We start from the raw sequence: 281,687 nt of genomic DNA, 5'->3' as shown, positions 1-281,687 counted from the left end.
CTTTGAAAATATTAACATTCAGAGAAGAAAAACAGAACTTTAAAAGTATGAGTCCATCTGAGTACCTTTCCTTTTCACTGGTATCATTTTCACACCCTTGTAGGGTACTGGTAGAATTTAGCATCACATTGGCCAATAATTCAAGTCACTACAAGTAAGGGAGAATTTTTACTTTATACTAAAAAACATAAGGCGTTCGGTAAAAAACTTAGCAATCGTGATTCTTTCTAGTAGCTACAATTCTCCGGTAAAAGGCATCTGGGTCACAATCTATTCGGAATTTGGCATAATTATACAAGGCCAATGCTGCACTGTTATACTGCTTAAGCAATTGTGAAACGTCTCTTGCCAACAGCTTCCTCTTAAAGATCTGTTACCTCTTATTTCCTTAGGGAGATTAAAGGCCATATGGTCAAAGGTACACTTTCATTCCTCTGCTGTGATCTGCAGATTCTGTTTGTGCCTGCATAGTCTATTCTCCAAAGAAATGGATACACCAATGCCAATTTTGATTCCATGAAGCATAGAGCAGTTGGGTGAATAATGAAAGGTGACTGAAGATACGGTTCTTTAGCATGCGAACATTCAAAACAATCTACATCCTTCCTCACTGGGTGGAATGTTTACGGCTGTCCCTAAAAAAGAGGAGAGAGTCTATTTTCCCAAGCTTTTTAGGAAGGGCACATCATCTGTCTAGCACTATTATTTGCATATTAATATCCAAGGTGTGCATCTGAAATCAAAGTAGCTACTTAAGTCCTATCCATAGGACAGGTGGAGTCCTTCGCCCTACACCATTTAAGCCTACTACTATGTGCTTTTGCACAACACCTTTCAGAGAAAACAGACAGGAACCTTGTTTCTAGTTTCTTTCGCCACTCTTCTTCCTTAGATAAAATCTTGTACAGAAACCACAGTGACTTGTCACTGCAGTGCAAACTCTGCTGAATCTGAAGGCGACAAGGCTATATTGTTATTTGTATTCCAACTATTTAAGAGGAAAGCTAAATATATTATATTTAACATGCTACAATCAAACTCCTATCATCTCCTTATGGCATTGTTGTTCTTTGTCTCCATTTTCCCTGTTCTCTCACTCTCCAAGGAGCGAGGATTTCCTGCACCCTGCATTCCCGAGAGAAACAGGTCAGCCCCCCAGAGTGGTTCTGCACTGACTGGAGCCATCCACTCACCTCCTCGCATGGCAGGCATGTGGCACTGATACTCTACAGGCTAGCCTGGCATCCCACAGCGTTCAAGGCTTGGGTACAAACTGTTGTAATTTGGACTTGTCTAGCACAGGTACTGCTGTTCTCTTCTGCTTACCAGCTCCCCAGAGTCTATCAGAGATTTGGTAGCACTGTAAATTTTGTCTCATCCTTTTCTTACGTGGCACCCATTTGCCATAGTGATGAGTACACAATTAACGCTGGCCTGAGAAAAGTCCTTTGCCAGATGTGCACACAGATGACAGGAAGTCAAATTTAGGGCGACAGAACATGTTTGTTTCAAAGGTTCAACTTGAACTATCTCCATGTAGAAGTTCTCTGCCTCAGACAGTCAAGTTTTGGGACTACGACAATGACAGTTCCATCAAAGACTACACGGACCATTTCTGAAATTGTATTCTACTGTAAGTTGACGCTCCTGCATGTGCACAAGTGAAGCCAGAGACACAGATGTAATAGCCTGCTAGTGGCCCACCCTACAAGAATTCAAGACTAGGGGGGAAAAAAACAGAACCAAAATGCAGTATTCCTTTAAAAAACAATTTTAACATTCATAAATTCATATGACCGCTGTTATAGTATTTTTGATTATACATTTTTGATTTACGCCATTGGCATGAATTGAACTTTGCCAAAAATGAACTTGCCAAAATTTGTTTCTTTCTTTTTTAGAGAATATTAAGGCTTTAGGGATTTTAGTATAGAATACCAGTTGTGGCTTAAAATATACCGCTTCCATATTTAAAAGAAATAAATCCAAGAAATCTAATGTTTATAATCACCCATTGGATTTAAGTAAGTTAAATTGATTTAATTAGGTTCCAAGGGGAAGGGGGGAAAAGCAAAACAAGAATTCTTGCCACTGAAAGGCATGATTTCTATCTAAAATCTAACACAATTAGTGCAGTAGGATTCAGTTACTGAAGGGAAAAAAGAAAGCAAATGAAGAGTCAATTGAGTTGTGCAGAATTTAATATCTTGCTGTCATCTTTGTTCTTAGTACAGAGTTGCTGTAGCAACAGACCAAAAAAAGAACTTGCACTAGAGGAGGAGCTCACTGCTCTTTTAACAATGTCTTTTTATCACCCTTGAATTACTGTTTATGAACAATCAGATCTAGCAATATCAATGACTACAGATACAAGGCCAGATCCTGCAGATATTAAGCCTATCATACAAAGAACTATATGTTTTCAACTCTCATCTGTAGGTTATATGATAGCAATTTTCTTTTGTACGGTTGAGCCCATTGTTTTCACACGCAAGATGCAGCTACTTCTTGATCCATTTATATCACTGGTGGCTCTAAACCTTGCAGATTAGGACTGCTTGTGACTATGCATCCTATAAATAAAAAGCAGCTTTTCCTACCACTTTCTTTCCAGAGGATACAGACTGCACAGTAGCTCATGAAGACAGGACAGAGGAAAGTAGACAATATTTTCTGGGCTAATTCCATAAAGCAAACCTCTCAAAATTGTATGAATCAGAGTCCAACCGAAGTCAAAGAAACCCTCTAACACGTCAGTGGTTGTTGGGCACTAATTTGTTTTTTTGACTTTTGGGTCACTGCTACTTTATTGTCTGCAATTAATTTAAATCACACCTGGTCTCAGTTTCTCCATCTGTAAAATGATGATAATGAAACTTATTTACCATATTCTTAAGTACTTTGGGATGAATAAATTATAACCAGAACATAGCCAAAGCCTAGACCCTACTTCAGTCTCGTATGTACTAAAGCCAGCCCAGAGCTTTGCACGGGGAGGGGGGTACGCCATGAGCTGGCAGACAGGTACATCCATCCCTGCACTCTGCTGTGCGGCTATGAAACAGCCCCTTCACCACTCCCCCCTTAGGCCAGCTACACCAATTACACTTAGCATCTGGTTTTGATGGTCGCTGTACACGTTCCCACTGTATGCAACAAAATCAACCACCATCTCTTGACTACAATACATCATACATTTAATTTACATGATGCTTAATTTTATTTGCCAGCGATGCGTAGAAATAAGGGTTGATAAAGACCTACTCCTTCACTAGCCCATGCCTTACCAGGGCCAGACACCTCCAGCAGCGGTCTCCGCTTTCTGCCAGCAATGAGGGCACGGGAAGGAGCGTGTGGTAGTGGCTGGGGCACACTGGGATCTAACCTGGGCCTCTGAGATCTTGGGCAAACCGTTGTTTCCTCAGGTGTAAACGGACTTAGCATTTCTGCTTTCTTCTGTGGAGTGCTTTCACGTCTATTGACGAAGAGCTTTGCGTGAGGGCTAGGTATCACAGCTGTCATGCCTGCATTAACTGACTAGGGACCACATCTGTCATGCCTGTATTAACTGAGCTTCCACCCCTTCACTCACGAGACTTTTACATGGCAGAGAAGATGCCCGCGGACCTTCTGTAGGGATCCGGCCTACGTTTTCCACTTTTTAGCTTCACTGTGTTGCTCCTGGCTCCAGGTTCTTGAAGCACCCTGAACAGCGCTGCAGAGCAACGACCCCTGACACGGTGAGGATGGCCGGCACTTGCAGTCAGAGGCCTAGACCAGCAAGCTGCCAAGCTGTGAGGGTGCCCAGCATGTTGCAGGAAGCACCGAGCGTCTCAAAGGAGCAGACCTTAATGAATTACGTCACTCAGCCTTCACAGAACCAATTCCAAGAGGTTTTCACCCTCTGTCCTGAGGTTTATAGTAGCCAGGCACGCCTGTGAAGTTTTTCAAGTTGCCACTGGACCCCTGCTTTCACTCTGGTTTGCACTTCTCACTGAAATTACTCAATCCTGTTGCATTTGAGACAAATTATTGCAAGTGCCCACAGTTGCACGCAGACGCTCGGGGAGAGGGAAGGTTGCGCAGTTCAGGGACTCCTGAATCCCTCCTCTCTTTTGTTGATCACTCAGCCGCAGCGGCGCTCCCCTGCTCCCCTCATTGCTAGGCATCTCCAGGCAGGAGAGGGGGAGAGGAGAGAGAGGAAGAAAGAAAAAGCCTGGGAAACTGTGACTTCACTGTTTTGCTCACACAAAGCACCATTGTTCAGGGGGTTCAGAGATTCATTTTAGTAGGCCAGAGCGTCCTTTGCTCAGTGCCGTCCAAGAGAGGCGCGCAGGCTGAAGGGAAGCTGCATGCAGGGCCTTCTGTTTAAAGTGACAGCAACTGATGAAGGGAAAGCGGCCAAATGGAAAACGCGCTTTTCAAGGAGAATTTAGCTCTCTCATTAGGGCTGAACAAAGCTAGCCAAAGGGGCCTTCTCATGGTGAAACCTAGGGCTCCAACTACATTCACAACTTCATTGTAAATTCCAGCACGACAGTGTCATTTCCTGAATCACAGTGTGGAAAGGGTTTTTCAAGCGCCCCATCTCAGTAAAACATGCTGGAGTAGGAAGCTCTTCCTCTCACAGCCCAACCAAGCAGCTCTCCAAAACTCCAAAAGAGGTGGAAGGAGAATGGTCAGTCCTTTTTTGAGGCATCACAGAGCTTCTTGCTCATTTATTTAAGCTACGTTTCATCTGTTAAAATATAGGAGACTATTTTATTTTAATGGTTTCCTGTTAGGACAGACCAGTTAGGACAGTAAGGAGTGTCAATAAAGGAGAGAATATGAGAAAGAAAGGTTCAGTAAAGAGAAGAAGGGGATCAAACTGAGAAATTTCAGTGTTATCATCCACACAAACACCATAAAGGGTTGCGCGAGCGTGCTTGTGTCAAGACAGTTAATTACACGAGGTTCGTGTGATTATCTCACCTCCCACATCCAGCTTCTCCGCCGGAGCTCTACCCGGACCCCCAGCACACTCCTCTCCCCCCGTATCATCTCTGCAAACCAAATACCTTCCTTCCCCAGATCTCTTAAAATCTTAAAGCTGTGGTTGTCAAAGCAGCGCAGAGCGGCTGCACAGCAATTCCTATTAAACAACAAGGAGGCTGGCAACTGACCTCAGCACAAATAAAAACTCAGGGTCTATCTACAGTATGGCAAGACTGCCATCAGTACCTGAATTTGGTAGCGTCAAACAGCGTGTGCATCTGCCTCTGCTACGGAGGCTCAGCGTCCACCCGCCACGCGGGAGCGCACAGTCCCGTCCGGCAGGAGCCGGGATGAGGACAAAGGCGCAGCAGGCCGCTAGGCTCTCCAGGGCTCGCTGCAGCCCTGCCAGCCCGGACCTTGCCCCAGGCCCTTGGTCCCCAACCTTTCCCCAGCAGGTCAAGAGCTGCGAGCTCTGCTAGCAAAACGCATGCGGCATCCCCCTCTAGCGGCCCATCTACCCTGAAATAGCTGCTTCCTGAGCTGGGGGCCAGGCAGGGCAAGGTTAAAGCCCTCCTCACTGCCCAGCGAGGTTTTGGCCGCTTCCAACTGAATGATGTTTCCTCCTCCTGCCTTGAATCAGGAAGGAAATGTCTCTACCAAGTGTCATCATTTAAAACAATCTGCCAGTTACACGCCGAGACTACAGAACGCACACATTCATCACTCGAGCCTTCACTCGTGTCTTTTCCTTGTGGCAAACAGCACTATGTTAATAGACAAGTTTGTACAAATAAAGAGTTTTTCCAGAAGACTAGATGTTAGCAGAATCCAAGAGCAATTGCAAACTCTGAAGCTTTCAGGTGCCCAGAAGGGCTGGAAGCAAGTTGTGCTGAACAGCAAAGGACACGGCTGCACTGCTCTGATATGCAACAACTTGCAATGCAGCACTGCGCTACCAGGGTGCGGGGAGCAGCTTGGCAGGCCTGTAGCCAGCTCAGCAAGTTGGATGCTGCTAAAAGGCACGTTTGATGGAAGGCTGTGCAACAGCCTTCCCGTCTTTCACCACATCAGTCCTGCTAAGGGGGAATAAGCCACAGCTTTGTTCCCCCATGCCTAGTAAGTTTGGCTCAGTCCTATGCAGTTTTTACAGCCCATACCAATGTCTCTGGTGCTGCAGTCAAACTAATATCATCTGAGGTAGCCCACCTATACCACTCTGCAACATAGACATATTACGAGCTTAGTGATCAGAGGAATATTCTTTTCATAGTTAGAAGCAAATTAAGGCATGCACGCTCCTAGCGCTCCCCAATCAAAACTCATTAAAATAATCACAGGTAATACACGTGACTGGGTACAGTAAAGGCTCACTTCTCCACTGCCTCACTCTTTGCTTAGTCAGTGACAACAAGCAAACCAGGTGCATGTACAGCCAAACATCTACAGCAGCTGCTGACACCCTTTAGCGCTGATGAAAACAGCAGCAGTTCAGAGATCTCGTAATCCAGCCCATGCACCTCAGCAGCTCCAAGAGCTTAAAAGGTTTGATTATAATATCCAAGATCTCACAGGTTTAATGGCTGCCCAATGAACTTTTAAAAAACTTAGGCTGAACAAAAACAAATGGATTCAGTGCGTTATTCACGAACGTTTCATCCTATGGATGATATGCTGCGGGTGCGTACAGGAAAACAGTAACGCTCCCAATTACAAGTTGCTTCCAAAGTTCTTGGCTTCAAAATTAATTTATCAGACAGGCATTTACTGATTTCCTCCACCAACTCACTTGAATGCAAAGTAGCTTAGGATAATCACAGCTATACGAGCTGAAGAGCCAGCGTGTAGAGGGAAACAGCCTGCACGTCCAAGGGCTGGCTCTCTAGGGGTTTGCCGCACAGGCAGACTGCACCGTCGCAACACACAACTTCTTTTAATTTTTTCCCCCAAAAAACATTCCCTTCTGCTAAGGCCCAGACTACACCCAGACTTGCTTGTATGGCAAAGCCCACCCTTGGTACAAGCCATAAATATATATTTGTATTTTCACACAGGTAAAAAAAAAAAAAAAAGAAAAAAGAGAAAAAAAAGGAAGATACTTGTAATTATTACTACTATTACATGGTGAGGTCCACCAATGGACTCCATTGTGATTACCTGGCTTAATAGAGATGAGAGAAAAAAAAGAGGGAAAGCTAAACAGAAGGAAAGAGGAAAAGAAGGACATGGAATAAAAGGGATGAGAGAGGTAACGCAAGAAAAAAGAAGAGAGATGCAGAGGTAAAGTTGAAAGCAATTGGCTAGCTGCACCAAACCTGTCAGCACAGGCCCCATTTAAAGTGAAATGCAAGCTGCTCTCATCTATGCTGCAGTTTGCAATTGTGGTATATTCTACTTTCACACAGACGTAACTCAGCCAGCTCACTGGAAATTACACTTTCATGAAGCTGGAGTAATGCAGGATACAGGTGCATACCACAACCTTCATTTTGCATTTCACTATAAACTCCCACACAGGGCCAATTCGACACATTTTTGAAATTCTTCTGCTTGGATATGATCCCATTTTGGGAGCAAAGACAGACTTGCTTTGACATATCAGCATCTTCAAATTCTTAAGGTATAACTGGGGTGTTGTGAAAGTCAGCCAACCTGACAAAACCTGCAAGGGGAAAAAAATTAAATTGAGAACCTGTGGAATGTTTTCTGAATGCAACGCAGAGCTGCACACTTCTTAGCCTTCCCTACTCATTCACAGTAAACAGCGTTTATAGTTAATATCTATTGAGAGCCCTCCTCCAAACAAGCAAATGCCTCTGCGGTGGCAACTGCTTCCATTCCAAGTTCGTGCCGCAACCAGGCAGAAAAAAAAGCAGCTACAGGATGGCGCAATCCTCAGCACTGTTCCCTCATCCCTCCCCTCCTTAATGTTGTCTGAACCCAGGTTTTCTTTAGCACTAAACAGAATTAAAGCTGATGCTCTGATTAGATAATGCAGCTGCTTTCAAAAAAAAAGATGCAAGAAGGGTGAAACTCCCCTACAGAACTAGTGAAAAAGTACAAGGAAACGTGGTCAGAACCCAAAGGCTGGGCAATACTATTTACATCACTTGATCAATGGCAGATGTTGACTGATCACTCCAAAAATCAAATCTACATGAGTCCTGAGAGGGCCTGTCTGTTCCTTACCCAGCTACCCGTTTCTGGGTCAGCAGCTGCAAAGCTGGATTGGAAAATACACGAGGATGCCTGAGAGAGAAGGACTGGCTAAAAGCTCAGAGAGAACCTAGAACTACAGCCAACATCAAGCTGCGCAGCTTAATGCTTTCTCAGTAACTGCAGCAGGGTGATACTACAAAGACAACCGCATTTTAGGGCACCGCTGGTGTCTGGATCAAAAGCCACGTGAAGTCAATAGATCATCTCCCGCTGGCTTCAGTTGGCTTTGGGTTAGTTTCAGACACATTTCGAGGCAGGCCTTTGAGAATCTAATATACTCTTACAACCCAAAAGTATTCGATTTGGCTGAAGAAAAGCTAGGCTGTCTTCCAACACATAAAACTTACTGCAGGTATTCTTGGCCTTTCTCGCTAACGGTAAGTCATAACCTGTGCTAGAAGTACCACTGCTGTGGCTCTTTGGCAAAAATGCATCACAGATACTGGGGCCAAATAAAGCACAGATTTTTTTCAGCTGCCCTAATAAAGCTGCTGCTTTTAGGCTACAACAGCTGATCTTCCCGCTTTAAATAGAGTCAGGGTTGATCTACACTATGCACTTATGCCAATTAGCTCTGCCAATGCGATGTGAAAAAGGCCTGATCCTGAGCAGCATGGCAGTGCTGAGGGAGGGCCTAAAATAGATGGAGTTGTTCTGATAACGATACCTCTTTGGGTAGACAGTTTCCCATAGAGGAGGGGGTATTTTACTACAGTAGCATAAATCAAACTTTCCTAGAAGAGCTGAAGCAACATATGCACTTTGCTAATATATTCTCTATCAACATGCCTATAACTGGCCTAATGCTCCTAGTGGGTCTGCAAAAGAGCTTGGACAGATGTTCACCATCACAAGGTGTTACTGCACCCAAGCCATTTGTTACCACTGCTCTGACAAGGGTCACTGGACCCACATCTCAGCTGCCAGGGACATGACATACAAGCGCTCCTTGCCACCCCGTTAGAAAGCCTGGCATCTTCACTCATGCAGCAGTTTAGGCCAAGCTGCCGGATTTTGTACTAGCATGGATTAAGCGCTCACAGAGCCCTTTCTGCCAGCTACCACAGGGCAGTTATTTATGGCACAGGAACAGACACTTGGTGGAGAAAGGGAGTAGTATTTTAAATCAGCACAGCAATTAGTTACTAGCACATCTGTCTAAGCCCTAACTGTGCTCTCTCCTGGTCACAACTGTAGAATACAAAGCAAGTCCAAAAGAAGCGGAGCAAGGACAGCAATCTGCTTTTATGACTTTATTTTTAAAGCCCTGTTTGCGCCTCATATTCCCAACAAGCGTGCTTTGGATTTGAAAATTTGTGTGCATAGTGAATCTAACTTGATTTTTATCCCTTTGGTCTCCCTCTTTTTATTTTGCACACTACATTAGGCTTTTGTTCCAACACAGTTAAAGGCAGATTCACTGTGTGATGAGACACTGCCTAGCAGTGGCTGGCAGAGCTGCAGAGTAAAGACAAGCGTCACATAATAGATATTCTACTGATAAGCTAAAGAAGCTTTTACAACACCGAGACCCAAGAGAGGCAGAGCTTTTTACCAACAGCAGTACAAACAATTTTATTTAAGCAGATTCCTCTGGTTGGAGACCTGAACTATGCAAAGAGGAAACACTGTGTTTGCTAGAGATGCAGCAATTGTGTGGGACTCAGTAGCAGGAAGGCTCAAGGATTTCTGTCAGAAATAGCAGCTCTGCTGTTGTTCAGTTACACCCGTGTTTGGTTTCTTTTTTCTCTTTTTTTAACTCACCATGTGCTGACTGACTGTGCTGCTTTTGCAGTTCTGTCGAACATGAAGGTGGACAGAGAAATGGAGCTTCTGTCTGTGTCCCCAGAGGCATGTTCCAGTGGCCATCTGAAACAAACCGCATGTTAGCCCAGAGCCACGTGTATCATGTCTCTGTCCCCCAGGACAGGACAGTTCCTCTCGCGATGCCCTCTGATGGGGCTCGCATGGAGCCCTCATTTGACACGACGGCATTTGAGCCTCCCAGCATGGTCTAAGCACAGCCACAACGGCTCTCCAGATAAAGCTGCACTAATTTGCGTTGGCACTGAAGACTAATTTCTCATGTGCCCAACGTTATGGAATATTTCCTTCTCCTCCCCTCCCCCTGATCAGTGCAGTAAGAAAAATCTGTTTTACAGTAACAGTGGTATATACATCAGCTATTAATTAAATGTATATAGATTCACAGATGCCTAAACATACGGCGATTCAAATGCCTCAAGGAGAAAAAGAGGCAGAGGACGAAAGATATTTTGTCGCAAGATAGTAAACCATACACAGTAGTGGAAGAGCTGCTTAAGAAAAAAGACCACCCTCACAAAGCCGGCAACACGACGCTCGGAGTAGCGGCCTTAGAAGAACGAAAGGCCGTCAGACGAGCCGTGGTTTAAACAGCAGGGCGCAGAGCAGAGGGAGGCCGGACTCCGTTATAAACTGTTCCCCCAGCAATACAAAGGTGCTCGTTACTTCACAAAGAAAACGTCCAGGAGCAAATCGCTGCTTGGAACTAAGTTCCTGCTGTCAGCAGCCTTACAGCACGGCTTCACAGCGGGCTGCGCTCACAGCGCTGCTGGAAGGGAGGCTCTGCCCTGCTTCCTCCCCATCCTCCTCTCGGCTGCCTTCCACGTGCTGGCACCGCTGACGGTGCAGCGACCCGGCCAGGCAGCAGATGCGCCCGAGCGCTAAACCTGCCGGAACACCGCTGGCGCCGCGCTCCGCCCCGGCCCCCGTGCCGCCACACCGCGCGGGCGGTCGGTCCTCGCCGCAGCGGCCGAGCGCGGCATCGCCCGGGGAGACGCAGCCTCACGCCGGGGCGCCTGAGCTCCGGGACACCCCGCGCCCACGAGGCCCAGGGCCTCCCCGGCCCCGTGCGGGGCTCCAGAGAGCAGCCCCTCAGCAGGGCTTAACCCAAGCACAGCCCCAGCCCAGAACTTGCACCCAGCGCCAAGCCGAATCCTTTCCTACAGCGCCAGCACCCCTGCTCGGCCAGCCCTGCGCTTCTGGCTGGGGACAGGCTGGTCGCACCGCCACGGCCGGCCCCTGCTCACACGCCCTAGCAAGGCGCTGAGGGCATTCTCGCCAAAGCACTCGGCAGAGATGTCATTGCTCAGTGGGAGTTTTCCCTTTAGGTACCGTGACTTGACCAAACATTGAACATTTTGAAAAACTTCTCCTTAGAAATGCTATTTTTTTAATTCATCTGAATTTGAAAAAGTTCTGAAATGTAAACTAACAGGCTCTGTAAAGCAATGACAGCACAAGCCTAAGGCACAGAAGCAATCTCAGGGCTACAGCACTTTAAAAAGCTCCATTTAGTTTAGGTTCTCCAAAAACACAGCCCAGAAATCAAGGCATTGACCTCTCCAAAAATCCAGAACAAAAGCTTGGATTAGCTATCTCCAAAGTCCAAGCAGAGACACAGCATACATATTTTAGTTCTCAACCTCACAGACAGCAAATGGATTTCTTTATTCATTTTTACCATGAGAAAACAGTGGGCGGAAAGGGACCTTGACTACCTGCATCAAGTTTGAGAACTACGACTTGTTTCTGCTGGTATTCCCACAGCATTGCAGAGATGTGACATCAAATTAGCTATCCCTGTAAAAACACTCCTCTGTTCAGTAAGCACATAATCCTACATCATGGGGCAAGCGTTCCGAAACGGTTAAGGGATGCACGTTAGATGCAACACCTCCAAAATCCACAGAATAGTGTAAAACACGTGCAAACCCATGCTCTGCCATCTGGGGGTACGCTAGCCCAGAGGCCGTGCAAAGGCTGCGCTCACATCAAGCCTGTGGCTTCAGCAGCAGCACCAAGGACAACACAGCCTGTTTGCTCACAAGGATGCAAGGCTCTAAGCGTCCTTTGCCCAGGGACTTCGCTGGCATTCAGCTTGCGTGGGCTGCAGCCACCAGGGCCACCTTCAAACCAGCAAAACCACCCAGCGGTGCCGGCATCTCATGCCCCATACGACGCCAGAGGCTGCCGGGCTTGCTGCGATCCCAACCTGACCCGGCGCACAAGCAGAGCTGCAGCCCGTCAGGAATCAAAGCCAGGGAAATCCTCCCTTGGTGCCTTGGCCACGTTCTGACAAGGTGGGTTTTCCCTCTCCCACAGCATACACCTCTCCTAATGCTAAACCAAACTACTGCACTGAGGGGTCAAAGTGAATTTTCCAGGTTGGGATGGACACATGCAAGGAACATGAAAGTACAGCAATTTTCACAATCAAACCACTAGTAACTCAAATATTTTTCAGCCTCTGCTATAAGCATTATTCTTAACATAAGGATTTCTCTCTCAATAGAGGGAAGAAACCCTGTGTTACATATCAGCACTAATGCTGGTTAGCTCTCTAGCCTGTTCTGTGTGCAAGAGGACTTTGCTGTACTCCTCTCCATGGCTCCAACTCAATTCTCCACTTCAGTTGCTGTATGCCAATTTGCCATTTAAGCTGCTTCTCAGACCTGTGTATGCATCTGTTTTAAAATGCACATAAGCTTCCATAATATTCTAGAAAAATGCTACTTTCCTCTTACTCCAGAGGAATCAAGTCACCTTACTTAGATGTTATTAAAAGGATTACTTCATATTCTGTTTGCTGAATTAAATCACCAGTCAGATAGAACTAAATATAGAGGGTTGCTCAAAAATTCATTCAAAAGGCATAGTGGGGCATTTTTGTTAAGTAAGTAGGTAGATCATCCACACAGGTTTTCAGCAGTGTTGACTGTTTATATAGGAATTCTGCTTTTCCTAGGTTTACATAGCTATGCTACTGCTAATTCCTTATCAGTTTGTATTTATAGCAAAAGTCTACTAGATTTCAGTAGAAAATCCTCTCTACCTTCTCAGCAGAATAAACGTAAGTAGGTAGTGTTAAGCAAGCTCTCCTATTTCACTTGCAATGGCCTGTTTCTTTTCCCACTCACAAGGGGGAAAGGGAAGAAAAGCAATAGCATCTCTCTGAAGAGGGTGCAGGAAATGGGTGTGAGGATACTGAAAGATGGGTGTGAGGATACTGAAAGACCTCTAGGTCTTTTAATTGTGGTTGTTCTGAGAAGGTTCAAGATCAGTTTTACAAAAAAAATGCAAGTGCATCCCTGGAGAAGGATGCCCTTAGATGCATTGCAGTATCCAACAGTGTTTTAGAAGAGGCACCAGCTCAGGAGAATGAAGTGTTTCAAGTGGCATTAGTCACATCAAATTAAAAAAAAAATACTGAAACTATATGGACTATTCATACAGCTGTTTTCATTTTACAGGCCAAAGAATATACTCAATCCCCTTTTCCTTGTTTGCAATCAAGGTTGAAGACTCCTATTTCCAGGCAGCAGTACTGATCTTCACAGGTTTTTACAGTATCTTTGTCATCACATAGGCAGACCTCTTTTATAGTCATTAAACAATATCACCAATCCTGTCATCTATTATTTAGTCACGTTCTTGTCCTCCAAAACATGTGTGGAGGAGAGTGTTTTCATAGAGGTTTTGTTCAGTATTTTGGTTAGTTTTTCCCCAAGCAGACATGCATATGGGCCAGAAATAGTCACAGAAAAAGACAAAAAGTTGCATATAGCATTAACGGCTCCTCTCCTTTCTAATAGGCTAAGGAAAACAGTGTTAGGAGATGCAGTTTTCTCCTCAGTCACCATCATGGCAGCTGCTTTATCCCATTTCTTTAAGCACAGGCATCCTTCCCACGTCCCCTTTCGTTCCTAGTCTAGGTTTTTCTCAGTGCTGTTTCATTGCCAGCTTTTGGCACCCAGCCCTTGGCATGCACTGAAGAGGAGGAAATTGAGCTGACACCAGCCTCAGTGCGTGCTGCAGCCTAATAGAGAACATGCTGCATGCGCACAGGCCTGGGCCAGAGCAGAGGGAGCACTATTTCCTGAGAAAAATCACTCAGCAGTGTCACTAGTTTCCTAACTGGCAAACCTGAGCCAGGCCATTTAAGAAGTGCATGCAAAACACTGTAGCCATTCAACTGGAAGCGTTTAAAACATTTTATAGAAACTCTGCGTTAACACTACAGCATTTTTGCTCTAAGATATTCTGTGCAAAATTAGGTACCACTAATCCATAAATGGCTTGTTATGCACATGTGGCTCACATCTAACTTAAATTTTCTGTATGAGGAATAGTTGTTGATCCCGATTCCCCTGGCTCCAAAACAGCTCCAGTTCACAAGGTGTCCAGGTTAAGAAAGAATCAGGTCAACACAAATAATGACTAATACCCCATATATTGCTCTGAAGTGAAAGCAATAAGGAATCACTGAGCAAGGAAAGCTGCAAATTCAGGAAGACTAGTGACTTCCTAAAATTTGACTTCCTAAAATGCAACTTACCCTATGAACTAATTCACAGCTGCAGGGAGCTACATTTGACAGACTGCAGCACAACACAGCAGGTAGTTTTTCCACTATGCTCTTCACTAGGACGCAGAAAAGTTAGTCCCTTAAAAACTGTATCACACATACCAGAACTAACCAACCAAACAAAAAACTATTACATAAGAAATCAGGTTGTCTAACTTGACGGTAAGCTACACAGCAGAAGTCCTTCAGCTTCCCAAAATGAAGCGATGTGAGCCCAGGAAAGAGTAAGAATTAAAATGAAACTAAAGAGAAATATGAGGGATGGCAATACAGAATTGCCATACTCAAATCACATGAACTCTGCCTCCCCAAATTCTTCAAACTTGTGAGATTTAAACTCTCCAAAAATATGTTCACTTACAAAGCTTGATCACTACTTTTAATAGGATTAACAGTCACTTCCTCTTTTCTTTAATTTTTAGCAAAATTTTTATCTCTTCTCAATAGTGGCACCACCCCAAACCCTCAGAAGTATAATAATCTGATCTGCAGGACAAAATCAAGATGCCTTAAAACTAACTTTTAAAAGCAGCATGTTTTTTTCCTCTTTGTGACATCAGTAACCATCTGGACATCAAGCTAAGAAATCCTTTCAAGAACTAATTTTTATTTAATGACTGACAGAATTATTCATAAATTCTTTGATATGTTATTACTTTACATATGTAAGATGAATGAATCTCTCGCTGGAGAGCCACATAGTTGTAGGATGTACTTGAATTACAGAAGAACTTAGAACACAGGTATTTTATACTATACACAACTAGCAAAATACGATCAAAAAACTAGGAGACAGGGCACCTCCTGTTGTGATAATCATCTTTTTAATACCAAAGCGTGAAGAGTACAACATAGATAAGCCCTTAGCAAAGATTTCTACTTGCTACTCTTAAGCTCAGTGAAAAAAAACACTATTTATCAAGTTAAAGTAATCATTACAAGAAATTTTCTTACAGTGAACTGGTTCAGCATTTATTGTTAAAACATAGATCACTGTCACCATTTGCACTTCTTCCATCCAAAATCTCAAACTGCTTTACAAATATTAATTGTCTCTAACAAGATCGGTAGATGGGCAGTAGTGACAGCATAATAGTGACAACCTGCCTAATAGGAAAATAAATTATTTATGAGCTATAGGGTCAATCCTTTCAAATAAATAATTTGGGGAAAAAAAAAAAAAGACAGTGATCACAACGTAATGAATGCAGCCTTTTCATTAGCATTTGACCAATTCTGCCAAACACATAAAAGCATTCATTAGAAGTTTAACTAGCTACCAAGGCAAAAAGCAAAAGCTATAAAAACACATTGGGGTAAAACTATGGGGTGATTTTATACTGTCCCAAACAAAATCTTTTAGATATCAATTTGGACAAATGACCTGTATCAGCAGTAAATTGAGTTCATTACTCCAAAAGGGTAATTCTCTGACTATATGAAATGAGTTTGATGATCCAGCAAGTTTCGTAATTCCAAAATAACAAGTCTTTGATTCACAGGCAATCCTTCTCGCAGCCTGAGAAGAGTGAGACCAGTACCAACAGCTTCATTGTTTTGTAGCTAAAGACAAACTGCTTAAGAAATTCCTTCAAGTAAAGAGGGAGGCACGCTGGCGGGGCCTTGCTAGAGGGTTGATATGGACAGTCCTAGAAGCCAACAAACTGGGAATTACTGTGAAGACTGCAAATATTTCATACAATCCAGATTTGATGAAAAAAGACTGCTTCTCGCAGCTATGTAGTCATGGATATAGAACAAACAAATTACTAAATTGGAGAAACACAGTGAGAAAGTTTAAATCTGGAGTTAGTTCTAGAAACTACTCCCTGTGGAGTTACATAACTTTCCCAGCTTCACTTTAAAATACCTTCATAATTTAATGCCAAATAGCTGGGGCTCAAGTGAAAACCAGCTTCCCTGCAGCTGATTTCACCAAGTAAATTCAACAGTATATAATTCAGTAAGTAACTCCCTTTAACCTCTTAAAAAATGCAGTGTTGTAGAATTTGTTATGTAATCATTCATGTGTCTCCTTAAAAAGAACATTTGCACAATAATTCACAGCACAATAATACAGGAATGGTGATATGTAACTGGAACGTGCAAAGAGTTAGATTCCAGCCTAGAAGACATGTGTAAAGAATTCATTCAGATCAGCGTTACTTCATGAGCAACAGTTCAAACTCCAATGGTGACTGTAAGCTTGGATTGGAATCTTAATTATTAATTTGGATTTTTCATCTTATTCTCTTAATGATATCATCTTTTAAAAGATGATTAAGGATATGAAGATCTAGTAGCAAACATATGGGTCATTCAGGATTATTTCTTTTCCTAGAAGAGGAAGGTACGTCTACCCACAGAAGCATGAAGGAACATATAACTCTCCACAACTTGCCCTGTGCAACATGCAAGTACCAAGGACCTAAGGAACTGCTGCATTTGGCAGAAGAACAAATAGCAGACAATGCAGTGTTTACACATTGCTGTTTCTCATCATGGTGCCCTCTACCCAACACTTCCAAAACAGAAGGAGACCACATTGCGAGCAGACACCTTCCTGACACCAACCTTAGAAACAAGAACAACTGATAAAAAGGTTACTCGGGCTGCAGGGGAGGGAGGAGAGTCAAGCAGCAAGGCACGTGCAAGCAGGCAAGACACAAATTCAAGCATCACTTGCCAGAATTTAAAATAAACACAATTGAGAGGGAATGGGAGGGAAACAAAAGTCACAGATTTTCCTCTACTGCTCCAAAAGCTTTCCAGCTGGGCCTTACAGGCAGCTCCAATCTGGCAGGCAGACCGCGATCACATGCTGGAGCAAGGGCAAGACCCTCCCTCCCTCCTCCGAGCTGTGTTAAGGAGGCTCAGCAGTGACCATCCTGGGTGTAATTTGCTCAGATGCTCTGCCTTTTCAATTTCCTGTCAGGCACTCCAGAGAAGATAGATAACCAAGAAGTGCGATCAGGCTGTTTGGGTTTTTAATTGTTTTAGGGAAGAATTTATACAGTGGAAATTCAAAGCTGTTAATATAAAACACATGCAGAGAGCACAGTTCTTGTTTTTCTGTAGAAGCAATGGTTGAGAACAGGAACCCCACTATAACAGACATGTTCAAACTCAGAACAAATACAGCCAGACTCTAAAATCTTTTAAAGGTTTGAGGGTTTTTAAAAAAAGCAAGAAAGGTTTCACAACATTTTTGTATTTAAAATGGTGTTTCCACTAGTTCTCCCTATTTGTGTAATGCAGCTGAAAGTACTAAATGCTTTGAGAATTGCTCAGAAGTGGTAAATTTTGTAATTAGATCTAATGAACAGGCAGCATTTAGAGAACAGTTAGCTCTACAACTGCATTTCTTAGCTGTTTATGTCAAAGTGAACTCAGTCTCTCCCGACACCTAACCTGAATTCCCACTCTTCATACTTCTCTCGGGCAGTAGAAGTTTGTTGCCTACTGAGACATTCACATTCAACCAACCAAAACACAGAAGTTGTACATGCCTGTATTTGCACTCTTCCCATCTGATAACAGTGTTGAAGGTAGCTAAGTCTCTTACCAGATGATCTCTTATCATCTTTTCTTTCATACCTTTGTAGCATTCAGATCTCTCTGCCTCTCTCACACTCACTTTCCAGATGGTGTTTTCTCTTGAAATGCACCTTTCTAAATTAGATTTCTGATTTGTACATGCCAATGCTTCTAGATGTGAAAATAACTTTGTTACCAGATAAAAGGCATACGTTAATTTGGACAGACCTTGTCCTGAAAATGTTATATCCAGTTTCTTCATATATGTTATACAGACCCATAAAGGATAGGTAAGCTTCAGTCATTTTGTTCATGGAAACTCCCTTTCAGAGTGACTCTCCGTAAGACCAGCTTTCTGTCAACATAAGCTCCTGCTTACGACCACTTGAAAGCAACGCTTCCGCTATATGCAATCAAAGTACAGGCATACAATTCCAAAGGGGCATTTATGTGCAAAACAGAATTCAAGTAGGCAGTCAAACCTTCTGTTTCATGTTTCAGAAACAGATCAGGCTTCTCAGTTAAAAGAAGCTAATCTTAAAATAGGAAATGAATTTGTACTAGTAAATCAATTGATTAGATTTTGAAAAATGAAACCCCAAACTCTCATTTCTTTTAGAAGTGCAATGCCCAAAACTAGGAAGAGCTGAGGCCTTGCCAGAGCCTGTAAGAGCAGGCAGATTACATCATCTGCCTTGCAGGCTGCGCTCTCCTGTGTATACACCTCAGCATGAGAATTGCCTTTTCTCACAACATGAGCCTTTCGACTCACATCCAGCTTGTGATCCACTATAACCCCTGGGTGCTTTCCAGCAGAGCCACCACAGTACTAGCTTTCCAGTTCATCCCATACTATGCAGTAGCATATTGCTGCTCAAGAATAGCACACCTTGCACTCATCACCATTGCCCAGAATTCTGTTTTCTCAGTTCATTTCAAATTCTAACTCGCTCCTCCAATGCTCTTGGAGTTCCTTCAAGCTTAGTGTTATCTGGAAACCTAAAAAGCCTTTTCTCTAGTCCATGACCCAGATCCTTAACGAAAATATTGAACAGAGCTAGAAAAGCAGCAAGGTATGATTGTGGGATGCCACATAATGTGCAGCTGTGGTCAAAAGATGCATTAGGAAAAGGATGGAGAATAATGCAGACTACGCTGTGTCATTACTCAAACTGACAGCATAAGCTCATCTACGTAGCCCCACCTTGCAGAACGGCTGGGTCATACAATAACCTCTTTTAGAGGAATCTGATGTCAGTACAATACAACCCATCCCCTCCCATGTCATTTTCTTATATCAAACAGGTGACAGAAGAGGAAGGTTCTCATGTCATGATTATGATACCCCACCACATGAACATAGAGAGCCCTCTCTGTTGTATGATCTAAAACTCACACATCTTATCACATAACGCAGGATGCCTGCATTTGGATCATGTAACAGCAGAGGAGCCTTTGGAATGGGACAACCAGGAGCAGGCTTCGGGCCAAAATAATTTGTTCTGGATGCCAAATCTAGCCTATGGGCCACAGGTTAGGAACGCAAACTTAATATAACACGCATGCACTGACAAGCTCATTTCTTGAAGTGTTGTGGGGAGTAGAGAGATTCAGAGAAGGGCAAAGAGAGATTAGAAGAACAGAAAAAAACAGGCAATTTGTCCTTAGCAGCAAATGAAGAAGATATGTGATAAAAATATATAAAATAAACATCCCAGAGACAACAGATGGGCAGAACGAAAGCTCATGACGTTAGCAACAAAAAAAACCAAATATCAAAATAGTGGCAATTTCCAACAGGCATTAAAGATAGGTTTTCTATCTGCTTAATATACAATCAGATTGGGAAATGAATTGTCAAAGAATATCAGAGAAGATAAAATCTCAGCAAAACTCAAAATAATTTATTTGGATAAAAAGAGTAGAAAAAAATATGAGTGGATGCTAAAAGTTTTAGAAGAGATATTAAATGTCACGCTTCATGGCTTAAATCAACCTAATTAGTAACAACGATGAGGTATCCTGGCCTGCTACTGAATCATCCAATTCTGATCCTGAAGAAGGAACAGTAGTGACTTAGAAATTCAGAAATTTCATGTAAGACTAGATTGTTTCAGTGAGGAGGAATCATCTAGGCATAGTCTGCACTTGAATAAGGTTAACATGGATATTTCAATTAGGATGGGGAAAGGAATAGGCATAGCTAACCCACCACGGATACAAACCATTTATAGCAATGAAAAGGCCTTTGCTATTATGTTCAGGGAACTGTTTTTTTGTTTTTGTTTTTCATTTTTTTCCAAATAGGTTCATTTATGTTCTAAAAATACACAACATTCTTCCCTGTGAGCACTTGGCAATTCAACTCCACTGCTGTCATTGTATCAGAAAACCCTTGGAAAGGCAGATAGATCCTTAATCTATTGAAAAAAAACTTTCAGTGCTACTGTTTTTCCAGACTGGACTGGGGTAGAGTTGCTAAATACAAGGACTATAACTTGACCAGGGTTGCATGGCACCTTATTTATCTACTTATCTATCTAGTCCCAGCAGCACACCTGACACAACACCTGTAATGACCGAGGAATCCACAGTTTCAAACACCCAAAATACCATATCCTTACTGGAACTGCAGAAAGCCGCAAAAGATTTAGCAGCAAAGTTGGTGGAAATAGGGGGTTCTACAGATATAAGTGTAGCAGAATTTATTTTATTAGAGGACAAAAGTTGGGAAATAAAATTTAAAGCACAAAGTTTCCATGGGCATTACTTCCCCTTCCTCCTGCCACAGCTCTGATTAGACGAACTGATAATATTTTTTCTTCAATCTTTGCCTCATAAAAGGATTAAACAGATTTCAGCTTCAGAAATGTACCTATCATATGATAGTGCATTCATCAAAACAGCCAGAGGCTACAATTCGAACAGCATTAATTGGGACACAAGCAAAGCTCCATTTTTGATTTCCATTATTACTATTTCCTTTCAATTAAATAACTTTCTCAAAGTAGCAGAGAGAAAAAAGAAGACTTGCTTCTTTTAAATTGTCCATCAATCCATGTTAATGGTCTGATTCTGCAGCTCTTCTCTTGTGTGGGGTCTCCTTGATCAAGCTGCAGTATTTAAAACATATGAATACAGCCTACTTGGTTTTAAATGCTGACCGAAGCTGAAACACATGAAAAACCTTCAGCCACAGGAAGGATTTGAAAGGTAGTTCTGACTCAGGCCTCTCAGTAGGAGATAACTTTTTACTATCCAGATGTACTCCCACACATGAATATGAAAATCTACTAGCTGATAATGGCCAAATTATGTTTTGGTAGAAGCAGAAGCAGCATGCTGAGAGAAAGAGTTCCACCTAAGCTATCTTTCCTGAAGCCTCCAAATGAGCATGACAGGATGCTGGGACGATTCCTACTAAAGCATAATCTTCACTCCCACTCAAGCTGGCAAGCTTGCAAAGACTACGACCACTGTAACTCACCACATTTTGGGGGCTTGTATCCAGAGATGGGTGCAGAGGGACTTCATGCTACTATGAAAACTCTTTGCATTTGGAACAATCTGAATCTGTAGGCTTCATAAAACAAGAGTCCTGCAGCATATGCTTTACAGAACTCTTTCAAGGAGACCAGGGTTTGGCTGGATTCCTTCCTTCCTTGTGAGGTGGAGTGCTGGCTCCACAATAGCTCCATTTGTTTCCATTTAGAAAAATGTGCAACATACCTTAACCCACAGTCCATATGGACTGTGCACCAAGTCTTGCACGGTAGACTGAACCTCAGACCATGGCCACACAGAAGTGCTCGCCACCATAGTACATTCACCTCTGCATCAAGAAGTGCTGTTACTCTGCATACAGTCACACTCAGAAAACTGGGGCTTTACAACAAGTCCAGCAGTATGTAAACCTAACGTCAACAGGAGACATAAATGGTCTCTTAACGAAAGAATCAATAAATTTACCTAGACTGTTAGTTTCAACTACTGCTGATAATGCTGCAGCTCGCGTAACTCCATTTATAGAAATGCACTAAGCCCAAATACTCATTTTTCCCAGGTACGTTAACTGGCTGCATGAAGAAGTTTTGACCAATGATGGAAGGATCTGAGAACCAAACTAAACAAGGAGCTACTTCTATTAGCAGCTACTAGATGCTGCTTTGCCTTTTCTGTTAAAAATTTCTCAGGAGACAAACTTCTATTGTTAATGAGGAGCATTTTACAAATACAGGCAAGTCTCAACAGTGACATGGCAGATCCATTGCAGTAATTTACTGATTTCCTCTCTTCACAATAGTGGGGCCAGGGTATGCTTTATGATAATTTACGCAGAGGGACTTTCATTCTGCATCATCACATGAAGGAAAGCCATCACTGCTGTTGTCCAGTGAAGGCAATTTCAATAACAGATGAACTGAACACTGCAGAAGTCTGCCTTAGGTTTTGAGAGATAGTACACAAATGACCCTGTTCGCTCAAAGATCCTATCACAGAGTGTCCTATCACAAGAAACAAATGTGTTTATGTACAGCACTCTTTCTCCCTTTCCCTTCCCCAAGGAAAGTTAGCCCAAGTACAAAGAGAGAAACTCTTAATGATAAAAACAGGTTGACATTTTGCTTCCAAATCTGTTAAAAATAAGTTTAGAGCTCGTTAGTTTTCCTATTTCTTGTTATTTATCAAAATAGGGCAAAAACTGGAAAAGGCTAAGAATGCTCAAATAAGTGCCATGGGAAGAAGTCATGTGCATACCTTTATGGAACACAGGCCTCTACCATCTTCCCCCAGTTTTTAGACTGATATCAATCTTCAATATGGGCCATGCATACCGCAGTCTTCCCAGCAAATACAATTGACAAATCCAGTTTGTATTTTGGGAAAGCATCAGCTCTGTAGCTGATCTTGCTGACTGTGTAATGGGAAGGATAATTTAATGACAAGTTCTGGCTCTGGATAAATCTTTGAACTTTATACTAGCACAACAAGCTCTTTGACAAATTCATGTTCAAAAAGGTTTCAGGACCATGAAGATGTATCCCAAATTGGAACAGCAAGAACTGCTGAACTGTATGACCTCTTTTCCCTGCACAGGCACTGACAAGGCAAACAGACTGCAACCCACTAGACCAGTCTGATTAATTTGCAACTTACACCACAGGCCATCTACACTTTGTTCAGACATACCACCAGCACCATTTCAGGTGACAATCCCATTAAAAAATTAGAATTGTAAACTACTTTCTCCATCTTTGTTTTCTTTTTTATTTATATGTAAGTCTGTAGGAATCTTCTCTTTACTAAGTTATCCCAAAGTAAACATGAATGTCAGTTAGTAAGTAGATGCTTGTGGGTTAAAAGGTTATCTAAAAAAATACCAATACTTAGCCCTCACTTCTGTGTTAAATCCATGGAAACTTTCTGTGCAGCAGTGAAGTACAGCAGAAGAAGGATTAAATAGTACCATAAAGCATGCAACAAAGATATTTGGAGAGGAAGTGGTAAAGCTATCACCCAAAGTCCTCTGAAAGCTGTACTTTCTTAAAACGGTTGCAGAAGATGAGAGTCTGACGCCCTCAAATGCATTTTTCACTGAAATGTTTTCTATACTGCTTATATGCTTTTTATATTGGATGAACAAAGTTTTGATTTCATTTCTTAATGCATTTGTTTAAATATGAAGCTGGATACCTGGCAAGCTTGCTATTACTCCAGAAGAGATCGAAGAAAAAGAGAGTAAGAGCAACAATTAGTGTTGTTCTTTCAACCTGTTTCTAAAGGCATTTGTTAACGCAGACCACAACATAGTAATTATCCAAGTTCCATTGCAGATGTAGGTTAACAGTGATTTTAGTGCTTAGAGAAACTTAAAAACAGGAATTACTTCTAATCTAATTTGAGACAATCATTCAGGAGACCCCAAAAGCAACAATCAGAGCAAAAAACTGATCTAGAGGTCAGAAAATCATGGTATTAGGATTTCTTATGGAGTCTTTGTGCTGTCATAACAAAGAGGTTTGTAATCGCCATGCCTGGGTAAACTAATCTTCAAGCCGCAGGGTCTCCTTTCTAGGTGAATAGTTCCCCATCAACGGAAAATACACCTCTGCACCCTTGGCCAGTTCTGGTAGAAGTATCAGAACTGAGAACGCTGCCTCCAGGAGGCCTCCATAACCTTCTAGATGCAAATGAGCATTGTTTTTTTCCCAGTTTTAGAATAAGTATTACCAAGAAGAGAGGCTAAGTGATCTGTCAAAAGGATTCCAGTAGCAGAGAAAGTGAAGGTTTACAGACCCTGAAATACCCTGAAGAAGCAATACTTCTCCCGTTGCATTCTCCCGTCACAGAAAGTTTAGTTCACTATAGAGAATGTAGCATGTCCACAGAGAAGCAAAGGGCATACAACCAAGACATCCCAGCAGCCTGAGCCCTGTGTGCTTATGTGTAAATGGAGTTCACATCAATATGCATATCAGTAACTTAAGGTGACGAATATTTCAGAAAGAAACTGCAAAACTAAGTATAAATGAAGCAGTCACTGCCCAAGCTGGCTTCCTCCTTTACTCAAATACAAGGCTGCTCTACTGGATCCAGTCTGGATACCTGTTATTTTCAAGCCTCCTGGCTGTGAGCGGTTTTGAGATAGTATGTCTGACCTGTGCTCCAGGAATATGCCTGAGACATGATCCTGTGTGGTATCCATTCCCCTGATGTGCCTTGGGCCTTCCTTTTTTCAGTGCCCCACCAAGTGGCATACTTCCTCCCCATCATTCGTCGCTCTTACATGGGTACTCAGTTTCCATTTAACTCTGATGATTTTGCAACAATTAAAGTAAGTAACACATAGGTCTCATACAGAGCAGAAGAATTACAGATCTAGGCAAAGGAGTAAAACAAATAGAACTATACATGAACTCAACTTTCCTGCATCTTCGGGGCCCATTACTCTCCCACAAATGCAAAGACCTCTCCTGTTCAATATATGCAAGTTCTGAGGGCTTGGAAAGCAACTTAGCTACATGGAAACAGTAGGGTTTTTGTGATGGATACCTCTTGGCTTAAGGGAGCTAGTGCAGTTAACAAGTGACATTAAGGAGGTCTTTGGGGTCTAGAAGAATGCTTCTTGGTGTTCCTCCCATGCAGAATTATAGACCTGGACACCAGATTTTGGATGCAAGAATGTCAGTGAAACACAAAGTGACAGATATATGATGATGAAGTGAAAGAACTAATCAAGGATCTATTCATAAACAGTCTATAAGAAAATCTAACTGAAAGTGACAAGTCCATAGACATCTTCCTCAAAACTGTCACATATGGAAATGCAAAATTCATGTTCAGATTTCTTGAGGCTTAATATTAATGTATATAATGAATGCTTACAACACCTCAAAAATCTTTGTCTGTACTCTGCACTATGCATGAGCCATGCAATTAAAACGTTAGGAATTGGTCCAAAGCAAGATTAAAAGGATTTTTAGCTTTCCCCTCCTGTCCCCTCACCCTAAACCCATGCCCTCATCAAGTCTTAGACTGATCATCATGAATGCCCTCATGATGATCATCACGACGATGCCCTCATCATCACTTAGGCTGATACCTGACACCAGTAGCCGCTTTTGAAAGTTAGGCCTTAAGCTGTCTGTAAACTCCTTGACTGTCTGTGCATATGAGCAACCTTCACAAAAACGTGATATTGGTCCTACCTACACAAGGGTTACATAATTTGTTGCATATAAAATTCTTTGAGATCTCCAGGTGAAAGACATTTTGAACCAAGGTACTAGCAAAAATATTCTGAAGAGCAGCTCCATGACTGAACTCCTCCTTTTCTTTCTGGATCTGTGCTATGAACTAATGCTGCAATTGCTCCTGAGACAGGCTGAGCATCTAACAATAAGTGCTTATCATTTAACAAAGGACTATATTTGGTTTCCACAGGACAAAGTTTTTTAAACTAATGTAGGCCAGTTCAACTGATGCAAAACTCAGTACCTCATGCCCTTTGGATAGTCAAAGTCACTACATACTTCCCAGCTACGATTAGTCTAATTGGAATTCATTCTGGAGGTTTGGAGAGAACCTCTGCTCAGACTTCTGACTGGATCTCCAACCTAGTGTTTAATTTTACTGCGGAGCACTATACTGCTAATCTGATATTCAAGGAAATCAGTGCAGTCCTGGAAAATACAGATGAGAAGATGACAAGGGATGGAAGAAGAAGATCAACTTCTGGCTTTATACATCAATAAATCAATATTATAATGGTAACAAAGGCAGATTTTGATTTAGCTGCTAGCTTGTTGTACAGGAAGCTATAAGTAAATCTTAGCTGTTGGTTCCCTTTCACACATGCTTCCAGTTCAGAAAAACAGAGCTTAGTTCAAACAAGAAGACTAGGGAAATCACAACTTCATCCCAGCGGAGCATGGTTTGGGGGCTTTTATGCTATTGTCCCCTCTTCTGTCTAGTAATGGAGATAAAACCATTGTCCCTTTTATCATGGATGCCTGGCACGCTTTACTATCAGTTAATCAAGCCTCACTTATATGCTTGTCGAATACATCATTCCTGCTTTACAAACGCAAGGGAAGTTAAGTAACTACCCACTGAGTCACTGGCTGTCACTCTTAAGACCAAAGTTCTCTAACTCCTTCTATGTCATGTGTAGTGCAAACACTGCACTGATGTGGCAGTATTCTATGCCCTCTTGGCACAGGAATATACAAAACATAAATCAAAGGAATTGTTTGTTGATTGTCCTTTAAGAGGTCTAGTAGTCCTCTGCTCCAGCTGTCTAACAATTTATTTCTGCTCTCTCAGGTCCTAATTAGTATTATCTGTCACACTTTCTCACTGTGCAGAATGTCCCCTTCTGTATTTCCTTACACAGTCACAGTCAGCTCTATTTGTCTCACTGTGGGTATTATTAATACTATTGTTGTAGTTGTCGTTGTTGCAGAGAACTTCTCTGTTCCAAATAAACAGATATATGAAAATTACTGATAGCAATGACTGAATGCACAGCAAGGCACTCCTTCATCGAGGAAAGGGTGGAAAGGAATGGCAAGTTAGAGGAACAATAAAGAACTAGAGTCTGGTAACATCCAGAAGGTCCTTACTCCAAAACAGGTCTAGCAGTTTTCCTAAGTACTAGAAATATTTGTGGATGTCAAACAATAATAGAGTTAAACCTCATGTTTAAACTTGTGATCTGATCAACTGCAAGAGCTGGAAGAAAGAAATCTCTCTGCCACGTGTCAAAGCTTGGCGATATATTCATATGGGGAATGAGAACAAACATTCTGTTATATCAGATGTTCCTCTGTATAAAAGATCTGACTTATCTGGACCAATAACCTGATCCAATATCAAGAATTCTGTCGGGGTGGTGACTTTTCTGGCTAGAACATTCTCTTTTTTACATATCATTCCTCAAGTAGACAACTTGGACTCTGTCCAACAAGATATGGGAGAGAATTTTGCTCTAAAGTTCTGGAAAGTAACAACCATGCACTTTATTTGACAGATCTATAAAATACTGGGTCCTGGTTCAAATTATTGTAAAAAAAGGTGAGACTAATTAGTCACCTGGAGCAATTTAACTAGCACATGAAGGATTCTCTACCAGTTGATGGTTTTATGTAAAGATCATTTTCTCAAAGCTATGTGATAGGCAAACAGAAGATACAGGCTGGATGCAGGAATTGTCAAGTGAAGCTTCATGTAACAGACCTAACCAGAAATCACTATAATGGCCCTGTCCTTAAAACTGAATTTCAAAGAATTTTACACCGTTTTTAACATAGTATACCAAACCCACACAGTTGTCAAATATATCAACATCTCATCTCAACAGTGAAGGAATTGTAATGACTTTTGATAAAAATATCCCATGCAGTTCTCATTTGCAGTGTCACTAAGGCTCCCAACAAAAATAAATGGCTAAGTGATCTATTTTATCAGAAAGCAAACTGGAAGAACTTAGCCTCTTACAACCATGCTACGAGTTGTCCTTCCAGCATTAGACTGATCAAGTCAAAACCTACTTTCCAGCTAGCTAGCAAGAGTCCCAATTAGGCAGTTTGACAAGGAGCACACTGTGCCAATTTCTGACATCAGTAACAGGCCAATGTAGGTGTTGTTTTGAAACAATGAAAAGCCCAGCTTACACCACCTATTTAATAGCTTCAAGCTGTTAAAACATAAATATTTTTTTAAAATCCTTCTGGAGCCAGAAAACAGCCCTTTTGAGACATCACATATGGCTTCATAAGAACAAATTTGAAGCAACAGACAACCTACTCTTCATATTTCCGAAAATTAGTTCTCTCAGGCCAACGGTTACAGGTCCTCAGAGAAGCATTTGGTAGCTCTGGAAATTAAAGTCGCCTTCCCCAAGCACTTCTAAATTCTAGTGCTTGTTGAGCACTGCGCCCATAAACCAACAAACAAGGCAACTTAGATCCTTCTTACAGTGACAGGTTTATGGTGAGAAAACATGTAAGCTGCATTACAGTAGGAAGAAAGGAAAGATTGCTGGGAACCAGAATCCAAGCAATGTTTGACATGTGCTTTTAGGAAGAGACATCTACTAAATGACACCTGAAACTACTGGTCAAACCCAACTTCATTTCTGAACTTGTTTCTGCAACCGATGTTACTTTGCTTTCCATTCCCAACAGAACAAGCATGATCCAATTAAATTCAGTCCTATTACCCGTGAGTATAATTTCCCCTAAAGTACGTAGCAAGTACCTTTCCTTGTGTCAAGGCTGAATTCATCTCAGCGGGCCTTCCACCTGCTAATCATCAGACCTTTAGTGATGAATAAGTGAAGTAATTATCGTCTGATGACTGTTTAGTACCTTAGAGCAATTGCTGAGTCTTAACCAAACTCTAGATGAACAGCTCTCTAAGCCTAGGAAAGTGCCACTCTTAGCTCTTCCAGTGCAAACCCCAGGGATCAGTGTCCATAAAGACTGCAGCACCTCCTGCAACCTCAAACCACTGTAAAAGCACATTGATGATCCAGCGGTTGCTCCCCTCAGGACATACCTCTCCTGCGGAGAGGACTTCAGTCCTCATTTGTGTTTAACTCTGCAAGAGCTCTGCAAGAGCGCAAGCTCACTTGAACACCCTAAGTGTTGTTCAGGTGAGGTGCCGATGATTCACTTTTAGTTTCAGATTGTACAGAAAGGCAGAATAAGCAGCAATCATAGATGCTTACAGGAAAGACCTACAGCCACTTTGCTCAAAATGCCAGCCATAGGTGGTCACTAACTTGTCTGCTGTGTTTCATTAAGCTGACTGGCATCTCTGGGTTACTGTGGATTCCAATACATAAGAGCTGCTGATACTAGTTCAAACACTTTTTTGCTAGTTCTCTCACTGGGTATTTATCTCTACCACGGCATTTGCATGCCTTATAGTTTCTGTGTATTTCTTCTCAAAACTCTTCTGAGGTATAGAAGTGCTATTTGAGCCATTTTGGAGGTGGAGCACTGCAACAGAAAGGAAAATATTTTCAAAAATGCCTAAATGGCTTAAGGTACAAGGCTCCATTTACAGTGCATAGTCACATTGGAGCCCAAGGGTTTTCAAAAATCTTTGGAAACTGGGCTTTAAGTAGCCTGAAATACTTTGCTACCTGGGGGATCCACAGCTCAGACACAGGCAAGCAGGCAGGTTCCTTCACAGTGCAGGGGAGTGATGAAATACTCAAGAAAGGGATTCTAGAAAGCCAACTATCTGAACCTAAGCTAACCAGCAGGAAATGCAGAGAAGAGAGGTATTGTTCAAGCCCTAAAGCAATTAAATGCTTCTCTTCACTTGCAATTCCTCTCCTGGCCTGTGCCAAGTCAGACAAACCAGAAAAATGGCTTTCCTCATACCCCACTGATAGGGATACACAGCCCTACTCTGGCAGATTTATAGGTGGAGCTAGAATCCAGATTGATTTTATCTCAGGCAAGTACCTTAGCTACTAGACCATACAGTCAATTTTCTTGGCTAATGAATATTTAAAACAAGAGAAATAACCTTACCAGAAGAGATTTAGAACATGCTGAAAAGGTTAGGACACCCAGATATAAAACTTCTTCTGTAAGGCATGTGGAAGAGGAGTTTTGACAGACCCTCTCCCTCATCTCAAGTGCCACTGGACTGCCAAGACACAAAAGAGCACATAAAGCTAACCGCAAAAGGTCTGAATATCTTTCATTTGGGAAGGGTTGGGGTGGAGGGGAGATATGCTTTGATTTAAGCAAAAGATTGATATCTTTGGATTAGTCTCCATGGGCAAGTTGGAGAAAGAGAATGTCTTGTCTGAGAACCCTCCCAGGCCTTGGGCATGAACTGCTGAGCAGCTTCAGGAATTCAGCAACTGTGTTCACGTTCTGCTGACAGAAATGTATATGTCTCTGGATTTTATGTACTTACAAGATTAAGCAAGACTTTTCAGGCGCTGGAGGTACCTAACAACTGGATATAGATGCCTAACAACTGACTTGCACACAATCACAGAGAAGGAAAACAGTAGATCAAGAACTGGAGACTCTGAAACTGGGAGTTACCACTGCCCTGTGCTTCCTCTCTAAACAAAAGACCAAACCAATCCATTTGCCAGAAGTAAAGAACATGATCTAGATCTGTATTAGGCAAATAAACACAACAGGCAATTCTTTCGCTGAGGACACTTTTTAAAAAATTTAGTTCTCTAAAATAAATATTCATTCCAAATCATACAAGACTTAACAATAATGGGATCTTTCTCCTTTATCACTGAATAACTCTTCAGGCTTCAGCTACTTGTGACTACAGCTTTTCAGCCTTCCCTCCTCTTTGCGTTCTAACTGCTGAATAGAACTATGGTTCCTAAAAATCTGGAATATCTTGGGAATCCATTTTTAATAACATTCAGCACTATATTAGTATTCATTCTACTGGCATTTCTCTTAACAGGCATGCACACAATGCAGTAATTTCCTGTCCACGTGCAAGGGCTCATACAGGGCTTCACTGGTGGTCTGCTGTGCATTAGCTTTCATTAACAGTAAATTGATATGATCTCTGACATGGAGATCTAAGACAGCTCTCCAGAGAGAAACTGCTTTATGAATGTGGAAAGAGATGTGAAAAGAGCAAAAGACTACTAATTCATAAGTTTTTTCAGATTTTGATTAGTATAGTGAACCCAGGATTACCTTGAGATGAACATGGCCTCAAATTTATCTAGTGAAACCAATGGAGTAATCCCAGGAATTAATTCATTCTACAAGTGGTATATACTAAAAAAAAAAAAGCTACATAAGCAGAATAGAGGAGGGTGGTCATTCTGACAGAAATACGTGATTTTCTTCATGCCCACAACAAAACGTGTGAAATTGTGCTTTTGCTGTTCATGAATTTGGATCTAAAACGTTTTTTTAATAACAACCAAGAGATAATCCTGCTCTGTCCTGCAGTGTGACATGCTGGTAAAAGGATAGAGAGACAGATGGAAAATGTTATATATTTGTGACTTCTCAGAGACAAAAAAGGTCTCATGCAGCACTGAGTTAGAGGAAACCAGCCGCACACAACAGATTTGTACTGAATCCAGGTATGATCCAGAACATACACAGCTTCCACTATAGCACTGGATAAATGCAACTGCATTGTGCTGTGGCAACAGTGCTGATTGCTTTTTCTACAGGACACAAAATACTCTTCTGCGATTATCTGATTATTGCCAGAAAGACAGGAGTGCTAGCAGTGTTTTGAGAGTTCTGATCCTAACTCAAGTCACTACTTCTAATCCGTTTATGTTTTCCTTTCTCACTATCTAATTTACATCGTTATTACGGTTTCTTTTCAATGAGTCTGCCAAAGAATCTTTTCTATAATGGCTGAAATGTTGTTTTTCCTCCAAGGAAATTTCATTTAATCAACTTAGTTTGCTCTGAAACTTTATTCATAAAGTCTCCACAAACTACCTCAATTAAATGAGTGAAGATGTTAGGTCCTTTCATATGGAAGTTAGGTGTAATATGTCCAGAACTAAGGATGGTTATTTTTTCTACCAGGCACTGCAAGCTGTCCTTGAAGAGCCCTCAGCAGTCTGAGGCAGCAGCCTGTAATCCCTGTCATCTTCAAACAGCCTCTAAGACTATGGTGTGAATACAATGACCTGATCTCAAAGAACACAAAAACTGAGCAATGCTCAGGTTGCTCTGCCGGACCGTAACACATGCTGCTGCTGCGACATGAAGCCCACTGATATCTTTGAATGAAAGGCATAAGAGAAGCGCCAAGGGCTAGCGATTATTGCAGACAGATGTCTTCATCTATTGCTGAATTACTAACACCTGTGGAGTGAAACACAGACGCTGTATATGGGGCTTTGCTATGAAGCCTGAGGCCAAGGATTTGGTAACCGTGGTGTTTTCAGTCCAAAGTAGAAGGTGAGATGTTCTGAAGCAAAATCCAGACACCGAGAAAGACCAACTATCTCACTTTTAAAGTTTTCCTTAACATAGATTTCTTAGGATGATACATCACAGACATCAAATCTTCCTGTTCTCCAGCTTTCCATGATGACCTTGAATATTTAAGGACTGTAGCACTCCTTGATGCTTACTTTAACAGCCCGGCTGCTTCAAGGAGCTCTGCTTGTGTTTTCCTCCTTATGAAGACCAGGCTCCTCCTTAGGTATCTCTTAGGTGGCACAAGCTTTGCAGCCATTTACTGATGGTGTGATTTGGGAAGCCTGAGTCCATACAGTAGAGGAACTAGAGAGGAAGGTGGTCAGACTCAGATCTAGCATCATTTCCTCAAGTCTAGTCAGGACAACAATTCATTACAAAAGACTGTAACTAGTGCAAACCCTCCAAATACTGCAGTATTACTATGGTAAACCACAGCATTTGGGACTAGTATAGAAGAATGTGGATTTATCTTTGTACAGAGGTTAAGGCTGAGACTCAGCTGATTGTCAGTGCCCAGCAAGTGAAGAGGGAAGAAGATATACCCATTACTGATACTCATGCAAAACAAGAGTGAGGAACCCCCTCTTGCCTCCCTCCAATTGCCAGGTCACTGAACATCCTCATCACTGAGCTGTCTCAGAGTAGCCTCACGTCAAAGAACAGTGCTTGGCAGCTACAAACAAAGAAATATATTCCCTTGCTCAAAGAATGTTAACCCTAGTAATATGAAGCACTAGACAGGATTTATACAACACACCGCAGTTACTGTGAGACAAACCATACTGGCTCACACCAAATTCATTCTTCAGCTCTGAAATGAACTCAGTATAAGCAGTTTCTCCAGGCAAGGCAGGTGCAGACATAACTTTACAATTTGTTACCGGAAATTCAGTGCCCTCTCTAAATTTGTTTATGCCCTACCAAATTAACTAAACCAATCCAAGAAGTTAATTTCAATTACTATGGTCCAAATTAGGTAAGACCTTTGAATAACTTTCATTGCTTTCATCAGCTATTAGTGGCGTGAAGTTCTGTGTGTGCATTAAGTATCTTGCTACTTTAGGCTCTACCAGCAGAGTTTCCCTATAACAAACTTTACAGATGACAAACCCCAGGTACTCTGTGCAGGGGTGTACACAACACCGTACTGAACAGCCTGATTACTCTGATATTTCAAGCACAACTTTTATACACTATAAGATGAACTTCTCATTCTATTATCACCTTATCAATCATTTGCTTTTCCAGAGCACGCAACTCTGCAGCACCTCCCACCCATGCTACCCACCCGGAAGTCGCTAACTGTGACTTATTTGTTTGCATGCAAAATCTACCAAAGCACAGGAAAGACAGGATGGTCTCACTGTTAAAAAAAAAAAAACACTAAAACACCTCTAGTTATAAGGCGTTGCTATGTAACTTCTCACTTTAAGGTGTTAAGTATTTGTCTTGGCTTATCAGCTACTAGCTTCAGTTCACACTTTTTTTCTGATAAAGGTGTAAAGCTCACTAGTGTTACAATAAACAAGTAAGACTAGAAAACTGACAAATTCTCCCCCATCTAGTAACCATTAAGTGGCAAAATCATTCTTTTTCTGATCTCTTGGTTTCAAAATAATACTACTTTATACTGATTCCATACTTCAGCTGGAGATGTCCAAACATTACACCAAAAAAAAAAAAAATTATCTTTCTCTTCCACAGATGGAAATATTAAAATTCAAGAAATATTAAGTAACTCAGTAAAGAATACAGATGCTCAGATGCCTAATAGTTCTGTCTCCCAGCCCACTACTCTGACTACTAGGCTAACCTGAACAGAAGGAAAAGCTACGAGGTTTCAATAACCCAGCTGATCCCTTTGCCTGCTGTACTGCTCAATAATCTTGCTCCCAAGGGCTGCCTTTTGCTCTGGCATGCTGGAAGGCTGGCATGACAGTTTAGAGCTGCTCCAACCCATGCCAGCCCCCTCACCACTGGCACTCAGTGGAACCTTCTCCTGCAAGCTGTCTGACTGACAACAGTTTGCAAACACACAGTCATTTGAATCAAACAGTCACAATCTTTACTAAAAACAACTTCTTCAGTCCAATGTTTTTTGCTAATATTTGGCTTATTACAGTGCATCTTCTCACAAGGTAGTGCATCCTTCTCACATTGTCCTAGAGCCAACAAAGGATTCTTTTGGCTTGTTTTTTACTTTTGAAATTCAAGACTGTCTATCAAAGGACTCCAGAGACTTTCCAGAGAAAACTCTCTGATCACTGCAAAATAGGGAAATGGTTGTACAAAACCAGTCAAAAATGAGCAACCGAACTTTTGAGAGAAGAAGTAGTTGGCTGAGCTGTTTAAAGTTCTTTGTTTTTTTAATTTGTTTGCTTGCTTCATGATCTATGGTCAAATCACATTTTGGAAAAATTATACGTTTTTGAAAGATCTGTCATCCCAGTTGCCTTATTTAAGGTATGAATTTAAACAACCTGTTCAGGTATCTAACAGGTCACCTTCAAAAAAAAACTCAAAACCCCAAAAAATAGGCACCCAGAAATTTCTCAGATGGAAAGCTAATAATTTTTTTTTTAAATCTCAATCCATATATAGAGATCCAAATCATGCTCCGTTAAAAAAAATGCAAATTATGCTTGTGTCTATTCTAAAGTCATACAGCAAGTCAGTGCACTGAGAAACTAAGAATATATCTGTTGTGCACATTCACATGCTCATCTTTCCTCCCTTCATCAACAATACAAATCAGTCCTTCTTTTAGAATAATGTGGGAAATTTCTACCTCTATCTTATCAGTAAGATACTAGGAATGCCTATTAATTAGTGGAGGTTGTTATTTTTTTGAAGGGATGGGACCCCAAATATTCAAGTTGGTGAATTATTTTAGGAGAACATATAAAAGTAGTTTTCAAACTAATTGCTTAAGCCTTCTTAGACTAAGGCAGATACTTCAATTTTCGCTTTTACAGAGGCCAAACAGAAGAAAAAATGAGTTAATAATTCGTCTACAGTTCCAGTGAATCAATAGCAGAAATGGAGACAGAATCAATGCCTCCCAGCTCCCTGTCCTCTCATTTCAACCCTTACCCCCATGTATTATACAGACACACTTGTAGTCAATGTAAGTGGTCATCTGGATGACAAACTGAAAATAGTATTTTCTGTGATTAGCCCTTTCTTGCAACACAGAAAATATCTCTGTCGTGCAGGGCATATCAGTGTGTCTGCCACCCCAGTTCACAGGAAGATTCCAGTCAATCTCCCTGGAACTCACCAAAATTGAGACTATTCTGAGACGCATGAAGATGTAAATTCAAATCCAGATTATTCTGTTTTTATATTTATCCTACAGTGCTTAATCAGAGGATAAATTACTGCTTTTGATAAGTTATGCTTATTGTAAATGGTCTTCAGTTATGTGCCAATATTATGAGACAAATAATTTACTCCAGGATAATATTAAGACACTATCTCTATTTGCCTGATTGGATTGCTATATCCATCCTTCTGTTGATGAACCCTGCAGGGCAAGAGCTCCGCATTTATAGAGCACTTTAGTTTGCATCTTTCATCCTAAAAACTCCTGAAGTGTGGTATTATTCTAAGAAACAGTCTTGCATGAGTATTAGGAAAACAAACAGGTCTCTTCAGCTACTGTAGAACCTGACTATTTGCAGTAAATAATTCTGTGCGTAGTGTTTGGACAGATTTCAGAAGTTGAAGCATAGCAGGCTGATTACCAGTTCTAACCTTTCAATCTGAGACCAACTAGGAAAGGTCAGAGTCATTGCTGATAGGCCAGCGATATGGAATTAATTTAAGTATCTGTCAAACACCTTCACAAAGCATGATGAAAATTCTGCTATTTAAGGTAGCTCAGCAAGTCGAGTTTGGCAACCTACTTGAATCACAAAGCTCTCCCTTGCTGTAGGCATTGGTGCAGCACAGAGCTGAGCACATTTTGCATAATTGATGCGAGCAGCAAGACACATACTCCAGCCTCTGGCCTACTTGGAGTTCTCTGCTCTTGCAGCTAGATTACTACCAGGAATTGTGCTAGCTGGTTTATGTCTACACTGCATTGCAGTCATAACAGTGACTACAATGTAATGTAATGCTCTATATTTAGTGTATTATAGGCAATCCACACTGTCTTTGTCTAACTTAGAATACAGTGCAGTGAAGATGCTGTGTCATGGGCCACTTCAAAAGTACTCATGGACATAATGCATGGGGATATGACGTTTGTACAACCACCATGACATCCCATATCACCCTATCATCACCGCATTGAAAACTAAACCACCTGGATTCAGCTAGCAGAGAGTTACCTGCCAGTGCTGCAGTCAGTTCTCAGCCAGTGCAGGATGGGCCGAATCTCACCAAGTGCCATCTATAGTTTAGAAGATGCAGATGTGTCTGTGTGGTTCTACGTGCTATAGCTTATTTTTAAATTCTCATCAAATGCGCCATTTCACAGAAACTTTCCCCAATATGTTTGACCTGAATTCCATGTTTTCAATTCTCTTGTTTTCAGACTTGAAACACAAGTTAAAAATAAACTGATGGAATAAAACCCACCCCTCCCCTCTCTTTGACACACTCTCACACATACACTTCTTATGCAAAAGGAAAATGACACTTCAGAAGGCCTTAACGGCAAGAGCGGTGCTTCAGGCATCCTACTCATTATTAAAACATCATGGCAGAATCAGAACGTATGTAGGAAAATGCAAACAGACAGTGCTGTTGCCCGTATGCTCTACAACTGCTGAAGAACAAGCTGCAGGGACAAGTTTTGTTTACACTTATAAATCCTATGCTGGGAAAAGGTAAAGACTAAAGGACCCAAAGAAGAGAGGAGAAAAAACAGTGCCTCTTTTGTTTCATGCAGTGCATGCTTTGTCCCACTGACGGAGTCACGGTCACTGAAAGATATTTAAGGTGGCCTGTATCTTTTTAAACACATTACTCCCAAAAGAACATTTAGCAGCTAAACCTTCTTGGGATTTAAAGCGCTCATCTAGTGCTGGAACCATGCCAAAGACAATAACCAAAAGATGGAGGAAATTCAGTAATTTTTATAATAAGGAAGAAAAAAGAAAATGGCCACCCATTAATTCTTGCACCTATCACAATCTATGTACCAAGTATACATATGCTTAGCTGGCAAACTCTGTAGACTGTAAAGCCAAAAATCTGTTCAATCAAACTCACATAACAAGAGTTTATTTTTGGACCGTGCACTCCCTCTAAGGATCAACACAGTACTTCCCAAACACGTACGAAAGCTCACAATACCTGGGAGACAGGTATGAGTTAGCCACTGTACGCGTGGGAATTGATGTAGCCAAGATTTGCGTCTCGTTATTTCCCAGAGGCTCCATTTTGTTGGATGTTCCTCACCTGCATATGCACAAGGTTACGTACCGACCGGGGTTGCACATCAAACCAGAGGAAGATCTGATAGTCAAAACCTGAAATCCTGCATATTACTTCTGACGCAGAGAGAACTGCATCAGAAGTTTCACCCCAAAAAATAAATATAAATGATCAATTTTATATAGAAAGAGTAGAAATGTGACTAGATTCACTGTCTCCCTGGATTTTTTTCTTTCCTCTGGATTTTTATCTGTTACAACTATTTACCTATTAACTATCTGTTACGACAAACTATCTGTTATGACCTTTTTATTTTCTCACCGCTAGGTGTAAAATACGAATGCTGTTCTTCCAGTAGAAGAACTGGTCTTCTTGGTCAATACACGATATTGGTCAATATAGATATACACGAAAAATAATTAACCAACAGCTAAGTAGAAATAAAAACAATAACAAATAAATAGGAGGACTGGAGGCCAAGAAAACCAGGGTCCTCTGATTTGTGCATCTATCATAGTATCTCACTTATAATGAGATAAATTTTAGGACAATTCATTATCCCAAAACAATGTATGAAATAAATGTATACTATGTTACTGTAACATCCTGCGGCTGAACTCTCAGGTAAGTCAGGAAAGGCAAAGCATTCTAGTGTCTGGTCCCAATTTATTTTCTAAAGCACTACAGCTTGTTGTAATTGGTGCCAGCCCAAATGTCTATAGCTGCCAAGCTTGCATGACAAGATAAGTTACTCGTGTGGTCAAAATCCATTAATAACAAGTCTGACACCATTATGTAGTGTCCTGAAGATGTATGGGGACTTAGAATTTCTAGTTGAGATTTAACCCTTACACTGAGAAACTGCACTGAAACACATTAAATATGTTAAGACTGCCGCAAAATTTAGGGCTAGCCAAAATTAAGAATTGCCTGCACGCTCATAATTTAATCTGATACGCAAAATAATGCAATCTGAATTACCAAACCATACCGTTTTTCTACAGGACACCAATTTACTCAGCACATTCAATGGCCAATGCTCAGCTGACAGGCGCATTCAGCCCTTTGTTTTCTTCATTGTTCAGTGCATGACTTTTTGTCTTATTCACAGCTCTCCAGTTAAAACTCTGCTCTGAAGAGAAAAACATCATTTTCCCTGTGAGTGTCACTGTAGTATGGGTCATTATAGCATCTGAATGCTTCAGGACATTAAATAATTTATGCTGCCATACAATTGATGGAACTGGGAGGACAGCTATGTTGTTACAGTGGTTTTCGGAGTCTCTGGACAACTGCACCTTTTGTAACAAAAGATGAATCACAGGACAGATCTATTTCTACTTTATCAGGTTGAAATTAGATATAAATTAGGCACCTCAAAAGTTACCTGCTAAGGTTCTGGTTACACTTTTCTCGCATCTTTACGGACATTCTATCCCCACAAAATCATAGTTCTTATCCTCAAATCTCCTCCTAACAGTACCTTTTAATTCAGAAACAGGAAGCACTACAGAGGCAGTGGATGATGATCAAATGTTCGGCTACTTTGTGCTGCTTTTATCCTGCAAACTTTTGCCCTGAAGAGCCTTACATCATACCTGCCTATTCCTTGTACTTCTCAGTGCAACGGATACTGCCTAGAGTTCTCTGCTTCTTGTTCTCTCTGGATCTCGTTTCGATTTGCTTCTTTTTTTTCCCATTTGTTTTGCATAAAATAAGTTGTTTCTAAGGTCTGTTGCCCCTCCTTTTGTCTGAAATGAGGATATACCTTCAAATGTTTTAGGATTTTGCTCACAAGGCAAACAGGCAGGTACAAAACTCTCATGCCTATCATTTAGGATTAAAAAAGGGAATACACTGGTTTTGAGGGGGGGAAGAGGCTGTAAATACTAGATGTTTTGGAAACTATTTGAAATCCAGTGGGTGTATGAGGCAGGGCTGTACCGGGTCAAGCTGGGCTGCAACCTGTGGCGCTGCCTCGCCCTCCTCTGCCAAGGCGTCCAGCCAAAACAACAGGGGCTTTCTGCTCCCTTGTCCTTCTTGAGACAGTCTGAAAGATCCTTCCACAGAAGGTTTCACAATGAATAGACGAAATTACAGACTCCGCTTAACAACATGAAATGGCTGTATTCCATTTTCACGAACTGTCTGAATTGCTGCATGTTGTTTGAAATATTTTAACAGACTATCAGGTATTTTAAAATACTTGATTTTTCCCTATTATCAAGTATCTGTTTCTGTGTTGGAACAAATACACTGATACAAACGTACCATCCACAGGGGCAAGAAGAATTCTGCTAATAATGTATTTTGGCATAAAACTGGACGCTGGCAAAATATTCTTGGTACTATTTTTTTACAGCATTGGCATTCACTGCCAACACTTACACTGACAGAGCTAATCCTCAATCCAGGGTCAGGAAAAAAACATGAAATTAACAGGCATAAAGGTTGTCACATACTTTGTAAACACATTGGTATCACTGCAAAGGGCCTTGAAGCACTACCTGACAGAGGATGCCTTACCCTGGGCTAACTGATCACATGCAGGACCCGTGGGTGTATTACCACTGCCTATCTCAGTAACCTGTGGGCAGTAAAGCTTTTTCTTATTACACAGAATAAATATTTGCAGTATTTTAAGACACAGCTGAAACATTAAATGCTCTTTGTATTTTTATCATTGCACTGCGTTAAGGCTGTTGTCTCAACAGCTGAGGTCAAAGACTTCCCTTTTGGCCGGCGTGGGCCAAGGGGGTGAGACGGCCCTAGCGGTGGTCAGGGCCAGGGGTACGCCTGGGCCGGCTCCGTCGGCTGCTGCGCGCAGGTGAGGGCACGGGTGGCCGGCGAGCCCGCCAGGGATTAGGACTGGAACGGGGAAACGCTAAACAGCCCCTCCGGTGACGACTTGGCGGGGAGCCTGGCGAAGGAGCGGAAGCACCGTGCTGCTGCATCCGGTGGAACAGCTGCCCGCCCCAGCCCCCCAAACCCCAGCCCCACTCCGAGCCTGAACCAAAGCCCCAGCCCCCCAGCCCAAGCCTGAACAATAGCCCCAGCCCCCCAGCCCGAGCTTCAGCCCCCCAGCCTGAGCCTGAACAATAGCCCCAGACCCCCAGCCTTTGCCCCAGTCCCAGCTCCCCAGCCCCAGACTGAGCCTCAGCCCCCCACTCCCCAACCCGAGCCCCAGATCCCCAGCCTGAGCCCCAGCCCCCCAGCCCAGCCCCTCAGCCCCCAGAGAGCCCCAGCCCAGCCCTCCAGCCCCAGCCCCAAGACCAAACCCCCAGCCCCAGCCCCAGCCCAGCCCCAGCCCTCCTGCCTCCCCAGCCCCCCGCCCCAGCCCCAAGACCAACCCCCCAGCCCCAGACTGAGCCCCAGCCCCAGACTGAGCCCCAGCCCCAGCCCCAGCCCAGCCCCAGCCCTCCCGCCTCCCCAGCCCCAAGACCAAACCCCCAGCCCCCCACCCCAGCCCCAAGACCAAACCCCCAGCCCCAAGACCAAACCCCCAGCCCCCCACCCCAGCCCAGCCCCAAGACCAAACCCCCAGCCCCAAGACCAAACCCCCAGCCCCAGCCCAGCCCTCCCGCCTCCCCAGCCCCAAGACCAAACCCCCAGCCCCCCGCCCCAGCCCAGCCCCAAGACCAAACCCCCAGCCCCAGCCCAGCCCTCCCGCCTCCCCAGCCCCAAGACCAAACCCCCAGCCCCCGCCCCAGCCCCAAGACCAACCCCCCAGCCCCAGACTGAGCCCCAGCCCCAAGACCAAACCCCCAGCCCCAGACTGAGCCCCAGCCCCAAGACCAAACCCCCAGCCCAGCCCCAGACTGAGCCCCATCCCCAAGACCAAACCCCCAGCCCGAACCCCCAGCGCAGCCCCCAGCCCGTCGCCGCCTCCGCGCAGGCGCGGCGCGGCCCCGGAAGCGGAAGCGGAAGCGGAAGGGAGGGGGCGGGCGGGCGGCGGCGGCGCGCGTGGCGCGGCCCCAGCATGGCGGAGGCGGAGGGGGCGGCGGCCGGCGGCGGCGAGGAGCCCGGCGGGCCGGCCCCGCACGGCGCGCAGAGCGGCCCCGGCCCCGGCCCCGGCGGGCCGGCCGTCGTCATCGGCGCCACCGTGCCCACGGGCTTCGAGCTGACGGCCGCCGAGGAGGTGAAGGAGAAGCTGGGCTCGCGGCCCGCCGTCAGCAAGGACAGGGGCAAGATCTACTTCGAGGTCGCCGCGGAGAACCTCTCGCAGGTGTGCGCCCGCCCCGCCTGCGGCAGAGCATCGCTCTGGTCGGCCTCCGGGCCAGCGGCCGCACCGCCTTTCGGGGGCTGCTGGCCGGAACACGGCGCTGCCGATTAGCGGTGCCCGCGGAGACGTTCCCCCCTCCCGAGGCTGCCTTGACGCGCTCTCTGCAAACCTGGTCCTTTCTGGGCGCGGACGTGGCACCTTTTCCTTTTTCACGTACTCTTCTGTAGGCATCAAGTCATTTTGTTTCCGCTGATGCTTGTAACAAAACTTAAGGTGTTTGTAGTGCAAATCACAGTAATGATAGCCTATCGTTAGCACAATATGTTTGTTTTAAAGGCAATCAGTCAATATGAAAAACACTTCAAAATTCTCCTTCAGCTCTCTTGTTTTCATTAACTAAATTTAGCTTTCTTTTTCAAAGGTAAAACATGGAGAACTTAAGTCAGTGCAAGGAAGTCTTCCTTCTATATTTACATATAGAGTGAGAGCCCACACTTTTAACATTTAAACAATAACCGTAGAAAAGAGCGATTTTTAGAAATCTCTTTGCAATTAAATATTCAAGCTCTGAACTGTTACACAGAAGTATCTTAAATCTAGATATTAGCTGATGACATCTTAATTACGAACAAACACAATCTCTTACACATATATGGCTAGTAACATACCACCACTGTTTCTCGATTCCTGTAGGTCCATCGTCTAAGATCAGTGGACAATCTGTTTGTTGTTGTTCAGGAGTTCAAAGACTATCAATTCAAAGAAAATAAGGTGAGTTATTCACATATCTTTTGCAGTCAGTTTTGTGTTTTGGGGTGGGTTTTTTAATTTAAAATTAGATTCAGAGAGCCTTGTGTTTTCTGAGCAAGGGTTTCTTACTTTATTTGTGAAGTATTCAGCAGTTTCCTCTTTGCTGGCTTGTAAATTCAAAGTTCAGTCATGTTGTCTGGCATAATTTTTTCAGAATGTTCCACAGGCAAAATCTAGGACAACAGCAAATACAATGTTTGTAGGACACACGTAGATGCAGGGCAGTCAAGTATCACCTTGATCTCTTAATTTAGCATTAGCTGTCTATTTGACAAGGTAATTATGGAATACTATGGAGTGTTGTGAGTTTTAAAACACGGCTCAGTTTAGTTATCACAAAAATATCACAAAAAGCTGTTAAGTGTAGCTTAAATGTGTAGCCAGCTACATATTTAGAAAACTAACTCAAATGACTTCCAAAAAAAAAAAAAAGATACTTTCTTCTGTGTCTTTTAAAGGAAGATGCTCTAAAGGATTTGGAAGATCTGGTTAAAAAACTGCCTTGGACCAATCCTTTGAAAGTATGGGAGCTGAACAACAGCTTAAAAAAGAAAAAGACAAAACGCAAAAAACATAATCTGCAGAGTACTGCGAGCAAAGAAAAGTTGAATGAAGATGGAGAAGAAGAAAAAACAGATCAAAAAGATGCTAGTAAACAGCTGCAGGACTGTGCCCAAAATGCTGCAGATACAGAATCTGCTAGTGGTCAGGAGACAGAAAGGGCAGAAGGAGGGCTACCACAAAATGGCGATGATGATGATGATGATGATAACGAACAATCGGATGCTAAAGATGAATTGCGTGCCAGTTCTGGAAGTGAAACCAAAGCTGAGGATGGAAAGAAAGGTGAAGAAGACGCAAAGGTGTTAAAGTTCCGTGTTACATGCAATAGAGCGGGAGACAAGCACAGCTTTACATCAAATGATGCTGCAAGAGACTTCGGTGGAGCTGTACAGGAGCACTTCCAGTGGAAAGCTGACATGACTAACTTTGATGTAGAGGTATAGCCTTGTGCCTTAGAAACAAATACGTATGTCATTTTGAATTACTCCTTCTTAAGGCTGAAGCTGAGAGATCTCTAAAATAACTTCAAAAGATGAACCTGGAACTAAAAATAGTTACGGTTGAAATTATGGCAAGCATGATTGTGCCATATTGATACATTACTGTATTTCCTCACATCACTTGCTAATGCCTTCGTTGTTCATAATAATTCTCTCTCGTGTCCTGAAGTGGGCACTTCTCTTCCTCAAGTTCTCTTTGCTCTGCAAACACTGTCTGCATCTGCTCAGGTTGACTAATTTAAGTCAGGTCACAGTCGAGTTAGTGCTCAAAAGCTTTCCCCTCCCCCTCAACTATAGCAAATGGTCTAATGCTAAGTATCATCTTCTCCTATAGTTTGGTCTCATTCATAACTTAAATATAATGTAGGTGGCCTTCTGCTTTATTTTTAATTTTTGATTAATCTATTGTTTTGTATCAGTATAAATTAACATACGCTATTCCAGCTAGAAGCAGTAGTTTTATGATTGAAGGGAGGTTAAAGAAAAAGGTTAACGTTAGCTATCAAGTGTTTATTTCTTATCATAGGGAAAGTAGAGATTTGGAAAGGAAGTCCCAACAGATGTGGTCTGTCAGTCTTCTTCTGAAGGGCAGAAAAACAAAGTTTTTCTTGTAAGTCTGTTAGGGCCTGGCTTGAATAATGCTTTCACCTTTCAAATTGATGTGGTAAAGGGAACCAGGAATATGACTTTTATTGCTGCTTTGTGAATGCTGCACTGTGACTTGCAAGACTTATCCCACGGGCTTCCACTGCATACTTATAAAAAAAGAAACTTTTTAAAAGTTAGCATCATGTTTAAAGAGCTTTTTGAAATCTTGTGTAAAAGAACGTGTGAATGAGAAAAGCTATGCTGTCCTTAATTTTGCCCTTTGTCCTCATTACAAACTGCATTGCTTTTCTTCCAAGAATGGTCAACACCTTTTATACATGCTTCCTATTTTTAAATTGCCATCTATGTTTCATGCAAACATTGACCAGATGTAGTACGGGAAACTTTTGTTACTCCTGAAATTTAGTTCAAGTTTTTCTTTAGGTTCTCCTGAATATTCACAATAACGAAGTAGTTGTGGGCATTGCATTAACTGAAGAGAGTCTTCACAGAAGAAATATTACCCATTTTGGACCCACAACTCTTCGATCAACCCTTGCTTATGGCATGCTTAGGTCAGTGTAATTGCATAATTATACATCATTTTCAATAAACAAGTAATTTTGTTTCAGAAGTTAGAACCCTTATCCCTCCGCTCCTTCCTGAACAGCCATTTCTGATCGTTCTTTTTTTAAAAAAAGCAGAGCTGCTGAAATAGTGTTTTGTAATTACTAATAATCAGTGGATATTTTCCAACTTAGATAAATAAATTTTTGCTTTGATCCATTAGACACTTTTCAAAATACTGTATGACATTCTCAGACGTATTACACTGTATTGGCACATATAAAATGCTAATTAACAAAGGGAAATAATAATTACAAAAAAGTTATTTTGTGAGAAGGGTAGAATTAGTGATTCAAATAGTTCTTTAGTTTTCCTTCCTTACAGAAATTTATGTTTTTGTTATGACTAATTTTTTTCATTGCATCTTAATTGTGTTTCTCAGACTCTGTGATCCACAGCCAACAGATATCATAATTGATCCAATGTGTGGAACAGGTGCAATACCAATAGAGGTGATTCTTCTTTCATTTTTTAACTTAATAAAACTTACGACAGTATCTGCATCTGAATAATATGTGTAAGTTTTCTTGGTAAAAATTGAGTAGTCAGTGCCAAAGGTATGTCACCCACTTTTACACAGCTACAGATATGCTTTCTGTAAACTACTCCATCTTCCTTCCCCAAGCTAAAGCAGGAAGAAACTAAATCCAAAAGTATTTTGAGCTTTTAAGTACCTGTAACACAGGTACCTGTAACAAGTATCTGTTACAGAATTTTGTAATGGTTGAAGTCTACTTCCAATTGCTTTGTTGTATTCTGTCATATTGAGTAATTCAGTCTTCTTTTTAATTAAGCACTGTTAATGATGCTTATTATCATATTTTCCCTAGGGAGCTTCAGAATGGCCTAGTTGCTACCATATTGCTGGTGATAACAACCCACAAGCTGTAAAGAGAGCAGCAAACAATATCTGCTCTTTGCTAAAGAAAAATGAGAATAAGGAAAGGTGAGAAGAGCACAAGTGACTCTCTTTTCATGGAGTGTTGTATGTAAGGAAATCCATTCTGCATGCATTTACCTGAATACCTTGCTCACGTTTTCCTGTGTGTTCCTTTGCTGATGTTATAGACCTCTTAATTTAAAAAATATTCCTCAGTAAGCCATGTCTGAGATGCACATCTTTGCATTTGCAGCAGTACTTCCTTGGGCGTACCCTTAGATATCATTCAGTGGGATATTTGCAATCTCCCTTTGCGGACTGGTTCTGTGGATATTATTGTGACAGACATGCCGTTTGGAAAAAGGTGAGGTATCATTTTTTAAGTTGCCGTGCTTAGCTGCCGCTACTGTATGTGTTTGCATGTGCAGGATTCTTTCTAGTTAGTCAATTGGTCCTAATGAAGGAGTGCTGATGTACTCTATATTAAAAGTGCAGGTTGAAACGAATAGTAAAAGTGGTCATATCCAAAAGGCCAACTGCAGTTAGCTGTTTTTCCACAAGCACAAAGAGGTCTTAATTTATTTTATAGGATAGGGTCTAAGAAGAAGAATTGGGATCTCTATCCAGCCTGCCTTATGGAGATGGGCCGGATCTGCAGACCCGGGACAGGCAGAGCTGTGCTGCTTACACAAGACAAGAAATGCTTTGCCAAGGTATGTTATCTGAGACAAAACTTTACAAGTAAATCAAACCTATTTACACATAAAAATATATTTAGAAAGAAATTGCAAGCTGATTTTATTACAGAAGATGATCTATTTTTAGAGAAATAATTAGTAGTATCAACTTATTTTAACGCAGTTTTAGACCTGAAGAGTCCTTAGACTCTGTCTTCAGAGATGACTTGAGATAACCAACAGTCATGATAAATGTCCAAAGCAAATTTATCCTTATTACCTTATGTTGAAGCCACCACCAATGTCCATTTTTCTGTGGGTTTTTTTTTTGTGATTGTAGGCCTTGTCAAGAATGGGACACATATGGCGTAAAGGTCAAACAGTATGGGTGAACGTAGGAGGACTTCATGCTGCAGTGTATCTTTTGAAACGCACCTGGGAAAGAGCAGAAGAAAAACGATCATTCTGGTAACTCACGTGGAAGAAAACAGCAGACACCTCCAGAACTTCTTGAATAGCAGTTTGGTAAAGCTGACACCTGAGATTGTAGGTCTGTCAATTCCTAAGAAAAAAAGTAATGTTTGCAGAAATTGTGTAGCAAGAACATTGAACCAGGGATCAGCTTGAGAACTGTCAGTTGTACTATGTGTTCTGATACCTTATTTAAATCATCTCTCTCCTCTGCCTCCCAAACGGAAATCCACTAATGGAATTAGTAATGCTTTCCCTTTGCCTGAGTCTTCTCTACCATGTCCACTTTATTTTTCAGGTAAATGTATATGTCCTCTGCTTATAGTAGAAAACATATTCACGCATCTTTGGAGGTAACAGTTAACTTTTTTCCCCCAGACTGTAGAAATTGTACATATATCTTAAAACAACTAACAGGATTACTAAGATTGTCATCTTGAAGGATCTAGAGGCAGTATCTCTTTAGTATAAGATTTTTCCAGATTGATGTTTTCTAATTTATACCATTGCCCAAATGTAAGACAGGATAATAAACTAGTATGTTGTTTTTATACTCTGATAAGCAAATGCCAATTCTGTAACAGTACGTTGATGCTGCCTTTTTCCTTACCTGTTACCTCAGCTTAGCACTAATTACTAGTAAGTGTTTAATTCATGTTTTAATGTACCACAGCCATAGCTCAGGTGGGGTAGCAACACAGCCTCAGCAAACTGTCTGTAGTTACTATTTGAACAATGGAGATACTTTTAGCAGTTAGAAAAAAGTTCATATTTTCAATGTCTACTGTAGACAAATCAAGGTGGCGGTATGTTTAAATTCATTAGATGACTTAAACTGCTGTAGTTACGCCACCATCTTTACAAAAATGATATTTCCTGTTGAATAAATTGAAGTTGCAAATATGATTTCTTCTATAAATGTCCTGTGATTTCTCAAGCCTCCTATTCTTTTCTCATCAGGGACCGAAAACACTTAGTTTTCTTTACCAGGTTGTCATTTTCATTAAGGTGTATTCATGCTAACTGTGTGCAAGTGCTTAAAGGTGGAATAACAAGTATTAAAGTTTTAGATGTTTTGCATAGGAGAGAAGTCTTAATTGCATTCTTTCTCTGGCCTGCATCCAGTAAAGCATAACGCAGTCCTCTGTTTACTACACAGTTGTCTTTCTGGATGAAATAATGCCAACAGTGCCCTTTCAATTCTTTCCCGCTCTTCATTGTTCAGATGACTGTGTCGAGGTAATAGCCACAGTTTTTGCATGAGGACACTAACTGAACTGAACACTCTTGTTACAGTGAACTTTACAACTTAACCTGGATATATTAGGTTCTTAAAATGCATTAATGCCTTGGTGGCTGGTTACCGTTGATATTTCTTAAAAGGCGAAAACAAGCACTGTAGTATTTTAAAACTTTCAACTTTGAAAATATTTTGAAATATTTTTTTCTTGAGTTAAAGATTAGGATAAGATTAGTCATGTCTTTTGGCCTGAAAGATGATACAGTCGTGTTTTGTTTTTAAACCGCAGCTAACATTAAGTAGATTCAAATCAGATAGGCATGACCTAGCAAATTAGGCTTTAACTAGTATCGGGATGGATGCTAGGATTATAGGCTGCTGCTGTGAATTTATACTGGATTATTAAAAGTAATCACAGTAAAACGCACAGTCTCACATGACTGTAATGTGTGAGACAGTATCTTTGAAAATATCAAAGAACTCAGGAACAGTAAAATGTACAGTGATGTGTATCTGCTTTCATAAATGTGAGTGCTCCAGTTGTACAATATGCAGCAGCTTCTCTTAAAGATTACACGTCTCTTTTTATGAAAGATTGGTACCAGACACTGAGGATAATAGATGTTTTCAATTAAGACAATCAGCCTCATTGTTTACTTACGTGCTGTGTAATCCCACAATGCTGTATACAGATTCTTACAGTTCAGTAAGTCTCTGAAATGCGTTCCCCTTCCATGCTGCTGTGAATTCTTATGTTTTTCTGTCATAGAAAGAAAGTCTGGGAAATAACTTCTTTTGAATGAGGGGCAGTGAGCAAGCCTACCCAACACTTCTTACGCGTTCAAGTATACTGGAAAAAATAGGTAATAGTTTCTACTATGTCATTCTTAACCAATTTACACGCTTCTCCTTCGCAGGTTGCTAGAGGGACAGTACAGAAATGAATGTATGCAAGTGTCCTTCCTTTAAGTCTTTCTACAACATGTTAAGTGTTTAACATAAAGTGCTAGTAGAGGTGTTGAGACATACAGGAAAAAAGCGTTATTGTGATAGTTTCAGCACTGTAACCTGCAACGACTATGGAGGCGAAAAATATTAAACTGCTTGCAGGCATAAAATGCTCTATTGTGAGGGATACCATTTGTCATGTACTTGAAAATGGAAAACATCTTCTGAGGAAGCTTATCATTTTTCCAGAGAGGCGAAAATCCTTTATTTGTATAGAAAACTTAAAGCTGTTAGTGCCTCAGCTCAGTCTGCTCAATTATATTTTTAAAGCTGTTTTGCAAAAAGGTCTGTTAGTGCATCTCCTGCCCTAGTTTTTCCTTCAGCTTTGTATCACTGGGAAAGGAATGGTGCTGTGAAAGAAGGATTGGACTTTTCCTAAGAATTTTTCAGATGTAACCTACATGGCATAAGCACACTTCTGTTTTCTTTCATGGAGAAGAAGCTCTCCTATTACAACAGTATATAGTAGTTCAGCTTAGTGGTTTTTTTCAAGCAAAACTGCAGACAAGACTGATGTTTAGTAACAACATCCAACTAAAGCAGAAGATTCTTTTGCATTGGGCTTTAGTTTTCAGCACCTTCCTTCAGCCTCACTGAAAAGGGTGTTCAAGTTAAAATCTAAACTTGAAAATTAATTCGGCGTTTAGCCTCTCACCTTATGACCATAAAAGCTGGCGTACGCTCACGTTGGTCAGTACAGCTTTAGCGCGATGCAAGAACGAAAGGCTCGCCTTTGCAAGTAAGGCAGGCGTGTGCCAGCAAAGGCACCTGCCCGGCCAGCGGCATCAGGGATCTGCTGCGGCCAGGAGCTGCCCCAAGCCCCCCGGCTGGCGTCCCGGGGCAGAAGCGCCGCTGGAACCGGCGGTATGCCGCCTGTCCTCCCTCTTGAAGACGGGACGGTAGGCCGGGATAATCCTCTTTAAACAGATTTTTTTTTTTTTTGCATTTCTCATACTTCAAAAAAAAAAAAAAGTTTTCTGCGGTTTGTGTCACACGTATTTGAAGAATGCAAGTATTAATTACTGTTCAGACTTCTGACAAAGCGGGTGTGTCCGGGCTGAGCCGTAGGTCGGTCCTGGCCGTCGGCGGGGCGCGGCTCCCGGCCGCCGAGGAGCGGGGCAGCCGGGCGGCGCGCTGCTTCCAGGCCCCTGTCCGGTAGCAGAGCGCGTTAACGGGGACAGCCGCTCGGAGCAGCCGCCTGGAAGCCTGCCCGGCCCCGGCCCCGCGGCTTTCGCCACCCGCCGCGAAGCTACAGCGCGGCGCCGCCGCCACCTCCGCGCCCTGACCCGCCGCCGCCGCCGCCGCCTCACGCCCGGCGGGGCCGCCCCTCCCCCCGGGCCGCAGCCGTTGGCGGCGCACTGCGCGTGCGCGCGGCCCCCCCCCGCCGCGGCGTGGCGCTCCGCGCATGCGCGCCGCGCCGTTCCGCTTCCCCCGCCCGCGCCGGGCCCCGGGAGCGGCGGCGGCGGCGGCGGCGGCGGCGGCCGGGATGCCGCAGGCGGCGGGGCCGGCGGGCGGCGAGGGCGGGCTGCGCTCGGCCAACACGCGGGAGCTCTCCAAGGTGGTGTTCAACAACCGCAGCCCGCGCTCCGTGCTCCCTGTCTGGCTGGATTTCGAGGGCCGGCCCCGCTACTACCCGGTGCTGCAGCCGCGCACCGGCCGCGTCATGCACAGCTACCGCGGTGGGTGCGCGGCGCCGCCGCGGCGGGGGGCGGGCACGGGGGGGCCGGGCGGCGGCGGCCTCTGAGGAGACGCGGGCCCGCGGCAAGGCCCGGCCCGGCCCGGAGCGAGGCCCAGAGCGAGGCCCAGAGCGAGGCCCGGCCCGGCCCGGCCCGGAGCGAGGCCCAGAGCGAGGCCCGGCCCGGCCCGGAGCGAGGCCCAGAGCGAGGTCCGGCCCGGCCCGGCCCGGAGCGAGGCCCAGAGCGAGGCCCGGCCCGGCCCGGAGCGAGGCCCAGGGCGAGGTCCGGCCCGGCCCGGCCCGGAGCGAGGCCCAGGGCGAGGTCCGGCCCGGCCCGGCCCGGAGCGAGGCCCAGGGCGAGGTCCGGCCCGGCCCGGCCCGGAGCGAGGCCCAGGGCGAGGTCCGGCCCGGCCCGGCCCGGAGCGAGGCCCAGGGCGAGGTCCGGCCCGGCCCGGCCCGGAGCGAGGCCCAGGGCGAGGTCCGGCCCGGCCCGGCCCGGAGCGAGGCCCAGGGCGAGGTCCGGCCCGGCCCGGCCCGGAGCGAGGCCCAGGGCGAGGTCCGGCCCGGCCCGGCCCGGAGCGAGGCCCGGCCACACATGTTCGGGTCGCAGGTGCTTGCGCCAAGAGCGGGCTACAGCTGGCGCTCGCAGGTGTGCCGGGACACGTGTTCTGGGACGTGGAGTATCCCCCGCAGCTGGTATAAAGGTGTTGGCAGTCCCGCGGGTGCAAGAGACCACCTGCAACGCAGATGTGTCTTCTGTCGTTTGCATGCTAGCAGGGCTCTGCAGATTAAAAGGCCACTGCGCTGTCCTTCTGTCCAGCCACCTCCTCGGTGACATCCCCTTGGTCAGCCAGGCAATCAGAGCTACTGCGGGAGTGGCTGAATTAATTGCTTAGCAGCAAATCAGATTCTTAAGGGAGTCTCTCAAAACTGTTAGTTAGAAAGTGCATTAAATACTGCATTTCTTGTTCATTCTGCTATAGGTCACCTTTGGCTGTTCAGGGACGCGGGGACAAATGATGGGCTTCTTGTCAATCAGAAGGAGCTGTTTATCGCTGCTCCCAATGTGAATAAAGCAGACATCACACTGCCAGGTAAAGCAATAAGGAATTACCTGTTGTGGAAACCGATGAATTAAGATCTTTTCCCACTTCAGTGCAAGGATCTGATGATGAATCAGGTATTCAAATACTTAATAAAATCTGTCTGTAAAATTGGAAGAGATCATGAGGACTTCTAGAACTATATGACTGCTTTCTTTTCAATAGAGCTATGGATAGATCTTTCATTTTTAAGATTTCTTGTCATTCTGATGGGTTTTGTTGAATGTCTTATGGTAGAGAATAGAACATTCTTTTCCTCTCTTTCTGATAACCCTAGTGTGATGTGAATAGCTCTGCTACGCTTTATTTTCTCTATTCCTGTACTAGAAGAAGTGACGTCTGTGCCCCAGTGTTTCAGGTAACAGTCAGTGAACTCTCTCTCTCTCTCTCTCTCTCTCTCTCTCTCTCTCTCTTTTTTTTTTTTTTTAAAAACCTCAGTGTTCACCCTGAAAGAGAGATGCCTCCAGGTTGTTCGCAGTCTGGTCAAACCAATGGACTACAGGAAACTGGACATTGTTCGATCATTATATGACGAGCTGGAAGATCATCCTGATATTAGGAAGGATCTTCTGCGGCTTTCTCTGGAGAGAAGTGAAACGTTAAGGAATGGAGTTTCAGAATAAAATGAATGTTGTTCATTCCAGACTCTTTAAATGGCAAACCACTGAGTTTGAGCAGGAGTGACCACCCTGAAACAGGTCAAGAGCTGATGTCTGTATTTCGTGTTCTGAAACTCAGTTATTTAAGGTATACAAAACTTGTTATGATGGTGAGTCAGATCCAAAAGACTAAACCCCATGTAAACATACGCCAAGGTCATGATGGTTCAGTTCTGCTCTTAGTTATGCGTATTGCAAACCTGTGACTCTAGAGGCCTTGCATGGATGAAACTTGGAGAAGAATTTTAACTCGGTCTATTTCAGAACACGCCTTAGTGATTTAAGATCAGGTCATCTATTTAGAGAATATGCATGCAGATCAACTTCCTCTGTTTTAGAAAGTAAATTACACCAATGACTAATTTAATCCAGACTCTAATGATTAGAAGTGGCAGAATAACAGAAGTGTTGGTCAAATAGCTTGATTTTGGTGGAATTTCACTTTCCCACACTTAGGCTAAATTTGCCTGTGTTCAGAAAGTGTGAGGGAATGTTTGTTTATGTATGTGAGAGCTTGCACCACCTTCTTCTGAGGGCCTCACCTGAAACTTTAAGTTGGTGGAAAGATGGAGTGTGTAAAAGCTTGGGGTTTTCTGCCTCTTCCCTTTGCATTTATAAAACCCATGTCCTATTGACACTTTGAGGTTGACAAATTTTTACATAGATCATACTTTTAAAGCCTTGTTTGTCCTTCATTATTGGATTCGTCACTGGTTTATCTCAGGGTGATTCAACCTGGTCAGCCACATTGGCTGTATCCTGGTTTTGGGGCACCTTTCTCCTCTGCACCTCCATGCCTGCTCCTCCAGCTTCCCATGCAGCTGTATCAAGGAGCATTCACAGAAGGTAGATGCTTTGAGCCCTAGCCCCATAGCAATGCGGTAGCCGTAGTTCAAGTCCTAAGGGAGAGGCTTTTTTAGGGAGCATGAGACACTTAAGTTGCTAGTGTCTCCTAAGGAACAGACAGGAGGCTGTAGCAGCTCATCCGAGCCTATTGCTAGATCCAGCTCACAAATCGATCTACACTTTATTTCAGGCTGGATGAGCCCCAAAGAAAAAGTTTCTTTGACTATAGCCTATTCCCCACATTCCTCAACCAGAACGTGTATTTGTGTGAATCTACACAGGTAATTCAAAGCAGCATTGTTTTTAGCCGATGTATGAATTGTCTACCGAGCAAAAGATGTAGTGCTGTGCCATGATAGAAGCAGACTGATACAAGATTATAGCAGATTATTGCTAGCATACGTTTCTTTCCAGTTACACTTAAACATTCTAAGAAAACAGCTGTGAAACTAAGTGACTGACAAGATCAACCTATTCTGTTAAGTATGAATTGTTTTCACTTTTTGTACACTTGTTTTTCTTAACATGAAATATATGAACTGATCTTTGTTGTTTGTCATAAAATGTAAATCCGCGCTAACTTTTTGACTCTCTTCTGCAGTTCTGTCAAGTAACTTCACAGTACTTGTAACCGTACGGTTGTTTTCCTAAAGTCCCCTTAAAAGTCATTTTAGTCATTTAGCATCTTGTTGCTGCGGGACTGCATGTAGCTGACACTAAACTGTTATCGCAGTTTAGGTGCTGTCTGCGCTTAAATGTAGCTACGTAAGAATTTCCATTGTTGCCACCTTTTGCAGATCTGCTTCAGTGACAAGCAAGCGGTTGCAAGACTCGGGAGCAGAGGTCAATAAGTCATCCAGCTCCTAGGGAGTGCTTTGGTCAGAGTGTACTGAGCTGTGTCCTTACAGGTGCAGTCCTACAGGTACTTGAGGGAGACGTTTCTTTCCCAATGTCCTTGTGATACTGTGTTTCCTGGTTAACGTATCAGTTTTGTCATCCAGCTACACAAAACCGGCCTGCTTGACTCCAGTAGCTTTTCTTTTAACCTAGCAACTAACTATTTGGTCTTAGGTTTTAACACGCTTGTACATATCACAAACAATCTTTGTATTTCTGATTTAGCTGGAGTCTGTGATCTCTTTTGTAGCTCATTAGAATTCTTTTAATTTGCTCCATTACTCTGTGAATTTTTCCAGCACATAGCCAGTCAGTAATACCTTACTACAACCTTGGTCACTGCCAATGCATCAGATTCGTTGGATCCCTGAATGCTAGAGGGCAGAAAAACACATTGATGTGTCTGTGACTTGCCAGAAACAAATGTGAAAACTCCCTGGTGAGCTCACTACTCACAGGAGTGTCCTGTCTTTGCTTCACTTTTAGATAGGTCTACTGAATTCCAAGGCAACTCAAGTACTTAGCTGAAGAGCAGCTCCTGCTAGGCAATGATTAGTTGTGGATGTTTGTGGTTAATTTGCTGTGGTTCAGCCTAGTTTATAAGGGACGTTTTCTCTCCGTTCTGTTGAAGACGAACTTGAGAATAGATAAGTTACCGTGTATAGAAATGAACCAAAGATCCACCAGTCCGCAGAGAGCCTGACTGATGAGGGTACACCCAAAGCAGGGAGTGCTGGACTTTTTTACAAAGTTTAAATTAAACAGTCATCAAGTAAAAGGCAGAAACAGTTGTCAGGGTAGAGACCATCCCTCAGCTGTATGCTGTAAGCTGCAATAACACGTCTGCATGATCTCTCTGCCTTGTTTCCCCCACCAATTAGTGTTTTAAAAGTAAAACTGATTTAATTCTTTGGAAGACTTGTGTACAGCTACCCACAGAATCCCAAGCAGCATTTCCTTGAATCCTTGAGGTATGTAAATCCCAAAAGAGGAATTCAAAAAACGACATCATTTCTTTAGTTTTAGTATTTCATCCCATTCTGCTGTGGTGAAAGCCTCCCTCACAGTAAAGAGAGGCTAGACACCCACTTTCGGGTTTCGCACCAGTCAGCTGTCTCAATGTTAGGCACTGTAGCATCTAATTTCTAGTCCTTTATTTGAATTTATTTTGAATTTATTTTGAATTTATTTGAATACTACCATTTCACCCTGCGAGTCTCCAACTACTTTTGGTGAAGCCACTATGAGAAGAACATACTTCACTTTGCAGAATAACAAATCTTCTGGTGAATAATTAATATATACTTATAGCGAGAGACAATTCATGTCTGAAATTTATATTTTCTGTAGACAAGATAACAAAATTATTTTTCCATTTTGCAGAGGAAATTGAATTTTCCAAAGTCATACTAGAAGTCTATAGGAGAAGAAGGGTCTGAACACATATACCAACTCCAATGCAGAGTCCTAGTCACACAGCTGTCTTTTCTGTTCCTCTCACAGCTGCTTTCTTTTCTTGTAATGTGGATCCGTTTTGTTGTGATGCGAATTCTGTAAGAACTTAGCTTTTTAGCTCTCACCTGTTTGTTCATCTGAAGAGTCAATTTTTATGTTGACAGAACATGGAATAATTTTTTTTTCCGCACACTAGATTTAAAAAGATAGCAACTTCTTCTGCAAAATGACAAACAAGTACAAACATGTCTCACATAATTGACAAGGTTTTGTTTTTACAGACCAGTGACTCACACTTGATACCATACTCCAACCACTTGCCGCAGTCTGATGGTATTGTCATAGTTCTTGCTCGTTCTGTCTATCATTTTAACCAACATGGCAGTGATTTTGAGTATGTTAAGTAACACCATCCTTTAACTGGGCTAATCATAAAAGTCAAACCATCAAATGCTCACAAGACCCCACCATGGACTAGTTCAGTGAGTAATAACACTAGCTCTGTATCTTATTTTTTGTTATATAGAGACATTCTGGCATAAAAACAATTTGATTACACATTGTCACTGGAATTGCAAATGTGATGGTTCATAATATTTCTCCTACCATTTGGTTTTCATTCTTCAGCTAAACACTTGGCCCGAGTATTTAACATGAAAGGCATTGACAGGCATACGGAAGTAACTGGCAGAAAAGCCGGTTCCATTGTAGGTGTTATCTTTCAGAGCAGGTGCGTAAATGCTGCACTGAGAACTTCTGGTCATTAAACAAACCCTATTGATAAAATCTGATTTAAAAAAACAGACTTTATGTGGAGTTATAACAGTGTTCTGAAAAGACAGGCAAACTTACGGAGAAATGATCGACACATATAGGAAAGTATTTTTTCTTCTGTTTTGGAATGCTCCTCTACATGAGGATAAAAAAGCCTAGAGAAAACTCCAGCTAGCTCTAACACACGAGTATCCAAAACTGGAGCCTCCCAACTTTCAGTTATTCAGCCATATCAGTAAAGAGTGAAAGTTGTAATTCAGTTGTGTCTACTACATTAAAAATGTGGTTAGTTTTCAGTCCAAATCATAGTTCTGCCTCACTAAAACCAACTGAAACTTTGTGAAGTCACCAGAGAAGCAATAATTGGAGGGGGAGAAGTTAGGACCAGAACTGAAAGTTCCAGCTTAACGTAATCATTGAATGCAGCGTGATGGGAAAGAGGTACTGCCGGCATCTGCAGGAAGCAGCGGCATCACAGGTGAAGGTGAAAAACGCTAGAGAAATGTCAAATTACTTTGACAAATTCTTTATACTATCTGTTCAAGAGCTCGAGAGCGCACAGCAGCACAGAATCTGGTCTAGTAGGTCATTGTTTGGACGTGAAGGCTACAGAACATGAATATATAGGATAATTCTAGTTTCAGTGCGAAAAAGTAATTTTCAGTTCCCTTGTAAAACCCTTTATTACTTAAAATGGTTAGTGCCAGACTGAAGCCCTACGCACAGTTAGATGCATTTTTAGGCGAGAGTAGACAAACTGTTTACCCCCGTTTTCTCATTTTCCTGTGAGGCAAAGAGTCTGAAAGGTCTCACGCTTTTATCCAGTACCCAAGGGGAAGAAGTATCTCATTTCTGGCCCTTGTCCAGTTCTTGGCAACACCAATTCCTCTCTCATTGTATGTGACTTTAGAAGGAGCTCTGCTCATTTCCCTGTGGCAGAGAATTTCAGTATGTGTGAGAGGGGAAGCAAGCAGGGAAAGGGAGCAAAATAAAGTAGCTTTAACTATTATTATCATAATTCTTCCAAAACACCTAAGTCATGAGAAAATCTGTAAATTATGATTTTTAAATAATAATACATTTTACACTTTGTTGTTGTTGTTGTCATCTGTCTTTTAACCTTGTACCTACATTAATATCCTGTTTTTCAGCTATTCCTTGCCACAATGGGGCAAGAAATTAATTGTTACTTTAATGACACCTGAAGGGTTCATGGATATCTGAGGAAGATGCACAGCTAAAAGTATCGTAGAAATTCCGGAGTTTGAAAGTTTAATACTGTAATCACAGGAGGTAGCTATATTATAAAATAGATGCAAGTTATAAAGGAAAGATGACTAAAAGCTCTCAAAATTTACAGTGCTGTTTACAATACAAACGACTTGGGGCTAAATCCAAAGAGAAAGCACAGAAAGAGGAATGGGTTAAAATTACGCGTTGCAGGCTGTCCCAGGATGGCAGGGGCGCAGCTGTAGGGCTCTCCGCGAACAGATCATTTTTTGCCATGAATATTTTTTAACATGCACACTGGCAAATTAATTAATTATAAACTCATTGATTATAAAACGGTATCAAAGGCAGGTTCAATATGAAATACAAAAAAGAGAAAGACTAAAAATTTAGAAAAATTGTCATGGACTTTAAATGCACGCTTGAGAGCTCATCCCTGACTGACAGGACCCGGTCGTAGCGTTTGCCCGTTTTTGATGTTTGTCATTTCTCACGCTCTCCACCTCTGCCACCGCGCTGCGCGGGTGACCTCCTACACGCTGCAACAAGCCCGAAACCCTGGCGGCAGTCGGGGCCGGCAGCGTGACCCCCGCTCAGCGGCGGCAGCCGGTCCTCATCCTGCCCTATCCACTCGCACCCGCGTCCCTCTTGGGTCTCGTGAGCGTTTCGAGCCCGTCCCGTTCCCCGCTCGCACGAGGACGCAGTGGTGAAGGCCTCTTTCCCCTCCATCACAGGAAACGCAGTTTGGCAACCCGCTGGAGCAACGCGCTGGTGGAAAGAAAGGGCCGATTTGCATCTGGGGCCAAGCAGCCTGACGTCAGCCAGCGCAGGAAGCAGCCGCGCGCGGTCGTGGTCGGCCCTGCCAAGAAATGCCTGCTGCTGCGACTCCCCGCTTGGCTGGCGGAGAGCAAGCCCCGCCGGGGTGGGGACGGGCTCCCAGGGCCGGCCCCTTCGGGAAGAGGAAGCTGCTGGAGAAAACCAGCGCCCGGCAGCAGGGAGAGCAGGCAGCGCCCGGCCAGCGCGGCTGCCCTCAGCCCCGGCCGCGCGCCATGTGCCGCCGCCGCTGATGGGCACGGAGGGCGGCGAGGACATGACGCTGCCGCAGCCGCCCCGGCCGCCGCGGGGCAGCGCCCCGCCGTCCCCCTACGTGCACAGCCTGCCCGCCTGGGTGCTGGAGGACTTCTGCCAGAAGATGGACTGCCTGAGCGACTACGACTGGATGCGCTTCGGTGAGCGGGGCGGTGGGGCGGCCGGCCCCCGGCAGAGACCGCGGCGGGTGGGCGCGTGGAGGGCAAGGCGCCCGGCTGGCCGGCGAGGCACCGGCCTCTCCGTCTCCTCTCAGCCTGCCCCGGCGGCCGGGCTCCCTGCTCCCGCCGCGCTTTGCCCCGTCCTTCGCGCTGCCGCTCCTCACCGATTCCCCCCACCACATCCCGCGTAGCTGCTTAGGTGTTTCGGTCCTCTCTCTCTTTCTTTCCTCACCTCATTTTTACCCCTCGCACTTACTGCCCCAGTTGTTCTCAGCCCTGGCCGAGTCCAGCGTATGAAATGCAGTCCCAGAGCTCTTGATCCTTCTGTATCCCAGACCGAACCATCGCAACCCGCATCTTTCCCTAGTTGCCCTATCTTCCTTGATTTATCACAATTTCATTTCGCTCCAGACTTCACTATCTAGAGCGCTGCTTCCTTCATCCGAGCAGTAGGTGTCCGTGCTCTCAGCACCTGAACCCCACAGGCATTTCTTTCTGCCCCTCGCCCCCACTTTTGCGCAGAGAGAAGCGGGCGTCCATCCGGCACCTCCGCTGCTCGGCCAGCAGGGCAGCAGCCCTGCGCCCTGGCCAGTGCAGCGACAGAAGGGTCTCTGGCGAAAGGCCATCGGCCACCACAGCCGGGGATCCTCCCCGCTGTAACTCCACTAGCGCCTGCTGAGTAGACTCTTACCCAAGTTAAACCTGCTGACCTAGGGTGGGATTCATCTCCACTGCCTTCAGACGCATAAGCCTACGTGCCTAATCTCCTAAAGTTTGACCCCAGGAACCTGCAGTCCCCTCCCGACCTCTCTCTTTCGGCGGCAGCTGAGCTCGGCTGCCTGTACACAAAACCCCGGGACCGAGCGACGAGGTAACCGTGTGCCGCAGGCTGCTGCCAGGGCACCGCTTACTCCTGCTTCTGCCCGTCGGGGGCCGGGGCTGCGGCCGCCGGTGCCCGTCGGCCCCCGCCGCCCGCTCCCAGGGCAGACCAAGCCTCTCCCGCTGTCGCTCACACACTAACCACTCAGGGGAGCCGTGACGCCACGTAATCCCAAATACCGTGGGATTCCCCGGCAAAGTTGTTGGTCGTTGCTCTTGTCGCCTTGCCCTCCGCTCGCTCCGTGGTGTTGTAACTCCAACCCTTACACGGGAATTACATATCGGTAAACGAGCCAAGAACGCAGTCGGGGGCGAATCCAGCGTCACTTGCATATTTAGGAACGGGGACCAATTATGCTTCATCAACTTTAGCTTGGTCTCGCCTGCTCTTAAAAATAGCCCCATTTCACCAATAGGTTTGTCTGACTGTAACTAAACACCCAGCTGATTCAGTTACTATGTGGTTTACAACTGCTCATGCACATGGGAGCCCAGACTCACCACTGATTTCTGTTATCTTTTTTGGATAATTAACACCAGGAATGTGATCTGAACTTATTTTGGTGCAAAAAATCAAGGTGCGGGAAGATTACGGGGAAACTATGCTGAAAAGTATAATTGGGTTTTCTTTTAGGGTCCCCAATGTAACAGAAAATATATGCATTTTTTCCGAACACTCAAAGGAATAAAAGGGATATTTTACTCTCAGGAACTGAATTTTCTTTATGTCTACATAGCAAATTTATTGTGATCCTACTTTTAAAGTGTGCAAATGAAAAATGATGTATATATACATCACACAGTAGCTTTCCCTACTTGCTTGTTTTTTTTAAATTTTAAACAGAAATGTCCGTTGTTTCCCACTAGCTTCCTATGTGATAACTGATCAAACAGAGCTACGGAAAATCAAGTGCATGGAGAAGACAGGGATCAGCATAACGAGAGAGCTCATGTGGTGGTGGGGAGTGAGGCTGGCGACCGTACAGCAGCTCCTGGACCTCCTGCAGGAGCTGCAGCTCTACCGGGCAGCCCAAGTCATCCTGGACTGTGAGTAGATGTGCCCTCCTCCTGTGGGAATGCAGAATCACTGATTCTGGTTTTCTACTTTCATAAATCAAATTTGTGAATGGAAAGCAGAAAATGACACAGCCCTCTAGTTCCGCATCCCACCTTTAGTAGTGGCCATCTTAGATGCTTCAGAGAGGTACCAGAGCTTAAAAGTAAGATTGGGTGTGGTCTGAAGCAGGAGCATTTCTCTAATGAATCAGACAGGGTTTTAAAACAGACAGACTTTAATTATGAATGTTTTCATTTTTCATATATTCTTGTTTCTCAGTGAAATTTTGTCATTATGCTCTAATGATCAGCAAACTCAGGGCAGGAGAACACATGATCAGTTTTGACTATGCAGCCTGCTTTCCTGACGCATGAGAAAAAGCTTATGAAGAAAGAGAAATGGTTTATCTGACTACCTAATTTACTATTTCTTTATCCCACTTCATATTTTCTCTACTCCTCTCAAATGTGCTCCTTGTTCCTTGCATACATTAAACAACTTCAGTCTTTTCTAACTCTTTGTATGTACTTCTTGACACGTGTCTCCAAATTGCCATATTTCAGATGTATCGTTTTTGAGATAGGATGACTAGAGTTTGAACACAGGTGTGCCTTGTTAAGGTAAACCACTGCATTATAAATATCACAAGGCTTTTTTAGTACAATTTTACTTTCCATTTGTATGTGTTGAAAAATATGTTGTGTCTGCAGCTGTCCACTTTTATAAACCAAACTGTACATTGATCCAGTTCTACCGCTAAATCTGTTGGACTCTAAGTAACGTGCTTAGCCTTTTTGTATTGAGTTGCCCTGACAAGTTAGGAATGGCCTTACATTTCCCTTTTCACATCTATTTCCACCCAAAACCCACTTATTTGGAAAACAGATGTTTGCATGAATTTTGCCTGTTCTCAATAGAGAACTACTAGAAAGGAAAATTACAGATTTTTGTTATGTGGCCAAAAATGCTTAGAGAAATGCAGAGATTTTTCCAGGCACACATGGGAAAAGGACAAAGACGATGAGGGTATACACTTTCACAAGATGGAAAATGTGCAGGAGCACCTCCTGCTTTTCACGTTCCATGAGAGGGGATTGTGAGCTACTTGGCTGGTTTTGGTTACATCATGAGCCCTGTTGTGAAACAGCCATCAGCCCCCGCAGGGCAGGGCAACCATCAGCAGAGTCAGCACTGCAGCTGGCACTCACTGCATAGCAGCTAGAGGTATTTCCCATGGAAATTCCAATAACTCATCATTTTCTTGCCACAGCAGTTCTTTAAAGAGCACTGTTTATTTTTCTGTAGGTTTCTGGTGTTAGCATCACTTTTAACCTTCATTTTGGAAAGGCAAAAAAAAATCTTTAACTTTCAGTCATATCAGTTTAGGAGATGGTAACAGTTGTTTTCCTTAGCTCTTCTGCTGAGCGAACAGAGCTACGGGAAAGTTAACTTAATTCTGTTTTACTTTGTATGTCGGTAACCCAATTGTTAGTTTAGTCACAATGACTGTGACTTGGAGGGTCCAGTTTTTTAAAAAAAACAAAATTTTAAAATCTGTTTAATCTGTTATTTGTAATTGTTTAATCTAAAAAAAGTTTTTAATTTTTAATCACTGAATAAATTTGACCTAGATTTCACCAATGCAATAAGCCTGGCTCCCTCATAATGCTATTTTATGGATACTTCAGAGTAGATGGTGACTTTCATGAAGTGATGACTCCTTTGCTCTGTGTCTGCTTATTATTTAACACAGTACCCGTAAAGAGAGTTTCTAGGTGCTGTGATAGTACACAGAATAACCTACCACACCTTAAGCTCGAATTAGTTACAGCGGTTGCCTTCTTTCCTTGTCAGAAAGCATTCTGGGGCCCACCTTTGTTTACTGCTGGCTTATTTCAGTGTATTCCTTACACTGCATTCATTGACATTTCAGTAATCCCACTTTACACGTTGCCATTTAATCAGAAAAAACAGCTGCGTTTTCCTTCTGAGAAACATAAAAACTGGAAGTGAAAAATTATTGAATGCTTTTTTACAACTACATAAAAGCCGCAACAATTATCAACAACATTTTATCTTTCTCAGAAAAGTCTGGTTTTGTTCATCAAGGTATGATGGCTTCTTTACTTTTCTGTGTGGGTTAATTTTGCATTTTTGCAAGAGCTATGTTCAACGAGGTTGAAAATATGGCTTGTAGTAACATATGAAATGCTGCTGCTTTTACCCCAAGTAGAGAGTTTTCTCTCCTCTTATAGGCCTTTAAAACAAGACCACAAGTAGATTTCAAACTGAGATTAGTTCAGCACACTGCAGTGGTGACTCACACTGCAGCTTCAAGAGAAGCTTTACTTATTTAATTTGAGATAGCTGTCGCTTGCAAACTACAACACTGGTGGATTCAAGCTGATGTACAGCACATTCAGGACAGCTACCCCCAGGAAATCCAGAGGCTGCACAGTGGATCTCTGTGATCATTAGGCTTGCTCCTGTGTGCAAAAGCCAGAATGTGACATGGGATTAAATCTTGACAGGCAGGATTTTAAAGCCCATTTTAAAGCCCTGACAACATTGCTTACACAAGGACCGAGTAAGACTTACCTCTTGAATCATGCACAATGTACAGAATCCAGCCTCCAAGCCAAGAGCAGCTTCCAGCAGCTTCACCTATAAAGATACAACACAGACACAAAAATATTCATCATCACAGCGCCTAAAAAGTCATCATCCTCCTGTTTGTCTGACTGGTTTGAGTGGTATGCAAACATTATGGTAGCTTGCACAATATGCACCTGACTTCAGCCTCTGGTACAAGAGGGGATTACCTGCTTTTTCTCAAGCTTCTGTCATTCACCCATTATTTTAGTATTTCAAGCTTTCTCAGAAACAGTTCTGAGACTTTTTGGACTTCACTTGCCACCGGCAACAATAACTGAGGGGTTTCCCCTCTTAAAAATAAAAGCTAATCAGCTTCCTCCAGACTGAAGGAGTACACTTTGTGACCTCTACAGAAAAGCTTGGTTTCTAAAAAATAAGGTTGGCTAATACAAGTAAATGGGTCTTTATAATGACTTCTGTGGGACAGATCAGGCTGCAGGAAAGTAATTAGTAAGAAATTATTTCAATTCAGACATTGAACTGATGTCCTAGAGATGTCAGATCCCTTTGTTTCTGCTCCATGCAGAGCGTTATGAGGAGTTATAAATGGCTTCGGTTTTGACTCTGAATTCTGTAGGGCGCTATGAAGACAAGATAAAGAGGATTTCAAAGAGCATAGAAGAGACAAATTCTGTAGACCAATCAATTTTTAGTCATGTTTCTGGCTGATCAATAATCATTTTTGCCCCAAATCAGTTCAAATGCAATGAATTATAAAAATGAAACGAATTTTTCTCCTTAATTTCTTACTGTCTTCTTTTATATTGAACTCCATAGCAAAGTTTAATATTAATTTCAGTGATAGAAAGCGTGGATTATTTTGTCATCCATGTGCAGTAGTTAACATTTTCTGGAATTAACTGAGTACAGGCATTCCACTGTGTGCTTGGTTATAAACAGCAGTGCTTTCTAGCAAGCTAGTTTTAGGTTTAAACAAGTCTTTCCAGTCTTTACCCTTTATTTTTTGCTTTTATATCGTATATGCTTACTCAGCTGATGTTTCTCAAGCAGATACGATGGAGTACACACTGCTTGCTCTATTGGCCATACCCTTTATAAAACTAAGTGGTCCCAACTCTGACAGTCTTTACATCACCATAACTCTACTCAGTCTGACTTCTGGATGTCTGGAATAATATTTTTTTCTGAAATCATTTATGCATATATCAGTTCTGTTGTTTCAGTGGTGACCTCTTTGTCTGATGTGCAGGAAGTTGCAAAATTCATGAAAAACCCTGAAAAGATGGGTTGAAAGAAGGAAATTATTCTAATTTTAGAGGCTTCTAGGTTAAAGTACTAGGGTGAAAAAAACCACCTACAGCAGAACTATCTGTTTTGACTAAAGGCCTGTAGGCAGTTGATACCTAAAACAATTTCGGGCCAAAAATCCATAAATTTTGTGATTTCATAGCATGCTGGCACAGTACCAAAGAAACATAACGGATTTCTCTGAGTTTTAGTTTAAAGACCTAGTTTAATTCAAACCTGCATTCATAGGTAGCATTGAAGAAAGTGGATGCAAATCCCAGACAAAATTCAAAGAGAAAAGCTTACCTGACACGACCCTGCCCACCTCTACTATTACTGTTCTTCAGATACCTCTACTCTTCAAAGCTTAATACAATGAAACGGTCATACCTTATCTTCTCTTAAATTTCATTTCTACTGAAGTTAATGAGATCATTTGTTTTCTTATAAGGAGCACGATTATAACTGAAATATACCACTTCCTGCTTGTTTCAGTTACTCTCAATGTTTTGTTTATACAAAAAAGAACACAAAGCTATTAGCTGATTTCAAAAGCAAACAGAGGCTTTTGGTGTCACTATGCTTAAGGTAAAAAGCTGACAAAACAGTGCAACAAAAAAAATCAGATGAATATGCTTATTTTCTTTTCTATCAAAATAAAACAATTATTTTTATTTTTAAGTAAATACTAAAAGTATTGTTTATAAAATATGTCAGGTAAAAAACAGAAGTTTGGAACTAAAATGAGGAATATACACGGTTAAGGACACTGGAAGGTCCTCAGATGTCTGTACTGCATGCTAGATATTTCAAAGTTCCCTTTCAACCTCAGTTTTAAATGCCTTGAATGGAATTTCAGCATCTCTTCAGAAGACTTTTGACAGCTTCATCTATTAGAATACCTTGACTTGTTTTTCTTTATTTTACTTATTCCCCATCCTAACTGTAGCCTAATTTAATGTTAATAATTTCCTCTGAGATGTACCTATTCTTCAGTTCCCTGTATGCTGAAAGTATCTCTGTTTTTCTCTTAAGCATACTTCATGCTTGTCTTTTTCAGGTCTGATTCTGAGATTTGGCCAAATTGTACACAAAGCAGGATTTTGAGGCACTGTAGTGAATCAACAATTTGGCCTTTAATTTTTCCTTATATATCAGTTATTCTTTACCTGTGGCAATTTTTGTGTTCTTCCTTGATTGTCTCCAATTTGTTTCTGTTAATAAGTGAAAATACGATTCTTTATTGAAACTAGTTCTATATAGAAAAGTGTTTTCTGGGAATTAGCATGGTCATGACACTAAAACCACACAATTCAAAATAGCCCGAAAGTTTTCAGCTAACTAAAACCAATGGAATTCTGTCAAACTTTCTCTCAGTTCCATGACAATTAACAAATAATTAGATGCCTTCTCTAGGCTCTGAGATATTTCTGGTTTGAGATCATCAGTTGAAAGACATTACATGGAAAATGACAAAATAAATAATTATTGTTAATTTCTTATTAATTATCTTTTGCATAATCATGACAGATATTTGTTTCAAGCTATCACTTGAGCTATCATTTTTTCATAGTAGTTAATACCATGCATAGGGAGTGAATTTAAATATTAATAATATTCAGGTAAATTAACAATAAACATAACACATTTGTAGTGTTCATTTAAATTTACAGCTCATTTTCCCTGCACAGCTAATTAGAATCAGACTCTGTTTTCCCTGGCAATCTTCATCTTTCTATTGTTCTCTTTTGCAGGGAAATCAGCCTCTGATATTACCAGCTCTGAAAATAAAGAGCAGGTACAGTGGCCTAAAGAGGAGAATATATCTTTAACTCCCACAGAAAAGAAAACTAAAGAGAGAGAAAACGAGATAAGTCTGTTGCCATCACCAGACTCTTCGCATTTGGGAATATCACCAGCAGGTAGTAAGTAAAATAATAATTCTGTATTTGCTTTAAAGTTGGAATGGCCATATAGACAAGACTGGTTCCCAGTTACTTTCAGTATAGTAGAAATGGTTACATTACAGTTCAAAATGGTCACATTTGAATGGTTGCCTTTTTCTTAGCACTATTGTCTCCTGAGCTGTTTATTCCTAACTTTAGCACAGGGCCTCGTATTCTTCCTGCCTATGGCTCTCTTGGCTTTGAGAAATGCTGGCTATAACTATCCTGTGGGGATATCCTTGGAGTATATTTCCCAATTCCATGCGAACCCCCTGGTTCCATCCTGGCTCCAAGCTGAGAGCAGATTTATGCATACAGTGTCCTGCCCCATGTCCTTGTTTCCATGCATAATACATCTGGGCCAGAAGAGAGCCACGTAGTCATCTATGGGCCCCTCCGTCTGGGAAAGGGACGGACCAGACCCATGGGACACATGGAGGAGCACCTGACCGACAGTATCCCAGTAAGCTCTGGGAGCTCCATAAAGCTCAGCCAGGACTAAAGAGATCTGCCCAGAAAAATAGCTCTATATCTTCATATAGTACCTCACATTTCGGCAGCTTGTTGCAGATTATACCATATAGGAAAGTTGACAAAATAACCCAGACCCTCGTAATTAGTCACCCAGGCTGTGATGTTACAGTAAGTAAGGTGTATTTTCAATGCTGTTAATTCAGTTTCAGGCCCTGTTTCTGAAGGAATCGTGTATTCACTCCCTTCACCACCAGCTCCCCCAGGAGACCTTTTGAAATCCTTACAGTCAAATCCTCCTGTCTCATCAAGTGTGAAGGTAAATCCCTTTCGTACTGGCTGGATTACAAGAATGTAAATTGTCTTCATGCCATTCTGTGTTTCTGCAGTTAAAGATTATATGTAGACTTCCATCTACTCGTATAAAATATAGATCTACTGAAAAAGTGCAGCCTGATTACAATGTATTTAGGTTCAACATAATACTAACGCTTTAACTAGATTACTTATGATTTACATCACTTTCTTGCCAGTGAAGGGCAAGTGAGGGACAAAATTAACTGTGCTGCATACTGCAAAGCTGAGCATGGAAAATACACGCACAAATGGCAATTAACTTTCAAGTATAGATTTTGTAGGGGACTTAACATTTCTGGTGTGATGACAACACAAAACGAAAGCACTGACTGGTCAGAATGGCAAACTTATTTTACTTTCAATGTATGCTTAAAGTGTGGTGGGTTAGTGGTTTTATAGTATCATCATTTATGTTGGAAGGGTGGAAGGGACGTCTGGAGGCCTCCAGTCCTACCTTCTGCTCAAACCTGGGCTAATGTCACAGTTAGGTCAGGTTGCTCAGAGCCTTTTCCAGATGAGTTTTGAAAATCTCCAGAGATGGAGATTCCACCCCCTCTCTCTCTGGGCCCCTTTTCCAGTGCTTCACCATCTCATGGTGAAAAGAATTTCTTATGTTCCTGATGATTTCACTACACAGCCTTCTCTCCTTCCTCCCTATAGCTCTCTTGTCTTTAAGATAGTCTGGCTAGATCTGGCCTGTAGGGTCTCAGAGGGTATGCACATTCTGGTCCCATTTGACTCTGTGTTGGCATGTTTTGTTTTGTGTTGATTTTTTTTTTTTTTTTTGAAGATTGTATTTTAAGACTCTAAACTCTTCCAAAATAACATGGTACAAGAGTACCAGCTAGAAGAGAAGATTATTACAAAGAATGCAGTAGTTCCAGAGTTTCTGGAGAGGGAGTTAATGTTTTGTTGTCTCATATCTCGAGCACATCAAAGTTGTGGAAGCTGCATGATTATTTTTAGGCTATGGGGAACTGTAATATCAAATGGCATCAGGACTTGCCATGCTGGAAGCAAAAAATTATTTTGCAAGCAATGCCAGACATTTCAGAAGTAGATGTATTACAGCATGAGGGACACGCCCTTCTGATCCAGTTGTTGCTTAACATATGCTCCAGCCATAAGAATTAACGGTTCGTGTGACTTACGCTAACATCACTTCAAGTAAATATATGGACTTCTAAGCAAAACTTTGTCTGTTTTCTGGGAAAGGTAGTAATGCAAATTGGTGGCTGTTTTCCAGTTTCTTCTACTATGAAGAATTTTTACATCAAACAGATCAAGACAGGTATTACAAAGGGAAAACGCAATGAGTGATTGCACAGTATCTGTCACAATTTCTTTCAAGAATCACTGCACTCACTTCTTAAATCATGGAAAAGACAATGGGGTGTTTGAAAGGGAAGGAAAAGGCATATGAATTTTCATGAGATAAACTTATTTCCTCTTCAAATGTGTAGCCCTGCAGCTCTTCTACTCCTCAGCAGGAGACAATGACTGATTTCCCCAGCGGGAGTCTTTTGTGGACCCAGAGGGAAGTTACTAATGCCACAAATGGTTTTAGTGATGAGAGCAGAATTTGTGAAGGTACTTTTGCAGAAGTCTACAAAGGTCAGAGGCACAACATAGTGTATGTCATCAAAAGACTGAAAGAGGCAAGTACTCCAGCTTTTCTTTTTTTCTTTTTGAAGGGGAATGTTTTATTAGCACCTCTTGAACATTAGCAGGTGTCATTTAATGTTATGTGGGCTAGGAACCAGAGCTGCTACACAAGACAAAAGGGAAAAAGAGAAATGATGAGTAATAAATAAACCTAGATTCAGCAAACATGTATGAGAGAGATTTTACTCACATGGGTAGTTCTATTAACTTTATCCATGGGAGCAGCCCAAGCAAACTAGCTGCACTGAGAACTGGTTCAGAAGTGTCTTTATGCTGTTTTTTAATTTTCAGTTAATTGGTGCTGGTGACACACAATTTTTATCAATGATACTTTCCTATTTTCTAAAGTGGTTTGTCATCTAGAGAGTAAAAGTTATGTATAAAAGCAGTGTCTTAATAATTACTATTGATATTATATTGCATGTTTTCATTTTTCAGACGGAAGGTACAAGCTCAAATTCAACTCAAAGATTCTTTCATACAGAAGTACAGATTTGCTTTCGGTGAGCAGTTGACTTTTAAATTGTAGTCTGTTCACATCCTATGTGTGGCATGTTGCTGGTGTGTTTAGTATAAGACTCTGCCAGGCACCATCTTGTCCCGGGGACAATGGGGTTTTGCACTGCCTCTGCAGGAGCCCTGGGAAGCAGCATGCCTCCCGGCTCTTCCTCAGCAAATACAGCTGCTCTGCCTGTCCTCGAGAGGGGGAGGGAGTGGTGCCTTCCGAAGCCTTGTATCCCTTCTAGTTGCTCTTCTCTGCGGCTAGGTTAGCCTTGTGCGATCCTGCTTGGGGCCATTCTGTGCTTCCAGTTGTAGGACACAACATGATTTCCAATTGTCTTGAATTTATGAATTTATTCCAGCTCAGGAAAGTATTTTTCTGCACTGTTCTCATTTCATTTGCAAATCATTTTTGATCTATATTTTCAGGTGTTGCCATGTTAACATTTTGCAGCTACTGGGTTTCTCAGTAGAAACTGGATTACACTGTCTGATATATCCATACCTGCCTAATGGATCACTACAAAACAAACTTCATTGTCAAGTGAGTAAATAATATGGATCCGTTATCTACCTGCCCTCTAAGGACATTGTGTGAAAGGCAATTTTATCTCCTTGAATTCTGAGAAACAATAAAAAGGTGGCCAAATATGTTGACTGTAAGTATTAGAAAGGTTGCAACTCTTTTTCAGTTCTTCTACTGCAAAGTAGATCAGGTCAACAAGAAGTTTCTGCTTTGCAGCCCTAGGATTTTTTAAATAATAAGAAATCTGCAAAATGTGTCTGTTGATATTGTAATATTTTACTGCCTTTGGGAATACGTAATTACTGTAGAATCCATCATCACATTCAGTTGTGCCACAAGTCCTCATTGACCATACATTTTATGAAGTTTTACAAGGGCTTAAGAGAGAACAGTTGATGAGAACTTCACATCTATTGAAAGAGCATTTAGAGGAAATCATATGACAGAGAAACATCAGAAAAGCAATCCAACAGAAACGGTATTATGGCTCAATAATGGCCAACTATTGATGCTTTGGAGAAGCATGATCTCTGCTGTATCCTTACCTCACTGTATCCTATGCCAGGCGAAACGTCCAGTGCAGTACATAAGAAGAGGCTCCTTCCTGGGCCTTGAAATCATCAGCTTCCTGCCCTAGACCAAACTCCTGATTTAGGTCATCAGGAGTTTTCCTAGTGATTGCAGCGGGAATAAAACTAAGCCTTTGGCTTGCAAAACTACTAATGTCTTACAGTTTTTATTCTGTAAAAATAAAAATATTCTGTTGTCTTTCTCACTTTCTTGCAGGATGATTCTGCTCCACTGACCTGGGAGATGCGCATTAGCATTTCCACAGGACTAATCCGAGCTGTACAGTATCTACATAATTTTGGAATTCTTCATGGTAACATCAAAAGGTGAGGGGTTTGGCACTTCTTTGTCCGCCTGTTAATTCCAGGATTTCTTTAACGCTAACGGCTGAAAGCTTATATAATTCTGAAATCCATTTGCAGTATCTTCCTGCCTTCTGTTATCTCTTGTTCTGTAGGATGTTTACCCTCCATATGTTTCATTTGCCTCTCTTTTAAACATATGGTAATTTTTTGAGTGCTCTCTCTTCCCCCTCTCCCTTTCTCTCCACTTTATCCTTTCCTTCTTACACACCAGGCCAAATACTGGAAGTTGTGTCCCTTAGGGCTTGCCTTAACTGTAAAACTGTAATTCTTTACCTCAAGTTAAAGTAATTACTCAACCAGTATTGCTATTTGCCTTTCGTTATCATAGCTCAAATGTCTTGCTGGATGAAAACTTTACACCAAAGCTTGGACATTCAGGTCTGCGATTGTATTCTGTTGATAAGAAATCAGAGTATGCGATGATGAAAACCAAAGTCCTACAAACTTCTTTAACTTATCTGCCAGAAGATTTCATCAGGCATGGGCAGTTAACAGAAAAAGTTGATATATTTGGCTGTGGTGTGGTAAGTTGCCTTTTTTCCGTATTCTGTTGTGTCGTATGATGATTATAGACAGGAGAAAGGATATATGAACATCCTTTCATCCTCTCCATATACTCGTTTTGCCTGCAATTTCACATCATAGTTTCTGACTGTGTAACGTGTTGAAATTCTGTGTTTAATTATGTTCACCCTACAAATACACTCCAGTTTGTGGCAGAGTGAGGTGAATCTTTTGAGCAACAGAAGCAAAGTTCTTTCTGGTTGCAAAAAATTTTTTTCCTGTTGATAGTTTAGAAAAAACAGAGCAGCAGAAAGACTGCAATTAGTTTCTCAGAACTGTTGCATATGTGCCACATCAAATGCTAACAAACATCACCTGTTAATTTGGAACGTCAACTAGAATAATTGAATAAATAAGACAGTTTACTACATCACCTGTCTCAAAATTTCCAGTTTAAGAGGAAGTTACTGTCTTCAGTGTGGTTTCTTACCTAGATTTAGAATGGCTTTCTTCTCATCCCTTGGTTTCGTGTTCTCTCTTGTGTCTAACTACAAAATTTAGAGTTGGTTTCAGAGGTGGATCTAAACTGTCATGAAGATTGCCCAGATCTGGTATTATTTAGCCATGTGATGTAGGAAAATAACTTCAAAATGCTGCAGTAGTTCAATATTCCTTTAGTTACAAAATTCATTTTTAAAAGCAGAATTTATTCTAAACAAATTGTTTTATCTGTCAAATATATTTTCTAGGTCTTAGCAGAGATACTGACAGCTGTTAAGGCACTAGATGAAGGAAGACACCCTATTTATTTGGTAAGGAAAAGCAGAACTAATGAACACTAACCAGAGTGAATGGAGTTGTCATCATAAATTGAATTTGCATATTACATGAATACAGTTTTTTATTTGCAGTTTTCTTGTAGGTCCTAAAGAAGTGATGTTTAGAAGCCATATCCTAGCTCCGCTAACATCAGTAGTCTACCAGCCCTAAAATAGGAGCAGAATGTATATTCCCATTTCAAATATCAGACTCATCAATGCTGGCCCTAATTGTATAGGAGGGGCTCCAGAATCACTGGTGTGTAAATACATGTTTATTTAAGAAAAAAGACTTTGTGTTGAATTCTGCTGCATGTTTTTTACGTGCCAGGAAGATGTATGTTATGAGCCAGAGTGAATGAGGAAACCTGGGTAGGAGATAATTGCAGTTGCTCTTTATTATGTTTATCAGATATTTACATGTTACACCAGTGACTGGAATTTATAATCTGGCCGATTTGCCCAAGCTGTAATTGGAAATACACAAACTACTTTCACAAACAACAGGAACTGGCCGAGCTCAATGAATGCCACTAACACCATCTTAATGAAAACAGACTCCACCTATGGGATATACTCCTGGTTTGCCATTTTGTTGAAGCCTTGAGGGGAAAAGGACAGTATTCTCACTTACTATTTCCAAACATATCAGCAGTGTTCACATGGATTCAGAAAATAAAGGATCTGAAGCTTCTGATTTTTAACAAGCGTTTGCATAAGTCCCGTGCAAGAATGCCATTACATACAGTGTTGATTATTTTTTCTTTCTTTAAATGGGCAAATCTCAGGCAGAAGTGTGTAAGGCCTGCCTAGAGCAGCGGGATCTGCTTTAGTGAATTTGACATTAGACTCATGCAGAGAAAACCTTTAGGCTTTTTTCCTCCTGTGAAAACAAACATTTCTGTCACTTGAACTAAGAGAGGTTCCTAAAGCTTTTAAGTCTGTAAACCAACCACTAAAGAGCAATATAACAAATATATAGGAAGACTCTTATCTTCTCAGTGATACAGATGTCAATAAATGTTTATGTTAATTTTGTCGTCACTAATGTATCTCTTTCCCTTGAACAGAAAGATATGATTGCTGATGAAATTCAAATAGTGAAAGAAAATTCATGCTCCAAGGTCAAAAATTTTGAAAAGCTAGCTGCCAAGGAAATATGCCACAAATATCTAGACAAAAAGGCAGGACACTTGCTGGAAGAGATTGCTGTTGATTTTGCATTGGCCATCTGCTTTTGTCTGAGAAAAAAGAATCCTAACATAGCAGAGGTAAATATTTTAAATACAGGAGCAGGAGTTTTGTCTCCTTGACACCAAGGTCTAAAGCTACAACATTCATGCCTTAACTATTATATGAGTATGTATGTTTTACATAAGAATATGTGTAAGCAGGGGTACAGGGATTACTCCTTTTTCACAGATTTCATTGTTTAAAACAGGTGCTTGAAATTATGGAAATGGCTGAAAATAAGTTAAGAGAGCATAATATTTGTGGAGACAGCATTTCTTCTAGATTTTCCATGAACACTCCAGAAGAAACTGATGACGAGACAACTAGTTTCAACATAGATAGTACTTCATGGAGAAATAAAGAAGGTAGCACACCGATAAAGACCATGACAGGTGCCAATCCATGCACACCTTTAACAGGAGTTGTGTCACCTGACATTTACGGTGGACAAATGTCAAGAGTCCCTTGTGAATCAGATGAATCAAGCAGTTTTATATGGAATTCTGCAGAAGGGTCTACAGATGAGCTGTCTCGCAACAGTTGTTACAATTCAGAAAATACCACAACCTCCGAGTACAGGAAAAGGCAAGAAGGACCTGTGAATGGACTCCAGGAAAGAAACATGGCATCCATCGAAAGCGATGAGAACTTGGAAACAGTGTCTACCGCACAGAGTACCTTTCAACGAAAAAATGCAGACCTTGACGCTGCATGTTCTTCACAAGGTAAATCTAGATAATTCTGAAGGGTGGACATAGAACATTCAGGCAGTTTTCCAGGTGCTATGGCAAAACCGCTTATGCTCCTGTTTTGATAACCACTGCCTTTGTGAAAAGTGCTCTGATATTATAGTAGTAGAGATGAAATACTCTTTTCTCTAGATTTTTTTCAAGTTCTTCTTCCTAGCTAGAAACACATTTCAGTAAATCTTGTATTCCTTGTTTGATATTATCAATAAACCTACAAAATATTCTCTGTTTTCCTATCAGATTTTTTTCAAAAGACAGATTTTTTTTTTTAATCTAAAATTATTGTCTATTCCTTGGACACAGATGGATTTTTTTCTCAATATTTCGGCTTTTTTGTTTTTCAGCAGTGGCCAGAGAGACATCTTGGAAAATAAAGATAAATGATAAAAAAAAGAAGCTCATGGAAAATATTTTACTATATGAAGAAGACAAATTAAACAGTTCTGAACTTTTTGAATCTTAAATTGGATGGATTTATTAGCAGAGACCAGCTCAGAAGAAGAAACAAGGACTGGCTCTTCATTAGAAAGATGGTAAAAGTATACCTTTCATATAAGATTAATTAGCAGATTTTGACCAGAAACTTTAACCCTCTCTGAAGAAAACAAAAAGTGATCACATTTGAAATGAACCAGAAAATATCTGTTCTAAGCAGACTGAAACAAAATACAACTCTGTAAAACATAAATGCCTTCTTTCTTCTCATCTGCAACCTAAAAAAAATATGGCAAATATCAACAACTACCAAAATAATTTTCAAGGTTCTTTTGCAGTGCACTTCAGAAAGCATCTGCACATAATGTATCTCTTATTTAAAATCACAGCCCTAGAAGTCATAGGGCAAGCACTGATCAGCAGCTAGTTAGTAATACTCTTTATTGTTATCACCTTGTACACAAGCAGACAGAAATCTCTGAGGAGACTGGGGATAGTTTCAATTTCCAAAAGCAATATTTCGTATAATCTTATTCCACATACTTGGAAAACAGTCCCTATCAGAGAGAGAATTTTTATGCGAGTTCTCACATGAATTCCATCTGACTCTTTTTCAATTTGAATTGCACTGATAATTGTTGTAGGTGAATAATTTAATCCATGTTAGTCTACTCTATGACCTACTCTACTGCCTGTACATATATGACACCATCTTAAGTCTAACTTTTAAATTTCACTGTCAACAGCTCTAAAACAGTGTTTAGTACTTCATAAGGATATTTTTGGAAGTTAATTTCTGTGTTCTTTAAGTGTTTTCTGTGTTATTAAGGTTTCTTATTTTGTTTCACATGATAACTATTGTATATTTTGGATTAGGAACAAGATCTTAATTTAAAAACTACTTGATTTTTTCATGGGTCATTTGAAATTTGCTTTGTTAAATTTCTTTTGGCAATGAGTAGATGAATCAGTGAAAGATAAGCTAGTAAATGAACCTGTTCATGAAGCCCCACTCACTGAGAATTCCCAGAGAAGGAATTTTTTGTGTGTGTCTCATGGCTTACCCGGCAACCGTAGTAGCCCTGGGGTCACTCCCTGTGATCTCTCTGAAAAGAAAAGAAAAAAAAAATAGAAGCTTGTTTGCTGTCCTATTTATTATCAAGTGAAAACCCCTCAAGAAAGTGAGTTTCCTATGACTATTTATTATTTGTCTTGCTGTTTTTACTTTTTCCGCTCTTGTGCAGTCTAAGGAAATACAAGTTTATGATAAGCAAAAAGACCATGTAGCTCAGCATACTGATGAAGGTGACTGCCTCAGTAGCACGAACAATCAGGCTCAATGTATGGAAATGGGCAAAATTCCCACTGAAGTTCATAGACTATTTGAAAAAGCATACAAATTTATATGTGATTCTTTTCACTGGAATTGTGTACTGGTGTAACTTTCCAAGCTTTACATTAAGATTGCTGAGTATGGCCTCATAGCTTCTGTATTTGTATAGTACCTAGTTCATTGTGGGTACTATTATGCACATGTAAGAGTATTTTAACTTAAGATCTGAGTATTATAACTTGCACATTTGTCAAGTAGATTTTTACACTAAAAACTGATAGAATTCCTTAATTTTAAGTGCCTTGATACTGACCATATATTTTCCAGTGTCAGGTTGTTTTATTTTAGCATATTCAAGAAAAGAAAAAAATGGTACTGACATAAAAAGCATTAAGAGTATATTCAGATTATCCAATAATTGCTTATTTTTTTTAAAGATTTCACTGAGATACCTTATGGTGGTGAAAATTTAATATTCATTTTTTTTGATGTATATGTTTTGGGAGATCCACGGTCAATGCCTCAGGTCTCTTCCAGGAAGAGATGCATATAGACACACCCACAGAGATGAATGAAAAACCTGACTTTTATTTTTGTTTTCCAAAAAGATAATTTAGACACAGTTCTGTTTCACAAAAATACTTGAAAGGTCTTGTTTTCATTCCCACACAGAACAAAAATACTGAAGCTGAAATTGTTATTCTTTGCCTATTTCCATGTTAAGATATTCTGAGGCAGCATGCATGGTCTTGTAGGTTGCATAAACATAACATACCATATATATTTATAAGATATAGCATAGTCTACAGTAATGGTGCTCTGCGACCTAACTGTTGGCTCTTCGGTGTAGCGTACGTTTTAATCTCAACTTGGCAAATTTATATATTCATTAATATCTTTGTCAATAAAATACTGAAAAAGCCCTTTCTGCGGATCTGGTTTTTGCGTGATGCGTGGCACTGCAAACTGTGTCTCAGCCCGGCCTGCTCAAGTAACCCCCCTTCTTAAGGACGCGGCTTACAGTCTCTTTGCACGTAATTATTAGTAATTATAACAGTAGTATAAACACGCATCTGTTCATTCACTGTTACGTAGTTGATTTCTGTTGATCCTTTGAGGCACCCCGAAAGGAAGATTTCGCTCTGAGACTAGTAACGACGGTTGCTGCCGTTTGGATGCGCTGTCTGCATAACGCGCTTCACAGCTAAGGCGTTGTAGCTCTTGCTCAAAAACGAAGGAAATCTCTACTCAGACGCTCTTTTATCAAGAGCACTAGAGTAAGGGCACAACATATAAATGGGGGGGGGGAAGCTGTTAATCTGTAGAGCTGCGTAAATAAAATTAACGCGGGGACCAGCACCTTCCCCAGGCGCAAGCGGCCCGCGGCGCCCGAGCACCCCCGGCGCAGCCCTCTGCGAGCCACGGCTGCCGCACGAGCCAGGCACAAACCACAAAGATAAACAAATCATAAAAAATAAAATAAACACAAACACCGTGAAGGCAGCTCTTCGGGTGACCGCGCACCAGCTTGCAGGCGACGGAAAGCCGTCTTCTCGGCGCTGCCCCGTCCAACCCCCTCGCCTCCAGGCGCCGCCCGCGGCGGGAGCTCACACCGCCGTGCCCCCAGCTGAAACCGGTCACCGTTTTTTCTCTCATTCGCTCTTTTGATTAATAAGGCCCGTCACGACAGTCGTGGGGGGGGGGGGGGGTGCTCCGCCGCTCCCGCCCCTCAGCGCCGGGGCCGGGCAGCGACACCGCCCCTCCCCCCCCCGGCTCTTCCCGCCCTCGGGCGGCCGGTGCCGCGCGCGCCGGGGCCGCTGTGAGGAGCCGCCGCCGCCGCCGCCCTTCGCGCCCTCGCCTCGGGGCCGGGGAGGCCGTCGGGGGAGCGCAGGGAAAGCAGCGCCTTTCCCGGCTGGGTCTCGCTGTAAAGGCGCCAAAGTTTGGTCGTGTTTTCTTCTTAAAACGATAACACCGTCTCATCGTCGGTCAGTCCTGCAAAAGTGGCGTCGGTGATACCTGAGCTCTGTTACTGAAAACGAGCTCACGAATGCGTGTGCAAGCTGAGCTTTCAGTCACCGTTTCCTTTTTCCTTCCGTGAATGAGCTTTGGAAGAGCTGTCTGTCGTCATTCGTTCCTGTGTTGTAAAGACCTTCTAGTACTGTTCCTGCCGCTCTTGATTTTAATCATGAAGTAATACTTATTTGTGGAAGTCTTTCAAATATGGGCTTCCTGTCCTCGCAATAAACTCCAAGACAGAACATAATGGGTTGAGAAAGCACTATAGTTATAGTGCTGTCTTTAAAAAAATCCTCTATTTCAACAGTGCCACTTTCTCTTTTGTTGCATTTACTGTAACTGGCTTCTCTCTATAGACCTTCAGGCTTTCTTAAAAGGCAAAGCTTCATCAAAACTTATATATTGTATGTAGATACAAATGAAGCTATGAAACCACAACACGCTGAGTGTCTGTTTTGTGTTGGCCCAAAATAGTCATATTCTCTTTAGCTTGTTTACCCAGTTACCGGGGTTCTCTGGTGGTGTAGTCTAAATCTTGTTTGATATCCTGTGATGGCTGATGTTCATTTAATGTTATTAGTCAAACAGATGGACACTGGTATGCCTCCTTGTAAGGGGAAGAGGGGTGAGAGCAGAACTTAAGGAATGAGATTTGTCCGTTTCTAGTTACCCTGCCGGCTGTTCTCTGACAGTCTGGTCTACGACGACCACCCTGCCGGCTGTTCTCTGACAGTCTGGTCTACAAACACCTGGAGCAGTACTGTCGCAGTGACTGCAAAGGGAGACTGATGGACGGACCAGTCTTCCACTGATGAAAATGGGAATGACAGCCCTTCTCAAATATTTAAGGTAGTGCAAATCAGATGTTGGTCCAATGAGGTGACAAAATTTTTAGGGAAAAGTGACTTATTTACTTATGAAAATGTTTTCTAGGATAGTACAGCTACAAAAAGGTCACTGTGTATGGAGTGATTGTAATGACAAACTTTCTTTTTCATACTGTGCAAATGTCTTCCAATGCTGGTTGTCTTGTCAGCCAGCAGGAAACCCATAAGGCACAACTATTTGTTTTGCCCCCAAGAGGAACAGTTTGTGATCGCAGTTTTGAAGTAGACATTGTAGCCTGTAGCTCTGCAAAGGTCTCAGGATGCTTTGCCTTCCTGCTCTGGGATCCTGAATGCCCGCACATAGGGACTGATAGGTAGAGTTTTATAGCACTTTCTCCGTTCCTTAGGAAAGACCTTGTGGCAGTCCGGATATCATTCAGAGTGACTCTAAAGAGTGCGCCGTGACGTATCGAAGGACAGCTCTTGAAGAGGTCTCTCCAGAGTCTACGTCTGTGGATGAATTGTGTCCGAGTTCGGAAGAACGGGTGGTGAGTTCAGAAGAATGGCTGTGTTGAATGAGATGTTTTGAAATGTATTTGGGATCTTAATGAGAATATTTGAATGAAGAAGATAAAACAGTTTTTGTCTGTTTCTTACTTTTCGAGTTCCTGTTTTGTAAAGCCAAGTCTAGTGATACACTGTTACAGAAAAGAAGTTATTACATATCTACTAGATAGGAGAACTACTACATTAGAAGTGATTGGCTGTTCTCTACTTCCCTAATCTATAAAGAATTAGGTATGTAAAGGCATTCAATAGTAGCTGCTATTTGGGGGAGGGGAGTCCATCTTTTTTTTTTTTCTTTAATATGGTATATCGCCCTAGGAACTAGATAGATTGTAGCTTAACAAGTTATCTTATTTATTTTTCACAATTGGATAATGATCTCTGATTAGTGCAAGACAGCTTGTACTTGAATTCATAAAGGTGTTGGAAGAAAATGGTACTGCATCCTCTTCAATTTACAGACTGATTACAGCTGAAGGTGAGAGTCCTGTGATGGTTGCATTTGCCTTTCCCTCGTGTGATTTTTCTTTCATTCATTATTTCAATTATCTCAAATTATTAGTGAGAACTAATCACAAGCATATTCAGCTGCAGCATGAAAAATTCATAACTGTTGGCACCAAGTAACCTAGAAATGGTGACCCATTTGAAAAATAGCTTCCTGGTTAGGGTAGTCTTCAGGAATTTGACTTAGAATGTACTTTTCTGTTTTTCTTCCCTTCCTTTCTTCCTTGCCTCCCTCCCCTCCAAATAGTACTTATAGACATAATCAAATGTGTGCGTAATCTTGTGGGAGGCTCCAGGTTGTGCAGGAGTGTTTTGTCATGTTGTTACATTGTGCATATAGAATATGGTTTGGGTTCGAGCCTGTGCACTGTCAGAAACAATTCTATTTGGTTGCAGAAACTGGAGTTTGATGAAGTTCTTGTTACAGTTTTTGGTTTGGTTAGATACATTATTACCAAGCAAATATGGTCTAGATCTGAGTTGGTGGAAAAAAAGACATGCTTTTGCTTTGATTGAGTTTGGTGAAATAATTCCTTGGATCTTGGCTAGGTCATTTTCTTGGCATTCTTTATATGTAATTTCTGATTAGAACAATTGGTTTTACTGAATGCTCAAGTTAAGCAGCTAATTTCTCTGTTAGCTTCCCCCTCCCCCCCCCCCCACTTAATGCTGGGATTTACTGCCTTGCTTACTTATTCTTCTGCCTCCAAAGCAAGAGAGACTAAGAAAAATCCCTTTGAACAGAATACTTGAGGAAACTGATGCTTCTTATTCCCTTCCTAGGCAGGTAAGAAAGCACTTGAGACCTGGTTTGTCTCTGCATTATTAGGTCTTACTACCCTCTTGAGGCTGATGGTATATTTGCAGAGGAGGCAAGACTACACACATTTATAGGTCTGAGGTTTTTCTCTAAATCATCAGGAAACACTGATTTAAAGGCAATCTTACAATGGGCCACTTAATATGCTGTGCCGCAGACTGATGCGCTTAATACCAATGCCTTGATGACTGAATCCTGTCCAGTTCTGTCAGAATTCTAGAAATTGAGATCCTACCTACAGTGCTCCTTTCTAAGGAAGGATTTATACAGTATCTCCGGCCAACGGTTTCCTTTCTGTACTGTTGTGCAGATTATTGGTTGACTGATGTTTCCACGAAATATGCTTTAAAAACACTAAATATTTTTCCAGAAATAACATTTAAACATGAGCTGTAGACTTGCTGTGAAAGTAATGATAGGAGTTTGGCATTAAAGAAAATAGAAATAACTCTTCCCTTTCATAACACTTCTGTGGGTTTCAAAAAGTATATGTCAGCATTCTTGCGCTGCACTGGCTTTGGATGCTGTGAAAGAGACTGCACGTCTGCAGGAGAACACTAGGCACATGTATGACTTGCAGGAATTGTCTAGGAAATGTTGGTAAGATCTGGAAATGTTATATAATGTGGAGGAAAACTATTGCATTATTTCTTCTGGTTGTTACATCAAAAGATTATGGTTTTCTGAACGGGTGATAAGAGTTCTAAGCATCTTTGTTTCTTGTACGCTCCTTTTCAATCCATATCCATTCGCCTCTAATTCTTGTTTGCCTTCTGGTACAGTGCAACAAAAGATGGTGCTAGCAGCATCAAAGCAATGATTTCATTTAGGTGATTAATTTTGTGACAGGAAGAAAGAACCTACCTGGGAAATGTTGCAGTTGGATTCACTTTTGTTACGCTAGTCTGTCCAAGAGTATTTTTTGAATGTTTTTGTGAGTACAGCCTAGCAAATGTTCATGGATTAACAGATCTCCAGGTGAGGGTTTATTTTGGCTTTCAAAAGCATTTAATTGCTGAGGTACAAAAATAATGTGTGCAGTGGAACATACCGGTTCATGCATTTGAAAGCATGAAAAATTGCCTTGTTGTTCTGTGATATCTAGCATATGATTCTGAATCCCAGTAAGTTAACTGGAAAATTGTTTTTTAACTTGAGATATTGGATGATTTCCTTTATGTTAGCATGTTAACACATCCCTTAGCAATTAAGCTCATTTGGCAACTGAAAGCTGATTCCATGTGTTAGTTTGCATAGCTTATTCTCTATTTTTACATGAAATATCTAGTTTGATCGGTTTTTAAAAATTATAACAAGTAAATGCAGTTTCAACATAAGTTTTTATTCTCTGACAGATGCATATAGAAGTGTAAGAAAAGTTTCCATCAGTTTTAGAATGGATTCATACAGCTTTCAAAGTTAGAATAATCACAATATTTCCCAAGAAAGAGATAAAATAAGCCTACATGTCAGCCTGCTATTAATCATCCTCTTTGCTATTCTTGTTTGTATTCCATAAAAGATCATCTGTTAGCATCGTGCTTTTTATCAGAGCACACTATTCAGGCTCATGTACATCTTTCCTATTTACTGTTGTGAAATCAGTAATAGTTTCATTTTAAAGTAAAACTTAAAAACATTGCAGGTGGAATAGTGTTGGTGCTGCCTTTGTCCTTCAGCTTGCTTCAGTTTTTCATTTGCGTTTCTAAAAATGCAGAGGATAAATGTTAGATAGTCAGCTGTCAACTCACTAGTTGTTAATAGTTAGATGTTGTATTTGATAATGGATAGTTTTTGATTGATAGTCTTAGTATTTTTGTGAAAGTCCTGTTTTGTTAACCTCTCCAAAAGCTTCACAAACACTCAAATGAAGGCAGAAGAGAAGATGGCTTTCACAGTTTTAGGCGTACTTGCCCCTGTAGAATATAACTGACTTGTGTAACAGCCATAGGAGAAGTAGCACTTCAGGAGTTTGAAGGTGGACAGAGAAAAGAGCTTGAGAGAGAGTGCTGGGAGCCTGCAAAGCAGGGTGAAAGCAGAAGCATAAAGGGATTTGTACTTGGAAAGTATAATATAGCTGTCAAGACTGACGTAACCGTTGAAATGAGATATTCAGGAAGGTCAGCATTATGAGAGAGTGCAAATAAAATGCGAAAGGTTCTGAAGGCAAAAAACAGGCGGTTTATGGGGTGGGATTTAGTCATTACAACATTACTTATCAGTAAATCAGCTAGAACTAGCTTAGATGCAACGATGTTTTTGATAAACTTCACCATGAAAAGCCTGAACGTCTTTCTTAGCTGAGCAGACAGGGAAATGGCTGAGGTTTGAGGGGGGGTGTGGAAAAAAGATCGGTAGTGGAAAGAAAGGAAGCCTCCTGCCTCCTTTTAAAATATATTTTAATGCGATACTTCAAAGTTCAGCCAACATTTTCTGAACATCAGTTATTTTAGTGGCTCTCTCAGTGGTCATTTGCTCACAGTCACTTCTGAAATACTGTTCTGAATGTTTTACGTGACTCATTAGATGGCAAAGGTTTTTGATTTTTGTTTATTTTTTTGAATCTCTACTTTGGAGACTTGGTTGAAAGTACCTTTAGTGTTCTCTTCAAGAATGTCCCCTAGCATCTTCTCCAGCACTTGTCCATATTCCTGATACTGGTCTTCTGTGATCTTGACACCAATTTCAAAGGGAACATTAAACTGTAAAAACATTAAAAGACAGCAGTTTAATGGGCAAGTTCCTGGACAAGGGCATTGCAAATTTTATTCATGGGAACAATGACAAGCAAGATATGTGAAAAGTTGTTCTGTCTATGCATTTATAAGTATTGAGACATGAAATCAAAATCTGAGAAATGGGGTATATAGCTACTGTAGACCAAATTGCCCAATAAACTGGGGAAAAGAAAGCTTTAGAAGAAACTATTATAGGCGAGTTTCAAAACTTGAGTGAATATTTAGTAGGAGATTGTGATCTGACTTACTGCTGTCAATTTTAAATTATTTCATGCCATCAGTGCGTGCAGTTCTAATGTGCCTTTTCCTACTTGCCTTTCAAGTTGAATGTGAATGTAGTTTTCATTTGTACTACTTCATGTGACACAAAATACACCTTCCCCTTGCCCCCAGCCCCACCTCTTAAACTTGTGTGTGATCAAGAGGGAAAAATGCAAACCTTAATTTCAATACTGTTACTGTCATCTTCTGCCCACGCTTCATCTGTATCTGAAAAACCTTCCATGCCTCGACGGTGTAATTTTGTTGTTGGCTTTTTTGGATCCTTTTGTTTCTGGAAAGCAAGCAAAATAACATCTACATATTCTTTCTATAATCAAATTAGCAGAGAAATTAGAATCCACGATTAATAGATGCAGCAAGCTAGTGGATGGCATCATCAGCTTCTTTTAAAGCTATGTAGATTCACATGTCTATAATAATTGTACAACTATTACTACATTCCTCCTTACAGGGATTTGGTTTAAGAGTTCCTTACAGAACAGCCACCTTCTGGTTCACTTCCAAAGAAAACAGATGCTTCCAACAAATTACTTAAATGGCTACTTTCTCTCTAATAATTCCTTTTTAGATTATTAATTCTTAGTGAACGAGATTAGATCTTAATTCTCAAGCACGTATACAGTGCTAATGGTTTGTTATGTAAGTTCTCTGGTGTAAATCTTGCCTTTTTCAGAAACTATAACTTCTAAAGGCTTATCTGAACGTTTTAAAGAATCTTGGTTTTAAGATCTCTTAGGGGAGGACAACTTTGAAAAAGTATTATTCTGGATCTTTTACCTGTATTTTCTTATATTCAGGGCTTAAAAAACTAGAGCCAGCCAGAGTAGTTTCTGTCCAGAGAACACTGAAGAGGAGAATTCCAAGCAGAGCACCTCTGAGAAACATGACCATCTTCAGTAAACGGTGTGTCAAACCTGAAAACACAGGTTGGAAAATTAAATGTATTTTACAGTATTTCTCTTTATTTAATTTAATCCAGATCCAGTTACAAAATTTGTCCCGAAATACTTGTTTCTAAAGTTGGATGTATAAAACAAACACAGTTTTCGTATGTTAAAAGTAAAAATACTATGTCCAAAAGATTGTTGCTTACCGTATTTTCTTCTGTAACTAAAATATTACAACTGAAGAATATGGGCCAGCAGAGAGGAATTATACAGGAAAAGAGACAAAAGCTGTCTGAAGCTTTACCTGCCTAGTTTTGTGGTTTCACCAAATGTCTGCTTTTTTAAAGTGCTTTATATACCAAGTGAAATGTTTATTTTGTGTGACAATATAACTGGAAATGCAATCTGATATTTATTTGAGCTCCTTGGAAACTTGGCCTGCTTATATGATAACAAAAATCAACAAAAAATGGAAATAGTGCATAGTTCTGTTGCTGCATTTACTTTTACATATAATGAAATTGTGTAGGGAATGAAGTGGAAGTTTCCCCTTTTTCTTACGGTGTGAGCATTTTTCCTTTTTAAAATAAATGAATGGCTGTAAGGCATTTTTTTTTTTCAAAGGGGGGAAAATAACATTACTGTTATTTGAGGTGCTGTAACAGTAACGGAGAAGCTGATCTTTATTCCTGACCTGTGGTGAAAATAGTGTTTCTCCTTTTTTGCCTGTAAGTGCGTTTCCCTCCTTCTGTATTCGCTCTCAATTTCTGTTTTATCAGATGTTGTCGTCTTTTGCTAGAGGACTCAAACTGAAAAGGGTACCTGGTGAGCTTTACTTTCATTATCGTAAAAAATTTAAAGAACTTCACTGAGGCTTAGCAGCAATGGCTGAGTGTCTAGAAAATCTCATGGAGAGAAACTGGGAATATTGTGATTTTTTACTTCAGAGGAATAAAGAAGGAATATATGTGAAGGAAGACAAATTAGAAACTTCTGTTACTTCTATTTCAGTTAGACTTGCTTGACATGGCTTATCTGTAGGATCCCTTTCACATTTGCAGCCCCACAAACTTGCCCTGGTATAACCCGGGGAAGGGAAGGCATATGGGAAATGTTCAGAGATGGGAAAAGGAGGGCTTTAGTTAAATTAGCTTTGACGTTGGATAAATTGTAATATGGAGCTTCTCTATAACCATGGTAACTGCGCTCTGGCCAAGTAAGATCGTCTCTGTAGCACATCTGTTGAGTTGGAAAATGAGTATTATCTGGGATGCAGTTCCATTTGGATTTCTTCTGCAAACACGATTTAACAAGTTCCCTCCTTCCCTGTCTCATGTTGTTGCTTTTTACGTGGGCTATCTCAAATATTGCACAGTCATGCTGTAAATCAGATCTGTGAAATAATGCAAATTTCTTTAGCACTTCAGAAACAAGTCTATACATGTTTACAGTCAACCTGTATACAGTCAAACATGTCAACAGGTTTACCAGTTGAGCTGGTAAAACTAGGGGAGCTGGTATCTGTGATAAGGGAGCCGAGAACAAATAGAGGTGTTGGGTCACAAATCCCTCTAGCAACAAACCTAGTTGGAAGAAATTGTAAGAGAGTTAGATCTTCGTGTTGTCTTCTATCTGAGGGCCTGCTAATCAAAAATTCCCAACAGCACAGGGAAGGCTGGTGATGATAACAGTATTTGGAGAGCTTTTGGATCCCATCTGAAACAATGATGAGGAAGCAGAAGCTCCTTGCATTTTTTGTAGTGCCTTGTGTTTTGATCTGGTCTGGAATTATAGTTCCTGAATTAATGCGATTGAGCATTCCCTTGTAGCTTTCAGGAGCTTGTCTTTCACTCCACATAATCTGCTTTATTAAGGGTGTCAGCACTCCAAGTTAGTGAAGAAAACAGAAATGTAAGGTATCAATCCATGTGACAACCTATCTAAATTAGTGTGGTAACCTCCAAGGATTTTAATTAAAAGTTTCAGTAGTGACCACAGTTGCCATTAAAGACAGTCTAATTATCAGTGTATCAGTGGGAGACATCTTATGCTAGAAACTTCATAAACTTACTTAATGATGCAGATTGAATGGTAGAACTTCATTTCTCATGTAGGAACGCCTTTCAGTCATCATAAATAAGATGCAAACCTTTCCCCTCAGCTAATGAAAAAGAGACTGGTGCACTGTGAGGAGAAAATGTTATACAACCGGGCACAGATGAAACTTGTCTTGATGTTTGGTGTTTTTTTTTCTCTCTAACCCTGTCCCTGAGTAGGTGGAAAAGAAGGGATTAAAGATCCAAAAGCCTTAAGAGCAATTCAGAAACTTTCACCTAGTATATAAATTTGCAATGGATAAACTTTTTGTGTAACTTCTAAAATAAAGCAATGTCTTATCTGTTGTAATTGCTGGAGATGTTTTGATTGTTACTTAAACCCACTCTAGTACCCTGCATTTTAAGTATGAGGGGATAATAAGACTGAATCAGACCTTGCCACTGAATACATATGAACTACTAAGTATTAAAATTCATAAAAATTAAAGGACATGTGCCCTCAGAAGCTGTCATCATCGCCTTACTAAAGAAAATGCTTCTTTGCTGTTTATTTTGAAAAGGAACTGTGTGAATAATGTTGTTTTTTGAGTAAGTTGATTTTGTTTTTTGGGGTAAGGCTACAGAGCATTTAAACAAGAACAGGAATGTCACATACTCTTGTTGGCATGTAAAAGATAATTTGTGTATGTGTTTCTGTGAGGTAAGCTAGGATGTTATTTGGTCAGTATACATAACTATCATAAAACAAGGGTTGCTTTCTGGAAAAGAAAGGTGTATGTTATCTTAAGTGTACCAGAAACAAGAGCATGCATAGGAACAATTACCTTGGAGAAAGAGGAAGGCTGCAAGTTGTTCATTTGTTGTTCCAGTGCAACTGGAGAACAGATGGGAAATGGACCTTTTAGTTAAGTGCTTTACCTGTTGTGGGAGGTGAGAAGAGCTATCTGAAAACTGTCCTTCAGGTGAAGGCATATTGGAATTGGGGTTGCCGAGTAGAATAGTCTTGTCTGAATTGCAATAGCATGGAGCAGTTTAGCTGAAGGCAAAACTTCAGTTTGTGTTCTCTTGCTCTCTGTAAGACCCATTCTAGGAGGAAGAGATATTGCCTTCTACTGTATTTAGGTACCTGTTTTCATTTTCTTTTTTTATACTAAATAGCTGGGAAGCTATTAGTTTTCTGAAGCACTTCATTATACTGGTAGTCGTTACTGGACTAACATCGGATGAGATGAGAACAGCACAGTGGCATGTCTAAAGGGACACTGTGGACAGTCTTAACAAGGCCCTTGTAGAAACCATATCTAATAATACAGCACACCAGCCTTTAACCAATAAGACTTTATTCTGTTGGTATCTTAAAAAAAAGTACAGTACAGAAGAGTGGCTAAAAAAACCTTTCAAATTAAATTTTGATGATCTGTTGTTTAAATAACCAAGTATGAGATAATTGTAAAGCAAAAGACATATGTATTCCACTACTCCTTTTCAACTTAAGGAAGGCGCAGAGGCCAACCATGCGGATGACAGGACAACAGCAATTCTCTTCACCTTAATCCTGAGAACTCCCCCAGCCCCCCTTCACTGCAAAGAAAACTTCAGCCTTTAAGAGCGCTAGCTATTTGTCCCCTTGGAGAAAGTTGTCGTGTGTCAGCACTTTGTGACAGCCTCCTCCTGTTCCTACTCGTGCTTCAGTCAGACGTCAGGCACTATCTAATTGAATCTGATCTCTAAACCAGAAGGCAGGTTGCAGTTTTTACAGCATCAAGGAGTAGTAGAAGACACTGAGCCTTGCTATGCTCTTTACCTTTAATTTAAGGGAATGTCAATTAAGGCTGATCATCAACATATTGTAGCCTGCCATTCATGGTTATAGAGTGACCATAAATTTGAATATTCATGTCCAGTCTAGATAAAAGCAGTTCTTATCTGGTTCAAGACATTACAAATCAGGGATAATGATCACTTGATGCAGCTGGACTGTTCACCCACATGTCACTGCTCATTCTGCTGCCCCTCTGTAACGGCAGACACTCCTCCTTGGCCCTTGTTGACATCACTGATGCATGCCCACAGTCCATCTACTGATTCCTTCCATAGCGTGACCTCAAAAACAGATCAGGAAAAAATTTTGGCCTCAATACATTTTTTTTCAGTTTCCCATTCATATTGCCTTGCAACTATGACCTCAACGCTACTTCAGTGATGGTCAGTTATTTAAAGCAATCCTGCAAGCATTTGACTTCTGTATCAAGTTATTTGTTGCTGTCTACTGTATATTTGTTAATGTATATCATTACCAATGATAAGAAAAGAGGATGTGAATACAGATGACTATCCTACAAAATAAGATTAAGTCTGCATTTCCAACTACTAGTAAGGACTAAGCAAAATGCAGTGCAAGCAGTTCACCAAGGGTTAGGTTCTTCCTCCCCTCCCCTTTTGACAAGTCAAAAAAACAAAAATTGCCCCACCACAGCAATCAAATATGAATCTGCAACAGCCTTCATGCAAGCAACAGAAGTGACAGTGCCCTGTCTCATCTCCACTCTTCTGGAAATATGGCATGCAAGAGTAAAAGCCAAGGCTGCAGCACTCACTTTATTGTCTCCTCCAGACACTGCAAGAATATTTGCAGTAATGGACCAGCTCACATGCCAGACAACATCAGTGAACTTGTGCAGCAGTTTTGGTGACCATGAATTTCCAGAGGCATCATCGCATGTCCAGATAAACACTCTGCCATCCTACAGAAGCAAGCAGAGCAAGTTGGTTGGACCAAAAGTTGTAATACAGAAAAAAAATAGAAAAAACAGTCTCTGTATTATGGTTGCACTTCCACACAGCAGCTCTGGGCATTTAGAGCCGGCCCATGTCAGTCCAATAAAAGCCTCACCTGTGAACAGCTAGCAATGGTACTTGTTGGCAAACCTATGGATGGAGCCCAGGCTACATCTCGAACCCAGTCACTATGAGCCTCCAGTTTCTGCTCTTCCTTCCACTGGCCGTCTTCTTCTCTGAAAACACATTTATACTGTAAGAAGGACAGCAGCAGCAGCAGCCTCCTCCTACTCTGGAAGACTTTTTGTAGCTTTTGCAGTCCTATATCTAGATGATACAAAGCACAAGTGTTCCCCACTCTTTTCCAAAAAACTCTATGGCTTAAACTGACAAAATCTCTTCAAGGGGACAGGATATAGCATGAGAGAAGAATATTTGATCTCCAGTAAGTGTACAGAGATCTGCTATTGGCCAAGGGATGTATGTAATACAAATTAAAAAGCTGCTTTCCAAGATACGATTAAGCACAGTAAACATGAATTGCCAGAACCATGTGAGAGACTAAGTCACTGAGTTGTTTCTATTCTTTAAAGCATTTTTCTGAAATGATATTCAAAGATGAAAGCATAGAGATGCCGAAAATATTACTTGAGATATCAATAGTGGCATTCAAAGACTATAAGAGATATCAGTTTTTATGAGTTCTTAATTCAGGCAACAAGACCACTTACTTCCAGATCTTGACAAGGTTGTCGCAGCCACCAGATGCAAATCTTTTGATGTAGTTTGGTTTTTGACCAGATGGCTGTTCTATAAGGCTTCCTGGTACAACAGCAGGAGCCCAGCTAACAGCATTACACCCAATCTGTTTAAGAGAATAACTTCATTATTAAAGTTGTTTACTTTAAATAAATAAATCAAAAGCTGCTGAAGTGGCAAAGGACACCTAGCATACTCTCTAGCAGGGCAAAAGGAGTGGGAAAAAGTCCAATTTAGGAAACTGGGATTCATCTACAGTATGGTCTAGCCTCAATAGGGTGTTTATTCAGAAAGTCTTGGGTAGCTAAGTAGCTGTTTTATCAGCAAATCTCATCTTGAGTAGGGAAACAGTGGAGATAGATATAAACTGAAGAGATGCAAGATGTATGCAGTTGCTAAGACTTAGGAACACAGGACTAAAAGGACTTGTTGGGCCAGAGCCTAGTTTCCTTTGATTGCAAGCCACTGCTATAAACTGCTTAGATGCTTATCAAATCCTGCATAAGCAAAAATCGCTACTATTTGGGGCAAAACATCAGTCCTGCATTTTTTTCGGTCTCAGTTTACTCACAGCCAGTTTGTAACAAGTGCTCTTCACACCAATGCCATCTCCTACCACTTAACTGTGTTTAACAGTAATTCTTAAAAAAAAAAAAAAATCATTGAACAGCACTGTTTGTTACCTGTTGTTCCTATTTTATTCCACTGATTACAAAGTATACCTTCCCATGCTGGATTTATTTAGAACATAAGTTATTTCTGATTCTGGAAAACATTTGGGATCACTTCATTGCATTTCAGTATTCATCTAATCTACAAGTTCTTTGAGGCATCAACCCAGCATTTATCTGTAGCTCCAAGAAGTCCGTATTGCTCCAAGAGAACACTTACAGTATGTGCATTGCTGATCTTTTTGACTTCCCACTGCCCATCACCCGTGTAGCTCAATAACGAAATGGCCCCATCAGAGCTCCCGCAGGCCAGTATCAGTCCATAGTCATGTGGTGCCCAGCAGACAGAATTCACTGTGAAAAATGAGAAAGACTAGATTACAACACAGTGACTAGCTAAAACTGACAAACTGACTAATATTAGTGAATAGTCACTAGAAGTGAACAACTTTGAAAACTAAGAACGTGAGTCTTAGCGTTCTTAAATTTCAAAGCCAGTCGGTTAATTCGGTTCCCTGAATGATGGAAATCTGCCAGTGTTTTTGGCACCTTTTTAGAAAGGGAACACTGAAAGAATGCTTTTAATGAGAGTAAAAAACCCTGACTATACCCTACAACAGCACAGAGCGTCACTGACTCTAGAACGAAAGCCAAGTGACAGGAATAGTAATTATAGGTCTACATAAGTAACAAAACAAAGCTGTGTATCAAACAAGTAGCCCTCCTCTCATTTTCCATGCAGGCTTAGTCTTCGGAGCATTGATCAAGAGCAGTTTCATTGATCCCTTTGAGAATAATGCTGAACAGCAAAACTAGCTACTGTCTTTCCTTTCTCAGGAGGCCACTATCATCATCTTAGGGCTTTAGCGTACTCAAAACTTGGGAGACTTCTCAGATTTGGCTGTAGGAGGACCAGTCATCTGAACAAAGCAGCTTCCGTTGTAAAACAAAACATAGCACGCTAAAAATCCAATTTTTCTTTCTTCCTAGAGTGGACACATGCAATATTGGATCAAGAATTCTGAATACTACCTATTTATTTGAAAGCTGATTTATTTGTAGAACAACTGCAATGCAAACATTACATGAATTAAAACAGCTGGTTTTCAAGCAGTATGCCTTTACATAAACGTCATCCTTATGTTGACTAGACTTCCTGTGTCTCCATTAATTCAATCCTTTTCTGTTTGATAAACACTTTTTTTCCCTTAACACCGAAGGATTTATTCCAATCTTATCTGAATCCCCTTTTATCCCCAGTTTCACTTCCCAGCTCCAAATACCACATACCTGAGGAATCATGCCCTGTGTACTCATACGTCTTTTCCCAAGTGCCATTTTCTTCTTTCCAAATAATAACCTTCCTGTCATAGGAACAGGAAGCTAGGATATTTCCATACATAGGATGAGCCCAGGCAACTTGCCACACTGGACCTTCATGCCTGCAAGAAACAATGTGAAAACAAATATTTATCTACATATTAACAAATAAGAGCATACTTCCAGGAAGTTATAGGCGGCCAGCATTCAATGAATTAAAAAGCCACACTGTTATTTCTAACTGGGTCTCTGTTCCCTCTCGCAGCTCTGAAGAGTTGTTTAGCAACAACTCACCGTAGCAAATACTATCTTAGAGGAATTTACTATGCTTCTTACATTATCAAAAGGCAAAATGATGAACTATTACAATTTTCCACAGAATAAATTCTTCTGATTAACGCACTTTACCCTCTTAGGTCTGCTATGAGGATTTGCCCTCCGTTCCGAACATCAAAGATTTTCACAGATCTGTCTGAAGAACAGGTTGCTAACCGAGTGCCGTAATAATCCATCTGAGCATCATGCTATAAGGTAACGGAAAAACTGCTGCGTAAATTTTGATTTGTTAACAATTATTACATTTTAAAAGTAGCTCTAAGAATTGCAAGCAATGACCGACTCCCAGGATGGCGGGATAAAGAGTACAGTTTTAAAGCAATCTAGACAATCCACATAAATCATCCCTCTCCCCATTACTGGTTTCACAGTGCAAAAGTTAGTGCAGAAGTAATCTAGGGAATTCAGAGTAGCAATATACAGTATTTTCAGGAGAGGGCAGGAAATCAGTGTCACCGATTGTAAAGCCTCGACAAAGTTAAATATTTTTGTTTCTGAATAGGTAAAATTTGAATAAAAATACTGCTCTATCTTATTTATGTTTGAAATTGCGTTATTTAACTCTACTAACGCATTGTTCCTTCAAATCACTTTGAAATCTGTCTTTGTATCTGTGCTTACACCTCTGTTCCCAGAAACATCCACATAAAAAAAATGAATCTAACTTATCCAGTTCTGTACCATTTAGCATATGCATATATTTGGTTTCACAGAAGCAAGTCTAGATATCAAAGTTAAAGTTTAGAATTATTTCTCCTTCCCTAGGTAGCTCCATTTTGCGGTCTACATGGGATGAAATGGCACTACTGGATTTTCTAGTAGTGGTATGCTTTCTCCATCTAATAACCCCCCCCCCCCCAACACACATCTTTATCTACAGAGCATATGCATTATATTCTTCATTCCACCTAAGCAAGTGCCGTAAAGTTAATCTCATAAGACAGTACAGTTAACAGAGCTGAACCGCGTTTAGTTCCCCCCGCCCCCACCGCGGCCGTGTTAAACAACAACGCGCCCGCACAGACACTTACTATCATGTCCTCGTGGGAGGTGTCCACCGTGTTAATTACTGAGACCTGCAGGGAGGAGGAGGGGAGACATGAACAAATACACTCCGCATCCAACCTGAGCAACTGAAAAGATACACTTCGACAAAAGCAGGGGGAAAAGGAAAAGGTCACAAGTTACGGGCCCCCTAACCCGCATGACAGGCGAGCGGAGTCCCCTGGGCTCCGAGGGCCTGGCGGGACAGCACGGGCCGGCGGCCGGCCGGGCGGGCCCGCGGCTGCCCAGCTACGCAGCGCCCGGCGGGCCGCGGGCCCCGCTCCTCGCCGGGGCCGGGGCCGGGGCCGGGGCCGGGGCCGGGGCCGGGGCCGGGGCCGGGCGAGTCCCCCCTACCCCTCCCGCTGCGGCCCCGGCCCTACCATGACGGCGGCTCCCTCGGCGGCGACCGGCCCCCGCCCGCCGCCCGCGCCCTGGGACGTGGCACGGCGGTCCGTCGCCGAAACGCGCCCGGCCGCGCGCGCCGCCCGCCGGCCCCGCGCCAAGGTTCCGGCCGCCCGCCGGCCCCGCGCGCCAAGGTTCCGGGTATTTCCACTCTTTTGGAGGCAGACTCGAGCGCTTAACGACGGGAGCGCTTCCCACCGGCAAAGCCAACCCGCCCGTGGCCTTGCCCGTTGCGCCAGCGGGCTTCAGCGCGGGCGCCAGGGTTTAGTCTGAGGAGAAACCGCGCTGCGGGAGGAGAAGCGCTGAGGGCACCACGGCCGAGCCCCAGCTCTGCCCCCGCCGCGCGTGGGCCCCGCCCCCGGCTCTGGCCCCGCCCCCGGCTCTGGCCCCGCCCCCGGCTCTAACTCCGCCCCGCCCCTGACTCCGCCCCGCCCCTGACTCCGCCCCGCCCCGGCTCGGGCCCCGCCCCCGGCGCGGCCGCGGCAGACCCCCGGCCGCCGCCGCCGCCGCCGCCGCCATCTTTACGCGACACCCCCCTCGCCGCCGCCACCTCCACCGCCGCCATGAGCAGCGTCTCCTACCACATCTCCAACCTCCTGGAGAAGATGACCTCCACCGACAAGGACTTCAGGTGCCCCCTCTGCGCCGGGGGGTCAGGACCGGCATTTGGGGGGGGGGTCTTCCCTGCTCTGGGGGGAGGTCAGGACCGGCTTGTATGGAGGGGGTCGGGGCCTGCACTGTGGGGGTCCGGACCTGCCCTGGGGGGGGGTCGAGACCTGCCCTGGGGGGGGTCAGGACCTGCCCTGGGGGGGGTCGGGACCTGCCCTGGGGGGGGTCGGGGCCTGCACTGTGGGGGTCAGGACCTGCCCTGGGGGGGGTCGAGACCTGCCCTGGGGGGGGGGGTCAGGACCTGCCCTGGGGGGGGGTGTCGAGACCTGCCCTGGGGGGGGTCAGGACCTGCCCTGGGGGGGGGGGTCGAGACCTGCCCTGGGGGGGGGGGTCAGGACCTGCCCTGAGGGGGGGGTCGAGAGCTGCCCTGGGGGGGGTCAGGACCTGCCCTGGGGGGTCGAGACCTGCCCTGGGGGGGGTCGGGACCTGTATTAGAGGATCTCCCCTACCCTAGGGGGTCAGGACCTGCCCTGGGGGGGGTCGGGACCTGTATTAGAGGATCTCCCCTACCCTGGGGGGTCAGGACCTGCCCTGGGGGGGGGGTCGGGACCTGTATTAGAGGATCTCCCCTACCCTAGGGGGTCAGGACCTGCCCTGGGGGCGTCCCCCCTGCCCTGGGGGGTCTCCTCTGCCCTGGGGGGGTCAGGACCTGTATTGGAGGGTCCTGGCTGCGCTGGGGGTGTCAGGACCTGTGTTCGGGGTCCCCCCTGTGTTGGGGGGTCTGCTGCATGTTGGAGACCCCTCTGCGCTGGGATATGCCCTACTCCGGGGGGGGGGAGCACCTGCATTGGGGCATGCTGTCTGTACTGGGGGACCCTCTCTGTTGGGGGGAACCCTTTGCATTGGGGAAAACCCTGCACTGAGGGGGTCCCCGTTGCGCCGGGGGTCCCGTTGCATGGGGTGCACCCTGACCTGAAGGACCCCTGCACTGGGAAGTACCTTCTGCGATGGAGGAGTCCTTTGCACTCGAGGGGACCCTCCGCATCAGGAGCGGGCACAGTGCCCCCCCAACCCTGCTGGCAGCTAAAATCTTAACTGCAGGCATGGATGGTATTATTTTTCTCAAAGGCGTTCATCTGTTTTCTTTGCAATATTTTAAACCGAGCATTTTTTTCAGGATTGAGGGGAGGAAAGCAGAGACACCAATGATTTTCCCCTCCCTTGTGTGTATCGCAGCATAATGCAAATAAGCAAGCAAAGTGGAGAGGGGAACAAAAGTAGTAATAACTAGATTAGGCTTTAAAAGCTTATTTGTTTGCAAATGAAGAACATCATAGCAAAAATGCTGAAATAGTTCTTCATTTGTTTTTCCCCTAGAAGTTAGATGTTCAGTGTATTAGAAACAGTGCTCTGGAAGGCTGTGTCACCCAGAGGATGGACGCTGCAGATGTTGACTGTATTCAGACTGCTTTAGGAACTATTTCTGTGCAACGGGAAAAGACTGCCGTTGCCGTGCCTCCCTAACAGGACTAAGATGCTTTTATTGCTTTTTGTTTATGTCAGTAGAAAAAAAGAGACATCTTTTTAGGGTTGGGGTAAGTGGCTTAATATTAAAGGTGTTCTATTAAAAAAAAAAAAAAAGTTCAAACTAACAAATATGAAAGATTTTGCCCACGAGCCTCTGCTGTTCTCCATGTCAGCCTGGAAGGTAACAGTTGTGCCAGACTTGATACCCGAAAAGTAGGGTGACTTCTGCCCAGGCTGCTGCTGTTTTTCTCATGCTAAATGGATACTTTTAAAGGAAGTCGATGATGGAGTAGTTGCACTAACAGTTTGTTCAGGAAATTTGCAGTTAATATTCCGCGCAAGATGTGCCCAGCACAGGGCATTTGTCACTTTATAGGGATATTCCACAGACATTTCTCCCCAGCACACGATTAAGCGTGGGCATGTTATCTTCTGCTGCGTGGCCAGGCGTGTTTCAGTTACAGGACTGGGTTTCATGTGCTTGTGTCCCATAAATAGATCTGTATACCAGTTTCTGAGGGACCGGTGGGCAGGATGGCAGCAGGTAGCCAGTCGAAAGCTGGATGCGTTGCTGTGGCAGCTTCTGCTCAGTCCGTGGCCATAATTGGTCATGCTTTTTCTATGCGGATGATGAGCGGAAAGTGCAGCTTAATAGCTCTTGCTGAATCAGAAATAGACTGCATATTCTTAAAATTATAGGTCAGAATTGCTCTGTTTTTCTCATGTTGGATGGCTGGCTGGTTATCTAATACCACAGCAGTCTCTAGTTCCCCATGTACCTACTTACTACTGAAGAACAAGCTTGCACTTTGAAGATACAAATGTTGCCCTGGCACATTAGGGCTTTTAACTGCTGAATGAATTACATCAGAGCCTAATTTAAAATGGAGGTGTCACCTGGTAAATAAAATAGAGCAGCTTCTCTGTGCTGCCTTTTAGACGTTCATCTCTGTGCCTGGACTAACATTAGAACAGAACTAATACATGTTAACCCTACTTAATTTTTCGCAGACTTCTATACCAGCACCTTGTACAGATCCTGCTCCCAGGAAAATAGATACTTTCTAGAACTTTTCAATATTGATTTTGACATTGTCCCTATTATAAAATAATATTGACTAGGAATGAGCTGGGATATGTTTTTCTTTCTAAGCTGGAATGATAAATGCAGTGCTTGATTTTGCTCATGGGAGAAAAAAGTGCAATCAGAAATGGTCCTTGCTGCCAAATATTACCTTATGTTGTTAATCATATCTGAATGTAATTAATTGGACAGTGGATAGGGAATAAAGAGCAGGTGAGTGCTTCTTAGTAAAAGGACACCAAAGAATCCAAAGGGGGAAATGAGATGGTCAAGGCTGCACATAATGCTGGAGGAAGATAACTTTTGTAGTGGTCTTTTCAGCGATAGAAGCTGCAGCGCAGATGCAGCATCTGTTATTTGTCTTGGACCCAAGTGATAAAAAAGCCTGCGTGCCGTTCACAGCGTTGTGTCCTTCATTAGCAGTGCGTCCGTGCAGCAAGATGTTTAGTACCTTTTCTGTGGAACAGAAAAAAGCCTCTGGAAGGGAACTAAGTAAGGAAAGAGGTTGAGTATGTGGATGACACCACTGTTTAGGTTAGGAAAGGCTCCAAGGAGCAGAAGGGTATAAACAAACTATGACTGGGCTGAATAATGGAAATCTAAATATAGCCAAGGTAAATTTTAAAGCGTAGTTTACTTTGTTTTCTTATTTTCTTAGCTTGATAGGCCATCTCCATGTTTGGACTCATACAATTCTAGAAAATGGAACTGGAGAGGAAGCCCAGATCTCATGATCCCATCCTTCTCCTGCATGGAAAGATCAACTCTGTCTTAGCTGTTCTGAGCATTTATTTGTTTTAGTGATATAAACATCATTTCCAGAAAAGGGTAGGCTAAACTGTGTTTTGGTGTGTACGTTACCCTTGGAATTGGTAGTCAAGTTTCAGAACTGCTTGCTGCTCCCTGTTGTAGTGGTCTAATCGACTACTGCATTTGATTGCTAGTAACAAAGATTCTGTCAATGATACACATAAGCCAGAAAGAACAGAGCTAGTTGTGTTCTTAGACCCCAGGCTCGTTTTCATAAGAATTGGCCAGTTGGGGAGAAAAATAAATATTTTTCTAGCATCCTTAACCGTTTCAATTTGGAGTTACCGAAACAAAATATACAGGCGAGATCCCACAGTGACAATTCTAGAGTCTTGGTTTACCCCATCCCTACCAAGTATTTTTAGCGGAGGAGAGAATGGGAAATAATGTGTATTTCTCATTTTCATAGCTTCCTTAGCTAAGTCCTTTTCAGCCGTTACCTCTGAGTTTTCCACTTGTAGGATAGTAATGATTATTTCTGCCTTATTTTTCAGCATACTGTGAAAGGGCTGTAGGTTACTGCTTGGAAGTGTTTTTTCGTACATGCACTATTCATCAAGTTTCAGTCTCCAACCAATCTCTAGGAAATGCATTTGTGTATGTATATCAGCCAATCCACTGCTGCTGTATGTTGTTTCAGATTTATGGCCACCAATGACCTGATGATGGAACTGCAGAAAGATTCTATAAAGCTAGATGAAGACAGCGAGAAAAAAGTTGTGAAAATGCTTTTGAAATTGCTGGAGGACAAAAATGGGGAAGTACAGAACCTTGCTGTCAAGTGGTAAGAGCCTCGGCAGTAATTACCGTATTTCTTGGCAGTGATGAAACTGTCATAGGCTCCAGAGAGTGGATTAGAGTGGAGCCTGGCCCTGCAGTGCTGGCACCTTCCTCAAACCTCCCTTTGTAGGGGCTTTCCTTCTCGGGCAGGGCACTGCAGTCTCCTTCTTTGTTGATACTCAGAAAGGGTGAACGTACAGGTGTCTTTGTAGAAGCAGTAGGTGACTCTGGAAGCATTTCAGTGTTTATATTATGAATCTTACCATACTGAAAATAACATGCCTAAGATTTTATTTCTTCAGAGAGTAACCCAGGTAAAAATTTTGGACACCAAGCTCCTCTGCTTTGGAGGGCTTTTAAAACCAGTGCTGAATTTCCCTGTGGTCCTGTCTTTGTTAGAGACAGTGCTAAATTGGTGACATATATACCCTCTGAGAAAAGGCATTTGAATTCCAGGCATTCTGAATCCTACTCTTCAAGAGCATTTCTGTTAAAGCTTATAATGTGCTTGTTTTTCTACTTCGTCTCCAGGCTTAGCCTGTGCCATTGCTTCACTTTTGACCACTTTAATATTTTTTAACCCAAAGGGAAAAGGCTGAAGGTCCCTCTATTATTGAGTCCTCTGATTAAGTGATCCTACTGCTGACATGTTGTTTCCTGTCTCTTTCCCCCAGCATGTCTAAATGGGAGTGTTCATTCTAGAAATGAAATTGAATGAGTCAGTTCACGCACAGGGCTCCAGAAAGGTGGGCCATTTAAAGACAACTTTGGGTTCCTGTATTCTTTCCTACTGTGAATCTTATTCCTCTTCCCTTCTTTTTAATCTTATACTGCTTCCGTCCCTGTACTTTTCCTGTGACCTTTGGCTCTTTCTTTTTCATTCCCACTACCGTGATTTTTCCCCAGCTGTTTTGGCCCTGTGCTTGTCTCTATCTAGTTTGGGCTTGTTTCTTCTAATTTTTAAAGAAAAACTGTTGGGCACTGAAAAAAAGAGAAATTTCTTTGTCTATTTATCTACAGCTGCATCAACTATAAGTCTGTACTCATTGCAATCTCTAATTCATCCAGAATGTGATAATTAGAAAGTAAGTTTCAAAATGAAACCAGTAATGTTTTCTGTCCATAACCTAGGAAGTACTTATAACAGCTAATATCTGGTCAGTTATTCCCAATCAGGTGGCAAGTATCTCTAAGAAGGAGGAGGTGTGACACTTTGAAGGACACTGACGGTTGAATTAGGCCCAAGCGTGGATCTGTGCAGCCCACATAAGGATTCAGGAGTAAGTTAGGAAGCTACTGAAAGGTCTCGCAGTTGATTGTTATCGTCTAAAACAAAGGTCTTATTTCTTCAGAGGAAAGCTGAAATCACACTTTGCACCCAAAAAACCTCCTAAATTTGAAATCCAGATGCAAACCTGTCCTGTTTCTGGGTCTGTGTTTTGGACGCTCCTCCCCCTTCCCCAGTTTAGACAAGTTCTTCAGCTTCTCTATGCCTTGGTCTCCCTGCCTGTAAAACAGGAATAACAATCGGTTCTTTTCTGTTCTGTACTTTCAGATGTAGGATTGAAAACCATTTTCACTTGCACAAAATCTTATTATTTTGTTTCTTTTTCTAACTTTTACATTTCAGAGAAGATATTGTGACTCTAAATAGCTATTATTGTCCTGACTGTTGAATTTTGGAGTAATCTTCTGCAGAACAAGCTTTGTGCTTGTGTGAGTTTGTTTTGTGAACTCTGGGAAAAACTGTACATACAGTGCTTGCTAAGCATGCTGCTAGAAGTAGTTGTGACCTACCAGCGAGGAAACTGGTGCCCATTCATAGATGTTCCATAGAGTTCACACTACTGGAGTTATGCCAAAAAGAAGAGGGGGGAAAAGAAGGAAAAAAATGCCCTATTGTTGAAAGATTTTTTTTACACTGTGGCCAGAAGTAAACGTTATAAAGTGCTAGCAGCATATCTTCTCATACAAGCTCTTAACAAAATGTAAGTCATCAAGGCCTATGTTTTGACAGTGAGTGTCTCTCACTGAAGTTTAAGCTCTCAAGTTTAAGATTTTTCTCAGCTCTCAAGTTTAAGATTTTTATCACTGACTCTAGGAGCAGAACCTCTCTTGTGTGTAAACTTCAGTGAAAACAGGGTATGCTGAGAGTCCTACGTATCTCTGTCTCTTTTTGGACTCTGTAGAACCCTTTATCCTTTCTTTATGGGCTGTATGGACAACTAGTGTTGATGACAGTCTCCAGGGAACAGTGGCTATGGCTAGTATTATGCAGCATACCCAGCCAAAAAAACTCTAGTCACAGTTGTCTTTTCTGGATAACAAAAGAAAAGAAAAGAAAAAAGACAGATTCGTCTTTTCCTTCGCTCCATTTTCACCTGGCTGGGTGCATAACATCCTGAGAGAGGGAAAAAACTGATACCTTTGGGAACTGGTTACTTGAATTTTTTTTTTGCTCTGGAACAACAGCATGATGGAATTTTTGAAATTTCAGAACCCTGTTGAGAAAAAATGGATGTGCTGCACATGAATCCAAAGGAAGTGTTCAGTTCTCATAGATTTTTTTCTGAACGCAAAGGACAAGATCTCAGTTCAGCCACTCAGTTTTGACAAGTCCCCACAAGGAAGGGAGCAAGCGGTGATTAGCATCCCGTGCCTGACCTGGAGCTTAGCGTGCAGCCTCCTCACTGCTACAGCAGGTAGCTACTGCTCTGCAAAGTGGTATTAGCCCATGGGAAATGGAAAAATACCTGTAGCACCTGTCAGGAACCTCTTTTCAGGCCTAAATCCTACCAAACTAATTTTCTAATTTGAGCACAAAATATTACCTGGTGGTATTAATCTACAAGGTACAAGGTCTAGGGCCCCAGTTCTCCAGCTAGGCAGACCCTTGGTGGGAGAGGAGGGTATGGATCTCTGTCGGTCATGGAGCTACGAGCAAGGTCACTTTACCTGTTGAATAGCGATATGTTGTCAGGGTTGGAATTGGGCTCAGCGTGGATGTTTCCATTTTCCATGGATGTTTATTAAAACAGAAAGATTGAATTTCCCGTGCAATGTGATGTTTCCGCTCATCTGTGTTCATTTCTTATGAATATTCTAGCAACTAGATTTACTGTTTGTGAAACAGTAATTTGTCAGGGGTACACAGTATTCATGGAAAATAAATGCATTTTGAATTCATTAGCGTAATTCAAAGATTTAAGTCCAGCTGATTAGGAGAGGAAAGCTGTAACATGTAACTTGTTGAAATACAGTTTAAACTTCACATTTTAAGTAGTTACCTTGTAAATAGCTGCAAATAAAAATAAATAATTGCAAGTAAATATTGACAAACACTCTATGCACAATTTTGAATACAAGCTCACCAACAGGAAATGTAGGTTGTTAACCAAAATTTTTTCTACCAAAAAAAAAAAAAAGCAGGGAAATGAAGCTGTTACTCAAATCCAGTCTTCTCTCTGTTGTAATTCTGAGCCTGGCTCAAGTAGAGGTTTTCAGACATGTGGTAGAGGGCAGTAGGTAGTTGTATTTACATGTGCAAATCCATTTGGCATTTGCTCTTACAAGTCAGTTTTGGATGTTTTTTCAAAACCTGGCTGTAAATTTTACCATTACTCTCTCTAACATCGTCCATCTCGTTCTAAGTCATTCTGTCATGGTTTCTGAGCTGCCCCTTCCACTAAGATCTTAATTGGCTTCATGTTTTGCAGTAGGTTAAGTGAAGTATCCTCCTGCAAATCTCATCTAAAGCTCCCTAAAGTCTGATATAGAGTTCACTGAGGCAAGAATACAGGGTATGCAAGCCTAGGGGCACAACATGTGCTCCCAGGTATCAGTACTCCATACAGATGTTTTGGTAATATTGGCACTTGGGACTGAGCTGCTCTTTTAAGAAAGAGTAAGTCTGATCTGTCCCTTCTGATGGCGGAAAGCAGCCTGCTTTCTGTTCAGTCTCACTAACTTCTCCTCCTACAGTCTGGGCCCGCTCGTTGGCAAAGTGAAGGAGTACCAGGTGGAAACCATTGTGGATACGCTGTGTACAAACATGTTATCAGACAAGGAACAGCTGAGGGACATCTCCAGTATTGGGCTGAAAACCGTCATCTCAGAGCTGCCACCAGCTTCTACAGGTAAAATGTCTGTCCTTGTTTATCAGACTAAAGCTATCGGGAGTCACAGCCTTTGGGGAGCAGATGAGAAAGAATGAAAACGCTTGAGCTGGTCACCCTGAGGACGCTTTGTTCTGAAACTGCATCTGAATTCTTGCAGAAATCCTTTTCTGTGTACAGTGGTCCCAATGCATTCAGCTTGGGTCCAAATACTGCTGTTGAGGCAGCCTGGCAGGGCTGTTTGGTCTCAGCAATGCCACTAGCCTCTGTGGTCTCAGCAGTGCCAGCACTGCACCTCCTCCTGTCTGCAGCCCTGTTGGGGTCATCAGAGTGCCAAAGCCACCCTATCTGCTTCTGCTGCGTGCAGAACTCAGTATCCCAAAAATGCAAGAGCAGCTTTTCAGTAGATATCTGAAGTGCCCAGAGATTTAAGCTAGCTGCCTCTGCAGCCATCTCATACATCTTTTGTTCATTCAGGGCAGGTGGCCGTAGCAGTGATATCAGCATGGATGTTAGCCTCGGAGCAGACCTGGGATTAGTATGCAAATACTTGCTGAATTCCTCTTTCAATTTCTGCAAAATGTTAAGCTCTTGAAAGCCATCCTTTCAGAAGTCTTTATTTAACATTCATCATGTGAGCTGAAACTGTTTTAGGGTAGCAACAGAACAGATCTCCTTGACGTTGGCATTGACACTCTGTGTGGGTGGAAAGCAGCAAATACGGTGCGGGTTTGTTGCAAAATGGAGAGGCTGGACATCTTCCTGTGTGCTTCCTTCACCCTTATCCCACTCCATGTGCTCACTCTTGCTGTGGTGCTGACTGGAGCAAAGGGGAGGTTTGAAATAACAGCCCAACAGTGTGTCGGAGGGGCGATCCTTTCTCAGTGCAAGTTTAGCAGTTAATGATACTCCTAGGATGCTCCACTTCTGCTGTGTCTCTGTTGCATCAGGAAGGCGGTGCTCAGAATGGTGTGGGAAGCAATTGTCCCATCCTTTGAAAGTTTTTTGGAATCTGAAGTTGCTCATGCTTTGCACTGAACCCACTGAAGGGGTGGGTCAATGTTGGGACAAGCCCATCCCAGCAGGAAGACTAAACTTGTATCTGGGCACTCATCTGGACTGTAGGAGATAAAGGTTCAAAACTGTAATTGTAATCTCAACACATCCTTGAAGCTGGGTTATATGTTGTTCTGGGACAAATTTATCTAGTTTTACCCCTACCTTTCATCATGGAGCTGAAAACAGTTTCTGTCAGAAGTACTGTTCCCGTGGCAGAAACTTTGGTTCACTGAAACTGAACATTTTCCAATTAAAAATGAAGAGAGAGAAGCAGGGGGGAAAAAAAAAAAAAGAAACTTCCCACCCAGCTCTGCTCCCTGCATTGCATGGGCCTGGGAGCTGTCTGTGACAGCCAGGCTGTTCGAGGGTAAAAGGCACTCTCCAAGAGCAGAAGCTTCTTCCGAAGAGTTAATGCATTGCATCCTAGGGGGGATACCTTGCTGCTTCCAGTGTCTGTGCCCTATCTCAAACGCTAGTTGACTACTTTTCTTGTCAGCTCTCCCTGCAGTGATTTCTTTTTTTTAACGTAGGAGGGATTGAATGGTTCTTAGCAGTATAAAGATTTTTTTTCTTAACTGACAGCAGGGAAAAATGTGTCCCTTGTAGGCTCTACCATGACAGCAAATGTGTGCAAGAAGATCACAGCCCAGCTGACAGGAGCCATTGGCAAACAGGAGGATGTATCTGTGCAGTTGGAGGCACTTGACATCCTGTCAGATATGTTGAGCAGGTACCAAAGGATTTTCTTCTGGCAGCTGTGTACTGCAGGGGACTGCACTGTGTGGGTTTGCTTTTGATTTCTGTATTTCCGTAATCTTATTATGAGGACTCAGAAATAAAGGATTGGGATTGACTGCCACTGCGGAAATACCTCTGCAGAGCAGATTCCCCAGCAGGGATGAGACACGACATGTCAAGCTCTTGTGCGCTTGGGAATAGCGGTAACAGTAGTGAAGGATCCTGCAGAAGCTCAGTTCAAGTAAATACGGGGGGGGGAGAAGAAGGGAAGTTTATTTTAGCCCTGTGATCTGATCACATATGCATTTTTTTCCCCTGGCTGCCTGTTTATGTTATTACATAAATCAGAGTGACAGTGTCATATGTCAGCTGCACACAGGACCTTATCAACAAAACCCCAGCCCATCCAGAAGGACAGTGTCATAATCAAACTCCTCCATGATAGAGACAAGTAACCTTTCCCTCTGTTGTACATAACAAGTCAGTGTTCAGAGCAAAACACCCTTTTTTGTTTTCGGACCTTTTTCCCCACAAATGCGTGAAGTCTTCATAGCTGAAGGATTTTTTTCATTTCCCTTTTGCTGGCAATGGAGGCCTTTTACCTGGGGATCCGACTTTCAACTTCTGTCTTCTTCTGTTGATTGCAGACTAGGGGGGACGCTCTACTCTTTCCATTCCTCCATCCTGAACTGCCTCCTTCCTCAGCTGACAAGCCCCAGGCTGGCAGTGCGTAAAAGGGCCATCATTGCCTTGGGTCATCTTGTCTTGACCTGCAGCGGGAACATCTTCTCAGAGCTCACCGAGCATCTGCTTGCTGAGCTGAAGAGGAACGAGTCTACTTCTACCACCAGGACTTACATCCAGTGTATTGCTGGCATCAGTAGGCAGGCTGGGCACCGCATAGGTAGGATGAGTAGCTTGAAGCGATGCTGGCAAATGTAAACACATTTTAAAGCAGCTCATTTTAGCGGTAAAAAAAGCGTATTCACCCTGTTCCTGATGTGTCAGTGGCTTGTGCTTTGTGATTCCCTCTGGGGTCCTGATCTGGCTCTCTGATCTCCACTTGGAAAGCAGGAGACACTGAACTAACTCTCTGGCTGCCGTTCTGTAGTACCTTTTATCTTAAGGTCTTGCAGCGCTCCCCTAATCTTAATGCCTCTGTGAAATATGTCAGCAGATTCACTCCATTTTAAATGTGAGGAGAAAGGGAGAGGCAGCATATTGTGTAATTTGCCTAAAAGATTTGCTGGAGCTGAGCTTGGGTCCTACAAGATTTCCACTCACAGCTCTCTTTCCATGACTGGAAAGACAACAAGGTGCTGGGGGCAGGGGGAGGGGGCTAAACGCTGAAAATCCCTGCTAACCTAGTCTTTGGGCTGCTGGCTCCTCCCTATAAGGCCTAGGGGAGAAATGCGCTGCAGGGCACAACACAGAAGTGGCAGATGGCTAAGCTGTTAGCTGCTTAGATAGGTGAAAGCTGGAATGATTTTCACTGCTGCTTACTTTGTCCTTCCCAGGAGAACATCTGGAGAAGATAATTCCTCTGATTGTTCAGTACTGTAACGTGGAAGACGACGAGCTGAGGGAGTACTGCTTTCAGGCCTTTGAGTCTTTTGTGAGAAGGTGTGTGTTCTAGAGGAACACTTATGCACCTTCCTGTGCCTCTGTGTCCTCCTGTTGTAAATATCTATGCATTCAGCGTCCAGGGTTGAATGTTTTTCTACATGTATTCCTGTGGGGAAAAGACAGTTCAGGAATGAAATCTCTTTTTTACATGCAGGATTGGGCTTGAGTATATGAGCTATTTTACCTCAACATATGAGAGTATGTTTCTGTATTGGTTTTGCAGGAGCGTAAGTTTTCCTTGTCCTTGTAGAATCCCTCAGCAAGAGGGAACTATCTTGCTCCTGGTGCCTGGAGGGAGTGGGAGGAAGGGGGGGTCAGGTAGAATTGTTGCTGAGCGGCAGCTCTCCAGTCATTTGGTCAGAATTTCAGTGCTTGCTTTGAGGAAGAAGCCCTGCAGAGCTGCTGAGGTTTTCTTCTGTGAGGAGAGGATTGAACTAGATGGCAAACGCTTTTTTTTTCTCTTCTTTTTCCTTCCTTGTAGAAATTATCGCATCCTCTCTGGGGGAACGTGATGTTACTTCATGCACTGAGGGAAGGAGCAGCTCTGGTTTAGCTTGTTACCAAAATGTGTAAACAGTTTGTGAAGCGTTCTGGGATTCTTTTGAGATGAATTATGTTATTTGGATATTTGAAACTGCTTATTTTGTAACTCTTAGGATTATTAACTCTTAGGATTTTTATTTGTCTTGATAGGTGCCCAAAGGAAATTGACCCTCATATCGCTAATGTGATGGGGTTGTGCTTAAAGTACATCACCTTTGACCCAAACTACAACTATGATAATGAGGAGGAGGAAGAGGAAGAGATGATGGAAACTGAAAATGGGGAGGATGAAGAGCAAGGTGCCTGCTTGTGAGGTTGACTGTGCTCAGCAGAACGCTGGGTTAACGCTTCTACCCTTCCTGCTCTCTCTCTCTGCCTCTATGGTGTTACGTTTACCTATCCCCGTTCAGATCCATGTTAAGACAGTTAATTCTCTTAAATGGATTGTTTTAATTTAGCGATGGTAGTAACACAGCTGTATGTGCAAAGTCCCAACAGTAATTCTGATTTTGTTAGTTTTATTTTTTTTCTGACAAGCTTTTCAGATCTCTGCTTGCCCAAAGCAGCAGGGGAAACATTGAAACTTAGGCTATGAAGTAGCTTAGCAGAGAGCTAGACCAAGAAAGCAGTGCCTTTCCTGTCCCTGCTGACTGCAGGTGTCTCTTAGAGCACATCCAGCAACCAGCCAGGTTTAATGCCTGGAAATCCTGAGAAGCAGCTGCTTTGCCATCTTGATTGTCAGAAACGCTGCCCAAGCTCATGCTCCCCAAAATGCCTGTGCTGCTTGCAGCCTGCCGGGCAGACCTCAGACCCCTGCTCTGAGTAGTTGATTTTATATGCCTGGGCAACAGCCCCTCTACAGGGAGGCATGAGCTGTGTCATTCTCTGTTGCTCTTTGTCTGGTCTGGACTTCTGCTGGTGGAACCAATGGTTTGAATGCAGCTGTAACGCAAATTCCTGTCTGTCTGGATAGTTTAGCTCTAGCCCATCTGGCATAGGGGAGTGAAGCAGCTCCTTATTGGGGTCCTGACAAAATGATGTTTCTTGAAAAGATATTACAGGCAAATCCAGAAATTGCAGTTAAACAATTACCTGCCCCTCCTGCTACATCTACTGGGGTGCCACACAATGTTACTTTTTTAACTCTGGCAACTAGCCAATATTTGTAGTTTATTCTGGTTAGAAGAGGAGTTGGAAAGGGAATCAGGAGTTTCTTTGATGTGATCTTGCTTATTTTCATAAACGGACAAACTCCTGTTTCCCTAATTGCAGGCGACATCAGGCAAACAAGCAGTACTTCCTTGCTTCCAGGTTGTCCCAGCCAGCATCCCTGCCTGGGTTTGACAGAAACATGCTGATTTGTTAGGCTGGAGCTTTTTCTTGGTTTCTGTGATGATTCCTCTTGTCTCTCCATCTACTAGGCTATTTTCCATGCGTACACACTGTCCCTGAAAACAACAGGCAGCCAGAGCTCATCTTTGTAGTCACCTAGAGGCCACAGAAGCTATACTTTTGCCTCTGTGAGGTTGGTTGCTTTTTTCTGCAGGAAGAGATACATGCTTAACTGCTATTTTAAATGAAAGGCTGCAATTTAGATGTACCAGTTTCAGTGCAACTTAACACATCCTATAAACGTTGTAGGCACATGACTATATTTTTAATAAGTAGCTATTTTGTACTACTTTATAACATAAAAGAGCAAAGCTACAAGCCTAAACATTTGAAACAAAGTGCCACCGTTGAAAGCATCTCGGGCATCAGTGAAGGTAATTTGATACTGTCTTCAGAAGTGGTCTCTTGTTTGTTTTCAGAATCATGTTGAGTTTGAGGTAGATATCGAGCCTTGGTCAGATAGGAGGGGTACATTTGATGCCTGTTAGCTATAGACAGTATTTCGTACCGTCTCCACTTTGTAGCCGCACAAAGTGCGGCAGCTGGGGAGTGGAAGTTAGGACAGGTCCCTTGAAGAAAGGCATTTTTGTTTACTTTCATACTAATTGGGGTAAGCGGTTGGCCAGCTTTCTGGAGGATGTGTTAAATGTGCTGCTGATAACATTGCAAATTGTTATGCTTTTTTGTGCCATTCAGGGATTGCTAAGACAAGTATTTAAATATTTCTGGATTTAACATCTGGGAACCTCATTTCCCCCTTCAAAGAAAAGCCTTGATGCCTGCGCTGAAGTGGCCCTCCCAGTAGGTGTAGTAACACTAAGGTTTATTCTCCATCAGCTTTTACTAGGGACAGAAGGAGCTCACATCAGCCCGGGGCAGCCCTGACTCGTCCTAATGCAACTGTCCTAACGCATAATGATATCTGTAGAAATTGTCCAGAATAGCCCACCCCTAATGTTTCCAGATATGTGTGTCCTCTGTTACCGGCATGTTTGTCGGGTCAGTATCTGAAGAGGGAAACTCCGAGGCATCAAGTGATCCTCTAGCTCTGGTCTTCTTGTAACAATGTACCTCGCTTCCCCTTGACTCCTTTGCAGAAAGCGACGATGAGTACAGCGATGATGATGACATCAGTTGGAAAGTCCGCAGGTCTGCAGCGAAGTGCCTGGAGGCCATTGTCAGCACCAGGCACGACCTCCTTCAGGACTTCTACAAAACCCTTTCCCCAGTTTTGATAAGCAGATTCAAAGAGAGGGAGGAGAATGTCAAAGCTGACATCTTCAGTGCTTATATCTCCTTGCTGAAGCAAACACTGCCCATCCAGAGTTGGCTGCATGCTTCAGATGCCACTGGCAAAGATGATGTTCCCCTCACAATGCTTCAGAACCAGGTGCGTGAGGAGATGGTGGACTGGATTAAATCAAAGAGCAACGAGAAGAAATAGTTATCGTGCCACCAATGAATGTGGCTAGTAGCTAAGCCTGAGAAGAGAGCGGGTTAAAGGAGCCATTGGAGACGCAACCAGTGGGGACTAAATCCTCTGGGGTAACAGTTGACCGCTTTCCTCCCACCATTCCCGTGGAGAAAGCCCTAAGGTATAATCTACGCTGGCCCCTGGTTAGTCTCTGAAACGTGTTTGCAGGCTGTGTATGAGGGACGTTAGCCTTTATGTATAATTCCGGTCTGTTGCCTGACAGTTGCTCCAGCTGCTGCTCAAGAACTAATTGAATAAATCATGGTATAAACGTAACAGGCTTGAGCCATTGGAAGCTCAGTAAGGGTTGGATCCAACCGGCAGGGGTACCAGAGCGTGCAACTCTGTTCGTTTTGGGAGAACAGCCAGTTGGTTCCAGAATAGCTTGCATGGCTGTGTACAGAGTCTGCACACCACTGCTGATCGAATGAAAGCAAATGTTGGAAGCAGTTTTTACTGATGCACTGATTTAATTCAGAAATATGCTGGAGGGGTACAGTCAGGATGATTTAGCCGCACGTGCTGATCAGGGCTCTGTCCAGGATCCTCACTGCAGTCATGGTCTGTACAAGACGTTTTAGAAGAAGATGAAAGCAATGTTGGAAACAGCGTTGTTATTGAATACTGTGCCGATGAGAGAAGCTTTTTCTGGCTAATGCTGCTAGTGACTGGTCAGTGCCTTGAAGCAGGAGGAGCTTAAAATCCCTTCCAAAAGATAATTGCATAACTGATAAATCTTCTAGATGTATGAGATAAATGTGTTTAAATAACTTGCACCTCAGCCCTTAATTAGATTTGTTTTTTGATTTCACTGAAACTGTGCAGGGTGGCCTAGTTTAAATACAGTGATGGGGCAGAGTCTTTAGATAGTAAACCGGAAAGAAATCATAAAACTAACTTCTTTACCAGCAGTGCTCCCTGTTTGCTCCTGTCCTTTGCTGAGGTCTGATGAAACTGGACCGGCCAATTGTGCATCCCCCCCTGCACTGCACTGTGTCATGGTCTGATAATTTTGGTGCAATTCTTTAAGCTTCCTTATTAGAAGATCACACTGACTTCAGAAAGGGTTGCATAGGGGTCTGGTTGTAGAATTTGAAAGAAAAGAAAAATCTTTTCTTAAGAAAAGTGCACTCTCCTGTAATGTATCCCTAAACTGTTCTCCAATGAACGACTGGACTGTTTCTTGCTGGCTCCCTATCAGTTCTTTTGCTGTATCATTAGTGCCTCTGGCTCAGCTGAACAAGCTGCTTTGGTAGCACAGCTCTGTGCCTGAGAGGCTGGGATGACTGATGTGTTTCTTTCCCATTTGCTTTTTCCAAATTGCAGGTTCCCAACATTGTCAGGGCCTTGCACAAGCAGCTCAAAGAAAAGAGCATCAAATCACGACAAGGCTGTTTCAGCCTCCTGACAGAACTGGCCAATGTTCTTCCTGGCTGCCTGGCAGATCACATCCCTGCGCTAGTGCCTGGTAAAGCTTGTCTGTGGGCTGGGGATGCAGGAGCGGGGTTGGCTTAATTCGTTCATATCACTGATAATGTGTATGCTCCTTCCCTGCATGTCCTGGTTTTATCCATGTCTATTTATCTCACTGAAAGCCAGAATAAGTATTTCAAGTTCATTTCCACGGTTCCCTGACAAGATGGGTTTAGGCAGGCCTGCTTCTGCTTGCATTGAAATTGGCAGGAATTATGCTCCTAACCTGCTGAGATCAGGAACACGTTAGTGACGTTTTTCTATTATAACATTTTAAAATTTTCTTGTATTGACTGATGCATTCCCCCATTTTTTCATGAGCTTCCCCTGCCTGTAGGTTCATGAAGCATCCCAGACTGCTGAATGGCTTGTAATACTAAGGTCCTGCCTTGGTTCTTGATGTGTCTGTACAGTAAATATATAAAAAGTCTCCTGTGATTTTCCCTGGGTCCGATCTGTGCACCTCCCTCTTATGTGCTAATATTCAAACCAGCGCATTCAGGCCAGGCCAGTCAGTGCATGACTTTGGGAGTGGCAAGCGGGACTGTTGTAAATGTTTCTGATCAGTCTACTGAAAAACATAAATATGCCCATAGAAATTGGATGTGGAAGTACATCCTTTCTATAAAGGCAGCCCATCTTTAATGGTCTACAGTTATGTAGTTATGTTCCTAACAGCACTAAGAGGTGTTCTAAAAAGAGATGAACATTAGAGCCTCTGCTGCTGTTTTTTGGGTTTGTTTTTTTTTTTTAAACTTCTCACAGAAGGAAGGCAGGCATTCCTGCTGCCTGGAGTGCCTCGTGTTCAGACTAGATTTTCTCTGTCTTAATTTCATGCCGTTTTGTCATATTTGTTTGCACTTTACTAACAATTCTTCCTTGTCTCAAACCAAGATGACTTTTCTAATCAACCTTCTATAAAGTTTTTGTAGCCAGCCATCCAGGGCTGCTACAAACAGTTATGTCTGAATTGGCACTTCCTTGAAAGCAGAAAGACTGCAAGGGTGGTAACTCTTGTTTAATGGTATGTATCTTCTGGGTGGGGAAGAGGAAAGAAAAGAGTTTCCAATTGTGTCCAGCTACTTAAGACTGGGGGTGGGGGGGAGGGGTTATTATAAAGTCCCTTGAAGAAATAAGACAGCAATCTTTCTTGTCTCCTCTGCACAGGTATTATTTTCTCCTTAGCTGATAAATCCAGCTCCTCCAACATGAGGATTGATACACTGTCTTTCCTTCACGTCCTTCTTTGCAACCACCGACCAGAGGTATTTCATCCTCATATAAAAACCCTGCTACCTCCAGTTGTGACCTGTATTGGGGACCCCTTTTATAAGATCACTTCAGAAGCTTTACTGGTCACTCAGCAACTTGTGAAAGTTATCAGACCTTTGGATAAATCTTGCACTTTTGACGCCAAGCCCTACGTGAAAGACATTTTCTCTGGTACTCTGAAGCGACTGAAAGCAGCTGATATTGATCAGGAAGTGAAAGAGCGAGCTATCTCATGCATGGGACAAATCATTTGCAATCTGGGAGACCATTTAAGCACTGATCTCCAGCCAACCTTGAAGATATTTCTGGAGAGGCTCAAAAATGAAATCACTAGATTGACAACAGTCAAAGCATTAACTTTAATTGCTAGTTCTCCACTTAAAATAGACGTAAGACCCATTCTGGGAGAAGGTTTCCCCATTTTAGCTTCCTTCCTGAGAAAGAATCAACGTGCCTTGAAACTGAGCACTCTGACTGCTCTGGATATCCTGGTGAAGAACTACAGTGACAGCCTCAAGCCTGCCATGATAGAGTCAGTCCTAACAGAGGTCCCTGCTTTAATTAGTGAGAATGACATGCATGTTTCCCAGGTGGCTATCATGTTCCTTACTACTTTAGCTAAGGTTTATCCATCCTCCATCTCTAAGATCAGCGGTTTGGTTCTTGCTGAAATCTTTCAACTTGTCCACTCAGCTTTGCTGCAGGGAGGGGCGCTGAACGCTATCATAGATTTCTTCCAGGCTCTGGTTCTGACAAAGACGGCCACCATGGGTTACTCGGAGCTGCTGAAGCACCTGACTGCACCTATATACTCCTCGGGTTCAGCTGGGGCATCAGTGACATTACACAAACAGGCCTATTACTCTGTCGCAAAGTGTGTGGCAGCCCTTTCCTCAGCCTGCCCAAAAGAAGCCCCTGGGGTAGTGAACCAGTTTATCCAGGATGTGAAAAACCCCAAATCCAGCTCTGCTGTTAAAGTGCTAGCCTTCCTTTCACTGGCAGAGATGGGACGCACCATGAACCTCAGTGCACAGAAAGAGCTCAAAACAGTCATTCTGGAAGCGTTCACTTCCCCCAGCGAAGAGGTGAAATCTGCTGCTTCCTATGCCTTGGGGAACGTCAGCGTTGGGAACCTTAAGGAGTATCTTCCCTTCATGCTGAAAGAGATTGGAAGCCAGCCCAAGAGACAGTACCTCCTGCTGCACTCTCTAAAAGAAGTCATCAGCTCCTCCCCGGCGGATGGCCTCAAACCTTATGTGGAGGATATCTGGGCTTTGCTTTTTAAGCACTGTGAGTGCACAGAGGAAGGGACGCGCAATGTGGTGGCCGAATGTTTAGGGAAACTGACTTTGGTGAACCCTTCTGAGTTACTGCCCCGACTGAAAAAACAGCTGTCGTCAGGTAATGGGAAGGGCAGTGGTGAAAGTGCCCTAGAAATGCATTGTTTTCCCGGTAAATCCTCTTGTAGACTGCTGGTGGGTACAACAGGGAGCAAAGCCAGGCTGCAGAGATGAGAAGGAAACAAGAGGGCTCTTTGAGAAGGGGTTTCAAAGGAGAACCAGGTTGCATGGGGCAGAGGAGGGTGTTAGAAGCAGCTACCGCATGCAGAGATTGTGCCGGATTAGGATTTAAACGCGCAAGGAAGTTGTTACGACAAATCCTCCGTTCTCTTCTCTCTTCGTTACATGTCTAGTATAAACGAGAGCAGGTTAAGTACTTTAAAGCTACAGCAATGATTTTGTCTTCTGACCTTTCACTGTTTTTTTTAAATGTCCATTGCAGGCTCTCCACATGCCCGGAGCACGGTCGTAACTGCAATCAAATTCACAATTGCAGACCAGCCTCAGCCTATTGATGCTCTCCTGAAAGGCTGCATAGGTGGGCTGAGAGAAGTAGCGGTGTGAGCTGGGAACATTAGGCATCAGACATCATTAGCAGATCTCTAGGGATTTTTGACACCTATGTGAACCTAATCCAATCCAGTTAGTTTTCATTTGTGTTTTTCTGCTTTTTGGGATAGAAGCCCAACATTGTCATTGTGAGTCCGTGTTAAATGGTCTGATACTTTGCTCTCAGGCATGTGCCATTGGTGACAGAGTTTTTTAGGGAGCATAAATTCCCCCTGCTTTTAAACTTATGATTCAAGCATCACACAGACAAGGATCTTGAAAAGAATATACTATGTTAAAACAGCCTGATACCTAGGGAGCCTGCATCTTGCATCTATTGTACAAAACTGGGCCTCCTGTTTCAGAGAAATGGAATCAGAGCAATTAGGAAAAAGACTTTCTTGAATACTGAGGCTTCTAATTTGGCTTTAGGATGAGGTCCGTGATAGCTAGAATCGTGCTGTTTGTTCTGTGACCGAACGCAGAAAGGTCACGTTTCTTCCACTTACTATATCCCAAATGAAGGGAGGGAAAGCATCTCTAATGTCTGTTAGACTGTGCCCCTAGAGTTACTTTGCCATAGACACTTTCATGTTCAAGCTCCCTGAAATACATTGTGGTGTTCTTGGTTAATGAGCAAGTGCTTCTTGAAGGACTGTTAAAACGCTGCAGTAGGACTGATTGGCTGTTCTTATCCCAAAGGTGACTTTTTAAAAACTCTTCAGGATCCAGACCTGAATGTTCGACGTGTGGCTTTAGCTATGTTTAATTCTGCTGCTCACAACAAACCTTCTTTAATCCGAGATTTGCTAAATGCCGTTCTGCCCAGCTTGTATAATGAGACGAAGGTCAGAAGGGAACTCATCCGGGAGGTATGTCATTAGTTTGGCTCGAGTGCAGTAAGCAGTGGCTCAGTGCGTGTGAAGCTGAAGGGAGTGCATGTGATTGATGCCTTTGTGAGCAGAGGCTGGAACTGGCTGGGCTCAGCAGGGTCGGGGGAGAAGAACATGAGGCATGAAGTGGTTACCCTGTCTGCTGTTAGGTGACCAGCTGCATTTTCTTTTCTTGTTTAAGGTAGAAATGGGGCCATTCAAGCACACAGTCGATGACGGCCTTGATGTGAGGAAAGCTGCTTTTGAATGCATGTATACGCTCTTGGAAAGCTGTCTTGACCGGCTGGATATCTATGAGTACCTGAACCACGTAGAAGATGGACTGAAGGATCATTACGACATTCGGGTAGATGCTTTTGCCTTAGCTGTTGGAGAGTAGTGGAAGTAACTGATGTTACTTCTTTGGGAACCTGGGCTTGAACTGAGCTGACAGCATAAAGTGTCCCTGCCATGCTGCTTTCCCATTCTCTGCCACTGCTGCAGCCTTTCACCAAAACCTTTTCCAGCTGTAGTTCGACTCTGATGGCCTTGAAAATACAACTCTTGTGTAGCTTTTTTTATAGGAAATTTACCAAAGTCTAAAACATTTGACACACTGCCACTTGCCCTGTATGGCCAGCAATGTTATCTTAAAAAAAATTAGCATTGTTGATGGTCTCCTAGCTTAATAGGAAGCACTACATCCTTTTTACACTGCGTGATTTATATCCACTTAGAAGTGGGTTCAACAGTGGCCCAATCCCTATGGTGAATGCAGCTATTTCTCTCACAAGCTGTCATATTTTACGGACATTTTGGAGGATGACATCATATACACCTGGGACCAGAGTCCAAACAGGCAACTGGTGTATGTTGGTTTCTAAACGGGTGCATTTCTAATAATACCAAAACTGTTATAAAACCCTAAGCGCGAAGGAAAGAAAAACATTCCGGTACCGATGCTGTGAAACAAGCACCATGGGAGCAGCATGGAAACAAAAGGGAGCACCAGTGCATGGGCTTCAATAGACAGTATCAGTGCTCAGCCTCAGGATCGGAGGGTGTTGCGAAGCAAGGCCGTTTTATTTTTTCCTTTGTCTAGATGCTGACTTTCATAATGTTGGCTCGCCTGTCCACGCTCTGTCCTAACGCGGTTCTGCAAAGGCTCGAGCGACTGATCGAGCCCCTCCGGGCAACCTGCTCCACAAAGGTAAGATCACATAGGAAATATGGCACATCGGGGTGGAATCTGCCAAAAAAAAGTCATCTATGCCGTTGGCCTTTGCTCTGGTTATTGCTTCTGAGCAGCCCGCTCCCCAAGTCCTTGATTAGAAAATAACTTGCTTGTTTCTGTGTCTGCTGGTGCGTCTGATTCTTTGTGCCTTTTCTGAACCCTAGCTGAACGTGCTGCTTTGGATTTTTAGGTAAAAGCTGGTTCAGTGAAACAGGAGTTTGAAAAGCAGGATGAATTGAAGCGCTCAGCAATGAGAGCGGTAGCTGCTCTCCTAACAATCCCTGAAGTAGAGAAAAGTCCAGTGATGGCTGAATTTTCCTCTCAAATCAGAGCCAATCCTGAAATGGCATCACTTTTTGAAAGCATTCAGAAGGATTCTGCCTCCTTATCCACCACAGAATCAATGGACATGAGTTAAGATTCTCCTGTTTACTCCCATCGCCTTCCTATCCTCATAATGCGTTAATGTAACAGATCCTTCATAGCCAGGCTAAGGAAGAATGTCATCGAGCTGGTCTCAACCGCAACAGCCACTGCAAGTCATTGCGTGCTGATATGAGAAAGTGACTGGTTCCAGCTGCACATGCAGGAGTCGGATGTCTCACTGAATTGTAACAAGATCCATGAGTCCAGGAAAAGTATGCCCTTATGTAGGGAATGGAATGAAAAATGAGAGTATATTCATTTGTCAGCAAGTTATTAAAGGGCATACAAGGCAATCTAAACTTAACATGGTTTTAGGAAAAAATGAGACCATTTCCTGCAATGCTTCCCTACTGCAGTACAAAGAAAAGTAGTTGTAAAGGTGTGTGTTTTTTTTTTTTTTTAAGCCACTGCACATGCACTTTCTACCCCAAATTGTCTGAAGAATGTTTCTATTGTTTCACTAAATAACATGGCTAAAAATTGTAAGTCATGTCTTTAATTGGTGATGAGCATCTCATCCCAATTTTAAAAAAGAGACCGGGCTGAAGAACTAGCTAAGCTGCATTTAGAATGTTCCATGTAGGCCTAAATTCACAGAAGGTGTGATATTGATATTTTAGTATTTCTGTGGAGTTAGGGTGATTAAAAAAAAAACCTTTCAGTCATGCTTAACTGCCATTATTACAGTTTTGACTGTGCAAAATACCTCACTCAGCTGTCTTCCAAAAGAGATTGTCTTGATTGCATTACAGGAACTACTTTGCCACTGAATTTTTCTTTACATTCAACAAGGGGGTGGCTGCTCCCTTTTGAGCAGCTCAGTGTTTCTAGTGCACAAGCAGCCACCTGCACACAGTCACACACCAAAGCACTGATCTATTCTGAACTTCAGTCATGAAACAAAAAACACATTTTTTTTTTCCAAGAAAGCTGGTATTCAATATCCTAGTGTCATAACACTAAAACAGGTGAAGGTAATTAACTAGCATTGTAAGAATACAAGCACTCCACGCTAACTTTTATAATTTAAAACCTTACCCTAACGTGGCTGCCTTGTTCAAATTCTGCTTTGCACAGGGGGAAAAAAGCCTTTTAAGAGACATGAGCGAATGTAACAGCAAATTAGAGCATGAGGCCACCATGACACCCTTCTTGTAGCCATGGATTTGTAATAAGCTTTCATTTTTCTCCGTTTTTGACAGAGTGGTTGATGTGAAAACTATTTATAGTGCAGTGTGAAAGAGCATCTGTTCTGTTCGAGTGGTATCCAAAAAAAATAAACTGTATGTATGAAGCTGCGTGCGTTCCTGAATTCCTTAATGATCACACTGAAATTACAAATGGCTGCCAGTGGCTTACAGAACAAGGGAAAGACAGATGAGCTGACTTGCCTTAGGCTTTACTAAGCCTTCGGTCCCTGAAGTAGACTAATCACCCTGGGATATAGCCCTAGTCCCGCTTTCTTAAGGGTTTTTGGCAGCATGTCTAAAAGGAAACAAGCACCTGAATCAGAGCAAAAGATACTGAATGAAGTGCACTGCTTTAAGTCTAATGTTAGGCAGTCAGGCACAAAACAGAGGTTGCAACTGGATTTCCACACTGCTGCCTGCAGAGCTCTTCAGGAGAGCTGCTGCCCTGGTTGCAAACAGGTGCAAAAGCAGTCTTTGCCTTTGGCGATTCAAAACAATTCACTACAGTTTGTTTTTACTCTTTATTAAATACATCTCAGCTGTAGAAGCCAGTTTATTCGTTTTCTTCACTGCGCAATCTGGCATTTGGATTGGTGATCTTGATTGCAAGCTGAGCTGCTCTCTCCACAATTATCTTCCGGTTCTTAGAAGACACGTTGTGGGCAATCTCTGCGCAGTATGACCTATTGGAAATAGATCATGGGTGTCAAGCTTACCTCAAACCAGTGTTCTGGCAGCAGAGTAGACAAGTCATCCAGGAGGTGCCCTGTTGTCAGGGGTCAGAAGCAGCAGAATATGCAAGTTCTGCTGCACCCAAAAAGATGACCACATGCTTCATATTCCCATACCCGACTCAGCTCTACCACTCTGTTCATTTTCTTGCAAACGAAGAGACAGAAGAGAGAGTTTTTAATGGGGTGCCCCCCCCCAAATCATTGCTCCTACCCCTTTCCTTTGAAAGAATGAAGTGCTACAAGCAGATTGCTGTAAGTAGATCTAGACCTACGTGTTAACAGATATGAAACAACAGTTCTGACCATTGTTTTAGCAAGATGGAGGTATAATGCTGTTACCACTGGTTTTAACATATTAACATAGCATGTTAGCCAAAACGTCCAAGCCTGCCAGCCCCTGGGAAGTCACCTGTACGCAACTGCACTGCCGCAGAAGATAACCCCCTGCAGCACAGAAGCATGAAGGAAACCAACAAGACCTTCCTGTTCTTCGGGGCAAACGCTTCCCTGGTCTTCTGCCCACAGTTCTGCCCCCTCAAGGCTCCACACTGCCTTTTTTTGTCCCATTAAGACGGGAGCTGGCGCATCTAGCGGCGGCAGCACAGAGCCAAGGCAGACCGCGCGCCCACCAGCAACGGTCCCAAACAAGTAAGTGGAGTACTTAAAGAGGTCTGTGAACTTACTTGTTACTCATCATAAGCACCTCAAGTTCTTTGACGTTGTGGACCAGAAACTTCCTGAAGCCTGTGGGCAGCATGTGCTTCGTCTTCTTATTGCTCCCATAGCCAATGTTTGGCATCAAGATCTGACCCTTGAACCTCCTGCGAACCCTGTTGTCGATACCTCTTGGTTTACGCCAGTTGCGCTGCAGAAACACAGGAAGTACTTAATACCCAGTTCTGAAAACAAAGCAGTCTGAAAGCGCCTGCACTGAGGAAACTGCTCCCGTCAAAACCAGATCCCTCCCAAAGGATCCATCCCACCATGCTGTTGTAACATGGTCCGTTATTGCAAATGCTTGATCTTTATGCGCTAATGCATCACATAAATCCTAAGAGCAACCATGTTTCATTTTCCCAGAATTCATTTTCTGGTTAATTTCAAAGCACTTTCTACCTTGATCTTGACATAGCGATCAGACTGATGGCGGATAAACTTCTTGGTCCTCTTCTTGACGATTTTAGGTTTCACCAGAGGTCTGAGGGCAGGCATGGTGCCTAAGAAAAACAGCGCAAGCGTGAGGAAAGAAATACAACACAGCGGTGGTCTGTTATCGCAGTCATACCTGTAGCAGACTATCTTCCACTCACTAGCCACTTTTAAAGCCAGCAAGGGAATGGGTATTCCTCTGCAGTGTCTTTCCCTCCCGCTTCCGAAGCTGGAAGAGCACTGCAAGCTCTCCAGATGCGATCCTGGGAGGTCGCGCCTCGCTCGGCCACGTCCAACATCGCTGCCCTTACCCGCGGTACTCGCAAGCCGTCACCTTCCCGCCGGAACAGCTGAGGAGCCCTCGCGAGCCGGAACAACCGGAGAGCCGAGCACGGGGCACGGGGCACGGGGCTGGCAGCAGCCAGGGGCCCCGCCGCAATCCCGCGGCCTCCCGCGTCGCTGCCCCCCCCGGTCCCGATCAGCGCTCCTCGGGCCGCCGCCGGCCCCGCAGCCCGCCCCGCCCCGGCCCCTCCGAGCCCCCGCCGCCGCCGCCGCCAGGAAACCGCCGGGCCCTGCGGCCCGGTGCCGCGGAGGGCGCGGGGCGCCGCCCGGCCGCCGGGGGCCGCCGATGGCCGCGGATGGCGACTCACCGGGTCCGCGATGGCGCCGTCCGCTCCGGGGCCGCCGAGAGAGGGCGGCGCCGCGCCGCGCCAGGGATTGTGGGACCGCGGCGGGCGGGGGCGGGCCGCGCGGGGCACTGTGGGCCGGCGGCGGGCTCGGCGGGAGCGGCCCGGCGCGGCCGGGGCCCCCGGGAGCGCGGCGCCTCCCCCCCCCCGCCCAGCCGGCCGGCGCCGGAGCCCCGGGGCCCACGGGGCGCTGCCAGCACCCGCCCGGCGACGTCGGCCCAGGCGGGCCCGCGAGGCCGCGGCGGCGCCGGGACCTTCCCCCGGACACGGGGACATTGGAGTCACGGGGACCCTGGGGACACGGGGACCTACCCCTGGGGACACAAGAACACTGGGGACACGGGGCCTCCCTGCGGACACTGGGCATTGGGGACATGGGACCCTGCCAGGGACACGGGGACCTCCCTTGGGGACACAGGACCTTCCCCTGGGGCACAGGCCCCCCAGGGAACAGGGGACTTCCCCCTGGGCACACAGGGACCTTGGGGACACCGGACCTCCCCAGGGACATGGGGACCTCCCCTTAGGGAGGCAGGGACTTTTCCTTGACGTGCCTTTGGGTCAACCTAAATTTTGCTTTGTTGCCTGAATCAGCTTGACTTTCTCTCCTGGCACTGAAATAGAGGGTTAGTGATGTGGCAACTGCCTCCACCCAGGCCAGGGACGCAGACGGAGCTGGGCCATGCAGCTGGCACGGGTCACTGCACTGCTGGTACCCGGCGTCCCTGGAGACCCACCAGCGCTGGGCAGGCCAGACCTCGGGGAACTGGCGCCCCGAGGGAAGGGTAGGAACCGGCAGCTGGATGTCACGCAGGCTGGCCTCTGCCACCTGCTCCCCCCCACCTTAACTACCTCCCTTACACTTGTGCCCAGGAAGCAGGAACTCTTTACCCTTCACAAAATGGCCCCTTGTTACTGGATGAGCAGAACAGCTCCCAGGTGAGAAGTGTGTTTTCATGCTGCTCCAGCTCCCCTAACTTTAACCTGAGTATATACTGTTTGATACCTTTATTTCCTCCATGAGCACGGCCCAGATCCATTGAGATAGTCGACTGAGAGATCACAAACCTGTGCTCGCAGCTCATGCTGCTGTGCAAACAGCCTCAGATGAAATAGGTCTTTCTGAATGCAGTATCTCCGTAGGTCAAGTATCCTTGCTCGCTGAGAAGCCAGCTGCGGTCAGGGTTGTAGATGCCGCGATAGACGGGCTTGGTTGAGTGAACGTAGCTGAACAGGGCGTGCGCCCTGCCGGGCTCCGTTGCAGGTAGATAAAGGCATATCTTGTCCAGAAGGTGACCTGGCCAGAAGTTATTGTCGTTTGACTTGCTTAGGTGGGCAAACTTTTGCATTTTTTTCCTTTGGAGCTGCCTGGAGAGAAAAAAAAAAAAAAGATAGAATAGTAATATGTTTTACAGAGATTAAATTCTGGGTAGTTTCACTGCTCCTTTTAGTAATGGCAAAAGTGAGACTGACAGGAACCAGCTACCAGGGCTTCCAGGCTCCAGGAAGCTCTGCCAGGCCTATGCCCTTTTCTGATATTTCTGAGATTAGAGTTATGAATGCTTTTGTTTGAACAGATTGAGATGCTGATCCCAGGTATTTTCTCAACAGCATATTCAACCTGCCTACCTTTCACAAGTCAAGACAAACTGGGCTGACAAATGACCTTTTAGAGGGAATGGCAATTCAGCTTTCCTTGTGTTAGACCCAAATATTTACTGCATGATCGGGTGTATCTGTTGTACGTTATTATTATACGTTATTTACATTAGAAATGCCATCTGGCGAAACTATCTTAAGAGCTGTTACACTGCCCATCACCATAGCACCTCTATGCTCTTTAACACTCTTTTTTTTAAAATACTCTCTAAATCCTCTTTAACTGAGATAAAGACAGAAGATTATGCCCCACTTTGCTATGCTTTTCCTCTCTGAAAGCTTCTCCACCGATCCAAACAGTTTGGATTGTTCAGATTTTGGAGAGAGAAAATTCTTTGCCGTTTGGCAGCCCTGGTTGGGTAGGGGGAAAATTGGACCACGCTGTTTTCCTCTGAGAACCTATTCTTGTAGCCCTGTAGCCATTAGGTTTAACAATTGAAATCCAGTGTTTTCAGTATAACAAGAGCAAAGCAGCTGCAACTGTAAAGCCACTCAGGATCAGAGAGTAAAGGTTGATTCTTTGGGATTATCTTTCTTTCATAATACATATTCTTTGAGTGGATTTCAGACAGTGTTGGGTCACTCTGAGGAAGACCTTCTTAGGAAAGAAGTTTTGTCACCTCTGTAGCTCTCTGCAGGTTCGCAGTACAGAACTAGAGCCAACTAGTCTTTAATGCTCCTGCCAGGCATCACTGGCGCCACCGCAACCCAATGGCTTTGCTAAAATACAGAAGCGTCCGTGTAGCTGAGGAGAGAATCTTCCCCTTTGTTGACACTGGCCGCTCCCTTGCAACATCCTAGTATTTCACTCCAACGTGTTGGTACCACCTCAGATGCAGTGGGGAACAAGCGCAGAGGAGTGATACACAACAGGGCAGCAGGAGGGGACTGATCTTAAACTCTGTGTAAACAAACCTGTTTTGCATTTCTCTGGCCTGCTTTCTGGATGCTGTTCTTGATCTGGATGCACTCAAAGGTGACGTGTGGGCTGTGGTGTAGGACGCTCCGGGCTGCCTGATTTTCCGTATGTCTTCTCCCTCTTTTATGATCTTGTCTCCCGGGTACAGCAGAGCTGTTGGCAAAGCGCACAATGAAAAGAGAACAGTCACGGCTTGCCCCACACAGCAAGAGTGTAAGGGCAGCAGATGCTGAATATGTTTACCCAAGAAAACTTAAATTCTCCAGCTGCCCCAGGTCTGTACCCCTGCTGTCCCTACCCAAATGGTCCAGGTCATCTCCGTTTCAGTCTGTGATTCTGTCCGGGAGGGGATACAGCCACGATGGGAAGGGGGAAGGTGTCAGGGCACTGAGGGCACCAGCAGGCCCTGCACAGCCTCACCCGAGCGCCCCCCACGCCCTGCCAGGGCCCCAGACCCTGTTTAAGCTCAGCCCGGGGCTGCAGTCCTGGCCGAGCTGCACTGTAGGCGTGCCAGTCTCCCGCCCTGCCACAGCCCTGCCTGTGCCTGGCCAGGTCATGGACCCCGCTGATCCTCACCCGCAGGCTGACTGCCCAGCCTGAAATTGGACCCTGCCTTGTCACCATGAATTTGCTGGACGATCTGGACTCCTGGTTGAACCTGGCTGCCAGCTTGGGCGCTGTGGGGCTGGGCCCTGGCCGGCGAGGCCCCTGCCCTGCTGGCTGTGGTATCGTGTTCAGCTCCTGGCTCCCTGTCCCTTCAGGAACAGCTGCCCGTGCTGCACCCCAGCAGGAGGGGAGAAAGGTGTCCCAACCTCATGGCAGGACAAGCTTTGAGGGTGACTGCCTCCTCAGCAGCTGGGGCTGCTCTGCGCGCCACACTGGGATGTGGGATTTACCGGTGAGATAGCAGGAGAAGATGAACTAACAGAGACAGAGTCCTCTGCCTCTGCCCCATCCTCCGGGAAGCCCAGTGGCAGCCTAGCTCCCAAAACCCAGGCCCTCCCCTGGGCCTGCTGACTGTATTCTTGATCGTAACCAGCAGCATCCCATCGCCCTCCTCGGGCTGCAGACATGCCTCACCAGCAGCCCCCATACATGAGTCATGTTTCTGGGCTCAGGAAGAGATGCAAGTCTGCCAGATGTAGTGCATTCACATCAAGGTGTTGGTCTCTGCTTTACCTTTTTGCAGCACCGGTTTGGTGAGACAAACGTTATAGTCTTTGCACAGCTTGAGGCTCTTCAGATAGGTCACAAAGCAACTCCTGCGATACTGGTCAACCAGTTCTCCCATGTCACCCTCTAGAGTCGATGGCAAGCAATGCTCGTCAACGGACTTATCCCCAGATCTGACCAGCCGACATTTTTCTTTCCATTCTATCGGGGTGTCTTTGCTCTGCAAGTAAAGAACTGCTTCTGATCAGCATTACTGGGCAAGTGTGTTTGTGCCGTAGTGGATCAGAGAGACATTCCCTTCAGAGGAGCTACAGGCAAGGATTCATATCAAAATGGCATGCAAACGGGACTCTGCAGCCTGCAGTGGGACCAGGCACCTTCTGTGGGTGCAGCTCCCTTCCAGAGCTGGCTCCTCAGAGAGAGACTCCCTAGAGTATCTGTTAGAAGAGCAGCACACTGAACAGAGGTGCCTCAGATGAATAAAATCTTGCAGTCATCTTCTATTTTCTGACTGTGTCCAGGAGCCACAGGCTCTGGCAAGCTAGCTGCCAGTGAGCGTGGGGCAGCATGCTGGCATCCAGGCAAGAGGAGGTTGCCTTGGATTCTGCCAGAGCTCGTCCAACCCTAGATGCTCCAAGTGAAATATTTTGGGGTGAATGAATCATTTTTATATGTCCATTTGACCATCTTACACTGATGCTGATGCTAAACAGAAGAAAGTGCCCATCAGCATCTTGAGGGACAAATCATGGTCTGGTGGACAGGTAGACTAGACAATCAGAAAAAGACCTTCCATCACCATACATAAAAATTGCATCATCTGCAAAACGTCTTTTTCTTGCCATTTACCCATAAAAAGTATTTATCTCACCAAAGCGTACAGAAGCCAAAGCAATTGTTTCAGAGGGTTTGTAGTACCTCCGCTGCAAGGCACTGCGTTGCCAAGGGACTGTTAAAAAGTTAATATTCACAGTAAACCCCATGCTCTTTTCTTTACTGCTGTACTGTCCTCTAACGCACGCCGCACTTGCCAATGTACGCAGGTGCACCTGTTCCCTTGTCACATATACGGTACCTTCTTCCATCGCCTCCTGTCTCTGAATTGCTTTCCAATCTCTTCCATGTCATCGTAGCTTAGATATCTGCGTTCTGGCTCAGCGTTGATCGGGGGAACTTCTAGCAGTATTAACTGTGTTTCAGGCTTGGTAGGAGCGAGAGGCTTCACTTCTTTGGCTTTGCCCCCAGCAGAAGTCGGGCAACTGGCAGTTTTGTTAGTGGCTTTTTGGCACTGAGCTTGTACACCTATGATAAATTAAAAAACAAACAAAAAGTCCAGAGAAACTGTGCTACAAAGTAGTACAGAGAAACGTCTGGACTGATCAACATTCAGGACAAAGGGGTTTTGCCTTTCATGCAAGCTGGAACTCCCCACAGACTCAAATCTTTGAATGAAAACATCCTTTGGCTTTTGATCCAGACATGAATATTACAGACTACCTCTAGTTTACAGTTTCCTGAGGTATTTTGTTTGCTTACAACGTATGTTTAATCTGCAAAACAGTGAGTACAACACAAGGGCAGCAAAATGCCTCTTATCTCATAGATGTGAAAACTGCAGCTTAAGATGACACAGGTACTGCGACAAGCCTTCAGGTCTGGGGTAGGTTTTAAAAAACGAGCTCTTCTGAATCTGTGTTTTCCAGCTGCCACCAACAGCTGGAGAAAGGTCAATTTTTGATCAACTGGATGATCAACACTAGCTAACAAAATCCTGTACAGAATGTTAAACGTCAGGCTTCAGATTTTAAGCCAAACCCAAAAGATTAGATAATCTTTCTCCTGCAGTTGGGCTGACTGCAGTATTGACAGGATTCCTCAGCTTTTCCCCAGAGAAACCTCCTCCTGGCCACTCTGCTACAGGGCAATGATCTAGAGGAATCATATCCTGCATCCACTTTGGTAAGCATATAGAGGTGTTTTCCCAGCACAGTGTTTTCCTCTCACCTGTTTTGGTCCCTCTGCATTGCCCTTGCATCATTTCCAGCCACCGATTTTGACATTCAATCAGATCGTCATTGCTTATAAAATTCCCTCGTTTTGAGGAAGTCAGGAAGATGATCACATCCTCCAAATCCTTGTCACTTATGGGAATTTTGGTCTGGTGATTGAAAACAGAATGACACTGTGATCATTAAAAGTCCGAGGCTTGCCACAGAGCCAGGAGGGATGAGCTTTGCTGTTATTCCAGCTGTGCTTGCAGGTAGGCAGGGCACAAGGACGACCTGGTGAGGTTTACTTGGGTCTATCCAGCTTATTAACGTTACTGGGCCTTTGCTGCCTTCTGCAGAGCTCTCAGCTGTTAACATGCCAAAGTTCCCAGCCCTCTGGGTTTTGAGAAGACCTTCAGGGGTGGACTATCATATAAGATTACAGCTGAACCACTAAATCCTGATAGACCTCACAGCTTTGCATTGCTGTGCCCCTGGGAAGCAAGGCTCCATGTGAGCGGTGCTGTACAAACGTGTGCTGAAAGGCAGTCCGATGGGAAATATTTGAGCCTGGAGGGGGCAAGCTCTGTGCAAAGTGTCAACACTGGGACGTCTGATGCCAGCTCAGGGTGCATGGCAGGATCCAGACAGCTGCACAGCTGAGCAGTGACTCTCCTTAGACCTGGAGGCAGTGGGTTTCCCTCCCTCCTGCGACTCGCTCTAGGTTACATCCACCTTCTCCACACCCTTCCTTGCCCTGAGAAAATACCCCTTGCTGAAGCTCTGCTCCACTGAAACCACTCTGGGTTTTCATGCAGGAAAATAAGACAGAGTTGCAGCCATTCATTACTTTTCTGTTCCCTACATACCTCCTTGATGACTTTAATGAAGTCTTCTCTCATGATTTTCCCCCGGTCCATACTAGCCTTCTTGAATAAGTCCACCATCTTGAAATTGTGTTTGTGCAGGAGGCTGTGCAGCACGACAAGAGCCTGGGGGTACGGCGCACGAATAAGGGGAGCGGTACGCCTGCGCCGGAGCTGGCTGCTCTCCGGTGGCGAGCACTGAAAAAGATTGGAAAATAACCCTGACATCACTGTTATCCAGAATTACTGTGCCAGTAGCTGTGACACCAGCTGGGTAAAGCAGCGTAACTCTGATTTGACACCAGCTGATATTTTCCGTCCAGTTTCACGACCAGTGAACGTGCTGCAGTGCCTCATGCACCGGTCAGGTCTGAGTGACACTGGGGCGGTGGCAGGGCCCCACGCAAGGGCAGCGCTGCAATAACCTCAGGGCAGAATAGTGCAACATATACTGACCTCTGGGCTGTGGGTCAGAGCTAACTTGCTTTTAGCCTTTCTGTCTTCTGCTCTGCATGCCTTTATCCTTTCCCAGACTCTTTCTTCTTGATCGCTGTGGGAAGGTTTTTGTATCAGCCATCTTTCCACATCCACAAAGCTTTCCAGCTGAGATCGGAATTGCTTCCTTTCCGTAATCCAAGCCTCCACCTTTTTCAGATCATCTTCTGTATCGGAGGTGATCTTTGGAGACCAGAGGCTATCTTCTCCCTCCTGGGGCAGCCGTGAGACAGCTGACTGACAGAAATCCGGGGCTGGAGGTGGCTGGGAAAAGGGAAAAGCTGGTCCTGCCATAGGGGGAGCAAAAATAATGCGACGTCTAGATTTGGGTGGCCCAAACCTACTTGCTTTCAACTTAAAGAAAAGATGTGGATACATATTTCTCAGCCGGTATTGTTTGAAACAGTGTCCCAAGACCAGTTCTGGCTTGACCTCAGTCAAATCGTCAATTAAATCCTTGCTGGTCATGCTGGTACTTTAAGTGACAACAGATGCACTTATTACAAAATCTAGCGTCAAGCTCAGCTGGATCGATTTCTCTGCAGGTCTGACTTTGATCCTAGACAAGAGAAAAGAAAGTATATTAAAATTTCCTAAGATCTTTCTGAGCTAAAATTAAACAATCCACAAAGCAATAAAAAGGAGCTTAGCGCAATCTGCTGCCTTCTTGCACCACGAAGGGGGAACCCCACACAGAGGGGACACCCTCGCAAGGAGGACACCCGCGCAGGGGGCTCCCCACACCAGCCCCACGCCCCCGCCTCGCCTCGCCTCGCCGTTCCCGCCCGTTCCCCGGCCCACAAGGGAACGGGGGGGCGGGGCGGGGCGGGGCGCGTCCAACGGCCCCCTCACGGCCCCGGCGCCTGCGCGCGGCCGCGTTGCCGCGGGCGCCATGGCAACGCGGCGCTGATTGGCCGGGGGCTGCAGGCGCGGGGCAGCGGGAGCGCGTTCCCGCCCGCCGGCTGCCTCCGTGCTGCCTGGCGGCCGGACGGCACGGCACGGGACGGCACGGCACGGGACGGTGGGCGCGCTTCCAGAAACGCTGCCCCTGCGACGCGGCGGAGCTCCGGAGAGGCGACTGCCGCAGCAGGCAGCCCTGAAAGAAGACAGGAGCCGTCGTTCTGACTCACCGCAGGCTAACGCAGGGCCTGCTCGCGCGTTTTTATTTCAGGGGAGCCGTCCAGGCACGAGTCCCTCAGAGGGAACCGACCATCGGTCACCTTTCACAACGGAAGACAGAGCAATAAGTTGTGTGTGATAAAGCACGTTGTTTTTAACCAAACAATTACAAAATAACCGCTGAGACTTCTTTCTTGGCTAGGAAGTGGGACGTTCCTTGTCGTCCATTATAACTCTCAAGATCCAGGGTTAAGCCTGCGCAGCTTTAAAAGAACAGACGCTACAAAAATTTGGATATGTTTATTTAAAATTTAAAACTTTTAATCACCACTTTATTACAATGATTACCTGAGTTTGTTATGTGACACAAATATTTAGATTAAGAACTTGATGATCCAAACAAGACTTTAAGGATATACACTTCATACACATAGCAAAGTTGGTAAATACTACAAGATGAGGCTGTAGTAACTGTCTTTTTTAATCTATACTTAGTTTCTCATGATTTTCCCAGAGCCATGCATGATATATGTTTAACTTGTGATCCTGTGGCTGCACCTAAAACATAAATAAAACATCTAACATTTACTAAAATGTCTTCACTTAAAATACTTCACAGTTCTGAAGCATATACCAAAGGTATTTCCCCTCCCAGCTCAGGACATTTTTAAAGCTCACAGATATTAGTGAAATATGATGCCACACATTACACAGGGAAGCCTCTGCATACATAAACTAAAGAATATAATGTTTGCACAGCCATGAAACAATGTCTTCATAAACTAGGAAGGAAGTCATGTGCCTGATAGCAAAATGACCCTTTAACCACTCCTCACAATTTTCTGCAAGGAGAGAAACCAGCATAGCGAGGACCCAGTGAAAACAGATCTCAGAGGGAATGCCAGGCTCCTGCTGACATTAAATATATGGAACTCAATTCTTCGCTAGAGCAGGGAAGAGAATCTCACCTCCACGTTAACAAAATAAAAAAAATCAGTGAAAAAAAAGAAAATTACAGAAAAATCAAGGTGATGTGAGCCTTCATTTACAGGATGAGACTCTTAAAAGGTACATTCTGTAAATTCAATTAATTGAAGATGAAAATTTGCTATAATTTTATTTAATTCACGTGATTACTGATTACATCTGTAAAAGTCCAATGAAGCCGAAGGACAGACTGCCTCTGCTTTGAGCATGTTTTGCATCAAGCCCTTCAAGAATGACAGCATCACATACCTCTTTCCATTCATTGACACAGAAGATTCTGTAAGAGTCGTTTCCGTATTTTCCAATCCCGTGCAGTTCAATGGGGTACCTCCACTGCTTGGTCAGATACTCATCTAGAACATATAGTCACATACTTCACTACGTACAGACAAGCGGATCACAGAAAGCAAGTCTAGGCAAAATCCTGATTCTCTGTTATGGTCCCAAACCTGTTTTAGAACATTTTAAATGAAAAACACTACAAGTTTTAGCTGTTTCCTAGCCAAAGTAGGTGAAGAGTCCCCTTGGGTCCATCACAAAACATCTTTCAAACAAATCACTGTGGGTGAATTTTAAATAAATCTCTCCCCTCGGAATCCACAGAGGAATGCTTTTATTTTAAGTATGAAGTACAGAAAGTATATAGAAAAATTTAGGCAGGAATGGTCTTCTGGAGGTCATCTGATATGAACCAAAGCAGAGCCATCTTATCATAGTGTTGGAAAACACAAAACCAGTCTTGGAGATACCCGTTAACTTTTTCCACTCAAACAATTCTCCTCAACGAAGGTCTCTTGCAGAACTCATTATGTATGTTATTTTATTCTCAGTTAAGGCAATAGGACGGGCAGCTTTACACAGACAAGACCAACGTATCCCAAAGCTGCATAAAATAAGACAACACCAATATTTGCCAAACTGAAGGCCACAGAGCACTGTTTGAAAACAATGCTGTTTCTTTGCTAATATAATTTAGACCATTCAACAACCATACTCAGGAAAATCTACCTGAAAACTTGATTATAGTTTTTGCTCTGAGTTCATAGAGGCCGAGAGGTCTGAGCAACTCTGACATTTCTTTCCAGTCTGCAGTTCTCGTTATTTCAGGAGAAGGATATTTCTTAAGGAACTCCCAGAGCACAGGAATTGCCGCCTTACCTAGCCAAAGAAATCACTGTGAACAGAAGACTGTGCAGGTAATTCTCTTTTGTGGTTATCTGTGCATGTTTTTAGAAGTGAACTTTTGCTGACTTAGGATTTACTTTTTGGGTTTTTTTACATTAACACAAGCTGAAATGCATTTCATCTTTCATTAATGCCATAAAAAATTTGGCAGCTGTTCTGACCCTATGACAACAGCACCCCAAACACTTACCCAACACAAAATCGTATTACTCTGTTTACCTGAGGTCTTATTGAGAAATATAGTTGCAATGAGGAGTTTCCATGGATCATGGAAAAGAGTTTCTTGGACCAAGTTAAAAGGAGAACGTGGAGGAGTCCATTTTCTGAAGGCCTTCCTTCTAGGTGGGCTCGGAGCTGTACACAAAGGCAATATGGGAAAAGTTATTGGGCAGTAAAGGACGGATTAATCTATTTAAGAAAATAATTAGAAAAAGAAAGAACTTTTGGAGCAGATTCATCTTTGTGGGAGCACTGTATGTGGATGGAGCACTAGCAATTCACTCGCTCTCCTTTACAACACTGCAAGGACTGTGTGTCCATGGCATAGTCTACAGTAAGAGCGAAGGCTGCCTGTATCTGTGGCTCTGTGTTTCAAGGGTACACATCCTTTCGGAGAAGAAGGGCCCTTCACAGCTAACTTCACCTTCTTCTGTAAGTACAGAGCTGTAGCCACAGAGTACAGGGTTTCCCCTTGACAGGAAAAACACCTCTGTGGTCTACAAAGAACCTTCCCAAAGCCCACTCAGTCCATCCTCTTATAGTTACTGAAAGAGCTACTGAGTCATTTTATATTAGGCATAATGGTTGTTTGCAAGATACAAACCACCAAGGTTTAAAATGGGACAAGATCAGCACTTGTGCACTAAGCCTAGCTCTCCAATGCCACAGAGCATGGCTATACTTTAACTAGTCTAAAACTGCACGAAATTTTCTGTAACATTACTTGATCTTAAGCCACCGTATTCCTCCCTGCATAAAACAGAATTTCTTTCCCTAAGGAATATTATACCTTCTTTACAGCATTTACTTGAAAAATACGGACTTGTTTTCCTCTTTTCCACCTGTGTTCGTGGAATAGATTCTTCTGTAAAGAAATAATACTTTAGCGTTATTTCTGTCACAATTAGAAAGAAAAAAAAACATAAAATATTTGGCTTTTAGGTTTCATATGCTATTTTCTCTTTATGTTGTGATGGGAATACAAGGCTTTCGAGTAGGTGTGTAGAATGTAAATGCACTTTGGATTCAGCCCAGTCCTTCAGTATTTCAGCTCTATGAAGTATCTTCTTAAGAGAAACCATTACTTTGCAACAGCCTGAGGAAACATGTTCAGCTACAGTCAAAGATTAAATGTTCTCCACAACCTACTGTCATATGAAACAAACTAAAACTAAGTTGTTTCATGTATCAAAAACTGACCAGTACAGCAGCATTAAAAGAGCAAATGCAAGGAAGGTAATGATCATTATTATATTATATCATAAAGCTGAAGAGACCAACAGCGTAAGTTCCAGTTGTGAATAAATCTACATTAAGTTAAATGCTGCAGGATAAAGAAATGAGAGATTCCCACAGGAGCACATACAGATCTCTTCATCTGGATGGATGAAGTATGTCCAAGCACAAAGCAGCTCCATCTGAAACAGAATACTTTTCTGCTAAAGTTCAGGAATACCGCTAGCAAAATGTTAGAATACTCTACTCAAAAACATATATGTACCTTGCAGCATTTTAACTTCTGTGAGGATTTTCTTGTCACAAGGCTGCAAAATGTTAACATCCGTTTCAGTGTTGGATTCAAAATCCTGGTTATCTAGATTCACTTGATCTGTCTCTTTCCCTATTTCCAGTTCATCAGTCTTCTCCTCAGACTTTGCAGAAGATGCTTCATTAAAACTTTTCTCTATGCACTCCAGCTCAGCTAGGCTCTTCAACTCCTTTTCCAAGGGAGCTGTGACTGATCCTAGCTGTATGTCTGACTGTGATCCAGAAATCAGTAATTCCTCTGTTAAAAGAGTTTTTCTTTTTCCTGCATCCACAGGGTCTGTGTTGTGGTCATCTCTCCCTTGACTGTTAGGGACACCTATGTCCTTCTTTCTGCAGAATTTCTTGTTCTGAATGCACTCAGTTTCTTGTTTGTTACATACTTTTCTCTGTCTTTTGGTTCGGGTATTATCTGCATTCTTCTTTTCTGAGCTCTTTCTAGTTTTCTTACTCTGAACACTTTTTCCAACTGCCCCCTTTTTTTTGGTTTTCAAACAGTCCTCTGGTTTTACTTCTTTCACGACCAAATCCTTACTACTGCAAGTGGTTGTAGCAGCAACATCTCCCAGCCGTTCATTTCCAGTTTGAACCTTATGAATTTTATCTTCTTCACCATTCTGTACACTAAGGTCCTGTGCTTGACTCTGACGATCCTCCTCCTGTAAACCAGCTCCCACAGCTTTTGAGCTGCATCTTTTGGCCCCTGAACGGGTGCTGCTCCGAGATGGCGCAGTAAAATCAAAATCTTCTGCTTTTAGAGTTGTCTCTCCAGTTTTACGAAAATAATTCACAAGCGCACCTTTTGATCTTAGCTTATGTCCTTCGGGACTGCAGTATTAAAGAAAAGTAAATGATGAGAGATGGCTTTTTCAGCCTCTTGCTCTTCGCTTCAACAACTACCTTGTTATAAAAACGAACCACCACCACCACCACCGCCCGCCCTACCTGACAAAACACACGTCGTACTTCCCCGCTGTTCTTCCCGACCGCCGCTGCGTCACCAGCCTCTCCCACCCGCGCGGCGCCCCGCCGCCGCCGCCGCCCGCGGCCCCGCTCGGGGGGCTCCGCTGGCGGCCGGGGCCGGGGCCGGGGCCGGGGCCCGCCGCCGCCGCCATCGCCGCCCCCTCCGCCTTCCCGCCGGCACCCGCGTGACGTCACCGCCTGGTGACATCACCAGCCCCGGCGACGTCCCGCCCGCCACCGGAGCCGGGGGAGGAGCTCGGGGAGCCCGCCCGCTGCCATGGCAACGCGCCCGCCGCCCGCTCCCCCCTTCCGGTGCCGCCATGACGCAGGCGCCTCCGGCCACGTGACGGCCCTCAGCCTCCCCCCCCCACACACACACGGCGCGCATGCGGCCACGCCCCCCGTGGGCGCCTGCGCAGTGCCGCCTCATCGCCCAGCGGCGCCCTGCGCATGCGCGTTGCCAGGGGCGCCCGCCGGTGGCGGTGCAAACGGGCGCCATGCGGGCCGCGCTCACCTGGCGCGACAAGGCCGAGCAGTGGTAAGAGCCCCGGCCCGTGCGGGGGCCGCCGCCGCCGGTTGTGTGCCCTCGGGCCTCTGCTCGGCAGTCCGGTGTACCCCGGAGCTGGCGGGGGGGGAGGGGGTTGTTGTGCGAAGTCTTTAAAGTTCCGTTGAAAATCGATGGAAGGGTGTTTTGGCTCTTCAGGTATTTAAAGGTCTGTCAGCTCACGTGGGTGGATTTGCTTTGTTTTTCTTTAGTATTTATGATCTTGCGTTCAAGCCGGACGGGACCCAGTTGATAATTGCTGCTGGCAACAGGCTGCTGGTAGGACACCTCTCTTTCCTCTTGCGGTTGCAGCCACGGGGCTGTGATTTTGACTTACGAATGTATGAACCTGCCAAAAATCCTCTAACTCCTCCTGCGCCAGCCCAACGTATGCATGTTTTCATATGCTCTAGCTGTAAAGTATTTCAAAGCTATTTGATGTTTCTTACCGTTTTTTTAGCTTCATTTCCAGAGGTAATGAGCTTTACGCTGCTTGTGTCATCTTGTCCTTCCTTACCTCGCCCAGAGGTTTTGAACGCGTTGACTCTTAGCTAAACTTCCCACAGTCGCCAAGGTATACAAATACTATGGTGTTGCCAGTTTCATGGAAATCCCTCTGAAAAGAGGAAAGAAGCCCCACTTAACGTCCCTGCTTTGAGAGAAGATTCAACTAGAGCTTTACCCAGCACCCCGTGCCTGCTTGCCTGCTGCTAACCCAGCTTGGGACCAAGGTTCTCGTATGGTGTCTTGCAAAGCTCTCACGTGGGGGTGGATGGATGTCACGCTTCCAGAGGTGTAATTTAGAGTCGCAGGAGCAGGCTTTATTAGTTTCACTGTTCACAGAAGAGTGTATGTAATGATAGTCCTTTCCAGTAATTTGTTAAGTTTAAAAATAATTCTCAAATAGGGAAAGAATTGGATGATGTAAAGCAAGCAGGTCAAACATGATGTCTCTTGTACGTGTAATTGACTAGTGCTCAGTATTCGTTCCTTCGGAGTGTTGAAGGAGAAGCATTACTTCAAGGAAGGGTCCTCTTACATTTTAAAATGTCTTCTCTTGCCCTGTCCTAACTAACTAATGACATGGATTGCATGCATAAAAGCAAGCACAAAAAAAGTGCATAATCTTGTTGGGTTTTTTTGGTAACTTTAGGCCCTTGTCCTGTGCAACTCATTGGAAGGCTGAGGTTTTATGTTCATTTTTGTTTTTATAGGTATATGATACTTCCGATGGGACCTTAATCCAGCCTTTGAAAGGACATAAGGACACTGTATACTGTGTGGCTTATGCTAAAGATGGTAAATATCAGTTCTGAGGTTTTGTTATTCTACTTTGTAGAGCACGATCTCTTCCCTTTGTTGTTGAAAATTGATAAGTAAAGTAATCAAGGTGGTTTCAGTGATCATGTTTTGAACATGTATGATCTTTTTATTATTGGGATTTTGAAATGCATTACAAATGCTACACTCAGAAGGAAGTACTACGTTTTCACGTCTATAATTTAAGGTTACCTGTTATGTTAATCCAAGAACTGTAGTCCCTACTTCCCTTCCCCTTCTACTTCAGCTGTAGTTAAATTGATACTTGTGGGGGTAGCATGAGGAGAAGGCTTACCCCAGAAGGCCCTCTTTCTAGCAGTCTTCCTGCCTCTGATTTTTTTTCACAAGTTCCTCTCTCCCAGAGCTTCTCAATTGTCTGATCCTTCATATGTTGCTGCGCTCACTACAGAGCTCACTTTGCTTCTAAATCTTTCGTTGTCTCTGACTCTCATTCTGTGCAGACTGTAAGGACTTCCTGTCAAATACTGTGCTTTCAAAAGGTGCTAACGTATTTACGTTATACTTGTGAAAATGCACCATTTTCCTCTTGGGACTGGTAAGGTAAGTCTTCAGCCTGTGACTGACAGCACTGGGCAGACTGGCTACTTGCATTGCCAGGTTTGGCGATGAGCTCTCTGAGGGAATAACAAAGTAAGGCCGTTCACACAGACTGAGAAGCACAGCCACGTGACGACACTTGCAATGTTAGGCCCTTTATTACTTGAGCCTTGTGAAGTTCAAGAACTTCTTGCTCTCTCTTTGGTTGGATATTTGAAATGAAAGTGATTCCTAAATGTGTGAGATTTAAATTATGTTTAATTCCTAGGCAAACGGTTTGCATCTGGTTCAGCGGATAAAAGTGTGATAATTTGGACTTCAAAGTTAGAAGGAATTCTGAAATACACGTAAGTGATTCCTTTCGATTCCGTGCCTGTCAAGTACAGACTTTGGCCATGAATGTCCGCTGTCAAGGAGTAAGCGATGTTAGAAGTGGAAGAAGATTAACTAGGGTTGGAGAAAAGGCTAGTAGGGAATAAGGAGAGGGAAGAGAAGAAGAGCAAAGTATCTGAAAAGTAGGGAAAGTAATTAAAGGCATGAAAGAGCACGGGAAGTCTAGATAAAGGTATGATGAATTTAGAGGGCTGGCAGAGAAGTGGGGAATGTCTGTATAGATTGAGAGGGAATGAAACAGTATGATTCTGATCTTGTGTAGTAAACCACATTAGTTTGGTCTTTGAACTACAATTATATTAAAGATGAGGACTGGAGCTTTCCCCTTGGCTTTGTTTTATATGTCGTCTCTCAAGCTATGTCATCAAAATCTGTTTCTGGCTATGTGTACAATTATTGCTGAAGTTAGGAGTATACACAATCATACTTATTTTAGAATTTGGCTATAAGCTGTAATCACATTTCACAACACTTCACAAACCACTGTCTACCTATATTTTTAGCTAATCTTGATGAAACACAGCAAATCCTCCATTTAAAGACCTTTTTAAAAATTTTATTATTGATTTAGTTTACAGTAATTGCAGATTAATTCGATGTAATATAAGCTGATCTAATTATTTCTGGCATCTGGTAAGCCTTTCAGCTATCTTGCTGAAAGTTAGAAAACAATACATTTAAGAATGATCTATTGAAATGTGATTGTAATTTTATTTTAGGCATAATGACTCTATACAATGTGTTTCATACAATCCTCTTACTCATCAGCTGGCATCCTGCTCTTCAAGTGATTTTGGTATGTCTTCTCCTTACTTTTCCATTAAACCAGTAAATTCTATTAAATTGAAGAGTGAAGCTAACTAAAGATGGGTACAGCTCCTATCTGGAAGAGATGAGGTATAAAGATACTGTTACCTAATGAAGTAACATTAGATATTTAACTCACTTCAACTCAGTTGAAAAGTACTGTGTAGTGAGATGCCACAGAATAAAACACAGTGCTTTATTTTACCGTGACTTTTCCAGAGATGTTTTTTCTGTGTTATTCAGATGATTTTTTTTTCCCCGTTTATTGATGGGTAGTATCTATTTAAATAATCCTTCTAGTGGTCAGTGAGATTTTGATCCCTCCGAAATCCATAGTGAGTTTTCTGTCAATGCGTGTTTCTAATCTGAATGCTGATCAATGCTTGCTTGTAGTTTACTGTGGTTTTTTTTGTTTTGATGAAGGTTTGTGGTCTCCTGAACAGAAGTCAGTCTCCAAACATAAAACTAGCAGTAAGGTTACTTGCTGTAGGTAAGTTTTAACGATTACCTGTGTCATTTACCTTAGTTTCACTACAAACCCTAATATGCAAGCTTGAAGAGAAACAAGTTCAAATAAAATAGTCAAACAAACGCAGAGACAATAACCAGTGGTATGAGATAGGCTCTCCTAACTTAGTATTCAGTAGCGTTATGTACTTAATGCTGCCTTGCCGTTCTCATCTTTATAATACTTGAGTAGCAATTATGATGCTCCAGTGGTGATATGACTGTTATTTAACAAAAACAATTTGTTCTTTCTTGTATTGTCCTCTCAGAGGGAAAATTCTGTTTATAGCAATGGCTTTTGCTTTTGATCTGGTAGTGTTTGTCAGAGAGGTGTTCTGGTCTTGAGGAAGTGACTTGATTTCTCTCCCACCCACCCCTGCTTAGCCATCTTGTGCAATAACAATAAAAAGAAGTTAGAGGCAAAAGCAATTATACCTTCTGGCTATAGTGCTTGTTGCCTTTCATCTTGGTAGGTTTTGCTGGAGAAGCAGATGTTATGGGGAACCTGAGGCAAGGGCACAGTGATTTGTGTAAAGTCACCCAGCTAACTGCAGTAGAGACAAGAATAGAAAGTAGGTCTCCTCTGTCCCACCCCAATGCATTTTTCTGATCACTGTTCTAAATGTGGTTTTTAAAACAGTTTGGTCTGCTGCCAACACTGTCATCAAAAAATATATGTGTTACTTAGCACGTAATACAAGTATTACAAGCAGATGATAGCTTTAGTATTTTCTTTTTCTTTCTACATTTTTTTTATTTGTGTGTATATAATAAAATGTTCTTGCTATAGTGCGTGCTGTTGCTATAAATGTGGATTTAGATGTATAAACAAACTGTAGGATTCCTGGCTATCTCCCAGAACTCCCTCTTAGAAATGTGTTTCAATCTATTATCCCTGTTTGAGTAGGCTGTACCATCCTGCAGTCCTGCTGCTTGTTTTTAGTAGTTTGCTCTTCAATATGTGTGTGTTTTATCAGCTGGACAAATGATGGCCAATACCTTGCTTTGGGGATGTTCAACGGCATTGTCAGCATAAGGAATAAAAATGGTGAAGAGAAGGTTAAAATAGAGCGTACAGGGGGTGCTGCTTCTCCGATATGGTCGATTTGTTGGAATCCATCTAGGTAAATCATTTCATCCTTCCCTTTTATGCTGAATAGATAATCCTTGTCTTATTGATTGTTCAGAGGCTTGACTTTTATCCCCACTGAAACAGATTAATGGCAACTACGTTGCATTTGTCTAGCAATTATATATTGGGATTTGGCTTTGCTGCTGGTCTTCCCTTAATGTAAAAACTGGGAACAAGTTCTACTTAGACCTCAAGAAACATTTCATTTATGGCTTTTGTTTTGTTCTTTTTCTTTTTGTTGGGTTTCTATTTGGACTGGGAGTTGCGACGGGAGAGGGGACGGCAGTTTGTACTTCCATTCAGAGGGAATTGTGTCCCAAACTAATATGCGAATGAACAATTGATATTGCAGTAGGTGGGAGAATTTTTGGAGTAGAGCAAATGAGGATGAAGAGGAGTCAGTTCACAGCTATTTAGAGGAGTTACCAGTATTGAAATCCAGGCCTGGCAGTAGTCAGTGTAGTGATACAGAGGAAGAAGAGCATGAGGAAGAAGAGAGCCCTAGGGATTCCAACTTGTGAGTGAAATTTCAAAGGAACCTATTTATCTGTATTATGTAGAGTGGTAATTTATAAAAAGGACCAAGGTGAAAGGGTATTATCCAGGTTACAAAATCAGGTATTCAGAAATTAGGAAAATCTGGATTAGCAGTTGCCTGTACAGTCTTAATTTATTCTGCTCATGTGTGTTCATTATGGGATAATTCTTAAGTATGTGATTGCACTTTTTTTTTTTCCCCCTTCCCGTGGGTGCGTACATCATTCCTTGAGCAAAGGAAAGGTGCCTGTTAAAGGATTAGCTTTTCATTAGTTTCTTTTCATCCATTTCCTTTTTGTTCAGCTTGTGGCTTGAAGCATTGTTTACAGCACAATGTTCAAATTACTATCTTCCCTCCTCCTGCGTAAAAAACTGTGGAGAATGTGACTCCTATGTTATGCCCCAAACTGAACAGATCGTGTCAGAGTGCCAGAGTTAACAAATTTGAGACCTGGGGCCTTTCCTCAGTCTGCCGCTGCTCTTCCAGGAGCAGATTTTTGTTCTCTCTTATAGTCTTATAAATATAGTTCACTCTTGCTCAGCTGTATTGACTTTGTTACAGTGGCCTTATTTCACTGTAACTAAGATCAGAAGCTGGGCCCAGATGCTTAATTTGTTTAAGGGACCATTAGCTTTAGTGTACCTACTGTTACATAGCTGTAGGTGAAGTGATATATCAAGCTTTGTAGTTATTCCTGTGGAGGAGATTGATTTTTATTTTGTGCCCCGAATTGTTCTGTGGCTTTAAATGACAGGGTATATGTGCTGTCCTTCCTGTTTATGGGCTTTCTAAGAGTAATGTGAAATATATTCTGTGTCTTATTACTTGGTTCAATTACTCTAAGAGAATTATGAATAAATTACTGTAACATTACTATATAATCTTTTTTTTTTTCCTTAGAGATGAACACAATGATATTTTAGCTGTGGCAGACTGGGGTCAAAAACTTTCCTTTTATCAGCTTAGTGGCAAGCAGGTATGTTTTGGAAAGGCAGGGTATTTCTGATTCTATTCTGTCTCTTCCGTACAAAGCATTTATTTTTAATAAAATTATTAGACTTTATTAGCTACATGAAATGTTTTCTGACTTCTGGACCTTTTTGAGTCTGTTTTCTAACTGTCTTTTCCTCCAGCTCTTGTTTTCTCCCTTGGCAACAGAGCTGCTGTCTTCCAGTTCTTGTTTTAAAACCCTTACAACTTTGCAGACTTCTGTAGTACAGTTAACTGGCCTACACAGCACTTCTGTCAATTTCTTTCAATCAGTTAATGGTGGTGGTGGGCTGTGAATTGCTTTCATTTCAAGTAAGTTGGTTTGGGACTGGAAGAATGCTTGGGTGTAATGCAGAACAGTTTTTGGGAATCTAAATATAGCCAGTGGTTGTGGCGTATTGAGAGGTTATGCATGGCTGGAGGAATGGGGAGGATGGTATCAGTGACAGCATTGTGCCACTCAGGGGATCCTTGTGTTTTTTCCACCTGTTGCTGTTGCCTTGGAAAATATGAAATGATCCTTTTGTTGTTGTTTTTTGATCTTTTTTATTTTCCCTTGTAGATTGGAAAGGACAGAATGCTCAATTTTGATCCTTGCTGTGTCAGTTATTTTACTAAAGGAGAATATATTTTACTAGGAGGTTCAGATAAACAGGTTTCGCTCTTCACGAAGGATGGTGTGCGTCTTGGTACTATAGGAGAGCAAAGCAGTTGGGTGTGGACGTGCAAAGTTAAACCAGACTCCAACTATGTGGTGAGTAGGTCCACTTTATTGACATTTTCACAGAGAATTTGTCATGTAAGGTAAGTCCGTAAATTTCAAGTTCAGTTGCCTAATCTAGGCATCCTTACTGAGACAGCGAAATCTAAGGATTGTTTAGTGAGCTCCTAAAACTTCCTCTGCAATCAAACACATCCTGGGGAAGTAAAACCTAGGCTGCAAGAAGGCAGTAAATGGATGTAACACCTGCTTTCAGATGGCAAGGCACTTGCTGCGTTTTTTTTTTTTAAGTGGCTAATAACTTGCAATAGGTTGACCATGTATAATTCTTTGATGGGAAGAAAATGTTTATATTTTTCTGAGTTTCTAGCATTACACCTTGTGGAAAGTGGGAAGGTGCACATGATGCAACTGTGAGCCAAACAGCTTATACTGTCTGGGCCATGGTACAAATGTTAAAAGACGGTGTGCTTTTTTTTTTTTTTTTTTTTTTTAAAAAGGGAGGTATACACGATCTATAAGATCAAGCCTCATTTTGCACTGCTAAGTTCAATGGCAATTTTACCACTGATGTGCTGCAAGTAGACTGTAGTTGGTATCAACCTGTACGTTATGCAGGAAAAGGAATGTAATGCTCATATAAATACTACGCATTTTGCCAATTCTCACCTACGCGTATCAATTAACTAAAAGTATTTTCTCCTTTTGTTCAGGCAGTGGGATGCCAAGATGGAACAATATCCTTTTATCAGCTGATTTTCAGCACAGTTCATGGCCTTTATAAAGATCGCTATGCTTACAGAGACAACATGACGGATGTTATTGTCCAACATCTCATTACTGAACAAAAAGGTAATTTTGCACTTTTGTTCGAGTCAAAGCTTCAGTCTCATTAGGTTTTTAAATTAATATCCATCAGAACATTTGGAATATATGTTGCATGTACCAGGCAGATTGCAGTTGTGTTTTTACTGTCGTAAAATCAAGGCATGCTGTTTGCAGACCCAGAGTGCAGACCTGGATTCTGGAGGATCAGCACTGACAAGCTTAACAAAAGGTGTGGGGATTTGAAAGGACATTGGGAGGGGCAGCGGCTTTTAAGATAAGGTTTTAGTCTCTGAGATTATAAGATAAAAATACTGTACATCACATCTAGGATTTTTTTTTTTTTCTTACTTACAGCCTTAAGGGTTTGTGCTGATTTTGTTTCTTCATATTTACTGGCTTTTTATGGCAAGGAATCAAAGCATTGCTCCAGAACTTGCTGTTGACAAATAACGAAGGGTGATAGATTGTGACTAACTATATGGATAGTAGATCACTTTGATGCAGAAGAGCAAACGTATCCTAGTAGGACTCTACTTTTAAATCTAGAGGTGCTTTAGGAGAATTTGATTTTAGTATAATTAGTAATTTACTAATTTCTGATTTTTGTATCTGTTGTTTTAGTTTCAGCCAGGACTATATTATGTCTTTTGTTTTCTTTCTCTATAGTTAGAATAAAAGGCAGAGAGCTTGTAAAGAAAATTGCAATCTACAAAAACAGATTGGCAATCCAGATGCCAGAGAAAATCTTGATTTATGAGTTATACTCAGATGATTCTTCAGACATGTATTATCGGGTGAAGGAAAAAATAGTAAAAAAATTTGAATGCAACTTGCTGGTTGTTTGTTCAGCTCATATTATTTTATGCCAGGTACGTAATTAACGTGACTTAAAGACAGTTGTCCAAGTAGCTGGTAAAATAAGATTAGTACCTTGAGGAAAAAAAAAAAAAACCTGTAGTGGATTAAACTATTAGGCAATATGACATGTAGCGTGTGTTGTAATCTGTAGTGCTGACGTGCTTTTAGGCAATAGCTGTGGTATGTCACAAGTGGCTATATCCCTGTGAAACAGTCTCTGCAGAGAACTTTAAAAATTTATGCCCAATCTAGGGAATTTGGGGGGAGGCAGAAGGGAACCATTAGAAAAAGCATTCACCTTTTTTTGGACGGCTAAGACTTTTGACTTTCTCATTGCTATATGAAAAAGTAGGCAGAAATATTAGGGTAGATATAAGTACAGCATATCAGAGGAATAACAGTTCTCTCTTGACCTCCATGTAGTATGTTGTGTATTATTGTGTCTTCAGGAGAAGAGATTACAGTGTCTCTCGTTTAGTGGCGTTAAAGAACGAGAATGGCTGATGGAATCTCTTATTCGTTATATTAAAGTAATTGGAGGACCTCCAGGAAGAGAAGGCCTCTTAGTTGGTCTAAAGAATGGTCAGGTAATGCATTATGTCTGGTGTGTATCTTTTCAATGCAAATAAAATCTGATTTATGCTCTTTGGAGGAGAACTTAGAAGCAGCACATCCTTTTACAACCTAGAATATTGTTGGGCAGAGTCTCATCTTGTGTTTAAAAACTAGTTACTTCCATCTTTCATATTCTGTGGTTACAAAATTCATAAAATTGTTTGACTTTGTCCTAAGTCTATATGTTGTTAGGAACATCTGACAAAAATGGAATTGTCAGTGAACTGAGAGAACCTTTTTCTTTGTGGGCGTGGGTGTGTGTGTTTGTACTTCTCTTGGTGACAACTTGTGAAGGCTTGGATGTTTTAGAAGTGGCATTTGTCTGTTCAACCAGCCAATTAGCTGAAAGTTGCAAACTGAAGCCCAAAGGTAAGGGATATAGAAAACGGGCGAGGAAAGATTCAAGACATCCCTTCCCTTCTGTATTTATAATACACGTTCCTGCCGTATTCTTTTTATGTAATTGTTCAACAAGTGGAATGTTACAAGATTCACTATGTATGGCATATGTTTTATTTGTATGGGCTTGAAACCTAGAACGTGTTGTGGAAACAAACTTTTTCAAGATATCTTAAACTGAAAGCGTTCCCTCTAATGCGCAGTTTATCTTTGCGGGGGTGGGGGGGGGGGGAATTGCAATCGTATGCTTTGTACAGCACTAGAGTTGGTACCTACTATGCTGTTTCTAGTTTTAGGAACTTCTCATGAACTGACTTTGATTTCAAATATGTCCAGATTCTGAAGATATTTGTCGATAATGTCTTTGCAATCGTCCTATTGAAGCAATCCACAGCTGTGCGTTGTCTGGATATGAGCGCATCCCGAAACAAGCTGGCAGTGGTTGATGAAAATGATACCTGCTTAGTATATGATATTCATACCAAAGAGTTGTTGTTTCAGGTGACATTCAAAGCCTTTTCTTTTTTTTTTAATTAAAAAAAAAGGAAGGGACAAGGAACGCAGAATATGCCAAGAAATGTTCATGTGCAGAAATTCATACAGTTGCTATTAATCAGATTATGCAGGATTTAGTTGTGATCTATTTCTCCATCAAAACTACCCTTTTAGAGAAAGTGGACAATGAATTATGCAGGAGGTGTGTGTGAGCAACAGCTGCATAGAAAGCACTCAAAAATGTGACCTTTTCAGGTTAATTTAGAGCCCTCTCCTGGTTCCCTTTGAAGTATTAAAGTTAATGAGTATTTTGGCTTTATCATCAGTAAGAACAGAATTAAAGCATAAACTTTGTTCCTCACCTATTTCCAGATTATAAAGTGAATAATAATTCTCTCCTTACTGACAGTTTAACAGCTGCTCTAAGGGTTCATCCCTTAATGTTGATGAAACATTGGATAGAAAGTATGAAGTGCTACAAAGATAAGATCTGTAACTTTTTCTGTCTGTCACAAAAATTATCAATTAAATGTAATGGCTAGCAAGCAGTGTATTATTGTGGAATATTATATATCCTGCAGTCTGAGAGTACAGATCGTTAGCAGAAAACACAACAAAGGAAAGACAATAAGAACTGTTTATTGAAATGTAAAATATGTCCTGTAGATGTGCTTAGGAATGTATTAGTCTTTAGAATGTTACAAATGTAAATATGAGTGTGTGTGTGTGTGTCTGCATGTGTGTACGTACACCTAGGCTATAATATAATATGTATAAGATGTTTTAGCTGAAAGACTTATTTCTAAGGTGTAATTATATCTGTTGTAATCATCTGTTACTTTGCTTGTTAGGAACCCAATGCTAATAGCGTGGCTTGGAATGCACAGTGTGAAGATATGCTCTGCTTTTCTGGAGGAGGTTACCTCAATATCAAAGCTAGTAACTTCCCTGTCCATCAGCAAAAACTTCAAGGCTTTGTTGTGGGATACAACGGCTCCAAAATCTTCTGCCTTCATGTTTTCTCTATGTCAGCTGTTGAAGTTCCGCAGGTAATCCTTTAATCTCATTAAGTCATGCTTTACTTTTCATAAACATCAATGTTTAAGTGAAGAAGCTTTTCTGAAACTTACCAGTATTCCATTAACTTCAGTAATGATGAGAGAAGTCTGAATTGCAATCATTTGTTATCTTGCATGTTGTTTTTTTTTTTAATTTAGCATTAGTGAATCTAACTTCCTTTTTGCTGCTGTTGATTGATTGTTGTTTCTCCTTCTCCCTTTTTACTTGCAAATGCATTCAATTTAAAAGCAAAGCTGGAAATATGGTTCCAGTGATACCTCTTTCTATATTTTTGCTGTAGTCTCTCTATGTACCTTCCTCAAATTGTCACTTCATTTTTCCTATGAGTACATCAAATACTGTCTAAATACGTCTAGAAGCAGCAACAAGACAATATTTAAGCTATACGCTTTAGTCTGAATGTATAGCGCATGTATAATCGTTATATTAAATAGAAGTTAGATTGCTTGAAGTCCTTCCCATAATACAGAAAGGAATTTTTTTGATGGCAATGGAAGAAGCTAAAACAGTCCAAGAAACAAAACTTAAAAAATAGAAAAAAAAAATGGTTCAGACTCATTTATGCACCCAAATACGGGCAGAATTTGAAGCTGAGAGTCAATGAAGAAGGTGGAAGCACCTGTTCCTCTGAGACACTATACTGATCCCTTAATTAGGCTCAGGATTCTCCACAGTAGTTGACAGCCATGGTATCTGCTAGGCCTAGTAACACTCTTTATCCGGCTTTAGCATGCTGTAGGCAGTAATAGACACAAAATTACTGTAAAATAGCAGAGGCAGCTTTTTCAAAACTGTACTTTTCTGAGAAGGGAGCACCACAAAGTATACAACTTTCAACAAAAAAAAATTTATGAAAAAAACATAGAAATCAATGTACATACTCTCCTTGATTGCAAGCCCAGATTTAATGGTAATCTAGCAGCATGCTAAAGGGGCACATCCATGAGCCTCGGTCAGTCTGTCAGCCTGCAGCAGCTGGCAGTCCCTCTCCCTAATACCCTTTAGGGCAGATCCTTAAGAGGCCAGTGGCTTTTGGGCTTAAAAGTCTCAGTCTTTGTAAAACAGCCTTGTCACCAGGGTTAGCCCAGAGGAGTTAACTTCTTCATGACACACCTAGCTATTGTGTTTGAATATTGCCTGGGATGCTTTGTAATGGGCCATTGTGCCTCTTCTCCTACTTGGAGCCTTTGAGAACAATCAGCGCTCTCCTTTGCTCTGCCTCTGTAGTGAGAAAAGCTCCTTGTGTGTACGTGCAGCCTGTGCGATGCGCAGAATTCCTATTCCTAATGCGCATGCTAGCACCTGAAGACAGCAGGATGAATGACCTTGGAATATAATTAACCCAGCTTATATAAAGATACAATGGTCGTTTCCCTAGAATATTATTCTGTCTATTATACTAAAATTTATGTTTATGCTCTGAGCCTTGTAATGGTTGTGATTAGGACATACGTTTTTTTTTACCAATGTAGCTAAAGAATTTCACTAATATATTGCAGTATTATGGTTTTTGTTAAACACCTTTTCAATGAAAATCCTCAGTCTGCTCCAATGTATCAGTATCTGGAACGGAAAATGTTTAAAGAAGCCTATCAAATTGCGTGTTTAGGAGTAACGGATACTGACTGGAAAGAGCTGGCTATGGAAGCTTTAGAAGGGCTGGAGTTTGAAACTGCTAAAAAGGTAAAGCACTTATTGACTTACTTCGCAGGAAACTTGTAACTTATATTTTTTGGATGGCTGGACTACAAAGTGATGTTCTTGTGTTAAGATCTTGTTCATCTTGAGCATATACGTTACTCCAAAGACCGAGGACAACGTTGGTCTGTGATATACACAAGAACTTGAGATGAGACTTTAAGCAGAAATAGGATTTTTCCTTATAGATAAATATCATGTTCTAAATCCAAGTGTTAAAGGAAAAGTTTCTTTCATCTGCCTAGAAAATGAGTTAGTGAATTTGGGTAAAACGTAGCTGGAAAGTTGTTGTGCTGGCCACCAGGTGGCAGCAAAGAATTTCCTAGCGAGCTGTTTTCCCCTTTCCTTAATGCTAGCAATTTCTATTTCTGTTTTCTCCCCTCACTCTTTAAGATAACCTCAGTTTACATATGGAGGTTTCATGTTCTTTGTTACCTGCACATTACTTTTCTTTGTGGACAATGGTGATGACAAGTCCTTTCAGTCATTTTCTATGTGGAGTGCCTTGTTTTTGGGAGCGGCCTCCAAACAGAACAGCTTTCCCTGGCACGGGATACTTCCCGCTTCTTTCACCACCTTTTCTCAAATAAGAGAGGTCAAATAGAGGTCAGCGTCCTGATTATCGTATGAAAGAAAAAGCAATCTAAAAATATTCGGGGAACAGGCGGCCTGTAATGAGAGGCATCCTTTGCAAGACAGACAATTTTTTTAGAAAAATGTGTCTTTATTTTTTTCTTAAAAGGAGACATCAGAATAATTCTCTCCAGTTTCATAGATGGCTTTATGCAAATAGATACTCTTAAAGAAGTTTTCAGTGCCTCCTTGGAATTTTTAAGCAGTGTCCTCTTAGAATTAGAGCGGATTAATTTGAACAAAAGCAGCTTCTTGACATTAAAGGCTCTCATAGTTCCTAGTCTGATCTGGTGTAAGCAGAATATTCTGTGCCCTCCTGAGCGTTAGTGTGGTTGGAATCTTGAACATACTGTCGGAAGAGTGTGTTTTTATATACACACACACACGCGCGTATATATGTGCATGTCAAGAATAAGTGCTAAGCTGCTTTAGCTCGCACGTGACTGTGCCACTTGGAACTTTGGGTTGTACGTTTATCTCTGTTTGCAAAAGATATTACACTGTCTCATTGTACTTTTACCTTATCTCCTTACTTCCTTTTTTCTCTCTGAACTAATTCTATGCTGAATTTTCAGAGTGATATGAAAACTATTAAGTGTCTGTTGCTGAAGCATACTGCATATGCAGTATATGTTCTACCTTGTAATGGTTTCCTTAAACTTACTTCAGTGTGTCATGCCTCACAGTTAAAATGAAAAGGCTCTAAAATAGCCAGAATGAAAGTATGTAATATTTTAAATGGCACTTTGTATTCCTTGGGGGACTGGCATACATACGCATGCTAGAATCTATGTTTGCTGTTTATTTTCAGTAATAAACTGTTTGGATTGTATCCTTGTGTTATTTATCGTAATGCCCAACGGCCCCAAACGTAGTCAGAACTCATTGGGTTAGCAGCTGCACAAATATAGAAACAGCGTATTTCTGTCTGTCCTACTTGCACGAAGATAAATGTATTGTTTGCTTGTCTGTCTTCATCATCCTTCTACGGCTTGACTTACACATAACAAAATTCTGTTGATTTCCTGATTTTTTTTCAATTCCTTTTATTGTTTTCCTTTTCAATAGGCATTTACCAGAGTACGAGACCTTAGATACTTAGAATTGATCAGCAGCATTGAGGTAAGAGAATGCTGGAGAAAGCATGAAGTCTAAAACATTTTGCCAATATCGGTACTTTCTATTTTGGAGACATTTTTGTGGAGGCAGCACTTCTGATTGTTGGATATGTATAGAGTGAAAAGTCCTGATTAGTAGAGACGACTCAAATTCTAGTCTCGTGTCTGAAACGTTATGGGGGGAAAATAAACTAGGCCGGGGGGGGGGGGGGGCAGTGCACTGTATGGGAACTTAGAAACCTTTAGGAGAACTGGAAAAACCTTCGGTATTCAATTCGTAATTGGTAAAATACTACTGTGTTAATGCAGCTTAGTACAGAATAGTTTATAAACATGAATTAATTAAGCCTTTCCCTACCCCCAGAGGTAGGTAGTTACTATTATCCTCTTTTTACAGAGAGAGAAACAGGCCCAGAGAAATAAAATGACAAATTCAAGGTCTCATGACAAGTCAGTGACAACTGGAAACAGAATTTGGGATTTCTTACTTCCATGCTGTGCTCTAATCACTAGTTCTCATTCTTTTTGCACTTCTTGATAAAATTTCACTGGACAACACTACCTGTCATGAGTACATTAGAAGACATGCCATCACTCTTGTACTTCTACAAAGACTACATGGTAATGCTTAGTTTGAAGATCTGCGTTGAGATGGCATAAAGGGCGTAAACCTAATTAGCATGTGAAAGAGGAATTCCATCTCTTAAACGCAATCCTTGTCTTCCATTCCATGCAGAGCTGTTCTGGTTCTGTCAAAATGCCAGCCGTTTATTGGTTGCAGTTAACTTTTTGTGGTATCTAATATGGGATGAAATTCTGCAGTCGGAACCATATTTTTTTTAAGGGTAGATGCCTATGTAAGAGCAGTCTCTTGCCAGCAGTGATGCATGGTTTTCCAGATCTGGCTCTGTTGAGGGTATTCTCGTATTGTCATGTTATGTTCTATTTAATTAGGAAGATTTCCTTTTTAAATGGACATAAACTTACTTTCAGACTTCTTGAAAAAGCCCCTTCTAAAGTGAGGGTTCTACATCACTACTTAGTCTTTCTTGTGGTATATTAGATTCTTTTTTTAGTCTCGTAAGGGTGTAACTAAGCACACATATGCCATTAATACGACATTCTCAGTGATGACACATTTCTGTAACTGATGACAGTAGAAACCTAACCTCCTGATCTCTAAATCTGCTAAGATTCTGTGTAATTTTTCAAAAATGGTGTAAAAATTCCTCTGAGAATTCTTGTAACCAAGCTTTTAAAGAAGGAACTTTCAACATTGGCCTGATAAGAATCAGTCTAGTTGGTAGCTGTGGCCAGAAAGGCTGATGGCTGAATCTCCTCTGGCAGCAGCAAATTGAATTTGTACACATGTGGATGTTTCTCCTTCCTCCTCTCCCCCCTCCCCCCCCCCCTTTTTTTTTTTTTTCAACATATATATAGCCTTGGTCTCTTGAAGTCAGTGTACTTCTACAGAGCTGATCCATGAAAGCAGTTTGTCTGTGCTGCTGATTGTGTGGGAGCTACCACGCGTGCAGAGCGAGCAGCAGGGCAGCTATCCTTGAGTTGCTGGAGTTCTGTAAACTCACTAGTGAACTTGTTTCACTTTGCTTGTGTGTCCAAATTCTTTGTTGGTTCTTTGGATTTTTTTCTCCTTTGCTTTTGCCTACTACGATCTGATACCATATATTTAATTAATGAAATATGCTGGGCCAGACATGATGTGGTTTCAATATATATATGTTTTTATAGTGCTCATTAAGGTAATTTCCATAATACAGGAATTGATTTTTAATTAAGAAATTTTAATATTTAATAGTGGACTATTACATTTGGGAGCACCCCAAAATAATAAATTATAGGCAAGCCTTCATTGATTTGCTGAAAATTCTTTACGTCAACAGAAACTGTTTCTGATTCTGGTACAAACTCTTTCAAGATGACTGCTTAATGATTAAGTACTTGGACACTGGCTTAAATGTGCTGCAACTGCAACTCCAATTAGCAGGACAATATGTCCAGGTGCTCTGGAAGCAACTGCTACCTGCCTGAAATCATGAACTCTTGTATGTGGGGACAGTGGAGGTGACACTGTTTTGATGCAGTGGCTGATTACCATACTTTTGAGTCTGCTTATTGGGAGGATTTTTTCGTGCCTGTTTTCCCCCGGGCCCACCCACACGTTGTTAATTTAGCCAAATTACATGCTACTGAGTTTCTACATGAGGAAAATAAGGAATCCATCAGATGTGTTTTTTTTTTTAAATAGCATAGCATAATGATAGCATGTGTTGGTTTTTTATTTTTATTTTTTTTCTGAACAAAATCAAAATAAGTGATTTTTTTTCATCACTTCAGTTTTATAGTGACATTTAATTTTTCTCTTCCTAACTTCAGTTAAGAAGGGATTTAATCCTTTAATTAAAAGTTCACCAGAAATATAGGAGAGGCATAATTATCATATCTTATTAACAGGTTTTTATTAACAGTTAAAATCTAAGCCTGAAAATCTAACTTTTCAATGACTATTTCTAAGCTGTATCCTGCTCATCTAGAATATTCCCCTACTCTCCCTCCTTTTTTTTTCCCCCCCAGGAGCGAAAGAAGCATGGCGAGAACAACAGTGAATTGTTCCTAGCAGATGTTTATGCCTACCAGGGAAAATTCCATGAAGCAGCTAAATTGTACAAAAAAAGTGGACATGAAAACCTGGCTCTCGATATGTACTCTGATTTACGCATGTTTGACTATGCAAAGGTAATTGTTTGCAACTTAGTATTTAAACGCATAAATATTAAAGTAATAATAATGTACATGTAAATGTTTTCAAAGTATGATTCTACGAAAGGCTGGGTAAAATATGGGTTTGAAATTATGACTATTTTCTCAGTTAATAGCATCAAGTTTGTTTAACTTAAAAATGGGGGTGGAAAAATAAGCATCTTCCATATCTATATGCAATGGTAGTGTTTTTCTTCGAGTTTATTATTGAGGTAGTGGATTTTGCTTTGTTATCTTCTCAAACATATCCGTGGAGTTCATGGCTTTTTAGTAGTTCTGTTTTTTGGTGGACACCACCAAGGGTGACTTTTCCATTGTGATTATATGGTATTATCCATAGTCATTTTCCTTATTAAAAACAGTAAGTCTAGGTTTTGTGGCTCTGTTCTTTCTCATTATCTTGCTCAAGAGTGCCCTTTATTTTTTTTGTCTTCCAAAGACAATGAGTTAGTACACATGCAAAATGGGTTTAATTCAGTTTTGTATTATAATAAAAATCATTTTCTTTCAGAGTTTGAACTTAAACAAGTGTTTGAGTCACTCCATATTAATGTATTTTATGAAGTGTATAATATACTAACCTAGTACGTTTTTGTTTACCAGAGAGTTTGCTTCCAAAGATTAGGTCTGTTTTAAACTCTATTCCCATGTAGAAATAAATTGAATACTGTTTTTAAAAATGGCAGTTTTATATGGTGATAAGAAAGGATTATTTGACTTTCAGCTCTTCTATAGTGTCTCCTTATCAAAATCCCTGAGAATGCATGCACTGTTTAGTCTCACTCATCATGTATCAGAGCCTTATTCTGTGCGATATGGGACAAAGCCTTTACCGTGACATGCATATAAACTGTTTTAGCATAGATTCCACAAATTGTGCTACAGAGAAATCTTTTTCTTCGAGACCTTAATATAAATACTTTGGAACTTTCCTCATGTAAGTTTGACTCTCACTATTTTTGGCGGATGAGTCTTTGTTAGCTTCAATGTTTTGGTTCTTCTTGAACATAAATTTAATTCATAGATTAAAATCCCATCTGTCCTCATAAGAATCTTTTGATTCTTGGCAGTAGTCATATCCATATTTAACTAGCTGAGAGTAAAAGGTCTTGTGCCTCCTATCCCTGACAGTAACTCCATACAGAGGAAATTAAAGGTACTTAATAGCATATTAAGTACCCTTTGTGCAGGGAGTGCACCGTACATGGAGGAGGAAGAATACCTGGCATGCCAGGTAGTTTCTTATTCACCTCCCAAGGCAAGTTAGTGTGTTGTGGTGGTGGTTTTTTGTTTAAGCTTGACCTTGATTGGTTTCGACTATAGAGTCCAAACTAGAGGCAGAGGTCAGGAAGTCCTTTGATACGTGGCCCCAGGCTTGTTATCTCTGCACCAGATCACAGATTACTGACCATCTACAAAAAAAACCCCAAACCCCAAAACAACCACAAAACCCACCCTTGGACGTTTAAGAGGCTGAGCTTTTGATTTCAAACTTATTTTTGATGACTTGAGCTGGAAAACAAAAATTGTGTTCGAAGATCCTGTTTGACTCAATTCTCTGACTTCAGCTTTTCACATTCAAAGATCAAGTCATCTTCATAGTTATTCAGCTGAATTGGGGCTGTGCTGGAAATAACACTAGTGCAAAATGCTATGTACAGTGGTTACGTCAGGGGAAGCGGTGAATTGCGACTGTGGTAGTGACACAATTGTTTTGTGTGGGCTTGCTAGTTTTTCTTTTTTTATCTTTGTTTTTGTAATCTGAATCAGAATTTGCCAGAACTGTTGAGGATGGAATATTCTTTTTTTTCCTCTCTCTTCTCACCTTTTGTTTCCTCCCTCTCTTTTTTTTTTTTTTTTTTTTTTGTGGTCTCAAGAGATGTTTTTCATTTCATAGAGGCTATTTTAATGGACAGTAGTCTGTTCAGTTAACAGCCAAAATTGCCCTCAATCCATCTTTCCATGCTGAAGTACTTTTTATCCGGCTCATGATGTCAACATATGTGAACCATATGGTGCCAAGGCTTTAGAATTGGCAGAGGAAGCTAAACAAACTACCATAAATATTTCCAAAATGGTCATCATCACAGCATCCGGACTTGGTGTTTGTATTACTGTGCAGAAGTCTGACCAAGATCTGTAGCTAAGAGTCCTGCTAGCTTTTGAGCAGCTACCATTTTGTCCTTATGAAGCAACTTATTTGATATAATATAGTCATCAAATATATTTCAGTCTTTAATGGATTTGTGGCTGGGTGTACTGATGCTAACATGTGATTAAGTGGATGTAATTGTAAACTCAGCAGAGGGCAGGGTTGTCTTTAAGAATGAAACAGTGCCTTCTTGGCTTGCAAAGGAACATTTGAAAATTGGAATTGATCTATTAAAGTTTTTGAGTGGTACTATTTCCTTCTGGAAAGGCATGTTCCTGAAAAGCGTGCATAAATCATGGTTTGCATCCGCTTCAAGTAAACAGGATCAGTGGTGAGAGCTATGCAGGATATCAAATGGGGACATATATTTTACCTCTGAGGCATCTGTATCATTCTTCTCCTGGCCTTCTGAGAATCTCCCACCTTTGTTTTTAATTGAAAGCTATCTAAACTGGAGAGTTGCCGTTGTCTCATATGAAACACGCTAGTCCTTGATAATTAGTCGGTTCATTTTGCTCTGTGCGCAGTATTTCTTAGCTTGGGGGGGGGCATAGCAGTATTCATCAAAAAAACCTTTATGGACTTTACAGTTTGTAATATAGCAGTGCTTATGACCAGAAGGTAATGCAAAATTTTCTCTTGCGCTATTTCAGGATTTTTTGGGATCTGGAGACCCTAAAGATACAAAGATGCTAATCAAAAAACAAGCGGATTGGGCCAAGAACATCAATGAACCAAAAGCAGCAGTGGAGATGTACCTCTCTGCTGGCGAGCACTTGAAGGCTATAGAAATCAGTGGGGACCATGGCTGGGTTGATATGTAGGTGTTAGTTCTATCTCAGAGATAATATAATACATAATTAAAATCATGTAGAATTCACTGGAGTTTTTAAGTAAGACAACTTGCCTGATATGTTTCTTCATTTATGTCAAATTGAATCTAGTAGTAGTTGAAGGACTTCTGCAGTTAAAAAATATATTTTAAAGTTTTATGTTTAAAGGGTAGAATCATAAATATACTATAAAAACAAATAAACCAATTCATATCTTTTACTGTTTTATTTGTAGTGTGAGACTGTCTTCTAAAATGTGCATGTCTTAAGCTTCTCAGAGTAATCATCACACCAGTGCTTACATGTGGCAGTCTATTTCTGTTGTTCTAAGCTGTTAAAGGATATTAATCAAGCAGGTAGAGAAGATGACTGGGGCACAGAACTCCTAGAAAGAATTTCTGTGGCCATTCCTGTCACTGGTCAAATTCTCCTTGACTTGACCATGATTTATGCTTTGAGTCTTTTGCTAAGTTGCTATAAAAGCTTGGACAGATCAGAGTGTTCCCTTGCCTCAGTTTTGTCGCTTGCCAAATAGGGTAATGTTTATTCAAGAGCCTTTTTTAGGTCAGGGTTGAGAAAGTGTGGCACATGTCACTTGGTCATGTAGGACCTGCTTCCTCTCTCCATCTTCATGGCTGAGCAAACCTATTGAAGTTACTGTCTGTTGAAGTATGGAATTGCACACATGAGTAAAGATGGTAGGAACAGGTTTTGAGTTTGTGAAAAGTCCTTTGAATGTTTACTGAAAGCTTTTTAAAGTGCGTAGGATGGTACTATATTATGATAAATAATGACTTCACTTTTAAAGTAATTACTTATTACAATAATTAAACAAAAGGCAAAGCAAAAAGGCAGAACCTAAAACATATGGTTTTTTTCCCCCTCTGTATCTAGGTTAATTGAAATTGCTCGAAAACTGGATAAAGCTGAGCGTGAGCCTTTGTCAAAATGTGCCTTCTATTTTAAGAAACTTGATAACCCTGGCTATGCAGCAGAAACCTACATGAAAGTTGGTGACCTGAAAGCATTGATCCATCTCCACGTGGAGACTCTTCGCTGGGAAGAAGTAAGCATGACTTTGGTTCCAAACCTGTGTTTAAAATTGCTACTGACTATTGTCTGTAGTTGCAAGAAAGGGAGACGAATGTCCGGCTCCTCCACCCCTTCTAGTCAAGGTTTTGAGGCCTAGTGAAGCTAATCTGCCCATGCTCCTTCTGTAGTGAGGACAAAGACAGGGAGAGAGGCTACTCCAGAATGTGATTCAGAGTGCTTAAGTCAATGTTGTTTGGAATTTGTTTGTTTGTTTTGTGGCCTGGTTGAATATGTCTTGGTCTCACTTCTGAGCACCTGTATTTCCTCTGAGTTATGATTGGCTCGTGCCTATGAAAATCAATGGATGCTTCTAGCCCATAAGAAACAATAAATAATAATTATATCATGTGAACTTGTTTTGAACGGCATTATTTTTATAACTTGGATAAGCTGCCTGAGTGAGAGTACCCTATGTGCAATTTAGGTCTGATGCATGTGTGTTGTGTTAGCGTGGACTCTGCTCTATAATTGGATTTGGGCTTATGATTAGGCAAAGCTCTGCTTACCTTACTTCACTTTTTTGTACACATGGGTCCTCCAGTACCATTCTGTTTCACAGAGGGGGTCACTGTTAGTTTTGTTCTTGTTTTTTCACATTAAATTTTTTGCTGAGTGTACTCTCAAGATAACATTTTCAAAGGGCCACTGGAGTTGAGACTCCCCCCACCTCAAGTTATGTGGGTGCTTTGGAAAATTGTGAATTTAGTCCTTTATTGATTAGGTAGTGAGTATAGAAGATGAATCGAGACTGCGTGTATAGTGTTGCTTCAATTTCTTTAGAAGATAAGTTCTGAAAAAATATTTTTTGAGTCTCTTGCTGTGAAATCTACTAAATTGCCTAGGTAATCATTTTCAGATTTCTCTAATTCAGAAACTGAACTGTTACTAGGCTTAGCTTTTTTTCTTGTTGATTGCTTATTATTTTAAGATATTAGCTTCATATTTATTGGAGAAAATATGAGTTACAATCTTTATTCTGTTTATGTATTTTTATTGTGAATTTATTTAGGGCTTAAAAGATTGATTCCATGGAATACTCTAAATCCTTTAACTGTTTAAACCGTGCCATATTCTAGAAATATATTTATTTTGTTACCTCAGGCCTTTGCGTTGGCTGAAAAGCATCCTGAATTCAAAGATGATGTTTATGTCCCTTATGCTCGGTGGCTAGCAGAGAATGATAGATTTGAAGAAGCACAAAAAGGTAAGAGTGCTGCTGCCGGAGATCACTGTATACTCAGAATGTGCTCAGTGCTTTTCCAATACAGAATATGCAGTCTCTGCCCTGCAGAGATTTGAATCTGTGAGATGCAAAAAAAAAAAAAAAAAAAAAAAAAAAAAAAGAGTATGTATTTTCATGTCAGTTTTAAGAGAGTATATGGAGGTCTCATTATCTGGTAAGAAAATACGATGTATCTAATAAAAATGAGGCTGTCTAAATATAATTTCAGATTTTCTATCCCCTTGCGTGTCTGAGTATGATGCATGTGGCAGCAGCCGTTTGGCATGTTATGTGAACTGATTTTTTTTTTACTAATATTTTCATCGCAAAAGGATTCAAAATGTAGCAGGCACCTTAACAAACCTGAGTGGAAGGCACAGTTTTCCCTTGTATTTAGGCAACATTGGGTTTGCGCGAGTAAAATTTTCACCTCTATTTAAGAATTTTTGTGGGTTTTGTTAGACTCATAAAATTATCTGTAAAGAGGACTGTCAACTTTCCATCATGTGGACAGGCTTCCCAATTTTGTTCATAAACTGTTCCAGGGTTGTGGAGAGGTTCCACGCGGAGCCAGCTCATTTCCAGTACAGTTATTTTTCTCAGGTGCAGCTCCATGTGATGGTTGCATCTGCTGTTTCCAGAGCCAGCTCAGATCTAAGAGTATAACTGCATTTGCTTATGACGGCCAAGCCAGTTAGCACGCCAGACATGAGCTCTCTCCGTGCAAAGCTAGTTTGTGTGTCTCTATGCCAAACCTTTGAGCATCTGGTTTTGGGGCAGCTTAATAGTTTGCATGTAGAACTGTGTGGATATAGGTATGCTGTTCCCAGGTCTCAATCTGTTCTGCACAGCCCAGTGCTGATCGGTGAGCTAGAGATCGTTGTGTAGGTGTGTGAGAATTTGGTTATAACTGAGCTAGCTGATGTCAGGAGGCAATCGTGCTGTCGTTGTTGTTGTTGTTACTGTTATTACCCTATATGCAGACTGCTTGTCAAATGTGTATTTACCAAGTGGGAATTCAGGATTTAACTTTACACAGGTTTCTGAGCGTCAGTTAAAAACATACTGTTAGCATTTACTATACCCTATCATTTACTGTAATATTTTAAAATACTCAGCATTGCAAACCAGAGTGCTAGCTCTAGCTTCAGACCTTTACCTTATAGTAGTTCTCAATACAGGTATGATATTGTAGTGTTCAGAATTGCCATTGTTTATATAGAGATCTAATCAGGATTGCATTTTTGCTATTTTCTAGCTTTTAAAAAAGCAACCAGCTTTATGCAACATCTATCTGCTGCAGTAATGTTTCTCCCTCAGGAACCCCTGAGACAATGCAAAAGCCACAAAATACCTACAGATGCTTCTCATGTTCCATTAGCATCACTGCCTTCAAGGAGAAAAATGCCAGTGTATAATCCTTTTCATCCTGCCCTGGAAAGACCTGTTTGATATTGGCTGAATAGATTGTTCTTAATTTAAAAACATTAATTTCACTTAATTGGTGTAATTGCACTGTAAAAATCCTTTGTTTTGGCCTTCTTTGCAGCATTCCATAAGGCTGGCAGGCAAAGCGAAGCTGTAAGAGTACTGGAGCAGCTAACTCACAATGCTGTTGTAGAAAGCCGATTTAACGATGCAGCCTATTATTACTGGATGCTCTCTATGCAGTGTTTAGATATAGCCCAAGGTAAGGAACTGAAAGCAAGTTTGTATTTGTTACCTTCTCGCACGTGTAGACAGACAGTTACTGAATTGCAATGGCATTATTGCAACTACTTCTCTGTTGTTGCTTTTATGCTGTGTGTAACTTTGACTTGTGTGCTACTTTTGTAGTCCCCCTGGTTTTTCCATGTGTTTATTAAAACAAATAAACAAACCAACATCATCACATGTGTAGACCTCGTTTTGAAATCTGGCTACAATCAAATTCATGTCTCCTAGGGCTATATACCTTCATGTACCTTCTTTCAACACACTTCAACTAGAGAAGCGATTGGAGAATTAAAGTACTAGTAAATAAAAAGATGATCTGGAAGCGTAAGATGCATCTAGTATTAGAACGTGGGTTGGGGAGATATTTCATAAATTATTTCTGTAACAAAGAGGAAACTGATCGTTCATTAGCTATTATCTTCTAAATGTATTTCACTGAGAGAGAGGTGGAGCCAGTGGTTAGGAGGTGTAATTTAGTAATAGTGAATACAAAAGATTGTAATACAGCCTTTTGCCTGGTACTGTAAGAACCTTTTTTAGTTTAGCCATGCACAACAGTGCTGATTTATTATCCCTCAGGTATTGTATGGAGATGCAAATTGGTCCAAATTGTTCAGTAGTGTATTTAATATTTATGAAACAAATGTTTCAAAACTCATTTTATCTGTAAACTCTGAAGTTATGGATGAGGTTTCCAGTGATGGATGGCTATTATTTTCTACCTTTAACTAAGCTATAGCCCCTGGCTATGTTAAAACCATTGCCTTTTCACATGCTTATTTTAAAGCAGAAACTTGCTCAATAAAATGGCAAGACAGTATAAGTGTGGCTTGCGGAGGCGGATGGGACATAGTTGGACTAGTACATTAGTCTTTTGGAAGCGGTGGCACTAGAATCATAATACACTCTTTTCTTACTACTGAGTATCTTGGAGACTCAGGCTAATGCCTTTACCTCCCACAGAGAATGAACAACAGAAAACTGAAATGTTAAAGAAATTTCATCACTTCCAGCATTTGGCAGAAGTTTACCACGTCTATCACTCTATTCAAAGATACACCGTAAGATATTTACATCAGAAGTTGTTTTCATGCTTCATGAGCATTTTTAGAGAATCCAGAAGTAATTAGGAATAATTAATGATTCTTCAGGCGATTAAATATTGAGCACAGATCAGTGGTACCGTATAGTAACTTAATTTATTTCTTTGCCTTCTGTTGTACTGTGCTAGAACTTCTGTTGTCTTAGTTTCCAAAAACTGCAGTGTGGAGAGAGCCTCAGCAGATTTGTGCTTCTTGTCTCAGTGTGGGTAGCAGATATGACAATGACTGAATTTCCATCCCAAGCCCTTTTTGCTAGCTAAATTGGATTGCTTGCGCAGTGACCTGGGCCTCTTGATCCTACCCAGGCTGTGGTAAGACTTTTCTTGGAAGACAGGTTTGAACAGAAGAAAGCCCCTGAGTTCAGGGATTCGCACAATGTAGTGCATGTATCAGCAGTAAGCTACTCCAAAATGACAAGCAGTCATGAGTGGGGAGCTCCTGCCACCTCCAGCAATTACAGGACTGTTACCTTCATATCCTTTGCAGAAAGTTTGAGAGCCCTTAATCCCTGCCCTTGCCCGAAAGAAGGCTCTGTGCTATGATGGTCTTTACTAGTGAGACTATTTTTAGACCTTACAGTCGTGGAGACTCCACACCCTTCCTGGCCAGGCTTTCCTGGTGTCTAATAGCCTGTTAGAAAATTGTTTTAACTACATGGATCTCTTTCTCTCTTGTCTATATGTAGCAGACATGAGCTTTGGTGATAACAGCATGCAAAATCCACTTGCTATGTCCTGTCAGCACCTCTTGTTTTTGCAGCTGCATGAAAGAAAAAGTACTTGAGGTGCTTAGTGCTGTGATGCTTAGTGATGTGAATTGTTGCTTCTCTAGCTTAGAAATGTGTATTTATATTTTTCATACTACAGGAGGAGCCTTTCAGTTTCCACTTGCCTGAAACACTCTTCAATATTTCCAGGTTTCTGCTTCACAGCTTAACTAAAGAGACTCCTTTGGGGATCTCAAAAGTGTATCCTTCCAAAGCAGTACAGAATCTAGAAGCTGTCTTCTGAGATGCATGAGAAGAGTAACTGGTGTTGATCCACAATGCGAATGTCTACTTTAGGGTATATTTGGTTTCAGTTAACTGTTAAGTTAAAGTTAATGAAAACTGACTTTTGTTCCTAAGGTGGTAATCAGCACCTTCAAACCATTGTGTGTTTAACTGCACTAGCCGTTTTTGCCTAGACTTAGAGCTATACAAATCCACTAACATGTGATTCTCAAAACCACCCACCCAGTCTGGTGTATCACCTTTGTCAGAGAAGCAAGTTCTAGGATACCAGTCACTAAAACAGGATGTTGGCTTTGAATCTTGACAGTGTTGTTGCAAGGAGACTGAACTGAGACAGGAGGGGGGAAAAAGCAGGAGCTTTTGCTTCAGATAAGGCTGATATAGCTGTGTAGTATCTGTCAGGCCAACGCGTTTGCACAGCTTTGTTAGCGCGTGTTGCATCTCTTGGGAGTACTTCATGAAAGGTCTGTATAAGCCCTGTAGAAATGCATGTGCGGGTGTTGAAGATAACAAGCAGGGCCAGTGGATGCCAGGGAGGCCTGATTCTCTTGTTTTCACTTCATTTATAGTTTTGTATAGGATGCTTACTTTCCCTTTAATAACTTCCTCACTTATGTGTAGTCTTTCATAGTGTGTGTCATGCGATTGGTAACTTTCTAAGCAGTGTGTACTGTTACACACTGATGAAAGGGAAGGACAGCTCTTCATCAATGACAAGGGCATATGTTGAGTTCTTTGCAAGGAGATCATGTGTATTCAGTAGGTGTCAGTGGGTTGCTGGTGTTCTAAGATTTTTTTTTTTTTTTTTTTTTTTTTGGCTGGGAAAAAAGCCATTCACTGTAAAATTAATGAAACTATGTAAAAGGAGTCAGAATATTTAACCAAAGTAGCATTAATGTGGCAGCAATTCCTTACCCCGCTAATAATCCCCCACAGACGTTTTTGACAGTCCTTCCACATTTGTTTGTTTAAATGGAGTTATGTAAACAGATTTCTTTAGTTAAGGCCTGTTTAAAGCACCAGTGTTGGATATGCTTCATTGAACAACTTCTCTGATTAGGAAGAGCGTTGTGGTTTTTCTTAAATGCCATATGTATGTTTATTCCTTAATTTAATTATAGCAATACGTTATTTGCTCTGGCAAAACAGAGCAAAGCTCTTGGTGCATATAAACTAGCTCGTCATGCCTATGACAAGTTACAGGGACTCCAGATCCCAGCTAGATTCCAAAAATCAATTGAGCTGGGCAGCCTGACAATCCGATCCAAGCCATTCCATGACAGTGAAGTAAGTTTTAATGTCTTTCATGTTAATCATTAGTATGTGGCTTAATCTAAGAATCTGTATTGCCGTATGCACAAAGAAGTCTGAAATAGGTTATGCAGAAGTCTGTGATATGATTACATTTCTGCAGGAAACAAAGCCCTTCTATTGCTGTTCTTCAGGTCAGACTTCCTCTTGCTCCTGAGAACAAATTAAAATCTGTTCTTTCTCTGTAGGCAACTCCTATCCTCCCTCTCCTGTCTTGCATCTACCTTCCTCTCTGCCTATTAATTCCTTCAAGCCTTTCCTTCTCTGATCCACATGCAATTACTCCACAGTCTTGGTGTCCATCTCCAGCTGGAGGTCACTCTCATTTGTCCCAACTATTAGCACTCCTTCCCTCCTCCCCCTATCCCTTGAATGACCTTCCTTCCTTAAGTTTTATTTTAACGTCTTTTCTTTAACTGAAGCCTGACTTTCTGCAATGTTCTGTAAAACCATGTCTGATGGAGTATTCACTACAAATAAATTGTATTGTGCAAATGAACATGCACCTGGCCACCTGAAATAATAGAAACACAATCTTAAGAACTGCTTAAAATAACTGTGCTCTTGAAAAGAACGGAGATGAATTAATCTGAGAACTTGCATTTGACTAAATCTTTGAGCAAAAAAGTTGCTTCAGTAACCTTCTCCTCACCTTCTTTTGGGACTATGCATTTGATACAAAATTCTGCCTCTGTTACAGCCAAGGCAAGGTGAAAATTCCATTGTTAGAGCGGTGAAGACAGCTATTTTTAGTGTGAAAACTTGCTGTTTTAATAAAAAAGCCTTTTCACATGTTAAAAGGTCTTATTTCGCAGCAATGTTTCTCCAAGTTTGGGCTGAGGTAATGTATCAGTGGTGTAAACCTAAGGAGCCCATGTTTAACTGGAACCAAAGAGTTCAGGGTGTGCCGCTCTCTTTGCGATTACTGTGCTCTGTGTGTGTCTTTGCAGGAGCTCGTGCCCTTGTGTTACAGGTGCTCTACCAACAACCCTTTGCTAAATAACTTGGGGAATGTCTGCATTAACTGCAGACAACCTTTCGTCTTCTCCGCTTCCTCTTACGGTGCGTTGGAATATCACATTTGCTTGTGCTTTTCAAGTAGATAAACATGTTAGCAGAACAGAATGGGCTGGTACTTTGTTCCCTCTGCAGTGTTATTTGGACAAACAGATCTTTTGTTTTAACGTTGTTAAATTTGACTTGTGCTGCTTCTTGTCACAGGAGTAGTTGGATTTCGTTGCAAAGCTGCAGCAGCAGTGTTTCATTAACATAGGTGCCACCCTTGGAGAAGTGGAAGGTTTTTTATTTATTTATTTAACCTGATTCATGAGAACGTGTGGGCAGAACATCATTATAGAACCCTGAGGGTGTTCGCTTCCTTAAATGCATGGTATCTGCTAGTAGGCCTTTTTTGAGTTCTTGCAGGTCAACTGTTTCTTGCTTTTCACACCCCTTTAGAAGTACTGCATCTGGTTGAGTTCTATTTGGAAGATGGCATCACAGATGAAGAAGCTGTAGCTCTCATTGATCTTGAAGCTCCAAGGTTGAATAAAAGAGCAAAGAAATGGCAAGAGACGATGAGTGACAGTATCCCTTTGAATTAAAAATTATTTCCAGTCTCCTAATAAAAAACTAACAATTTTTAATTTTTTTCTTAAGTTTAATTTTTTTGTCATATAACTAATTTGAATATGACTGTATTGTTTTATTTTTAAGTTACTGTAATAACCAGAGTGGTCTTTTAACTAAACCTAATGTTTTTGTAAAGTTTTTTCATCAGGAAAATTGGTTTTTAATCATGCCAAATATTTCTTCTTAACAATGGTATGACGTACTTTACCTATTCAAAACTTTCCTGTTTTCTATGAAGAATGGGGAGAATTATTCACTTCCACTCACGTGTCTGTTTTAGAGGCTGCCTTCTTCCTAGCCAAGAGAAACCAGCATGAATTTTCTCTGTAACCATTCCTGCTGGAATCTGTTTTGTGATGTTTTGGCATCCAGAGCCTGCCTTAGAGGCACTGTTATACTAAATGCAGAGTAATGCACAAGAAAACACGGTCTCTGACCAAAACTTGCTCAAAATGCAATTTAAATAGGTTGTTTCAGTTGCTTCTTGCAACTTGCTGGAGGGCGGGAAGGGAGACAGGAGAAGAAGGCAGAGCTGATCTCACACTTGGTTGTGGTCAGTTCTGCTGTTCTACATCAGCTGCTATGTTATGGTTCCCTGGTCACTGTGAAACACCACAACTCTTTCTCTAGTTGTTGCTATAACAGTCTAGGCACTTTAGCAGTTTGACAGTACGCTGACCCTCTGGAGCAATAGGGGTACCCATCCTGCTAGTATGCTTTCATATTTATTCTGTAAGCGTTACCTTGAGGACAGTTAAATTTATGGGAATTATCCTTCCTTAAGAAATGCATCTAGATGCACAGAGTTTGAAGCTTGATGACAGCACAGATATAACTGAAGATGATGATCCCTTTACAGCAAAGCTGAGCTTTGAGGTGAGACCCTTATCTGTCTTTTCCAGTGGTTTCTCTTCTTCCACTCATAGAAATCAATAGAAAATTTTGACTTACAAACTACGCTGCACCCACCTGGTGTGAATGTGTTAGGTAGACGACCACAAGAAATATGCAAAGGAGGGGACCTGGAAGAGAGGGATGGAACTCGAGAGGGAGCAAGATTTACCGTACAGGTCCTCTCTCTCTCTTTTTTTTTTTTTTTTTTTTAAAAAGTGGTTGGTCTGCTAGGAAAACCTGAAAAAACAGGTATCTTAAAGTAAATGTTCTTGAACAAGGTGGTGTCATGATGCAACAGGTCTGTCCTCCTAGGTGTTTTTGTCTGGGCAGTGTAACTATAAGACAGTCGTTATTGTGAAGCTTTAATAAATGCCTGTAGGCATGGTTGATACTTACAAGGAATTGTGTTAACATGAATAATTGAAGCTCAGTGAAGACAAGTTGGAGATGTGGGTGAATGCTGCTTCCACTGAAGGAAGGTGTTGATAAAACTGCCAGTGACTTTGGTGGGACCAGACTCAGGCCAATTCTATATTAGCTTTTTTTTTACAGAATTACACTGGCTTTTTACAGAAATCTTGTTACTCCTCAAAGGGCCCTGCAGTTGGTAGTGCTAATTCTTTTTACATCTGCTCTCCTGCAGCAAGGAGGCTCAGAATTTGTTCCAGTCGTTGTGAATCGTGCCGTTCTCCAGTCAATGAGCCGGAGGGATGTCCTGATTAAACGCTGGCCAAAGCCATTACGGTGGCAGTACTACCGTTCCCTGCTACCGGATGCCTCCATTACCATGTGTCCATCATGTTTTCAGGTAGTGTTTTCATGGGGAAGCTTTTTAAATAAATAAATAAATCCACTGAGAAATTAGTTAAAACAATTCTAAGCATTGTTATTGCAAACCTTAAAATGTTTTCACTAAATCCCTAAACGATTTAGAGAGGGGGAAGGCAGATAAAAGAACAGCAAAAGAAGCTGTGAGACTTGCAGAGGAACAGCTGCCTTCTGAGAAGTTTGAGGTGGCTGGGGCTGAAAGGAATACTTTGGAGTTGCACTGATAGCAAGGGTCAGAGCCACTCGAGCAAACCTCAGATGAATGACAGAAATGCTGTATTTATTCCTTTTTGCGCTGCCTCTCTCCTCTCTGACTTTCAGCCTGGTCTAGCAGGGGAAATGAGTGAGTAAGCAATGTTGGCCTGTGGTTCAGTCCCTCTACCTCTCCTTCACCTCTCAGGAATGACTTTCTGAAATACTGGAGTCTAGTTACATTTGGTTACACAGAAACCATCTAATTTTTGTCTTTCCTTCTGCAAAAGCAATTGGTTTGTGCCTCTTCTACAACATGGATGGTGGTCTGTGAAATATTTGCTGCTCTATTTCAGGTTGTAGCTCTTGCAAACAATTGAAAATCAGAGGGCCAATCCTCTTGTAATAGTAGCCTCAGAATATCTGTGTCCTGGAAAAGAGGTGGTTTGCATTTTCTTTGAGCTTGTCACGAGGTAACTTGTCTCTAAATCTAATTCACAGATGTTTCACTCAGAAGACTATGAGCTTCTAGTACTTCAGCATAATTGTTGTCCATTCTGTCGGAGGAGAATAGACGAGTCAAATCAATGAAGACGAACAATTTCATATCTCAACTAAAACTTTGGTATTGGCTTGGCGATACACTTGTTAGATTCTTAGTGTTTTCCTGACAACTAGTTAAGTCATTTCCATTTTGTACATAACAGCACAACTGAGTTGAAGAAATGTAACTTTTTTTTTTTTTTTTTTTTTTTAAAGAAGATGTCTGCTTATGGTTGTCCTCTGTGTTTTCCAGGGAAGCAGTTGAAGTGCCACAAACTTTACAAGAATATTTTTAGGGTCAAGTTCAGTCCTGAAGTAATCATTGTTTTACTCCAACTTTTGTTAGGGCTGGATTTGGTCTTTAATACATACTTGTTATTGACAGAATTTCAAATAAACAAGGCTATTTTTTCACTGTGGTTTGCCTCTCAGGAAACTTGGTATAATTCTTCTGAGCTTTTATTTCCTTTCTGTGTCGTCTAAGCAAGAACAGCATTAGAGTTAAGAGCTCTTAAAGAGTGATCTCAGGACTTGCACTGTTTTTTTGACATCAAGGACTATCTCCCAAAGATGCACAGAGTTGAGGGTCAAAGGCAAGTTTCTAACCTGTGTAGACTTAACACGTTAAAATCTGAAGTGACAGCTTGTGCATTGAAGTACATGTTTCGTGTAAACCAAGATACCCCCAGACACAAATACCTCATCAATCCACTGCCACTTATGTAGTCCTAGTAACTTTTTTTTTTTTAGCACGTTTACCACTAGTAGGAGAAAAGCTATTGACCTAATGGCCTAAGCTGAATATATTTACATACTTCCAAAATATACCAGGTTGCCAGGCATGAAGACTAAAACATCTGCTAGTCTGCCAATGCTTTCCCACAGTTCCTCTTCTGTGCCCAAGACAGGGTTCTTCATCGTCTGCTGAAAAGAAGGTCTAAACGTTAACTTGCTGTAGCAGTCGAATCGTGGGATGCTTCCCAGGAATCCTAGCATCTTGTCTGATAGCATGGGGCTCTCATGTGGCTCTTGTGATCTGAGTGCACCTTTGTGGTGTGGGCACTCAAGCTTGGGTGTAGTAGTGCAGATCCACGGACTACAGTGCTGGTCAGCAGAGGTGACATACCTAAAAAGAGTATTTGAGCACCAGCTTTGTTTCAGCCCAGATCCGTGAGAAGCAAAAGAGGTGAGAGGGGAGGTGATGGAGCTGTCTTCCAATTCAGCCTCTTGCTTCCCCCTCTAATTTTGCTGAGTGTCAAAACTGAGGGTGCAGCCACTTGATCAAAATTCTCCTGGATGATTTGAACTTTCCTGAGGGTGGTCCCTGAATAGTTGTCAGACAGTGTGAGAATTAATGCAGGGAACCAGAGCTGGGGGCTGGATTTGAATTGCAAAATGATAGATCTTCAGACTTTACTCCAGTATAAATTGTGCCCATCTTACCACAAGTTTTCATGTTATGACATCCTGTCTGTCACAAGCTTCTCTTTGTTTTCAGTGGGAAATGATATTCTTTACTGTCTCAAACTGTTGGCTAAGGTTGCTGGGTGCTGCTAGAACAGCTACCATGTAAATAGTGGCACTTACCACGTGAAGTGATGTCTCTGTGTCTGCTTGAGTTCTTGAAAGTGACGCTCCAAAATGGCATGACAGGATTTTTGAGTCCTTCAATGATTTCTGATCAAATTTGCTTAATTCACAACTTTAAAAACATTCTGTTCTAATTACCACTCGTCTGCTTTCTGACTCATATATCACTGTTTGCAATAAAGACTCGGCGACTGACACTGATAAACAATTCTGTTTGGTACATGAGCCAGAATAGAAATTCAGCTCATTCTCCCAGAACTGTCCTGCCTTTGGAAAGCCAGCAGGAATGAAAAATTGTAAAAATAAATAGGTAGGGTTTACAGTGACGCAGAGACAAAATGGATCAAGAAAGGAAGATTTTTCTTTAATAATTTTTCTGTGAATAGAAGCTAGGTTTAAAAAGCTTATTGGGCTTTTCCAGGCAGAAATATACTACACACCTTGGAAATGTAAAGATGGTGTAGTTCCAGAATGCCTTGTGCCATTGAAACGCTTGGGTAACTTCATGATAAGAAGTCCCTGAATGAACAGGAAGTACCACCATGGAGCTTTTGTTTGAAGCTGTTGTGAGTGATTTCACCAGCTGTTTTCTTCATTTTGTCCTGTACTGCTACCTCGTTCCTGCTTGCCTTTGCTACTGCTGTACTCTAGCGATGACGCACTTCAGGCTCTGAGCGCTGGACAGCAGTTGCTAACCTCAGCAGTGGCTTATTACGTCAAAGCTTAATGTGGCATATTTGTGTATCTGGAAGATAAAGCTCTAATCCTTCTTCTATGCCCAGGTACAAGTATGAACAGCTGCATTTGCAATTAGATAGTGGCCCTACTGCAGCCTTGGCAATACGTGTGAAAAGCTAATTGAGAGGGACTGTTAGTATGAGCAGAGTTATATGTGAGAACATGGTATCTGCGCATTAACATGAAGGAAGACATTTGTGAATGTCCAGAGGGATTGTGGCCTTTCTTGGATTGTGGACAGTCAAGTCTGTCTTTGTCTGTTGTACCTACACGTAGGTCTACAGACACTTCTGGAAGACATTCCCTGCTTAGTGTGAAGTTTCCCTTGCCAGGTTTCCTCTTGAAAGGGAATACACAGCTTTATAGTTTTCCTTTAAACAGCTTTGCATGCGTTATACTAACCCATAGGGAACACTGGTTAAAAACTAGGCCAGGACCGAAGCAAGTTTATTAAGGCCAATGGGGCATGAGCTTTTGCTCATCTCAAGCTGTGAACTCCAGCTGGTCTGGTGCATCCTTGTATGTTGCTGGGGGCGCTCACAATTGCCCCCTCCTCTGCTCCTGGTTGGGAGGAAAGTTCAGCTCAGCACCCTGGCTGCAGCCAAAGAGCGATTGGTGCGGAGCTGCTCTGGCCCCTTCTCAGCCTCGGTACGCTACCCAAAGGCAGAGCAGACCATCCTCACCTTGCTTTTGTGGGGAAGCTAGCTGCTATTTGCCCAGTAACTAGAACGCTACTGACTGCTAATGAGAAGAGTAACAAAAAGTAAATCGGAAGAGATGGGAGGGGAGAAAATAGCTTTGGAGCCAAAGAGATTAATTGTGATGATGTGAATCGTAAGCAAACACCTTCTGCAGAAGAGAGAGCTTCTGTGGTTGGCTTCATTGTGTCCACTCTGCTGTCCATGGTGTCCCATTGTCTCTGAAAAATTAAAACCAGACAAAGTCTAACTCAGTTGCTGGCTGGTGCGAAGAATGTTTCAAGCACAGTTGAGTGTGCCGAGCAGGGAGGGAGAGAAACGGAGGGTGCAGGAGGCTCCAACAGCAGCTTCCCTGCAGCTGTGACTGCCTACCTGTGTTGCGTTTGGTGCTTCTGCAAAGTTTTCAGAGTGGCTCTTGGAAACTGCCGACTTCTGCCTTCCAGAATAGGAGGTCGAATGCCAGCTTCAGCACAGAGCTTTCCTGCGGTGGCCTGTCCACCCGGCCTTGTAGCACCAGCGAAGAACGATGTCTGTCCAGGACAGGTGGACTAGGTTATTAGATGCTGCCAACGTAATTGGCATGACCCAAATCACAAATAAAGCCAAGTACAGAGGAGATGATACAACCAGAAACCTGCCAGCACGGCCACTGTTTCGCTGTGCTGCTGAACATCCCCCTCCTTGTCCCCATCAAATGTTGTGGCAGGAGAAAGCGGGAGGCTGAGCGCGTGCGGAAGAGGGGCTGGCGCTGCTGGGAGCCCCCCTCCACCAGGCACCCGCTGGGAACGGCCGCTGCGGGACTGGGCCTCGGCTGCTCTGTCCCGGCAGCCCCGGAGCTGCCCCGAAGCCGGGGAGGTGCAACTATGAGCCCCCCATTCCTCCGGGCAGGGGACAGGGACGAGCTCCTGCCCAGCCGGGGAGCCTGGAGAGACGGCTCAGGCACACTTTGTCCTCCCCTTGCGCCTCTCCCAGGCACCCCAATGGGGCCATGCAATCACGTCCCCCAAATGCACCGTGGGGAAACTGAGGCACACCAGGAGCGGAGCTGCCGCTGGTTTGGGCCCTCTGGACGGAGGGCACGGCACGGAGCAATCCCCCTATATATGACCGCGGGCTCTGGTAACAGCGGCGCTGGCCAGAAACAGGTGTCACCTTAATACCCCCCAGGAAAGCCAATTACCCGAGATGATTATGATTAATAACTCTGTAAGTCTTAATCGAGCTGACCCAGCGCCTCCAGCTTACCCGCGAGGGCATGTTATAAAGGGCGTCACGCAGTGGCCAGCGGCCGAAGCCACTTCTGCTCAGGGTGCGGCGCAGCCCGAGGGCGGCGCGAGGCCAGCGTTGGAGGCGATCGCCCGCGCGCAGAGAAAAGCTGAGTAGGACCCAAAGACACCTCACCAACCGCAGCCATGAACGGGACGGAAGGCCAAGACTTCTACGTGCCCATGTCCAACAAGACCGGGGTGGTGCGGAGCCCCTTCGAGTACCCCCAGTACTACCTGGCCGATCCCTGGAAGTACTCAGCGCTGGCCGCCTACATGTTCATGCTGATCCTGCTGGGCTTCCCCGTCAACTTCCTCACGCTCTACGTCACCATCCAGCACAAGAAGCTCCGGACGCCGCTCAACTACATCCTGCTAAACCTGGCAGTCGCCGACCTCTTCATGGTCTTTGGAGGCTTCACGACCACCATGTACACATCGATGAACGGGTACTTTGTCTTTGGAGTAACGGGCTGCTACATCGAAGGCTTCTTCGCTACCCTGGGTGGTGAGTTCTCCAAATACTCAGAAATTTTCTTCTGCCAGGAGTTGCCCTAGATTTCAGGAGAGGGAGAAGGTGGGGTGGAGGAGGGGTAGGAAGCCCAGAAGCCCTTGGAAAAGCGTGCAATGTCTAGAAGGTGCCTGGTCTGCTGCTGACTTGGCCTGAGGCAGTTATGGGCTTTCAGGGTGAGAGGTGAGCAAGGTGACAAATGAAATGGCTTTTTTTTTTTTTTTTTGGACCCTATTTTGGTATCCACCTGCTGGATATCCTGAAAACAACAGTTTAGCAATGAAAATTGATCAACAGCAGATTTTTTTCACTCATTAGATTTCACCTATCTTTTTGGCTTGCTTTCTAACTTAAGAGATGACCAGTTTGCCCTTCCCGTTGTGTGAGGTTGTGTCTGTCGGTCTGTCTGATGCGGTGCATGGCGGGGCAGGCTAACAGAGCTGTCTCTCCTGCCCATGCCAGCCAGGCTTTGGACGAAACAGATGTTAAACAAAAACTGCGTGTCTAAAAATGCCTACCTCTGTGCGGTTCAGCCTTCAGCCACGTGCAAGGCAACGGGTTTCCTGTTCCATGCTTGCCAGAGCCTGCCAAGGCGGATGAGCAAGCAGGAAGAAAAATCCTGCCAAAATGTTAGCAGTGGCCTTGTTATTGCTGTCCTTAAGGGAGAAGAAAAGGATCCTGTGGTCCTTGTTGCGTAGGTCTCCTGGGCAGCTGCGGGCAGTGAGTGGAAGTCTGGGATGGTTGGCACTCGCTGCCTCCCGGAGCGGGAGCCGGCAGCCTCCAGGCGCCGGTGTCCTGGAGGGGAGGCACTCACCTCGGACGGGTGGTTGGAGTCAGCCATGGATCTCAAAACACAGCAGCAAAGGGGTTACTATGGGGTGGGGGGTCGCTGGGGTGGTGAGGAGGTGAGTGCTCATGCCTTCCCAGCACATCTGCGCTCCAGCTTTGTTCATTTATCTTTCCTGAGCCCTTGGCTGAGATTTACCTGCTGTTATGGGTCTTCCTTAGCAACAGCAGTCCAAGGAGGCCTCGTGTTGGCATCTGCACGTTTTTCTCCTGCTGGCTCTTGAGCTCCCTGTATCCCCATCTCTCTCTCTCCCTCCCTGGTGCAGGTGAAATTGCCCTCTGGTCACTGGTTGTCCTGGCCATCGAAAGATACGTCGTGGTCTGCAAGCCCATGAGCAACTTCCGCTTTGGGGAGAACCACGCCATCATGGGTGTTGCTTTCACCTGGATCATGGCCTTGGCGTGCGCGGCTCCCCCGCTGTTTGGCTGGTCCAGGTATGGCAGGGGCCGTGTCTGGCACAAGCGGTGGGAGCCAGGCTGACCGTGGCTCAGCCGTGGCTTTCCGGCGGGTCCCGTCCACTGGGCGCTGACCTCCTGGCTCTCCTCCTCCTCGCAGGTACATCCCTGAGGGCATGCAGTGCTCGTGCGGGATTGACTACTACACCCTGAAACCAGAGGTCAACAACGAATCTTTCGTCATCTACATGTTCGTGGTTCACTTCATGATCCCGCTGATGGTCATTTTCTTCTGCTACGGGAACCTGGTCTGCACTGTTAAGGAGGTGGGTGCCTGCTGGCGGCGGCGGGCTGGGGGGTCCCCCCGTTCGCGGCGCTGGGAAGGGGCCGGGTGCCCCAGCGGGCTGCAGATCGGTGGCAGCGAGGGCCACGCCGAGGCCGGCACCGCCACCGTTTCCCTTGCCTTCCCCTGCAGGCCGCCGCGCAGCAGCAGGAGTCTGCCACCACCCAGAAGGCAGAGAAGGAAGTGACCCGCATGGTCATCATCATGGTCATCGCCTTCCTCATCTGCTGGGTCCCCTACGCCAGCGTCGCCTTCTACATCTTCACCAACCAGGGCTCCGACTTCGGGCCCATCTTCATGACCATCCCGGCATTCTTTGCCAAGAGCTCTGCCATCTACAACCCCGTCATCTACATCGTCATGAACAAACAGGTAACGGGCGAAGCGCCGGCCACGTTGCTGCTTTGTGTCTCGTTTTGCAGCGGCACCTCCGGCGGGTGCCCGGGAGCGCGGGGGGCTGCCAAGGGGGCTGCTTGCCGGCAGGTGTGCTCCTGCGCGGACGGGTCACCGTGCGCCCACCCTCGGCGCGGCCCAAACCTCCCAGGTGCAAACTTATCCCGTCTGACGCCATCCACGGCCGGGGCGGCGCCTGGCCGGTCCGGAGCCGGCCACGCAGCCGGCCCCGGGAGCGGCGAAGGGCGCGTGAGGCGGCACCGAGCCTCCAGCGCTGCCCGGCCTCGGGGCTGGTCCAGCCCCCCGCGACGGGAGCCGGCGGCGCCCCGCTCAGGCCCGGCCGCCTCCCCGCTCTCTTCCAGTTCCGCAACTGCATGATCACCACCCTCTGCTGCGGCAAGAACCCGCTGGGCGACGAGGACACCTCCGCCGGCAAGACAGAGACGTCCTCGGTCTCCACCAGCCAGGTGTCTCCCGCGTAGGCCCCCCGCGCCCCGGAGCGCGACCCTCGCCCCGCCGCCGCGGCCCCCCGCGCGCGGCCGACTGCTCTCTCCTGACCATAGCAACAAGGCTGTGAACACGTGCACACGTTTTTCTAATTAAAGCGCAAAGGTTTAGCTCCTCCACCGGTGTAAAGCAGTGCTTCTGCGTCGACTCGCCGCGCGCTCGCGCTCGCGCCCGCCGCGCCGGGGCCTGGGGCCGTCCCGGCGGCCCCCACCTCCTCCCCGCGAGCCCCGCGCCGCAGCGCCCGGGCCGGCGGCGGTGGCGGCGGCTCCCACCCGGCCAGCGGCGCGGCGGGCACCGCGGTTCGGCTCGGCTCGGCCGCCGCCGCCCCGGGCCTCGGCGCTGCCCCCGCGCCGGGCGGGCGCTGGCGCCCCCAGCCCCGTCCCCGCGCGCGCGGCCCGCCTCGGCCCCGGCAGCCCCCGGTCCCCCCGCCGGCCCGGCCGAGCCCCGCGCCGCGCCGCCCCGCGCCGCCCCCTTCTCGGCTCCCTTCGGTCTGGCATCAGCCCCGGTAGGAGGTTTTGGCCACGCTTGCGCTTCTGCGGACGGGTGGGTGCGCCGCAAAGCCTCCCTCTGCTCGGCAGCGAGCAGGACAGGGGAGCACATGGCTCGGAGACATCGACATATGTTTCACGCACTACAAGATGGCATATTGCAATTGTAGCAGTGTTCCTCGTTTTTATTTTTAGCTCAGCTATACAAATAAGATGTTTTTCTCGCTGTTCAGTGTTATCAACATTTGAAACTATTTTTGTACATTATTATCCTCTCTGATTTCTAATCCTATGCAGCTTTGCGAGGGCTGATAGGGAACGTATAGAAACCACGCAAGTTAAACCTTTAATAAAGAGCAATTTGCAAGTACAATTCTCTCATTATTTTTTTATCGATACCTCTGCATATTCAGTGAAATCTAAAGATTAGTGGTTTATGAATAATTCAGTGTTTAGGCTGATGTCTGATTCATGTTCTTCAGCTCGGGAGCTGGTTGTGGAGGGAAGGGAGGAAGGACCGAGGCGGCAGTGGCGGCGGCGGCGGCGCGGGGCGCTGCGGGGACCGTCTGGAGGCGGAGCGGGGCCGGCGGGCAGGGCCGGGTCGCCGCGGTCCTCGCCGCGGGCGCGAGGGGCCCCGAACCATCCCGAAAGAGCAGGAAGGGGACGGGCGCCGCGGGGCAGGTGCCCGGCGGGCGCCCAGCTGCTCCTGACGGGAGCCCCGCAGCTGCCGCGGCCCCGCCGCCCAGGTGCGGCCCGGGGTAATCGCCGCCCGCCCGCCCGGCCCATAAAGGCTGCGGGGCATGGGGGGAATGGAGCTGCCTGGGGCTCTGTGGTTCTGGCCTTGGTGCTGTGGGAGGTGGCTGCGATGGAGCCTCGGCCGGGTGAGGGCTGCACCGAGCGCGTTGGGGCGGGGAGGCTCGTGCTGGGGGCGTCCTGCCGGTGCCGTCCTGCCCCGGGGGTGCAGGTGTTCGGTCCTGAACCCGTCCTCTCCGTGCCCCGCAGCCACCAGCGGGAGCGCGGCTGGGCTGGGGGCCCTGCTGGCGCGGCAGCGGCGCCGGCCCTGCCACCCGCCCACCCTGGCCATGGTGGTGGAGGCCCTCCAGGCCCAGAACGAGAAGAAGGGCACCTCGGTGGTGGCCATCAAGCGCTACATCCTGGCCCAGTACCCGGCGGTGGACGCCGTCCGCCTCAAGTACCGGCTGAAGCAGGCGCTGACCAAGGGGCTGAGCCGTGGCGACCTGGTGCGGCCCCGCAACTCCTCCGCCCTGGGGGCCACCGGCAGGTTCAAGGTGAGCCGGCGGCGCCGCTGCCGGGTGCTCGCCCCGTGTGTGGCCGCCGGCCCCGCACAGCCGCCCCTCTCGCCCTTCCAGCTGGCGCCTGAGAAGCTGCGGCCCGGCAAGGCGGCGGGCCAGGCGGACCCGGCTGCCGGGGAGGCCCCGAGGCCGGAGCGGAAGAGGACGGCGAGAGCCCCCCGGGCCCCGGCGGCGGACGCGGGGCAGGAAGGTAAAGGGCAGGCGGCGGCGGCCCGGCCGTGCGGCCCCAGGGCTCCCCGGTGTCCTGGCAGGTGGCTCCCGGCACGACGGCCGCACTGACTGGCCGCCTGTCCCCCCGCAGGGGCCGTGGCGGGGCCGTCAGGGGTGGCGCAGCAGAAGCCCCGGGCGAAGACGGCGGAGGTGAGCAGTGCCGGGCCCCGTCCCGCCGCGGGCACGGCGGGGCGCCGGGCTCGGCCCGCTGCCGGCGCCCTGAGACGCTGCTTCCCTTCCAGCCCCCGGCCCCCACGAAGCCCCGGAGCGACGGAGCGAAGCCGCCGGGCGCTGGCCGAGGCCGTCGAGCCGCCGGTGAGGGGCGGCCAGTGCCCAGCGGCGCCGCAGGAGGCGGCGGCGGCCCCGGGGCCAAGGCGGCGGCGCGGAGGGGCCCGGCGGCGGCAGGGGCCGGCGGTGCGGGCGCGGACGAGGGCCGGGTGCCCGGCAGGGCGCGCAGAGCCGCCCCCAAGGAGAAGGGGGCCAAGGCCAGGAAGGTGGCCACGCGCCCCGGCGGGGCGGAGGAGAGGCCGGCAGACGCGGCCGCCCCCAAGGCTGGCAAGAAGGCGGCCTAGGGCCCCTGGGCCGTGCGCCGCCTGCTGAGCCCCGGCCCCGCTGGTTGTTTTTAGTCCCCAGGACAGGTTTTTTAACTGTGTGCACACCTTTTACCAATAAAGTTGCTTCACTCCTGCCACCAGCCGGGGTGGCTGCTCCCTGCGGCCCCTTTCCCACCGCCCCGGCGCGGGCTGAGCCCGGCCTCGTCCCCCGCGGCTGGCGTCGGGCTCGCCGCCCTCCGGCCCGTCCTTGGGCTAAAGCCCGGCTGAGCCGGATTACGGGAGTGCTGGGGCAGCAGGTCGGGCTGCGGTGCGGGCCGGGGTCCCCTGCGCGCGGGCTGCCTCTGCCCCGGCCGTGGCTCGGCGGGGACCCAGGCGTTTTCAGGGCTGAAAAAAAGAGTGTTTGTGGGGTGTTTTGCAGACCTTGGCAGTGTTGGTGCTCTTGTTTCTCCACGCCAAGTGGTGAAATGTTGCTAAGCCTGCCTTGCTAGCATCTATAGGTCAACACATTAATGTTTTCACATTAATAGCTTAAAATGCCTGAATTTCTCCTGGCTTTCGCAGAACAGAGCCCTTCTGAAGGTCAGCCAGGTAATGCAAGGAGTTACGGGGGCAGGAGAAACTATGGGGAAGCAAAACTGCCTAAAGAGGATTTGGCTAATCTTCAGCTGGCCTTGCTGATGCCCTCCAAGGCCCCTGGCCTTGCTTCTGGGCATAAGCAACAGCTGCGTGACCTAACTTCTCATCTAACTTTGGCCTTGCCCTTGTGGCTGCATCTTTGATGGGGCTGGAACATGCGCCCTGCTGGGGCATGACCTGCAGCAGTAACTGAGCAGGCTTCAGCTAACCCTCCGGTGGTCGCCCTTCAAGGCAATGTCTTGCGACAGACCAAGGTAAGAGCCGTGCCCCTCTCGTTATTTCTCGTGTGAAAACGAGAGGCTCTTTAGCTTTGAGGAGGTCAATCATTACATGGCTAGATCTAGCTTTACTAAGAATCAGCTTCTGGCAGGAGGAAAAAAATAAAAATACAGATAAACCTGGCTATCAGCACAGCAGCTGAGGGCCCTCGCCGGAGGGCGAGACCTGCCTCGTAGGGGAACGAGGGGGTCGCTGGCCCAGCCTGCGCGCGTGTCCGCACGCCGCCCTCCCGCCCGTGTCGCCGCTGGCCGAGCACGGTGATGGCTCTGGCAGCGGCGGTGCCCTGCCCTAGGGCCGACCTCGCAGGGGCTGCACAAACGTCTTTCACGCTCGCACATGCCCTCCGCGTGCGGGCAGGAACCGCACTGCGCATGGCTTCAGCACCTTGTTTTTATTACAAAGATAGGTTTTTCCAAGAGTCTGCCACTTCCACTACACAGCAGGTAAGGGCGCTACACCACAACGCGTGCCAAAGTTTAAAAACATGTTACAAAGGGCTCAGGGGCTCCAGGCAACACTGCGACCCCTCAAGCTTCTCGTCCTCTAAAGTTGTTCCTTTGAAATGGTTGTAGCAATTACTTTTTTTATTTTTGTTTTTGCTTTGGAAAAAATTAAATAATAAAGCAATAGGCCCCAATACATGGCCCAGTCACATCACCTGGAGGCAAGTTGCGCTCGCTACCAGCTCGCCTGTATCCTTCCCTTGCAACAACATGGGGCTATCGCTCCATGGCTCTGTCTGCCGCCTCCAGCCAAGCTCAACTTTCTCCACCACCTTAATCCTTTCACCTTCCCTGTACTGGGCCTGCCCATATCTCTGGCGGCTATTCACAGTTTCTAAAGGAAAAAAATTCAAGAATTTTTTTTTTTTGAAATTACTTTCAAAATAAAATGTAGCCCAGCTACATTCTTAAAAGTTTCTATTCTGATGTCACATCTTCAGCAAAGACATTGAAACTCCACAGTGTATGTACTTTTTCTGTAGCTCTATTTAAAAAAAAAAAAAAATCTGTTCTTCCCTTTTCCCCTCCCCTCCCTAAATCCCCCCCCCTTAATGTACTGGATAAAGTCTATAATTTGTTTTAAAATAGATATCTATATACACATACACAATTCTGATGTTCCAATTTCTGACAAATGCTTGCGGCATTACCGAAAACTATGGGATGGAGGCCACCTGTCTGCAGCAATGAGCCACCCAGGAGGAGTTTTGGTGGACCGAAGTCATCTGATACCAGGTTGCATCCTTGCCAGCTGGATGGGTAATGGAGGCTCCTCTTAAGACCCTGCCTGGAGTGAGGTAGTAACATTTTCTTTTTCTATTTGGCAGTTTGAAAATATGGTGCCTACAGGTTTAGCTTTCGTGGGCAGACTGCCTTGGCCTGCAGGTGAATGCTTCAAGCAGGTGGTGTCAGCTGTGGCCCTGCATCTAAAGAGGGGCCTGGACGATGCTGGAAAGATCAGAGGTGTCCTGGCTCCCCGGGCTGCAGAAAGGCAGGAGAAGCTGCCAGCAGAGAGGAAAACGGGCCACGGAGGCTGGGAGAGGGGAGCTCTGCCCAGGGCAAACGCGGAGATGGCAGTGCAGTTTCTGGGTCTCGGATGAGCCCTGTTTCGCCTCTGCAGCGGGGCGCTGCATGCTGGTACCAGTTTAATGAGGACTATCACACTTTCTATCTTTGCTTGTAACTTGTGATGCTGGAGCTGTTCTGCTGGCCTGCGTGCACGAGAGCACCGGGCTGTAAGGGGCACTGAGCTTATAGCCCCTTTGCTTTTATGCTCTGAGAAAAGACTAGAGGCGCTGCAAGACTGTGCTCTCTTGGTTTCTCACAGCAGAGAACCATGGGGTGCTGGGTCAGAGTAAGCAAAACAAGCTGGTTTGGAAACAGACCCCTAGAGCGCTGTCCTCGCTGCAGTTCACCTCGGTCACAGGTGCCTGAGCTGCTGGCTGGCCCGTTCACAGGCGCAGGGGGTGAGCACAGGGAGCTGCTGCCGCGTGGGGCAGAGGAGGGAAGATGCTACCTGATGGCCTGCCCAGCACGCGGCTCGGTTCTGCTTTGTCCGAGCAGTGTAAGTAGGAGCTGACTTCTGCGATCCTGACATGATTTGTGTTACCTTGAGCTGACCTTAGGTCCACACCATATGCGTTTATGCACCTGGTAAGGTAGGGAGACCACAGTAACAGAGGAGCGCTCGTTCCTCCTCACCTGCTTTGTCTGGTTTCCTGCTCCTGGGCAGAAAGGATGCCCGTGACCAGCTGGCTGAAAGGTGGTGTGGTAGGGGCTATTTGCCAACTCCCCTGCAAACTCTAGTTCACTGCGCACACGGATCTGGGAACCCCGGGGAAGGAGGAACAGCAGGGGTCTAACATCTAATACACTCCCTCCAGCTAGGTAACAGCTGTTTCCATTAGGGGATAAAGTGCTTTCAACATGCCTTAGCTACTTAGGAAGCAATTGCTTTGTCTCAGCCCCAAGTTCCCTATGTTGCCCAAGTCTCAGATGAAGGAGTGGTTATGTTTACACATACAGTACAAAAATAAAAGGCACACAAATACACAGAATGCAGCAGATAGTGAAACAGTTGAGAGAGTCCCTGGTGTTGGAAAAACACAGATACCAGAGGGATAGTGTGAAAGGGAGCTCTGCCACTGCTGTGACAGCCTTTGCCGTCTTTGCTCGTGACTCCCTGAGGCTACCCTTCTGCTTTGCAGCTATTGTTACAGCTTCTGCAGCCTGGTCTCTTGTCTGTGAGGAGTCTCCTCTGGAAACAGGAATGCAAGGAGTTGACTGCTCAGGAGCTGATTAGAAAGAAGTGGTTAACTGAGTTTGCCACAAGTGTCATGCCTCCATTTCTGGCTTGAAACAGCGAATAAATTATGGATGCCACGGTTCAGATCAGAGGGTTTTCGAGCTGCTCATAAAGGTGTCTCATGGCTTCTTGTTACGTGAGGGAGTCCTTCAGCCATGGGCCAGGTCCACCCCACCACCAGGCTGGTTTCAGAATGACCCTGATGGGACGTAATCCAAGAAGTATCCACAGTCAAAGGCATGTTCCCTACGGCACTGCACAGGGCTGCAGCCAGCCCTAGGCTTCACTGCAGCACTCGTAGATATTGTCTTCCATGAGCGCTATCACTTGCTCAAACTTGTGCTGGAGCTGAGTGCGCTTTGTTGTGGGGTTCGAGTCCAGCGCAGTCACTATCTGCAGGAGATGGGGTACATGAGGCAGTGTCCATGAGCCCAGTGCCTGCCCCCCCCCCCCCGCCCCAAAAAATCTCTGCTAAGCCCAAGTCCCACTGGACCTAGGGCCGCCCGTGGTGCTCTCCAGATGGGGAGAGCCCAGCCTGCAGCCCTGCAGCACAACCCCTGTGTGCAGCACTTCCTAGGCACAGTTCGGTTGCTCTAGGACACAGCTGAGTTACTGTGCTGAGACTGAGGTGGATGGGGAAAATACAATGGAAAAATCACTGTAATAAACCTGCTCCTCACAGGGCAGAACTAGCCCTGCATTGCAGGGGTGTAATGGGGTTAGGAACTAGCCAGGGCTGGTGCCTGTGCCAGAAGGCAGGGGGTGGTAAATTATTTTGTGTGTGGACTGCATCAGGATTCTCTGCCTTCCTAAAAGCATCTGGGGATCTACACATTGGTCAGACTGGCTTCAAACTAGCACAGCAAACACTGTTAAAATCAGCTGGGAATAGCTGACCTTATCTTCTAACAAGTCATCAACCAAGGAATGGCAGAGCATGTCTGTGTGTGTGTGTGTGCATGCATCTATTATATATGTGCATGGGATTAGACAAAAAAATTCCTTTTTGGTGGGACTGGATGCAAGCATCTGATTACTCACTCGCAAAATACTGCTTATTTCCTGCATAGGTAATCCGAGGCCTGAGTACAGCTGAACTCGCTTACCTGGGAGCGGTATCTCTTGGCGTATTTGTATATCTCAGCCATGGCGACATTGGTGTTGAACTCGTTCCGATATTTCTTTACAGAAGACAAAACAAAGAGGGGATGCATGTTAAGCTGAAGCAGCAAGTGAGTTCAAGCCCAACCAGCAGGCATAGATTAGATTAAGAGGTTGAGACTGGGTATTCTTTTTACTGCTGAATTAATGCAGCTGGACTTTTGACTTCCTCCTGTGAGGAAGCTGCATTTACTTATATCAGAATTAGTGTTTATCTTTATAAAGTCAGCCTTAAATGACCACATTCGATAGCCCTGTTCACCCATCAATTCTCAAAGCCATTTAAAAGAATGGGGTAGCATCAGCGCGGGGTAGAGGACCACTGATGGAAGAAACTTGCTTGGTGGCTGAGGCGAGAACGCCGCAGGGAGGTGGTTTGATTTTTGATGAAGCCGTGGCAGAAGCCTGGCAGGGTTCGGAGCCGGGAGCTGCTGCCAGCTCCTGTAGCTGGTGCCCCAGCAGGCACCTGGCAAGCTCCGTGGAGCCCAGGCTCCCAGCATTGGCGCCGGCTGCCAGGGCTGGCGGCTCACGCATTGCCAGGGAGTCAGGGACCTGGGGCCGTAGCAGTTGGGTAGCCGAGGGGCCAGCTGGCCGAGGAGCTGAGGGCTGCAGAGCTCCTTTTCCAAACTTGCTGGCTCTCTGGCATTAAACTCCCATTGGTGCCAAAGCTAGTTAGTTTCAAGCTAACTCACGGCTGTTTACTGCAGCTCTGGCAGTAATTAAAGATGCTTGGAATTAGGTCAGATGAAGTTTATGCCTGGAAATTTGAAGCAAAATATCCTTTCTTGTGTCTTTCTTCCAGCATCTGTCAAAGCAGTAGCTGATCACCACCTATCCCTATTCGACTGGTACTGACTGTCGGCCAGAGGAGGGAAACGCTGCCCCTCCTGCGAGGTCCGAGCGCACCGCCGGGTCCCGTCCCGCAGCCCGCTGCGCTCCGCGTGCCGCTTACCCGCGACTCCTCGGCGAGGTGCGCGTTCATTTCCTGTTCGCTGAGTGGGGGCATATCGTGAATTTGCTTGTAGTATCGCTGCACTATCTTCCTATACTCTGGGATCTCCTTGGCATACAGTAGTTTATTGGTTGGAGAGTCCTAGAGTGAGGATGCAAAAATGAAATTAAATATTGCGTTGTTTCTGCCTGAAAACTTTTTAACCTGTTTGACTGAAGCGCTGGCCATCAAACACAGGCTTCAGCTACAGCTGGGTTCAGGAAACAGCTAAAATCTTTGAGCCTGGCTTTAAACAGACAAGTGTGACGAAATGGCATTGAGGCACAAACCTGCTAATGACACAGATGCTTGCATAAATTCATCAGGGTGCTGCTGACAGTTACCACAGTATACTGTCTGTCTGCATGTGACTATCCTCTGTCTTTCTCCCTAGTATGAGGTAAAAATCAGCTTAAATGGGAGCGAAGGTTGTTTAAATGAATATGTCTTAATTTGCAGCAAGGGCAGACTCAAAAAGTGCACTGGGTCAGGTGAGGTAGCTTGCTGCCAGATGACGCTCCCTCGATGAGATAACACATCTGTGTTTGATAATACTCTTGTGCTCCAAGGCTGCGTGTAGAAAGTGCTAACAAGTGATGGGCTTTTGCATGCGTTTACTCAGGTCTCTTGAACAGCCAGCTTGATTTAAACTGAAGAACAAAGCTCTTTAACTGAGACATGCTGAACTTTTGTCAGTTGAAATGTTGGTCTTGGATTTTTAATGCAGCTTTGATTTATTTTGCATTGGCTAATGCAGCCTGTCTGGCCTATATACAGTGCATGCAAAGTGATTGAGGGAAAATACTGAGTTCTCTTGATTAATGTCAACTTGGACAAAGCAGTTTTAACCTCCCTGCCACACTATCAGGTTATACCAGTAAAGGCATAACCCCTCTCGCACTCCTTGCAAACATAAGCATGAATGATTCTAACCTCTAGGTAATTCTGCCCCTTTGATGTCATTACCCTGGGAATGAACTTGGCTTCCTGGCCTTATGTCGTACCCTGCAGGGCTCCTGGGACAAAAAAGGGGAGTAGGATGAACTTGTCCCGCTGCCCAGACACTCGAATGCAGGGACTGTTCCCTAATGCTACGACAGCTGGAGAGAGCGAGGAAAGACCCTTCAGGCAAAACAAGCCAGGCAGGGCTTTAACCATGGAGACAGCATCTCTGGCTGTACCAGGCAGTAAAGAAGGATGCCAGCGGTAACAGCAAGCTGCTGTTGCAATAGATAGCATGGCTAGTGCCACAGGGGAAACAGGCACTGGGCTGCAGCACTGGACCCCGCAGCAGTTTATTTTCAAACCCAATGACAAGGCATTAAAGGAATACAGCCAGCTCGCAGAGCCTACCTACCACATTTCTTTTATTTGGAAACACAAAAGAAACCAAACCTGCTTCTTTTTTAAGCAAGTTCTTTTTTTTAAATGTGTATCTGAGTCGTCCAGCTTGTATTATAAAGAGATGAGGAATGTTTTATTAACTGCTTACATGCTCTAAATGTATAGAGTCTGACTCTGCTCTCGCATTTGTAGTATCAGGAGTAACACTACTGAACACACTGAAACTTGGGGAAGAATCAGGCCTGGAAAACATTCAATGATATACTGTGTGTATGTGCAAACTGAGTTTTGTGCTGAGGATTTATTCTTCCCACATTACTCAACAATTCCTTCACTTATGCTATTGTGTTCCTGAGAAATGTTTCCATCTGTTGTCTGACTCCAGCTGACCCCTCTTTCCCTCATCCACAGCTTGAAAAGGACAAATTGTAGGTGTTTCGTAACAGATGCAAAAAAAAAAAAAAAAAAAAAAGTCCAAAACCCAAACAAACAAAAAATCAAGGGCTCATTAGATCTTCCGCTAGTATTAATCTCTCCCAGTAAAGGCTTCCTGTTGCTCTCAGTGTGGCAGGGCCCATCTCCCGCCTCTCCCTAGGGTTGCCGCCACGTCACGCACTGTACTCCTGCCAGCCTCTGGGGTGGGGGACGGTAGGGGATGATTTACAGCGTTTGTTAATAAAGCTTATTTATGTCGGGAAGTTTCAAATGTCAACACTACACTCAGCCAAGCCAGAGGGAGAACAGGAAAACACACGCACTCAAAATCTTGCTGCCTTTTGGCCGGCGGGGAGGGGGCACAGGATGCTGATGTGCAGAAGAGGAGAGCTGGCCCATGCGTTCTAGAGGTTTGCTAGGGGCATGCTGAGCTTCCTAAGCGGGTGTGCTGAGTCCCTCAGGGCTTGGACTGTACTCCAGAGGGTTACCATAAGTGTGATGGAGAAACTTCCGTCAGCGGGGTGCAGCTGCCATGGATCTGCCAGGGTGCTGCTAAATGCTGTCTATGGTATGGCACTGAGCAGTCCCAAAACCTGCAAGTGTGAGTTAGACCGGGTCTGTGCTGCCCAGCCACGAGCAGAACATAACTCTCACTCACAAAAGGTTGGCTCACCTCCTAGGGGCAGTGGGGATGGTCAGGAGCCACCCTGTGGAGGTTTCTGATGTCAGACTTTTGTGAGGTGAGAAGTTGTGTAGAAAACTCCAAATGAAACTTTAATTCTTTCTGTCAGTGGTATATCAAGGTTCCCCATCCTGCTACTGGGAGTCTGCCCATGCTCTGTGACTATGTCCAGATGCAGAACTAAGACCCGTCTGTGCACCGTTTGATGTGTTATCCCCTTGTCCCAGCCAACAATAAAGACTGTGTGCTAACAAACCAGCCTAACTCCTTAGGCGGCTGGGTCTTCCTCGTTAGGGAAACGTTACGGAAGTTGCGCTGAGTGAGCTGGGTGTAGCTTTCCTGTAACGATGGGACAACAAGATGGAGACACAAGTCACTAACCAGGTTTCCATCCTCTGAGCTTTCCAGGCTGCAGATTTCTGCCCTTTGTCCATCATACCTGTGACTACGTGTTTCCACTCTCACTGCTAGTTGTGACAGAGAAGGCGCACGTTCTAAGCTCAAGCCTGAACAATCGGAGGGGGAAGGACTCATCAAGTCAAAATTCAACGGGATGAGATTGAGCAACTGGATCACAGTCAGCTGTGCTTTAGGGTGGGGTGTTGGACCAGATGACCTTCAGAAGTCCCTCCCACCTACATTCTTCTGCGTCTATGACTTCCTTAGCAGGAGTGACATGTCCTCTGTATACTGTACCTTGCCCAGCTGCAGATCAGATAGGGAGCAGGCGTCAATGAAGGCCTGGGCTATCACAGAGAGACAGGCGTCTATGTGGTCTGTCTTGTCAATGTCAAAGACGAACTGGGGGTTCTTCAGGATGTTGACCCAAAACCTCAGAGGTAGGCTGCAAAGGAACGGAGCCAGGAACACACACCTGGTGAATTTTTGTGCTCCACAGGGAGTAAAGGAAAAGACATGCAGGAAAGATATTGATAGAAAGTGAATAAAAGAGATGGAAAAATGTTGAGACAAGTTCTGTTACTTAATCACATCCTAGTAGAATAAGTTACTCTGTCTAGCTCAAGGGGCAGGCACACATTTTAACGCTGAAGAGACATTTCTTCAGTCTGAAGCACAAGGCACAGACAGCAGCCCTCATGTACAGCCTTATCTATGAGAGCTTATCCCCCCCCCCCCCCCCCCACTTCTGTAACTCACTGAGCTAGCCTGTGTGCCAGGAGAGGAGCTGGCACTTTTGCCTGTGTATGTCTTTTGAATCAGGTTTCTTCACTTGCTAATTATTATTTTTTTTTTTTGTAGGCATGGTGCTAAATCCGCTTTGCATTTTTCCTGTTGTTAACAGTCACCTGCGTCTGCTGATTAAGCCTGGCCCCATTAGCCATGTTTTGCATGTTATCTTTTTTGCTCTCTTTCATCATTTTCTCCTCCAGTTGCTTCAGTGCACTTTCAGCCACAACACAGTTTCGGTAGAGTGCCAGCCATTCCTACTAGCTCTCCTCAGAAGCCTATGAATGAAAGCTCCTATAGGTCTTACCGCTACTGGCCATTAAAGATAACTAAGATTAGGCAAATTTGTAGTTCACGTGTCATATCTGCAGACAAATTTGTTTTTAATCTTCACGTGCTGGGCTGGAAACAGTTACTGTCCCTGCAGCCTCAGAAGAGCCGAGCGTCTCCTCCGTATTCCCACCAACCTCCCTGCACTCCCTCTGTTAAGTTTCATTGTTTCTTCCCTTCTCTATTTCTCCTCTTCACTCTTCTTACCCCCTTCCTGCTATTCATAACATCCCTCAGTACAATTCCCAGCTCTTCCCCAGTGCTGCGCTACCAGCTGTCATGACGTTATTACAGTGTCAGCTCCTGGAGTCCTGTGAATACCCTAGAGTCTTAGCGTGCTTATAGAGATAAGTCTGAAAAAGCGCCCCCAACGGCTGAAAAGCCAGAAGACAAACGAAAAGGAGCCAAATAGGCTGATTTTAAAATCTCTGTGATGTTTTAAAACCTGACATGATTTTGGAATCTGTCTCAGATTATTCAGTGCTTGGAGCTAACAGTATTGCTGTCTCCTCTCATGCTTTCCCATTTCTGTTTCTTCTTTAATTATTCATATTAGCATGCCTCTTTGTTCTGTCCTTTATCTGTCTATGCCTCTTCTTCCAGCTCTCTGCTCCCCTGAGCTCTCTAAGCTCTGTCTTTGTTCGACGCTTTCCAAACCTATATTTTGTCTCATCTTTTGCCCCCCCTCCTTGTTTTTCAAGTCCCTCATTGGTTCTACTTGTAGCAACCTAATGATTAATCCAGGCCACCAAGGCTTTGCAGCTGCTGGTCCTGAGAGCTTGAAAGAAAGAAAGAAGAGGTCTTCTTTCCAAACCTGTTGGTCTTCCAGATGTGCATCGTGTCAGGGTCTGTGATCCCTCTTTTCTCTGCTTGCTCCTCTAGGAAGTCAAAGAAATACTTCACAGCCACAGGCGGCTTATCGTCTCGGATACTGAGAATGGCTTTGAACAAGTCGTCCAGGAACTTCTGCAGCGTGCCCTGTGGGACAAGTGCACACAATGTAGACTGGGAAAAGCAGCAGCACCTGAACCCAGAAAAATAGTTTAAGGGACTGTGACTGGTATGCACAAGGGGAAATGCTTTGCTGCCAGCAGGAGGGGAAGAGGAAGAGGATGCTGAAGCAGGGAGGGAAAGGTTTGTTTGTGCATAGTGATATAATTAGCTTGCATTTGGGTTTAATTTCTTTTGGCATCGCGGTTTTTTTAGTTTCCTACCGCTAGGATCTCACATCTGTGATTGTTCTGCATAGTAAATACAAAGAAGCCTGGAGACTGCTGGCCATTCTTGTGATCTCTGCTCCAATGAGACATCATGCTGGGATTAAAGATGGGCTTGGAGCCCAACTGTTGGATCTGAACACTCTCAGAGAACGGGGAAGTTCAAATCTGAATTAAGATTGAATAGACATTCTTCCTGCTCCCAGAGCTGAGCATCTCCATCGCTTTTCCCAGTAGGATCTCTCATTGGGGAAATTCAGCCTCAGATTTGAATTGTGCTTCATGAGCCTTGAAGCTGTCAGCATCCCTTTCATGTGTGGAGAAGTCAGACTAACACTCAGGGAGATCATGTGAGGATTCATACAGCAACTCTGCTAGTCAAATTAAGAGCTAGAAAGTTGGAGCGAACCCAGAGAGCCAGCGGTGCCCAGTGGCCTCACTGAAGACTTCTCCACATATCACGACAGAGGAGTCCCACTGCCTCGCTAGAGGGACAGGCCCTAAATTAACCCTTCCTGCTACAGACTGCAAACAACAATCCCACTTGTCATATACGAACGTGTCCCAATCTCGTTTTCAGGTGTTTCCCCCCCTCACCTTTGTGGAGAGTAGCCTGGTCAGGTAGATCTCCGGTAGGACTTTTTTCCTATGGCTCTGTCTGTGGGACTTCTTATGTTCAGTTGATTCATCAGTTGGGAGAACCTGGTCCCAATACAAAATATACGCTCAGAATTCTTGTCCCTGGAAGTGTCAGACTGGGTTTTCCTTTAGCCATAGAATTTCAGTTGCATATACAATTCAATTAAAAAGCAGTTACTGTGTTATAAATATATCCTTATATAGCTTTAATTTATAATACTCATTTTTTTTCTGACATTTGTTTCTCTTGTTCTCTTTATTGCTTCTCTCTCAATCTAGGCAAAGAAAATGAAATGGTCACTCTCATTTTGCACTTTAGTCTGCTTGCCTTTGTGATGTCTGTGAAGTACTCCAGTGTGGCTGCAGTTCAGGTTCCCAGAAGCAAAGCACAAGGCTTCCGCAAAAAGCAACTTTTCTTAAATTTGGAAAAACCCCAAGAGCAATCAGCCAGTATCCCTACCCTGGCGTTTTTAAAAACTAAAATAAATATTCCATTGGTCAGGTCAGTTAATTACTGCTCTATAATGATCTAGCAAGCCATTTAAGTACATCTTGGCATTGTTTCACATGTGCACATTCATCTTCCTGCCCCTTCCTCTTGCTCTGTGTGTGTGTGTGTGTGTGTGTGTGTGTGTGTGTGTGTGTACGTGCATGCATGCATTGGGTATATGTACCCTATTTGAGCATGGAAACTTTAGCATAGGAAAAAAAAAAAAAAGCTGTAAAATACTGTTGTTGTCCATGAACACATTCTTTCCTAACAGCTTTTAGCAACATTTAGCACTTTGTACTTTCAGAGTGGTGCACAAGCAGGAACTAATAAATCTCCTGCAGTCCTGGGAAGCAGGCAGCATGCCAGTTATTCCTATTAGGTGACTTGACCAAGGATGTTACTGACTGAGCTCCTCCATGATCAGACTGCAGGGTCAGGCAACGTTTCTGAACTCCCTGTGGCTGCTGAAAGCTCAATCAGGCCATAACAATTATTTTGCCATCTTGGCAATTTTTACTACATCCCATAGTACTAAAGTTTTTCAACAGATAACCTTTCCAATTTTCTTTGGGCCTCTCTGGAGAAAACTAACAAGCACTGATCCTGCATGGTCACACACCTGACATTTCAGCCCACAGAGATGAATTAAGTTAATATCAGCAAGGCTGAAAAGATTTTCTCCTTGTCCATCACATCTACTGAAAAAATAAGAGCCCAGAGACATAAATGGAGGTGAAAAGCGATCACTGCACACACGCAGCCTTCCTGGTCTCCTTCTTTGCTCCTAGTGTTTTTCACACTACTGACCTCCAGGGAGAGAAGTCTCCCTGGCAGCCAGCACAACAGCAGGCTCCAGCTCATCCTCCCCCCTGCTTCCCTTCAGAAAAGTGGCTCTCCAGGATCCGGATTTTCGCACAAATTATTACACCTCTGTCACAGTCAGTGACATGACCCTGATTTAAGTCAGCAAGCTGGTCCTTTTGCCTTAGCTCAGGATTCACCCATAGACTAAGGGGGCTTGCTTCCTTCCGTACAGCAGAAGCTGACTGCTACTAGAGAGATAAAGCTTATATGGTTTGCAACAGCATCAGTTTTCAGAAATGTAACCAATATCTTCCTTTGTCTGTTAACGGCAGCCATCGTAAAGGTGAAATATGTAGAAATATATACATTAGAATCAAGATTAAGATTAAAAACTCTATTCTCCCCATATTGCTGCCAAAAGTAATGTGCGTTCAATTATTATCTTAATATCTGAACAATGCGCAACCACAAAGGTTTCAGCCCCCTACCCTCCCCCCACCACCCCCCAAGGGCAGTTCTGATCACAGGCCAACAAGCTGGCTGCTTGACAAATGCATCTGTCTGCATGTACTGTGCATATGGAGCCCATTCCCAGCCATGCCGCTGACAATAAGCTAAGTACAGCATTATTGCCCTTTGCTTGTACGCTCCTCCACTGCTGCAAGGCGCGTTTGCTCCAGAACAAGCATGCATGGCAAATTCGTTAGGGCTGGATTGCCTTCCCACCTACCGAACACCCCTGCGTAAGTAATTATTGCTACAACTACAAGAAAGGGCTGGGGAAGTGAAGCCATTGCTGTGATCTGTGCATACAGATTCCCTTTCCCTTCATTTATCTGTGCCTTGCTGCTAAGAGGGTTTCCTGGAGTGAAGGCCCTGTTCCGAAGTAGCTGTTTCTGCCAGAGGAAGCAGACGGGAAACCTCTGACCAAGATGCGGGTGGAAGGGCTGGGAGGTGTCATTTGCAAGGACCCTTCCTGAGGCCATCCCCAGTGGGCCAGTCACTAACCTTGATAGCTTTCAAACAGGATACTTACCAAATGGAAGTATTTTTCAGTGTCCAAATCCTTCACTGTAAAGAGAAAGAGCTTAGTCGGAGGAACCAAACAGAAAACTACCGTCCGCAGACTCCACCCATGCAAGTGGATGTGTTCTGCTTTCAGCAAGAAACCCAAACACCTACTTGTGGTCCATGTGATTTCAGCATTTTTCTTTGTTTGGTGGTGTTTACCCCTTTTTTTTTTGGGGGGGGGGTGGATGTGGTGAATACCTCAGGAATTAGGTTAAGGAGTATTTTAAATATCAAAGGGATGTTTTAAGTGGAACCCAAGATAGCGTGAGAGCAGGAGTAGCACTTTAGGCACTCCAGTGTCCTCCTGTCCTGCACTCTGGGCACCCCGTGATACCTACCCATGTTTGTCCTCAGCTGCTTTTTGGCTTCACTCATCATAGGCAGCCAAACAGCCATCTCCTTACCCTGATGGGCAAAGGACTCTAATTTCAGAGACAGACTCGCATCATCCATTCTTGGAACAAGGAACTGACTTCTATATTCAGTCTAATGCAACTTGCCAGAAGCTGTGGTAGCTACTTGCCTGCAGACACCCAGTTCTGCTTTTGGACTCCAGTGGACAATAGAGCTCCAGTTCTTGTTCCACTAACTGTGAGGAAAGGCCTGAGATAGTGGGGTTTGAAACTTATTTCTTAAATGTGAATTTTTGTCTACCTTGGCTTGTGTTGACTCTCTGCAGCCTGAAATCTAGAAGTCTGCTGACAAGAAATTGACATGTGCAATTGGGATGGAAAGGGATTTTCAATCAATCAAGCAGTTTCAGATTTCTCCTTTTTTTTTTCCCCTTTGTTAGCACAGATTTAATGCAAGCCTCTAATAAGCACGTGAGAAAAAAAAAAATCCTTGTGAAAGTCTCAAGCAGCTCTAGCTTAAGGACTGGGAAAGCACTCGGCACTTCACCAAATGAAGAGAAGAGGATACTGGATAACACATTTTTAAAGCAAGAACACAAACATGACAACTGCATCTCCTCCAATGCCTGTATCAGAAAGGTACACTTCTCAGACCTCCTTAACTTCGCCTACCAAAGCAACACAGGGCAGAAAAACCTATTTGTTTTTCCTTTTTTGCAAGTGATGCAGAAAGCCTTAATGTTAGAAGGAATCTAGAAGCCACCCACTCACAAGAGTCAGTCCCAGACTCAGGAGGACTGGCCACTGAAATGTTTCAACTGCCACTCATCTCCCATTCATCTGGCTAGGAGCCTTCTGCCCTGTGCTTGATGAGGAGCAAGAGGCAATGGCAGCCACGCCACTGAACAGCAGCCGCGCAAGCACAAATGGTGACAAACGGGGCTATTCAGCAGCGCTGATACCGATGACCTCATGCCAGCCAGCCTGCTGACCAAATTATTATAATCCTGGCAGTTTGTAGGCTAGCCCTCCCTATTCTGCCAGAATCTTGCAGAAACATTGCTCCCAGCTCTTTGGATCTCTTTTTTTCCCCTCCAGGGCGTTGGCTGCCATTCAGGGAATGCCACGCATTGCAGTCAATAAAGCACTAAGTGTCTCCACTCCGCTTTTCTGTCTAGCCATCAATCCTGTCCGGGAATGCTGCACCGCTTGTGTCTGAATGGCAGGATTCAGGACTGCAAGCATCCAGAGCATGGGCGTTTTGTGACCCGTCACAGACATCTGGGGCTTGCTCAAGCTCAGTAAGAAAGAATCTAGTAGAAAGGGGAGAGCATGTGAGAGCTGATTGTTTGTGCTAGATACGTTTCCTGAGGCTCCACAATTATCTCTGCCCCAAACATAAGTCACAGCATGGGCAAGGGTTCAGTGGGCAAACGGGGCTCACTGAAAGAACAGTTGAGACCTTGCAGGACGGGAAGGGCCTCCTAAACACACGGCTGGCTGCCAGCTTGCCTGCTCAAGTGGAGGCAGCACTCCCTTCTTGGTTGGCAGCACACTGCACGCATGATGGTGACCCTCCACTTTTATTATCTTGGCTTGAGGCTCTTGCTGTGGAGGGGTGGGGGGGGGTCCAAGGCCCAAAGAAAAGGTTGAGCCTGTAACTCTTTCCACGTGAAGAGCCTGTAATGCAAAAAGGCAAGGGCAAACTGCCTCTTTAGTTGTTGCTCCCCTTTCAGCAGGTTCTGAATCCAGTTCCCAGCACAGACTAGCACCAAACACCTTGCCGTGCTGCACAGCATGATGAAAGGCATGGATGTAGATGAACTTGCAGATATGGCCAAAAAAAAAAAAAAAAACCCTGCTTTTCCTCAGCAGTGCCATGCACTTTCTTCCCAGGCACAAAGGTGGCTTGATCAGTGCAAGCTCTGTCAAATACTGCCACTACAAAATGGTGGTCTAACAGTGCTGATAACCACTACAGCAACCTTGCAAGGGCCAATTCCACACCTGCCTGTTCAAGTAAGGGGCTGGCAACAACAGGCCCACGGCATCCCCCACCACACAGAGCTGACCCTGTCTCCCCCCACCACTGAAAATAAAGTGATTCTGCTTGGTCACCAGCAACAGAGAAAAAGAAGTGAATTATTACCTCTGCTCAGTGTGGTATCCTTCTTATCCGACAAACTCATAGCCAGTGATGCCCCTTCAGGGATCTGAAGATGAAGGGAACAGTAAAACAGGGGGATGTGAATGACAGATTGGGCGTACAGGGAACAGAGGCAGCTCTGTCACTGCAGCAGCAGCCCCTTGACTGTGTGGTTGGGTCTAGCTAGCCTGGACAAGCTGCTCTGTCTCGCAAGGAGGTGTGCCCCAATGCCAGGGATCAGGGTGAGATGTGTTAGTCATTTCTCCCTAGTCACTGGGAGGGTGGGTAGCACCACCAGCTTAAAGAAAGGCACAGCTTAGATCTGCTTGCGTGGTTCCTCGTGTGAGGGAACTAATGGCAACTTCCAGAGCGACATCCTGGGGAGGGGAGCCAGGAGGAAGATCCAGGGACCCGAGAAGCTCCAGTGCAATTGCTTACTCCGCCTCCAGCATCCTGTGCGACTCTGCCACGCTCTGCCTCTCTTCTCCAGCTTGTAAACTGCTAATAATAGTATTGTCCTACTTGGAAAGGTTTCTTAGGGTGCAACGAGATTGTGAGGTTCTCAATAGTATGGGAATCAGACAAGTATCACAGGGAAATTTGTGGTATGGTGACATGAGATTATTGAAAGAAGAACGATAATGCTATGCTGTACAGATGCCGTTTTGCCTTTTATTGAAAAGGAAGAATGAAGCTAAACGTAGCCCACGAACTCACTGGGATAGGTACCATCTTTTTGTTCTGCATTTCTGGTTCTCAGTGCAACAGGGCACTGTGCCAGCAACGGGGCTCTGAGGCACTGCTTTATACAAATAATATCATCAATAAGTACTCAGGTCCATTTTCGGTTTTCCATGCACTGTTGCAGAGCAGTGAGGATTACACTTCCACGAATACCAGGGAATGTGGAAATCAAACAAAAACTTCCAGTTCCTTTTCATTTTAAATGAAAAGCAGACAAGAAAAAATTTGATTCCCCACATTTGGCCCACATTTTTTGCCTCAGCTCCTTGACAGCATCCTCAGCTCCTGCTCTCAGGGCAGTCAGTGACAATTTTGCCAGTGATTTTAGCAGGAGTAGGGATCAAGAGCAGTGTGATACTAATCAGCCAAGCTGATGGCTATTGGGAATAGGAGCTTTTTTTCCCCCCTCTTTCTGTTGTCAGTAATAACTTGTTTTGCATGAAGAGTGTTTAATTAGTTTCACTGTGTTGCAATATTAACGAGCTTCTCGCCAGGGCAGATGTCTATTCCCCAGACGCTCTCATGAAGCTATGGCAACCTCCCTGCTTGTTTCTGATAATCCTGTTTTTGGAAGGGGAATTGCAGCTCACTCCTGAGGCCAGGTAGGCTCCAAGGAAGCAAAGTTTTTCTGCAGCACTTGCAGGTTTACCTTGTAATGGGCTAACGTGTTGAGTTTCTTCCTGCCGTCCTCTACCACAGAGGTGTCGTCAAGGTCCCGGAGGATGTAGCTATCAGTGCTTGTGGCAAACCACTCTAAACACAGAGAAGGGAGAAAGTGAAAATCCAGGTTGAAGAAGGCACGTGCAGTTGGGCCTGGAGCCTCTTATTCTGGAGGCCACATGCCATACAGCACACTGAGGCTGCAGAGCCTTCAAAGGCCTCTTGGGCACTGTGTGCTGTGAAACTGAAACACATGTTTTCCAATGGCCTGAGGTAGAAACACTTTCAGGGTTAACCCCAGAAGCAGGGATTTCCTGGACTAGGGCTGGACTGTCTGGAGCTGGAAGAGGCTGCAAAGTCTCTCTCTGCTCAGAGAGAGACACAACAAGAGCACACTTCTCACTTCATCCCTGTCCCACCTCACCTCTGTGCTGCGGGCCGCATTTGAGTGGCCCTGACAGAGCACCAGGGACTAGCGTGGCTGAGATGGCCGTGTGGCAATGCACAAAACCACCAAAGACCACTGCCTGCTACCAGGTGGGAAAGATCACATGATGCACCTGTGATGCAAAGGCACCATATGTGCACCAGCTGAGCAGGAGCAAGGCATGCCACTTGCTCCAGCTCAGTGTCTTTTTCTATAAAAACATCTGGCATTGACTATACTGTTTTTGATCCCTTGCGACTACCTTCGCCAACCAGGGTGTGTCTCTGTGGCCCACCAAGGACCATGAAGGAACAGTCATCAGCATGGGCACCAGTAAGGGGGTGGTGGGTGCCACCTCTGCTGCCTCCCCTCTGGGCATCCCTCGGGGCACGACAAAAAGGGCACCTCCACAGCTCTGCCAGGGTGGTGTAGGGGGCAGATCAGGCCATGATGTGGCCACAGAAACAAGGTAGAACCTAGAGAGGCAGTCTGAAGATACTTTTCTCTTCCTAGCATGGGGCTTGGATTCTTCTTAACTTTTAGGAGAAAGAGCTGGACTCTGGGTAAATAAATGACAACCCTGAAGCCATAGCCAGATAGAAGTCTATGGGCTCATTCAGCACTACCTATTGAGGGGCATGCATTAATTTGCCATATGCAGGCTCAAGGGTATTTTAGAGGAAGACATCCTGTTCGGGGGTTAGGATTACAAGCTTTGAAGGGTGTAAGTCCAAGCCGGACTTCCCTAAGGTTTCCTTCCAGTAATACAGTTCCTTACAGCACCCTGCCCATCAGGATCTGGTCCTATCCCTCCTTCCCAGAGAACATTCTCAGGAAAAGGCTGTCTTGAGACCTGCTCTCTCATCAGTGCTGCTTCAGCCAATGCCCTCTGATAGACAGGAAGAGCTACTGTGCAACATGCACTCCTTTATCTGAGATGTAAGGACTGACCTATCTAATGAATCCAGTCCTTACCAAGATCGACGTCTTCTACCCTTGGCCACTGAGAGTATGGGACGTTCTTGCAAAAGGCCTCCAGAATCTTCTCTTTCACTTGACTGAGCGTGTCCGTGTCCATGGCCCTAACACTCAAGGAATCCATCCCGCAGCCTTGGAAAGAGACATTGAGGTTCTGTGGGGAGAGGCTGAGTTAAGTGCGAGGTGGGAGCGATTTGCCACGGTCTGCTGGCTCCCAAGGACGAACACAGGCTGAAGGGCATGCACAGCTCTTATTGGTACATCCTAAGCCTTGTGCTGCCAGAAATCATGCTGAACAAATGCGTTCATCTGAGATTTACAGCTAGGGAAAGGCGCTGATTTATAGCCCTTGGAGACTGAAGGGCCCTATTTATTCACAGAGCTAGGAGAGCATGGGGAGCAACACGGCAACCTTCTCTCATGCTGCCTGGCTAATGGGCCTTAGCCCTGATGCGCAGAGATCACCTCTGAGGGCAGAAGGAAAGTTCAGTCTCCACAGTCCAGTCATGTCCTCAGCTTCTTGGCTCCAACTGGTGACTAATGGGACAGTCAGTGCTCATTGTTTTGCCTTCCCCTGGTGCAATGGGCCGAATTCCTTTGTTTAAACAAGCTTTAAACATTCTGCAGATTGGATTTGGTGCAATACTGAGTACGCTATCAGCCATATTCAATGATCTGTTCAAAAATGTAACTAGCTAGCTGGACAGTTAGCTGCCAGAGGCTTCAGGCTACCACAAATAGACAGCTGCCAGGTCAAACCTCAGGGATGCCCAACTTCTTTTATTGCAGTCACAGCAGAGAGCTGCAGAGCAGTAAGAACAATTCCATTCCTATCAGGATCCTCTTCTACTCCTTTGGGAGCTGCTACCCCCTCAATCAGGCGAGGAGGAATGCAGGGTTCAGGTATCTCCTCCTCTCACCAGCTGTGTAGACCTAAATGCTACAAGCGTGGCTTTTCCCTCCCACCCCGGGGGGGGTCTTCATGCGGAAACAGCCCAAAATCTGCCTCCTACTTTTGTCCTCCCTTTCCTTGGGTGCAATAAATCTCAGGGCAACTTTGTGCCTTCATTTATTTGTGAATGAAACTGGGATCCTGAAATCATCAAACTACCTGACTTGCAAGCCCAGGTCAGGAAACTGTCCAGATTTCAGGAACATTGCTTCTGCATAAACACAAGTGCCTCTTAGACGGAAACCTGGTGAATGTGAGATTGACCTCTGGTAGCCCATAGGTTCCTTTGCAAATACCACTTTTAAGTATCAGCAAGAAAGATACACAAGCAGCACTCCTGGTGATAAGAACAATGTCGATGCACGCATGAAGTCCAATTTTCTTCATAGCGTTACATCAAGGTGATTTTTCACTGGGTATAATGTGCAGATGGTTCAGTTACCAGCAATTTGGGGACTCGCTGGTGAGCTAGCACTAACCCTGCAGTTGCTCTCCTTCCTGCAGCATACCCTCTACACTCTTTTACTTCTCTTCTTGCAAAAAAGTAGGAAGCAGCTACACTTCCCCTACTCGGACTTATGAAGTTACTATTTCTGCCGAGAAAAACTAATACTTTGCGCCCTGCTGCTAACCCCTCTCAGTCAATGCTGTAAATTTACAGGTCAATTGGTAACAGGAATACGCAGAGGATGTGGAGCTTGAACCTGCTCTGAGTTACCAGGATGCACATCTGGGGTAGCCTGCTGATTTCAATGAAGCTGCTCCAGATTTATGCCAGGTAATTGAAAGCAGAATTTGACCCAGGCTCTGGAAAGGCGTCTGTTGAATTCTGTATCAGACAGTGAAGGGAATAAAGTCCTTCACATGTACAGCCTTAGTCTGTCCTACTCCCACAGGAGGCATTTTGCAGAATCGCTTTTCAGCACCATTCCTGTAATACCCTGAATAAAGCCTGCACACCAGGGCTCCAAGTTTACTGCCAGCAACTTTTCTCTCGTAACAAAGATGCTGGTTTGCCAGGAATTGTAAACCTGTTGCTTTAACTCTCTCAGTATTGCACAACAAAACTCACTTATCTCCCTCCGTTCCTAAACTGAGCTACTTAGACGACCCACCAAAGGATGGCTGCGGTAACAAACGCAGTCATTAGGAGCCTTGTTTGGAAGAAGTCATGAGTGTAGGTGCTGGCAAGCTGCCTGTGCAGGTGCTCGTTTAATTCATGTGGTTATCATAACTGCATAGGCACCAAATCATCTGCTTGCACAACTACTGCATCTGGCATACAGCAACTGTCAGCACACTGGGCTATAAGCACCACTTACCCTTGGTTTTGCCTCGATGTTCTCCCTCAGGAGCCACTCTTCATTGAGGGTGTACCTGGCTTTCCCTGTGATGGCATCGATGGAGCCTTTGTTAATTTGCTGTTTGATAGCACAGATCAACAGGAAGAATGGCTCCCCAACTGTCTCCTGGGGAAGGGGAAAGAAAAAAATCAGAAAAGTAAACAGGAAGCGGTGATGGCAATGCCTTCCAACTGCATGGCTGGGACAGACTTTGCATAAATATAAAAGGCAGATGAAAAATGTAAAGTGCCCCTCCGCACTGAGGCGCAGGATTGACCCGTGCCAGGTGCTGGGAACGCCTGGAGGGTGCTTAGTGACAGCAGTTCCCCCAAACTCCTGTCAGCATCTCCTTGAGGCTGGGCAGAAATTTTCAGCCTCATAACAACATGGCAGTTCAGAAAAGAAAGAGAAGAGGCCATTATACCTGGCAATGACCACGGGCGATCTTTGGGGAGGGTGAACTGTGCTTGTCGGCATCAACACAACCTGTCCAGCTCCTATAGCAAGTACTGCAGGATCGTGAATTACCACAAACAGGTTACGTCAGCATTTTCTCCCAGGCAGAGGGCTTGGGTATGCTTTCAGACGGTAGGGACATATGTGTAGTTGTGTCGAGTGGGTACATGCATGATGCTCAGCAAAATATAAATGCGCATTAATTTACACATGAAATTATATATGAACTTCAAGGAGAATCTGGCATACTCCAATCCAGAGATGTTTCTTGCAGTCTGGCAGAGCATATACTGTACGATACACCGCATTCAGCAGGACAGGAATGAGACTGACTTGCACAATTATCCAGATCTACAGAGATATTTGGGTGCCTTTCTAATGAAAATATCAGCTGAACTCCTCTTTCTGCTGCCTGGTGCACCATTGCAATCCGTGGAAGTGAGGCTGCTGTGCATGTCTGTGGCTCTGGGTCTTAGCACGCACACGTTTCCTACCACACTGGAGCTCTGATTATAGAAAAACAGAAAGAATCATCCAAGCTGTTCCCAAGCAACAGCAAGCACACTATTTAACTCCTTATATTTATCAAGTTTCACGTTATAGCAGAGAGGTGAATTGTGACACTACTGTAATAAAAACAAACAAAAAAAATGACAGAGACCATTTGTGATGCAGCTCAGCTACATGGATTTATGCCAGGGTTTTGATCCACTTATATCTGCTACACTGATTGCTAGTAAAATATAAGCTATTTTCTTAAGAAACTTTTCAGTACTGAAGTACATTCCATTCTCCATAATGTTCGTGTGCAATTTCCTTCAAATGAAGCATGTGTAAATTATTTCACATTTATGTATTTTTTGAGCATCACACACATCCCTGCAAAAACATCCCTGCCATCTGAAATCCTGCTCAAGACAACAGATATTCACTGAATGAGTTTGATGTTTCTCAGCTAGGAGCTGCTAAATCCTGTTCAATCTGCTTCTTAATTAAGACTTGGTGAGTCTTTTATTCTAATTGCCTTATAATTGCTAAAGCAATTAGTTTGATGTCAATTTTGATCCGTCTGCGTTCAGTGCAGTTGACATTAAGACACCAAAGCATGACTGTAGGTGGGCACTCACCATCTGTGCCATGGTGCACATATTTAATTTTCCAAGGGCAACTTTCCTTATGAAAACAGGAAAGTTACTTGGGACTTCTGCTGAGGTTTAATGACTTCCTGCAATGTTCCTTCAGAGCAACCACCACAAAATAGGCTCAACAGCAAAACTGTTGGTACTGGAGAAGGAAAAAGGCCTAATTTCCAGAAAGTGGAGAAACAGGTGAAGGCATGCTCTAAGGACTAGAAGTTGAGGATCACGAGAGGTGAGAAGAAGTCAGAAGACATAAAGAAGGTGGTTTCTGAACGAGAGGCAAGATGAGGAGAGATCAGGCAAGGGATTACCCTGAGCAGGTTGCACTGCCTGCTTTCACTATAACGTGATGTGAATTGTGGAGTTAGCGCTAAGTTAATCTTACGCAAGAAGGGCTTACAAATCCTAATCACGACTCTGCTGTGAACGGGAACTTTATGCTGCATGCATTTAAACGTATAGTAGGGACGTACCCAACTGCTAAATTCAGCACAGAGTTTGGAAACCTACCGTTCAGGCCTGCATTTGAAAGTTTTGATGCCGCCTGGATCCTGGATATAGATTTAGCCCACATAAAGAAGCTGGTAGACGGTGAACTGTGACAAAGTTGCCTCAAAAAAACATTAAAAGCCTGTTCGAGTCCTGCTGATAGAGGAGCTCTTTATTGCTTGAAGCCAACATATACTGTATGGGCTGAGACTGATCATGTGGCACCTTCCCATGAATGCCACCATACAGCGGGAAAGGAAAAGGGGGCAGGCCGAGAAACCAGTGAAATGGGTATTTCATACCCTGCTGCAGTGTAAATGAACAAGATCTATCCTCAAGAAAGAATTGCTGCACAGGAAATAAACCACAGTGCTCAGCCTGCTAGATACTATTTTTGTTTGTCTTTTTGGCTTTCACATTCAGGAACCGTGGGATGTTATGGAAATCTGCAAAAGTGCTAATCAGACAGCAAATTTCAAAGAGGGGGAAAGGAGGGCTGGCAAGCAAGGACTACAGATAAAATGGTAAACTTGGAAACCTCAAGTATTGTTCAGAAAACTCATCTGGAAACAAATCAAAACTGTCTTTGGACTTGGCTAGATGGGAGAAAGGAAGTTTAACTTGAAGAGATCAGTGCTGATTCAGGAGAAAAAAAAATACTTAAAAAAACACATTCTGGGGCCTTTTTTCCGCCTATTGTGAATGTATTTTAATGAGACTTCATTTTAATTTTTGACTGAACTGCTATGGGCTCTTAAAGCTACTCAGGGCACCAAAATAACTTTAAAGTAATGGAAAGCACAGTTCAGGCTGGCATTATTTGAACTGTTTCATGCATGATGAGTGTGGGAGGGTTTGATTTTCATATGCTTGGGAGGGAAAAAAAAAAGATTTAGAGCACAGACTGGATTCACATGCTGCTGCCCTATTAACAAGGCTGACAAGTCATTAGAGATGTCCTCCCAGGAACACTTTAGAGTCATTTCCAGAATGACTTAGTGAGGCTGCGGTGGGAAAGGAACAGAAAACAGCTGCTTATCCCAAGCGCCTGCTTATTTTGGGATGATCGCCTCTTTGCATCATGTGAAGAACCAAAACTCAGCTCCATCTCCCTTGCAAAGCTTTGGGAAGTTTGTACCTGGACCTAAATGCTGTATTCCAGATCCATTTTGTTTGCATTTTTAATTTTCATTTAATTACAAGCCCCTTTCCCTCCATCCCACTTAGGGCTTGGGCACAATGGTACTAGGATATCATATGGGGAAGGCTTCTTCTTTCCCCCCCCCCCCCCCAGCATTTCCCATCTAAGCAGTAGCAGAAAGTACTGATATGGATCATTTCATCTATGATTCCTACTCAGATGTGCAGAAATAGAGGTGTGCATCAATTGTGCAAATGCTGCCAGTTTTCAAATACGTCTCTGATTCCAACCCCAAACAGCAAGCCTTCTGCAATGTCTTCATCCTATGTACTGAACACCCAGAGCCAAACCTCATCCTGTCAGAGGCAACTCCGCTGCCTTCAGGTGCCCTGCATATGTTCAGACCACTGGTGACTGCGGCCTGCCACTTTCTTCCAGTTGAAGACAGCTCCTTCAAACCGTTTTCCCCCAAAACACAAATGGACAGACTGCTAGGCAGAGTATTAATATGAAACAAATGTTTCAAGCATGTAGCGTTGACTTACAAGGGAAAATACAAGCACTTGGAATTTTTCCACTGCACAACGGCAGGGACCTTTGTAGCAGCTGTTTCAAATAGACATTGTGATTAACGGGGATAATTCAAGAACGAAAACCAGACCCATCGTCACACGTCTGACAGCCCAGCGCTACAGGCAGGCGGGTAACCTTTTTTTTAAACCAAGAAATGCCTCTCTGAAGGCAATTAGGTTTGATCCAAAGGAATGAAAGGCACACCGGAGCTGTTTGACTATCGCTAGTATTTAAATCACAGCAGTGAGCTAAAATCAGCCTGCATGTAAGGAGGTGCTGTTTGTTTGATTTCAAGTTTGCTTTGCATCTATCTATTTATGCCAAAAGGCAATGCTGGGAGCATTGCAGCTATGCTTAGGCTGCTTATGTGGCACAGAGACCCCCTCCATCCTTTTGCACATTGAGGCTAATGCCTGTTTGAAGCCCTCTTCTCCACTGACAGTCAGAAAGACCTCTCTGGCTATTTCTATCGTATAATCAGTTCTCTTCTTCCTTCATATTCCAGCAGGCCACAGTTTCTCCTCTGATTATGTCTCCTATCTTTACTGCAAAGCATATTAGGAGAGGGGTGATGTGAAAATGTCTGGGAAATCAAAACTTTATTGCATTCTATTGATAGATGTTTGCTTTTCAGAGACGGGAAAAAGGCTGTGGTAGAAAGTGTAACAATGGTCTTTATTTCCATAGCTTTAGGCTGACCACATAAAGGAAGCAGTGGAATGAATAGCCAAGTGAATGATGTTAGCCCGTCCTGAAAAATCCATCTACCTCTCAGAACAAGTCAAAAACACAGATTATGCTTTTGAGCTGAACAGCACTTCCAGCGGGTGCCGGCACAGGACATGCACGGGGGCTGGCGAGCACAAGTCTGGGACCACCCCCAAAGCCAGCCCCGTCCCTCACCCACCCCACCGGTCTGGACCTGCGCGAGAGACAACTGCAGCCCAGGCATAGGAGGGCTGCAGAAGGAGGACAGAAATGACAGATTTTTGCCTGGGGCTGGTGCCTACAATTAGTAGGGCCTTTCAAGTCTGGGAGAGGGGCTTTATTAATTTTTTTTTAAATTAATACTGTTTTTATAATCAAAACTACAGCACAAAGGGACTAGGAGAAAGGGACAGTATCTACAGTTATTCAGGTCAGCGAGGCTGTAACTGGGGCAAGACAATTCTTGGCTGAGGCACCCAAAGCGTTTCAGAAAGATGTTGTGCCGGGGAGGCTCTGTGGCCAGTGATGCTGCGTCCTGAGAGAGATTTAACACTCATGTCCCAGCCCCCCCGCAGACTAATGGCAGAAGCAGCACTTATGGCAGGGCCGCTCGAGGTTAACGTCACTGCTGCCCGGCTGTCAGAGCTGCTGTGTCGCTGCAAGTTCATCCGAAGTCACGGGGCCTGCCAGGCACACTCGCTCGTACATAAAAAGGAGACCTGACGACATCAGCAGTGTGCCGTCCTCTCTGCCTCCTCTCCACAAAACATCCCATGCTGTCATGCAGCAGGAAGAGGGAAGATTAAAAGCGGGCTACTGAGATGGCGTCACTCCCGTCCAGCCTGAGCCCTTCTCTCCTCAGCTCCTTTCTACCTGCAGGTTTATTCCAATCTGTTGGGTTTGGTCCACTCCCCAGGACTCCATAAAATTAAAGCATTATCACAGTCCTTCTTCAGAAAAAGCTTCTATTTATAACAGCTGTCTTTTATCTTCCCCTCTGGTGGAACAAAGCCAAGATAGAGGGGAACAAACAAACCAGCTTCATGGTTTACATTAGCATTTCTGAATCACAATCTGTGGCTTGCTTTCCCCGACTACCCAGAGAAGTTCCTCCGCGTGCGATGCAGGGACGAAGCTGTCGCTTTGCGAGCAGCCTCGGGTCCAGGCTGGGGGCAGAAGACGTGAGCGCTACTCTTACCTTGGCCAGCTGCCAAACAGCAGCCCTCTCCCTGTCTGACCTGAGGGCTTGATGCCGTGAGGACAGGATGATACTGGAACTTGGGAGCTATTTAAGAGCTACAGTCATTGTTAATTAGCTTTGTAAAATGTCCAAGTCTTAAGGCCCACGTGATAAAACTCAACTTTCTTTCCTCTTTTTTTTTTTTTTTCTCCTGAGAAAGCTTTCTTGCACAATGTCCATTTTTAGCAGAAATTGAAGTTGGATCAGATGCCTCACATGTGGTCTCCTCTCTCCAAAAGGAGAGATCAGCACTTTTTCTTCCCAATGGTTTAACTACAGGCACAAAAACTAAAGATTAAAAAAAAATCAGTAATTCATTTGCTTCTGCTCTTACAAATGGATAGCTGTGCTCTATTGGCACAGCTATCCTTACTCTTTCCTATAACTTTTCCTTCATTACACTAGCTAATTATAGGAGCTAAAATAAAAGATTAAGAACTGTAAAACCATACTGCTTAGGACAAAGTGATCATCAGCTGGGATCAGAAGACATTATGGTATGAATGAGGACAATACAGTGTTGCTTCTGTGGCTGTAACAAATACTTTGCAAAAAGATTTTTTAAAAAGCTTTTTCTAGGCACTCCTCTATGGGTATAATAGGGTGTTGTCCAATTAACTGCTGTGGAATCAATTATGTTATTGCTCAATTCTTCTGGGAAATTCCAACCAGAATTGGCACATGTTGGAGATTAAGGACTGAGCAGATGGACCGCTGATGTGCTCTGAGATGCCAAATATATTCTGTTTAGGTTAGAGTAGGAAGACAGTCAGGCTTCCGGGATGGAAATCCTTGCCTCTCTTGCTAAGACTTATTTGACCAACTTGGAAACATAAAGACACTTTCAGTGTGAGAATCCCCACATACAAATGAACAATGACAACAGAATAGTGTTCCTACCCTGTGTGCTATGATCCCGTCTTAATAGTCTGTGCTCTTGCATTCAAAACAGAAAAAGCTGAACTATCTGATGACTATCAGTAAGGCTATGCAAGCTTGTCAGGGAAAACAACAAATAACTGGAACTTCTTCCAAAACCTCAAACCATTTTAGTTATCATTTTTTAATTCCCTTATGGCTCTCTTCTCCAACATGGTAACAAATGGAAATAACATAGTTCTATTAGCGCTCTGGCCTTACAAACTCAAGCCATACCAGAAAGCCTGCAGAAAAGTCTGATCTCACCAAATCCCCATACAGAAGTGGTGAAGCCACCGAACCTAAGGTTGCTTTTTCACACCTGAACATTTCAATCTGTTGGAGTTTGTCAACCAGTAGTCACAAGGCAACTGGCAATGCTTACAGGTATTTGGACCTCAGCTGACCCATGCGTCCCTCATTACACTTGCATGCAGTCTAGAACTCCCATCTAGAAGAACACTGATCTGGTTCTCTTACTCTGAGATAGCTGTACATGCAGATGGACATCCAGTTGGTGAGCATCTTCTCCACTACAGATTCAGTTCTCCTCAGCATCAGCTTGGGGTTTTTGGAAGCTGAAGCATCTATTAGATCCACCAAGAGGTCCTTCATGATGCTGGTGTAATACTCCAGTTTCCCATGCAACGCAATAGTAAGCAGGGAGGCCAGGTTACACCTGGAAAAAAACAAGTATATAACTCAACGCCTGATCCCAAGACTAAGCCACCAACCGGCATAAAAAAAATTAACACAAGGGCACTATTTCAGACAATTTTCATGAGCCTTCTGAAAGGAGTTATATTTCAAACCATCTTTCAGTTCAGCTGCTGGACCTCAGGTCAGCTTGTACTGGTAAATAAAGAGTTTAGGGATACACACACTGCAAGAGGGAATTACCTATTGTACCTTTTGGTGCTCTTCAGGATAATGGAGAAGGTTTGTAGGCAATCCACTTCCAACAGGGAAATGGGAGGTCAGTGTAACTCAGCCTTCAACAAAAATGCATGACCCTAGAGATGGGCTGGATCGCTTAGTGGTTAGGAATAAATGGAGTCTCTTCCAGCTGCTAGGTCTTTGTCTCAAGTTTAGCCTAGCTGAACAACAGCTAACAGCCACAGGCCTATGGAAAATGTGTGGGCAGGTCTCAGTTAACATGCTGGGTAGGACAGGTGATATGCTCGATAGCTCCTTCACTGGCAGCCTCAGCAAACAGTGGGAACCATGGGGGCTCAGGGGCCATCTCCCCTCACAATCAAGCAGCAGCAGCAGTGTGGGCTGCGGTCAGGCTGGCACTGCTGGCCCAGACACCTGCTGTGGCCCACACACACGCAGGATCGGCTGCCAGTGCTGCTTTGTACAGGGTCTTCTGAAGCTCCTACCTGTCTCTAACAGCAAAGTCCTTCTGTTGTTCAAGAGCGTGGACAAACACAATGAGAAAGTGCTTGTTGTTGAGCAAGGTGGAAAACAGTGAGATTCCTTCTTCCATATTGGGTCTGCAGTTTTCAGGAATCTAAAGAAAAATTTGGAAAGTAGAGTGAAAAAAGCACTGTTTGTTGCTTTCCCCCAGCCTTTACCCTACCTGACTGTAAGGATGGTCCCACTGAACGTAGACACAGTCCTGAAGGTCCCCTTACTCCCTCCTATTTGAAATGAGTCAGCAGTGTGCTTTTGCAGCAAAGACTCCAACTGCACACTGGGCTGTATTAGAAGCAGCATAACCAGCAGGTCAATGGAAGAGACTATTCCTTTCCATTTGGCACTTGTGAGACTGCATCTGGAGTACTATGTCCAGTTTTGGGCTCCCTAGTACAAGATGTACATTGATAGACTGGAGTAAGTGCAATGGAGGGCTGCTAAAACAATTAGGGGGCTGGAGAACTTGACGTACCAAGAGAAGCTGAGAAAGCTGGGCTTGTTCAGCCTTAAAAGGAGGTGGTGAAAGGGAGATCTTGTTGCAGTCTTCCCAGAGAGGCCGTGGGATTTCCATCCTTGCAGATATTTGAAACTTGACTGGACAAGGGCCTGAGTCTTGTTGGAACTGCTTTAGGCCGAGGGTTGGACTAGATGAACCTCAGAGCTCCACTCCAACCTAAATTACTCTTTGACTCTATGATTCCCACCTCTCTGTCCGCAAGAAACCTAGCTCTGGGACAACAAGAGTTTCTACTGAACTCCTGCTTGGGAGGAATCTCTGTTGAGCTTATTTATGATGAGCTACATATGGGACTGAAATGAAATACGATATGGTACACCTACAAAGAAAAGCCCACAGTGAAACTGGGGAAGATCTCGTGATAGAGATCCTTTGTGTGAGAGCAGAATTTCACAGATCTATCTTCTCCAGTCAGCAAAAGCTGATCCAGTGCTGGTATACGTTGAAAGTTTTGAGGGATCAAGCATTCCCCACGCACCACAAGAAAATACATGGCACTGTCAACACATAAGAATATCGTTAGTAACTGTCAAAGAACATTTGTTTTGTTAATGGATTACTCACTTTCCATTCCCCCACCAGGAGCGGATGAGTTTCTTGGACCTGGGACCCCACCTGGGAGTTGGGCTGCTGGGAAGGCAGAATGTAGCACTCCTCATAGAGCGAGGAACACTGCAACGAGAGAGAGCCGTCAGGAGAGAGCAAGTGATCGAGACTAGAGTCCTTCTCATTCGCCACATACCACAAGAGAGTAAGATGGAGAGAAATGTCATCAGGACTAAAGACCACCCATTATGAGGAAATGCACTGGAATGCTTTATGAAGCCTTTAAACACTTTGCAAGGGCCTCTTGAATGAACAAACACCATAGGAATGGAGGGAGGCAGATGTCTTAGCAGACACAAGGCTGTTAGAGTAGGAGACTGCAAATAGACTAATTTGACAGCTAGAAGATCCTAGAAGAGAACGTATTCTAGAAGAGTAAGTCAAAATAGAGGACTACTGGGTGTTTTAACATATGTAACTTTTGAAACAGATGGGAAAAATGTTTAAATCTCTAACATTCATATTGCAGCCTGAATCTTAAAGAGTCTACTTTGCAGATATATAGAGACTGGATAACTTAAAAATCTGGGTAATAATTACTTATGAAACACTGCAGTCATAAATCATCCTCTCACTCTTCACCACTGAAATGCAACTGCCTCAGGGGTGAAATATAGCTGCTGTTAACAGTGCACAGCACCACAACAGAGCAGCTGGTGACAGGAATTATGGAAATGTCATATCTAGGGCAGTCCTGGAGGAGGACTCTGGGTAGATGCACTGGGACTCTACGCCCAGTGGTCTCTTAGTGGTGACACCATGCGCCCAATCTTGGACAGGAAGGACAGAAGAGAAGACACGGAGACATCTAATGAGTTTGTCAGAATTGGCAATGCAGCTGGAAAACCTAGGCAGTATGCTGACTTGGAACAAAAAACCACCCTTCCCTGAACATAGATGGGAGATACTATCTTACAGCCTCATCTTCGTCCAAACAGACCACTGGGGTATGACTGGAACCACTAGGGGAGAACTGGATGTCCCTAGCATTTTCTTCTCATGTGAGAGACAGCACTTGTAGAAGAGGGTATCCAAATGCATTGAACTGGGAAGCTAGTGCAATCTGACCCAACGAATGGAGTCTCATCTGTTTTTTTGCTCTGCAAGGCTCCTATCATGTTCTAACCAAGCCCAACCTTACTTCACACCTGAAGAGCTGTGGCTCCAGTTTTGATGATAATTAAGGCTGAAATACATGACAACTAGATATATAACAGTGGAATGATTTTGTTACACTGTAATGACCCTTTAGCAGAGGGAAAGCAGAGACCTGATTTGGTTAGGGAGGAATTGGGAGTGATTAGATGCCTGTGAAATGTGTTATTGTCTTACTTTGGGGAAGAATGTCCGGGTGACAAAGTGCTTGTATTCCAGGAACGGGATCCCTTGGCTGCGGTTTAGCTCCTTGGTCAGGTCTGTCATGTCTGTCTGCAGCTCAGCAAAACCTTAGGCAAAGAGACCCACAGATGGTAAGAGCTCTGATAATCTACCAGCTGAGTCAGTCAGCAGGGAGGCTGGCACTGAAATACATTGGATGTCTTGGCTCTGCCTCCTCAAGCCTTTTTCCTTGAGTGAGCTGAAGCTGGGTTTTCTCAAGGAGCAGCAGATTACATTCAGGATTTAACTGTCAGCACTATACATCATATCCTGTAGAGAGAAAATTTTTATTGCCGCCAGGATACCAGTCCTGCAGAGTCTGGTTCTACAGAAGGAAAATTTCAGTGTATGTTGCAGAGATTCACGTACTGAGAAGACAGCAAACGTGGATGCTTGAAATGCTTCTCTAGTTGTTCTAGCAGGAGCGTGCTGCAATTTTTGCTGTACCCATTAATAAGCCATGTTATAAATCAGTGTGGCTTTCAAGCAATCTTTTGTCACAGCCAACGGTCATTAATCTCTGGACAGAGAAACTATGGCACTGAAGATAAGTGGCTTGCTCAAGTCAGGCAGCAAGACAGTGGCAGAGCCACACTTCCAACCACTGAGCCTTATTCACAGACCCTGCTGAAACACAAAGGCAATGACAAAAACTCAGGCTAAGTTCTTGTTTCTTTAAACACTCCTATAAAGCAGACGGTGAACCGCTTCAATCCTGTTATTCTGACATCTCCCTCCTAATCCCGGCTCTGTCGGCAGTACAGTGACTTACCTTTGCGAATTTCCTCTCGGATCTGGGACTCCATTTCTTCCATCTGGAGCAAAGTTTTCTGCCAGTAGCGCTCTGCTCTGCGGCTCTTTGTGCAAAACACAAAGAGAGCTGGAGAAGAGAGACAGAACAAGCCTTTTGGAGGAGATCATTAGGAGCAGCTGAAGCTGGGATCAGAGTGGTCATCTGGGTGGAACTGCTGACACGGGTACAGAAAGCTAAACTCAGTGTTGGCTTAACACCTATGACAAAATGTTTCTGACCAGGCAGCTGTTGACTATCTGTATATAAATCAAGCCAGCAGGAATTTAATGATCATACCGTAACTGTCATCTTCAATTTAGGTCTGGGCTGTAAAATACTCAACTTAACTGCATATTAATACATTCCAGCTGATTAATGAATATAGATTTCAAGAGGTTTACCACCTGTATTACAGTGTCCATGTCTGACAGCCTTTCCCACACCTCCAGAAATATGTTTCTAATGACTAGTGGTGCATTTAAGAAATAGTATGCATAATAACTTTTATTAAAAATAAATTAAATCCTTATTAGAAACACCTCATTTGCTGTGAACTGATGGGTTTCTTGCTGCACAGCGGTTCTGGGCATGTGATGAAAAGATACACTAGCCAGAAGATACAGGTTTGCTGTGCAGCATCTAATGAGGTTAGCAAAATCCTGTGGTGTCTGCTCCAGATCTGTAACAAAGGATGCTTATTCTGCTCTTTATGCTCTTCGCTAGGCATCCGCCACTGACTATTACCGAAGACAGGGCCTTGGCCTAGATGGACCATTGGATATGCATCTCTCCAAACGCAGTGAGAAAAATCTCACCATGGCCTGGGAACTCGGCTTTCTGTTCCCTTACCGACAACAGACAGGACCAGCAAGATACTGCAGATGACAATGGAGACGATGATTGCAGTCTCTCCTCCCCCAAGGTGTAGCATGGCAATTGTGTGGTTGAACTTTCCAACCTGGATCTAGAGAGGGACAAAGAAGGAGGAAAACCAACAGCTGAGCAGTAAGTTATCAAATAGCTTGACACTCGAGTAGGGAAGGGACTAAATGGGGAAGTGCTCGGCAGTGCTCGGAGTCCTTAGCCCAAGATGTGGGCTGATCACACTGGTGCAGTGACGATCAGGCTTCAGGAGGGAAGGTCAGACCACAGTCTGGCCTATTGCTGCCTGGCCTGTGGGGATTTCATCTGTGTCAAAATGGCCCAATTCCCTTCTTGTACATATTCATGGAAAACAGAAGCAAGCCCAGTGGAGTCACAACAGCCTGAAGTAACACAATGGATGCCCAGGACTCTCATGACCTCCCAAAGATGCCACAGAAGACTTTCTAGTTGCTCGGAACTGCTCGAGTTTTCTCCACTGCAGCTCTTTGGAGCAGAGGCATGCAAATCAGTTCCCTTCAGAGCAAAAAAGCAGCCTCAAGCATGCCCAAGTGGTGTGCTAATTGGGTATGGTGGCAGAGCCTACTGAGCCAGCCTCAAACCCTGTCTTAAAGAATACACTGTAAAATATAGAACTGCCTGTACTACTCTTATTAGAAAACCACTTCTGCTAATCACCCAACTTTGTCAGGCCTTTTAATCACTTTTTAATCCTGGCGTCACTCTCTTTTCTTCTCCAAAAGCAGAACTGCTACTATTCAGGGAAAGAAGGTAAAGAAATTTGAAAGACTTTGAAATAAAAATAAAATAAGGGAATAAAAATAAATAATAACGTGCCCAGGGACAAGTAACTATCTTGCAGGTAAAGTACTGGACTGGGTGTCAGGAGGTGCCGGCTCTATTCCCAACTCATACTTCTTGTGACACCAAGCACAAACCACTGGAACTCAGTGTTTCAGTCTCCTGATCACCATAAAGGAAGAGGCAAACACACATCACAGGTAGGTTGATAAGTTTACTCATCACTGTCTATAAACAACTCTCTAAGCCTCTGAGATGAAAGGGTTCCATAGCAGCATCTGATAAGGAAAACTCACGACCACACATAAGTCTTTCACTTCTAGAAATGTGAGTTTTACTTCTCTAAAAGAATGAGAAGCAAGAGAAACTTGAGCAAAAATTTGAAATGAGGTTGGGAAGAGACGGAATAATCTTATGAATACATCTGTATCATATAGAGCCTCCAAAAGAGATACAAGCTGTGCATTCAATTACAAATAACTCTACGTAGCTGGGCTAAAGTAGCAGTGAGGAGCGTTTGTTCAGCCATCTAAAGAGAAAAGATTGGCTGGAGAGCACAAGTTTCCTTCCTTACTGGCTGTGACTGCCTGGTACCATCTATGGAGGCCACCATCGTTCTGCACCACATAAGCCAGCAACAGAAACAGCACAAGCATATGCCTCCCCCCCATACCCATGGCACGAAATACCATGCAGCACACAGCTCCATGCCCTTGGGGAAACTCAAGTTCTTTCTTACATTCCAGAGCAACTGATGAGGGTTGCCTAACTTCGGGCATCTAAATAAGTTTGGATGGCATTCTTTCTATACTATTCTCTCTATAGGTAACAGGGAGGACTGCCCTTCCAGAGGACAATTCAGAGGGCTTTAATTAGGAGTCATGAAAAACCTTTAGTGCCTCCAACCATCAATGCTGGACTACACAGTTAGGCTCCCACTCCCGCAACCCGTAATGTGGCCTTTTACTTGCCCCTTAAAGGGTCCCTGGCACTGGCAATGCCTTGGGTGGTATCTGCGAGCAGTACTCAACGGCAGGAGCTTTGGTTACATCTGTACTGCGCCGTGGGTTGGACAATCAGCTCATTGCCGCTGCGGCTGGTAGGGAAAGGTCACTTTGGCTGGTCCTACAAACCAGGCGGGAGGCAGAGGCCAGAACACCAAAGACACGCGTATGCAACTTCCACACCCGGTTGTAGGCAGATTTGCTTCCATGTGAATATGTGATGATGTTCATTTCACAGTCTGTATAAATCAGCCTATCTAGCCTCAAGATTTTTGTGCGTTTTCTCTGACAAGCTGTAATGAGGCAAGTTCTGGCTGTGTTTTGAGTTATATTTTTTTCACTAATTCAACCCTTCCTATTTTCCAGAGGAGAAATCCCATGCTCACTGTTTAATCTAGTGTTTAAATGATTTGGTCATGAACAAAAGTGGTTTGATGGCCTCGGGAAACTTTTTTCTTTCTCATTTGGACAGGTCTAGTCAGCACAATTTTTACAAGAAGAATTGATGAGGCTCTGGGTTAAATGGCAACATTTCCTGACTCCACCACATGGTGGGGATGCAGAGACTTGACAAGGCTGGAGGACAGACCCGTCCTCCACTTCTGGGAAGACAGGTTCCCCAGCTGGGGCAGAGTACCCCCAGGTGAAGGCCATGTCTATACTAGCACTGGTTTGGATCCCTGGTGTAGTCCTCATCTGCCTCCTTTCTGCACCCCGGTTTACATGATGGACCAGTCTTGGAGTCTTCCAGGATGTGAACTGGATTCCATTGGGATTAAACTAAACCAAAATTAAACTCCAACTCAACTAAAGTACTCCCACAAGAGCCACTAGAAAGTAATCCCCAAAACACACACGCACCCAGAAGCGAGATCTTCAGCACCACTTGTTTTACTCTACAGACTGTATCCTACTGCACTGCACTACTTGGCCAATGTAGGCATAGTCCACCAACAGCTTTACAGAACAGGCATGCTCAGAATCACTGTCAGAATTAAGGTCTACCGTGGGACACATTTTAAAGGGGTATTTTCCTTTGCTCTCATCACTGCAGACCTAAGCTCTACCATTTAAACAACAAACTGGGCAGTCACAACAACAAACATTTCAGCTATCCAAAAGGAAGAAGTCACATTAGCAACTGAACACATGTGATTTTTGCAGGCCTCTGATAACTGTTAGTAATGCAGATTAGTTCGTGCCCATTGCATAAGTCTGGCCCAATGTTACTAAAGCTATTAGGACTATATTCCAAAAGACAGCTGTTGCCTATGAAATGGCCAGCAGGCAATAACTCAAATCATATATGAAAGTTAATAAGTGCATACAGATATGAATGCAAGTTGATTTTTTAGCTACGCTCCCAACAGCTATGTGTTACTTTAGTGTTGTGTAGCATTCTCTTGTTTTCTAGGGAACTAGTAGGGCATTGCCCTGAATGTTTTATGTCAGAACTAGCAAACTTACAAATTTCTTTTTTTCCCCAAAGGGGTTTCCCTGTTTTTCGGTTCTCACTAAAACCAAAATTACCCTATTTAAAATTTCCATTAAAATTACTTAGGAAATTCTGCTACTTCTGCATTTCCTTGTTCACAGTTTGCAACAGAATTTCATGCACAACAGACCACAGCCAATAAACTGGACAACTTCATTGCTGGAACTGATGGTACATCTTTGTGCTTTTTTTCTGGGCAGTTTTAAGTCTACAGATTCCTCAAATCCCTCTGCACCTCTTCTCCTCCCTGACCAAGCCACAGACGCCTGCTAATTCAATATTAACACATCTACTGGAAGAAAACTCAGCTGGGATGGAGGCTGCAAGTTCTCAGACCATGGAGACAGAGGCAGTCTCCCTCCAACTATGAAAAGCCATGACCACATCCCTAAGTAGCAATGGGCTGCATATGAAATGAAAGAAATTGAGGGCAAGAAGAACAGTACGTCAAGTTCTTGGGGGGGGGGGGGAGGAGGGCAGACAGTAACAGAAGATTGTGAATTTTGCAAATGCATAAAGATGAAAGTAGTTCTGAGGCCAAGCACAACAGCCCTGAAGACTAAATTCTTCACAGTGCCAAAATGGTAGCCACTGGGAAGCAACAATATGAACTTCTCAGTCCTGTGTCATTCTCCTAATCTCCCTAGGCGTATTACAGGGACCCTCTCTAGTGATTTACTAAGGCTTATTAAGGTTTACGTCTTCATGTCCACTTGCAGCTCTTCTGCTGACAATAGGAGGGCTGGCTGGCTGAAAACCGGATGGAAATCCCCAAACTCATCTCACAAGGGCCAGAAAGAAAATTACTGCAAGTGATGAAAAATCACATGCCTGGGATTTTACATTGCCTTACTAAGACTGACAAAATCTCCCCCTCACAACTTACAGCAAAACCAACCAGTTCCCAAGTTAACTCAGCAGGAATGACTCAGCATTCAGCTGTCTGCGCCTCATAATTTGGAGCATGGCAGCCCCTCTCCACGATTTAGGACAGCCTTGGTGGCGACTACACTACATCTCACTGAAGCAGCAGCCTTGGGGACAACTGTAAGCATACCCTATTTTGTCCACCCTTCTGTCTGTAAGGCTGTCTGGGAGTGTGTCCCTGACAGCTCATGACTTTATGGCCCTACTTGTGCAGAAAACTGACTCCTCTGCATGCAAGGTTTGCAACAAGAACCCCTTTTGCCCTGCAAACTTAGAGCTCGAAGGCTTCCAGGACTTACCATCACAGGTAACTGTCTTTCCGAAGTGCTCAGAGACTCGTTGACCGAGCAGTGAATGACTTTGTCGGAAACAATCTGGATCTCACACGAGATAAGGCCAATTTTCACTTGGTACTCATTGCTTTCCAGGCCTAGGTTGTCAGGCTCTTTCTAATGACAAAAATAAAATCAGGATGTCAGTCTTCAAAGTAGTAATCTGATTCACAGTGAATTTTCCTGCTTTACTTTCCATATTTCCCTGCTGTTTGTTTGGGAACATTCTCCCTCTCCAAGGACATTTTTCCAACCTTCCATAGGAAACCCAGAATTGGGCCATTCTCCATTTTCCCGTTTCCCATTCCTCACTCAGCATGAGGCATGGAAGGAACAAGCCCCTCATGGAACCTGTAAAAATCTAGTTTTGATCTACCTTGGCTGTGTACCCCGAAAAGGATCTGCGAGCCCACCTGGGAGTGAGGAAAGATGTACAACAGAGGAGATAGGTAGGGGATGGGATTGCAGAGCCTGAGAAAGGGGGAGTGTGTTTCTGAAGCAAGTTGCAACCAGCGAGGACATCCTGCAATGAACAACGACCTTTGAATCAGCCTTATGCATTGTCTGAACTGCTGTACCTTGACTTCCTTGTTAACTGAACTGAATTCAGTAGCCAAAAGAAAAGAACACATAACTTTTTACTGCTGGAATAAACATCTACTGTCAGGACCTCCTGGCTCACCTGTTTGATTTCAGGCCAGTGCATTATCATGCTTTATCACAGTTCTTGTATTTTATTTAGCTCCTTGCTATTATACCCTTCAAATACAGCCCTCTGTCATCATGCCTCAAAGGGCATCATCAGGTTAAGCTGTATCCCCTGATGGAAGAGGCAAGGCACAGCAGAGCTGAGGAACAAGCTCTCTGCCCTTGTGAGAGTTCTGGTCCTCCCGTCCTCACTGTCTCCTTTTTCTCTACTGTTTTTGTGAAGCAGCCACTGTACTAGTACTCAGGACTGAAGAGCTCCCCACGGAGGAACAGGCAACATCCCAGAAGCTTAGTGCAGCCAATCTCTTACGTGTATAACCAGAGTTAAGGGCTCGCCAGGATGATGCTTGATCCATTTCTCCTTCTTGGCTGTGAAGAACTGGGGGTCTGCATAGTACTCCAGGCTGAATTTGCTGATATGCAGGGCCTCCTCTGGGTACATCTCCTCATCAAGAGCTGGACGGTCATCCGCATAGAGGCGACCATTGAGATAGAAATCTACAGGTGCTGGCTTGTTCCCCATAGTGATGTTGGAGGCAGCTGGAGAGGGGCAGGTAATCACAGTGTCGGTGTGAACCTTACAATTCTGAAAGCAGGAGAGAGCACGTACATCAAAAAAAGATGAACCCAAGTCTCCTCTGTGCATCAACAAACAGCCTGAGCAACCCCAAGACTTTGATCAGCCTTGAATAGGGTGGCTTTGCTTCACCTGATTGCGAATTGATAGGCATCTGGTGTGCTGATCATCCAGCCAGGCACCATTAAGCATCAGGCACACTGATAGCACTAAAAACATCATTACTGCATGGGAATAGATTAGGCCTGTCACTCTGCTGGGCTCAGGATCATAACATTTTCATCCCTGCTCGCAGCCCAATCTGCAACACAGGCTAAGGCCTCAGCTTTCACCCTTCAAATGTCCTCAGGTATCAGGCACGCAGCCCTGCTCTGAAGTTATGAAGCAGTATCAAGCAGTGTCACTCACCGTTTGTTCTCTGCCGATGCCACGTACAACCATCGACACATTCTGTACCAACTCAAAGCCTCGTCCCTCCAAGGTGATGATTCTGCCCCCACTTTAAATAGAAGGGGAAAAGAAAAAAAAGATGATTGGAGAGGAGGTGCCTTAATACCTCTTAACAGAACAGTGAGGTGCGATGGCTGGGTCTGGCTGCTTTTTCCCAGGGCTGTTTCCCAGGGCTGAGCAGCAAATACAACCCAACAGCGAAAGACTTCCTCTTACTTGCCAAAAGCATTTATGGTGCTGCTACTGAGGTGTTAGGGAAGGAAGGAGGAGCAGCAGCTGCCGCCATGGAAAGGGGAGACCACTTCCTCGCAGCAGAAAACCATCTACCTTGCTCCCACTCCCCAAAGCAGCTGCCTGCCTCTGTGCTGGGGCAGGAGGGTAAGCAGAGAAGGCTGCCTAGGCCTCCAACAGCCTAAGACATTACTTTCCAACGACCCAAGGCAAGGAGATATTCCCTTCCTCTGTCTCACAGGGAACGACCAAGAGCTGTGAGTCTTGGAGAGAGAAAAGATTCTGTACAGTTGACATGGATCCTGCATCTCCCAGACACTTCTGATTTAGACCAAGATGATGACGTCGTTTTGTGTTTTGGATCTGCTGCCTGGGGAATTTGAAATATGGACCTCTCAATGTGCAATCAACTAAAGACAGTTATGAAAGGGCCCTGATGCACATGACACTGCTAGGGAGAGCAAGGGGTGGAGAACAGGAAAACAGCTTGTCTGCTCTGGACAGCAAAAGCTATGACCTGATTTTACTTTTCCATTCCCCCATTTCACGTTCTACCTGCTTCAGGAGTATTTCTTAGGGAACAGTCAAGATTTATAAATCCTATTTTCTAACGACCACAGGATACTCAATGACTTTGGGTCCAAGGCACTAAGAGTCAGGTTCTCTGAAATCTTTTACAGTGCTATAGCTCTTATTATGTTGTTACGACACAAGTTTCTAAGTAAGAACTTGTCACATCTGCAAAATAGTTTAGAACTTCTGTTTTAAACTATTTTCTTGCTTACACTGATCATTTTAGCAATATCGTAAGAAAAATCAGCTCCAGCTGACTTTTTAAATGAACTGTTGACTCTCCTTGGTCAACACCTCAGCAACATACTGGAGCAGAGAGAATATACAAGCAGTCCTTTGGTAACAAACCCAGTGTGCACAATGCAACCAAACAGTTTGAAGAAAAAGACTGCTGTCACGTTCTCAGTGGTCTGAAATTTGGAAACTGATGTAAATATTAAGAAAGCAGATTAAGGTGACTGAGAAATACCCTGGTGTTTTCCCTTGTGGATATGGACAGTGACATTCTGCCACTGTCTTTCTGTGTTTAGATATCACTCTTGCCATTCAGCATAGTTTGCAAGCCTGCTAGAAGCTGATATTGACTGAATCACTGTTGTGCTTTGTTATTAACTCTCCCACAGCCTGCATCTTTGGCTTTGCATTTGGGAATGCCGAGACACAGCTTTGCTTCAATGGGATCAGGCTGTCAGAGCCTGCTGTTTGCTCGCTCCCTGAGTGTGCTGCTTTCACAGCAATCCTGGCGGCAAAGGCACTGGATTCTCAGATTTCTTCACCAGTCAGGTTTTCCACACTCCACAGCCGAGGAAGGTGGGATTTCACCAAGATATCCAAAGGAACAGGAGCCTGAGAGCTCCATGAAGAGAAATGAAATTAAAAGCAGTATGCTTTAAAAATGAAATGTGGTGGCCTCGGGGGGCTGCTGAAATCCAAAATTACAAATTACAAATCTCAGCTTATCCTCCAGCAGTTTTGTTGCCAAGAAAAATCCTCAGGGTCTCATAGAGGCCCCCTATCTGAACTTCCCTAAAGCACCTACCTGGTGTAGACAGACAGTACAATTACCGTGGCTGACTTTTTGACATGTCCTAAATGCACTGCAATGAGCTACAGCCAGTCCTGGTGTGCAAGACCTCTTCTACTCCAGTGCTGGGGTACTCCAAAGCACCCCGAGAGTGCTCTGCAATGCCCCTTTAATTAGCTGCGTATGAGAGAATACACCAAACGTCAGGGCTGAGAAAGCTCCTTTCTTCCTGCAGAAAACCCTCCCAGTCTGCAATCTACCCTGTCTTTTGCAGGCAGATACAGACAGGAGCCGGCTCTGAACTGGAAGTCATGAAGCTGTAATAATGTGGCACTGGGCCCAGATAACATACCCTGCCTCCTAGCTGTGCTTTAATAACTTGAACTCAGGGTTACCGACATGGCTTTTACTCAGGAGCCAGTTTGAATACGGATGGCTTGAGGCACAGACACAGAGCATACTCATGTTGCCTGCAATGGGCCACACAGGGATCCTCCAATTAGCTCTCCACTTGAATGAGAGCAGCATTCACATTTGCATTTAGCAAAATTAAGACGACAATTTCAACACAGGCCACAAAAGGAAGGGCAAAATCCTGACAGACTTCGCTTTCTCCGCTGGAGGAAAGATCTCACCTGATCTGGCTCTTTTTGGGGCTGATGTCTGTTATAACTGGGTTCTTCTCGTACTTGAACGTGATATTGTAGTTGGCACAAGACTTGTTCTCAAACTGGATGCAGACTCGCACAGCCGTGGTGAGCTCCACAGATGGCATGGTGCACGTGATAGTGGTATCGTTGCGACTGGAAAGTGAAAGATGTAGTAAGCCAGAGAAAGCTACAGCCAAAGAATGGTAGGAGCAACGCAGTGTAGATCTGAGAGCTCCCTCAGAAGTGAGGCAAACAGCAAAGACAGGCAGCTGCCTCACGCCTGTAAGAATGAATTCTGAGTCACATTTCAATTACTTAATAATTACATAACCTAGTAATGAGCAATTATGATGTTATATTGTCCCAGGCTGCCAGACTGATTTCCTTTATAGTCAGTGGAAGAGGATAAGCTCCTACTTCTTCCTGCGGACAATACAAAGAGGGGTCTCCTTTGACAAGGGACCTGCCATGGGCGTTATTCTGGGTAGTACCCTCCGTGTGCAGGGAGCGCCTTCAGCAGAGACACTGATCTACATGTCTGGCTGCCTTCACGAGGAGACCTCCACGCTCTCACTTGCAGCAACGTAATGTAATGGAGCATCAACAGTGTTTTACAAATGAGGGAAGGAAGGATGGGAAAATTATGCCAACAATCTCCAAAGTGACGGCTGATTTGAGATGATTCTTTTACAGCTCCCAGATGGACCATCACAGACCTTCAGGGTGACCCTCCAGCGTGTTATTCTCCTACAAAAACCAGGCACCCTTTACCCAAAGGTGATATGGTTGCTCTGCAAGGAGGTCAGGATAGCATGGCTGAATGTAATCATTTTGAATTTACCATATAGGTAGTGACCACAGAATAAAAAATAAAAGTCCCTAGGTGATTTGGTGAGGTGACTGGAGCGTGGTGGAGGGATCCCAAAGCTCACGGAGCCCATGTATGACTCAGAGCTAGAACCTCACCTGTCTTTGTGGGGGGACATGGGCTTAAGTAACGGCTGCAGGGCAAGGTCCATTCCCCCAGGTGCAGTGCTGTGCTGAAGACACTTTCAAGAATGGTTCCTGCGCAGGAGGATCACTTCAGAGGCCTCTGTGCTAGGTTGACCTACATTGCCCCAAGCAGGTAAGCCCACTGAGCATCTATAGCAGGTCTGGGAACAAAAAAATCTACGTCTGCTTTGTTCTCAGGGTTTTGACTCCAGTCCCAGACCACCCAAGACACCTAGAAGTACATTACAAACTGTGTGTGAGAATCACTTCATTCGCTGCTGGAATGCAGCTGCCACATCATGGTAACACTAATGCATTCACGTTACCAGACAAACACTATAGTCCTGTGTCAGGCACCTGCATCACAGCTCTGTGTCACCACTCCGGGGACACTTTGATTGCTGGGGAGGTTGGAAATGGTAAGGGTGGTAGCCAAATGGGCCTGCCTGGATGCTACAGCAGCTCCAAGGTTAGCAGCGATATGCAGCAGGCCCCTCCATCCAAAATCCAACCCTTCTTGATCTACTGTGGGATAGTATGATCTTTCCTACCATTTAGGTTCTTTCTCCCTGGTTCAACAACAACCAGCTCTGAGTGCCAGCCCCTAGACCCAATCTCACCTGAGCTCAGTGCACTGTTTGGAGTTATTGACGAGGACGTGGAGCTCAGAGCCAACATCCAGCCTACTTCCTTTGATAGTCACTCTTGTTCCTCCAGCTTTCGGGCCATTCGGTGGAGCTATGGATTGCACCACAGGAAGCTAAAAAACAAAAGGGAAATTCATCAATGGCTTTTGAGCCTCGTAAATTCACAACTGAATACTCCAGACTGTGCATGGGAACTGCTGTTGTAGATTTAAGTATCCAGTATTGCCAGGCTCTGAAACAGCAGCATAGCAAAAGTACTTACTGGCTCATTTTCTGGACAAGGAGAGAAGTACAAGGTATGAGGACCGAGACCGTATAAAACCTCTGTGACCCTCAGCAGTTCCTAAATCCTGTCTTCTAAATGACATATGAGTCAGAACTGGAGCCCAGGATCTGAGGCCCTTGAACTTTTCAACTGCAGAGCCTGAGCTGGAAGGCGACAGTTCGAGATCCATTGAGAAGGAAAACTTCTCAATCATTCCAGCTCCCACCATCTCTGCTCTTCCACATTCATTTCCTCCTGAATGTGAAGCTATGCCAAAGCTGTGTTGGATGATGGCTTTTAGATCTGTGAAAATATCCACTTGGATCTACATAACGGAATATCAAACTCATTCTTCCTTAAGAAAGATTCAAATCCAAATCTCTTGAAGTGACAGAAACTAAGGGGGAAGTTAGTTTGCCTCTCACCATTTTCCGCTGAAATTAACATGTATGTTATCTACATTTGCAGCCCCTGGAAATCTTCCTGAGATTCATGAGCTTGAGGCTTGGATAACTAATGCAGTCCTGAACCTTCATGTCTGCTACGCACAGTGCCCCAAGAGAATCTGCTGGGCAACTTTCCTGCTCTGGTGTGAATAGGACACTGAGGGCATAGCAAATAATTATTTCAGGACCCTTCCATAAAGCATTTGGTAATTCCCTATCAAACAACACAAAACCCTGGGGGACAAGACCTGCAGGGCTGCAGAGTGTGGCAGAAGCTTGCTCACTGCTACACTCCCTGTCTCTCACTGCAGCTGTAGAGAAAAAAAATCACACAGAGGCTGACTGAAGTAAATAAGACTAAGCTGCTTCATATCTCCTGGTGCTAATATCCCTTCCTGTCAATCCTAGCCACACAAGCATGCTTATTAATAGCTATCCTTGCCCTTGTCCCACACTGAGATTGATTCTATTCCTCTACAGCCATTTCCCCGGTTGTATCTGATCACTACTCATTTCTACAGGATTCATTTTGTTAATTTATATTTCTCAGACTCTGAGAAATAGTCAGAGAGCTGTAAGGCAGCTGTCTCCTGCCCTTGGCTCCTAAGCCACATATTCAAATGTGCTGCAACAACAGCAACAGAAAGGATTATTCATGCCCTGCAAAGCCCTCCAGCTCTTCTCATCTGCAACAGCCAGTGGCTACTGCTTTCAGTATATTGCCAGCATTGACTGCTTCCATTGCAACTTTTGCAAATTCAGCTTATCTATTGCCTGGTACAAAGTCCTGCAGAAGTCTCTGGACCACATTTCTTTCTCCTCCTTAGTAGAGTTACAGCTGAATTCTGCCTCTTCTAGATATGTCTGACAGGGACTCTGAAGCACTTAACACACAAACAATATTTGATTTGGACAGGCTGTTCTGGAACTTTTAGATATTATCAGGTAAACTGATATTAATGCTCATGTTCAGGTCTCACTGAGACCAGCTTTGTACGGTATAATTTACTCCATCTTTAGGTCACTGCACGTAGGATGATAATCAAGAAAACCAAACACTCGATTTGCAAATGCAGCCATTTATGGTGCGAAGCATAACAGCAGCTAAACACTATGCAACTTCACTCCCCCAACACACACAAGACACTCACCCACACACATACACAGAGCCGGGAATTATCTAATCTTTTTTCCAAACTTTGTTGGGAAAATGACTGACCAGGCTGAGATAAACAGATACAACAAGACAGCTTTCTGCTGTGCCACCAGGGCAGAAAACGGGTCCTCTCTCCCCGCTCCTTGGAGAGGGCAGCCATCGTCACCAGTCTGCCCAGGAGCTGTGAGCACAGAGCTGTCAGAAACACTAGTTCCAATTCAGTGACTGTCTTTGGCTTTTCTTGCTTTGTTTAGTGCTGGTGCAGGTGTTTCCTGAGAGGGCTTTTCCTTGTACTCTGAAAGCAGGCTAAGAAGCCCAGCCTTTCCCATTCTTAGGGCCCTTCTCCTCTTTGTCAACAACACAATTAACTCCGCAGCAGCTGATGTGACGGCAGGTCTCCTTTTCTGGAGGCAGTGCGCATATCCTGGTGACTAATGCACTAGAAATCCCAAATGCCAGATCTGTTACCGGTCATACCCGCATTTGTACCTTGCTCCATTCCACACTGCAGGTTCTCTGAAATGTTTCAGATGAGAATCTGCACCCTAGAAACTATGGGAAGGAGTCCCAAAGTGAACGTCCTCCCATGAACTAGTGCTGAACCTACACTGGCAACGCCTTTGACCTCACCAGTTCTCTTCTCGTGTATGTGCTGCTGTGCACTTTGCCAGTCTCAGCTCTGCTACGGGATGCTGGGAGTGTTGTACATGTGCTGACCGGATGCTGTGTAAACCTCTCTGAACTACACACCAAACATATCGTTAGTTACAAGGGTAGGGGGACTATACTCAATGATCCTGTACTAAATTACTCACAATAGGAATCAAATGTCATTTCCTGGGGTTCAAATCTTCTTTCAAGGCACTAGACTCCAGTAAAATCTATTCTTCTCCAGCTAAAGCAATAGCATAAGCACAAAGAGTTTGAGTACACAGCATGCCATTGGCATGCATACTGTTGTGTTTGTCCTGGATGCATGGGACTACTCATGAACAGAGGCTAGCCTGAGATGAGGGTGCTCATTGGAAAGAAGAGCTGCATGGATTCTTTCAGGTTGACAGAGGTGAAAGTCATCTCTTTGAGATGGCGCAGTACAAAGCTATGAAGGGCTTTTCTTTCTATATATGACATGGGGTTAGCTCAAGCCTAATCCCTACTTTGTATGCTCAGGCAAAAACTAAGCAATCTCCAGAGCACAAAACGTCAGTTCTAAACAATGCAGGTTCATGGTATATAACTTAACGTAGCAAGGAGAGACTTGGCAATTCACATAAAATCTCACAGGCTATAATGGCACTTTAGCAAAAGAAGAGGAAGTAAAATGAACTCCTTGTTACAGCCAGAGAAACAGAGGCATAACCAAGATAAGTGAGAACTCATTGCAAGACTTGAGATTAGAAGCCAGTCTTCTTGATGCAAGTTAAGTTATGACACCTTGGCTGCAGTCCTTCTTCTAGTGCTCAAGCTTGAATTTGCTAGACATCGTCCAGGTAATTAAAGGTGAAAAAAGATTTCAACTGCTCTATTGGGACTCTAATAATTTTCATCACGGATCCTGTTCTCTAAGCCAGCTGGGGGGTAGAGAGGCCATAGGCTTTTTTTTAAACGGGTACAAGGAAACCGATTGGAGAATCACCAAAGAAACATCTATGAGGCAGCTACTTACCACATAGGAGTACCGCTCCCTGGACCTGCCTTCCCGGCTCACATTAACTGTTACCACATCAGAAAACACCTCCTGAGTTTCTCCAGTCTGGCATACAATCCTGCAGAAAAGAAAGACAACGTTCACATGCATATGGCCAGATCCAAAGAGAACCACCTTACAAGACATGGACAGCAGAGCTAGGAAGAAACCTTAGCTTTTTATTCTAATCCTCTAGCTGTGTTCTGTCTGCTGCAGATAGAGCCTGCGAAATATCAACCTGTATTTTTGACACCAGGTTATCCACGTGTGCTTTGAGGAGGGCAAGCAGCACAGTGAAAGAAGATATATCCATGCATCAACAGTATAAAGTCATGCCCTTGTTAGTGGCACTGAGGGATTGTTTAAGGAAAAAGCTTGCTGAAGACACAACCCAAAGGTAGAACTAGAAAGATCTTAGTCTCTGAAAAGCTCTTAGAATCATGCAGTCTGCTCCAGTGATCTTTAAAATACATGGATATTCATTCAGTAGCTGCTCCTGCACTCAGCTGCAGAGCAGAATATGGGCTAAGCTTCTTAACATCAGTGTTGAGCTATTTCACTGCTCTGCTCTAGGATGGGGGCGAAACGTAATTTATGGTAAGTTAGGCCTGCCTGTAGTGCTGCTGCACTGCCCGTGAGCAGAGCATATATTGGACAGCCCAGTCTGCTGCCACTAAGGGCCATGGTCATAGCCTGCCACAACTATCCCTATGGGAAAGTGGCTGGAGGGAGGGGGCAGAGGGCTTCCTTTGGCTTTGGTGGAGGATTTTGCCCCTAGGGAGACCCGGAACAATCACTTCAGCTTTTCTCTCGAACTCATCTGGCAGCGATAAGGGAGAAATCTTGAAAAATAATGAAGTGACTTGAATGGTGGTGAAAGGCTTGAGAGCTTTGCAGAGTGAAGCGTTCTGCTTGCATCTCTGAACAGGTTCCACGCAGCAGCAGCTGTGCTAGCTCTCCTTACCCGGTCCCACTGCTGGCCTCAGCCCATCTCTGGCAACCAGAGGTTTTGTTCAGGTTCACAGGCCTGTCCCAGCCTTCACGGCGTAGAAATGATGCGCTAATGACTAATGCTGGGAGGAGCAAGCGCTGCGCTGGAGATGTTGCTGGACATGAAGGGAAAAGGGCCTTTATTTGGGAAGTAAGGGAAACAGCTCAACAAACTCATCTCGCCAGTGCAGAAAAGCTCCACAAAGAATCACAGCTGGCCAGATGGGGGTGATTAGCTCAACAGCTCTTATCCTAGGCCATCCATTTCCCTTGTCGCAAGGGTAGTGAGGGAGCCAGCCAGACGAAAAAGGGAAAAACAACCCATTCTGAGGCACATCCCCGGCTTCCCAATGGCACTGTCAAAGATACTCACGCCTCAGAGACCACGTATCTGTCCCTGAGTGGCACACATTTCACACTCCCTATCTTGACAGCGTTAATGACATCACTGAACCTGCGGCCCAGGTTCCTTCCTCGTATTGTGAGCAGAGTTCCTCCGTCCAGGGGCCCGCTCAAGGGCTCAATCTGCCAGGGGACCAAAGGAAAAGGGTTGCACGTTAAAAGAGAACCATGAGAAAAACTTGCTTTGATTCCTAAATGAATTTCCTTTCCTGTGTCTGCGTGTTTGTGTTCTGCTTGTCCTTCAGTGAAGAAGAAATTGCTTCTCAGATTCCAGCTCAGCCCCCAAAGCATCCACCACTATGTTCCCTGTGCTGGAGCTTTGTAAACAAGAAGCTGTTACACTTCTGTGCTGATTTTGGTATTACTTCAGCTCCCAGGCAAAAAGCAAGCACATCTGGGATGAAACATCACTCCTCTCCACACAACAGCCTCAAACAGAGATGGGGCAGAAACAAACCTGGAGATACGGAAAACTAGAAGAAAGGCGTTAGTATACTGGGAAGAGATAGTCCTGTCATCACATTTTCAAGGTCTGTTCTGAACACAGCAGGGCCTTTGAGGACAAAAACAAGAAATATGTTCTGTGAATGGGACCATGGCCAAGATAGCAGCGCTCTGGTATCTCAGAACATAGGACTAGTCCAATGACTGAGGAAGAGACGGCTGTTCCTACTGATCTCTTACTGCTGGTTGCTTTCTCATCTGGCACCTACTAATCTCCCTGGGATAGGGAGAGGAATGGCATAGGGAAATGCCTGCTGCACGTAATGCTGTTTCACTGCACAACTGGCTTTACCAGTCAGTTTGATTTCATTATTCAGAGGGTAAGTTAAATCCCTCCAATGTAGAAATGGCTCTTTTTTCCTTTAACAAATGCAATGACAAACAAAGCTAGTGCAAAGCACCTGGTAACACTTGCCTGCCTCAGAGCGCATTTGGTGAGGCTGCACCATGAGGCTTACTGCAGCTGCTGCCAGCACACCATGATGTCAGGCAGGGGTGAAGGTCAAGCACGGAAGCTCCTTCTTCCACCAACCTGGTTAATGCTGATAACGTTCCATTACTAAGCTTGGTGCCCTCTTCCTTAGCCTGCTCCATTCCTCTTCCTCTCGAGGACAGCTCCACAAGTGCTAATGCAGAGCTTGTTTGTGTGAGTCTGGAGAATTTTGATTTACCATCTACTATTTGCTAAGGAAACAGCATTGCAGTCCTGAGACATTCTGTAACCTAAATTCTTGTGGTTTGCTTCCACTATTTTCTGGCAAGGTGCTGATAGTATTTTATATGCATTGGAGAAGGACAACCTCATGTGAAAACATTCCTTTCCCACCGCTGCTAGGCTAGCACTAATGACAAGATGAAATGGGCAAGCAATGGGAATCATACAATCCATCCATGCAATGTTACAGCACTCAGATTATGAGCTGATACCACTGCATGCTTCCCTAAGAACAGAAACACCATATCCTTGCCAACTTTGATGGCCACATTAGCTGTTTTTCCTCTCCAGCTTCTTCTCTTTTCCCATAGAGCTCATTTGTTCAATGGACTTTCTTTGCTACACACTGGGGGACAAATTTGGTTGCTCATATCATACCTCTAAGCAGAACCCCACATCTAAATGTCCCCCCAAACATTCAAAAAATGATAATCTAAATAAAACTCGTCTCAAAATGCCAAAAGGCCCCTCTATCACTACGGATCTCAGCAAAACTTCAGAGAATGCATGTCTGGAGATAGGGTTCACGTTCATCTTTTAGCTATACCCAGTTAATCGCTATTTCTAGATAAGAATCCTTCAGCTGATTCTACAACTTTTTCTCCCTTTTACTCACCCCAGGAACTCTGGTACATTTTGATTGTGCTGGTTTTTTTTTCCCCTAGCAAGATTAAGATTGGATCTTGTCAATACCAAGATGTCTTTGGCATGCTGTTTTCTATTTTCAGGTGAGCCAAAACCATTAAAAAAAAAAAATCAGTGAATAATTCAGTGCTGGTCTTGACCTTGTCTTGTGTCAGGGATAAAACATGACTTCCCAGTTGTCCCCAGGCCTGTGACCACCCAGTCAGTTTCAGTCTTCTGCACTGCTTGTCATCCCCCCGCCACACGCTTTCCACATTGCGTGCATGCCTTACCTTCTTAATCTCGGGAGCTGGGCACACATCTGAGGTCTGGGGGGATTCAGTGTTTAGTCTGCAGCTGGAGCTGGTCTCACTCCAGATGCACCGGTGTCCCAGATCCTCTCTCCCGAGACACTGAGAACAGTCAGCGCTTCCAGTTGCACAGTTATAGACCTCCACTAAACCGTAAAAGACAAGAGAAAATGTGAGGTCCTGGACCCGAGACTGTCATAGCTTAGCTTAGCTTTACACAATCAAACACGGACCCCTTCCATAGCCATACTAAACCAAATAACATTTGAAATCCAGTGGATGAGTGGAAGAGCTCGCACACATGGCAAGACAAGGCAGCACTGGCTGCCACCCTGAAGATTTCCCAGAAGGACTGGGCGCTTGTTGTCACTGCAATATAATTTAACACTTTCTTTTCTTTTCCTCCCTCTTGAAAAACAAACAACAACCCAAACTCAAAACCTTTTGTCAATTTATGCTATGTTTCCAGTTCTCAGCATCCACATGGGAAGCTGCTTGGCAAAGCTGGCTCCATCCTGTTAGCAAAGGAATCACTAGCTTCCATATTCTGCGGCAAAAATCCGATTGTAACAATGCTTTGTACAATGTTTACATTCCCTTTCCTTCCCCTTAGTGACCATGGGCTCTCTTCATTGACTTCTCCCTTCAGATCTGCTCAGCTCAGCTTCCAAATGATTGTCCTACAGTGCTCTCACCTCTTCATTAGCTGGTGCCCTAGGTTACATTTCCTTTCCAGTCCAAAGCCTTCTACCACTGGAGCGTGGGTATCTGCTGAGATCAACAGCTAGAAATATTCAGGAAACATTCCTTTCACACCCTTTTCCCCAGAGGATATTTTGCAGGAGAACATAAAATAAAGAAACAGTCATATTTTGCACTTCTGTTCACGGGAGGGTCTCAAAGCACTTCATAAAAAACTAATGAATCTCTTGGTCTTCAACAGTCTGTCTGTGCTCATGCTAATGAAACTTCACTGGCACTCAAAGAAATCCCTCATTCTGCATGAAAAAAGTGAGCTTATTTTACCTCTTTTTGAGTCTACTCAGTGAGTTACACTGGTTGGCTTTCCACCCAAGGACAATGAGCTAAGATTCCCTTTGGTGAGGTACAGAAATGCAGTTTACAATAAAAGCTGATAAATACTGATAAAACAATCAACGGAAAATAACAGTAATTCCATTAAAGACGGTATGAAAGATATACACATCTATATAATTGGCCCAGCAGATCTCTGTCTCTACTTGTAATTGTTCTGTAAGTCTCTCTGTAATTTTACTTGTACCAATCTGATCAAGGCAAAGAGGAGCCAGAGATGTATAATGGTCCCATAGGATCTCAAAATATGCTGGCAAATTCAAACTGATGCAAACATAGGCTGCATAAACTAACCCCTTCTGCTTGCAGGAAAAGGTGTGGATTCCATGTTCTGTGCACTGTCTGTCTTTTCTGCTTCCAGGAATGCTCACATTGAGAATTAAGAATCTTTTGTTGCATACTAAAATAACCCTAACTCAAAGCCCTACCCCTCTTCTAGTGGTTACCTCTAGTAGCTCAAAAATACTCCGGGATACCCTTTTCCTTCTGCAAGGAAGTCCTGGCTCATGCCCCCTCACGTTGATGTTTCAAAGGTTATTTCACCAATGTGGAATGCTTAGCAAGATATGTCTCCTTTACACACTGGAATTTCCCATGGGGAAACCTTTTTATCCTGGGTCAGCGACTGACAGTGTTAACGTCTCTCCACCTATTACAGCTTTCCTCCTAAGAAAATCGCACTTCAATGATCTAGTCCTCATTTGCATCAAATATAAATCAGCACCTTCTATTAAAATTGCTGAGACTATTGAGAGGGAAACCAACCCCAAAGATGCTACATATAGCAGTAGCATAGAGTTATTTAAAACACAAAGTTCCCAGCCGAGGCAGGGAACCGAGGTGGTTGTGAGAGCACTGGCTCAGCTGGCTTACTGGCTACGCTTGCCCTAAGCTAAATGTCTTGTTTTGGAGGCACTTTTAATCCGACTGTTTCCCCTTCATTTCTTAGTTTGCTGATGTAGCAAGGGCTGTTTTAGGAACTCACGCATTCTTCCCAGAGATAGAGAGTGGGCCAAGGGTGAATTGTGTTCATACATTTTCTTCTTTCTCAGCTCAGGAGGGAAAAAAAAGACTCAATTTTTACAATGTGCTGAACCTTGATGCCATGCTCCTGTAAAAGCTTATGCTAGAGCCCTTCCCCCCTCCCATTCCTTATCTCCTTTGAGAAGAATTCCTTTGCTGACCCTGGGAGACACTTCACATTTCTGTTGTGATTGAGTATTTCAGAACACTCTGTTCTATACGCTATTGGCAGACAAGAAATCTCAACTGTTGTGCGTGCTCAAGGATGGGATGTGAATTTGCCCGACTGCAAAATGGATGTCTGTGGGTGTGTGAGTCTTGTCTGGTTTCTGCACACATGTTCACATGGATGTGAGCCTGTGCCTCTGTAAATACGCGTTTTTGTGTATGCATGAGAGAAAGAAGAGAGTTGTACACATTTGAGCTGTGGCGTGATTTCTCTCCCGAATCTATAAACTTTGCTAGACTTCTAGAATCTTTCAAGCCGACCAAATGAGAGCAGAATAAAAATATTTTCAACTCAAACCTGTCATCATCTCTGGACTGTCAATAAATCTGTCTGGTATATCCTTCAGCTGAAGGCTTACTGGGAAGAGACGGCTTTTTTCTGATGTGTGGAGCTGCATGAAAACAAAAATGAAAAAACACTAATGAAATTGACTAAAATCCCAGGTTACATATGCACACAAAGCTGATTAACACTCCTCATGACACACCTCCTACCACGGCTTCTCAGTGTAGGAGGCTCCGAGCTTCAGCAGAGAGAAAGGGAGAGGAAGCTATTTTCTGTCCTTCTCAACTGTTTTGCCGAGGTCTCAACAAAAGCAGAAAAAGGCACTATACACACATTAGTGAGAACAGAGCCCTGGTTTGCTGACATTTTAGTAGAAATGAACAGAAAAATTAACAGACTGGCCAGCCTGTGAATTTTCAGGGCTTGGTCACAATACACAATTTCTCAGGCCATGTAACAAGAAAGTGTTCCTCTCCAACGTCTATTTTAAATATTCCCATCAGCAGAAGCCCAAGTATTTGCTTGCATTTCAGAGGTGTAATTTGTTCTCCAGTAACCACGCACCACTCTTTGGTGAACGTCTGCGCATTTCTCAGGCCAAAACCTTTTTCAGGAAAAAAAGCTACAGAATCAGTAATACTAAAAGGTGACAACTCTTTTGTTTGTTTTACTGAACTGTTGCCATTTTAAAAAGTAAAACAAGCAGCTTCTTCCCCAAAACCCAGCACGGCAGAGGCTAGAGCCACCAAAACAATTCACAGAAGAGACAAAGTGGAACCAATGACCCCGCAAAAGCCCGCCAAGCCATTGGACAACATGAGCCCCATGGAACACCCTGCTGGAGAGGCCAGAGCCGCTCGGTCCTTTCTCCATCTGACCCTGCCCAGGGAAGGACAGGAGGAAGCGTTCCAGTGCTGCAGGCTGAGGCTGGGGCAGCAGAAGAGCCCTCTGCACGGGCCAGGCTGTCTCCCCTGCCGCACTGCAGACCCTTTGAGCTGAGCCACAGGCATTGTTGCTGCACTCACCAGCACATGGCTGCACTGAACAGCGGAGGAGTTCAGCCATCGGGCTTCGAACGTCCACTCAGTTCCAAAATGGCATTCTAGAGCTGTCTCCTGGGGAACAAGCAGCAGGACAGAACAGGTAGAAACAACATTTTTTTGCAATTTTCCATCCAGTCAATAGATAAAGTTGGTGCTGCATCTTACCTTGTCTGTCCTATGAATAGCTGAACTATGGTTCAAGTATAAATATGAGACCGGAACCCAATATTGTAAATGGGTATGGGGGGGGGGGGGTCTTTTCTTAATTGATCCTGCTCTGTTACATACTTAGCATTTAACTACTTCAGGATGAACATCACACATGGACCCAAATTCTCCTGCTTGCTCTTGCCCAGGGTGTGGCTAGAAAGCTAAATGACCAGGCATTTGACAGTTGCTTTTGGAGTCAGGGATCCATGGCATGTACAAAACAGGAGACATGCGTGGCCAGGGGGTTATACTTGGGTAATCCATAGCCAACATAGTATCCTGGGAGGTGGTTCCTTTAAACAGGTGGAATTTAGAGCCTAGGCTGCGGCTTATACCGGGAGGCAAATTGGTCCCAAGCAGTCTCGCTTGAACAGGATTGTAAACCAGTCAGTGATTTGGGCTCAAAGCCATCTTTCTTTTCCTAACGGCTGTACTGAATAAATCTCTGCTTTAGATGAGGATCTAGCTGAGAGTATGTTCAAACACAAATTTTCTGTGCTGTTTTACTAATAACACAAGGGATTACATCCTGCACCTAGTTACTGTTGTGCTCCCATCCTGCAGGAAAAAATCCTATCTCCAAGCAAGTTGATGCTTCACCGTTACTGAACTCTAACTACACTTTAAAACCTGGCAGATCTGATTTAAAAAAAAAAAAAAACAAAAAAAAAACAGATTGCTGGCACAGAGTTGCTGACTCACAGAACACACATGCAGCACTAAGACAGAAACTGGAATCTTTTGCAATGAATCATTTGCACCCATGTTACTTCCACTTTTAAAATAAACCCATGCCCTCTCTCCTCTTTTGCTAGCACATTAACAGTTTTCATGATGCCAACAAAGATACTTGGGTACTGGTCTCCTAATCCTCCAGAGCAGCAGCAGAGAATAAAGGAGAACTAATCCCGCCCAGTGGCTCCAGGAGTTTTGCAGATGGTAGGAAGAAGGAAGTCAGATTGTAAGATAGTTTCTCCAGCCACCCTCTGGGAATGGAGGTGCCTCAGTCACTTTCCTGTTGACTTCATTTCCTATCAGGTTACATGTGGTATTGCTTCCTCTTTAGCCACCTCAAACATCCACAGAGGAAGAGCAATTTCTCGCCCTTTTTTGCTGATTGTAGAGGGGCACATCCTTATTTACAAAGGCCAGACCTTCTGCAGGAAATGGGAGCCCAAGCCAGAGCAAGGGAGAGCCCTTTTTGCTGGTGCACTAAGGAGAATGAGGTCTGGCGGAAGCACTGCTAATGCAATGTCTTACAGCTTCTTCCTGCTGCCCTCCAGAGATGCAAGCTTTATAGCTCCACAAGCTTTCCCAAGTCATTTCATTTCCCTAAAAAAAGCGGAATTACCTGGCTGTCCAGTGAATGGATATCCTCCATAGGGATATTGCAAATCAGAACCCCCCCCCCCCCAGGGCCTAGTTGAAGACTTGACCCAAAATGACACAGGGCAGCTTCCTACAAATACCAGAGCTTAGTCAAATATTTTCCCAGTGCCCAGCTTCCCTACACTAAATTCCTCTCGTTTCTTCTGGTGTTAAATGCACCTCAGAACGCAGCATTTGAGGTTCACTCCCACTGTTTGCCCTATGACAATTCACATGCCAGAAAGTTTCATAGAAAGGACTTTTTCACAAAAAAAAAATCCGCAGTGACCACCAAAAGTTAAGTTGAAATATATTTCCTTGCTGTATTCCAACCAGTTGCTTAGCTAGCACAGGGCACTCTGCCCGCAGTTCTGGGCTTTGTCTTTGCTTACACTTTCATTTCTAAGAGTGTTTCTTGCTTTTCCAGAGGGCCATGGGGATGGGCTTACATGCAGCTCGGCAAGAGTTCCCTTGCGAGACCTGGACATCTGCACGCTCTCTAGCTGGAAACAAATATCCACAAGGAAAATGAGAATTTTATTTCCCCCAAATGTTTTGTTCTAGTGCCTATTTTACAAGGTGCATAAACCTCCTTCTTCCACAGGATGCAAAAGGCCTGTCATTAATTGCAGGAGCTCCCTGGAGAACATCTATACACAAACCGCATTTCCCTTTGGATTTGCTATGAAAGCTCACTTGCCATTGGGGTGGCTACTTTCCACCAGCATCCTTTGTTATTATAGCTATTGCAGCTGCTAACATAAAGCGGTACTGGACCCATCACCTCATTCCTGAGGCAGAAATTAGCTTGTATTTAAAAACCCTTCTGCTGATTCCTGGCCTCCTAGCTGCACATCATCTTAGGATCACCTCATGAGCTTAGGTTAGCTCATGGTTACCTTTCTGCTCTTTCTAGAAACTCATTTACCTTAGAAAAAGTCGCATTAGCCAGTGAGATTATAATGTCTTGAGACGCTCCCGTCGGCATTGGGTCTAAAGGGGCAGGTACAATCCGCGGACAGTCAATTTTCTCCTGTTATTTACAAAACAAGAAAAATAAAGAGAGGTTAGCAGAGTGCATGCTCAGCTTCTTCAATGAGGAGACAAGAAGAAACACAGGGGCCTAATGATAAAATTTATTTCACACTGCAACCCATGAAAGTGAAATACCAAAAAGGCACTGTGATGCAAACGGACAAGTAGCGCAACACAGAGGCTTCCTCCCCTGAGTCACCAGCTTTCAGTCCAGCCCAAGATGGTACTGACTAACGATCCCTAGCCTCTGCTAGCTGTTAGATAACCAGGAAATGGTGGCCTCGTTCCCAAGATGGCTTATCCACAGCCATCACAGACTGGTGCTCACGGTCAGTCACAGTCTAGGACATGAGAGGAATGAAATAAGCATTCTCCTCTCGCTCCTGAAAGGGCTCCTCTGTCAGTACCTGGATGACAGAAGGTCTTGGCTCTCTGAGTGATGGCGCTGTCAGTCTTGGACTTTTCACCCTTCTACACTGGAATAAATGTACTCCCAGATAAAAAGTAAATCCATATGCGCTACTCAGCTGCCACTCTGGGGCAGCTCCCTTATTACACGCACCTAAATGTTAGAAGAGGGGGTTGGAGTGACACTAGAAGGATGTGCTGCTTTGTGCAATGGCAAATCTGCTGGGGTGACCCCCCCCCCCCGCCCCCAGCAGGAAGCCAATGTCTCATACATTGCAGTGTGCATTTCTGCAAGCCCCTGCAGAGATTTCACTTTCCAGTGGTCTCCCTTCTGCACATTATTATTTCAGAAGTGTGTGTGGGTTTGTGTGTACGCGTGTGTGTGAAGGAAAGGGTATAATGAGCTGTAGGGGGCTTCAGGAAGGGGACTGTAGCAGTAGGACAGCTGAAATGAAAGGCCTAAACGAAGCTGAAAAATGATTTTAAAAGGTCATCTGTCCCCCTACTTTTGTTCTCACTTTAAATTGATGGCTCAGATACCGGAGCTGACTCAGAATCCAAATCTGTATGACAACCCCATCCTGTTCACTCATGAGATGTAAATTATCCTGCAAAACTACAGCAAAAATGGAGTAGATTCTCCATTGCCCCAGGGCATACCTGAATTAATGCCTTCGACATTGGAGCCAGTGGGTAAATGACAACAAAATATTTGGCCCACTAGGCAGAATAATTTGCAGCAGGCAAGATCTTCTCACTTGCACTAAAGGTTACCCCTCTGTGACTCTGCTGATGCCCATGCTGTTGCTCCTGATCTGTGCTCATGAGAGGTAAGAGTCTGGCCTAACACCGAGATGCATGGCAGAGCACATCCCTGGGTGCTGGACACGCAGTGAGTACGACATTCCTCTCTTGTCTTCCCCAAACCCAGCTAGAGGGTCAGGAAACTATCTGAAAGTGCTTGTTTGACTGTAGAAAACATGCTTCATTTCTTATCGAGACATTGATCTTAACCAAGCACAGTTGGTGCCGCCTGAACAAGGAGATTAAATAACAGAGAGATGCACATGATAAGGGAAGTAAAACAACAAAGCAAAGCAATGGTGAGAGATTTCAGTCCCAAGTCTCCTCTACGAGAATCAGAAGAGTTAAAATAAAACCAGCAGGGGTACAACTGAAAATTCATGCAAAAACTCCTATGGCCTGGGGTGTCCTTGCATGTCACAGCAGCCAGCATAGCTTGCCAGATAAATACACTTTAAAGGACTGATTAACTTGTCTTGCAGTCCTTTCTCCTGCTGTTCATCATTGGCTAGAAATAGAGCTTTCCAGCTGATTATATCATTCACGCCTGGATTAGGGAGAAGGGTCTGAATGTTTAAAATGCTACAGATGAAACCAGTATGACGCTGCCTTCCCAGCAAACTAGTTTTTAGGAGCACCCTGAAAACACTAGCAATGGTTTATTTACTTAAAGTTCAGAATGAGGTATGAATAACCATATTTACAGGACTACATAGCACCTTATTCTGCAAGTTGTTCTACTCAAATAAGTGGGAAGAGTATTAAAAAGGCCCACAGAGATAAAGCAGGAATGTGCCTGAGCCAGGTGCAATATCCAGCTGAACTTCAAAACTGGTATAAGAGATCAGAGGAGAGAAAGTAAGGAAAACCATGCAGTTATCTTTGCCATGATAGGTAACTCCAGCTTTCACCCTTTGGTTTTCATACCACACAAGAGTAGATGGAAGCAGCATTTGGAAAGACTTAGGAAGACCTCACTATGCCTGGAGATCTATGTCCATGACCATGATTTTCTCCCTTCACTCAGAAGAGCACTCCTGGTGGCAATACTTGGCTGCTGAGTGCCCACTCTGCCCCACGCAGTCCAGGAGCGCGGCTCCACAGCCAATTGGGCAGATCCAGCGTTGGCCTGTCAAGGCCCAACCTTCCCCCCACCCACATGCTCCCATCCTCCCTTCCACTGGAACAAGAGCAAGCATGGACAGGGCAGGGCTCTGGCAGCCTCACCCCATATGCGTGTCAGCTCACGGCAATCATGTAGCCACGAGTCCCTCTCTCCACCTCTACGAAGCAAGGTGCTCACCCTTCTCTGCAATGCTCTTGGTAATGCCAGCTCAGCATTACCTTGTTTTCTGCTCTTACTCCTGCATCGAGTCGTGTTTTCCTGGCTCTCTGCAGTGAAGATGCACCAGAGCTACCTGCCTGCGCACAAGATCCCACATCTAGCACAGGCCTTTCAGCATAGGCTCCCACCAAGAGGCACATGTTTGGCTACAGAGCAGCTTTCTGGCTTCTTTTGACCTGGGACCCTATTCAACAAATCCCAACTCTGGTAGACCACGTCCTCTGAAACCCAGAGCAGGAGAAAGGACACTACACTGTGCTGCAGCAGCGGGAAAAAGAGAAAGAACTAAAGGAGAGACTCTTCTGCAGAATGGGAGAGTTGACTGATCTACAGCTACAACTTAAGAGGTAGGTTTCAGCTTATAAATAAAACAATTTGGGTCTGGGCCTCAAGAGAATCTACACAAGACTTCTGGCACGGGCCCTTCCTTTCCCCACTGGGGCAGACACTCTGCAAGACTGTTTTACTTCTACACCATAGGGTTTTACTCCTTCTACCTCTTCCATGAGTTTAATCCAGGGGAAGGGATGAGATCAAGTTTTGCATTGTAGGGCAGGGAACCAGGAGGCCACAGGACCCCCCCAAGATCCAGTTCTAAAATATGCACCAATATCTCCCTGGACATGGTCCTGCAGGCACACCTGGGCTGAGCCACACAGAACACACTTCTCCTTTCTCTGCTAAGTAACAGCTCTCCCCCCTGTGTTTCAAGAAGCAGCTACACTTAAGTCAAAGGATGCAAACTATTTCAGGCAATTTTGCATTTGCCAGGAAAGTTGCAGGTTACACAGTGACTTCTGCAGGACAAAGTCAAATCAATAATGTGAGACCTTTTAAAAAGTCCTCTTAGATTTAATGAGAAACACACTGTATACCAGCAGTGTCTAAAAACATTGATTAAGGATTCATTTGCTGCGGGTCTCAGCCACCCCCCTCTGCAGTCCTGCTGCCATTTGCTGCCACTCAGTTGTTCTCTTGAGGCTGACAACTTGCAGACCAACTTCTCCACTCCAGACCTGTCTCCTCTTCTCCAATCTAAAATCTTGGCTTCTTTCTAACAAAAGCTACACGTCATCTCCCACACAGCAGCAAGAGCAGGCAGTTGTGTTCGGACACACAATATTTGGAAACAGGTACAGAGATCAGAGAAGTGCCTCTGCAACCCTGAGGTCACGCTCTCGCAGCAGCCTGAGATGCGTGAAGCCCTGCAGTAATAGTCCACCCAAATGCACGTACGCACCAGCACACACAGTTTTGGCTTTGATTTGTCTCGTTTGAAACACGAGCTCTGCCCTGAAGCACTCTGTCACTAAGTAACAGCTGTAAATCCAAGAGAAGCAGCGGTTTGATAGTCAAGTCCTGGAGGCGTGAGGATGCTGTCACTCTGTCCCCCTCAGGCAGCTCCCTGCTGGGTCCAAGGAGCAGCACTCTGATGGCAGGCCATGGATGGACCTCCGGATTTCTCTTTTGAGAGGCAGCTCCCTGGGCTGGGCTGCTCTTGCTTGGTTAGATCAATCCTCAGTGCTACTGGCAGTTCGCTCCCTTGGTCACGGATGGTTCCTGAGGCTAAAGAAGTGGGAGGTGAAGCTATGGCCAAGGGCCAGTTGAAGTCCAGGGCCATATCCTGCTCCTGGCGTAAATCCAGAGGTGCTTTTCTATTCAAGTCAGCAAAATGACTCCTGCCCTTACATCGCAGGAACAGAGCGTGCCCACAAGGGAGAACTTGCCTGTGAATAGGGGAGAGGCAGGGGCTGAATACTAATCCCGTTTCCCTTATCTCTGGCTTCCTTTTGTGCCTGCGTGAGGCTGTCGCTCACTGTAACCCCAGGATACCTTCCGCAGGACGCCATGTGTGATCCTACGCTAACACAGGCAACGCTACAAACCCCACATAATGGGTTGTCACTTTGGAAATGGTCTGCAGATCACTCCAAGCGGTGAGATGTGCTGCATACCCCTGCCAGAAGGTTATTTTTAGCATCACATGCTGTCTGTCTGTCTGTCTATGGTATTTTGAAGTCATCCATCACCACCACCTCTGACACTCACAGCCCTCACTGGCAAATCCATCCATCAGAAGAAAACAAAACAACTGAACTGAAGGACCTCAGGAGCTGATCCAGAAAAACAGGCATTTGGACAGGCTTTGGACGGGTGGCTGTAGTCCACCCTCCCCTGCTGCCCTCCAACATGACCTGCCCCGGGAGCAGATTTGCTGTTGTTCTGCCAGGCCAAAGCTGCCATTTGGCTGCAGGCCGAGAGCATGCCTATACGGAGCAACTGTGGCTCTCTGGCACACGATCAGCCTTTGCGCTACAAGCACGGGGTCGTGCTGGAGCCGCAGTCTCCGTGCAGCCCACCCTGCTGATGGATGCAACTAGGTCACGTTGCATGAGTGTGAAGCAGCTTTTAGATATTCTTATACACACCTTCAGATATTTTTATATAGTCCTCCCCTCTCGTCCAGGTGGGGAGCAGAAACAGCCTCATGTAATTTCAGTGGATCAGTCCCACACAATGAAAAATAACTAAGGTTTTCAAGTGCTCAGCGCCCATGTAGACAACAAAATAAATATCCAGATATTTTTTGAAACTTCAACAATTTACAAAGCGAAGGGTGCTTTTTTAAACTGTTCATTATGAATAGTTAAGATATTCATAAAAAAGCACAATCCATTCAGAAACAATTGACAAAACAGAAAGAAGGATAAATCTGTCCTGAATTCTCAGAGAAACAATCAAGCAGCTGCGACCCAACAGTGACAGGAAACATTTCATATTGTTTTTATATTAGACAATAATGCATAAAGTTGCAACGTGTTGCCCATATCTGCCTCCCCTGTTTAACACATTTGGAGTGCTCTACCTATTTCCCATTAAAGGAGGCAGGATGCAAAGGGGCAGAGCTGCAAAGTTACTGGGGCTCTGGGGTCAAGTCTGGAAGGTGAGAATGGAAAGTCTGACACAGGGGCCAAAGGAAATAAAGGTGACAAGCATGGGGAGTCTCTGAAAAAGCTTAGATGAGGTTCAGAGCACCAATGCCAAAGGAATATTCAATTTAAAATGTAAAAGCTTGGCTCGGATCTACAGCAGATTGATTGCTAAAAAGCCAATTTTATTTAAATTAACTTCAATTTAAATTTCAGAAGCAGGAACATGCTGAGCCTCTGGGTTATTAGAAGCTGTAATTTGGAAAGGTGTGATTTTCTCCTTTAGACGAGCACCGCCAGTGTTGCTCTAGCAAATTATTAACATACCACAACAACCTAGTAAAAGCTAAACGAATTGTAAAGTATTGCTACATTTATTTTATTACTTAAAACCAGGCATCCCGGGATGTGGAAGAATAAAGGCATTACTCCAGACCTGAGAGGTATTAAAGAGCCAAGGGATATAGCCTGCTGAAATGACCGGGAAAGCTTAATGCTTTCCATGGGAATTCCTCACACATGAGCGACTGCTCACTGGCTTATGAGCCTTGTCTCCCACACGCGTGTACACACATACACACACACACACCCCCCCGGTTCAGTGCTCAGAGAGCCAGGAGAAGGCGCTGAGCTCAAAGGCTGGAAAGGGGAGCCCTGCCTGCAGCTCAAGGCACGGCGTGAGCTGATGCTCCCTGCCTTGCCCAGGTGCCTGCTCCACAGCAGTTATGGGGACGAGGTGGTGCACAACTCCATCGTAACACAAGCCTCAGCTGCTGCTGTAGCGGCCTGCAAAGGGGCCAACAGGCGATGGAAGACAGTTGCACCTTGTTGGGAGGCGCGTGGCCGAGACTGCTGTGTGCTAACGCCTGCAGAGCCCTCCTGGAGGAGCACCTCCTGTCACCGGGCTGCGGGATCTCCTGCACGTGCAAAGCTGGGCTCCCCAGCCCTGCCTCTGCCAGCACTCTTCCCAGCACTCCGAGGAGTCTGTTCACCTCCTTTCACTACAGCTTCCCCAACTGCTAAAAGGGGATCAAATTTACCGTACGGCATTCTAAAAATTACAGTGCGCTCAGTACATGCTAAATAAAGTGAGGTTCAAACTAGGGACCTTGACGTGAGATGGTCTGTGCCCTATCTCTAGCCCCCGTGCTTATCCATGTTTTTGGAGAATGCTACAAACATGAAACACGCCGAACAACACTTTCAGAGGGGCCCTTGCAGCTCTCCATCTGCTATGCACTTTAAAAATGCAGTGTGTATTACCACATTACAAACTGCAGAGACTTACCCAAGGCCACACAGCAAGTCACTGATACAGAGAACCTCAGTTCTCGGAGCTGCCCCCACACGTAACTGTAGAGTACAGGGCAGAGCTGTAAAACCAAGGCCATCTGTTTCCGTTCCCCCAGGAAAAGAAGGAAAACAATAACAACAACACAGCAAAGTGGGAAGATCTTATAAAATAACAGTTTGATGGGCCTTACTTTCATCTGCAGAGCATCCTCGCATTGCGAGTGGTTGGAGACACACATATACTTCGAGGGGCACCAGTAACACTTCCACCGTGTTGAGAGGCAGCTGGTGCATCTGAAATGCCAAAGGTGCAGTGAAAGCAAGGCAGATTTCAGGCTGCTCAGTGGAGCCAAATCTCAGGCAAATAATACATCTTCACACATTTTGTTCAATCTTTAATGGTGCCTAGGAAAAATCCATCTACTGAAGGTGCTGGCATTTTCTCTCTTCCTCTCACTGTGCGCTGTGACTGGGGATAAGGTCAGAGTAACTCATGTCCTGATGTTGTTTCCCAGCACGGTATCAGGACAGATAACCCCACAGGGCGGGCAAGGTGACAGACAGTGCCTGTGGCATAACCACCCGGGTCCTAGATCACAGGGAGATTCAGAGCTACCAGCTTTGGTCTCCTCCCCTACTTAATACAAAAATACGCTTTTATCGTTTTTTTAGATTCTGCACAGAGTTAGTCATGCTAGTTTGTTACAAAGGCTCTTCTCCACGGTTTTATGCAGGGGTATGAGATCTCACGCTGGCAGGACCACTGAGATCACAGCAATCAGACTACCTTGCTATATCCTTGAAACACGCATAGACTTCTATGGGTGGAAGCTGGACCCATCACCTCACCCCATCCCGCCCTGCCTAACGAGAGACACGCAGCTACTCCCACATAGCCCTGGAGTTGGAGAGATGACTCAGCATGGCACACATATGGCTTGTTCACCTGACTTGTCTTGCAAACCAAAGGACAAGCAGACTTGTTCAGGTTTAGGATATCCACTGCATCTTTGTCCTCTCCCCTCTAGCTTGAGGCCCGCTTCTCTTTCTGCTTCTGCTCCTTTTCCCTGTGCAGGGTGGCCTTTCTCAGCTCACCCTTCCCCCCACCCCCAGTCAACTAGCACTACAAGCCACCTTCTCCTTCCAGCAGCCCAAGAGCCATGTGCTGCTGGCCTGTTAGTTGCTGTGGGCTCCATGCCACATCCCTGGTGCCCCAGACTCTGCCTCCTGCAGACTCCCCCTGTGCTTGTCGGTTTTCAGACCAAGGGATCAGTCAGAACTGCTCTTGGAATATGTCAGAGGGCAGCCACAGATGACAAGACACTTTCTAGGGGTGGGTGGAGATGGATGGGGCCGTTTGGCAATCAGAAGGCATGACTTTGGGTCTTGCCTAACCTTTCTGCGGCCAGAAACCCTCTCTCCTCTTGGCACAGCACAACCTGCATGCTTCCACAAAAGCCTCAGGCCCTGGCCTGTCCCCAAAGGACGTTTCCATATTCCTATGACCTGATGGCAATGGCTACACTATAAATAATCTACATTAGTTTGAATGCAAATGCAATCTTCCCCAAAACCCTTTCCCTCATACTGCCCTGTAGATTCCCAGAAGGGATTCATTAGGGAGATTAGTTCAGCTTCCTAAGGGTTAACAGAAGAAGTTTCATATAAAAATATTATTCACATAAAAAAAAAAAAAAGCCAAAATGTCCAGATGGCTTGAGACGCTGCTAGGACCCTTCCTTTGTAAATCGCTGGCAGTGTAACAACTACATCCCTGCCAAATCCTGCCCAGGCCTCAAACTGTCCCGCTGGCAGGGAGACTGTTCTCGCTCAATTAACCCCGCGCAGTGAGGGTCTTCAGACTCTGCACATACACCTTTTTGGTTTTCAACTGCTCAATTTGCCTCCATCTCCTTGATGCAAAGGAGCAGGAGATACAACCACCCGTTCTGACCTGAGCCACCGCAGTGCAACCTACTGCCTGTCAGTGCTCTGTCACCTCCCCATCCCAGAAAAAAAAACCCTTTGGTGGCTCCGTTGTATGTAAATTGAGATCACTTACGCTCTCTTTGGGTAAATGTTTCCAGTTCTTTTGCAATCGTAGATGGTGAAATTGGCCCAGATAATATTTTTGTTGTTGACCCGGAGAGCAGTTTCAACGATCACATGGTCTGAAAGAATCAAGCCAAAGAATACTGGATTGCAAGAGTCTCTCTCAATCGTGCTCAGTCTTAGAAGACAAGACAGACCTTTGGGAAAACAACATCTAAATCTGATTTGTTTTCTCTAGGGCTTGCTCTTAGTTGCATTTCAGAGCTTGGATCATTCATCTTTTGCCCTCTGACTTGAAACTCTTCACTCTTAAACCAACGTTTTACATCACCCTCACCAGAAAAGAACGTTATGACTTTCAGAAGAAAATTCCAAAGTGTTGTGCAAGTGTTAATTAGCAGAGTTAATTATTGTCTTAGCTTACAGTAGGTGCTAACCGATATTTGAAAAAAAAAAAAAACAAACAGTAATTAAAACACGTTAGTTAACATGCATTAAAATCCTGCTCATTTTCCTCATGACAACAAGCCTGCACACAAGAGTGGAAATCCTTCTTTTGACTACTTAACATTGCTATAATAGCCCTCCTCCCACCAGATTACTTTTTTTTTTTCTTTCAATTTTTGCCATAAAGCCACCAGGGACAAGAGACAATGCCTCTTTCAGGGGATGTACAATAAATCAGTGCATTGGATTCCAGAAATTCATTTGGACATTGCTGTAATGAACAATATAAAAGAGTAAATGATCCTCCGTTCTCTGGATAGCTAGGGAGAAAAACAATGTAACTTTACAAACTTGCCTATAAAAAGTGGGATTTTAAAAATGACTAGTTAATTCCTCTCCTACTGAAGTCAACCATCTGCAATAAAGCATTCACTCCAATCTTGAAAGATAAAAATTTAATAAGCACTCAAGTCTGGAATGCAGCTTCAAACTTTTCAGGAGGAGTTAATCAAACTGGGGTGTCTCAGTTTCTGAGTAGCCAGTATCAGATCTTGTAAGCTGGATTTCCAAGTCTCAGTTGACCTCAACCAGAACTGCAGGTGCTCATCACCTCTAGAACATATCTCCCAGGGCATTCAGTCCCGGCAGCATCTAAAATTAGGGAGAATACTAGCAGATCTCAGTCTGGTTTTTGATTACAGCAATGGGATTAAAGTTTCTGAGCTGTCTCTAGTTACACATTTGCTTTTCTCTCTGAACTTCTCCTGAAAAGTAGTGCATATTTGGAAGGGAAAGTAATTAGAAACACCTGAAATCGGCAATATTATTTCCACTGGGCTAAAACTTATTTATTTTTGTATTTACCGAATTTGAAACAGAAGCTTTTAACCAGACAACAAAAGATAAATCTTGGTAAGTACATGAACTGGCTTTTGAATTCCACTATTTTAAAACAAAAATTGATAGATTTGAAAACACTATCAATTTGTGTTAAGATGATGGAACTTCCACACTTTAAAGTGACAGGGCCTATAAAATAGAAGCAGCTTCCCCCCCACCGTATGCATTATTTGAACGTACAATTTAAAATTATTTCCATAAAAAGTGGTTAGAATGTTTGTTTTCCTCTACATACCTTGGTTGTTTGGAAATGCTGGATATTTTTCTCGTGGAAGTAAATTGCAATAAATAAATTGGTTTACATAATCTCTGGCAACTCTGGCTACCGTGTGGATATTATTCCCATAATCACACGATATGTTTGTCCCATTCAGGTTCGGGATTGTGCCATTTATCTGTATTATCAGGGCCTATATTTGGACAAAAAAAAATCTGTTATTACTGTAGAAATTTATATATAGAATTTGATAATGCAAAGCAAATTTGATAATCACAAGCTTTTTATAGGCTAGCAACTCCAACACAAGTCCACAGGCAGTGAGTTTCTTCGTTTTTATACGTTTTGAACTCCAAAAAGCCATATGCATTCAAAAATTTGCTTCAGTAGTAAAATCTCTGTCACTATGAATTTCAACAAATGTAGCTGGTATGTTATCAGTTAGCATTAAAAACTAGCCAAGGACTTTATTGGACAATCAAAGACAAAAAGAAAGTAAAAGCTAAACCCTTCCCATCTGCCCAAGCTGTCCTCAGCCATCTCTGCCTGGACACGTCCCTTTTTGCTCAGCTCCCTTAGGGCCTCAAAGAACGACTCTCATGAGCTCATGAAACAGAGTAGGAGGAGGAAGAGTGTGGAGGGGGAAAGCAATCCCTGCTTTTGAGTGTCTAAACCTTCCAGCTCATAACAGTCCGTTTAAGGGGCCTTCGACAGGGAGATCTCCCCCACCCATCGGAGAGTTCATATAATTCTGGTGGGAAGGCTGCTGCTAGCAGGCAGGAAGGACGCTACATCCTTCCCTGTTACACAGGGACTGAATGGGCTTCAGGTGGCTTCTTTTTGCTGTCAATCTCCAAGGCAAAGGAACTGAAAGTCTGGCAGAAAAGGAATCCCTTTGTAGAGGGCCATTAAGGCAGGACATCAAGGATCACATTCTCAGCTGGCACGCCTCTACTGCATCCGCTAGTGTTTCCTCACAGACCCTCTAACCACGTTGTTATGCATTAAAAGCAGAACCTAAACTGGTATTCAAGGTCTTGTGGATTGCTGATCTGAGTTCCTTCTCTCCAGCTCTGTTCCTGGGCTCTGGCCCCTAATGTTCCCTGTTTATAAGCCATTTCCCCATGTTAGGGCTTCTTGAGGACTTTAGCACAAAAAGATTTTTGTCACTGGAGGAGGGTCTGTCTCTAAACAAAAGCCACTGAAATTTTGGGCATTTTTATTAAATATTTTGGCATATTAAATCTTATCTTTGGTAGATGAAATGTTTTGATGGAAACTTTAAATAAATATAAATTAAATTATTGTTAAAAATAGTAACAATACAAAAATAGAAAATGAGCTGATTTAGCTGCTTGCAGCTGGTCATCTGTATTTTGATCATGATAAATTCTTCCAGTGTGTCTAACTAGTTTAGCAACTTCAAAAGTTCTATTTACCTACACCTTTAGTAGCTGACATCCTGCTGATTTCCAGGGTGTTTAAGTACAGGAAGTCACTTGTAGGTACATCTGAATATCTTGCCCTGATGCTGTAACATATAGCAGAGCTCAGCATGCCCCATGAGCCGCCTCAGAGCTCTGGGGAGGGGTGCTGTGATGCTAGGTATTTACAAGCCCTGAGTGCAGGTAATGACTCTATGGGATGCTGAACATTATTAATTTAGTATCCATATCAAATGTACCGGGTTCTCTTTGTCGATATTAATTTCGGATTCCAAGATGGTCATGGAAGGGCACTGCTGCACTCCTCCACTTGCACTCGCCCAGAAATTGGCCTCAGTGAAATTTGTACACTCGTGCTGCAGCGAACACCTGAAACAGACAGGAGAACAATTCATGGCTGATTGTTTTAGACAGTTGATAGAGACATCGAAATCATTACAAGGAAAGATCCCAAGAAAAACCTGCGCTCACATAGTTTTCCTCCACCCACACAGTTAAGCCTAAAGCTTTGCTGCTATATTTAAAGTGTCTGGTTGCCATGATAAGAGCGTGTACTCCCATTAGCATCAACAGAATACCTGGTTTCAGTACGGAAGAGAGTAGGCCACACTGAATACAGAACAGAAAAGGAAAAAGTGACATTTTGTCTGCATTTTGTCTGCCTTGTTTGATTTGTAAATGTGGAGTCTAGTTTTGTTAACTGCTTTTTGAGCGTGGATTGTCTCCTACTCGTAAGTAATTGCAGAGGTAAAATACGGTCTTTAACTTGGTGTTGGATCTCGCAGTCCTAGGGTTTGATGCCTGCAAGCTATTCTTTGTACTGGCAACCGACTGCAGGCATAACAATGCAGTTACAGTCAAATCCTGGCTCAAAAGTGCATCCCAACAGTTTGAGACCAGATTTAATGGTTTTTAAAAGCACTGCATGTATTTGGTAAAAAAAAAAGGACAAAGACTAACAGTAATACGATTGCACGGAAATAGAAAAAGCACCAAAAATTCCTGGCTGGACTAGCGGTCCAAGAACAAACCAAAATGCGCTACGATGCAGCAAGTCCTACCTGGTCTCCATAGTGCACCACCCACAGTAAGCATCAGCTGCGGCCAGGCACTCTGTACACGTCGCATACTGGTTGCAGGTAGCCACCTTCACCCGAGTAATCTGCATGACAACAGTACTATTTCTTCAACACGTTTTAAGACACCACAGAAATATTCAAACTGAATGGGATGTACTGATACGGCCAAGTGCAGCTCATAATGAGACGCCAGCGAGAACGTCAGATTACTTTAACAATTAACCCAGAAAAAGCATTAGAGGATATAGACCAAGGAGCAAAACTCGACTATACCCTGCCCCCCTACCCTAGACCTCTGTCTGAGGTGGGTGCAGTACGTGCACACCACGCACAGAGGACTGGCACGGGCAGTTGCATGCTACTTATGGTGCCTCTGGGCTTGGGCTTACCCCCATCCAGAGGCCATGCTCCCACATGGACACAGTACTAGCCCGGGGCTGGGAAGCACACCCAGGAGACAGGACTTGTCAGCGCAGGCGCTCAGTAAGGCGCACATGCAGCTTTGAGCCGAGCTGCTTCTTTTTAGCCAGCATCTTTGAATTAGATGTGTGATGGTAAGGTTACAGAAAGTGACACAACACCCTTTTGATGATTCGGATGAAGACGGTTTGGGTCACAGTTTCACAATTTACCCCTCACTGTGAAAAGTTCTCATTCAAGTTTAGAGAGAGATCCCTTCTAGACAGTATCTGCCTATTTACAAAATGACCAGAAAGCAAAACCATTTAGGAAACCTTAATTTATAACAAAATCCAAGTGCCTCTGCTGACTTCCACTGCGAGAACATTTAGAGGGAAAGAATGTACTAGTTTCTGATTTTTTCTCCTCCATTTATAAATATTTGGGAATGAAAACTGAGTAATTTGACAATTTATGGACTGACAACATGATTTGCTGAGAGCCCTAGGCTCCCAGCAGACGAGAGCACCTTAGAGAGTTGGCTCCTCAGCCTGATTCTCTCATCGCCCACTGTGGTTTCCTGCTCCCACACACATGTTGTGCTCAGCCTCCTGCACACAAGCCCGTCAAGTTCCCAGGGAGCTTCCTGAGATGCAAATTCCATTGGAAAAAAAATTAACTCATCTGATCTACTGGAAAAGAAATAGATAGATGAGAGCACCATGACTGCTGCACTCAGAGTTCTATCAAGCCAAGAATAAGGTCCACAGCATGGTCTGGCTTTTGAGAGTTTGAGAAGAGAAGGTCTGAAATATCAGCTAAAGAGACATCCTAGGAGAGTTCTGTGAAATGATAATGACCAATCTGCAGAGAATTAGGGCTTGGAAAATATAAATGCAACATATAACATTTGTGGTTGTGCATCTGTTTTGACAGATTAAAATGTAATTCAGGAGAAACCACCAGAGCTTGAAGCACTCAGTTCTTGCCTTCCTCCTCTGCTCACTGCTCACAGAAATGAGATGGTTTGTTCCTACCTGCCGAGGCATTCATAGGTCTCTGAAGAGAGCCCTCCTCTCCATCTCAGCCCTCCTATGAGTTAGCTTATACAGAAACCTGCCCTAAAGATCATTTCTGACAAGCAGATTTTTTGTTTGTAGGAACTTTTAAAAGCCTCCTTAAAGCCTGTGTACAACTTTTTTTGGTTGTCTATGAAGGATCGACCTCTGCTTATTTCTTCAGTCCTGTATGTGTGACTGGTTAAGATATCTTTCACTGTTCTTTTTATCTGACCAACACAGAGATAAGAAAGCCATGGTGGCTAACAGGAACCTTCACTAAATCTTGCCCAAACTCCAGTGAATCATTGCAAGGCAGGGAAAAAAACAAACAAACAAAAAAACCTTTGCACATTGTAATGCATTTTCCACTAGAAATAAGGCTGGCAAGTCATAATTTAATTCCCCAATCCATTCCCCAATTTGAAGACACAAAGATCCATACTACACTTTGCACCTGAACCTGGACAGTGAAACAGTCCAAAACAAATGCCAAAGCAGAACACCTGCAACCTTTTGTAACAGGATTTGAAACGTGGCCCTCCTGCTGCGTTACCAGATTCTGTGCAGAAATGCAAGTACCAGAATGCAGACTAGAGGAATGGCTGGTCTCAGAGGTTATTAGTTTGGAGAAATTAAAACAGTTCAAGGAAACAGTCTGTTCTGTATGACTTCCACCCTAGGTAGGAGAAGCAAAAGGTAAAGGTATACCCGCTGGAAAGATTTGAGCCACGGTACGAGGCAAACTTTGGCATCACAATCAAACCTGTAAATTTTTCAGGTTTGCCTACTAATATTAAAACAAATATTATTGTTCCTCTCTGCCCTCAACTTAATGTTGAACGTTAAATTAAAAGCATTCTGCTCAAAGGGTTGTTTTCCAGAAGAATAAAGATCTCACCTGATAGGATGTCATCAGATAGAGGTAGGTGGAATCAGAAGGATCAAACTGCATGATGGGATGTACAGGCTCTCCATAAGCCACTGAAATGGATCTCCTGCTAATGATCTTCATGGAACTGTCCAAATTAATCTGCAGTGAAAAGAAACCATTCTCTGAGACCCTATTTCAAACATTATGGGAGGAGATGATGTTTTCTCCGTCACAAACAAGAATCAAAATGGTAGCTAACAATGCTCTGTTCAAAGCATTGTAATGCATTACAGTGTTTAAAGCACTGTAAATCTCTAAACGCTTTGTAAGCTCCACACACAGAGCTTTACTGAAAAGCCAACGCCGTGGTACAGGGAAGCCACTAAGTGGTCCAGAAAGCAGACGCAATGGCCAGGAACACTGTTCAGTGATGAACAAACTTCACATCCTTTGGTCTCTCTGGTTCAAAAGCCTCTTATTTAACAGACTGCCTGGAAAACTTCTAGTCTAAGGCTCTCTCCACAGCATGACTTGAATAGATAACCGTTTTCAACTTAGTGCAACATCAGTATGGCACAGCAGTGTTACTCCCGTTACACCAATGTAAGCGGCATCAGTCTGTAGCCCTCATTACATAAACGTGCATTACTGTTACAAGGAACGTTTTATTCCCAAAGCTTAATGAAAACAGTGAAAATCAGCAACGTGGCTGTATAAGATGGCATCCTCTACTCCCTGCATACTTGAAAAATATGTGCTGTCATTTCTGGCCAAAAGAAGCTCGTATCCCTGTTAACTCCAGAAGACCATGACAGCTGCAGGAAGAGAGCTGAATTCTACCTTGCCTCATGAATCACCAGCTAAACCGCTGGCAGTGATGGAAGAGGCAGCAAAGAATCAGCCTGCCTTTCAGATCCCAGAACGTCTTGGCATTTGACTTGAAAACTCAGCAAATTAAATGTGGCATTGCTGAGAGGAAATAACAATAGAGCTGAACAATTTTGCACGACAGTCACTTTTCAGCTTAAAACAGAAAGCGAGTCAGGAAAATTCCTACCTCCTTCCCAGCAAGGGAAGGCAATAATTCTAAGGACCAAGTATGCCTCTTCTCTCTAAAGACTCTATTAATTAATATTGAATTAATTAATTATTACATAGAGAAGCATCCACATGTCCTACTAAGATAGCTAGTGCACACTCAAAGCATAGGACTTCCTTAGGCTAATACTGCATGCAAACACTGTACGCTACTATGCACAGAAAGAAGGGAACTACCATTATCCCCATTTTGAAAACTAGCTGTCAAGAAACTAAATAATTTGCCTGAGATCACCCAAGATGTCTGAGAACCGAGCCCTGAAGCCTTTCATTTTAGCTTTAGGACCATCCTTTCTCTCTTCTTGCTGAGTTTTTTTCTAACGCTTGGCTGTTTCTAGGCATCTATCCCTAGGACCCTGTGCCTCGTGGGCCTTGTTTATTCTTGGCTTTTAATCCTCAAACACTTTGCACTGCATCTACATAGAGGTGCAGCTCTCCTCAGTGCAAGCAGCGGCAGCACAGACCAAGACTGGCCACCTTCTCGCCTCAAAGCGGGGCTGGATAACATGCCCAAGGCCACCAGTCCATGTGAGCAACTGCATCACGCGTTTTGGCTACGCTGGTGTTTGTAGGAGTGTAGGGGGAAAGGGTGAGAGCAGAGATGGCCTGCAAAACGTGTCATGCTCGTAGGCTGGAACTAAACTGGGTGAAATTCTGAATAATCCCATGACAGTGCCTCTTTCTACAGACTTTCAGAACTTGATATGGGGGTGACTTGCCAGAATGTCAATCCCCTTACACACCCATCTCTTTAAAGGATATTACACCCTGCCACACCTTCACACTGGCCACTGCCTTCCAAGCACTGTTTTTCCTTTAATGACTTTGTTGGACGTGGCAGAGATAACGGCCCTCATGAAATGCCCGTCTGCAGCCTATCTGATTAATTCCCCATACGCTTGGCAGCCATAATTGCTGCTGGCAGGAGCTGGTCAAACACTATTTCTGCCCCTTTGCTGTCTTTTCTCAGGCAGCAAATCTGAATGATAACTCACACAAAGTATCTTGCATCCCGTGCCAAACAACAAGGAGCCCCGAAGGTAAAAGGGCTTCTGGTTATGCAGCTGTGTCGCAGAATTAGATTAGAGCTATCTGAGCAAATTATCCTAGCAAAGGGTAGCCAGGAGCCTCTCTCTAATGGAGGTTCAGCAGATAAGGCTGCTTTCTCTGAAATGATAATGGAAGCAGAGTTGTTAATGCTGTGTGAACATGGGCTGCTCTGCGTGTGGTATGTGCCTCTCTCCAGGCCTCGTGCACCTGGCTACGATGCAAGTTTCCTCCCACCCTCATGAATTACCTGCCCCTTCAGGCAAAAATCAAAGCAGTGAGTTGCCTTGTGATCCTTCCCACTTTTCCGCCAGGAGCATTTGGAAGCAAGGGAAGAGATTGGATCGGTTTTCTTGTCTTCAAGCATTTTGATCCAATATTCCACATTACGCACTATTAACTCTGTGCTGAGAGAACAGGTATCAGCCATGTTTCCCTTCCAGGGTTTTTTCCCCTCTCTTCTACGGACTTTTGATGCTGAGACTACACCAAACTGTCGTGACTGGCTAGAATCAAAACCTTCTTTGGTAAAGTTCAAGCACTAAGGTTAAGGAAACCCGGGCCTTGCATCTTGGCTCGAGACCAAGGGAACTGCATTGCCCTACGTTGCCTTTGGCTCCTCGTTTACAAGAGATACTTCAGCTCTGTCAGAACCAGGGATTCACACTAGCTTTCGACTCAGCATTGATGAAGTATCACTCAGTGCTTCCGCTGTCTACACGGAGCCTTGCAAGCCACCCACTCAAAGGGAGAAGTTATTAGAAGAGCTGTTAATAATTAAACGCCGTACAAAACCATTTCCAGCATAGGTTTCACCAAGTACATCCTGCTCGCATGGAGATGTTATTGTGCCTTTAACAGTAATTAACAGACACCAATCACCTGGCAGCATATATCACTGTATAGCCCAGTAGCATCCAATTACTTATTGCCAAATGAAAGCTGGTACTAAGATAAACCTGACAGATATTTTCCTCTATAAAAATCGGAAGTCTTTAAGGGAAAAATCCGATTGCCCTCCCGCTCCCTACCAACCCTCCTTCGCCAGAGCGCTTCGTGCTTTTTACTCCCGGGCTCCGTTACCTTCAGGAGGCCTCCGTTCGCCGTGCCCAGGAACACAACGGTGTAATTATTGACACTGGTGACCGCCACCGACGTCAGGCCGTTGTACGTGAACACCGGCGTAGCCGTGACAGGATTTATGACGGCTAAAGGGTGCTGCAGATGTGCTGCTCCGCAGTCCAACTGCTCCGGCTGCAACTGCAGAGAGACATGCGTGTCAAAATGTGTGCTTTTGCAGCAAAACAAACCAAAAAAAGAGCCAGATCCTGTCTGTGCATCAGTCAACACACCAGCTAAGACACGGGAGACGTCTCGCTGGAGCGAGAGGCTCCTGCTGGACTTTGTGCGGCAAAAAACCTGGCAAAAAACCCCCACGTGCCTACAGCGAAACCCAAGGGGAAGAGCAGTCTCTGCTCTAGAACGAATCTAGAAGCTCTTTAGACTTTGACTAGGATTTAACGCGTTGCAGGCGAGGTTTCTTTGAGCGCTGAAGATTAACCTTCCACAGAGGGGATTCGTGTTTCTGGGAAAGACCGTTCGTGTGCCAGCAGAAGACCGCTGCAGCAGGGCCGCCCCAGCCGCGGGCAGGTCGCTCCTGCGGCTGAGCGCACTGGGAGGCCGGCGCCGCGCCGGGCGCCAACCCGACCCCATCTGCCTCCGTCCCCGCAGGACAAAGGGTGAAGTGGAAAAGCTCTTCAAGTAACAGAACTCAAAATATTATCTGCCTGCAAGTGAGCGAGGAAAGAAATGAGAGCGGAGCTGGGGGGCCGCTGGGGGGGAGGCGCCCCGGGCTGCAGCCGGGTCTGACCCTGCTGCTGCCGCAGCCAACAGCAGCGTCTCCGCTGGTCTCACAGGGTCGCTACCGGCCCGTTTCGTCAGGCCATGTACACAGGCGCGCGCGCACAAGCGTGTAACACGCATCGCCTGACCCGAGCCGCCCGTCGAGCGGCCCCGCGGCTGCCAGGGCCCGGCGCAAGATCCGCCCGCTGGATACGACGGGCAAAGGCCGCTGGAGCGGCAGGAGCCGTGGGTGTCCAGCTTCCCGAGCGCGCCTCGGGCCGGGCCGGGCGGCGAGGGGAGCCGGCGCGGGCGAGGGCTGGCCTGGCGGGCACGCCTCGGGCACGCCGCCCGCCATCTCGGCACGAAGCCGCAGCGCCCGGGGGGCCGGGCCGGGCTCAGCGCCCGGGCCAGGGCAGCTCCGGGAGAAGCTCTGCGGGCACCCAGGTCCTCGCTGCCTCGCTCCCCACCAGCGCCGGCCCCGTCCCCACCATGCCCTGGCCAACGCCGACCCCGTCCCCGCCAGCGCCGGCCCTGTCCCCACCATGCCCTGGCCAACGCCGACCCCGTCCCCACCAGCGCCGGCCCCGTCCCCACCACGCCCTGGCCAACGCCGGCCCCGTCCCCACCACGCCCTGGCCAACGCCGGCCCCGTCCCCACCAGCGCCGGCCCCGTCCCCACCACGCCCTGGCCAACGCCGACCCCGTCCCCACCAGCGCCGGCCCCGTCCCCACCATGCCTTGGCCAACGCCGACCCCGTCCCCACCAGCGCCGGCCCCGTCCCCACCACGCCCTGGCCAACGCCGGCCCCGTCCCCACCAGCGCCGGCCCCGTTCCCACCATGCCCTGGCCAACGCCGACCCCGTCCCCACCAGCGCCGGCCCCGTCCCCACCACGCCCTGGCCAACGCCGACCCTGTCCCCACCAGCGCCGGCCCCGTCCCCACCACGCCCTGGCCAACGTTGACCCCGTCCCCACCAGCGCCGGCCCCGTCCCCACCATGCCTTGGCCAACGCCGGCCCCGTCCCCACCAGCGCCGGCCCCGTCCCCACCACGCCCTGGCCAACGCCGGCCCCGTCCCCACCAGCGCCGGCCCCGTCCCCACCACGCCCTGGCCAACGTTGACCCCGTCCCCACCAGCGCCGGCCCCGTCCCCACCATGCCCTGGCCAACGCCGGCCCCATCCCCACCAGCGCCAGCCCTGTCCCCACCAGTGCCGTGACCAACGCTGACCCCATCGCTACCAAGGCTGGCCCCATCCTTGCCAGCGCCCTGCCCAACACTGGCCCCGTCCCCACCAACACCAGCCCCATCCCTGCCGGCGCTCTGGCCAACGCCGGCCCCGTCCCTGTGCGAGCGCCAGGACCTCGGGCCTCCCGGGCAGACCAAGCCCGCGACTCACAGCTCTTCTTCTGAGGACCCAGCAGAGCAGCCCATCCGGAGCTTGGGACCAGGCCCGAGCCGCTTCTCCTCGCCCCGCGCTGCCAGTCGGGGCAGCGTGAGAGTGCTGTCGGCCCTCCCATTCTGATCCGTTAACCGGCGTAAAGCAGCAACGGCGAGGAGAACGCAGCTCATCTGCGACACTCGTCTGTCAGCAGGCGTTTGGCTCGTTTGGCCCAAAGCGAGACAACAGACTTAACCATCCTGCACTAAATCCATTAGCATGGTCCCCGCTCGGCGGCGACGTCTGCAAACCTGGCTGATCTTTGGTAGCGCTCCTATCCCTCTAAGACGTATCTAAGAGTTACAGCCACTCTCACCCTGAATCCACTGAGACTCTCCTTATAATTTCTACTCGGGCAATGCAGGTGGATTCAATAGTGCCTAAATATCACAGCGTCTTGCTGCTAACAATCCGCCTGCTGTCACTTCTGCAGCAGCTTTTAGGAAGTGCTGTGGGTGCAGCCAAAGCCGTTCAAATAACGGGTACGTTTTCAGGGCCATTACTGCATCATCTGCAGCATCATTTCAAGCTCATCTCAAAAGAAACAGTGATTTTGCTGTCACCCTTGCTGGGTGTTGGTATGCAGCTATAAGACTGACATGCTAACAACTGCTAATATTTGCAGACTAGAGGTTAGCCTAAAAGCCCAGAAAATTAAGGCCCTGATTGCAGGAAGTACTTGCACATAACTCGAAGCAGGGTAACAGTCTTGATAGACTCCAACTTACATCCTTAGAATTAAGCACATTTTACACCTTTCCAAACTCAAGCCATACTACAGGTATCTCTTCCAAATTAATAATCTTCCTAATTTAAGAAGGCCAAATGCAGGGATTTGAGGCTGTATCTTTGTTTTTTAAGATACTGCACTGCCTGCTTCTACCACACAGAAAATGTTCACAGTCAGCCTGTTTAGCATATTCCTTCCTGGGTTGAGAATATCAGGTTTTGTATTTTAATTCCAATATTATATTATCATTATGGAGTCAGACTAAATCTTTAGCTCTTTCCTCACTTTAGTCATTCTAAAATTCCCAATCTGGAATTTGCTGCTAACTGCAAGTTTAGAAGATTAGGCAAATCTGTCAGGCCTTACATAAAGAGCAAGAGACCCACACAAGACGTCCTCATCAGCTCCTGCCTCATGCCCACTCCGTCCTCCCCCCGGTTAGGGGTGCACCTCGTATTTATGCAGAGCAGATCTGTGTAAGCCCCCCTGCTCCAGGCCCCGAACAGACGAGTTTCTGGTTTGGTGGCAGACCACAACACATGCACAGAGGAGGAAACTGGGGAAGAAACTTGCTAAAATCCAAAAAGTATGGTAAGCGACTGGCCTGCGCCAGCTGGGCGTGAGGGAACATATCCCCGCGTAGGTGGGGAGAAGTTAAATTCCCTCACTGGACCATGGCAGGACTGACAGCCTCTCTCAGGTTTAGCCCTGAGCAGGTCCGCAGAGGAATGGGTCAAGAGAGGGGAGCACAAACTGGTGGCCCAGTCCTAGACCCCACGTTTGTATTAGTGAAGAGAGCAGACAACTCCCTAAGGATGTGTGTGAATTTTAGGTGCCAGTCAGCTCTTGGTCTTTTGTAATAACCGTTCAGGAAACACAGCACTGCTGCTTCCTGAATAGTTAGTGCCTTCATGGACATTACTGGGGAGGTATTTTTAGCAACTACTAGAGAGAAGAGTTATAGCATCCTCCATGCATATGACATACATAGCAGAATATTCTCCCGTTTGGAAGAACAGCTCTTCTTTCACTGCCTAGATAGAGCAAATTGCTGCACACAGTTTCTAGAAGTCATTTCCCTACTGCTGTTCAAGCGTAAATTTACTGTCACAAACTGCAGACTGAGTTCTCTCCAAGAAAACCAACATGATACTCGGTCTCCTCCATTCCAGCAGTCACAAGACCCGTAAGTTCGCTGCCTCTGTTGGCTGCATCAGACGTGAAGTAACAAAGACTGATTTAAAAAACTTTCTGCTAAAGCAAGTGCCAAGAAGCAGGTAATGTACTTGGGGTTATAGCTTGGTTTGTATGGGACCGAGACCAAAGGATCAAGTGTTGTGAACGCAAGTGACTTTGTTAAACGTATTTTGCGATTTTATACCTTTTTGTTCTATTAAAAAATAAAATTGCAGCCTAAATTCTTTAGTGTTTGTGTTTCCCCTATAACTGGCCAACACAACTTCCTTACACTATACATAGGGTACGGCTAGTCACTCACAGTCCCTTCCGTTCACAGCCAAACCTTTAGAAACGCACTTGGTCTTATTTATTTGGCTTGGGGATAATTATCCCTAGCTCCCCTTCAGCGCTCTTTACCAGCATTAACTCGCTGGAGCTCATAAGGCTTTGCTGTGAAAATCCTTACTGCTGGGCAGCTGAGGCCCAGCGCCACTTCAGGCTGCTTGGGGTCACCGCGGGATGTTCAGCACCGCTTCTCCAGAGCAGCTTCCCGGGGAGTGCAGGTGTTTCTGCCTGCCTGCAGACTTCCCCACCTCCCAAGCTGGGGATGCAACCTTTTCTTCTCACGTGTGACTGAAGTCAATGGAAGTTCCTTATCTTCTGTGTCTGCCTGTTTATAAATAATCACACATTACAGACCTAATACAAACACAAAGTGTTTTTTATGGTAAACAGGATGCAACTATTCTAGTGCAGACCATGCATTATTTTGGTTGCAAACATCCTTCCTCTAAAACACCTTTCTTTAAATTACATCAGCTGCTCCAAAGGACAGGCAAAAGGAGACATATGGTGTTTCCCTCACTCGGGTTCCAGGGTGGGGTGACACAATATGCTGCTTCTGTCTGTAAACTACAGTACCAAGAAGATATTTTAACTCTGTCATTTTATGGTAAACAGGATATGACCAAGTCACATCCTTCTGCAGGCACCAGACAATCATTCCAGACAATCACTGGCAGCTTGGAAAATCTCCCTTGAAACTGGTGCTAGCAGGAACTCTCGATATGGAACGGGTGAAATCTCACTCCATTTGAAATCAAACCGACCTTCCCTGAAGCGGGCAAAGCGTAAACAGGTGGTCTCTTCCAACCCCAGTAACTTTCAGTCTTATGCATTTTAAAGCAACCCTGTGGGCATTTACTATATTGGCACTATTTTTCTGCTTCACATTAGGGATATTCAGAAACTCATGGAAATATTGGAGGTCTAGATTCAGATCATTCTCCACCCAAAACATCAGATTCTGCCACTCTCACGATAAAGAAAAGTCACCTCTGGATGCAAGCAGCGGAGAACCTAGAATCAGCACAAGGCTGAGCAGCATCCCTGCCATCCCCACACACTCCCAAGGAGGCCCTTGTATTTTTACAAAATCTCACAAACAGTGCCAAATTATTCAAACGGAAGAGCAACATCTAAGAGAAGGCTTAGTTAGATTAACCCCTTAGCATGATCACAAAAACAAAGTGAGAAAGAGATAAAAGATTTCCAGTCACCTCAGAGCTCAAATGTTAAGCTATTTTTATGGTGCAAGTTCAGTTTTTTTATCTCAGGTCTAAAACAAACATAAACTGAAAAAGTGATTTACCAGAATTTCCATTATAACTCTTTCACCCTTGAGTAGCCTGTCTGAGAGGCAAGATTGCAGGATGTCAGCTTCGGAAGGAAGTCTGCTGGAAACAGGAGGAGGAAGAGGAGTGGTGAGGGAGCACTCAGGAAAACCATGAAATGTACTGATTTTCGTATCCTGTGTTTGTGACCTTAAAAATAGTTCTTAAGCAAAGACGGAGTTTTTTTCTGAATTAAAACTAGGCTGTAGTTCAAAAAAAGCCCTGAAGCTTTTGCTTTCAGCAAGGCTTTTTCTCACTTTACTACAGAGAGTCTGAAAGCTTTATAGTGCAACAGTAAGTGGAAAGTGAATCCTGCCCCTTTCATGCATCATATCATAGTGGATTAAAGTGTTGGCTTCTAACATGCCTGGAGTCCTGGGAAAATGACATAGCTAGCATCCGATAATCCGCTCCAAACTTGTTGATTTGTGGGACTTAGCAATCTTCATAGGCTCAAAATTTGGCAGTTGCTCCCACACAACTGACATTTTCAGGCCATTAAATTCTGTGATAAAAGGATTCCAGTTTTCTCTTTCGTCTTTCTTAACAAAAACCATTAGGCTTTTATTAACATTTAGGTAAGACTCAGGAAATCTCTGCAGTCAGAATATGCCAAATAGTTTGGACACTGTCCGAAGACAAGAGCAGGGCATAAATTCACAGCTGAACAATCCAGAGAAACTAAAAACCAGTGTGGAAACGTCCCACAGATACCATAACAAAATGGGCAGAGTGAGATGGTGGCAAGCAGACTCGGTCGCATTATGAAAACAGAAAGTACAAGCCCTCCTCTGTGTCCGGCAAAACCCAGACTCAGCCACAAAATCCCTCCCCAGGCACAGCCTATTCATTATGGAGCCCTCTCAGTACTGCTAGCAGTTTGTACCCACAATCATGCGTTTATCTGCTGGAGTGTTGCAACCAGAGCTGTCAAAAACAGGCTTTTTAAGATGCCTGGAGGAAAATGTCATCCTTAGAAGAGGACTCTACTGTTAAGGCACTTGAGACGTAAGCGGTCCTTAATTGTAGTGCTGCTGCAAAGGCAGGCATTATCAGAAAGCTCCTGCAACTTCCCATCATATTCTTCAGGCAATGGGAGACAAATCACTCTGCACTCTTGACCAGTTGAGGCACTCAGGCTGAGAAGCACGGTTAAATGAATCCTGCTGAATTTCTCCTCAAGAATCATCCACATTAAACAATCAGGACTCCAAGAGCACAGCAGATGTCCTCAAAAGAAAAGGACTTGACATGAAATCCACACCCTGTTCCGCTGTTTTCTTAGACTATAAGCTCCTTGGGCTAGGAACTGGCTTTTTTGTGTGTGTTTTGCATGTTTGTACAATGCCAGTGCAGGCCAGCCTTGGCCTATGGTGTGCTGTTAGCCACTAATAACAAGCTATCAAAATAACGATCTGCCTACTCACGATTGCAACCTGGTTTACCTCCTGTCCACGGGGAGCCAAGGGTCAGTCACTTTGCAATCATGCCAGTGGCTTTTTTGTACGCCTGTGTCTAGACACAGCAGTGGGGCCAATTCTCACTGGTGCAAATCAGCACAGCCTGACCCATGTCAGAGACCCTGCCAGTTCACATCTGCTGGGATCTGCTCAGATGTTATCCTGAAGGGTCTAAAGTGCATGCGAGAGGCCACTTAGAAAAAGCTCTTAGGACCACTTCTGTAAACCTCTGTGTTTATTTATGCCTTAGAAAACAATGATTATCTGCAAATAGCTGTGCAGTCATACAACACAGTCTTGTCTTTCTGTATGTCATGCACACTGCCGAGAGCAGGGGGGGTCGAGTCGCAGTGGCTCCCTGGAGGTCAGGTCCCATGGTACAAGAGGTGGGAAGTCCCTGGCTCACTGCAGTGGGCTCGGACCTCTCCACACTGTGCTGTGGGGCCTCCTGACGCAAATCCTGCTCGGGGCATAAAAACCTTACCATTTCTCATTCTTCTCTACGAAGGGCCCTGCCCTTGTTACCATAGTGTTGCAGATAGGAGAACAAGGGGTTGTGCTGGTCAAAACAGTGACTTGGGCAAAATGCCATATCTCACTAAGGGATAGTGGAAAGTTGCACACTGCTGCAAAGGCAACCCATTCCAAGGCAGGTGGCACCACCGCCACGGTGCTGCTGTAATACGGCTCATGGCAGTGACTAATCCAAACTTCATCGCCGTGTTTGGCTTATTTTGTGAGGTTTTTGTCTCTGGCAGAGGCGCTGGAGCTATCTGATCTCAGGGCACCATACTGCGTTCCCTGGGTCCCATCCCAGCCTCATGTATGCAGGTTTCATACCACGACGCTAACCTCAGTGGAGTGACTCCTGTTTGACCTGGATGAACGTGAAGTCTGAATGAGTCTTGCTCCCTCCGGCACTGTGCTCCACAGTGGATTATTACCTGTGGTTTTGACCAAATAAATCTAGAGTGTCTTTCCTTTTCAGACTGGAAGATCCTATGAGCCTTTGTGCCAGCTCTGCTTAAACCCTTGGCATCGGCTGCCAAGCAAGGCTGAAAGAGAGGAAAAAGGCAGGGAGAGGATCACATCATACTTTCTGCTCTACCAGGCCTGGCAGCGCTGCAGGTCAAATCAATTAACTCAGGCTGACTGCTGATGGCTCTCTACAGGATGCTCTCTTGGCTAGGGATCACAAGACAGGCCACATGCACGAGGACGGGCGAATGGCACAAATCACGCCAGCCTGAACCACCTCACGGCTACCCTACCTGGCTGTTTCAACAAGTTTTTGCCCTCCCTTCACCACAGTCAAAGAAACCAGACCAAGGAACTAGATGAAGTGACAGCTTTGCCATGGATTTTACCAGGAACGTCACTTGTTCTGTTACATTTCTAATCGGTTTCATGGAAACACAACAGCACGCTGGACTGGCCACCACTCTGTACGGAAAAGGATGTCTTCTCTAATTCCTAGAATAAAGCCTAGACTTACACTAGACTCTCTGTTCATAACTCGGGGCACCAGAATCACGCATTCCTGTGGGAGTTTGCTAGGCCTGAATCAGGAAAGTTAACAGTTTGCTGAATAGAAGGAATTGCTTATAAAAAACTATCAACAGATTTCCTCTGTCAAATCCCCGTGAATCATCCTTCCCTTGACAAATGAGCATTCACTGTACCAAAGCCAATGGCATCCAGCAGAATCGATGCATTAGTTGCATAGAAAGAATAATGACTGTATCGATTCACCAGCTTCTCCCTTCTACAACAGATGAATGTCATCCCAACGCCGAAAAGTGTTTCTTTGGCTTCTACAGAGTTTTTGATTCCTGGGAGCTTTTCAGCCTCTTATCTTAGTTTTTATTTTACAGGAAAGCTTGTTTTTTCTTGTCACACAGAACTAATGCTTTCTTCCCTCTACTTTTGACTCAAACCCTTTTCTTTCCTGCCCATTCCTGACATTCACTCTTAGCAGCTTCACATGGGAAATTCACCTGATTAAAATGAGTAAGGAATTCAGGCTTGTATCTCTCAAATTAAGTGAGCAGAGCAAATAACGAGCAAAACCAAGCAAGCACAGTAACAATCTCCATTAGGAAAGGCAGGGTGAGGCAAACACTTTGCAGACAAGTGATTCTCCTGGGACTTTTCATCTACTCAAACCATTTCTGCAATTACTCAAGAATCTCTGTACAATCAGAGGCAAGAGATTCCTGAAAGCCCTGTCATTGTCAGCTCCGTACCATAAAGCTGCCCATATCAGTAGTTTTGCCTTTCTCTGATTTCTGCAGTTTTCAGCAAAGATTGTGAGGTGCTCATCTATTATAAAGTGACAGGCTAAGAAGTCTGCATTTCTGAAGCCAGAAATTGGCTGAAAGTTCAGAATCAGAACTGACCTAGGAAGCTGAGCCCATCTACTCCCTAAAAATAAACAGGAAACTGTTTTGGAAGTGAGACTGCAAAGACACAAAAAGATCAAGATCTTCAATTAGTTCTCAAGGCCAAACTTGGATGAGGTTAAACTGCTGCATCTAAACTTCAGCAGAGGCACATTCACCCCCACTGCAGACTCAGACCTCAACCACCAATGTTAAAGTGATTCTGAAAAGCCAGAAGATGCTCTCAGCACTTTGCTTTATCACAGAGGGCTAAAACATGGAGCTCTTCTCGCTGTTTTAGCAAACAGCAGTCCAGGGTGGATCTCATGTACTCCTGTTGGTAGTGCTGGCATGCATGAACTGATCTCACAGAGAAGCAGGTGACTGAGGAGACTGGGAAAGCATAAGGGCTGCAGCCGAGCGGTAGGCAAAACTAGCGAGCTTGTTACAGTAAGAGCAAGGCCCAGCAATTGCTTAAACAAACAAAGGCTTCCTATGGCCATCAATCTTCTGTTATGTGTAACTTAAGATATAGGAGGAAAGGGTGGGGGGTGTCTGACTTCAGGCATCTAGTAAATGGAGCCTTCCTCAGGGTGCTAAAGAGCACGTAAGAGCTTTGGGAGCATCCCTGGAGGCTCCAGCCTCAGCTCCTAGAAGCGGCACCTAAGTTGGATGCTTGGTTAGATGGTGCGATTGCCCCCTTGGTCTCCTCCACCACCTCCTCTTACAGGAACCAGCCAGAATCACAGCCATCCATCAGTCAGACACGGCCCAGGCCCTTGATGCCGCCTGACACCCAAAGACATCATGCTATGAAGAACGGATTTAACCAAGCAGGTCCAGTTAAAGGAAAAGGAAACCACACAGCCACAGCCCAGCATGAGTACGTGAGGTGCAGCTACAGAGGAGGACAAAGACCCGGCTAGGAGTTCAAACGCAGCACATGAAAACCAACTCGTACTCGAACCCTTGTTTTTCAGAAAGCCTCTCCTATTGTTTCCTTACATAAGGAGGGAAAAAGCGACCCAGAGACTGAACTAACGGTAAAGAAAGTGGAAAGGAACGTTAACAAGTCTGCTGGGACCTGCTCTGCACAGATCTCTCCCGAGTCGCCATAAAACCGCCCCACTCAGGCCCAACAGCCCCCGCACAAGAGTTTCCCCTTCTGGACCCAGCAGGGGCTGGGGTTCCCGTGCACGCAGGTGTCGCACGCTGCAGACCGCCCAAGCAACGGCCGGCACGCGCCATTAAACAGGAAACTGCTTCCAGCAGGGAAATATAAAAAATGCTAGCCTTTTAACTGCAATTGCACATCCTTCATGCTGCCAGGAAGACTGGTCAAGCTTATTATGTCAGTCTTCATCCTGCATTAAATACAATACTTCAGATTATACAATCAAATCCCCCAGGAATGGGCAGGCAGAAGGATTAACGAACAACAGGCTCCAAAGGGGTTGTCACAGTCAAAATAGCATGTATTTAGGCTGTGAGAGTTTGTATGTCCTTTAAAATCACCCCTATTGGAAATGCTGTCTTCTGCCCAGTTCTTTAGGGACAAAAAGAAGAATTTATCAGCCCAAGAGTGCCTCACTCCAAGGACATTCTCACTAGTTTTGAAAGCTGAACTAAAATGTCCCTGCTGAAACTGTTTGGAATAAGAAGTCTGATTTATTCAGACTGTATTTTCTTAGCTGCGCTTTCCTCAGGAGAGTCCCCCCCTTCTACCACTCAAGCTGTGTTTCTCATTTATGTTTAGCTTTGGCTTCAGCAACCAATTTCAAAATATTCAAACTCCTTCCCACAGGAAGGAATCTGGATGGACAGTAAATTTGGCTTCTCAGTCTTCAGAGTTTTTTTTTTTTGTTATTGCTGCTACTAACACTTAGCACTTTACATCTTCAAAGTGCTTTGAAGGCATATCTGTGTGAGTCTGTGTTGAGAAAAGCATCCATTAAAGTAACAACTTCTTACCTAACAGAACTGGTCTTTTGCACGTGTCAGTTCAAATCTGCTTCATTTAGCAATAGTTTATAGTAAACGCTTTCCTGTATTTTCCTCATTAGTTCTGCAGAATCAATTAAGCTCTGAGATAGTGAGCAGAATTCTAGTCGTCTTTTATGCGTCCTCACTAAAACCTGCTTCTCTGAATCGCAGTGTTTATTCCCACCCCAACATACGGAAAAGGAATCCTCCGCGGGTGTTTTTAAGCATATCGTGCGGTCAGCCGTCTAGGTACTGCCCTTCAGAATTAACACAACTCCTCTTACTCTCAGATCCCAGCCTAGTTTGGTGGTCTGGCACAGAAAGATTAAAAATAATTTTTTTTTTTTACTCCTTAACCAAGTAGTCCAAATATACAAATGGCTGAGGTACAAAAACCACGTTTTAAGGGACACATACCGCTTCATTAGCCCACCAACATACCATACCTTTGCTCCACTCTAACGCACATGAGATAGAGACCTCTGCCCTCATTTTTAGGACTGGGAAGATCTAAGTGAGCACGTTAAATGGCTGGTTATGGAAAGTGAGACAGAATCAAGATCCAGCTCAGGCTCTTCTGACCTGTGGATCAGCTTCCAAGCACACACACACACTTTGTCTCCTCTTGCAGACGCCATCCATACAGAGCAAGAGACGTTCTCCAGGCTGTCGAAAAGCACTACAGTGATTTACTTGCTTGTATTGCATCTCCCCAGCTTCTTCTCTGGGGGGGTCCTATTTTTTAGCAATTAGGAAATCAAGATCAACAGAGTAATCTTAAAACTTGTTAAAATGAACGATCCTACTGAATTCAGCAACAGAGAATCTCTCTTACTTGGTCAAAGCATAAAAGGCTTTCTCTCTTCCTTACCATCACATATTTTCTCTGCCATCTTCAAGATTTGTAAAAAACGGTTTCCAGGACTGTTTGGAAAGATCTAGTAAATACACCAAAATCCACTGCATTTTGCAGCTTGCTGTGGTACCTAATCTCAGCACAAAATTATGCTGCAAGTTAGGAGATTCCAGGGACATAACATTACACTCTCAGCTTCTCCCCCAAACCTGAAGACTTTCTCCAGCGGCTCAGCGTTGGCGGAGCAGCCTCTCGCCAGCGGCAGGGCCCTGGCAGGCAGCGGTGGCGGCGCGAGGGCAGCTCAGCCCCCGAGCCGGCCCGGACGCCCTCGGGAGAGGAGCGGGCAGAGACGCGCGTCCTGCCGGAGACGCGCGCTCCAACCGCACAGAAAAGTCAGCAGAAGAAAGCAGGCGCATCGACTGCGCTCCAGAAGGGGATGTCTGTCCAGCACACAACTTACGGGGCCTCTGTATTGCTTTCAGGTAACGTCACGATTGCCTGGGTACTGAACGACCTCGGAGAAACACCAAGGGCTAACAAGGGATTCCCTAGCCCAAACAACTTTGGAAACGGATGTTTTATGCTACAAAAACAAACAAACAAAAAACTCATCCTTAACATCACCCCTTCCTCATCAAGTGCTATCGTTATGCTATAAACTTATCCCAGCTCCTCCCCAGAAGACACTCTACACTCAGACATTTTCTAGACTATGCCAGGTTTGCAGTGGCTCATTTTAATAAGGCTATCCGCCAGAGACGACTTTTGGCCGCTAGCAGCTCAAAACCTGTTACACGTTGGCAGCGGTCAGCAGACGGTGGGATAAAATCTAAGAGCTAAAGGGTTTTTGCTCCAGAAGCAGGAAGAGTGAAACAGCTTAATACGTGAAACAGAGACGAGACAGGAACAGGAACCCAAACTCCAGATTTCCTTCGAAGACCCGCGAGGTGTGTATTCGGGTTTTTCTAAATCCAGGCTTTCAGGCAATTTTGCTTCTGGGTTAGAACTGGAAGATTCATATGCCAACGCTGCTTACAATACACAAGCCACCGAAATCTTGCCCAAACAGCTACCCTCAAACGGGGCGGCGGCGGCCAGGACGAGGGGCAGCAGGAGCCCCCGCGCCGGCCGCGCGACGCTGCCCTCGTCCCCGCGGGCCGGTGGTCCCCTCCGGCTGCCCGCGGCCGGGCCGGGCCGCCGCCGCCGCGCGGTGCCCGCGCCGGCCCAGCGCCAGGGAAGGCGAAGGGCGGGCGCAGACGGGGCGGCCGGGCACCGCTCCGCGCTCCTCTGCCGCCGCCGCCGCCGCCGCGCAGCCCCCGAAGAGCCCAGAACAACCCGCGCCGGCGCCGCGGACCCGCCAGGCCGACGCTGGAAGGCAACGCTGCCCTTTCCGCCCCCCAAAACACCTCAGCCGGTTGTGCCGGTCTCCGCCGGGCGGGAGGCTGCCGCCGACGGCCGGCCCCGACTCGCGCCGAGCGCGAGGCCTCGCGGCCCCTCCGCCCGGGGCCCGCCGTCCGCGCGCCCCTTCCCTGGCCCGGCCCCGCCACGGCCCCCTCCCACCCGCGGCAAGGCGCAGCCCCGCGGGCTCCTGCCCCGTCGCTCCTTGCGAGCGGCCCGCTCTCTGCGCACCCGCGGGCCGGCTGAGGGCTGCCAGCGCTCGGGGCTGTAGCAACACCCCGAGGCGCCGTTACCGCTCTCCTCCGCGTCAGCGGCACAGCACCAGGAACCAAGTCCCCGAGCGCGAGCCGCGCGCCCCGTATCGTGGGGCTGTTCCCCCTCCTCCTCGCTGAGAGCTCTCACCGTGGTTCAGTGTCAGCCTGCTGCCCTAACGGCACGTGCAAACGGCCAGTTACGTGTCCGCTCGCTCGTGCGGGCAGCGGCCGCCGCGGCCCAGGCCCCTGGCTACGACGTGCACGCTGCTGCAGAAGCCGAGGCAGCACCGGCAGCCGCGCTCAGGTACCCGCCATCGCCTGTTTCCAACCGCAGCTGGCTCCCGCCTGCCCTGCCTTTGCATTACATTCCCACGGCCAGGGGCTCAGGCTTACGGTGCTTGCAGCACCTTGCTGGAAAGGGTCATCAGACCGCAACGTCAGCAGCCTGTGCCTGCCTACAAGTCTAATGGATGTCCACTGGGATGTACAAAGAGGCCCAGTGAGGTGTTTTTAGAGCATCCCACTAGGCGCCCATCCGCACCTCTAGGTGCTTTATTCACCTTTGCCCTCAGCCCCATAAATCTTCTCTCTCAATCGCCATAAAATAAGACTTAAAAAAAAAAAATTTCAGAAAAGGGAAGCGACAATCTCTGCAGCTCTACCCACCGAGATCTCGCAGCTGCGCCGGCAACTCCGAACACGCAACGGGACGCCCAGGGGAGCCGGCCGCGAGCCAGCCCTCCACCTGCCATGGGAACCAGCGGGCGCCACGCAAGGTAAAAATGCTTCAAAACCCCTGAAAGAAGGGACCGCTCCCACGCGATGATTCACTGTCCCCGTACATTACGAGCGTGGTCTTCCTAGGGCTGCCAGCATCCTTCTGGCTGAGAGAGGCAGAGACTGAGGCTGCAGTTTGTATTTCCACGTGAAACACGGGACTTGGGAAGAATTATTCTTGCCCTGTTTTTCACCTAACCCTTTAGTTCGTTACAGGAGATCCGGTGAACTCTGCTGAACAAAGTCAATCTGAATTTGCACGCGCCACCAGACCGGTCAGCCCGCTGCGCCTGCGTTGCCAGCTCGCCGAGACCCCGACCGGTGCGGGAGACCCCGCGCCCTTCCCGGATCGGCTCGCGAGCACCAGCCAGCAGCACAGCTTCTCATGCCAGAAACAGGCTCCGGCTCTCCCGCAGCCGGGAGCCGCCTGCAGCTCTCACCCCCAAAGCGGGCGCAGGGGCTCCCTGAGCGCGGCCCCGCTCCCGGGGGCCAGCGCTCCCGGGCAGGAAGGTCCCTCCCGGCACGGGCCCACCGCCGCCGCCTGCAGAGCAAACCCCCAGGCACAGGACACCGGCCTCTGCTTTGCCTGCAAACAACTTTCAGAAGCAAAACAGATTACGTGGACACAACAATAACTTTGCAATAATAGGGTATTTTTCAGCCTCACATGAATGCTAGCAAACTCCAAATGCAACGTATGCCGTGAAAAGCCGAAATTGCCTGCTACAAGGAGTTTTGCTTTATTTTTAATGTACAAATAAATTAAGTGCAAATTCCCAGTTTCCTTTCTGTGGCTAATCCTCCGGATTTATTTGAGTAGATGTAAGGTTAGAGCACATTTATTTTCATGTTTAGTATTTCTAAATTAGTATAAACCAGCACTTCAAAGTAACTCAGCTCCTATAAAACCCAATCCCACAGAGACGCCACAGCGTATTTGGACGGTAAGTAGATGCTTTGTCATATTCCCACGTGTATACAAGTTTTTATTTTGGGAACATTTTCTTACTGGTTTCAAACCATATTTCCATGCCCAAGCATACATACCCTGAAACTGTTTATATAATCTACCCAAGAAGTTCATTTCATTTAACAGCCCGCTGTAGTAAAACTCACTGGTGGCTATCTCATCGTTGCCCCACAAAACACGGCGTCCGATGAACATGCAGGATCTGACACAAAGCCACAAGAGCCAGAAACTTGAGAATTGATGCTAAATTGCAACATTATCCCACGCTGCTGTGCCCAAGTTTTTCAGCATATAAAACAAACAAGGTTTTTAGCTTTTTTTTTTTTTTTTTTTGAGATGTAGACCCCAAAACATTTTCCAGGGGAGACGTGGATCCCTGGATTGCAAATTTAAATCGAACGACAACACATCTGCTTTCTCTAGTACCGTCCAGAGATTTTTTTTTTCTTTTAAGGAGACGGTGGGGCTCTAGGTGGGAAAACACAAAAGGCGGCTGAAGGATTCAGGTGCCTGGGGTGGGGTTACCAGCTTCGCTTTCTTTCAACTGTGAGTTTGTCGTATATTGTATTTTATTTTGTGTTAAACTCGGATCCTCAAAGCAGCCAACACTGGGATACAGACAGCGCGAAGGGTTGTAGAGATGACCTAAAATTCATGTTTACTTGTCATCGTGCTGTTGTTGCAGCCGAGGAAAGGGAGCTGAAACTGCCCGGCAGCCCCCGGCGCGTCCCCTGCCCTACGCGCCGGCCGGAGACGGGAGCCCGTCGGGACGCGGACGGCGTGGGGCAGCGCGGCCAGCCGGCGCCGGAGGAGCCGCCGCAGCGTCGTTTCTAGCGCTGCCGAGGGGGACGCCGGGAGCCCTGCGCGGCCCTGGCGCCCACCGGACCGCGAGCCAGCTGGGCGGAAGAGGTTAAACAGGGAGGCACCCGCTGGGGCTCCCCAGGCTTTGGCAAGGCCTGTCAGCTCACTGCTGCAAGCCGCGCTGAGGACAGGGCGGCTACGGCAGAGACTGCGTGCTCCTTTTCTCTCCTGGAGGCCTGGGTTCAAGTTCTGCCGAGGATTTTCGTGGTGAAAACGCGGCAATGACTTCACGTGGGCGTTTCATTTGAACTGCCCGTGTTACAGAAACAGCCCACTGTTTGACACAAAATTTATTATAAAAAGCTCTTTCTGTTGAGGGAAAGCAATACTAGAGCTCACCCATTCACTCTCAGTCCAAAAAAAAGGAAAAAGGGGGGGGGGGGCGGGGAGAAAAAGCTCAAACTCAATCCTTCCTTAATGCATACCCCTTCCCCTAAGCCGCCGGTGTTAACTCAGCTCCCGGGGGAGCGATGAGACACCGCGCTCGTCGAGCCCCAGCCCGCCTCCACCCCTTGCCTAGGACGGTTCCCGCGCCCCCCGCCTCTCAGCGCAGCCGCCAAGCGCGCCCCTCGCCAAAGCGAACAGGACCATCCCCAGGCCGAGCCCGCAACCCGTCCCACCCAGCCGTCGGGGACCCCTCAAGGGCCCGAGGCGCCGGTACCTCCGCAGCGGGAGCCCAGGCCGAGCGCCGCTGCCCGCCGCCCCCCCGGGCCACGGCACCCCCCTACGGGTCCGAGGGCCGCCGGAGCGGGGCATCGCCCGACCCCGACCCCGACGGCCGCCGCTCGCGCCCGCTCTCCCGCGCCGGCGGTTTCGTCCCACGGTTAAGTGCTGCAGGCGAGGAGCATTCAATTAGTCGGAACAGCACACGAGGGGGCAATGATTTCCCTTTCACGCAGCATTACGCCCAGCAGCCAGCGCGCCCTGCCGTAACCGCCGACCACTTTAGCCTAACGTGTTTTTGCAGCGAGTCAGGCAACCATTACACGGGTTTTTTCCAGAAGGAGTTTAAAACCCAGCAGCCTAGTCTACAGAAAGAACTAACCAACTGCAATTTTGGTAATGCTCGAGCACCTCTAAGCTACACGTAGGCAAAAGAAATCTCGGGAGCCCACTAACAGGTTGGAGAAGTGGCGCTTTTAACGGGAAGGCGGCTAGATGCCCAGCCGCACCACCCAACCAGCTCTGCTGCAACGCATTTTCCTGCTGTGTCCCCAGGCCGGGACGCAAAACGCATTGGAATATTTCATCGTCTCCAAGGTGGAAAACGATGTTAGATTTCTGCAGCACAAAGAAACACAGTATTACAGCTCTTCTCTTGACACAGCCACTCTGGGACTCGAGAAGGAAAACAGCTTGTTAACTTGTTGGCAATTCTAAAGATTAAGTAAAAGGAAAAAGAAATAATGAAAAGCTCGCCTTCTGACTGGTAAGAAGGCTTCCCAGCAGGCTTGGTCAGTGTTTTGAGAGAAATAACGCCTCAAATAAATGGGAAATGCAGAAATATTAAGCACGAGCGAATATTAATAGTATGCCTCACTTATATCCTGCTGTACTCGACATCAAAGGATCTCAGAGCAGCTTTACAACTGTAATCCCTTACTCCGTGTGAGTTAGGCTTCTGAATAACGGTAACAAATATAGGCGGCGCATGCTGCAAGTCAGGAAACTGAGGCACCCGAGGGGGGAACGATGAGCACCAGCACCCAGGCAGCATGCGTGCAAAGCCCGCTCCAGGACCCAGCTTTCCCTGCCCAGCCCCACTACCACTAACCCATACCGCTGCTTCGCTGCAAACGCAAGTTTTCCTATGGCCTGATCTTGCCGCAATGCTAAACATAGAGGATTTCTGCTGACTTCTGTAGGATTAGAGGAGGCCCAGCATTTTACAGCTTGCTCCTCTGAATATCGTATACCCAATCTTAAATTCAACCATCCTCCAGAACGCAGCCATTCCTTTACAGAACTAGCAGACAGTATATTCCTAGTCACCTCCATGCTCAGATAAGCTCCTGAGTGTGGCATTTATGTCAGAATTAAGCTCATTAGAAGTGTAGTTCTCAAAAACATTTACTGATTTTGTTATTTCCTGTAGGTAATTGCTCTGCGCTGTAAAACCTGCTCCTCATCCTCCTTCTGGCACTGTCTTTGGCTCTGGGTTAGGCCAGTCTCAGCCTTTCCGCCACCCTTCCCACCTCCTCAGAGTACCGAGAGGAGCGGTGCTCTTAGGGGTACGCCTTAGGGTGGGTGGAACAACGTTATGGGCCAGATCCAAAGACGCAGGGAAACCCTCAGTTACGTGCCGAGCCGTTACGTGCCGAGTGACGCGCTGAGAAACGGAGGAATCAGGTGTCTAAACATCTCACTAGATATAACCAGATACAATTTTTGATATTTCAAATAGTAATACACCAGAGTTATTATTTTCCCTATTGAACAAAAGTCAGAAAAAAAATGCATTTTTCAAACAGTCAAGGAGTACTGGGGAAGCTCAGGGGAGCCGGGTGCCTTTCTGCCATTGACTTTCAATTAAAATTGGACCCTTAACGCTCTAAATAATTCCCAGAAACCTCAGCCACAACGTCTGCTCTCGGGGGCTTCGACTGGGACGTTACGATCCTGCGAGGTGCTGAGGGTCTGATTCTCAGGGACGCTGAGCTTCAACTAACGCCAACAAGAACCGCAGGTGTTTTCCAGTCCTGTAAATACGATTCCTGACTCCCAGCGACTCCTCCGAGAGCTGTGACCGTGCCAGGACTTCAGAGCTGGGCTCCTGGTGTTTAATGCACTGAGTCTTTGTGGAATTAACTCAAAAGCCAGGACAACTACCAGACTTCCTGGCTGTCAGGCAGCTTGTACTTTGCCACCAGGGGAAAGCTATGCAACTTTGCTAGAGCAGGTCTATGAACCCGAGCATTAAGACTACGTATGTTAACACAGCGTGGCGATGCCACACTAAACACCTCGGTTACCATGGCAAACCTTTCTCTCTGCCACTGGCACAGCGCAGGGAAGCCGGAGCCCAAACGCTCTGTCTTGCCTCTGAAACCAAACAGATGTTTTTACGATCTCTGACGGAGCTGAGTTATGCATCCTTCCCAGAGGAAGGGAAAAATGCAGGGGTAAAGCAGCTCCTTCTTCTTTTTCTTTCTTTTCTTTTTTTTTTTTTTTTTTTTTAAACAGTGCACGTCTTTAGTGAAGGGGAAAACAGGCGTCTTTATCTGGCTTTAGCGTTTATGCCCACTTGGTAACAAATTGTGACAATGGCAAAACTTTCACCCCAAACGCAAGCAAACAAGGCAGCCTCTGTGCGCAGGTCCCGCTCTGCGCGGAGCACGCGCCGCCCGCCGCGGGGACGTGGGAAGGGAGCGGCTGGACCCGAGGACGCTGGCCGGGCTGCTGTCCCTCCGCGTCCGCGCAGGGAGCAGCCGCCAGCGAGAGTCAGAAAAATAAAGTGTGAGTCACTGCGAGTCCACTGGGGACAGGGGACGTGGGAATGGAGACGGTCCTTGATGGGGGGGGCACCGCGCACACCCGCAGGTCTCTCTACGCGTGAGCGGCGCCGCGCCTGGCTCGGCGCGCCGCAGCGGGGCAGCGCACACCCACGCGGCGGCGGCGGTCCCGCGTGGGCGCGCGGCCCGGGGGGGTGGGGGGGAGCGCCCGCCCGGTGCCCGGTGCCCGCCGCCCGCGCCCCCCTACCTGGATGTTCCTCTTCTCGCAGGCCGGGCCGGTGCCCTGCACCACGCTGTCCAGCACGGCCACGGCGCCGGCGGCCGGGCTGGCGAAGCAGGCGCTGCGCGCCGCCCGGATGGCCTCCTCGATGTCGGCGAAGCGGAAGGCGCAGAGGGCCGAGCGCGGCCGCCCGCCGCCCGCCCGCGCGAAGACGCCGAAGAGCCGCTCGCCGCCGCCGCCCGCCCGCGCCGGGCACACGGACACGAGCCGCGTGAAGCCGCCGGCCGCGCCGCAGCGCAGCCCCAGCTGGATGTAGGACTCGGTCAGCTTCTTGGGCTCGGCGCTGCCGTTGAGCGGCGGCTCGGCCGCGTCGCCCAGGCAGATGCGCGCCAGCAGGCTGTGCGAGGGGCTCTCCTTGCTGCCCGCGTTGGCCTCGCTGTTGAGCGCCAGGTAGGCGTAGGGGCGGCGGGCGGCGGGCGCGGGGCGCCGGGCGCCGCCGTGCAGGAAGGCGCGCACGAAGCTCAGCTTGTGCCGCGCCTTGGCGCCCTGCTTGATCTTGAAGATGTTGTCGTCGGAGGGGTTGATGTCGAAGGTGAAGAGGCGGGCCAGGTCGCCGCGGGCGTTGAGGGCGCGGATGGCGATCTCGGGCGTGTTCTCGAAGCGGTGGTCCTCCAGGCTCTGGTTGCGGGGGAAGAAGGGGCTGCCGAAGCCCGTGTAGGTGGCGGCCACCAGCAGCCGCGTGTCGCCGCCGCGGCGCAGCACCAGCCCCACGGTGGAGGCGTTGGGGTGGTTGGCCGCCACGTTGAGCATGCTGGGGAAGACGGTGACCGGCTCGTCGCCGCCGCCGCCGCCCGGCGGGAAGCGCACGGCCACGGCGGAGATGTTGGCCATGCTGCGCAGCTGGCAGAAGCCCTGGTAGATGGAGCCGCAGACCACCAGCACGCCCTGCGCCGGGTCGGGCTGCAGCAGCTTGTTGTAGTTGTTGGTGAGCACCTTGGGGTGCTCGCAGGAGGCCTGCGGCAGCTGCGGCGCGTGGCACAGCGGGTTGTCCAGCACCGGCCCCACCGCCTCCTCCACCTCCAGCGTCAGGTTGGGCCCCGAGAGCTGGTACAGCCGGTTGACGGCCGCCAGGTAGACGCGGGTGCCCGCGCCGTCCAGCGCGAAGTTGTTGGTGGGGGTGGGCGAGAGGAACTTGCGCTGCACCTCCAGCCCGGCGCCCGGCAGCGGCGGCAGCAGCAGCAGCGGCAGCAGCAGCAGCAGCAGCGGCGGCGGCGGCGGCAGCAGCGCGGCGGAGCCCCGCGGCCCCGCGCCCGCCGCCGCCGGAGCCGGAGCCATGGTGCCGCCGGCGGGGCCGCAGAGGAGCGCTCCCGCGGAGCCGGCTGCCGCGGCGCGGAGCAGGCGGGGAAGGCGGCGAGGGGCGGGCGCGGCGGGGGGCGGCGGGGCGCGCTCACGTCCGGGGCGGCCGCGCCTCCGCCCGGCCCGGCCCGCCGCGCCCCCGCCCCCTCGCTTTTGGCATTACTCATCCCCTCCTTCTTTAGGGTTTGTCATGTGAATGTGATTAAGTTGAAAATATTTCCCCCGAGCTGCCGCGCGAGCCTCGCACCAGGCAAACGCAAAAAGCGGCAGCGCCTTGTTCCTCGAGCGCGGCCCCGCTAGCAACAAATAACTCGTGTTCCTTCCTCTCTCTCCCTTGTTCCTCTCCTTACGTTTCTGAGCAGAGCGGGGCCGGGCGGCGCGGAGCGCTCTTCCCCACTGCGCGGCAGCGCGGCCGGCCCGAGCAGCCTCGGCCCCGGGGCTCCGCTTGGAAGCGGCCGCGCGCCGGGGCTTGCGGGGGCCATGCATTAAGTGAAGAAATATTCCAGGCACGTAAAGGGGGGGGGGGGGGCTCGCTGCGGCCTCCCCGGTGTTTCGGTCCCGGCAGCGCGACCGCTCGCCCCGGTCCCTGCCGCTCCCCGGCCGGTCCCTCCCCTCCCCGCGCCGCCGGGATCGCTGCGGGCTGCCGGGGAGCCCCGCGGGGCGCCGCCGAGCAGCGGACGGGGCAGCCTCCCCCCCGGAGACGGAGCAGCCCCCGTGGGAACGCGGCAGCCCCCGTGGGAACGGAGCAGCCCCCGTGGGAACGCGGCAGCCCCCGTGGGAGCGCGGCAGCCCCGTGGGAACGGAGCAGCCCCCGTGGGAACGGGGCTGCGGCGCGCCCGGCAGCGCGGGCTCCCCCGGGCTCCACCGCAGAGCCAGCCCTGCCCGCACCGCTTGCCAAAAGCAGAGCTCAAGACAGGACCGTGCGTCTCCTCTGCCCTCCATCGGCTCTTTTTGACAGTGAAAGAAAAAAAAAAAAGAGGTGCTGGGATTCCTAAATTCCACCCACTGAACTGCACAGAGGGAAAATGCCCCCGAGATAGCGCGGCCTGTGATCCTCCCTCCCTTATCGGCGTGGGAAAGCGCTGCCGCCCAGGCGAAGGTGGCGGTTTGCCTCGCGCGTCTTCTGCCCCCCCGGCCGTGCCGCCCCCGCGGAGCCTGCGCGCCCCCCCCCCCGGCCGGGCCGCCCCCGCGGAGCCTGCGCGCCCCCCCCCCCGGCCGTGCCGCCCCCGCGGAGCCTGCGCGCCCCCCGCCCGGGCCGACCCCCCCCGGAGCCTGCGCGCCCCCCGCCCGGCCGTGCCGCCCCCGCGGAGCTTGCGCGCTCCCCCCCGCCCCCCCCCGGAAGGCCGCTGCGCAGCCGCGGGGACGGCGGCGGGCTCTGGGCCGGGGGCCGCGCTGCCCGCGGGGTGGGCGGGCGCGGAGGGGTGCCAGGAGCGGGGGGCTCATGCGCTGCCTTCGCTCTGCGACACCCCGCGACGTCCCGGCCACGGCGGGTGCCGGGCTAGCGTCGAGGCGCCGGTGCCCCTGTACCGCGTGGGGCCGAGCGTGCCCCCACGCGTGCCCCGCGGGGCTGACGCGGGCGGGATGCCCTGAAACCTGCCACCCCCCCGGGCAGCACCTTGCAGCCTCGGCCCCGCTCGTTCGGCTTTCACCGACGCAGACACGCTAGCGAGGCTGAGGAGGACGCGGAGCGACTTGCGTTCGGGACGGAAACAAACGTGCTGCTGCTGTCCAATCTCATTTCTACACCTGCCAATTTTCCTCACCCCCCTCCAGTCCTCCTCGCCCTCCTCGGAGCGCTAATTAATACATAACTGCCTCGGCCACGCCACGTCCGCTGAAAATGTGCGTTGAATTAAATGTTGTGCTTTTGCGCTATCGAACGCATTGTCTCTGCTAATCATATCCTTAATTAATAGCGATATTAGCTGTTTTTAAATGTGGGGCTTCTTAGTCCTTTTTTTTTAAACTACAAGTTAGCAATTTTTTAATGTGATCATGTCTTTAATTGCACAGAAATAAACCCTCGTGATCCCAAACCCTTAATCTGCCTATTTTAGGATTTCTTATGCCTGCTTATCCTGATAGTAGAGCATCTTCCATGTGAAATCAGCCTTTTAAGGCATATCAAATTAAATTCCAGATTACAGTCAGTTAAAAAAAATTAGGCCAAAGAATACAGAGAAATGTGCGACTTACCCAAAGGTATCCAGTACTGGCTTTGTCAGAAAATTCCCCCAGGAGTTCTGACGCCCATTTCCTACACTGAGCGGTTATCTGCACTGATGCAATTAAAGCCAAAATATTTGTGATATTGAAGGATTATTTGACAAAGATTTTATTACGGTTGTTTTTGTTAGGAAACAATCCTCTGGTAAGATGCTTTGAGGGGAATGTTTTCCAGAAATGATTTCCCACCCCTATTATCTGGGCTGTTAGAAGCCCTAGTGAATCTTTCAGGATAGATAATGTTCCTAATGGAGCAGCAGAGGTTTTTAAATCTCTTATACGCAGATCTCACCATTATTTTGTGTTCAGGAAGGAAAAAAAGGTCAAAATTAAACCACACGCCTGCTGCAATAGACAATCACCCGCCCAGCCAAAGCCCTTCCCGTTTGCCTCCTTCGCACGTTTAAAGATAACAGCTTTTCAGACCTCTCTGCGGGGGAGAGGGGCTGTGTGCAGAGGAACTCAAAAACACTTTAATTATTAATAAATATATTTACACGAGAACAGTTTCCCTTTAGGGGAAACATGAGTTGCTCATGCAGTCACTCGGGTTATATCGACTCGACACTGTTGAAAAGCGGGACCTAATCGCTTTAGTACGGGGCGGGGGGGGTATAAACATCTATTTATTCAGGGGGTTTACCCGCAAGGAGCCCGTGAAGCGCTGCGCGGACCGGGGGAAGCCGGCCCCGCGCGTGGGCGACGGGCTGGTTTGGCTCCGCAGCCGCCAGCGGGCTGCCTGCGGCCGGGCCGCGGTGTCGCTCCCGCGCCGGGTGCCCAGCGGAGGCGTTGCACGGGGGGGGCCGCTGCCGCAGGGCCGGGGGCGCCCGCACCGGCCTCCGCCCGTCCCTGACGGGGAAACCACCGGCCGCGCTCAGGAGCGTTATCAGCCTCGTTTGCAGCCCTCGCGGCTGATCGCTCTCCCACCCACGAAAGACGTCCTGATGGAGGACGACCCCTGCAGCGGCACCGGCTGAGACGCCACCGACGGCGCGAGAGCCGCCCCGGCGTGGCCGGGTTTGCTCCCCGCCGCGCGGCCGGGGTCGGGTCTGCGCGCCGCGGCCCAGCGGCCGGGGGGCTTCGGGGCCGGGAGCTTTCCGGGCGGGATCCCGCTTCTCCCCGCGAGCCCCTTCGCCGGCCCGCGGCGCGTTGGGCCCGAGGCTGCCGCCGCGAAGGGGCTCGGTCGAGCGCAGCGGCAGGACCTGCCCGACCGGGCTGTGACGATATTACTACTATCCACAGCGCCCCTGTTCGTTCCAACCAGTTTCACTTACCTGAGCGGCTTCGGCCTTGTTTTGGCCGTGTTGGCGGGGCTTGGCGAGGCCTCGGTACTGACGCTCACTCTCTGCTTTGGGGTGAAAGCGTCAGATGTGGTTAGCTGTGGAATTATCGTTTGCTTTGAGCTTCTTCGTATCAACTCAAACATTTTGATTAAAATTTCAAAGTGCTTAAAAATTATTCCATGTTGCACTGGGCTCTGATTCAACCCTCTTTGGGCTTTAAGCACCTCCGGTCTCTACCTCGCTGCACAGAGAAGCAGCAGACCCACCACCAGCCCGACAAGTCCTTCGGAGGGCAGGCCCGACCACCGCAAAACCCAAATGCAACCCGGCGGCATCTTCTGGTTCTGGTCCCAGCTCCTCCGCCTCGCCGACAGACCCAGCCCTGCTCCCCGCGTGGGACCATTGCTGCCCCTGCCCAAACCCGGCTCGGAGGACGCTGCCAGACCCCGGCCCGTGCTGGCTCGCGGGGGTCTCGCTAGCGCAGATCCACCTTCAGGTCACTGGAGGTGATTTGCATTGCTATAATCCGAAGTCAGGCAGCACGTCTTTCCCAAAGTCCCCCTGAACATAGCCCAGTAACTTCTGCAGGCAGCCGGGCTGCTGACACACCGTCCCCACCAGGCCGGCCCCAGCCAGACCCTTTCCAGGTGGGCCTTGACGGCACCATCTCGAAACCTACCCTAGCAGTAGCCACCATACCCGATGGCCCAACGAACCCAGCTCATCAACACCTCCAGGTCCCGCCAGGACGCTCCCGGGGCCACCCCAGCCCCTGCCCCTCGGTGCTGCCCTCCCGGCCCCCACCTCCATCCCCAGCCCGGGCGCCCGGGCCTGCAACGCGTCAGGACCCGCGCGGGGCCCTCAGAGCACCTACGCCCTTCCAGGGACGGGAAGGCCCTCTCCGGCCTGGCCGCCCCGTGGTCTCCCCCGTCCCGTATCCGGACCGCGGCACCCGTGCGCTTCCAGGACGGCACGCGCGAGTTACCCCTGACCATCCGTGCCCAACGCGTGAACCGCCTGCGGCTAGGAAACCTGAGGTGCCTTCGTGCCTGCACCCAGCAACGATCCGCCTTCTGCCGGCGCCACGTAAGTCTCAGCTTCAGAGTTGGGCAGCGTGTGGTTCACGTGGCCTCTGGTGGCCTCTCGTCGTAACGTCGCTTGTAGGGCGTCACCTGGCATCAAAACGTCACCGGGTGCCACCCCGATCGGTCTGGGGTGCGTGAGCGGCGGCCGCAGGAGCGCCCGGTGGGGACGCCGTCCAGGCGCAGCGCAGACGGCGCGGTGCACGCACGCACGCCTGCCGGCGCCGAGCTCACCGCAAGCCCAACGTTACAGACCGTGCGCGCCCCTAATACGGACGTTGCAAAGCACCGAGCGCGAACGGAAACATTTGCTTAAGTTTCTACACAAGTGAGAACAGCTTTTTCTGGGGATTATCCGGGCTGGGCAGCAGAACGGGCGCCCCGAAGGGCCCCAGCGGCCGGCAGCGAGGGAGGCGGAGGCAGCGGCAAAGCGGGGCGAGATGGAGCAGCCTGCTGACGGGCCGGGTCCCGCGCCGAGCGCCCCCGGCTGCCCGTCCTGCCCCCTTGGCCGCCGCGCCCTCCAGGTGCGGGAGGCTCCATCGATAGCCATGCTTGCACTAGTAATTCACCCGCCGGTTGAAATATCCGGCCGATCCCATGTTTTCCTCCCTGCCGATGCAAATGAGAGTTGATTGTAAACATCTCGTGCCTAAATTATACCTTAGAGGATCCAAGTAACGCGCTTGGCCTCGCCTGAATTACTTCGGTGACAGCAAGGCAGACAGACGAGCGTGATGGTCCAACGTCCTCCGCTCCTGCCGCCGGACCGTCGCGCCGCCCGCCCGGCGGGAAAGGCGGAAGGGGAGCAGCCCCGGCCCCGGCCCCGCACCAGCGCCCGGCCGGGCCCTGGCCGGCCCCACCGCGGGCCGGCGCCGGGCTGCAAGGCCTCCGCGGCGCTCCGCTCTCCCGGGCGGCCCCGGACCCAGGCACCGCCGGCTCAGCCGGGACGCTGGGGCGGACGGACCGCCTTGGGGGACTGGAGAGGGACAGCAACGAGGCATTGGTGTCGCACCTCTGCACGCGTTGCCCCCGTTTGGGACAGCAAAGTTTGAACCCTTCTTTGCCAACTTAAGAAAAGCAGTGGCTCTTCTGGTGTCGTTGGGGCGGGTGGGGAGCTCCGGGTCGGAGGGACACCACGAGGTCATTGGGACACCACAAGGCCGTGGGGACGCCCCGAGGCCATGGGGGCACCACGAGGCCGTGGGGACGCCCCGAGGCCATGGGGGCACCACAAGGCCATGGGGGCACCACAAGGCCCCATGCCAGCCTTGAGGATGCCCTGAGGCCATGGGGGCGCCCTGAGGCCATGGAGGCACCACAAGGCCATGGGGACACCGGGGAGGGAGGAGAGCAGGGTGCTTCCCGCCAGCAGCGCAGCGCTGGACCCGTCCCGCCTGCCGAAAGCGGAGCCGCCTCTCCCCTTCCCCCGCGCAGACCCCCGGCGGGCGAGCCACCCGCCCCCAGGGCTGCTGGCAGCTTGGGGCGCCCGCCGCCCGCCCTCCGGCGGCAGCCTGGCTGCTTGGCGCGATAGCCGGGCGCCGAGGGAGCGCTCAGCCAATGAAGACACCGTGAGGAAGGTGAAAGAGTGGTTCTTCCTCAGCTAACCAGGGAGAGGGCGGAGGAAACGGGGCGGCAGTTTCCACGGCCGTTCTTCCGGCCGTCCCGCCGTGGTTCCCCCGCGAGGCCCCGGCCTCCGCCCTCCGCCGCCCCCGCGCTGTCCTTGCGGGACGCGGGGAACGGCCTCCTTCGTTTTCAGCTTCAGCGAAGGCAGAAGAGACCGATGGGCAACGTCGGGCCGCGGCGGACAACGCCCGGCTCGGGGGGGCGCGAGCGGCGGCCGCGCGGGGCTCGGGCCGAGAGTGGTGCGCGGCCCAGCGCCACGGGGATGGGCGCCGGCACCAGCTCCGGCTCCAGTCCCCGGCCCCGGCCCCGGCCGCGCTCCCCTCCCGCGACCGAGAGGCCCAGCCCCGCGCGGTGCCGTCCCTCGGCGCCCCTCGGCCGGCAGCAGCCCCGGCGCCCGGCCGCGCTGCGGGAGCGAACCGGACTGTTTCCCGGACGGACCGGGCGGAACGAAGGCAGGGAAGGGAGACGGCTCAAGGGGGAGCAGAGCAGCTCCCCCATACCAGCTGTTTTCAAGAA

General features: G+C 45.4%; 13 protein-coding genes, 1 long non-coding RNA gene and 1 other non-coding gene across 25 annotated transcripts; 8 read left to right on the top strand and 7 right to left on the bottom strand.

Annotated features, from left to right (window-relative positions):
• Nucleotides 1–41,977: 41,977 nt before the first annotated feature.
• Nucleotides 41,978–48,270, top strand: THUMPD3 (THUMP domain containing 3). The gene is made up of 9 exons (XM_068907448.1): nt 41,978–42,223; nt 42,914–42,991; nt 43,489–44,031; nt 45,127–45,257; nt 45,692–45,761; nt 46,140–46,255; nt 46,443–46,553; nt 46,779–46,902; nt 47,207–48,270. Exons 1-9 carry the CDS (start codon nt 41,978–41,980, stop codon nt 47,336–47,338), a joined length of 1,551 nt encoding a protein of 516 aa, XP_068763549.1. The 3' UTR covers nt 47,339–48,270.
• A 2,758-nt stretch (nt 48,271–51,028) lies between these two features.
• Nucleotides 51,029–54,411, top strand: VHL (von Hippel-Lindau tumor suppressor). Its single transcript, XM_068907275.1, has 3 exons — nt 51,029–51,264; nt 52,244–52,354; nt 52,802–54,411. Exons 1-3 carry the CDS (start codon nt 51,072–51,074, stop codon nt 52,984–52,986), a joined length of 489 nt encoding a protein of 162 aa, XP_068763376.1. The 5' UTR covers nt 51,029–51,071; the 3' UTR covers nt 52,987–54,411.
• Nucleotides 54,412–58,950: 4,539 nt separating this feature from the next.
• Nucleotides 58,951–77,706, top strand: IRAK2 (interleukin 1 receptor associated kinase 2). 3 transcript variants are annotated; one of them, XM_068907271.1, is made up of 13 exons: nt 58,951–59,453; nt 61,218–61,397; nt 67,065–67,232; nt 67,934–68,046; nt 69,548–69,742; nt 70,188–70,252; nt 70,680–70,794; nt 71,563–71,672; nt 72,040–72,235; nt 72,965–73,027; nt 74,104–74,304; nt 74,475–74,991; nt 75,360–77,706. In XM_068907271.1, the coding sequence occupies exons 1-13, from the start codon at nt 59,291–59,293 to the stop codon at nt 75,476–75,478; spliced, it is 2,205 nt and encodes a 734-aa protein (XP_068763372.1). In that variant the 5' UTR covers nt 58,951–59,290; the 3' UTR covers nt 75,479–77,706. The 3 variants fall into 3 exon arrangements, with proteins under 3 accessions (XP_068763372.1, XP_068763373.1, XP_068763371.1); XM_068907272.1 differs by having other exon boundaries at nt 58,965–59,453; nt 67,065–67,235; XM_068907270.1 differs by having other exon boundaries at nt 59,060–59,453; nt 67,065–67,235; nt 75,363–77,706.
• Nucleotides 77,707–80,064: 2,358 nt separating this feature from the next.
• Nucleotides 80,065–85,457, top strand: LOC138060976 (uncharacterized). Its single transcript, XR_011134507.1, has 3 exons — nt 80,065–80,174; nt 80,583–80,671; nt 85,338–85,457. It is a non-coding gene; the product is annotated as an uncharacterized lncRNA (long non-coding RNA).
• On the bottom strand, nt 82,843–88,561 carry GHRL (ghrelin and obestatin prepropeptide). The gene is made up of 5 exons (XM_009681128.2): nt 88,309–88,561; nt 85,318–85,454; nt 84,698–84,811; nt 84,114–84,222; nt 82,843–83,225 (listed from the first exon to the last, which is right to left on the bottom strand). Exons 1-5 carry the CDS (start codon nt 88,454–88,456, stop codon nt 83,206–83,208), a joined length of 528 nt encoding a protein of 175 aa, XP_009679423.2. The 5' UTR covers nt 88,457–88,561; the 3' UTR covers nt 82,843–83,205.
• A 246-nt stretch (nt 88,562–88,807) lies between these two features.
• On the bottom strand, nt 88,808–94,882 carry SEC13 (SEC13 homolog, nuclear pore and COPII coat complex component). The gene is made up of 9 exons (XM_068907273.1): nt 94,773–94,882; nt 94,380–94,424; nt 93,421–93,536; nt 92,983–93,134; nt 91,913–92,046; nt 90,994–91,127; nt 90,378–90,498; nt 90,082–90,228; nt 88,808–89,587 (listed from the first exon to the last, which is right to left on the bottom strand). The coding sequence occupies exons 1-9, from the start codon at nt 94,773–94,775 to the stop codon at nt 89,477–89,479; spliced, it is 963 nt and encodes a 320-aa protein (XP_068763374.1). The 5' UTR covers nt 94,776–94,882; the 3' UTR covers nt 88,808–89,476.
• A 375-nt stretch (nt 94,883–95,257) lies between these two features.
• LOC104148117 (cullin-associated NEDD8-dissociated protein 1-like) lies at nt 95,258–119,011 on the top strand. Of its 7 annotated transcripts, none has more exons than XR_011134529.1 (15): nt 95,258–95,425; nt 99,465–99,608; nt 103,586–103,740; nt 105,385–105,508; nt 106,164–106,420; nt 107,034–107,139; nt 107,836–107,984; nt 110,175–110,467; nt 111,878–112,019; nt 113,192–114,697; nt 115,079–115,174; nt 115,888–116,057; nt 116,264–116,424; nt 117,160–117,267; nt 117,482–119,011. XR_011134529.1 is itself a non-coding variant. In XM_068907341.1 (15 exons), the coding sequence occupies exons 1-15, from the start codon at nt 95,358–95,360 to the stop codon at nt 117,707–117,709; spliced, it is 3,711 nt and encodes a 1,236-aa protein (XP_068763442.1). In that variant the 5' UTR covers nt 95,258–95,357; the 3' UTR covers nt 117,710–119,011. The 7 variants fall into 7 exon arrangements, 6 of the variants coding, with proteins under 6 accessions (XP_068763442.1, XP_068763443.1, XP_068763445.1 ...); XM_068907341.1 differs by having other exon boundaries at nt 116,260–116,424; XM_068907342.1 differs by lacking the exon at nt 95,258–95,425 and adding an exon at nt 96,259–96,998 and having other exon boundaries at nt 116,260–116,424.
• Nucleotides 119,012–119,414: 403 nt separating this feature from the next.
• RPL32 (ribosomal protein L32) lies at nt 119,415–121,581 on the bottom strand. Of its 2 annotated transcripts, none has more exons than XM_068907346.1 (4): nt 121,441–121,581; nt 120,758–120,858; nt 120,325–120,506; nt 119,415–119,590 (listed from the first exon to the last, which is right to left on the bottom strand). In XM_068907346.1, exons 2-4 carry the CDS (start codon nt 120,851–120,853, stop codon nt 119,461–119,463), a joined length of 408 nt encoding a protein of 135 aa, XP_068763447.1. In that variant the 5' UTR covers nt 120,854–120,858; nt 121,441–121,581; the 3' UTR covers nt 119,415–119,460. The 2 variants fall into 2 exon arrangements, with proteins under 2 accessions (XP_068763447.1, XP_009679428.1); XM_009681133.2 differs by lacking the exon at nt 121,441–121,581 and adding an exon at nt 121,102–121,283.
• LOC138061022 (small nucleolar RNA SNORA7) lies at nt 120,925–121,063 on the bottom strand. The gene has a single exon (XR_011134607.1). It is a non-coding gene; the product is annotated as a small nucleolar RNA SNORA7 (small nucleolar RNA).
• An 882-nt stretch (nt 121,582–122,463) lies between the features above and the next one.
• Nucleotides 122,464–129,794, bottom strand: EFCAB12 (EF-hand calcium binding domain 12). Of its 2 annotated transcripts, XM_009681134.2 has the most exons (8): nt 129,707–129,794; nt 128,538–129,135; nt 128,085–128,279; nt 127,232–127,385; nt 126,303–126,529; nt 125,234–125,447; nt 124,051–124,207; nt 122,464–122,844 (listed from the first exon to the last, which is right to left on the bottom strand). In XM_009681134.2, the coding sequence occupies exons 2-8, from the start codon at nt 129,042–129,044 to the stop codon at nt 122,580–122,582; spliced, it is 1,719 nt and encodes a 572-aa protein (XP_009679429.2). In that variant the 5' UTR covers nt 129,045–129,135; nt 129,707–129,794; the 3' UTR covers nt 122,464–122,579. The 2 variants fall into 2 exon arrangements, with proteins under 2 accessions (XP_009679429.2, XP_068763440.1); XM_068907339.1 differs by lacking the exon at nt 129,707–129,794 and having other exon boundaries at nt 128,538–129,423.
• A 186-nt stretch (nt 129,795–129,980) lies between these two features.
• Nucleotides 129,981–134,746, bottom strand: MBD4 (methyl-CpG binding domain 4, DNA glycosylase). The gene is made up of 7 exons (XM_009681155.2): nt 134,577–134,746; nt 133,588–134,459; nt 132,877–132,951; nt 132,087–132,221; nt 131,691–131,840; nt 130,932–131,035; nt 129,981–130,253 (listed from the first exon to the last, which is right to left on the bottom strand). The coding sequence occupies exons 1-7, from the start codon at nt 134,744–134,746 to the stop codon at nt 130,176–130,178; spliced, it is 1,584 nt and encodes a 527-aa protein (XP_009679450.2). The 3' UTR covers nt 129,981–130,175.
• A 225-nt stretch (nt 134,747–134,971) lies between these two features.
• IFT122 (intraflagellar transport 122) lies at nt 134,972–167,555 on the top strand. Its single transcript, XM_068907105.1, has 29 exons — nt 134,972–135,132; nt 135,351–135,417; nt 136,353–136,437; nt 137,285–137,363; nt 138,129–138,205; nt 138,640–138,706; nt 139,701–139,847; nt 141,294–141,369; nt 141,946–142,137; nt 142,818–142,956; nt 143,599–143,801; nt 144,240–144,377; nt 145,141–145,305; nt 146,151–146,348; nt 147,922–148,062; nt 149,779–149,832; nt 152,421–152,582; nt 155,412–155,578; nt 156,486–156,657; nt 157,785–157,887; nt 159,455–159,595; nt 160,585–160,682; nt 161,591–161,691; nt 162,858–163,023; nt 163,998–164,109; nt 164,506–164,634; nt 165,476–165,555; nt 166,217–166,381; nt 167,095–167,555. Exons 1-29 carry the CDS (start codon nt 134,981–134,983, stop codon nt 167,182–167,184), a joined length of 3,666 nt encoding a protein of 1,221 aa, XP_068763206.1. The 5' UTR covers nt 134,972–134,980; the 3' UTR covers nt 167,185–167,555.
• Nucleotides 167,556–171,396: 3,841 nt separating this feature from the next.
• On the top strand, nt 171,397–174,532 carry RHO (rhodopsin). Its single transcript, XM_068906961.1, has 5 exons — nt 171,397–171,935; nt 173,051–173,219; nt 173,341–173,506; nt 173,656–173,895; nt 174,279–174,532. Exons 1-5 carry the CDS (start codon nt 171,575–171,577, stop codon nt 174,396–174,398), a joined length of 1,056 nt encoding a protein of 351 aa, XP_068763062.1. The 5' UTR covers nt 171,397–171,574; the 3' UTR covers nt 174,399–174,532.
• Nucleotides 174,533–175,776: 1,244 nt separating this feature from the next.
• Nucleotides 175,777–177,006, top strand: H1-8 (H1.8 linker histone). Its single transcript, XM_068907447.1, has 5 exons — nt 175,777–175,792; nt 175,914–176,200; nt 176,282–176,414; nt 176,526–176,584; nt 176,677–177,006. The coding sequence occupies exons 1-5, from the start codon at nt 175,777–175,779 to the stop codon at nt 177,004–177,006; spliced, it is 825 nt and encodes a 274-aa protein (XP_068763548.1).
• A 3,457-nt stretch (nt 177,007–180,463) lies between these two features.
• On the bottom strand, nt 180,464–274,936 carry PLXND1 (plexin D1). Its single transcript, XM_068906733.1, has 36 exons — nt 273,629–274,936; nt 253,207–253,383; nt 250,006–250,137; nt 247,630–247,730; nt 246,808–246,937; nt 245,142–245,316; nt 243,570–243,678; nt 241,699–241,801; nt 234,621–234,725; nt 232,097–232,186; nt 231,084–231,177; nt 228,422–228,585; nt 226,257–226,408; nt 224,873–224,972; nt 221,313–221,452; nt 219,685–219,852; nt 217,180–217,270; nt 216,505–216,780; nt 215,454–215,603; nt 210,895–211,009; nt 210,025–210,132; nt 209,208–209,320; nt 207,834–207,941; nt 206,716–206,846; nt 205,814–206,012; nt 198,649–198,795; nt 196,372–196,528; nt 194,959–195,062; nt 193,569–193,632; nt 191,032–191,066; nt 188,657–188,761; nt 187,657–187,820; nt 186,021–186,168; nt 182,825–182,965; nt 181,818–181,892; nt 180,464–181,104 (listed from the first exon to the last, which is right to left on the bottom strand). Exons 1-36 carry the CDS (start codon nt 274,934–274,936, stop codon nt 180,988–180,990), a joined length of 5,796 nt encoding a protein of 1,931 aa, XP_068762834.1. The 3' UTR covers nt 180,464–180,987.
• Nucleotides 274,937–281,687: the final 6,751 nt, after the last annotated feature.

Source organism: Struthio camelus, chromosome 14, assembly GCF_040807025.1.
Source record: "Struthio camelus isolate bStrCam1 chromosome 14, bStrCam1.hap1, whole genome shotgun sequence".
NCBI classification, from domain to species: domain Eukaryota; kingdom Metazoa; phylum Chordata; class Aves; order Struthioniformes; family Struthionidae; genus Struthio; species Struthio camelus.
This window is presented reverse-complemented; position numbering and strand designations above follow the sequence as displayed.

Excerpts from the sequence above, each read along its gene's own strand:
- PLXND1 (XM_068906733.1), bottom strand. The coding sequence starts at position 274,936 with ATGGCTCCGGCTCCGGCGGCGGCGGGCGCGGGGCCGCGGGGCTCCGCC. Across the intron at positions 241,802-243,569 it reads AACATTTACCCAAAGAGAGC|ATGCACCAGCTGCCTCTCAA; the intron begins GTAAGTGATCTC and ends TTGGCATTTCAG. Across the intron at positions 181,105-181,817 it reads CCAAGAGATACCGCTCCCAG|ATAGTGACTGCGCTGGACTC; the intron begins GTAAGCGAGTTC and ends CATCTCCTGCAG.
- SEC13 (XM_068907273.1), bottom strand. Across the intron at positions 93,135-93,420 it reads CTCATAGCAGACCTAAGAGG|GCATGAAGGTCCAGTGTGGC; the intron begins GTAAAGTGCGTT and ends TGTTTCTTGCAG. Across the intron at positions 89,588-90,081 it reads TGTCTGGAGGAGACAATAAA|GTCACGCTATGGAAGGAATC; the intron begins GTGAGTGCTGCA and ends TCTGTTTTTGAG.
- LOC104148117 (XM_068907341.1), top strand. The coding sequence starts at position 95,358 with ATGAGCAGCGTCTCCTACCACATCTCCAACCTCCTGGAGAAGATGACC. Across the intron at positions 112,020-113,191 it reads CATCCCTGCGCTAGTGCCTG|GTATTATTTTCTCCTTAGCT; the intron begins GTAAAGCTTGTC and ends TCCTCTGCACAG. Across the intron at positions 117,268-117,481 it reads GGGCAACCTGCTCCACAAAG|GTAAAAGCTGGTTCAGTGAA; the intron begins GTAAGATCACAT and ends TTGGATTTTTAG.
- IRAK2 (XM_068907272.1), top strand. The coding sequence starts at position 59,291 with ATGGGCACGGAGGGCGGCGAGGACATGACGCTGCCGCAGCCGCCCCGG. Across the intron at positions 71,673-72,039 it reads CTTCATGGTAACATCAAAAG|CTCAAATGTCTTGCTGGATG; the intron begins GTGAGGGGTTTG and ends TCGTTATCATAG. Across the intron at positions 74,305-74,474 it reads AGAATCCTAACATAGCAGAG|GTGCTTGAAATTATGGAAAT; the intron begins GTAAATATTTTA and ends TGTTTAAAACAG.
- IFT122 (XM_068907105.1), top strand. The coding sequence starts at position 134,981 with ATGCGGCCACGCCCCCCGTGGGCGCCTGCGCAGTGCCGCCTCATCGCC. Across the intron at positions 136,438-137,284 it reads TGTGGCTTATGCTAAAGATG|GCAAACGGTTTGCATCTGGT; the intron begins GTAAATATCAGT and ends TTTAATTCCTAG. Across the intron at positions 148,063-149,778 it reads AGTTTGAAACTGCTAAAAAG|GCATTTACCAGAGTACGAGA; the intron begins GTAAAGCACTTA and ends CCTTTTCAATAG.
- GHRL (XM_009681128.2), bottom strand. The coding sequence starts at position 88,456 with ATGCCTTCACCTGAAGGACAGTTTTCAGATAGCTCTTCTCACCTCCCA. Across the intron at positions 84,812-85,317 it reads CTGAATATAAGAAAATACAG|AAACAAAAGGATCCAAAAAA; the intron begins GTAAAAGATCCA and ends CTTGCTTTCCAG. Across the intron at positions 83,226-84,113 it reads TCTTGAAGAGAACACTAAAG|AAACGCAAATGAAAAACTGA; the intron begins GTACTTTCAACC and ends CTGCATTTTTAG.
- VHL (XM_068907275.1), top strand. The coding sequence starts at position 51,072 with ATGCCGCAGGCGGCGGGGCCGGCGGGCGGCGAGGGCGGGCTGCGCTCG. Across the intron at positions 51,265-52,243 it reads CGTCATGCACAGCTACCGCG|GTCACCTTTGGCTGTTCAGG; the intron begins GTGGGTGCGCGG and ends ATTCTGCTATAG. Across the intron at positions 52,355-52,801 it reads AGCAGACATCACACTGCCAG|TGTTCACCCTGAAAGAGAGA; the intron begins GTAAAGCAATAA and ends TAAAAACCTCAG.
- RPL32 (XM_068907346.1), bottom strand. The coding sequence starts at position 120,853 with ATGCCTGCCCTCAGACCTCTGGTGAAACCTAAAATCGTCAAGAAGAGG. Across the intron at positions 120,507-120,757 it reads ATCGCTATGTCAAGATCAAG|CGCAACTGGCGTAAACCAAG; the intron begins GTAGAAAGTGCT and ends GTGTTTCTGCAG. Across the intron at positions 119,591-120,324 it reads GTGCTTATGATGAGTAACAA|GTCATACTGCGCAGAGATTG; the intron begins GTAAGTTCACAG and ends TATTTCCAATAG.
- THUMPD3 (XM_068907448.1), top strand. The coding sequence starts at position 41,978 with ATGGCGGAGGCGGAGGGGGCGGCGGCCGGCGGCGGCGAGGAGCCCGGC. Across the intron at positions 46,554-46,778 it reads GACATGCCGTTTGGAAAAAG|GATAGGGTCTAAGAAGAAGA; the intron begins GTGAGGTATCAT and ends TTTATTTTATAG. Across the intron at positions 46,903-47,206 it reads ACAAGAAATGCTTTGCCAAG|GCCTTGTCAAGAATGGGACA; the intron begins GTATGTTATCTG and ends TTGTGATTGTAG.
- RHO (XM_068906961.1), top strand. The coding sequence starts at position 171,575 with ATGAACGGGACGGAAGGCCAAGACTTCTACGTGCCCATGTCCAACAAG. Across the intron at positions 173,507-173,655 it reads TGGTCTGCACTGTTAAGGAG|GCCGCCGCGCAGCAGCAGGA; the intron begins GTGGGTGCCTGC and ends CTTCCCCTGCAG. Across the intron at positions 173,896-174,278 it reads ACATCGTCATGAACAAACAG|TTCCGCAACTGCATGATCAC; the intron begins GTAACGGGCGAA and ends GCTCTCTTCCAG.
- H1-8 (XM_068907447.1), top strand. Across the intron at positions 176,415-176,525 it reads GGCGGACGCGGGGCAGGAAG|GGGCCGTGGCGGGGCCGTCA; the intron begins GTAAAGGGCAGG and ends GTCCCCCCGCAG. Across the intron at positions 176,585-176,676 it reads CCCGGGCGAAGACGGCGGAG|CCCCCGGCCCCCACGAAGCC; the intron begins GTGAGCAGTGCC and ends CTTCCCTTCCAG.
- EFCAB12 (XM_009681134.2), bottom strand. The coding sequence starts at position 129,044 with ATGACCAGCAAGGATTTAATTGACGATTTGACTGAGGTCAAGCCAGAA. Across the intron at positions 125,448-126,302 it reads ACAGGAGGCGATGGAAGAAG|AGCAAAGACACCCCGATAGA; the intron begins GTACCGTATATG and ends CTTTACTTGCAG. Across the intron at positions 122,845-124,050 it reads GCCAGAGAAATGCAAAACAG|GCAGCTCCAAAGGAAAAAAA; the intron begins GTTTGTTTACAC and ends TTTTCTCTCCAG.
- MBD4 (XM_009681155.2), bottom strand. The coding sequence starts at position 134,746 with ATGGCGGCGGCGGCGGGCCCCGGCCCCGGCCCCGGCCCCGGCCGCCAG. Across the intron at positions 134,460-134,576 it reads TACGACGTGTGTTTTGTCAG|TCCCGAAGGACATAAGCTAA; the intron begins GTAGGGCGGGCG and ends TTAATACTGCAG. Across the intron at positions 131,036-131,690 it reads AACTATAATCAAGTTTTCAG|ATGAGTATCTGACCAAGCAG; the intron begins GTAGATTTTCCT and ends TATATGTTCTAG.